The 288,358-nt window shown below is 38.7% G+C and overlaps 1 protein-coding gene across 2 annotated transcripts; it reads right to left on the bottom strand.

Annotated features, from left to right (window-relative positions):
- Window positions 1-50,011: 50,011 nt before the first annotated feature.
- LOC127623143 (leucine-rich repeat and fibronectin type III domain-containing protein 1-like protein) lies at window positions 50,012-268,146 on the bottom strand. Of its 2 annotated transcripts, XM_052097414.1 has the most exons (6): window positions 267,920-268,146; window positions 143,087-143,239; window positions 67,170-68,546; window positions 54,863-55,547; window positions 52,429-52,603; window positions 50,012-50,981 (listed from the first exon to the last, which is right to left on the bottom strand). In XM_052097414.1, the coding sequence occupies exons 2-4, from the start codon at window positions 143,131-143,133 to the stop codon at window positions 54,998-55,000; spliced, it is 1,974 nt and encodes a 657-aa protein (XP_051953374.1). In that variant the 5' UTR covers window positions 143,134-143,239; window positions 267,920-268,146; the 3' UTR covers window positions 50,012-50,981; window positions 52,429-52,603; window positions 54,863-54,997. The 2 variants fall into 2 exon arrangements, with proteins under 2 accessions (XP_051953374.1, XP_051953375.1); XM_052097415.1 differs by lacking the exon at window positions 52,429-52,603.
- Window positions 268,147-288,358: the final 20,212 nt, after the last annotated feature.

Raw genomic sequence — 288,358 nt, 5'->3', positions numbered from 1 at the left:
GTTAGGGTTTGGGGTAATAGGCCTTATTCACGCTAGCACCATCTTTGATTTTTAACGGGGATGACAACGAGTCTGTGAGGGACAGACTTACCATCTCTTCAATTGCACGAACGGTATAAAACTGTATAAAGCTTCTAGATCACATCTGATTTCCACAACTCATGTTGTCTGGAGTTCTTTATATACTGAATGTTCTTGGACAGATATGCTATTAATGTTTTGTCCATGGAATGATACAAAAACAATTTAAACTGCAGTATAGTCTATTGAAGAGATGGTAAGTCTATCCCTAACAGCCTCATTGCCATTCCCATTAAAAATCAAAGATGGTGCTAGCATGAATAAGGTCTAGGAATATTATGGGTTTAATACAAGTTATGCTCAAACGACAGCATATGTGACTAAAAGCAGAAATGTAAAAAAAATAATCTTATATAAGCACTTAAATTCATTCTTCAGTTAAAACTTGCGAAGTATTTATAAAACTGTAAAGTTTTGAAATGTAAAGTTAAATTTTTATTTTTACTGTTTTAGGGTTTACGTCATTGGCTATAGAGTTTAATAAATTTAGAGTATATAACTTTACACAGAAAAGGTTAGTTAGTATTTTTATCACATTAAATCATATTAACAACACTAATCTACATATACAACTGGATTGCTCATAGAATTCTAAACTGTCAGCAGTAGGTGAAGCCAATGGAAATGCTCTGGCGGCCATTTTAACATCAACCGCCAATGGACGAAACTCTCAAGATTACCTGATGTGCTGTGTTTAACTGCAAAACAACCTTCACTAAAGGTTTCAACCTTTAACCTGTGGGCAAAAGTGCCCACAGGTTGTAATTTATACAGACTATGTACCTATTAAGCACAAATGAGTCACTTTCCACAGAGTGGGGATAATGATCATAATCCTTAATAATCAACAGTAAAAATACATTATAAAAGTGTATAAATGACCCCTTTTTTAAAGCAAAAGTATGACATGAGTGATCATGTTTAGCACTGCTGGTGGTAGACCTCTTAAGTCTTTCGCATCCCATCCAAGGAAAAGCCATGGAGATTCCAGAGGTCTGTTGCGAGGAGTGTGAGGTCCGAGAACCAAGTCCGAGTGGGAACCTGCCAGAGAGAAACAGGGCCAGGTGGTTGGAACCAGTCATCGAGCTGTGAGGGTTCAGGGGGGAGTGGAGGATTCAACTCCAGCCCGACGTTGACCATCAGCTGCGCTTGAAATCAGACTAACCCAGCCCGCTCTCCAATGCTGTAATCGAAAGCTCATCCGCTTCACGAGCCGCAAATGAGATCGTAAACTCGTCCTGATATGGACCAGTCTTGATGGGAGCCAATGGTCCCATCACAGAACTCACTGAGGCAAACGAGCATGCTGGGAAATGGGCGGTCCTCGGGGGGTTTCCCGGTGGAGCAGCTCCCATTGAAATCCCCAAATCACTCCCTGTGCTAACCGATGCGGATGCATACCTGTAGGTAGAAGGACCTACTGGGGTGAGAAGGAGGAGCCGCTGGGTTGGCTTTCCCTGGGGAAATCGGCCAGCATGTGATGTAGTGATCGCGGCCGTGGGAAGCGGAGAGGTAACGATTACATCCAGGAAATATACACATTCGCAAAAGCATCATTATGAAGACACTCTCCGTCAGTGCCACTCTTTTAGAAGGGAAATATAATTTTAGAGGAAGAATATACACTTTTAGGCTGTTGAAGCGCCCAGTGGCGTTCTCTGAACTCAACCAGAGCAAGAGGGGTGAAGCCGCTGTAATGCGCAGTAAATCCAACAGCATTTGTAGAGGTGAATCTATCGGCATGCAAATTCCACTTGCCAATTCCCATTGGCCTTTTCTCAAAGATCAGAGGTGTCTGGGGCTCCCAAGGGCGACCCCTGGTGTCACTTCATTGACACAACATTGAGTGAGTGACAGCTGGGAACTACTTAAAGAAGTATATTATATAATTATTATATTAAATGAATACAATTCTTTCTGTTTGACAGAAATGTAATAAGCAATAATACTACCCTACAAAGGCAAAATGCAAAATTGAGTTCTGACTGAAACAGGTCTCTTATGATTTGTCTGGTGACAGATGAGTTTGTCTCATATACTGAAATTCAGAGAAAATGCAGTAACAACAAAATCCACATAAAAATAATTCAAGTTTTCTCAGTTTCAATGTTAGTTAGTTAATGGTATCAAAACATCCTACAAGAGCAACTTCTCCCAATGCTCCAGGAGCAATTTGGTGATGATTTGTGCATTTTCCAGCATGATGGAGCACCAAGTCACAAGGCAAGAGTGAAAATGAAGTGGCTCGGAGATCATTACATTGAAATTTTGGATCCGTGGCCAGGCACCCGGATCTTGATCCTATAGAGAACCTGTAGTCAATCCTCAAAAGGCAAGTGGACAAGCAGAAGCCCACAAATTGTGATCAACTCCGAGCACTAATAAGGCAAGAATGGATCACCATCAGTCAGGATTTGGTCCAGAAACTGATATTCAGCGTGCCAGAGCGAATTGCAGAGATTATGAAGAACAAGGGTCAACACTGTAAATATTGACTCTTTGCATATATTGAATGTTTTTGCCAATAAAAGCCTTTAAAACTCATGAAATGCTTATCATTGTTTTCCAGTGTACCACAGAAACATGTGACAAAATAATTTACAAATACTGAAGCAGCAAACTTTATGTCACTGCCAATGCTTTTGGCCATGACTCTAGGTTAGCAAAGGGTCTTCGTATTTTTTACCAGTGAAACAATATGTGTAAAGTAATTTAGGACACACAGGAATTTGGATGGATGGATGAATGGATGGATGGATGAATGGATGGAAAATAATGTAACGTAAGCACCAAAAGTTATTTTCATGGCAAAAATAGTTGAGAAAACAATGAAAAAAGATGTATAAGAGATGTAAGACACATGGAAATAGACAGAATCTTTTATCAACACCAAATTAACAACAGGGAAAACAGAAGCACAAATCCCACAACAGTGTGGTAAAAGTTTGATTGCTGAGTGCAGGTGTGGGCGGGATGATGTGTGCATGGGAACAGGAGAAAGAAATTACCTGTGTGACTCCCACAAAATATAAATCTATTTAAAAAATAAAATAGATTTAGTTCATGTATTTAAGATACAGAGTGTTATTCGTGTTATCCGTCTATTGTGCAAGTGCAGGGTTGATTTATACAAATTTGTCCTTGTGCTCCATGCAGCAGAAAGTCCCTTAGTGCTATGGATGTTAATGCTTTATTAAAGAAAGGTACAAACAAAACGTTGACAAATATTCAAATAAACAAAAAATTCAATATCAATGTTAGTGTTAACAAAAGTTTTTTCTTTTTTTTTTTTCGGATGGGAATTGTAATAGAAATAGCCTATGAAAGAAGGAACAGAATCTTACGGGAGTGGGACTGAAAAATGTGTGCAGGCCACCACCTGTGCGCTTTTGCGGTTGGGAGTGGGACAAAACATTAAAGTTGCAGGTGGTAGCGGGACAATATATTATATATTTTTTTGTGGGAGTGGGACAGAATCTCCCTGGAGCGGGTCTGAAAAACCCATCCCGCACAGACCTCTACTTTATAATTCAGGTCCAGAACTTCCACAGTGTGATTTGGAAAGGGAGATATTTGATAAGAGGGAGCCTTTGATGCATTAACAGCAGCCACATGGTCACTGCACACTGAGACAGCACCAGACTTCTATATGGGCACTAAAACCTATACATTGCACAAAAATATCTCTTATTACCATTGTTGCTCAGGTAATGTCTCAGACTCTCTGGATTGCAGCTTGAGAATGTCATTGCTTATGGCCAATGACACAAATAGGAAATCACTACAACTTTCTTGTACTGTTTTGTGATTGGATGGGCAGTCTATAGCCCAACCTCAATATTTGCAACACGAAGCCCGCCCCCATATTGCATTTAAACCAATGCACAAATTGGGATTTTTTTTTATTTAATTCAAAACTGTTTCCCAAATGTTTGATTGGGTGGGCAAGACTCACGTTTGGGTGGGCTCAGCCCACCTCTACCCATGCCAACATCCAGCCCCGATCCGAGAGGTTTATTGAAATTCAGCACACTCTAGGAAATCATACATATTTATTAAATAAATGTAAGCGCAGCATAGTTCTAGTAGGAAGACTAGCAGCTGTACATCATAGCACCATTAGCTGGGTAATTCCTAGACAATTGCATGTAAGCCGTTGCTTTATAAGTCTGCTCACAATCTATCAAATTGCTGTTTCAGTGTGCTAACACGGCAACATCCACCACCCCACCACCACCAGTGGAGTCCTGTCCTGCATGGGGGTAGGCTCCTCCCCACTGCCTCCTATCTCCAGCAGGATATGACGGTTCCGAATACAACTTCTTCGGACCGCCAGATGGGGCTTACGCCAAAGAGAGACATTACATTTCTGTTTTATATTCATCAAATAAATGTCATCCTAAATTTCACTCAAGTCTGCAAGTCTTCCTGATAGAACAGAAGTTTACAAGTACACACAAAATTGACTATTAAACTGAACAGTACAGTAAAAATTTGAAGATTTCAGCCTGAAAGAGAAGACACAGAGAAAAACATCACCAGCTTGTCCATGTTCAAAGAGACTGTGGTGGGACATAGCAGGCTTTGTAGTTAAAACAACTATGAACATGATTCAGTGCACTACCTGTTTATCAGCACTCAGTGTCGAGAGCTCTTACCAAGATGAACTTAGACACACACTGATCGACATGAAGTCCCCTGTCAATTCTCTGAATTTGGCACAAAATTTAAATCCAGGGTCTCCACAAAGGTTTTGGAACTCCATGGTGGTTCTGCATTCAAGGAACTTGAGGCACACATGTTCAACCTACAACCACACAAAAATCACATATGTATACTCAAATTGCATTGCAGAAAGTTACACTAACATCAGGCTCCACTTTATTGCCAAGGTAACATGTGCTGCATCACACTCCAAACGGAGTCTTTGTACTGCAAAGAAGCCAGTACGATATAAAGATTAGTTCCAACTGTCAACGGCCCTCTCTGCAAGAGCCAAGCCCATCCCTAGAAATTAAAGTTTGACAAAGAATATGTTTTCAATAACAATTTGTAACACAGATAAAAAAAGAGATGAGAAGTGTATTATACATACATTAAAAGGGATAGTTCACCCAAAATGTAAATTCTGTCATCATTTGCTCAACCTCATGTCATTCCAAACCTGTATGACTTTTTCTGTGGAACACAAAAGATGATATTTTAAAGAAATTTTTTGTCCATATAATGAAAGTCAATGGTGACCAAAACAAGCTGTTTTGCTCACAAATTACTTTCCCTATATGGAATACAAAATACCTTCTTTTGGGTACTGCAAAAGAAAGTCACATGAATTAGGAAGGACTATATATTATATATAGAATATACCTTTCTAATAACATTAAAAGTTATAATTATTTGAAACACAGTAATTTTATATGGCTATTGTTATCCTGCATGTTTCAAAAGTATCTACATTGCAAATAAAAATAGATAGTATAATCTTTTTTACTCTATTGCTATTGTTGTCGATTGTCTTAAGTATTAAAATAGTTCTTCAGTGAAGACAGGCTGACAATTGTATCCTCGTACAGCTTTTTCCTCCTTTTGCAAACCAATTGCAGTTTTATCTAACATTCAATGGGATGATTATTGAAATCCAAACTTGTTTAACTTCTACAATATCCATGTGCTCCTCGTGAATTCTAACTGACCACTTTAGAAATTATGCCAACAAGTTGGTGCCGTGTTCAGGCCTGCACTGCAAAAAGTACTAATCAAACACAGATAATTAATTAGAGCCTACATTATATTCATCAGTTTTATCAACGGTGTTGATCTATAAGTAGATATCCAACTTGACTAAAAAAAGCTAACTTGGTGAGCTATACTGTTATTCGTTGTGTTTATTTTCCTAAGCTAATGTTAGCTACACTCTAAAAAATGCTGGGTTATTTTTTTAACCCAACCGCTGGGTTGAGACTGTTGGGTCATTTTATTGGGTTATTTTCTCAATGTTGGGTAGTTTTTTATGTAACCCAACGCTGGGTTACCGGTTGTGACCGTTGAAACAGTGAACTCACCCCTCCCATCGACGCCTCAAACAAGGCTTCAGACCAACAACTCTACCTTCGCGGGCATTTTGGATCACCTCAGAAGATCGTTTTTCAGCAAGGACAGCTGTTATTCGGCGAAAAAAGGTATGTTTTAGAGTATTTAATCTAGAAAACTATTACTGTACCCCAGAAAATGTAAAAGTATGCAAAATAGGGCGATTCACACAACACAAAAAGTCTTGAAGTAACCCCTAGCTTCGTTCTTTTGTTTAAGGTTAGGCCTAACGTTATAACGTTACTTTGTTATAACGTTAACGTTACAGCTTTTCCCTGCCTTTTGAATAAGTCAGATACCTCTTTTGGCCAACATTTCCCCTGAAATATGTGACTTATGTGAGTCATTTAGTTCGCTAACGTTATGTGTCTTTATATTGGTTTTTTTTAAGGTCGATTGTCGGTATGCGAGCGTCGTTTGCTTTATGATACGACATTCGCGTCAGCCGTTTATAAACTATCGCCTTTTTTTGTTTAAAATGATCAAAATTAGAGAGTACGTCATGAGTTCATCTTCCAAACCGGGTTTTTGTCCAGTCATGAAACCCTAGATTGAGTCTTGAATAGCTGCTAACAGTTAAGTGTTTACAGTCGGACTTGTTGGACCTATCTCTACTGCAGAGTAACGTTACTTTAGCTGAGTAAGTTAAGTTACCTAAAGCTAACGTATGTAATATATTCATATCTATAAACAGAGAGAAGTAGCGCAGGCTACAATGTTCTTCAGACATAATAATATGCAGTTTTACTTATTAACCACTAGACTAACAAGCTTTAAACAAGCTACAACACACACACATTTAATATCTTAAGATGTCAGTTTGATAGACATTGCACAACCTTAGTTTATTTGTTAAACTTTTGTGAACAAAAGCATTGAAACTTAATTTCTCCTCCTATCTCAAATTTGTTCCATCACCATGTCCCTTTAGGAGCTCCATAGAATGTGTTATTCATTATATGTGCCTTTGCAAATAAAGTATTTAGTTTTGGTCACGTTCCTACAGGATACAAACTTATTTTGTGTTTTTAGGAAGCATGGTTCAGCCCAGGACGAAGCCATCGTCCAGCTACTGGATTCCTGGAGGAACGCCTAAGAAATATCAGAAAGAGATCACGCCGTGAAAACTGCTCAAGCCGTAAAATCTGTGCAAGCCGTGAAAACTCTGCAGGCCGTGAGAAGGATTCTCAAGCCATGAGCAGCATCTTGGATATACCAGGTAAATGTTTAAATTTGTTATCTTTTACTGTTATCTGTTTATTATTTTGGCAAATGCTCTTAATTTCATTGTTGTTAAAATTATTTTTACTTGCAGAGCCAAGTATTTCACCAGACAGGGCAGTGCAAATTTCTGAATGGCTCAAAAATAATATGTGGCCAGCTGACAAAGTAGCAGAATACATGAAAGAAACAGCCATCCATAGGGCTCAGTGGATAAGAGCTAATGGGACAAAATCGATTGAGGACATAAATTGTGAATTCCCTCGACTCCTTGATACTCCAGGCATGGTAGGTCCAAATCTGTGCTCTCTTTTTTTTTTCTTTCAGAAAGTCATAATTCCTTTTGGTTGTCATTTAAGCTGGTTGATGGCAAAAAAAAAAAAAAAAATGATCACGATACTTTTCCATATTGTTCATAACAATATTTATCATGATATATAATTTGATGATGCTGTCAACTTAAAGAGTATCCCAACAATAACTGAAGCCTGGAAAAACCAGAGGGTTTATTAATTAAATTAAACTATAAAAATATAGTTTATAAACAAAAGTAAGATAATTTAAACTTAACTGTGCAAACATGCTTAAACATGCCTTAAAACAATAAAAGTTAGATTGCCACAAATAGTGTCAGCAAACATCTATGAAATGATCCATAAAAACAATTAAATTTTTAAAAATGTGATTAAATTGGCCTATCATGCATATTAATGAAAATAAACTACCATTGTTATATTAATCATTTTAAATCGATCTATATTAATCTCTCATATTTTAAAATGAGATATCAGGTAAAAGTGCTTTCCTTCAGAAGCACATACAAGTTTTTCACATGTCCTTCGGGAGGGAATCACGTCTTATGTTAGCCTGGGAAAACCCAGACAATTTCCGGCAAATTTAGATTTGCTCTGCAAGTAGTCTGGCAAAGAGCTCATTCAAGCCCATTTCTAATCCGGCAAAATAGCGGCACCAATCAGAAACGTTGAGGCGGGCATTACACGATGACGATCGCTCTGATTGGTTTTAGGTCTATCCAATTGCCTCAGAGGCATTTGAGCGACGTCCGTTGGTGAAGCGCAACTTTTAAATGTATTATTATATTCAAATTGCAAACACATGAGGACAGTCTCCATGAAAGACCTACTGGCAGATGAACGTGCTACTACCTTTCTCTCCGAAACGGTAGGAAATTAAATTAGATTTAATAGAGGATTTTAACTGTGACACAATGATTGACGGCAGTTTACGTGACAGATCCGTCCGATAAAGATGCCGAAGTTAGTATGTCCCAAAGCTTGCCTACTTTTTTGCTACACATTCAAAACTAAATACCTTTTCTTCACAAAAGAGTACATACTTTTATGGCGTAGTGTAACTTAGGTGAATTGGGACGCAGCATATGGCTTTACACGATGACGATCGCTCTGATTGGTTTTAGGTCTATCCAATTGCGCCCAGAGGCATTTGAGGCCCCTTTGGAAATGAGTTATTAATGAAGCTTTGCCAGACCATAACTCAGTTACTACTGAGAATGGTCTGGTTTTTACCAAGTTAGTCTTATGTTTCAGTTTTTACAAAAATAACTTGAATGAGAAAATAAAGTGTGGGTCATGCTTGATGTTAAAAAGAGTTGTCAAGTGCAATAAGCCACAGAAAAAGATCTCAGTGTGTTACTCACACTGACTGACTTAAAACTTAACTTTTTGACTTTTTACTTAAGCGCGTGCTTAGAAAGCCTCATATCTTTGTCACCATGTGATCCTCAGTTCAGTTTTTTTAGCAGTATTCGGAACTACACTTGAACATCAGATACACAAAAGTTTTCACAAAAATGAACAGCAGTTTAAACATTTTTTTTTTTTTTAAGTTTTTTATTTTTATATACAGTATAATTGTGCTTCAAATAAAACAAATATTTACCTACACCTTATTCTTGTTTAAAAGCATTTACATAATATATATGAATGTATATGGAGCATGATAAAAAGTTAGGCGCACCAGTGCAACCAAGGCAAAGGTGTGTTCCGGGTTTAAAGGGATAGTTCACCCAAAAATGAAAAGTCTGTCATTATTTACTCACCCTCATGTTATCATTTAGTCACAGTCTGAAGCCCTGTAACATATATATATATTTTTCCAATCTCTTGTGTGGTATTAGCTGAAGAACATTGTGTCTTTTAGGGATATATTTTTAAATTGGGAAATTCTGGAAAATTAATAATCTTAAAAACCAACTTAAAAAAGGTTTGAAATGGGTTAAACACTCTCAATAAAGATGGAAGACAGGGCATTGCCTTTGAAGTGTTTAAAATAAGCTAATGCACTATTGATTTGTCACTTTCAGATTTCACAAGACTTCTCTATATTATTCCCCGACCATGCAGAGAGACTTTGTCAAAATTGGAAATTGAGTTTCAAAGACAAAATCCTTCACTTCGCCAGCCAGGAGAAAAAGGCTCAGGAGCTTCTCCACAATGTAGAAAATTTGTCTCCAGGTACAGTTGTGAATGCAAGTTCAGCTCCAACCCAAACTTTATAATAATAGAGTCTCTGCCTTAGAATAATGACAGTAAAATAATTAATTGATACAAATTATTAATCTGCACAGAAGTCCAAAGTGACATTGCAGTCAGGCTGCTACCTGTGATACTGCCCACCCCTGTCTACAAAAACGGGATGAAAATGTTCAAACCAAGCTTGGAAGAAAATATCAAGTCTTTCATTGAATTCAAGAATGTAAGTAATGTAGCATTGCACACATCACTATACAGACCATACTAAGAGCAACTTAAAATGGCTAAACATATCAACAGTCATTTCAAAGTTTGATACAAAAAGCAGAAAAATGCTGGGAGTGCTTCTTGGGTGTAAAAGTGTGTAAATACCTCTGGTGCTCTTCAGTGAAGGGATCCACATATATCTTAAGAATATAAGATTCTTACCTGCTCAACCTAAGTAGCTGTTATTGATTACTGGTCTTAACAAGGAAGTGAGCTGTTTGTCAAACACTTCAAGCCCTGACGAAGCCCTTGCTGGCTGAAACGCGTAGGCATGTTTTTATTTTATTAGACTAGCCATGGATTAATAAAGGCTTTTTAACCTTCATCCTCCTGAGTGCCTCAGGCCCTTTTCTTAAGTCATTTCAAAGTATCAATTCTCGTATCGCACAGAGAAGGACAACAATATATCGCCATATCGATATTTTGTCCCACCCCTAATTTTGTATATAATGCTGCATTGTGTTGTGAGTTGTATGTTTTTAACATTCTTCTGTTTTGAACAGGTTGGGACCAACATAGTTGAATACTTGCAGGTGGCTGGGCTCACTAAACCCTTCCCCTTCGTCCTTGGTCTTGGGGATGACAGTCAGTGCCATCAGGCCTTTGTAATTGTTGGCAAACAGGCACTATACAGCAAAACACTCTCCTTGGTGCTGTGGACACATGCTTTAAACTTTTTTATGTTTTGGACATCCATTTCCCAAAGCAGTGCGCACCAGTGTGGGAATTTTTGCAGACTGTTGTCTACAAACTCCCAGGAACAGAATCCCCTTCAGTAAGACTGCTCCGTGGATATTTGTCATGTTAAGCAGTACTGGAACCAAAACAACTAACCCTCTCTAAAATGTTATGAGTTTATATGAAGAGGAAAATTGTCAGACTAATGCATATATCTAAAGCATTTTACTTGTGCCACTGTGTTCTTGTGCCACTTTGTTAACCTTACTCTCTAAAAAGCTATGAGTTTAAATTAAGTTTAAACTAAAAGTTTAAGTGTCAAACTAATTTATAAAGCACTTGTGCCACTTTGATAACCAATGTTAAAAGTGAAGCTGTAATTCAATGTTAAAAGTGAAGCTAATGTAATTCAATGTTAAAAGTGAAGCTAATGTAATTTAATGTTAAAAGTGAAGCTATAATGTAATTTAATGTTAAATGTGAAGCTATAATGTCTCAGGACTCGAGTCTGGAGCCAGTGCTGGAGTGGTCTCATATGCATCAACTTTGAATTGAGACGTGGAAGTACGCGTCCTTCAGGTCTACTGCTGCGAACCAATCTAGATGCTGAACGCCAGCCAGAATATTTCTCTGCGTGAGCATTTTGAACGGGAGTTTTAACAAGGCCCGATTGAAAACTCGCAGGTCCAGGATTGGTCGTAAGCCGCCGCCTTTCTTGGGTACAATGAAGTAAGGGCTGTAGAAACCCTTCCTCATTTTGGTTGGAGGGACGGGCTCTACACGCCCTTGGCTAAGAGGGTCGCGATTTCCGTGCGCAGGGAACTGGCATGCTCGCCGTGTACTGCGGAAGCGGACGCCCCTGAAGGGGCGGAGCCGGGCAAACTGAATTGCGTAACCGATTCGAATGGTCCGGTGCAGCCAGCGTGATGCGTTGGGAAGCGAAAACCACGCTTCCCAGCTCTGCGCTAGGGGCACCAAAGGGACAAGTATTTTGGACGTACCCGGCAGGGCCTCGCAGCGGGGCGGAACAGGTAATGCAGCGTCGGGCGGCTTCGTTGCGGCCTGAGGCTGGGGTGCTGAGAATAGACTCAAAGCACTTACCTTGCTCCGCGCACCCGGCAGGGGGCGGGTTCGTGACTGAGGAGGAGGTCTGCTGGCGTCCTCTGGACTCGTCTGAACCGGCCGGCCGGGGGGCAGTTGTAGGCAGGCACGAGGCGGGATCGCCGCGTCCGGTGTACCGGGACTGTCGTAATCTGAAAGCAGATTGCCGTGAGAACGGCATTTGCGGGCCAGGTGACCCAGAGGCAAAGGAAATAGCTCTTTTATTGAGAATGTGGGTACCACAGCCCCCGTCAGGGGTGTGGCAAATGAAAAAACAAAGGATTCTCCTCCCGGCCCTCCACCGGGGGACGGAGCGGTCTTACCACCTCCGGAGCTAACGTCTTGGGCTCTGGGTCGGCTGTCTCAGGAACGCTTGGGAGCCTTCCGGGTCCTAGAGGGGGTTCGTGAGACAGGGGGCGTGCGCCGCCTGCGGGGTGCTCGACGCTGGGGCTGAGAGCTGGGCCCGGGTTGAGGCGGAGCAGGAGCTGGTTTCTTCGCAGGGGGACGCCCTCTGCGGGCAGACGGGGCAGGGCCCGTTGCGGCAGGTGTGCGGCAGGGCATGATGTGAGAGATGGCCTCCGTCTGCTTCTTCACCGCGGAGAACTGTTGGGCGAAGTCCTCGACGGTGTCGCCGAAAAGGCCAATCTGGGAGACAGGTGCGTCTAGGAAGCGGTTCTTGTCGGCCTCACGCATCTCGACCAGACTGAGCCAGAGATGGCGTTCCTGGACCACTAGGGTGGCCATCGCCTGTCCGAGTGCCTGCGCTGTGGCCTTCGTCGCTCTCAGGGCGTGGTCGGTCGCTGAGTGCAGTTCCTGCAGCGCATCAGGATCAGGTCTACCCCCGTGCATGTTTCTGAGTGCTTTGGCCTGGTGGACTTGCAGGAGGGCCATCGCATGCAGGGCGGAGGCAGCGCGTCCAGCCGCACTGTAGGCCTTCGCGTTGAGCGAGGATGTTGTCCTATAGGGCTTGGGGTACGGGGCGGCCACGCCAGGAGGTAGGGCTACCGGGGCATAGATGGTACGCAACTGCCCTATCGACCTGGGGAATCGCCCCGTATCCGTGGCGCTCTCCGCCGTCGAGGGTGGTGAGAGTGGAGCGGGTGGCACCTAGACGAGCGGAGAGCGGGGCTCTCCACGTAGACGTCAGCTCGTCATGCACCTCCGGGAAAAACGGGACCGGGGAGATGCGTGGCCGCGAACGGCGCGCTGCCCCCAGGAACCAGTCATCCAATCGTGAAGGCTGTGGGGAGGATGGAGGGTTCCAATCCAACCCCACGCTCACGGCGGCCCGGGAAAGCATGTCAGACATCTGAGCGTCGGCCTCAGCCTGGGCCTGCTGGCCCAAAGGCGGCAGTCCAGGGGAGTCCTCGGCATCAGACATTACACTCTCCGATGCAGCGGCGAGCTCATCTGCTTCGGGCTCGGGAGGATAGACAGCCGGGCCGTGAGGCGAGCCGCTATCGCCGCGAGCGTAGACGGGGACCAGTGAGCGTGTCGGGGAACGGGAGGTTCGTGGGGGGCTACCCGGCGAAACTGCACCCGCTGCCGCCCCCAAATCGCCCCCAGCGCCAACCGCATTGTCCTCAATCCCGTGGGAAGAAGGAGCAATGCGGGGTGCAGCTGGGGTGGCTTGCTCTCTGTTGAAAGCAAGCCGCGACCGCAACGTGGTCATGGTCATGTTCTCGCAGTGAGAACATGAGCCATCCACAAACGCCGCCTCGGTGTGATCGCGGCCCAAACACACGAGACAGCGCCTGTGGCCGTCTGAAGCGGAGAGCACTCTACCGCATCCAGGAACAACACAGGGGCGGAAGGGCATCTTGAAAAAGACGCGTCCTGAAAAGGACGTTCAACGCCGCTGTGTTTTGCTCTTTTAGAGAAATTCACTTTTTAAGGGAAATAACTCTTTTAATACACAGTATGTGTGTGTGTCTGCGCTGTCGAGCGCTAAGGAGCAACAATGCACGCCGTGCAATGCGAAGGAGAAAGCCGCTGTTGTGCGCCGTCAAGATCCAACAGCATGCAGATCGTCAGAGGAAACAGGAACGTTAGTGGTGTGTAACTCGCAGCAAACTGCAGACAGACCATCGGCTCCGAAGAAATTTTCTGAATGAACTCCCGTATTTGCGCCGCTTAAATACCCGTATGTCCGGGGGCGGGACATGCAAATACTGGCTGCCAACTCTCATTGGACTTTTTTCATAGATCAGAGGTGGATATCGGCGCTCAAGAGAGACCCCTAGTGTCGCTTCTCCGACACAACGTGGAGAGAGCGACAGAAGGGGAAATCCAGATATTTGCAGTTATATAAGTAGTTTGAAAGTGTTAAAAGACTTGTTTGCATCATTCAGTAACACAACAATGTGGATGGTAACTTCAGATCTTGTTTGTCACTTTTAAAATATCATTTCCATCTGAAAAAGCAGTGACAAATGTAATTATCTGGTCTAATTGAGTCACCAATATGAATATAAAACATGTAATATGTTACTCTTTCTCTCTCTCTCTCTCTGCTGCTGCTAGATGGGCCAACTTCAACAAATGTGCTCATAGCCTCAGTTTGTCCAAATAGGCCTGAGCTCAAATTCAACACAACTTCATTCATCTCTTTTATTATTACTACCTCTGCCAGTCAATAGAGGCAACTCATAAGTCAGACTTCAGACTCTTAAGTCGACTCTAACTTTTAGAGCTTTAAAAGAACCAGGTACTTAAGTTGAACAAGCTTCAGATATGGCTTCACATTGGCTGGACTACTGGACTGCAGTTAATGGGTGAAAAGTGGCGCTGGGAAATATTGCGTCTGAGTTTTGTTGAGACACATGCTGACAGTAAGCAGGTCTTTATGAGAAGGCCTGGGGCCCCTGGAGATGTGACTGCAGAAGGCAGAGAAGGATCTGGTTGGTCTCTGCTGGTTTGTATGCTGTTTTCAGACAGACCAAACAGACACACATGCACAGTCTGCCAGACAAACAGGGCTCTCACACATTACATAAACACCACTGCTAGTTATTTCTTAGTTTTTAGGTTCTTGTTATTTTATGGAAGTGATGTAATAGCGTTTACCTCTGCATATTTTAAACACGCTTACCTATTCAGTCAAAAATAGCCATCAAAAGAGCACCATCATTAAAGGAAAAATTCTGTTATCATGTACTCACCCTCATGATGTTCTAAATCCACTTTCTTTCTTCAGTGCAACACAAAAAGTGCATTTCTAAATCATAAATAGTCCATGTGACTCATTTGCAAGCCCTCTTAAAAAAATTTGTAAGCGTATATCAATATTTATGTATTTTTTAACTTTATAAATCTCCAGTTTTACTTTTACCTTTTTTTTTTTAATAAATGAATTTTCATTTTTGGGTGAACTATCCCTTTAAAATACACACTGTTTCAAAAGTATAGCCACAAGACATGATATAAACAACTGCATGTTAACATGATTTTAGAGTGATAATCAGGATCAAGTTTAATGCAATATTGCAACATTGCTGCCGTGACGACGCAACAGCGATTAACACTTAGATATTTTATCACACTAAAATCATGTTAACATGTATGATGTTTACATCTTGTGGCTCTACTTTTGAAAAAGTGTGTAATTTAATGTTTTTTGGACAGACCCTTTTCACATTCATTGTAAGTACCTCACAGTAACAATTTTTGCTTTAACGAGCAACAATCTAAATTACGATCAGTGATAATTAAAATTATGCGATATGCTCTCGATTGAGAAATTTGGAATAAATTCAGAATCTGGAATATTTCTTTAAGTTTTGAGTATTTTTTATTTATTTTAATTTATTATTTTTTAAATTGTATTATTTAATTTATGTATTTATTTTTACATAAAAGTGTAAAGAGTTACAAGACTCCTTACATAAACAGGTACACAGTTAAAACGTCAACTTAATACAACCATATACTTGATTCTCTTCCTCGTAATAACATACAATAATTCATACCAGCTATGAATAATGTTTATAGCTATGAACTGTAACTATAATCCTGCCTGACAATGGCAGTTAGTTGGCACAGGCAGGTGCATTGTGGGTTACTGTTGCCCGTGGTTTGTTGATAAGCCCAGCCCTGTAGTCCCTGTCTTCCCCATACCCACTTCCACCCTGTGCAGATCCATAACCACCATGCAAGATGTTGTGGTTAGTTTTAGCTTGGTTATAACAGGCGAGCGCATCAGAAGTTAACGACCAAACCACTGTCAGTTAACTCATCATGACTTTTGAAGTGGAGGTTTTGTAACTGCTGCATGGCATATCAAAGCCTAGGTGAATCATGTTATGTAAGTTCTGTGAAACAGCTATCTACAGTTATACCACTGTGAAGTTTAAGTAAAAATAAAAATAATTTATGCAGCCAACTGTTCTTTTTTGTAAGTTGGATAATTAAAAATTGTAGGATGAAAAGAATATAAGAATGTGCTCTTATGCTTTTGGGGTTTTGTACATGCAAAACTAATATAAAATTATAACCTGGTGCTTTGCTGTTTTGTACATGAATGTTTGATGAAAGGTTATCACTTGACATACAAGCTTTAAATGTAGTGGACTACTTGTTGGAAAGTAACCTGCTTTAGTGCTAATATACTGTAATTACAAATTGTAATTCAAGAACCTGTTTAGTTCAGCTAGATTTTGAATGGTTATGTGAATTGGTTAGAATTAGTCATCCATTATCTATTTTTTTAACTCTCTGATCTCATTATTGTTTGTAGGTATTCACACTTAATATTTACACATACATTTTTGTACGTTTGGATGTATGCTGAACCGTACAATATTTTGAAAGTATCTAAAACAGAAATTAGTTTATCTATTTACAGCTTTAGAAATGTTACAAATCTGTTATATTAGAAATATATCTGTATAGTTACATTTACTATTTCATAAATATTTTAGACACCCAACCTACCCGTAAACCTAATCTTAACCATTTCCTCACAATATTCAAATTGTAACGGGTATATACATTTTATATAGATAAATGTGTCATAATGCTTTTTGAGGCGAGAGTTTTTGAACATCCCACTGCATGTTCAGAAAACTTATTTTGTGTCCCACGGCAAACAAAGTAAAAATTAAACGATAAAGTAATGATGCGATTAGGATCAGATTTGTATCCCTTTTAACATTTTAAAGTTTAGTCCTGGTTAAAGTGATGGAATACATTGAAATGTCACCAGAAATCAAACACCACAGAATTAAACCATTGATATGTTAAATGAGGTAAATGTGTCAAGTGCGTTAAAAAAAATGTCAAGTCATTTTTATTTGTATGGCGCTTTTCACAACACACATCATTTCAAAGCAGCTTTACATAAAATCATGCATTAACAAAACATTTAACTGCAATATCTATAAAGTCTTAGAGTGATCATTGTGTAGTTTGAATAAATATGATTGTAAATTGTGTATAAAAATAAAATAAGTAAATCATAATTGTATTTAGAACCCCTGTGAGCAAGCTGAATGCAACTTTGGTTAGGAACACAAAACTCCATTAGATGTTGGTTAATGGAGAAAAATAACCTTGGTATAAACTAGGCTCACTGTGGGGGCCAGTTCCCCTCTGGCTAAACAATATGAATATAATGCCAATATTATTTATTTATGTGCAGTGCAAGTCATGGTTTAAAATTAGTAAAAAAAATATATATATTTTGAAGTCCATCCTTGATTAACCGCAGAAGTTCACATAGATGCATTGTCATTTGTTAGTTGGCTGATGAAGGCTTTTGTTGGCAATTAAATGATAGTCTTTCCATTTCAAGAGTGTAGTCCTTCAATAGACAAAGATGATGCAGGCAGAGATCAACGAGGTGCATCGCATTTCAACCGGCAGGTTGGCTGAAGTTCAGTGGGGTTCATCCTAAGTCCAAGGTTCAGGCAGTGGCATATGAAGTATCCGATGCCTTACAGTTGGAGTTCATCCTCTGAAGTCCATCGTAAAAGACTGAAGTAATATCTGGCAAGCACCAGCTGCATTTAGTCGTCATCACTCAGAGAGACATAGCACATAGATCTGGCCTGCTCTGGTAACCTTGGGATATGAATCCCGAGGTTGAGACAGGGAAACAAATAGAATAATATTAGCGTTGATGCCATTAAATTTTATGCAGATTTATAGATCATGTGAGATGTTTTTGGTTCCGGCAGTTTTTGGTTCTAAAGCAGCCTAATTGTGAGTTGATGGATAAATTAGGTGTAAATAGACGAGTTTTTAGTCTAGACTTAAACTGAGTGTGTCTGCATCCCAAACAGTGTTAGGGAGACAATTCCATAGTTTAGGAGCCAAATAGGAAAAGGATCTACCTCCTATTGGGAAACTATAAACAAGCCAGAATTCTGTGATCGTAATGAACGTGATGGAATATAGCGTATCAGAAGGTCACTTAAGTACTGCGGAGCTAGACCATTCAAAGCTTTGTATGTAGTTAACAGAATTTTAAAATTAATATGAAATTGAACAGGAAGCCAATGTAACAATGATACAATGGGGCTAATATGATCATATTTCTTTTAGTCAGCACTCTGGCAGCTGCATTTTGAACCAATTGAAGTTTACTTATTGAACTTGCTGGACATCCTCCCAGTAATGCATTATAATAATCTAGTCTTGAGGTCATGAACGCATGAGTTTTTCGGCATCAGCAACAAAGAGCATGTGTCATAACTTAGCAATATTTCTTAGGTGGAAGAATGGTGTTCTACAAACATTGAAAATTAGATTTTCAAAGGACAGATTCGTATCAAATATAACACCTAAGTTATTCGCTGTAGAAGACGATGTAATATTTTAGTGTTTTATTTTTAGTGGTTTTTGGTACAATAATTAATACCTCTGTTTTGTCGTGATTGAGTATAAGGACATTTCTGCCATCCAATCTTTAAAATGATTGATGCACTCTGCTAATTTGGAGAATAGTGAATATTGTTGGGTTTAGAATAAATATAAATTTGGATGTCATCGGCATAACAGTGGAAACTTATTCCATGATTCCTGATAATTTCTCCCAGGGGAAGCATGCATAAGGAGAAAAGCAGAGGCACTAAAACGGATCCCTGTGGCACTCCATACTTCACTCGTTTGATTTGACAATTCCTCATTTACATATACAAAGTGATACCGGTCTGATAAACAGGACCTAAACCATGCTAATGCAAGTCCACTAGTGCCAACATAATTCTCCAGCCTAGAGTGATCTATCATGTCGAAGGCAGCACTAAGATCTAAAAGCACTAGGATAGAAGTGCAGCTGCGATCAGATGATAAGAGCAAGTCATTTGCAACTCTGATAAGTGCAGCCTCTGTACTGTGATTGGCCTAAATTCTGACTGAAATTGTTAATATTTACCATTTATCTGTAGAAATGAATATAGTTGGGAGGACACTATCTTTTCTATTATTTTTGACATAAATGGTAGATTTGAAATCGGTCTGTTATTAGCCAATTCTCCAGGATCAAGCTGTGGCTTCTTAAGAAGTGGTTTGCTAACTGCCATTGTAATGTTTCTTGGTCCTAACGATAGCGAGGAGTTAATAATATTAAGAAGAGGTTCTGAGATAACAGGGTGTGGAGGTGAGGGTGTGGTCGAGCGGCCATCTGTGGAGAGAGAAAGTGGTAAGGACATCCATCCATCCATCGTCAACCGCTTATCCTGTGTACAGGGTCGCGGGGGGCTGGAGCCTATCCCAGCTAACATTGGGCGAAAGGCGGGGGACACCCTGGACAGGTCGCCAGTCCATCGCAGGGCCACACATAGACAGACATACACTCACACTCACCTCCACATCCACATCTAGGGCAATTTTTTTGGAGACACCAATTAACCTAGCCTGCATGTCTTTTGGATGGTGGGAGGAAGCCGGAGTACCCGGAGAGAACCCACGCAGACACGGGGAGAACATGCAAACTCCACACAGAAAGGCCGGGGCAACCAGGGTTTGAACCCACGACCTTCTTGCTGTGAGGCGACAGTGGTAACCGCTGCACCACCGTGCCGGTAAGGACATCCACCTGAGATTAATTGTGACTAATTACCATCTCTATGTTTACAGTGAGAGTCAGGGGAGATACAAAAATTTCCAGTTCACAGAGAGTGGAGAGAGAGACAGACAGACCAGAGTTTTCGTGTCTGTCCCCTGAGAGAGAGTTTTGTTATTGTGTGAAGCTGAAAAGTGGACTGTTTATTTGAGTGATTCTGAAAAGCCATATTACGTTTTGAGTGAAGCTGTACAGCGATTTCTGGTTATTTGTGAATAAAATGGACTCACTTGAACTGTGGAAACTGGTTCCTGCTTCCTTCTTTATCTGCCCAGGCTGAACCTTTGTTACACAGGGAACACCTTTTTTAAAAGCTTAGTTGGTATTGGATCTAACATACATGTTGCGGCTTTTGATTTTTTTTACAAGTTTTGTTACCTCGTCATGACCTATAACAGCGAAGGATTGAAGTTAAATTAGAAGACATTGTTTTCTGAGGTGCTGTGACAGTTGATTGCATAGTTCCAATTTTAGTTTTAAATTTTATCAGTAAATAAATTCATTACTATTACTATAATCATTACTATTGTGCTGTGACAGAATATCTGGTTCAGTGAATGCTTTATTGCTAACCAATATAGCCACAGTACTGAATAAACACCTAGGATGGTATAAAAAACTTTATAGTTTTTTCTAAATTATTTGGTGTTGTGGTTTATGTGACCTGTGTGGTGTCCCAAGGCAGCTAGCAGACGTTTGGATTAACCAGTTTGTCAGCTTCCTGACATGGGCCCCAGTTAGTCAAATACTATCACTATTAAGAGAGCGGCACATTCCCTGGAGGGATGGAGTCCGTCTCTCTTTAGCAGGTCAGGTCTCCCCCAAAATCTCTTCCAATTGTCTAAAAATCCTATTCTATTCTCCAGACACCACTCAGGCATCCAGCCATTTAGTGACACTAATCTACTATAAACCTCATTACCATGATAGCCAGAGAGGGGGACATAGTATATTACAGTGTCTGACATCGTTTTTGCAAGTTCACACACCTCTTTAACATTATCTTTAGTGATCACTGACTGGCGAAGCCGACATCGTTAGTCCGATATGAATAACAATTTTAGAAAATACAGCACTTGTAAGTTTGATTTGATTTCAGACACCTGAGCCCCTGAAATGCATTTAACAGCAGTGGCTGGAGTCTCTATCTCCATGTTCCTTACAATAGAATCACCAATAAGGCTCTTTCAACATGATTCTCAGTGGGTGCATCACTGAGTGAGGAGAATCTATTGGAAACCCTAACAGGAATGGGAGAGTGATGTCACTTTGTCCTATGAGTATGCTGATGAGATTGCACCCAACCACCCTACTGTGGGGGCTCTAAAGCCAGAACCAAAGTGTGCGTGTTGCTCGCTGTTCTACCCTTATCCTAAACAGTCTCTACTGGCTTCTCTTTCTCACTGACCTCCAATAGCGTTCAGATGCGTGTCTCTAACTCATTAACCTGTGTCAGTCTTCCTTACATTTATCACATGTGAATCCCTCACTGCTGACGGAAGAAGCTATAGTAAACATTTGGCATGCGATACAGGAAGAAATAACATGAGCGGATGCCATGGCTTACCGCACTTTTTTGATATGGCTGTTCTTGAACGACGAGGGTTTGAGATCAATGTGATTTGATGTGGTTGCTGATCAGCAGAGGTTTGAGATCGATGCAATAATCCGTGTAAAACACAGTGGAGAAAACGAATGCATGCAGTCAAGACACAAGATGTAGACAAGTGGAAAAAGAAAAAGGAGAGAAAACGGTTGCGTGTGGTTAAATACATGCAGCTGAAACAGTAGAAAAGAGGGAAAACCTGAAGCATGTGTTAAAATGGCAAAGGATAAAATTATGAACGTATAAGAATAAGCAATGCTAAGCAGACAAGTAAGCTACAAACACTTGTGCAGCAACCAGAACTGGAAGTCAACCGGAAGGTTTTCAGGTGGAATGGGTGGAAGTCAAATAATAATCAATAATCAAATAATAAAATAATAAAAAATGTGATGCATCAAACATATTCAATTAATATCATTGATTATATAAACACAATAAAAGAGACTTCCTAATTCCTTGATTTTAATATAGCGATTTTTAAACATTTTTCTTTTTACGTGTTAATATTTAATAATACAATATTATAATGTACTGATGCTGTCCATTTGTCAATATTATATGTTTCAGAGTCTATGCAAATGTGAAAAAATGTATATGTGCTAGAATCACACTTTGCATAGGAATACTGATGAAATCACATTGGTTTTGAAGACTCTAATTCTGTCACAAAGTAAACATAAATTAAGTTAAATAGTTTCCGATAAAACATGGGTCATTATGAAGGGAATACTGGACTATATAAATCAACTGACATTCTAAAAATCAATAGATGTTTATTCAGTAAATGCATAAATCATATTGCAGCTGTAATTGAATCCAGTTTAACCATCATTATGACTATTTTGGTTGACAATATTTTGGTTTAAGTTACAGTTGGTTAGGGCAGACTACTGCCACTGTTCTTTCCTGCTGGTATCTTGGATGTTTCCTTTTTGCGTGATGGTAGAGGATATAGCTCCACAGTCAAAGTGCGGGTGTTTGTGGTAATCAGTACCTCCCAACCACTGAAGATTTAGCCTTTTTCAGCTCAAAACCCTCTGCTCTGACTAAGCATTACTATGATACACCAGGGCAAAGAGAAGGGGGTCATGAAAAGAGAGCATGGCATGGATACAGAGAGTGCTTGTTTATAGAGGAATGGTTCTGGTGTTTTGGACACAGGGCACCTGCAGGATTCAGTTTATCCATGCTTATACTTCCCTGATGTTGTTTTAACCTCTTCTGTTACAGACCTCCTTCCCCCACTGGGGATTTCTGAGAGCACATCCGTGGTCTTAGTGTTCTCCTCAATGTGAAAGAAAAAGTGTTACAAAGGAGAGGGAAGTTTATAGACTGATGCAAAAAAATCTATAATTTGAGGCAGGAAAGATCTTGCTGAAGACCTTTCTTGTTTCTTAGTGAGGTTCAGGTATTGAGAGATTTGAATAGCTGCAAAGTCCTCAAATTATTATTATAATTTTTTTTTATGGCAGAAATAACAGGTTTACCATACTGTAAGCATGACTTAATGAATTCATTATCACTCCATGGCACACGTTTTTCAGCCTGATCTCATGGAAATTATGTGATTGGCAAAATGTTTTCAAAATTACATTACATGATTCCTTACATGTATCACAGCAGTTCCATGAAATGTCCACTCTGGGAGCTAAAAGCGAGTGAAATGTCCTCAAACAGACTATGTTTTTAAGGTTTATGCTCTTTGTAGGTTTTAAATCAACAAAACCTACCTCCATACCTTTAACCACCTAAACCTAGCCAATAGTGTCATAAAAAGCTAATTTGAGTTGAAATATGCAATTGCTGAAGCAACCACATTGTTTAGTGTTGCTTCTATAAAACTTTCAGGTCACTTGTCTATTCTTCAGGCTTTGCTTTGCAAGAGCATCGCTCTATCAAAGTTAAAAAGCTTGTAAATGCAAAATGGAATTATGCACATAACATATGCTAAAGTAAAAGCATATTAATGTCATAAGACAGCATTTTGTGAGGAAAAATTTAAGTGTTTATGAACTGGTAATCAGCCATTTTACTCATGAATTGTGTGAAAGGTAAAAACAATTATTGTTGTTGTAGAACCAATTTTTTTTTTTTCAGAAAACTGCCACAATACGTACAACGAACCTCGTAAAATCATTTTGCAAAATGTAGGTGATCATGTAGTTGAAGCTTTTAATTATTGAAATAGGTGCTCAATGTGCAATTTTAAAAACCAGATATGAACAAAATGTAATTTGCCTTCTGAGTGATGGTTAGTGTGTTGCTATATGTCTCATTGAGCGCCATGTACAATTATAAGTTTGATCACTTGAAACAGTACAACTTTCCTTAACAAGCCACATTTTATGAGATATAATTCATGTTGTGGTGGGGGGTCATGTGTCGGTCTGCGGGAGAAGAAAGCAGTAAGGCTCTTCACATGGGTTGTGAGTACTCTAACACCTGTATCTAATTATAGTGATGGCAGAGGGAGACCTGAAAATGCATCCCAGAGCATTAGTGTGGGAGAGGGAGAGTGGCTCAAAGCAGTGGTGTCTGAAGAACCAGTAGCATATTGAGAGCCCTAATTGAGTTGGCCTCCAAGAGCCAACTCAATTAGGTTTCTTTGTTTTATTTGCTTTGAATCTGAAGTGTGTGAATAAAATTCTCATTGCCCACGAACTTGGATCATTTCACAGTGGTGACAAAACCTGGCTTTGGAGGATTACGCCACTATGGAGACTTCACCTCTGGGTGAAGATGTCAATTCCCTCACCAGCATCCAGGAAAACCAATGTCGAGCCCTGATGGAGTTTCGCCTGGGGAGACACAGCTAGCGGCACAACATTTTCCCTCCACCAGCCTCCTTATCTATCAACATCTGAGGAAAGCCATCCAGCAATGGGTTGGTCATGGCCCCGAACACAGTCGTCAGCTCTTCAGGTCTCTGAGCTTCAGGGGTCACGGCCACCCGTTCACCTTTGCCTAACAGCTCCGGGATGTTGCTGGAGATGGTTGCTGGCAGAGGAAACCTCTGGCGCCATGAATGTCATCAATCTGGTGGTACTGGAGCAGTTTGTCTCCCAGCTTCCTCGAGGAATGTCCGAGTCGGTGTGGTGTCAACGCCCGGCCTGGCAGAGGAATACATTGCGCCATTTACAGGAGCCAGCAATGTAGTGTATTTCTTCTCTCTCTCTACCGCCTATGTTTCATTCTTGCCTGCCCAAATCCCTCCCCTTGTCCATCCCTATTACTCCCCCTGTCTCCCTTTGCTCTCCTACACAGGTTGGTGAGACCACCCCATGAGTGTGGTAGAAAAGATTGGGTCGGTCTGTCGGAGCTGCAGGGAAGCCAGGCACTGCCAAGATCAATGTCTGGTGATGGAGATGGGGACACTGATCTGGATCTCTGACACTCAGCAGGCCGCCCCCGATCGGGCAGGGGTGTATCGGTTAGGGTTGTTCCCAAACCTCTGTCCATCAGTGCTTGGTGCAAGGCAGGGCATTGTATAAGAATAAACGGTTGAGGTGTGTGCATGGTGACATTCATGAGTATCCAGTGATTACCACTGAAATACGATTCAGGGGAAAAAGGCATATAGTCGAGGCTATGGTTAATTCCCGCCTCACAAATACACTAATTCTGGGAACCAATTGGCCTGGCTTTAAAAATTTGGTAATGTGTGTGGATGGGTCCTGCAAAGTGGTGTTGTGGTGTGTGCCGTGCAAAGATATGGCTGGAGAGGCGGTGCCACGGCTGTCTGCTCCGCATCATGATTACACTGATGAAGGAATTCCCATACTCAGGGGCTTCCCTGAGGGGGATTTCCCTCTGGAACATTTGCATGCCGATTTTCTAAAGCACACCTTTGACCAAGTAAACGTAATTGATGGTCAACAGCTCCAGCCTAATATGTCACTCACATACCCATACTTTTCTATTATCAATGAGCGGTTGTATCGAGTGATGCAGGATATTCAGACCAAAGAATATACAACTCAGCTATTAGTACCAAAGAGCCTTCGGGAAACACTTTTCCCAGTGGCTCACTATAACTCAATGTCTAATGGTCACTTAGGTCACAAAAAGACTGTGAAGCGTATAATGGCCCGTTTCTTTTGGACGGGCATTCACGGCGGTGTATGCAAATGGTGTGCAGCGTGCCGTGAATGTCAGTTGGTGAATCCTCCGGCCACCCCAAAAGCGCCATTGCGCCCTCTACTCTTGATCAAGGTTCCCTTCAAGAGAATTGGCATGGACCTTCTTGGGCCATTAGAGTGGACTGCACTCAGCCATCACTTTATGTTAATTCTGGTGGACTATGCAAAGAGATATCCAGAAGCAGTGCCCCTGCGCAACATCTCAGCATGTAGCTTTGTGGAGTCACTCTTCAGAATTATCTCCTGAGTGGGGATTCCAAAGGAAATCCTCACTGAACAAGGCACAACATTCACGTACACTATGCAAACTTTACAAATTATTAGGCATTAAATCGATTCGCACTATTGTTTATCACCCTCACACCAATGTGTTGATTGAACGATTTAATAAGACTTTGAAAAACATGATTTGCAAGTTTGTACACGAAGATGATAAGAATTGTAATAAGTGGTTCGAACCCCTGCTGTTTGCAGTATGAGAGGTCTTGCAAGCCTCCACAGGGTTTTCCCCATTTGAGCTACTGTATGGGCGTCGATGTACATAGCATACTCGATGTCAGGGAAGCTTGGGAGGAAGGAACTTCAAATAGCAAAAATCTAATTCAATACATTCTTGACCTTAGAGCAAAACTCCACACTTTGGGGTAGGTAACGCAGTACCATTTGATCCAAGCGCAAGAATGTCGACTGTATGACAGGGGTACTTGATTACCAGAATTCAAAATGTGCTTGTATTGCTGACGACTTCGAGCTCCTAATTACTCGCCAAGTGGCAAGGGCCCTTTGAGTTAGAGATCTCAATTATGAGGTAAGGCGAATGGATACGGGAGAGGTACGCCAAATTTACCACCTCAACTACCTCAAACCATGGAGGGACGCGGAGGCGGTGCAAATTCGCGGGCGTGTTTTCACCCCTTCCCAGACATACAAACCTTATAGAGCACCATATTGAGACCACCCCAGAGGTTGGTGGTTCGTAGCCCCCCTATTGTCTTCCTGAACACAAGAAAAAGATAGTTCACGAAGAAATAGAGGCAATTCTTGAAATGGGTGTAATACAAGAGCCGTACAGCGAATGGGCCAGCCCGGCAGTTCTGGTACTGAAAAGCGACGGCTCAGTACGGTTCTGTGTTGACTACTGGAAAGTGAATGTGGTGTCCAAATTTGACGCTTATCCAATGCCACGAATTGACGAGTTACTCAATCGGTTGGGCGTGGATCAATTTTACTCGATGCTGGACTTAATGTGACACTTCCATTCGGTTAGTTCGGCACCCGCCACGTTTCAGCACCTCATGGAAAAAGATTCTCAGACCGCATACGGCTTATGACACCACATATCTATATGATATCATCATTTATAGTAATGACTGGTAAAAAAAATCCCAAGTAAATTACATATGCAAAATCTGAGGGCTGTCCTGAGAGCACTGCGACAGGCGGGACTCATGGCCAACCCGAATAAGTGTGCAATTAGGTGGGTGGAAGTTAGGTATCTGGGTTTCCACTTGGGTCATGGGCAGGTTTATCCACAGGTTAACAAAACTGCAGCGATCGCAGCCTGCCCGACACCAAGACCAAAAAGGAGGTAAGGCAGTTTTTGGTGTTGTCTGGCTACTAAGGGAGGTTTGTGCCTAGTTACTCTAATGTCACCAGCCCACTGACTGACCAAACTAAAAAGGGGGCCCCCGATCCGGTACAGTGGACAGAGACGTGCCAACAGGCTTTCCTGAAGGTAAGGTCCACACTTTGTAGGGGGCTGCTTTTAAATGCTCCTAACTTCTTGTGGAGCGGAGGGGGGCAGGGCCAGGCTAGAATGTCACACGCCCGGTCCCCAATCGGCCTGATGGGGCGCACGAGGGATAAAGGCGGCCGGTGACGACTGTTCGAGAGAGAGAGAGAATTACGGGCATGTTCGTCATGTGTGTTTATGTTTGTGTTTTTTGGTTTAAGTTTCGTTTTGGTTTAAGTTTCGTTCATGTGTTCGTCTGCAATTATAGTGATGGTGGAGGGAGACCTGAAAAGACACGCCAGAGCATCAGTGTGGGAGAGGGAGAGTGGCACAGAGCAATGGTGTCTGAAGGACCAGTAGCTGTTTATATTGAGAGCCTTATTTGAGTTGGCCACCAAGAACTGTTTCTTTGTTTTATTTGCTTTGAATCTGAAGTGTGTGAAGAAAATACTCAACTATTCACTGTCTCCTGACTCCTCCATTGCCCACAAACTTGGATTGTTTCACACATGGCTGTGCAAAAGGTTAATACTTAGAGGTGTTATCCCTAGATATGGGTCAGATCCATTTATTAGTGTAAATATATGGGACTTTTTCACACATTTTATTGTTGTCTACAGGGCGATAATCATAGTCAATTATAGCACAATAAAAAATCCTAGCATACCTCTCCTCAACAATCCACAAGATTTGAGGTATGTTTCAAACTTATTTTGCATAAACAACGTGGGACAAGTCTAAAAAATATAAAGCCTTTGTAATACTGACGATTGTCTGAACAAGCACCACATATCATTTTTTTCCCACTCCAGATCAGTGGGACTGGTTAAGTATAATCTGTTCTGTTTGCTATATAGGAGAAAGGTAGAAGATGACCATTCAGCATGTAATTCTCATTAATATGTCAATGGAATTCTTTAGTTTTCTGGAGAACATCTGCAGAACACAACATAGGAGGTGAGGTAGGAAAAGCACACACTATTTGTGTGTTTGTGTTTGTGTTTTCATGCTTCAATAGCACGACACAGAGTTGGCTGCACAAAACCTGTGGCCCATGGCAACCTCACAGTCAGAGGAGAAGAAGAGGCCATGACCTCTGAGTCTGACAGATGCCTCTCTGAATCTCTGAACAATTCCCAGTCTCATAATCCTCTCCATTCTCTCCCACTTTCTCTAGCTTTTTCTCAGACTGAGTAGAGAGTTGTAAGAATGTTCTGCCAAATCCTGCAGGCTTCGGATTCAGTCCCACAAATCGGTATTAAGTCCCAGTGATATTCTGTATCTGCTTCTAGACTTGCACCATATATTTACACTGAAAACTTACTGATTACTTTGGTTATTTGATCATTTTATGTGTGTAGGTATGTATATGTGAGTTATCAATCCTAAACAGCCTCCAATTAAGAAAAAAGAGACAGGTTTAAAAGTAAAACTACTTAGGCAACAGGGTTCCCATAGTCATGAAAAAAAGGAAAGAAAAAGACCATTTTGATTTCCAGGCCTGAAAAAGTAAATAGAGTCTTATGACAAATCATAATTGTATGATATGGCGGAATTGTACAACATTGTTCAACTTGGCTTGTATAAAAATGATCAACTTCAAAGAAATATTCCACGTTCAGCACTAGTTGAGATCAACAGCATCTGTGGCATTATGTTGATTACCACAATTTTTTTTTTTTACTCATGCCTCCTTTTCTTTTAAAAATGCATAAGTCGACGTTGCAGTAAAGCACTTAAAATAGAAGTGAATGGGCCCCAGTTTTAGGGTTTGTTGACATTACTTTAAGTTGTAAAATCTGATATAATTTTACACTGAAAAGGTAAGTGATTTTGTCTCGCTAAAATCATGTTTTGTTTACATTTTATGGATATAAATTATTTTAACATTTCTGGATTTGCCCCATTCACCTCCATTGTAAGTTCCTCACTGTAACTCAGAATTTTGTGTTTTTTTAAAGAAAATGAGGGGCAAGTCAAAATAATTGTTGTGTTAACCAACATTATGCCTCAAATGCTGCCAACTGACCTTAATGAATCCGGAATATTTCTTTAATCCCATAGAGACTAACCAATCAACCATAGGCGGAAATCGCTGGGGGGGGGATTGTTATGTTTATTGTCCCCCCCCCCCCAACATTTTGATGACATTTTCGCCCCTGCAATCAACTAACAAATGGATACAATACAGGCATCATATTTTAGCTTGCCTCCTTTCCAACACTTGAATAGAAAGGATAAGAAAAATCTGTGAACAATTGGTTACTCATTCCATAGTTATTTATGTAATACAAATAAATGATGTATGTCAGTAATCTGTACATTTTTGTACAAGCAAACTCATACGATTTCTCACGATTTCACCATCTTATATCATAATTAATGATTGTAGATATTGCCAGGCCTCTAGTTATGCTCAGCTTTAAAATATTAAATCACTTAGAAGTTATTCATTTTAAGTTTAAGTTTTTAAACTACAGGTTTGGGAGGGTTACTTTTGAAATTTATTCCACTACAGATTACAGAATTCATGCTGTAAAATGTAATTTGTAACATATTCCAATAGATTACTCAAGGTCAGTAACATATCCTAAATACTTTGGATTACTTCTTCAGCACTGGTAGATTTTTTTTCACTTGTTTTGAATACAAAAACTCTGCCAGTACAGTAAGACAAAATACACATGTTAATAAATACATTAATTGAAAAACATAAATATCTTATGGAGTGTTGTTTCTAAAACAAGATCAATCAAATTGATCTTGTTTTAATGATTTTTTTTATATTTTTACAAGAAATCAATACAAAAATTATTATCAAGAATATGATTGTTGCCCTAATATCAAAGGTCTTACTTGAAAAAAGGAATTGATGATCCAACGTGAATTTATATAAATATGAATTATATATATATATATAATATTCGTGAATTATATATATATATATAAAATCGTGCCTGGTAACATGCATGGCTAGAAATAGCATTTTAGATTAGCGTAAAGCTGACTATTTACACAAGGTTTATTCCTATTTCTTACTTCTCTGTCTGATCGTATGAATGTAACACATCATAAGAAAGTGTTTCACCGCTGTTCAAATACACTTTGGATCACATAATTTTTATGTATAAATGTTTTCTATCTGAAAGGACTAAATATTAAATGAAACAAATTACAATAAAATGCAAAGTAATCTTTTCACTAATCAAAATACTTTTTGAATGTAATTGTATTCTAATTACCAATGATTTAAATTGTAATTGTATTTGAATAGTTACTTATATTTTGTATTTTAAATCAATTTTAAATATATATATATATATATATATATATATATATATGTATGTGTGTATATATATGTATATGTGTGTGTGTGTGTGTGTGTGTGTATGTATAATTTTCTTTCTTCTCCAGCAATCATGAAGGACTGGGAAACCTTTGGTAATTCATTGGTCAAAAGGTGCTGGCGTAGTGTAGTACATTACAAAAAACTGAAATCTGAATAAAAATGCTGATTAACAGGTATGGGACTTTTGCATCACTTCTATGCAACAAAGTAATAAGCTATGAGAGGCCATATGATTCATTGCATTTACCACATAAGGTAAAGGGTATTCTTAGGCACAACACTGAGCGGAGTACCTTAACCACATTTACCATAGTAAAAATCAGTGTAATGCACATTCTTGAGAGGCTTATTGCTTTTATAAAATTGAAACAACAGCAATATGAGAACAAAACAAATATTCAAAGCTTTAGATTTATTAATATTCATAATAAATAATTATTTGCCTTGTTACAATGCTAAGTAACATAATAATAGTGCAATAATATAGAATGTGCATTTACAATAAGTGTGGAACTACTGGCATTTTTCAGCATCTTCAAATGCCACTCCAATCAGATTCAGAACTATCTGTTTTATAAAACAGTAATCAAGCTGATAAGAGCCCAAAATATCCACACTTAATGGTGTACAATTCACTGGAACCAAACATGTTCCCCAACTAGTATTTATTCAGTTCTCTATATTGTCCTCCCATGTGCAATTTAATTCTCGGTTAATTAATTTTAGCTGCCTCTGTTGAGATGTGAATTTTCTGCCAGCCTGATCGAGCCTCTTCAAGGCTAATTAGGAAGAAAAAGTAGCTTGTCATTAATATTGATCCTGGTCTGACTCACCCTTTAGATAAGTTTACCTTCTTTCCCACGGCTTACCCCTATTAAGCATTCTGACACTGACCACAGTGGCCTTACGCTGGCCCCGTGCTCCCCCTCTGCAGGGACTATGTGAAATAAGATGCTGGAAATCCAAGTAAAGTAAATCTGGGTTAATCTCTAGCATTTAGAGCAGACCGCACCAGGCACAGACACAGAGTGGGGGGGGTGGGATAATAGAGGATGGGAGAGAAGGGCTAAGTTATATAACAGCATCGTGAAAAAATAGTCATAGTCCCTAACTTGCATGTCCCTTTCACCATGCTTTTCACTATTTTGTCAATATATCTCTATCACTATAACTTTCCCTGTATGTATTTTTGTGCACTCCTTTTCTGGGTTCCAACACACTGCTGTGGCCCTTTCCCCTCCCTGCTGTCCCAAGGGAGCACAATGCCATGTGGCATTTGTCACAGTGTAGCGGGCTGTGCTCAGTGTCTCTAGGCCCCTCCTCATCTCATCTGCAGCACAAAGCAGGGTCACAGCATTCTCACGCTTCTCCACACACACACACACACACACACGCACGCACGCACATGCACATGCACACACACACACACATGTTGTGTTTCCATGTTTTATGGGACTTTCCATAGACATAATGGTTTTTATATTGTACAAATTATATATTCTATCCCCTAACCCTACCCCTAAACATAACCCTCACAGAAAACTTTCTGCATTTTTACATTTTCAAAAAACATAATTTTGTATGATTTATAAGCTGTTTTCCTCATGGGACCGACAAAATGTCCCCACAAGGTAAACAATTTTGGGTTTTATTATCCTTATGCGGACATTTAGTCCCCACAAAGTGATAAATACATGCTCTCTCTCACACACGCACACACACACACACACACACACACACACACACACACACACACACACGTTGGTGCTGCTAACCTTATGAGAACTCTTCATAGACATAGACACTTTACGAATTACACTAGACATTAGAATTGTCCTTATACACCACATTTATAGCATAATACCCTTGTAATAACCAGTTTGTAACCTAAAAAATGTCCTCGTAAACCACCCAAACCCACACGCTCACACACACACACACACACACACACACACACACACATACATTGGTACTCCTATCATTCTAAGGATTCTCCATAGACTAAATTATTTTTATACTGCATATATATATTCCATCCCCTAAACCTACCCGTAAACCTAACCCTCATAGAAATGTTTTGCATTTTTACATTTTCAAAAAATGCCCCAAAGGGGGACTCCTGGTGCCCAAAAGCTGATGGGAAGGAAGGCAGGGACAAGCAGACCTGGAAGGATCAGGAGGATGATTAAGAGGCCAAGGAGGAGTTTGTGGATGATCAGGAGACCAGGGGGGTGATCACAGGGCAAGGACTTGGTCAGGAGGCCTGGGTGGCTGCCACAAGGTAGGGACTGGGTCAGGAGGCCTGGGAAGTGGCCACAGGACAGGGTCAGGGTGGAGCCACAGTTGGTTCGGGGAGTGGAGTCTCAGGAGGTGGAGCCAAAGGTGGTGCGGGCAGAGCCACAGGAGGAGCAGGGAACTGAATTCCAGGAGGAGGATCCAGAGCAGAGCGGGTGCAGCTACTGGAGGATCAGGGATTTGAGACTCAGGAGGAGCCGCCAGAGGTGGATCTATTCCACCAAGACCAATATACTGTCAATATGTCATATTGATATTAACATGCTAAATCTGTAGGAGAGTTGTCAGGAATAAACAGGTGTAAGTGTAGGCCTGGAACCCAGTCTTTCTGACCTTCTTTATGTGGCCTTCTGGGCACCTTCTACCACCCCTAACCATTTACAGGTATATAGTTGGACTACCAAAGAACTGAAATAATATCTAGATGTGCCATAGGCCAATAAAGAAATTACTCTATGTCCTAATTAAAGGACAAAAGTGGGCGCTGGTGTAAAAAAGTATAGGTAGCACTTTATTTCTTCTTTTTACACATCAATATGCATGTATAAATACTAATAATTTAACTCCAAACAGGACAAATAATAAAAAGATAAAAAAGATAAAAGCGGTGGGCACTTAATCTAATCAACCAAATCATGGATCATTGAATTAATATGGACGCAAAAGAAAAACAGTGGCTGAAAAACTCCTCTACAAATTAATAAAAACAATCATGAGATTAAATTACTTACAAACATTTACATTCGCAAGAATACTGATACCTGAACCATGGATGAGGCTTGCAAAATTGTGTTCTTGAAAACACAATCTCACGCCACTTTACTGTTATACAGAAGCAGCAAGTCAAAATACAAAAATCACAATAATATAAAACATACATCTCATGCCATGTAAGACTCTATACCTGGATCGATTCATTTAGCATCAAGTATCCCAGCATTGGCCAACTACCAGTCTTAAGTACTGGTCACGTCAAACAAGGCTGTTTCTGTAAACAATTAGCGTCTCCACAAAATGTCACTCTCAAGTACCGACAACATTAAACAATGGTGCTTCTGCAAACAATTAATTCAAACATAGTCTTTAAAACGCCACCCATAATCTCATGATCGAGGAAATGCTTTCAGTATAAAATATTCAAATTTACAGCATTTTCATTCCCCTGCGCTGTTGAAACGAGTTGCTAACTCGCTTAATTTGCTCGTCGCCCTCTAAATTACGTCACACTATATAGACGGCTGACCCAAAGTCACATTTGCTGACGCCGCCTAACTGAACTCTTTTCACATCTACCATATTTAAAATGTAAGTGGACCAGCATTCTTTCAGCATGGATTGGCTGGCATGGATCCCAGCATTTTGCAAGACAGTTACACAATTCATTAAAATACTATTAAAGGACACAGAGCATGACTCAAAGAGACTTCCTCACACAAAGCTGGAGAGCCACAACAAAAAAGCTATCATTGTTTCATAAGCAGACCCCTTCATTACTGCCGGTCTATGTTATTTAAAACCATTTTAGCACAAAAGAAAGAGTTTAACTCACTCACATTTGAATACGTATGGGAATGATAACAAAAATTCCTATTTTACCTCCTGCAATGAGAGTTAATTAACATAATTATTGTTTTCTTTTCTTTTTTTTCTGTTACTCAATGCAAAATCCAGAATAACAAGAAAATACTTTCTGTTTCATATTACATTGTGCCAAATTGATTATAGATTTCAAATATGAGACTGAATTTTTGTGTAATTTAATGGTTAAATAAGTCACTTCATGCTCGACAGGGTTTGCCTGGTCACAAGCTCCCTTAATTTTGCACAGAATGGCACACACTAAAATACTTTCTTTGATTTCATGCCAGCCATTTAATAGATATAGACAGCCTAGAGCCACTTACCCCATTGAGACTGCTGAATGTGTTAGCTTGATGAACTGGAGGCCAGACAGTGACTTCCATTTCCTTTTGACTCTTTAAAGGGCGTAAGGACCTCTACTTGTTTGCCGTCATTAGCCTGAGGACTCCCTGCAAATACACACATACCCCCTTTCCACCAAAATGGAGTTGGAGTATGTATTCGGGCAGGGGATCTTCAAACTGCTCTTAAAACCAGCCCTACATTTCTACTGACTTGAGAGAAGTAATGCTACTCACTATAAGTAGACTACGCAGTCTGCATAGGGCACCAACTCCCTAGGGGGGAACCATCTTACCCTAGGAGGGAACCAGAAAGTCCACTTGCTGCCCTTACTTGCACATTTTATACGTTATTATAGACAAACCAAACTCTGCGTAGTGCATGATTTTAGCCAGTGGTGGCCCTGCTTGAGAGCTGAATGATGAGATAAACGACTATGTTACTACATAATCTGGATCCAACACCAACACTGGCACTGTATTGGTAGAAGAGGGGTGACAAACACAGACATCCACATCCAGATTGATCTCATGAAAATTAAGTGACAGTATTTTTTCAAAATGATATTATGCGGTTCCTTACACGTAGTGTGACTATTCCAAGGTGAATTGTCCACTATTTGTCAATAAAATTAAGTGAATTGTTCTCCCAAACAGATGAGTTATTTTTTAGTGATTCTCTATTAAGTTTAAAATCAACAAAACTGACCTTCCTACCCCTAAATCTTAAACCTGAATCTAAACCTAACTGATAGGGTCATAAAAGTAAATATGAGATGAAAAACACCCTGTATCTCAGTTGCTGAAGCAAACAAATAATTTTTGATTATTTTAATTAAAACTCAAACAAGCTTGTAATTTTAGTTGGTCAAGTAATGTGAACATGAAAATATAATACCTTTCAAGTCATAAGCTTGCATTGTTGTCAGGAACAGGGTGAAAAGTAAGTGTTTATAAACTGATAATCTGCCTTTTTATGCCACATTGCTTCCAATTCATTGTGCCAGGAATATAAACATTTTAGATCATGAGAGGGATCAAATAAACCAAAATAGTTTTGCTCATTTAAATTGTACGTTTTCGGAAACAAGCCTAAGCGTTTTTACTGTAAATACTGACAAAATTGTTATTATAATATGTAAGACAATGTGAACACCTCATGACAATGTGAGAGCTTCTCTTTCACTCTCAAAGGGAAGAAAAGAAGCAAGACTACACAGTGACACAGTGCTTTTGAGAAATACTGTACCTCAGTATATTGTTAACTGCTTAAAAGATGGTTTTGGAAGCAAAATGAAGCTCTCACAATTCATTTTAAAAACTTTTTGACATCTACGGAGAGCCTGAAAGAAAGGAAAATCATGTAAAAATTATTTTGGGTAGGTTACTTGACTGTTAGTTTTACCCTTAAGCCCAAAGTATACTTCAGACATGAATGCCAGATGTATTTGTACATGACGCGTGATGCAAATGTAGTCATCAGCAGAGTGCTTGAGCACTGAATGTGTGAGACCCCATTTTTCAAACTGTGTGTAATGGTGGTGAAAGCTGGTACGTGAAAGCTTTGCAGTGTGTAAACCTTACTCTCCTGGCCTTAAGAGATGCACTGGCGATGAAGGCTAGAGGCCATGAATTTATAGCCTCATTGTTAGTGCGTTCGACTCCCACGCCTGGGATTGACGGTTCATATCTACCTCGGGGCGTATCGAGTAAGATGAACATGCACTTGGAATTCTTTGAACTAATTAGTGAGTTCCCAAAATGTAACAATCACAGTTGAGCATTTGCTGTCAGGAAGAAGCATTAGAAGAAAATGTAATCGCCATTAAACAACAGGGGTCAAAGGCAAAAACAACAACAGTGGATTTACACATCAAGAACATGTGTTTGTGAGGAGGTCAGAAGATACCTGCAATTGTATAACTCAAGTCTGAAGGCATACAAATGCATCTTTATGGATCTAAACTCCTGAATAGAAATAGTCCAGTATCTCATAGCAGCCGTAGGGTGTATGCATCAACCTCCTTTGTATGCATGCAAGGGTAGATTTAGTGATGTGAGTGCCCGAGTCAAAGAACAGGGTTGGGGCTCTCTTCAATGACACAGATTTACGTTGGTTGTTGCCGTGCAACAATCTGATATATTTTGAAAGACAGTGTTACCTTAGGAATTCTTGATTCAGTTTTATTTTCTCTCCACAAATTCATTTCAGATTGAACTAGCAACAATTTAGCTTAGCTTGTAACTTGCAACAATGTGTACAGTGAAATCACACAAAACTGTCCTAGTGGTTTGGCTCACTTTCACCTTTTTATGAACTTGTGGAGATGCACAAAACCTTGGAGTATTCCTTTACTGCCTGATCTGAGGGTGGAGGTGTTGCTTGCATTGATGGTGCTGAATATAACGCGATATCAATAATATCGGCATTGTATCAGTGATATTTAACATTTCATCACACATTATTTAGCATTAATGATATTGGATTTTTAGGGGGCCCTTGGCTTCTGGGGACCCTAGGCGGTTTCCTATCTTTGCCTAGTGCTAAGTCCGCCCCTGTATGCATGCACAGTAATATAAAGTACACTTTGAAGGCAAGCATTTGACTGTACGCGTCTTGCGAGTTTGCGTCAATACTGAAGTATACTTTGGGATTTACGTAGACTGAATTCAAGTTGTTATTTCAAAAGAAGGGTTTTGTAATCTTCTTGAACACTTACTGAGTGAGGGGCGAATTTAGTTGAACAATAGTTCTTCAGGATGGCAACACTCACAGTCCAAAAGTGTTATTATTGCCACTCATAAATATGTCTTACCAGCCAAAAAAAGGATTTAGGATTGTTTTGATCAAAATATACTTGTGACAATGGAGCAAAAAAAATAAATAAAAAATAACAATCAAACTGGCAGTTTTATTTAAATGCCAATGCTAATTGTAATTTGCATTTGGCAACATGAACACACAGGAAATCAACATCTTGCTTACGAAAGTTAATGCACCCTGAAATGGACCAGATTCTGCAAAAAGTAATTGCATTCACAAACAAAGATGAGCATAATTCTGAGGTTTCAAATATTCTGTCTTAAATTACATTTTTACTCCACTGACAAAGAGGTTTAGGGTTGGGGTTTGGGTTAGGGGGTAGAGTGAAAAATTATGTCTTACTGTTAACTGTATTACATTATTTATAACTTAATGCAACAAGTTTCTGGCGCCACTCTGTGGACAATTCACCAGGAAACTGGAGCTCACACGTGCCCTTACATTTAACAACACATCCAGATTCGAGGCAGTGTTTTTAATTTAGGTAAGTACAGACCAATTTCTTTCAGCATCAAAACTTTCTGTCTCCTGTCACCTAATTCACTGTGCGATGAGTCAGATCTTTTTCTTGACAATATTTAGTCTGGTACTTCTTTCTAGGTACTGTATGTGAGAATGAGCAGAACTAATGACCTTAGACTGTGTCTGTGTCTAGTCACAACAGAATATTACATTTGTGGCAAGTAGATAAGGAACATAGGGTTTTAGCCTGAACCCAAGGGCTATTTGGGCATTTGTTTAAGCTGGAGTAGAGCTAGGTGATTGTAATGAAGTGTGAGTGCAGTAGCTCATTCAGCTAAATTTAGCTCATTACTGAAGACCTGACTGCGTCCAGCAGCCACTACCACAACATGAGAGAAACTTAAGCCTTTAGAGTGACAGAGGGGATTTAGAGAGAGTTGAGATCAAAGAAGTCACCCATACCCACATGGAAGAGGTACACGTACACATAAAACACATGGTCAATGAGCACTAATACATATAAGTGTGCCCATATGCACATTTATCTAACAATTTTAAAGTAACACTCATGTTCACACAGAGGCACTCAACAGCATGAGAGAGGATTGTCACATCTGAGAGCAGAACATTAGTTTCAAGGACAGAACAATTGAAAGGTGTACGATACCCAAGCAGAAATGAATAAATAAAACTGAACGATGGGATTGATCCAGGATTTTATTCAAATAGACAGCTCACAGCTGGGCTTGGAACCCAGCCTGTATAATGGCTTTGGCATTTGCTGATTCTAAAAGTCTTCTAATGCAGATTGAAACTTCACAGAAATATCTGACTTTCACAGAATTGGTGGGGAGCTGGGGACACATAAACAGAACAAAATGTAAATCCTCAAATATAAATTATGTTTTTTTTTTTTATTACTATTTTGTGATTTCAAGTTGATTTTCACTCAGAGGTCAATGTAGCCATAAAATGACAATGGGCATCATTCTCTAATTATTGTGATTGAGAGTTCCTACTAATAGGTTCTCACGCAAACTTTCAGGTGTGTACAAAGAGAGATTTTTATACCCTTGTACCAATGTTGATAAATCTGGATTATTCTAAACAATGGCATGTATGCCATTGCCCACAGTAAGTAATTAGCATAATATATGCCCAAACTATCACCATGTAAGGGCTTTCCACACAACCTTACTTGTGCAGCCACTTGTCACTTCTCAAAAGTATATCCTTATGCTCTCTAAAAATCTTGCCTAAGATCAAGCACAGCCAGATCTTGAAGCAATGTGTGCCGTTTTAAAACCCATTTCTAACACAATCAACACCTTTTAGACCTAGACTTTATGGGATCAGCTGTATTTTTATGCAGAGCCTATCCCAGATTGAGACATAACACATTTATTTTATTTTTTTTAAATAAGACTTATTTTAAGGTCAATTTCTCATTACAAATATGTACATGTTTTTAAGGCCACCAGAAATCTGTGATTTTTGTATATGTGTTTGTATGTTCTACAATGAAAACAATTAAATAAACATTAAACTAAAAAAATTTGCTTCATGTGGTAATATCTAAATTAAACTGTTTCAAGATTCAAGACAATTAAAAAAAAATGTGTGAATCATCTTGACTACATTAAGTTACACCAACAAAACTATATTATTTAGGGTTAGATCAGGAATAAATAGATCCTTACCGTAACAATTGAAGGTTACCACATTTTATAGTGTAAATTAAGAAAATACAGGAACTTATTGATAAATCAAGATCTAAAATGGCTTTTTGGTGATATATTATCTGTAATTGTTTGCATGAGTGGGTTTGTATACTTTGCTAAGACTTTGCAGCCTTTTAAAGAGGCAAAATCAATAAAAGCTAAGGGGAAAATGAAACAAATGAGCTAACAAATAAATATTTAATACATCACTCGCTCAGGCATTGATCTTCTTCTGTTTTATTTATTTTACAGAGTATGTTATTTCTTCAATGTTTTAACCATTGTGTTTGTTGGAACTTGCTGATTTTAACAGATTAGATTTATTTATTTATTTTTAGTGGAAGGTAAAACTATTCATATGACTTGTGAAGTGTACTTGGCATTAGTTAATATCTTAATAAATAGAATGTCTGTCTGTGCAGAGCTGACAGAAAAGGGAAAGTCCTAAGCATAAAGGGAAACTCCCCTTAGAAGTAAGCAGGCACAAAGACAGTCATGATAAAGTGTCCCTTTGGGACATTATCTGCATCTTTTGGGGCTTTTCCACTGCACAGTACAACTCGACTCAACTAGACTCTGCTTGCTTTATTGGATTTTCCACTGTGGATAGTACCTAGTAGCTGATACTGTTTTTAGTACCACCTCAGTAAAGGTTCCAAGCGAGCCCAGCCGATACTAAATGTGATGTCAAAATCCTGCAGATCACTGACTGGTCAGGGAGAATAGTCACTACTAGCGTCATTGGATTTCTGACATGCGACATCAACCCGCTAGTTTTAAAGTTAGCAACAGTGATAACAGTATAATTTGTTCACTTGACTTTCGAATTGTGAAAAAAGTAATGGCTATGTGCAAAACCACACCGTAGTCAATAAACGAGGTGCAGACGGTCCACTCGTTAGCGATGAGCTAAAAAAAAAAAAAGTCTCTCAGGAGGCGTCTCATCTTTTGGCCGCACACAGCTACCAATAAAATAAAAAAGTGACAACAGAACCATCAAGGAAAAGTGGAAGTGGTTCGACCAAATGGACGCTATCTAAACTGGTGAGCAATGGGAGGGAGAGTACCCTGCCCTGTTGATCCACGATGGAGGATGGTACATTTTGTTATGTTAACTCTATACTCTGCTCGAAAGCTTCACTTTATTAGTTGACCAGATAATGGAAGCTTGCTTCTAAAACAACCAGGCCAATTTAACTGTTACGCTATGATCTGTTTCTCACCTACACCTATAATATCGCTTCAGAAGATATGGATTTAACCACTGGAGTCATATGGATTGCGTTTATACTGAATTTATGTCTCTTTTTGACCTTCAAAATTCACTTGCATTGTTTGTTTGTGTTCAGCAGAAAAAAAAAGTGAGTTATACATATCTTGGATGGCATGAGGGGGAGTAAATTATGAGAGACATTTAATTGTTGGGTAAATTATTGCTTTAACATAAGTACACATGGGGGCGACAGTGTTACCTAAACCAGATGTATTAATATTCAGGTAGCTAGATACATTTCTAAACAAGATTAATTTCATACACTTGCTTTACTATAACGGCCCTTGACCTTAAAGTGAAACCTAACTGTAGAAGATGGTTTACTCTGTCTGCAATTGCGCTATCTTGCGCCAATGTTGAGAATGCAATACCTTCTGTCATTTTCAAATGGATTGCACCTCGACACATTTTGGAATGCATCAAATATGAAGGTAAAATTGTGCCTAAATGATTTGCATACACAAAGTAAGATTTTTTTAAAGTGTAAATTAAGTTACAAGCATGATAGAAAAATGTGCACGCACAGAGTAAGATTTGTGAAAGCGTAAATCAAATTGCAAGCGTAAAAATAAATAGCATGTGCACAGATTGTTTTTTAAAGGTGTAAATCAAGTTGCAAGTGTAAGAAAAAAATATTAGCAATACTTGAATGCTTTGCATCAGTGTAATTCATGTGTTGCAAATCTGTAATTTCGTATTAACACAAAATAAATTAGGTGTGTATTCTTCTGACTTCCTTTTTTCACACTTCTTACAATTTTGGCACGGTTTATGCGCCTAAACATGGCCAAAAACATTGAAGAGTCAGTCTGTGTGTGTACAATAAACTACTGCAAACGTGTAAATGACTTGTATTAGTGGCATAAATATTTTCCAGAAATAATCCGATATACACTGTTCCACCTTTCCTTTGTTGCGCTCACACTTTTGGCACAAATTTCTCACTGAAAAGAGTTTTGCAAGCCCGAGGGGGAAGGCGGGTCTACCTGCTTCTAGTAACCAATCAAATGAGGTTTTCTTTGAACAGTTTACTCTGACCTGATTGGTTTAATAACGTGACAGACAGCTTCTCCTTCATATGGCTCAGCGTCGTTCCTCTGGGTATCGCCCCCTCTCTTAAATATTAAACTGAAATATGCATATGTGACGAATCTAGTCTTTCTCCTTCACTCTGCGTTGTGGTTCACACAAAGATTCCCTTGATCCGATGGAGACTATCCGTACGACAGGCTCAATCTCTGGACGAACCCCCCAATGAAAGCACGAACACAAATGCTGACTGGTGTAAATCTGTTCACTGCAGCTGTTGAATGAAATAAAACACCCTTTTTAGTGTTATTTCGCTGCAGGCATAACTGACCCACAGCGTGCGGTACACATTGCAACTGCTCTGTGTTGCGTCATTTTAACAGAATTAAGCAACATTAGCATCACAACACGTGAACACACTTGGCATGATACATGATAATAAACAAACATATACAAAAAGACATACCTGTTGAATGAAATAAAACACCCTTTTTAGTGTTATTTCGCTGCAGGCATAACTGACCTAAATAAAATATAAAATAAAAATTAACCTCATGGCCTTGCTAACGAGAGTGTGGCACAACAAGAGTTCACAAAAAGTCATATAACTAACAAAAGATATGTTAATACTCTAATTCAATGATCGAAATATTAGCCAAACCAAATCACAAACATAAAATACTCAAAAATTCGACTTATTTTGCATTATAATCAAATTAATATTATTGAACTAAGACGGAGCATGAATATACCCACGCACAGCGTGCGGTACACATTGCAACTGCTGTGTGTTGCGTCATTTTCCGTCTTACCGAATATTTATTTTTTTCCCTGCAGTCCCCAAACAACCACATGAGGGCACCACTACCACATGAAAAACAACCGCTGCTGAATTCAGAAGGAATTCACATTAAAAAAATGAATAAAATACCAACTCTGTTACACATACATACACAATCCATCTAGCTATCCATCCATTTGACATGCCAATGATAATTGAATGTAATTAAAATATAAATTAAATAATGAACAGCAACAAGAAGAAACATTTGAACACCAGATTGAAATTTATATCAATAAATGGTGTCAGATCAACTTTACACTCACAACAAAAGAATGAGTGCGTATTCATATTTCAGTAATATTTAACAGAGGGGAGATACCGAGAGGACGATACTGAGTCATATGAAGAAAAGCGGTCTCTCGCGTTATCAAAGTAATCAGGTCAGAGTAATCTGGTAAATTAAAACCTCATTTGATTGGTTAATAGAAGCAGGTAGACCTTCCTTCCCCAACATTTAAAAAACATTTTAAACATTTCTCTGCACTTGATTTAAATGAAGCTACAAATGCTCTTTGCTCAACAATAAGTTCTTGCCCTGATTGTGTCTGTCCTCTTACCTCCAGGCCAGCACATGAGACACTTTGTGATCACTGAACTGAGCTGAGCACTGTAGAGAGAAAGTGGCACAAGTCAAAAGACCCTGCTGACCTGTGTAAGGGTCAATCACTTCTGGTAGGACAGATAGCTCTGACGAAAGTACACTGACGTCACTGGACTTCCTGTTGCCGACGGCACGCTGCATGAGATTTTGTTTGTAGCCTGCTTAGGCTGCTTAGCATTGATTATTCTTATTCTCAAACGTTCATCATTATATTCATTGTTCATCGTTATATCCTTTGTCATTTTACAGCGTTTCAGGTTTTTCCTCTTTTCTACTGTTTCATCTGCATGAATTTTACCTGTTGCTGCTGGCACCTAGCTAGAGTCTGTGTTTGTAGCCTGCTAGTTTTTTTTTAGCATCGCTTATATATCTGTTTTCAGCCCTTAATCCTTAACATCTGCCATTTTTAAGCGTGCATCGGGTTTCCCTCATATTATTCTCTTATCGCAATTAAACTGTGTGCATTTTTTTCAGCGCGCACCCATTTTTTTTCCTCTGCGGTACACAGATTACTGCATCGATCTCAAAGCACCGCTTATCAAGAACAACCACCACCAACAACAAACAATTTTGTGAGGGATTCACATCAATCTCAAACCCTCACCGCTCAGGAACAACTAACAACAAACAATTGGCGGTAAGTCATGGCATCCGCTCATGTTATTTCTTCCTGCATTGCATATCACATGTTTACAATAGCCTCATCCGTCAGCAGTGAGGGATTCACATGTGATAAATGTAAGGAATTATTCAGGCTGACAGAGAAGTTTAATGAGTTAGAGACTCGCATTTGAACGCTAGTGGAGGTCAGTGAGAAAGAGAAGCCGGTAGATACTGTTTTGGATGTGAGTAGTACAGAGAGCAACACACACACTTTGGTTCCGGCTGTAGAGCCCCTGCAGCAGGGCATTTGGGTGATGTCTCGGCAGCATACTCGCTCAGCAAATAGACACCACTCTCCCATTCCTGTTAGGGTTTCCAATCGATTCCCCCACTCAGTGATACACCCACTGAGAATCATGTTGAAAGATACCTTGTTATTGGCGATTCTATTGTAAGGAACGTGGAAATAGAGACACCAGCCACTATTGTTAATTGCATTTCGGGGGCCAGAGCGTCTGACATCAAATAAAATGTACAAGTGCTGGCTAATGCTAAACGTAGATTTTATAAAATTGTTATCCATGTCGGCACTAATGACGTCCGGCTTCGCCAGTCGGAGATCACTAAAGATAATGTTAAATAGGTGTGCGCATTTGCAATAACGATGTCAGACACTGTAATATGCTCTAGTCCCCTCCCTGCTCATCGTGGTGACAAGGTTTATAGTAGATTAGTGTCACTGAATGGCTGGATATCTGAGTGGTGTCTGAAGAATAAAATAGGGTTTATAGACAGTTGGAAGAGTTTTTGGTGTAGATCTGACCTGCTAAAGAGAGACGGACTCCATCCCTCCAGGGAAGGTGCCACTCTCCTCTCTAGTAATTTGGCTCATAGTCTTAATAATGATAGTATTTGACTAACTGGGGCCCAGGTCAGGAAGCAGACAAACTGGTTAATCCGAACGTCTGCTAGCTGCCTTGAGATGTCACACAGGTCACATAAACTACAACACATAGAGACTGTATCACCTAGATATCTCATAGAGACTGTATCTGTTCCCCGAACTACCAAACACAATACCCTGACTAAATAATTTAGTAATAGAAAAAATGTGATTAAGGTCAAACTTGAACAAAACAAACAAATTAAAAATACACATCATACTCGTCACTAATCATGGAGTTAAATAGAGTTTTAATGTAGTCTCAGGCATCTTCATGAGACATGACACCTACATGTGCCCCCATTAACATACAGTATCTTCAGGTGAAAATATGATGCAGACATGTGTTAGAGCATGCAGACTGATCAAACACACTGATTTGTGAATTATGTTCAGACAAGCACGTTCACAGTTGCATTGGTAACACTCTTGCCTTTACTCAGGCTTGTTTAGACCCTTATCTGATTACATTGTTAACCACGTTCTGCGTGGGAGTCAACAGCAATTATGCAAAGACAAAGGACCAAATTAAAACATTCAAAGGAGGATAAGAGTCAGTGATAAACAAAGTGGAAAAACGTGTTAATGAATTGAAGCCACAGCATTTAAAGCTGGAGTGTGTATTATATTTAATGTTAAAATATTTTTCCTATCCCAGTTTGTAATAAGTAATGTATGTGTGATGTAATATGCTGTAATATATACAGGTGCTGGTCATATAATTAGAATACATCAAAAAGTTGATTTATTTCAGTAATTCCATTCAAAAATTGAAACTTGGATAGTGTATACATTCATTCCACACAGACTGATATATTTCAAGTGTTCATTCCTTTTAATTTTGAAGTTTATAACTGACAACTAATGAAAAACCCCAAAAACAGTATCTCAGATAATTTGAATATTGTGAAAAGGTTCAATATTGAAGACACCGGGTGCCACACTCTAATCAGCTAATTAACTCAAAACACCTGCAAAGGCCTTTAAATGGTCTCTCAGTCTAGTTCTGTAGGCTACACAATCATGGGGAAGACTGCTGACTTGACAGCTGTCCAAAAGACGACCATTGGCACATTGCACAAGGTGGGCAAGACACAAAAGGTCATTGCTAAGAGGCTGGCTGGTCACAGAGCTCTGTGTCCAAGCACATTAATAGAGAGGCGAAGGGAAGGAAAAGATGTGGTAGAAAAAAGTGTACAAGCAATAGGGATAACCACACCCTGGAGAGGATTGTGAAACAAAACCCATTCAAAAATGTGAGGGAGATTCACAAAGAGTGGATTGCAGCTGGAGTCAGTGCTTCAAGAACCACCATGCACAGACGTATGCAAGACATCGGTTTCAGCTGTTGCATTCCTTGTGTCAAGCCACTCTTGAACAAGACACAGCGTCAGAAGCGCCTCACCTGGGCTAAAGACAAAAAGGACTGGACTGCTGCTGTGTGGTTTTATGTTCTCTGATGAAAGTAAATTTTGCATTTCCTTTGGAAATCAAGGTCCCAGAGTCTAGAGGAAGAGAGAAGCACAGAATCCACGTTGCTTGAAGTCCAGTGTAAAGTTTCCACAGTCAGTGATGGTTTGGGGTGCCATGTCATCTGCTGGTGTTGGTCCACTGTGTTTTCTAAGGTCCAAGGTCAACGCAGCCATCTACCAGGAAGTTTTAGAGCACTTCATGCTTCCTGCTGCTGACCAACTTTATGGAGATGCAGATTTCATTTTCCAACAGGACTTGGCACCTGGACACAGTGCCAAAGCTACCAGTACCTGGTTTAAGGACCATGGTATCCCTGTTCTTAATTGAGGCAAACTCGCCTGACCTTAACCCTATAGAAAATCTATGGGGTATTGGGAAGAGGAAGATGCGATACGCCAGACCCAACAATGCAGAAGAGCTGAAGGCCACTATCAGAGCAACCTGGGCTCTCATAACACCCGAGCAGTGCCACAGACTGATCGACTCCATCCCACGCCACATTGCTGCAGTAATTCAGGCAAAAGGAGCCCCAACTAAGTATTGAGTGCTGTAAATGCTCATATTTTTCATGTTCATACTTTTCAGATGGCCAACATTTCTAAAAATCATTTTTTTGTATTGGTCTTAAGTAATATTCAAATTTTTGGAGATACTGAATTTGGGATTTTCATTAGTTGTCAGTTTTAATCATCACAATTAAATGAAATAAACATTTGAAATATATCAGTCTGTGTGTAATGAATGAATATAATATCCAAGTTTCAATTTTTGAATGGAATTACTGAAATGAATAAACTTTTTGATGATATTCTAATTATATGACCAGCATCTGTGTGTGTGTGTGTGTGTGTGTGTGTGTGTGTGTGTGTGTGTGTGTGTGTGTGTGTATATATATATATATATACACACAATTATTTAGCAATTCCATTTGGTGATGCCAATGGTGCAGAAATCACACACTAAAAATTTTAATTACGTCAACATTTATTCTCCCTTGTCATTTCAAACCCATATGACTTTCTTTCCTCAGACATTGAGAACACAAATTGAGAAATTATATAATGTACTAATGGAATAATGTTGATGCTGTTATTTCCTATACAATGGCAGTGAATGGACTGGAGCATCTGTCTGAAAAATTCTGCCTTGAGAGACTGCATGATGACAGAATTGTCATTATTAGGTGAACTTTTCCTTTAAGTACACATTACATTGAATATCTCAAGCACTGAACCCACCAACAGAGGACACAAAAGTATATAAAGGATCACAAAAGCATAGTCTCAACAGAACATGTCAGACTGTGTGCATTTGAAATATTTTCATTTCAAATGCAAAGCTCCCCTGTGGCTGTGAGAAATTTGAGTTATTTTAGCATTGTTAATTCTTTCAGATATGCTGGCCTGTAATGACAAACCAAGGCATTAAGGGTAATAACAAGCAACAGCATGCTGATTTCAAACCTTTCCGTTGTATTTAGTCTACAGGAATTCACAAACATTATCATTTTGATTGAGACTATTCTCAAAATAAAAATAAAGCTAAGGTATGTCTGTCATTCTGCAATATGTATAGCTCTGGGTAGAGAATGGCCAAAAACAAGCAAATTAAACTCTGAAATCTAGAAACCCAGAAATGTCTTTTTTGTTTATCTTTCCATTAAGTCATCAAATTGAGAAATTATCTAAATGGCTCATACTCTCAAATGGATGAGTCTCACGAAACTGTCAAGACAATGTCCTGGTCCTATTTTACTCCCCACCAATAAAATAAAACAACCAATGAAAATTATCTACAGAAAAAAGGTACATTTCTTTCAAAAGGCCAAAAGGTTATGAGCATGGTGTGAATTTTTTTTATAGTTTTTAATTAATCATTAAACTACACACTTTATTGTACAGTTTTCTCCTAGAATGCATGGATCGTGAGAATGACTACAGCAGAGAGATACAGTGCTTAAACGACCAATGCCCATGCAGATCTAGGCTGATTTTTGCTGGTTAATGTTGGTTTGGTGTTGATCTAGCTAGTGCACCAGCATAGGCATGTTGTTTGCGAGCAAAACGTAACTGGTGAAGCTGATCAACCAGTATGTTTTATTAGTAATGCTTGTTAACCAAGGAAGTCTTAACAGTTAAGATTGTCAAAAAGCCGAGTTGGAACACCAGTACACCAGCATGTGTTGTAGACCAGCATTTTCATTTCTTTTTCAGCACGATACTACTAGTTAAACTTTTGCACACATGCCAAAGACGGAATGATGAATTCAGTTGTAGAATATGCTTGTCTCTCCCAAACTGTGCATAGAATGGGATTAAGTGCTCAGAAGAGAAGTGCCAACCATATTTACCTACAATGTCCACAACATCAGCAATTAAGGATTGTATACTGCATTTTCCCTGAAATAATACAGATAAAATGTATTAAAAATATTAATATTTGCAGAATTCATCTGGAAGCTTTCTTCAAGTAATTTTACTGAAGACAATTCAAAAATCACAGCAATATTGTTCTGTTAGTGATTGGCCACCTGCTAATTTTCAGTGTGGTTATAATAATACCGTTTTCAGTGACTTTACCATGACCAGGAGGTTCGAATGCCACATAACGCTTAAAATTGCAAGTAATCAGGCCAGGCAAGATGCAGTGAGCCAAGCTCGGACATCAGTAATAATGCGCGTGAGCAGTGACACCATGTTGTGAGAGGAGTCATTCCTGCTTCCTTGTATTAGCATAAAAGCCTTTGGCTACAAATAATCAGTGCATTTGTAAACATTTGACATTTCATAGCACACTAAGCTGAATATTGAAAATATGACTAATGCATGGGATTAAAAATCACTTTGCATAGAATTTTTAAAAGGAATATTGTACACTTGACTCTGATGCATTCCAATGCACGTAATACCTACTGAAAGAAAGAAAATCTGGAGACAAGAACATAATTGTCAAAAAAACCAAAAACTAATAAAGACACATTTCATAATCTGCTTCATAGTGAAAACAATCACATTGGGTGGAAAATTAGAATACACCAGAAACACTATGCAAATAAATACAATGACAGCTGCTACTGATGATAAAACCCAGATCTGGGCTAATAAAAAGTCATTTCATCAGCTATGAAGAAAAATACTTTATTTCTTTATAAACATGAAAGCATAAAATTCCATCCCATATGTTTTTATTATTTTCTCCTTAAAATCAAGTGATTCAAATCAGAGATGGTTGAAAGTGTACTTCACATACAAATACGTACACAGTCAATTAGAGAAAAAAGAAAAAAAGACAAAAGAACAGCATTTATTTTAGCAGGCCAAATGTCAAAGAGGCCTACAGTATATTTAGCACAGCCTATCCTGCTTTCACATAGTCTGTTGTCAGATGTAGAGTTTTCAAAACTGCCTTACAAATAAATCCTTGTTAATACGTGAGATTCTGAAACTTTTAGTGCAGTGTGGTAATCAATGTTCTGGTGGTGCCTCTCCAGTTTGACCTAATCTCCAGATCCCAAGAACACACTCCCCATGATTGTTAATCAGCTACATATTGATCCACTGTGTTCAGTTTCCCAATAAAAAGAGAGATCCAGAGTCATTAGCTGAGACAATACAGTTGAATCCATAATAAAGTGTTCAAGAGGATCCACAGATGTTAACTCAATATGGGCTCATCAATGTTTCATTGAACTTTGATAAGACTGTATCCACATGAGCCTCCAGGAAAGCATTAAATCCAGAGATATCAATCCTTTGGCACTGGACCATAGCTGAGATTGGTGCTCCTTCATACATTAAACACCAAAGTTCCTTAATAAAACTTTCCAAATGTTAAGAAAAAATAACCACAACATACTCCCAATGGGGTGTGTTTACCTCCCTATTTCCATAAAAGTGGTTTGATGATTCTTCTCTTTTGGGGCAATAGCCTCTGGTTTAAAAAATAAAAACTAAAATATAAAATCTTGCTCAAATGCTCCAAAGAGGCACATAATATCCATGGACTGGGGAGAGTCTTGCATAAGGAACTGAACACAGAATGGCTGTTGTATTTGCTTTCCACCCACATCTTTTCATACTGATAGACTGACTGGCTTCAATCCCATTTAATCTGGCATTCTGCATCTTGCATCCAGACTGAGAAGTTTGCCTTAAAAAAAAATGAAGCAAACAGATCAGATGTAGCAGCATAATAATTCAGACATCATTTAAAGTGATAGTTCACTCAAATATGAGAATCCTGGGTGCTTCTCAATACCCTCATAGATGCATCCTTAATTCCTGACTCCTCTGTCCTCAAGCTTGTGACCTGGAAGCCGATTAAAGTCTGCTACCATGAAGGACCTATAAATTCCTTAAAATCACCATGAAGAGGCAAGGATGGAGGACAAAGGATGCATCCGAGGAAGCTTGAGAAAAGATGCACAGGTGGATACTATGCTATATACTTTTTTGGTCAAAACACCAGACGAACGCACAAATTCTCTGGCACAACAGTTCAATATTTCACCTTTGCTGTTCAAATAAACCATAATTGTCAAATTTTTCAACAGTGCATCTTGAATTATTATAATTTATAATGAATATTTAATTACTCAAATTTCAACAACAAGACAGCAAGCAAGTAATCCGGCTAAGCAAAGACTGTGCTCTGAAGTGATGCTTGACGCATTTTTTTGCATTCTTTCCTCATTCGCTATTGCTTTTGTGTTCCACAAACTAAATAAATTAATATGGGTTTAGAAAGACACGAGAGTGAGTCAGTAATTACTTTTAAGCGTTTTTATTTTTGGTTTTAACCCTAAAAAATGTATAGTACTTCTATACAATGTTGACAGACAACTATCATGAGATGAAGACTCATATGTCATATCAGTAGATAAATAAAAGCTGTTTTATTTTAACAAAGTGCTGGGCTGTCTCATGGGGGCCACCATGTTGAGATCACATGACCATCCTAATACTTCTCACTTTATCTCAGTAACCTCCATATTATTGGATACTTTAACTCAATTAATACATTTATCATTGCTTTCTGCTAATAGCATGTATCTAAAATGGCATCAGTAGTCAAATGCTATGGCTTTTGCATTATGCTGCATCCACACAGCTAGGTGTCAGTATAAGTACAAGGCAACTGTAATTTTGGCTAGTGAACCTTTAAAAACATTTTAACCTTGCAACTTAAAAAGGTATGAAAAAACAACTTGAAATACAAACTAAATATTATTGAGGTCAATGGTGACTTGCAAAAATGTTTAATTAAAAGTTTCAAGAAAATGAGAATGATTACATTCCACATATGATACAATGACAACTTTTGGAGTATCACTGTGTACATATTGTATATGCCCCTTCTCTGCAAACATTATCACATGCGATAGTTTATGACCTACCGCATCAGGAAGAAAAGACTCAAGGATACACAAACAATTCTCCATAAAACATTAGCTGACTAAGCATAAACAGACAGCACTGATGTCTACACATAGCACATGTTAATTGGACATTTAACGACTTCATTAACTTCATTCTCCAACAATCATCAATTGCCAGAGGGAGAGACTGTTCTCAAATTTAATGTAGAGCTAACAAACCTCATCAACAGCAAGGACAAGTCCTGATACATTGCAGTTAGCTATCTGCAGAGAGCTTGTTATTGCTAGGCCTCATTCAGATGTCTATTTTTAGCACAGCATGCTGTGCTGCAGTCTGGAGGGATTCTGGTTCCGCTGTCGGCAGGGTGGGAGGGGAGAGGTTGCGTCCCAATTTCTATGGAGCACAAAAACAATACTACTTTCTACCACAGGTCTGCTGGTATTCCACAACATCCCACCCCACAGATTAACCCATTTGTCTCAATATCTGAGACACTGTCCCTTTACCCTTTTATCTCAATCTCTAAACCCCCATCACAATACTCATATCTGCCCTTTTACTTCCATCTTAGTGCCTTTCCCTATCTCTGTAGCTCTTTGCCAGGCCCTATATCTCTATTCGCTGTGTCGTAATCTCTCCCCCAAGCCTCTTTAAGCTGAGCAAAATTAAATTTGAATCCATCTGAAGCTGGATAGGAAAAGCAGTGTATTTCTTTTGTAATTGTGCTTCAATTTGGGAAATACCCCAAAAGGAACAGCATTTCAATCCGTTGAGGACCATTAGAATATTAAACCATGAATCAGTTCTCAGTTGAGCATCAAGGGAATAGGCATCTAAAGAGAAACATCAAACACCTCAATATTTTAATATTCTGAGGTGGTGACAGGACCTGTGGGGTGTTTCAAAATCAAATTGAGTTTTGGAAAATAAATTATTATTATACATTTTTTATAACATTTTGTTTTTGGTGGTAAAAAAAGGTGACTTAAATTTTTAAAGCCTTTCAACCTGTTCAGATCATAACTCTTTGTTCACCTAGTTGTACAGGAAGTACATGGCTCAGTGGTGCCAAAAGCCTAAAGCAACCTTTTGAAGTTTTTCCTGACAGTGACCCTAACTGACACTGACTCCCCTTCAACTCTCAGTCTTGCAGTATCAGATTTCTCCCTCTTGAAGGTGCTATGTCCTATAAAACAGAGCTTCTTACCCTTAAAACTAGCACTTTTTATCCTAGCCCATTAAGGGCTCCTCAAGCTCATTAAGTCTATGCTATTGAAACATGACCAACCCACTGAGATAGGTCTCCCAAGTCATCTCTTGAATCTGAGAGCTTAGGTGGTCCTCTGCTGGTTGTTATCCACATGAATTTCAGTGTGAGGAAGCTAGCCAACCTAGATTGCGCCACCAAGGGTATTCAGGCTCTGAGTTTAATACAAACTACTGCCTTTAGCGCAGCAAGTGTGATGATGATTGGTCTTACAGGAAGGTAAATAGCAGGCCCAAAATGGCAATGAGTGGCAAAGCTAACTGAAATGTTTTCTACATTCCCTTTCTTTCCTCTGCTGTTGTATACGCTAGTCTCCATCGTCAGAAACAGTATAGGAGGTGGAGATGGGCCACTTGTAGTAAAATTAACATGCTTAAAATTGCACCTCTAGGAATGTTTGTTTTAGAAAGCTTACTGGACCAGCCTGAAAAATACATGTTTTAAGCATGATTTCAGTTAAAGAATCAAATATTTATTATGCAACTTTTGTCAGATTTTGCTGCTGATTTAATTTTATGATGAGCATGGCCACTGAGTGAACCAAATTATCAGGGACTTTGCTATTACCTATATAGAGAATAGCTGCCCAAGGTGTGGCCAAAGATATGCTGAGCCACCAACTAGACCAGCTCTACACAGCATGGAATTTAATTCTGGTGAGAGATGGTCTTTACAACAGGGTCATTCTGGTCTCTTTCTCTATTTTCTTTCATTTTCTCTCTCTCTCTCTCTCTCTCTCTAGTGTTTACTTGCTGTAATTGAGGTTTATAGAAAATGCGTATTACCGCCATTTGTGGCAGGTGGCATGTGGACGAGGGCCAAGGCAGTTGCAGCTGAAAAGATTTTTATATCCCTATCCTTTGGACTTCTAATACTAGGGTAAAGGGGTAATTTAAACATAACCCCTGCAAATAAAGATACTTAGGTGCATGGCTTGAATCTCAAAATGGCAAATAATAATGTGCTTTTTACTAAGCAACAGGGAAATGCATAACATACACGTAAGCACAATGTGCTGAAATGTGCAGCGTTATGGGAACTGTAGGACTTCCTCCTTTTCCCATTGAAAACATCCCAAATAGGTGCAGTTTTTCAATTTTATCCCTTTGTGCAATTCAAATGCACACTATTGCATTAAACAACAGTGTGTGTCAGTGTGCCAATTTGAATAGTTCACTAAAGGTATTTCAAGTGTACCATACTGTTTATGAGAGAGAGAGAACATAGTCAGTGTGCCTGTAGTTTACCCATTAAAGGGGTTCTAATTAACAGAACTGAAACATCTCCACATCAGAGCTGTAGTGTGTGGAGATTATATCACACTGACAACAAGTTGCCTAGCAACAAACCTTAACAGATAGGACAATAGTAAAAAAAATCCTCACCTTGGACAGTAGATAATCCTCAGGAAGGCAGCAGGACCTCAAGTACATAAAATAGTATAATAATACAAATAATAATAAACAGGTTTGATTGTGGTGTGAAGAGGATGGGAAGTGAGGTGGGATTTTATCCCTGTGTTATTGCGATATGGAGTCATCCTCTTTTATTGATTTGCCATGTTCTGGGTTCAAGTCCACCACAGTGGTCCCTTTTAGTGCTCCATAGCCCCCCTCTAAGCCATGCGACCCATCTTTTCTATCTGACCCGAGAGGGGCAGAGGGCTTGCTGGCAGAGCCAGAGGAGGAGGATGAACTGGGTGGAGGGCCCGATGCCACCCCCTGCTGGCCACCGTTGGTTTGAGAACAAACGTTGCTGACATGGGCAGCCTTCTGCTTGTAGTGCTGACTGTGAAGTTTATACTTCATCAGAAGGATGAAAATGAAGACAAGGACTGACGCAACAATGATTCCACCTATCACAATTATCATGGTGCCACCCAGGAACTGGTCATGGATTGAGCGGCAGTGGCGGAACTCACGATCCGTGCTAAAGGACACACAACCGACCAATCGGGTAGCAGTAAGAGCTGTGATACCATCATCGTAGACGGCCAAGACACAAAGCTCAAAGTCCCGTGATGATGCCAGGTCACTCAGTAAGAACAACTTATGGGAGGCGGGAATCATTCTGAGACAGAGAGACAGAGAGAGGAGGGGTGTTAAAACCAGGAACAAAAAAACAAGGCCTTTTACTGACTGCTTTGAAATGATCAGTTGTCAGTTTTTAAAATGTTATATTTTGGGACAAAGCTTACACATATGCTCTGATGGGACGTAGTATGTATCAGTATTTATCAGTATATCATGTATTTCAACACATGTTAATGCTAGTAAATATATAATAACAATTTTGTTTCATAATCAATAACCAGAACATGTTGAATTTATTTAATTTCAAGTACAGTATTATAACTGATGTCTATGCTTTGAAACTAGTTTTAGCATATACATTGAAAGACTGTATTGAATTAATGCAGCATATTGTGTTACACAATTTGTTAAACAGAAATATACACATAAAATATCAACATGTTAGAGCATTGCAGCATTTTAACAGTTAACAGCAATTTAAAAAGTTAAAACACCATGAATCACAAAACAATTCATGCAATAACATTAAACATTTACATTTACATTTATGCATTTGGTAGACGCTTTTATCCAAAGCGACTTACAGTGCACATATTACAGGGACAATCCCCCCAGAGCAACCTGGAGTCTTGCTCAAGGACACAATGGTGGTGGCTGTGGGGATTGAACCAGCGACCTTCTGATTTCCAGTGATGCGCTTTAGTCCACTACGCCACCACCACTCCATCCAAACAGTAAAAGTTAACATACAACAATATCAAACCACTGTTTTGCCCAACATAACTATAACAATAGCAATAATAATTATTATTAATAATTTATTCCGTCTTTTCGAACTGTTGAATGTTAGGATCTTTCTACATCTTTTAGAGGTGCCTACATGGGTTGTTGGAAAAAGAATAACAGGCAACATTCACAGTCAAAGTTTGAGGTAGACAACTAAATTCAATAAGAGGTATGATTCTCAAATTGTCCTGAATATACAACAGCAGACAGGAGTAGATTGAATTCTATCTTGTAATAAAAATTCCTGCCTGTTGAATATACTTTTTTCACGAGTAGATTGGGTTGCACACGACAATTCGTCAAGACTTAATTTCATAAGTAATGGCTTTAAGCCATAGTGGCAGACAACGATAATATAATCTCAAATCTGTGTCAAAAACGTTTGCATTAAAATAACAAGAAGGTCAGAAAGGAAATCGATATATTGCATCCGAATGTTCATGTACCCTGAAATCAACCTGAGATCACCTCTGGTGCTACAGATGGTGCATTGTGAAAGCAACCACAGAGACACGGGTGCCAGTCCATGGAAAACAGGAAGTAATCTTGTTTCCATAAACAATCGTATGCACGATTTGGAAGTCACATTTTCCGCTTTAAAGTTACATTTTTACTCCACTTAAGGTTAAGTTTAGGTTCGGGTTTTGGGATAGGGTGTATGGTCAAAATTGATTCCCTTTGACTTCGACGAGGCAGTGGTGGCAGCTTTGGGGGCATTCTCATTTAGAATCACCATTTAGAATTGGGGGCGTGTTGAAGCTGGTTTCGCCCAGGGTGCCAAACAAGCTAGAACCGCTTCTTTAAAGCTAGAAGCGCTACTGTAAAAATTAATTTAATAATATTTATAAAATAAATTTGGCACAACATTGTCAAAAACTTGCGTAAACATGTTTTTGGTTGTGTATTGCTGATGTGTGAAGGTAGCCACAGTAATTTAGCATGCAAACTGTTTTCAAAGGAACGCCAAATGGCCAAATGGCTTCTTTTAAATAATGAAATTGGACATCTAGATGTATTTTAAATATTTTATATTACACACAACTGATCTTACTGAGATCTTTTTACACTTGAAACATTGGACAATACATTTCCCAACAAAAAAGTGCCCAATTATTTCCAAGATAAGATATTTTATTTATTTATTATATTATTTATTTATATATAATCTATGTGAATCTATACTGAGATCGCCAATCCAGTAAGCAGGAGTATAATGTCTTTTTCTAAGTCTTTTTCTGATGTTGTATGAATCATGCATTATTCAGCAAGACTCTGTCCAGTTCTCTCTACTTACATCTCTCCTCAGCGCTGCAGTACGTGCTAGATTATTGAGATAAGATGAAGACCTGAATCATGCAGTGTGGCTTGCCCCAAGTGAAATTCAGTGTATGTGTGTGTGTGTGTGTGTGTGTGTGTGTGTGTGTGTGTGTGTGTATGGGTCTGCATGCCGATAAATGCTTGTATACTGTGGATAACTCTCTATTGATAGGTTGGGAAACTAGAGTCTGTCCTATAGAGGTGGGGTGCAGAGACTATATTGTATAACCACATTCACCATTAGACCAATATATGCACCTTAATAGTTTGTTCTAGACTATTTAATAGCTAATTTAAACAGTTAAAGCCATCATGAAACACAAAATGAAGTAAAATGATGAAAAATGCAAAAGGCAACTTGAAAATCTATGAAACCATTGTTTTGATCAACAGAAATTGTAATACATTTTATAATATTACAACATTAACTACATGTGTGGATTTTGACTCGAAGGATAGTTACTGAGCCATATACTTACTGAGATACAGCGATTATGAAAACATCTCTGTGTGACATATACTATATCCCTGGTGTCTGCAATTCATATACAAATAGCATATTGACTATTGTATTCTTTAGATAGAAAAATCATTTGAATAACTTCGGACATTAAATTTGGGCTTTAATGTCCGAAGGAGGAATGCCATGAGGAGGAAAGGCCAATCGGAATTGGACCTCCCCCCACAGCATTGTCCACGACAGCATTGCCGTCCGGCACCACAAGGAGGTAGGGGGTTGTTTGCCAGACAAACAGAGTACCCACAGCCTGGCTCAGTACACACACACACACACACACACACACACACACACACACACACACACACACACACACACACACACACACACACACACACACAATCTCTCTATTTACAGTGACAGCTCTGACATAAGGGTGCACCAAAGCTGTTGGGATTGTATGTGTTTTAGTTCATGTCTTATACTTTAAATTAGTTCCATGCCATGTTAGTTTCTGTTTCTTTGTCAAGTGATCTTGTCATGTGTTTCCCATGTTCTTGTGTCTTGCTCTCATTGGTTCACTTTTACAATAGCTTGTTAGCAGTCTCGTTAGAGTTATGTGTGTTCATTGGTTATCACTGTCATGTGTTCTCCCAAGTCCAAGTATTTTAGAATTAGATTTTATAGTTTGGATGTTCATGCCACTCCTGGCTCTTATGTCCTTGAGTCGACATCACAAGGTCTCAGCTCATGTCTGAGACCTATCGTGCTCTTGTGAGCACACTACACAACGTAAGTGGTCCGGGCATCCACAGTGCGCCGGCATGGGTATTTTCATTCCCATAGCCCTCATGTCCCTCACCATTTGCCATTGTCCATGTTCGAGTATTGTTTGTGGATGTATAGTTGTTGGTGTACAGCTTTCCATGTTAAGTTTATAGTCAAGCTAAGCTAAGTCAAGTCAAGTCAAGTTAAGTTTAGTCAAGTCGTTTGTGTTTGATCTCATGTTTGGATTCATGTTTTGGAATACATCTTGTAAATGAATCTCTTCGTCTACCTGTAGCCAACCAATATTAAAAAAGCTGAACCCTGGCAGCTTAAAAAGGACCAATGGCTGCCAGAAGTAAGAGATTTTGCTCAATATTTATATCCATCAAATGCCCAAAGAGATGATCAAGAGCAGGATACTGGAGAGAGATGGTTGTATCTTCTCATTAGAAAATGCCACTGTAACAACACAAAGCTATTGCTTTACATCCTTATTATAATTCAGTGACAGGGCTGTTAACAGCATCTGCCAAATGCATAAATGTTAATGTCCTCCAGAAACAACAAAAAAACACTTCGGATGGCCAAATGGAATGTTAGAACGGTCACAGCGGAGGAGAGGCTGCAACTCCTCTGTCGGTAGATGGACCGGTACCGCCACACTCTCTGAGGTATTCAGGAGGTCCTGTGGACTGGCTCCTGCCACCATGAGGGGTGGTCAGTCCTCTACTCAGGGCAGGACACTGCCAAACAAAAGGAAAACGGGAGCGTGGGAGCGTGTCAGTGAGGTTTGGGAAGCTGTAATCCCCAGGATACTTTGAACTTGCCTTCCCATCAACCCGAAGCGAGACGTGGTTGTCACATGGTTACTTGTGCCCCCACTGAAGATGAACATCCATGGAGGGATGTAGGCAAGGCTGATGAGTCAGATTCCTTCTATGATCTCCTGTCTAAGGTGCTAGCTAAAGTGGCCCCTTAGGATAGATTTATCTTGTTGGGTGACTTAAATGCCCTAGTTGGCCAGGATGCTGGCACCTGGTCTGGAGTGATTGGAAATCATGGGCCAGATCAGCTCAATAAAAATGGCAGGAGGCTGCTAGATTTGTGTTTAAACAAACAATTACAATTTCAAACAAATATTCTCCTGCAATGTAATCTGTATGAAACAAAGCACTGTACATTTTTTACCGGTTCATCTAATTATCTCTAATGTGATCACATGTACCATGGAAATGGTACACAGTCCCGACAGTGTTCAGAGGTTTGATGTAAACGATTCATTCATTTTACTGCACGTTTGTAATGATACACAGGCGATGAAACTCCTGGATAGGAGGGAAGAGTTAACATTTTCCTCAGAAGAAGAGCAGGACTCCGATGAACGTTTGTATTTTGAAGAGAGACTTGATCCAGCCGAGATAATCAAGACTTAATATTCAAGTTTCTACTGCTTAACTTCTAAATCAATACACTGGTTAGAAACTCAGTTTGAAACACGACAAACCAGTTTCAACAAATCAAACATGAATTGAGCTATTAATAACAGAGAGAAAAACAAAAACAATGAAGTGTGTGCACTTTCCTGTCAATTGTTTAAGAGACCATCTGCCAAGAACTTGAACGCAAATGTAATCATTCCATCTGACATCACATCTCCCACTTTTATAGGTCTTCATTTGGAACATGCACACTGTGATTGCAGTAGTCTTTCTCCAATCACTTCAAATTGAACCCGTTATTTCAACTCAAAGTTTACACTGTAGTTTCTCACCATGGTCTCAGTTTCTTGGCCACTCTATCTAACTCATTCTTACCCTAACCCAGCTCACTGTCAATGGGGAATACAGTGCATGCATTCTTAATTGATTCTGAAAGACTTTGAGATTACTCTTCAGCTATATAAACCAAAGAACTCCCCTTGCCTTTTCCATAATTAATAGCAAATTGCTTTCTGTATGTATCTTTTCTTCCCTCTTAATCTATCCACAGGGATTATTTCAGGAATTAATTACATCCTTATAGATCCCTTCAATGAGAAATCATGGAAATAACTGGCAGTGAGGCCATGGCTGACTGTTAAAAAGGAAAAATGAATGTAGTCATTATGGTATAATCCCTGAAACAGGCATCTTCAATATGCAATACAAAATATAGGGTGTCCAAAAGACTGTCACGAACCCCATTCCTCTGCCCCATCTCCGCTTCCTCACACACGCACACTATCTCCCTTCTCACACACGCGCACTCCCTTGTGCTTACTCGCTCGTTCCGCCCCCTTCGAGTTCGGACGCTCGCATTGCTCGCTCGAGCCCTCACACCCACTATGCTTCCCCGGGCTCTCTTGTTCGTAAAATATCTCCTCCCTCTGGCGCACTCGCCTCAATCAGCCTGAACATTATGACCACTTGCACTCACTCGCTTCCTATCTTCACACATTGTTTACACCTGCACTCACGCGCTTCTTGTCCCCACACATTAGTTACACCTGCACTCGTCTCGTCACCTGTCATTGTCTACACCTGCACTCGCCCCTATAAATACACTATCCCTCCGTTTGAATCCCGTTGGTTATTGTATTTAGTTCCCCGTATCGTTGCCCTGCTAGTCTCGTCTAGTTTTGACCACCCCTCTGTTTGATTACCTCTTAGCTTGCCAACTCCCTTTTCCTCTCGTTTCCCTGTCTTTGTTCCCGCTAGTCTCGTCTAGTTCATCGCCCTACTTGTTAACTGTTTTCCCCGCTATCGTTCACCTCCCTCATTGGATCTTCCCCTTGTTATATCTTTGATTCCCGGCTTTTGACCCTACGCTTCCCACGACTACTCTTCATTGGATTTGCCCCTTGTTTGTACTTTTGTCTGGACTGCCTTTTATTAATAAAGCAGTTTTCATCCAACATTGTGACTGTCTCATCTTGTGTGGGTGTGTTCACTACAGAATAACCAACCTCACCGTTGACAGTCACAATGCCCCAGCTAAGGATTCGCGCGGCTCAATAGAGCGGAGGAACACGTCACATTCAGCCGAGGAGCTACGGTGTGGAAGCATGATCGCGCGCTCACAGCCCAGGGCCAGCAGGTACGTGCGATTTTTGATTTTTGTCACCCTGCGTCACCTGTGTCTGCCCCTGAGCCCGTTTATGCTTCCCATGCGTTTTTGAGCGCCGTAAGCTCTCCACCCCCGGAGAGGTTTTACGGCTCTTCAGACGCTGACCAAGGGGTTTTTATGCGAGGCAGCGGTTGTGTAACCCATAACCCCGCCCTCGGCATTATGGACCCAGCGGCCCAACTCGTGGGTTTGCGTCAGGGGAGCCAAACCGTGGAGGCTTATATTATGGATTTTTGTGTCCTGGCGTACCAGGTGAATTTTAATGAGGTGGCTCTGAAGACCATTTTTCAATGTGGTCTGAATGAGCCAACCTCATCATTAATGCCTGGTGGTCGCTGCCCCCTTAACCTGGCTCAGTTTATTGACCTCGCCCTACTGTACTCTGGTTCCTCGTTCACTGTGGGGGAGGCAGACACTGAACCAGCGCTCCACACCACGGCCCCCGTCTCGAAGCCGACCACGGCCCCCGTCTCGAAGCCTGTCACGGCCCCCGTCTCGAAGCCTGTCACGGCCCCCGTCTCGAAGCCTGTCACGGCCCCAGTCCCTAAGCCTGACACGGCCCCAGTCCCTAAGCCTGACACGGCCCCAGTCACGAGGCCTGTCACGGCCCCAGCCTCGAAGCCCGGCACGGCCAGCAAGCCAGCGCCCATGCCCGCCACGGCCAACGAGCCAGCGCCCATGCCCGCCACGGCCAACGAGCCAGCGCCCATGCCCGCCACGGCCAGCGCCCATGCCCGCCACGGCCAACGAGCCAGCGCCCATGCCCGCCACGGCCAACGAGCCAGCGCCCATGTCTGCCACGGTCAGCGAGCCAGGGCCTGTAGCCTCGACCGTCCCCATGGCCACGTCCCCTGTTGGCCGAAGACGTAAGAGAAGGAAGAGGGCCCCTTCTCCCCAGTCTCGTCTTGTGCTCAAGACCGCAGAGGGTCCCGCAGAGTCTCCCACGGCTCTGCAGACCTCTGCTCCGCCCTCAGGGTCTCCCACGGCTCTGCCGGGTTCTGCTCCGCCCTCAGAGTCTCCCACGGCTCTGCCGGGTTCTGCTCCGCCCTCAGAGTCTCCCACGGCTCTGCCGGGTTCTGCTTCAGCCCCTCTGAGCCCTCCCGGGCTCCGCCTCACGAGTCTCCAAGGGCCCCTCACAAGCCTCCTAGGGCTCCTCCTCACGAGCCTCCCAGGGCTCCACCCCTCAAGCCTCTCACGGCTTCGCCTCTCGAGTCTCTCAGGGCTCCATCCCTCGAGTCTTTCATGGCTCCACCCCTCAAGCCTCTCACGGCTTCGCCTCTCGAGTCTCTCAAGGCTCCATCCCTCGAGTCTTTCATGGCTCCACCCCTCAAGCCTCTCACGGCTTCGCCTCTCGAGTCTCTCAGGGCTCCATCCCTAGAGTCTTTCATGGCTCCACCCCTCAAGCCTCTCACGGCTTCGCCTCTCGAGTCTCTCAAGGCTCCATCCCTCGAGTCTTTCATGGCTCCACCCCTCAAGCCTCTCACGGCTTCGCCTCTCGAGTCTCTCAGGGCTCCTCCGCCTCTCAGGGCGTCCCCTCTCGAGTCTTTCATGGCTCCACCCCTCAAGCCTCTCACGGCTTCGCCCCTCGAGTCTCTCAGGGCTCCTCCCCCTCTCAAGCCTCTCAGGGCTCCCCCTCTCGAGTCTTTCGGGGCTCCTCCTCCTCTCAAGCCTCTCAGGGCTTCGTCTCTCGAGTCTTTCAAGGCTCCCCCCCTCAAGCCTCTCGAGCCTCCCAGGGCTCTGCCTCCCGAGCCTCCTACGGCTCCCCCTCCAGAGCCTCCTACGGCTCCACCTCCCAAGCCTCCCAGGCTCGGCCACTAGAGGCTCCTATGGCTCCGCCTCCCGAGCCTCCTACGGCTCCCCCTCCAGAGCCTCCTACGGCTCCACCTCCCGAGCCTCTCATGGCTCTGCTCCCAAAGACTCCAGAGCTTCCTAGGGCTCCGCCTCTCGAGCCTTCCACGGCTCCGCCACCCGAGCCTCCTACGGCTCTGCTCCCTAAGACTCCAGAGCCTTCTAGAGATTCGCCTCCCGAGCCTTCTACGGCGCCACCTCCCACGGCGTCACCTCCCCCGGCTCTGCCTCCAGAGCCTACCAGGGCTTCACTCCTGGAGCCTTCTACGGCGCCACCTCCCACGGCGTCACCTCCCTCGGCTCTGCCTCCAGAGCCTACCAGGGCTTCACTCATGGAGCCTTCTACGGCGCCACCTCCCACGGCGTCACCTCCCTCGGCTCTGCCTCCAGAGCCTTCCAGGGCTTCACCTCTGGAGCCTCCTACGGCGCCACTTCCATGGGCTCCACTTCCTGAGCCTTCCAGGCCTTCGCCCCTAAAGCCCCCCTTGGCTCCACCTCCAGAGCCTTCCAGGCCTTCACCCCTAAAGCCTCCTTCGGCTCCACCTCCAGAGCCTTCCAGGCCTTCGCCCCTAAAGCCTCCTTCGGCTCCACCTCCAGAGCCTTCCAGGCCTTCGCCCCTAAAGCCTCCGTCGGCTCCACTTCCAGAGCCTTCCAGGCCTTCGCCCCTAAAGCCTCCGTCGGCTCCACCTCCGGAGCCTTCCAGGACCCCACCTCCAGAGCCACCTCACGGTGCCACCTCTGATGGCTCCGCCTTTCACGGCTCAGCCCGGACTTCCTGACCCTCTACCTGTCCTGTGGCCTCTTCCCTGGCCTCCGGACCCTATTCCTGTCCGGTGGTCACCTTCCAGACCCCCGGACCCAGTCCCTGTCCTCCAGTCGCCTTCCAGACCTCCTGACCCAGTCTCTGCCCTATGGCTGCCCCCTAGACCTCCCGACCACCCGCCTGTCCACTATGTTCCCCCTGACCTTGTCTTGAACTGCCCATTGACCCCCATGGACTGTTTCATTTCCCTTTTGTGCCTTCTGCCCCCCGCGAGCTCACACGCTCGTTCTGTTCCCCACGAGCTCACACTCTCGTTCTGTTCCCCGCGAGCTCACACTCTCGTTCTGTTCCCCGCGAGCTCACACTCTCGTTCTGGTCCCCGCGAGCTCACACGCTCGTTCTGTCCCCTCGAGCTCACACGCTCGTTCTGTCCCCTCGAGCTCACACGCTCGTTCTGTCCCCTTGCACTCCTCACAGCCGAGCGCGGCCGTCAGGAGCCGTCCTATTCAGAGGGGGGAGTACTGTCACGAACCCCATTCCTCTGCCCCATCTCCGCTTCCTCACACACGCACACTATCTCCCTTCTCACACGCGCACTCCCTTGTGCTTACTCGCTCGTTCCGCCCCTTCGAGTTCAGACGCTCGCATTGCTCGCTCGAGCCCTCACGCCCACTATGCTTCCCGGGCTCTCTTGTTCAGTAAAATATCTCCTCCTCTGGCGCTACTCGCCTCAATCAGCCTGAACATTATGACCACTTGCACTCACGCGCTTCCTATCTTCACACATTGTTTACACCTGCACTCACGCGCTTCTTGTCCCCACACATTAGTTACACCTGCACTCGTCTCGTCACCTGTCATTGTCTACACCTGCACTCGCCCCTATAAATACACTATCCCTCCGTTTGAATCCCGTTGGTTATTGTATTTAGTTCCCCGTATCGTTGCCCTGCTAGTCTCGTCTAGTTTTGACCACCCCTCTGTTTGATTACCTCTTAGCTTGCCAACTCCCTTTTCCTCTCGTTTCCCTGTCTTTGTTCCCGCTAGTCTCGTCTAGTTCATCGCCCTACTTGTTAACTGTTTTCCCCGCTATCGTTCACCTCTCTCATTGGATCTTCCCCCTTGTTATATCTTTGATTCCCCGGCTTTTGACCCTACGCTTCCCACGACTACTCTTCATTGGATTTGCCCCTTGTTTGTACTTTTGTCTGGACTGCCTTTTATTAATAAAGCAGTTTTCATCCAACATTGTGACTGTCTCATCTTGTGTGGGTGTGTTCGCTACAAAGACCTTCTGCTCAAAAAGAGAATAGGTACTGTAAGACAACTGGCTTGTCCTCTCCATGAATAACAAAGAAAACTCTTCTGTTTTGAAAGAGAGACATATTTCAAAATCACTCTTTTTTTTCTCCTTTATAATCATTCAGGAAACAGGGGCAAACACTTGACTTGCAACTTCAATTTCTATTCTGTTATTATTGTCTTCCTCCAGAAAATAACAAGCAGTGTGACATATAGAAAAGGATGTCAGTACAACTTCTTGTGGTTTATGCTTCACAAAATTTAGTTTGAATTATATCAGACATAATCTGACTGAAAATATAACCGTGGCAACCAATCTTCCTGTACACAAATGCAATTCTTTCAAGTGCTTTTCTTACATTTTCAGCATGTATCTTAAAACAGATGGCCCATTGGGAAGGAACCTTTCATTACCACAGAAAAAATATATTTAGTATTGCCATATTTCATATATTGCATTCATGACATTATTGTGCTTTTGTTGGGTTGGCAGTCATCTAGGGCCATTTGTATTCATCAGTGGAATTTCAATGTTTCAGCCACTATCTGAATAGGATTCCACCATAAGCCATTAAAAGCCCAAGTCTCAGATGCCAGACTTTCCCTTTTGAACAAAGACAGAATTTGTTTATCTAATGCAGAATTATGCAGATTCAAATCCTATTTTTGGGGATAAACCATCCAGTGAATTCTCTAAAAAGCTGGAATAGTCCATTTGAAAAGTGGACAGTATCATATGCACCATTCAGAGGTTTACTAGATAGTTTTAAAATTTATGGAATCAACATTACACATTTTGCCTTTAGAAATTTGCTTCAATTAACCTCATTGTAAAAACATATCCTTGTAAAATGGACTTTCAAGAAATCATTATTATTCTTGATATACGTAAATTGTGAGTTGCCTTTGCTAGTGGTCCACAACTGGTTGGTCAGGACAAAAACACTGGGTCAGAGTCTGAATCGATATTGCTAGCAGGAAAAAACAATGTTAAATGCAAACAATACAATGCATCTAACCATAGAATTAAGCATAGTTATAGCACAGTAAAATAAAATGATTTGTTGATCATTTTTAAAAGGGAGGATAAAACAATTTCCAAATCTTTGTTGTAGATATCAAGGTCTGAAACAATTTGAATGAAATGCTATGGGGAATATTCTATTTTATTGATTTTGAATATAGTATCACAGTAGTCACTACTAGTCTCTAAAAAAAAATATAGGTTGCTGACACCTCCAGATGAATATTGTACAAGAAGCGAATCCCTGAAGATGAAAAAAAAATAGAGCATAATGTTGTTCAGCACTCACCGGTATATGAGAATGTCATCAGTGGAGCTGTTGTACTGGATCTGGTACATGCGGACTCCAGGGATATGGCTCTGTGGAGGCCAACGGATCATTGCTGATGTTGAGGTGATTTCAGAGACAATGACCCTCTGATCTGCTCGTGCCTGGCCCCCACTGCCACTACTGTTGGACTTTATGGAAGTAGGCATGTCCGAGGGTCCAGGTTCTGCATCCATTTTGGGATTATAATGTGGTGAGGGGTTAACTACTAATTCCACTGGAGCTGTGGCCTCACCCGCAGCATTCGAAGCTATACATGTAAACACACCTGAGTCTTTCACCGTAGCTGTTAAGATATCAAGAGAGCCGTTTTCATAACATATGGTGCGCGAGGTGTTACCGATCAGCTTTCCATCAGGACTAACCCAGTGGACGGTTGGTTCAGGGTCTCCAACAGAGCGACATCGCAGACTGACCTCTTGACCTTCCATGACAAACATCTTAGAAGTGTGACGGGTGATCATGGGTGGCTCACACACAAACTCTTCCTCTCTAATGGTCCAGAAGTACTTTCCAGCTAGTTCTTGAGGTGAAGCGCAAGTCTCCAGATCATCTTCCCTAGTGAGGCGTCGGAGCCAAACCAGCTCACAGTTGCAATGCAGCGGGTTTCCACCAAAACTAAGCACTAATGCAGTCAATGGCGAGCCTTTCAATTTAGCATAGACAGGGATACGTAGAAAGAGAGGGTCTGGGGGGATCTTCTTCAGTTTGTTGGACGTCATATCAAGTCTGGCCAGTTTGTGAAGATTCGAAAATATCCCTTCAGGCACAAACTCAATAAGATTGTGATCCAGACTCAGGGTATTAACGCTAGCTAACATGGCTATAGTATCCCATGGTACATCCATCAGATTGTTATAAGACAGATCAAGATCCTCAAGAGTCTCTAAGAAGTCCTGGAAGGCCCCATATGAGATGCTATGAAGCTGGTTGTTGGCGAGTATTAGGTGGCGTAGATTAACCAGACCCTGCAGGTGAGTGTCATCCAGGATTGTTAGCCGGTTAGCATCAAGATGCAGTGCATGTAGATCCTGCAGGTCAGCGAAGGCATATGGTCTAATCTGGCTGATAGTATTTCGGGAGAGCGTGAGGTGTATGAGACTGCTCATGTTAGCAAAGTCTTTATGATGCAGAGTCGTTATGAAGTTGTCCATCAGTCGCAGTTCAGCAGTCTGGCGGTCGATATTGGGTGGTATGAAGAGCAGGCCGGTTTTGGCACACAGCACGGTGTATGAGGGAAGCAAATTCTGGCAGGTACAGCGCTTGGGGCACAGCATGGCATAGGAAGGCAAGGAAAACAGAGCTAGGCACAGAAGCAGCCTTTCCATGGGTACACTCCTGCAACAATCAGAGCACAAATGAAAACAGTTTAGCTCACATGCTGGCTATATCTTCTGTCTATTAATCTCATACACCCTAATGCACACACACACAACAAAAAGAAATGAGTTACATAAGTGTCACGCTTTCATATCCACAGGCGTGGTTAAGGGAACAGGATTGTCAGATACATTAAAACATACACATGTATAAATCAGTGAAAATTGAGGAGATGTTGTATACTGTATTATACCTACAACCATTTGCAAATGCCCAACTAAACATACATATGCACTTGTGTGAATTTCCATACTCAAGGTATTAAAAGCAAATTAAAAATTCTCTCATTTTCCACACTGAAAGCAATTTCCACATCTGTGGTTACAATCAGGCATATCATGTAGGACACGATATTATCTAGGAATATTCTAGCTCTTTTATGTTTAAAACATAGGCAGTTTTAATGCTTGGACAGAGATGATGAATCTAGTGCTGGCGCAGGCTCACTGCGAGACTCCAAAATTGGTTATTTATGCCACAGTCTGGATGTGTTAATGCCGCTGCCTTCCATAACATATGCAGAATCTGTAGATGGAGAAAAAGAGAGAGCAGGATGGAAGAGATGAGAAGGGGGTGTGGGGGTCGGCAGCTATAGATCCAGAAAGAAATGAATGAAAGAGAGAGAGAGCTGAAGGACACCTCCTTCGGCAGCTTGCTGATTTTATTAGCCCTCCACCATGCGAAAGTCAGGATATTTGACACCCACATCTCCCCATGTGGGACTGCAAGGTGATAAAAAAAGCTGTGAGAATATGAATTATTATTCTATGTCATTGCTTTCGCATTAATGTTAAAATCTGATTCATGGATCGTTGTTTATTGGTTGTGCATACCATTCCATTTTAATAACTTTTATGTAAAAGCACATAAATGTAATTATTTTCACTGCCAGCAAAGCTATGCTGAATATAAAAAAGTTCAGGCTGGGGAGATGAAAGGGTATTCTGCAAAGAGATCTAGTAAAACCATCACCACCATGAGTATTTTACCCCACTCAAACAGTAGGGGGAAACATTGCTTTTCAGTCTCGGTCAATTGGCAAGATTGGGACCCAGAAACAGAGGAGTGCCTGACTGAGAGATGGTGTTCCGGTGCGATGCATTCAGGCGAGAATAAGCCCCCTCATTCCATTACACACGGAAAACAGAGACATGGAAACCCTCAAGAGAGAGCCATTATCCAGACAACTAACTAAGTACAGCACTAAGGTATGGCAAAGAGAAAGCAGTCTCTCACTCTAATTTGTAAACATAGCATCGGATTGTAGAGGCTGATGGCACGTATACACAAAGCACTTCAAAGAGTCTATGCAATTGCCCACCCATATATAGAAAGATGAAACAATCAAAGGTGAAACAAGTCTCAGAGTATAACATCACTATTCCTACATTTTTCAAAAATTATATGTGGCTCACTGTATGTATCGTGGCACTTTCTTGGTGAAATGAACACTAGAGGTGCGACATAAATTAAATTTATTTTTTCATTTCATTTATTCGCCAAGTAAAAAAACAAGGAATTTGTCATGGTGCAAATTAACTTTCATATAAATCATATGTAAAACTGCAGATTATCTGTTCATAAACACTACTGTCTTTATTTGAGGAAAATATTTTTTCACCCTCACACAATGCTAAATAAGCTAAATACTTTTACTATATTGCATGATGTTGGCAATACATAAACTACATTTACAAGCTTGCTTCAGAATAATCAAGTTGTGCAGGAGCTCAACTGATAGAGCTAGCATGTTGCATCTGCGATGCAAAGGACTGGGGTTCTTAATTTTTGCATGACTGATGGCAGACAAAGGGAGTATTCATAAAAGTTATTTTAAAACAATGTTTATATTTGCAATTTTGTTTGGTGATGCTAGTGACACAGAAATTACACACTTTAGCCATTGCCAAAATGCTATGGCACAAACACTGCAGGGGTGGGGGTTTTCTTCATGGGGAAGAAGGACAGCTCGCTTAGACCCTGTAAAGATTATCAAGGGCTAAATTATATCATGGTGAATAATCTTGATCCTTTACCGTTGATTTCTTCAGCTTTTGTACTCTTGCAGGGGGCGTTTAAGGGGTTTATGAAGTTGGACCTGATTAATCACCTTATATGGATCAGGAAGGGGGATGAGTGGAAGACAGCATTTAACACCCATAGGGGGCACTTTGAATATTCGTTCAGGTTTATAATACAGGTAGTATTCTGCCAACAGCTGAGGGCTACTCTACGTCTGTCCTCTGGGTTCCATTTCCAGACAAATGGGCAGGCAGAGCGGGTGAACCAAGAGCTTGAAAAGACACTCCGTTACATCGCTTCCTGTAATACATCTTCTTGGAGCTCTCATTTGGCCTGGGTCGAGTATGCCCACAATTCCTCTCTATCATCGCCAAGGTTACCAGCACCCTCTGTTCCCTGCCCAAGAACCCAGCGCTCAGGTCTCATTTGGCCTGGGTTGATGCCCACAATCCTCTCCATCATCGTCTATTAGGCTATCGCCTTTCCAGTGTTGCCTAGGATACTAGCCCCCTCTGTTCTCTGCCCAAGAACATGCCTTCATCCAATGGTGTCATTGCACCTAGCGAATAGCCAGAGAAGCCCTTCTCCGGACTGGTGCAGGTATAATGAAGTCATCAGATCGCCACCGGTCTAAACATGTCAGCTTACGTCTGTGGACAGAAGGTTTGGTTATCTACTAAAAACATTCCGCTCTGACTCCCCTCTCATAGACTGGGGCCCAAAATCAACAGGCCCTTTCCCATCACTAAGGTCATTAGCCCTGTGGCTTTCTGTCTCAAATTGCCTCCTTTCCTTAGTCGTGTCCACCCAGTGTTCCATGTTTCCCATGTTAAACCAGTCGTCCGGTCAAGTCGTCTCCGTTCCGTACCCATCCCACCCCCACCTCACCTGGTGGAGGGTGCTACGGTTTATTCTGTCAACTGGTTGCTTAATGTCAGACACAGGGGCAGAGGGGTTCAGCCTGAGGAGAGATGCTGGGTCCTGGCTCAGGACATTCTAGACCATGCCCTCATTGATCGGTTCCATCTCCATCATGTTAACTCTTCTGAGTACGCAAAAAGACGTCCCTGGGGGGACTGTCACAGTCTCGGTGATATTTCTATACATTGCCTAATTTATCTGTAACAGAGTTGACAAACGATACTATAAATATATAGTTTTTTCATTAAAAGTAAAAAAAAGGAAGTAACTTATGTTTGGAAAGCACTGAATTAATAAAATGTAATATGTTTCCAATAACATACTGGAAATAATTTTTGTTAGTGAACGTTTTTTTTTCCTTAACTTTTTGAAATGCCAAATGTACCCACAATTATATAAATCACTTATAGAAGAAAAGTGAGAACACCATTTGAGCTTGTTTTGCAAGGCAAGATGGCACTGTCCGCATTGGTTCCAAAGAGCAAAATAACTTCTCAACAAAAAAGCAAATCAGACACGTGCATCATCAGCATGTCTTTTGTCTGTTCTTCAAAATATAATCAGGTATGTTTCCTCAAGTACGTGTCTTTGAGTCTAGCAGCATTTCATGTTGACAGTGGTGGGTAAATGTGCAAAATTGCCCGCTACTGCACATGAATACCCTGGCTGTTAGATTATAAATATTGCGGGGGTGCAACATGTAGTTTATGGCATTTAACAGTTTGATAAGCCTTATTACAGCTAAACTATTTATTAAATCAGTGTCAGACAGAATCTGTAGAATGACTTCTGACAAATACTCTCCAAAACACCTCTCAAATAAACTTTAGGATTATGCATAACAGGAACATTGATCACAGCAGAGGATTTTGACATCTGACAGTGAACAAAAAGCACTTTGATGGCAGTAGCAGCGGTGCATTAATGGACTAAACATAAAGAATTAAAGAGACAAAACTTCTCAGAGAGAAAGCCTGTTAATGTGTAACTCCGCACAAATATAGCATCCAATATTTATATATTAATCATTGTAGCATTAAGATGCATTTATTAAATAAAATCACGATTTTAAAATAATATGGCTCAAGAATTGCTCTTTGAAACAGAATATATTTTTTTGTCAACCCTAGTATTTAAACAAAACTAGAACTGATCACCCCCTCATCCCAGCTAACTGCGTCTCTGAAAGGAGGCTAGCTGTTTTCACTCAGAGCTTCCCAAGGATATTGATCAGTTTCCACTTTGTTAGCGTACTACTGCAGAGAATACTTGTCAAAGACCCAATGAAATGGATGAATGATAACAATTTTCTGTCATTTGTTGATGCATTTCCTGTTGAAACAGGAAGTTAAAGCAGGCCATATCGAAGGGACCATCCCTTTTGCTCTATAAAAAGCCATCAGTGTTGAGGAACCTACTTTGAAACTGTAGCTTCACAGGCTACAAGCTACTCTTAATTTTAAATAATTCAACTACATTCAAGCTACCCCTTTTCAAAGGTAGTTACTTAAATACTTAAAGCTACTAACAAAATTAGCTAACTACATTTATCTGGCACAAACAAAATGCAGATCTCAGTTAGGGTGACATTAAAAAAGGGGGTCATACAGCAGATGCATCAGGCAGATTACCCTCAGCGCTCTGAAAGTCAAAAGCATTTTTTTCAAAGAGCGTATGCACACCGGCTTAATTAAATTGAGCATAATTACAAGAATTCAATTTAAACTTTAAACCACTAAGTGCAACTTATACAGAATTAAACACTGATCACAAAAACATTTATATGCAACTAAAAAAACAAGTGACTTCTGCGCTCAAGTGAATCTACAAATCTTTTTTATTGTTTTTACCCGGTTCATTTACTGAACATGAACCATCTGAATGAACCGATTGATTAATGAATTGGACTTCCCGATGCAACATCTAAGTGAATCAGTAAACTGTTTGTATTAACCTGTTCATTTACATGAACCTTCCAAACTAACCGATTCACTTAAAGGTGTTGGACACTTTTATGACAATAGCTGAACTATTGTCACAGAAATTTTGCAATTCAGTTTGGTGACACTAGTGGTGCAAAAATTACTCACTTTAGTTTTAAATGTATATACATTATATCTGCTAAAATTTTATTTTGTCAACTTTTAGGAGTACAGTAGCACATGGCAAAAAGACATGGATTAAACCGATCCAATTTTGATTCCATGGGATCTTTAACCAGTCCAGTGGCTTTTCTGATAACAGAGGTGACATTAACATGGTAGCCTGTAATTATTGCCATACACAGCTGACTATTCCCTCCCCATCTCTCTGATCAATTTCTGGCCAATAAAGCTTTGTGTGCTAGTCGCACATAATGGCCAACCATCCATGATTTTAATGTGCACAGATGGGCGGTTCTGATATTGTCGCATCAAGGTGTACTTTGACCATTTGTGTGTTGAATAATCGCAGGGTGTTGGGGTTATAAAAGAGAATGGGTTGTGTAAATGCACACCAAGCAATTATCCTGTGGTTTACATTAAACATAGGGTATCCACTCTTGCATGCATTACTCCTCACGGCGATCACATAATGCACATTAAAAATGAAAGGCGAATAATTCACCAATGGGTGTGTTAATGTGCAGATGTTTGTACCTCATGTTTGCTCCAGTATTTTAACAGTGGTTTCAGTAAAATTCCTCCTACTGTGTAGTGTATGTATAAATATATATATATATATATATATATATATATATATATATATATATATATATATATATATATATATATATATATATTTAAGAAATATCACATGAGCAAGAGTGCGATATGGCCCTACATCAGCACAGCTGTTATTCGGCCGCAGGCACAAGGCTGCAGGCCGAGTGCCGTAGGTAATCACAGCAGTGCTGATGTTGGGCCATATAACACGATTGTGACTGTGATATTGCTTATATACAACAGTTCAATGAACAAGTCAATTTTAAAAAAATTAGGAAAAACCTAGCAGAGTCATAAAAATGCATTTGTGCATGGAACTACTTTCTTACGTGACGGATCAAAATCTGCCGTTGCTGGTTCAAAACAAATGATACATCCAAGCCTTCATTAGTAATTCAAAAATGTCACTTCAGAAATAGTATCATTGCTTGTGCTGTTTCTAACAAGTAATTTGATAAACAAGGATAGACGGATGTGTGTGTGTGTGAGAGATAGAGGGAGAGATAGAGAGAGAGCGTGTGTGATCACCTGTTGCCACACCCAAGCAGAGATGCTGTCAGCTTTCTCAGTGGAAAATAGACGTCCAAGCGGGGGTATTCCTCCCTATTTCGCGGTAGCCAGTGCACAAGAGTCATTCACTATAGAAACAGCGATGTCCTTTTAACACTCATACAGTATGTATCCAATGTGGAAACTCCAATAAAAGGTTTTTTTACCTGTATGTCTGGGGGAGTTGCATGCAAATTCCACACAGCAATGCTCACTGGCCTTTTCTCAAAGATCAGAGATGTCTGGGCTCCCAAGAGTGAACCCCTAGTGTCAACTCATCGACAAAACGTCTCGTTCTCTCCATCAGGGAATGGAGGTTACATCAGTGACCATGACGTTTTTGAGTCCTGGTGAATTACTTTGGCATAAACTAGGCCATACATTACACAGTGATTTATTCCTCCTGTAGCAAAATTTACAGGTCAGTTCTCACATTTTACAGCATGCGTATGGCTTTGCTGAGTATTCACTTGCATTGGAAATCCATAATGTTTATGATATATTTAAAAGCCTATAAAGTCCCCTCTCGCCGAAAAGACATAAACACAAAAACACTCCATTGCAGCTCAACACCACCTGTAACTCAAGATGTCCAATTATGTAGCAAGGTTGTTTACCATTCAGAATGGAGTTGAGAATGCTTTTAAAATTCCAGATTAATTCCTGAATTTAAATTGAGGTAGCAAACAGGATGCAGAATTGTAACTCAAATTTTAATTATAAGAAGATCATGTAAAACACAATAAACTTCATAAATAATTACTACCTATAAATAATAACTGATGTAAGTGTAGATTATACTGTAATATATATATATATATATATATATATATATATATATATATATATATATATACATACACACACACATACATATATAATCACTTTTGAGATGTATAAATTCTCAGTTGTTTCTTATTGACAGCAATGAGATATATGCATTCTGTCTATATTTAATTTAGTCATTATAAGTAAGAGGAGAAACATCTGAACAAAGTTAGTACTTTATAGAAATATAACTCCACCGATGCTTCTGAGCTATGAAAGAGCAATAACATTTTCCTTTGGGCAATTTACACTTCTACAACTTTCAGTCACCTCTAAAATTAGTTAAAATAAAGAATTTGACCACACATCTCTTTCTCAAAACACTAGTGCACTCTATAACAAAACCAAGAATAGCCTTTTTTCCTCTTTTCTAGCCCAAAACAAACAGGTTGCGAGATCGACAGGGGAGTTGCTGTGACACAAGCACTCTGTGACATGCATTCAGTGGATACGCGCTTGACAGATCAATTAGTGCTGCCTTCCCTCGCAGTTATCGCTTCCATTGCTGCCAGGTCCTGTATGTCACTTCGATTTCACAAACAGGCAAACACCCTCTCTCTGTCCTTCCCTGTCTTAAGCTCGCCATCCGCCATCGCTCAGCCTGCACCTTGCATGCACTAAGCCCTCGTGGCCTCCGACGACATATGACTGAGACTGTCAAACACAGGAGATGACGGTAATAGGATTGAGGTGGTGGCGTGAGGAGTCGCAGTCATGTTAATACGCTCACAATGCCAAAATGTTAAATGGTATTAGCACTAGTAATTACCTCATCATCATCATCATCACCCCCTTCAAGCTAACCCTCTATCCCCATACCTCTACTCGCATTGATTCAAATTGGCTGGTGTAACACACACACACACAATATGCACTTTAGTGGAAATGTCTGTCAAAGACATCAATGACTGTTCTATGAAAATAGAACAGTGAACTGAAAAGTTTGGCCCAAAACATGCTATACTTGTAATGGTATTTGTAGTGGAAACCATTACCATGTCAATTACATTTTTTAAATAAATAAAAACAAAACATAAACATGCAAAAACAATATTACATTATTGTATCAAATTGTACCTTATTTTAAATATTGTGTTTTTCCTCTGTGTATTTAAATTTTTATTTGTGTTTTTTTGGAGTGATGCTAACCTAGCAAATTAAATTATCTGAATGTAGTTATAAAAATATTCAGCATTGCTACAGCATGCAATCATACATGTTAGTAAGAGGAATGAAGGAGTGATATGTTTGTGACTTTTATGTCAATGCTGTCTCTGTTGTTGTTCTTGTGGTGGTGGCTTTCCACAGGAGTTGAACTGCTCTCTAGGACGTGTGCATTTTTGCCAGAGGATGGAGGCAATGAGGACACACTGCAAATCATCAAGGTGTAGCAGTACTGTTTACTTCTGTCGGGGTTACTTAATGTGAGGGGGAGTGCCCTTTAATTGGATTCCTTCGGTGACATATAAGGGTGTCGCTACGGGTATGCGTTCTCTCTGCGTCATTGAGCGAGTCACCGTGTTTCCGGCGGGACGCGTGAATGTTTGCAAGGTAAGAGCTGATGGCAGTGACTGTAGCGTGGCTTGTTCGTTGGGTTGTCTCACAGGGATTCCATTGGTTTTTTGTTTGTTAAAGGGAGGAGCTTTGTGGGATGCCTTTAATTTGATCTGTTTCATGGATGGTGCTTAATGCGCAGCAGTTTTGGTGCGGTTTGAATCGCACTACAGGTATGTTTTAACGGAGTTGATAACCATATGATCGCTACTAGCTAGGCTGGCCAAATTCATATTGTGTTATATTTTATATTTAAGGTGCGGGCCAACGTGCAAGGGACGTTACAGTGGGCTCTGGGCTTCATTTAAATCTCTGTGCGGATGTTCCTCTTGTTGTCTGCTTTGTTTCTGCTACCTGTTTCGACATCATCGGACTCGTCATCGTGATTTATATTCTAGTTCGAGGGAGACAGGACCATACGAGTTTGTCTGCTCTATGGAATCTACAAACGATCGCCATTAACTCCGTTTCGGCTCGCGTGGCGTGTAGACGCACTGTGCCTGGTCCCTCTTCCATCGTTCGTGTTCATGGCGTCCAAACCACTCGATCAGCTGGACCGTTGATTATGGGTCGTGGGTAATTTGAGTTAAAAGCCTTTAGTGGCGCCCAACTATTAGATCAGCCACCTAACTGTTATCATTCTGTTCTGCAAGTTGTTTTCTTTAAATATTATTTTGATTTTCCTGTGAGTTGATTGTTGTGAAATTTATATTTTCTTTTTGATTTGAATTATGCTGAGTATGTTATTCATGTATATATTTTGTCTGTGATAATTTTCCTTGTTTATTTCTTATGTGTGGTCAACCTAAGAGCGGCCCATTGAACGTGTTTCCTTTTTGTTTAATGCTTTTTTTTGCCCATTTCTGTCCGTCATAGAAATAGATGTCGGGGTGACCAGACGCTGCACCTCGATTTGATGAGCCGAACTGATGTGGTGAACTCTTTTAAAATTGTGTCTTCGATTTACTTGTCATTGTGGTTAATGTTTTTATATATAATTGGTTTAGCTTGTGTGTGTGTTTCGTGTTACTTTGTCTTATTTCTGTCTTCCTTCAGAATTGGGGCAGCCAGTGGCAGAAGGATAAGCGTCTCTTCCCGATTGTGGTGGTGGGTTCTTTTGCCTGAATGCTGTGCTCACAGTGAGGTGTGATGTGAGTGTGCACGTATGATTGCTGTGTCATTTCTGTCAAGGAGAGCCAGCACCCAAATTCTGAAGTGAGTGTCCGTGTGTTATTTTATGTGGATTCTTCCAATTTATTGGTGTTGTTGTTAAATAAAATTTAATACTTTGCATTGATGTGAAAATAAAGTTTTCTATTGTTTTATACTCAACCAAGTCTGATACCCAACTCTGTTATAGCGAACCTGTGAGCCTTGCTCTAGGGTGAAGGGCATTTCCCCGGGAAAGAGGCCCCGGGGTGGCGTAGTCGGTAACTTTATAACTGCCCACCTCACTGTGTGGCCTGGTTATCCATGCTAACGTGGAGGTTGAGCAGAACTTTCTAAATCTTTAGGGTACCTCTATCTAAAGCCACAACAAAGGCATAAAGTACACAACACTTGAAATACTCTCATGTCTCACATTAAAACAGCTTCAGAATGGAGCAGTAGTGCCTCCAAACCACAACACTCACCTCAATTGAACTCGTAGGCCTCACACAAGGTCACAGAAGCTAGTAAACACTTATTTTGATCGGTGATGTGTTTGAATGAAAATCAGAGATATAAATAGAAAGAGAGACTGTTTTCACATTCATGTGATTGCTTAGTCCAAAGATGACTAGATCAATTCCAGTAAAGTAATCAGGTTGAGGTACATATTAATGATGCGATCCAAAGTGCATTTGAACGGCAATGAAACATTTTCTTATGATGTGTTACTACATTCATATGAGACCAGAGAAGTACGTTTGAGGTAAGTTTGGAGCAGAAGAAATATAAATAATCCTTGTCTAAATTGTCAGCTTTATGCTAAGCTAAACATTCTAGCCATTTTACATGCACATGTTACCAGGCACGATCATATTTTTTTATCAAGAAAATTCACGTTGGATCATAATTTCTTTTTTTCTAGTAAGACCTTTGATATTAGGGCGAAAATTGTATTCTTGATAATCATTTTTTGATTATTTTCCTGTAAAAGCAGCATGCGTATTTTGTCTTACTGTACTGGCAGAGCTGTCTATCAGTGCTGATGAAGTAATCCAAAGTATTTAGAATACGTTACTGACCTTGAGTAATCTAATGGAATACGTTACAAATTACATTTTACAGCATGTATGTATGTAATCTGTAGTGAAATACATTTCAATAGTAACCCTCCCAACCCTGTATATATATATATATATATTACACACATAACTGATCTTCTCTCTCACCTTCAGACTTCTAGGGTTACCTTAAGGTTATCAAACTGTTTGTTCCCAGGTCCTGTCTAAAACGCAAGGGTGTCCGTGCCTTCTCATTTGCAGCCACTCGCTTGTGGAATATTTTACCCCTTCATTTCAGATTTTGTCCCACTATTGATGTTTTTAAATCATCTCTTAAGACTCATCTTTTCTCTGTAGCTTATGGATTTGAGTAGGTGGAAATGTGTTTGATATATTTTGTGTGTATATGATTGTGCTTTTTGTAATTTTCTTACTGCTGATGTTTTTAAATCATCTCTTAGATCTGTGTAGCTGGATATGTTTTTGTGCCTGTGTGTAATTTTCTTACGGTCTTGTTAACCTTATTGTACAGCACTTTGGACAGCACTTGCTGTTTTAAAATGTGCTTTAGAAATAAATGATTGATTTATAGATAAACCATCTCACCATGCAAGAATACATAAATAATATGGCTAATTTTAATTTACAGACCGACTTCTCAGTTAAAATCAGAGATTAAAGAATCAGTATAGACTACTGTATTATATTTAATGATCATTCATTGGAGACTAGGAAATTTAAATATTATATTGATAACACTAAATAAGATATTGATAACACTATATACCAATAACACAGGACAGACAAATGGATATTAACAGCATTAACTGTTAATGCATTAACAAGAATACAAAAAGTAAATATACTGAAAATCTAACAGCCACACAAAATGAAAAAAAAAAACAAAATGAAAAACAATTTGTTTTTGATGGTTATTTATATCTTCAGTTTTAAAGTGTCAATAGGAAATGTAAATGTTAGACTCCCAAACATTACTTTTGCAAATAGAAAAGATTAGAATATAAGAACAGGGAGCCCTGAAACAGATAGCAGAGCCCCCACAAAGCCCCCCCACTGAACATTGTGTCTGTTTGAGATTACATATCACAGTTTAAATGTATAAAAGAACTGTGGTGAATTCTCAAAGAGGCTTGGAACATCTTATCTGCCAACAACCAAGAAAAACTGTGTCCAGGTGTACGTTGGAGAATTGGTGCTGTTTTAAAGGAAAAGGTGGTCACACCGAATATTGATTTAGATGTTTATGTTTACATATTTACAGTACTGTGTGTGTGTGTATATATATATATATATATATACACAACATTAAAACCACCTGCCTAATAATGTGTAGGTCGCCCTTGTGCTGCCAAAACAGCGCCAACCCGTGAGAATGCTATTCTTCTCACCACAATTGTGCAAATCGGTTATCTGAATTACAGTAGACTTTGTCAGTTTGAACCAGTCTGGCAATTCTTTGTTGACCACTTTCATCAACAAGGCATTTCCATCCAAAGAACTGTCACTCACTGGATGTTTTTTGTTTTTGGCACCATTCAGAGTCAATTCTAGAGACTGTTGTGCAGGAGATCAGCAGTTCCAGAAATAATACAGCCAGCCCATCCTGCAACAACACTCATTCCATGGTCTAATGGAACAGGAGATAATTATTTTTCCCCATTCTGATGGTTGATGTGAGCATTAATTGAATCTCCTGACGCATACCTGCATGATTTTATGCACTGCTGCCACACAATTGGCTGATTAGATAATTACATTGATGATTGTTGGTGCAAGCGTGGCTGGTTTGAGTTTTTCTGTAACTGTTGATCTCTTTGGATTTTTACATATAACAGTCTCTAGAATTTTCTCAGAATGGTGCCAAAAACCAAAAAACATTACAACTTAAAATTGGACAAGAAACACACAAAAAAAAAACCCCACTACATTTAAAAATAAATAGCTATAATAATGAATATTAAATGACAAAAACAAACAATAAAAAAATATATATATATATATATATATATATATATATATATATATATATATATATATATATATATTTGTATCATTTTACAATACAGTTCTCTTTGGTAACAATGGTAAATTAATTAGGGATCATTAACTAACAATTAATTATTTGTTTTACTGCATTAAGTAATCTTGGTCATTACAATTTTTGTTCATATAAGTTCATGTTGCATATACTAATGTGACATATACAACTTTTCAAAAAATGTATTAGTATATGTATAAATGAAGTGTTACCAACTAAACCTGACCCCATGACTCTGCGTCCACTATTGCAGTGATAAAACAATACAAGCTATCTTTGTGTACCCACACATGGCCTTGTACGTCTGAAAATAAACACTATTGTGTGTGGTGTCTTAGCTTGGCCTTGTATGTGTTAATAGCCTGTTCAGCTTGGTTATATGAATGTTCTTTTCCCCCTATTTCTGAAGGCTTGATCAGTTGAAGGCCCAATCTTTCCTCAAGAATGTAGGAAGAGAGCAGCAGAGGAGGAAAGATAAATAGTTTCATATCAAATTATCATCACTCAGGAGGCCTTTGTTATTAAATTTCAGAAGTGCTAACTAGCATGGACGCATGCTGTTTTTGGGCAGATAGAGGGTGATAAAGGAAATGAGTAAAAACAAGCATCTATTCGGTTCCTTCTGTGCTCAGTATGGACCGGAATTCTAATGCTCTGTTAAAGTTAAACTCTGGTTATTCCAACATTCAGCTGAGATGGAAGCATTTTCGTGGCCATGTTGGTTACTGGATCTTCTCTTCTTGGCAGACATCAAACAAACTCTTTCATTTTCTTATTTTTTACTCTTTCTAGCTAATGGCACAGATGCAAGTGTTTCTAGAAATAATTACTGCATAGTAATTCTAGCAAGACTAAGACCAGGGCAGTTTCTCAGCATATGGGAGCCCTAAGCAAAATCCTACTCCACGCAATACAATTTTCTATATGAACTTATAATTAGAATATATTTACTATACAAAACACAAAACCCTCACTAACTTTAAAAACAAATAGCTATAAAAATGAATTACAAATTACAAAATAATTACAATAAATAACTGTATACAATGGAAATAGCACCTTCAATATACAACGGATAGGACAGTTGGTGTGCATTATTGCTCAACAGAATTTCTCCCTTCCCTTTCAGGCCACAAGGGGGCCCCCTATAACTGTCTAATTGAGTCATAACAGCTTCCTGAGTCTTACAAACACACACACACACACACACACACACTCACTCACTCACTTTGTGGGCCCTCCAGGTGGTTTAGGGGCTCTAAGTGTCAGCTTACACCACTTATAGCTAGAAACACCCCTGAATAAGACAACACATTGAGAAAAAAAGACTTAGAGAAATGTTAATAAAGCTGGTTATATCACATTAAAGAGATAGTTTACCCAAAATCAAATATTCTGTCTTCAATTACTCACCCTCATTTTGTTCCAAACCAGTATTGCTTTCTTTCTTTTATAGAACACAAAAGATGATGGGCAGAATATTAGCTTCAGTCACCTTTCACTTTCATTCTATGGACATATAGAGTAGAATGTAATGTTAGGTAAGCGAATATACCTTTGATGTTATGATAAGTAGCAAGGAAATTCTCATGAGTTATTCAAAAATCTATGAATTAAATCAATGATCATAACCCTAATGCCAACATTGAGTCTTCAGTGTTTGGCAGCTGAAGTCGGGCAACAGTCAATGGATTTCTTGAACAACAATTCCATTGTACCATAGGACAGGTTGAGTCAAAACTACCAAAACACACGCATTCACTCTAAAATTGCATTAGCTCTGCCCACACAATCACAACAAAACTGCATACCAACCACCCACATGCTCACCTCAAATCAAAGACCTCATCTTACACACACACTCACCCACATACACATATAAAAACATACAAACACACTTTGGAATCCAGACGGAGAGCATTTGGAGTATACATGAACCTTGAGGTTAAGCTTCTGAAATGCATTGGGTTGTGTATGCGAACAGGCCAGGACAGACTCCACACAGAGAAATCTCTTTTATAGACACGTCAACACATACAAATTTTACTGATCGTTCCAGCTTCTGTTGTCAACAAGGAAATGTTTAAAATTCTTCCTTTATGGCATTTCATAGTTATTTAATAAGCATCATGTTTTTATGTGTGTTTTTTATTAAAGAAAATGGCTTGTATATATTGCACAAGAACATCTAAGAACGAACAGCATTTTGATGTGAACCTATAATACTCAAAGACATTTGCTGATTTAGACGATACGCAACTATGTACTAAGAGACCTGCACAGATTCAAAATGAATTGCTAGAAGACATGAGATAAATTCTGAGAAATAAAAACAATATTATCATAAAGATGGTATACTGTAAGTAATAACAGTGCTGATGTAACAGTGTGAATGCATGTCATTTTGTATACATTTTCGGGATACTGATCTGGCTACACTAAAAGTGAAGCAACCGTGAAGCATTTCAAAAACAAAAAAATCTGAATTTGATGTACATTTTCATTTCAACTTTAAAATTTTAGGCTGATAATATTATCATATTAATATTATGATAAAAATAATATTATCTTTAATGCAATGTTTAATAATTGAAACAATTAAATTCAGAAAAGAATGCAAAATAGACACATTTTCACTAATGGTCTGAAAGACTTTTGAAACCCATTGTACAAATAATGTAAATGATTGTTTTTTCTACTTGAAATCTATTGTGATATTTGGAGCTTCTGTCATTGGCAGATAGAACGCATGCTGTGGTGTTATAACATGTTCTTCGGACCACTTGACATGCTAATCATATGGCTGAGAATGGCTTGGCAGTAATGATATACTGCACATGTTAACTAAGTAGCTGGAACTCACATATAGCTCACGCTGACCTGTGTAATAGAGATAGAGAGAGTTGAAAAGATAAATCACTCACCCCACACAAAAGAGGCCACCCAACACCAGGTCAAGGAGAGCTGTTTTTCTTTTTCACTTTCTCCCTTGTTCTGTCATCCACTGCAATGCCAAGCCCACCAAACTATCCTGTTAGATTACCCTTCATATTACTTGATTTTTGAAGATTGATTTTACAGTTTTGGTGTCATTGTTCATACTTTAATAATGTACTGTATATGTATGCATTCAATACATTCACAACCTCACTCAGTACTGCTATGCCTATACATGCACTCACTGACCACTTTATTAGGAACACCTGTATGCCTACATATTCATGTGATTTTCTAATCAGCCAATCATGTGGCAGCAGTACAATGCATACAATCATGCAGCTATAGGTCAGGAGCTTCAGTTGTTGTTCACATCAACCATCAGAATAGGGAAAAAATGTAATCTCACTGATTTTGACCGAGGCATCCGAAAAACAGCAGAAGACCACGTTGGGTTCCACTTCTGTCAGCCAAGAACAGAAAACTGAGGTTGAAGTGGACACAGGCTCACCAAAACTGGACAGTTAAAGACTGGAAAAACATATCCTTGTATGGTGAATCTCAATTTCTGCTGAGGTACACAGAAGCCTCAGCTTTCTGTTTTTGGCTGACAGAAGTGGAACCCGACGTGGTCTTCTGCTGTTGTAGCCCATCCGTCTCAAGGTTCGGCGTGTTGTGTATTCTGATAAATTATTTTTAAACTGATTTTTTGCCCTTTTAGTCATGATTTGAGTTGAAAGGAATAAAAGTCATTGTTGCAGTGTCTTTAGTGTTTATTTGCTATGAGCAAAACATTATTTCATCCTTAACTCCAGATTTGAGATTTGATCTAGAATATTAAATGAAAGCTCAGATTATATTCAAAAATGTATTCTATAGCAAGTGATAACCTCCCAACTGAGGTTTGGGAACTCTAATTGTTAGACTCGAGTCTGTAACTGAACATGCGCCATTGGAACCCATGACATGAAAGCATATCTAGAGTGTAGATTCTTAACTACACAAGCTGTTTAATCAGGTTTCACTTTTAGAACACAATAACTATAGGCAACCAATCAAGCATCTCCTCCACCCTCTAAGACCTCCACCAGCAGTTTATATAGCCTTGGGGGTAATTTCCACAGTGAAGCACTTTAATAGATCACACCTCTGAGAAACAGGGACCATATTGTATTTGGCTGAAGCAGCAGCAGGTACGGAGAATATTGACCTTGGAGAAACAGGCTGGCTCTACGGCAGGAGGTTGTCAGTACTGACACTGACCACACAGGTAGCAATGTGTTGTTGTTTTGTTTTTGCCATGTTGTGAACAGAGAACACACAGAGTCAGATCACAGAAGGGCTTTTTCAAAAGTGCTTCTGCCCTCTGTATCAACAGTGTAGCCGAATACAATAGATTCCAAGCAAACATAATAGATTCACATTTATCAGAAGGATATCAGTCACATTTTACTGTAGTATTAAGTCCTTTACAATATCCTCCCTGTTCAGTTAAACAGAACCATAACTGTGCAAATTCAGATTTCATAGCTAGATTGCCTTCTGTGATTGTCTGTTCTCTGAAGAATAGTCTCTTCATTTCAGTTCACATTTCTGTCACAGCATGGTACAGACCAGAGCATGTGAGCGGAGCATTGAGCTGAACGGTGATCATTCCACCTGAGCAGAGAGAGCACCTTTTTGAAGATTCCGCTCAGCTCGCTCTGTGCCACTCGCTCAACCCAGAATGCGCTTCGTGATATGCTGGTTTGCGAGTCTGCGAAATAAGCTATAGGTCTTATGGAGCTCTAACATTGTTTTCGTGAAGTTGCAAACCTTACAGCCTAAATAAATGCAAAGTGTAAATCAAAGTTAAGAACGAGGAAATCGAAAGGGAGTGTGGAGAGGCCATGAGAATTAGCAAAGATTCCTTTTGAATTGTACGCGTCACATTGCCAGAAAGCAAAAGGATGTGCTACGTGAACATGAGTGCAGCAAAAGGTGAGATTGTAGGCTACACTACTATTTGAAAATAAATTAATAGAATATTTTGCAATCATGTCAGTGCAGCTGCCAGCTAGATGCAAGCCCGGTTCTGCAGGGTTGTGAACCGGGCTAGACTGGTAATCTGGCATACCGGGCATTTTCCCGGTGAGCCAACACCCTTTGGGGCCGATCAGGGGCAGAATGGCCATTGGGAGACCGGTTGGTCGGCAGCAAAATGGGCCTAATGGACCACGATAAGCAAAAATGAGCCGCTACATTATGCAGAGCGTACCACAAAACGGCGCCATGATATGAAGAATAGGACAGCGAACAACACACAGGGGATAACTACTGGTCAGTTTCCCAAAGCCAAATCCACACCATAACGATAAGCAAAATGTAAAAAAAAATGACTCTAGATTAGAACATCGCTTGCTGCATTCATGAGCAGAGAAAAAAAATCTATAAATGATTGTACATTACATTAAAAAAAAAACTTTTCTTAAACGAAGGCAGTGTAATTTGTGAATTAAATATTTTTTATTTGTTTTAGGATCATTAAAAATAATTGAATCTAATATATAATGGACAAAATATTATGCAGGTCAAACCTGATGAGCGCAAATGGATGGAGCAGGTTTTTGAGCGGAGTGTCACACCGCTCCGCTACACCCACATGCTCGGGCACAGTTCGAAGTAGATGGAAAAGCCATTCTGTAGAGATGATGTCATTCCCCAGTTCTCTTGAGAAATTAACCGATGTCACGCATTATTTACATCTATTAGCTTTTTTCTTTCACTAGAGGGACTGGCTTTTTTATTGTACTAAAATAAGAGGGAACTGAATGGTATACTGATATCTCAACTACTGGTACTTATATTGGAATTACTGGGATCATTGGCTATGTTCGGAATAGCATATTAGCTTACTGCTCTTACTAGTTCTGCTACAGTATGTAGTGCACTATGTTTAGGAGTGGGTTTGGTTATTAGCAATAATTAATAATTATTAAAAATAACGATCAATTATTAAAAACAACAGAAAATTGATTAGAATCATTGTTAGCTTTTTAATCCTTTAAATCAACAATCATCAAAGATAACCATCAATTATCAAATTCAATATAATATTAATTATTATCAAAGCTAAACATTCATTATTAAAATGAATGGAATATTGGAATTAACACTAGCTTTTTTATCCTATTGAATTCAACAATCATAAGAGATAATTATCAATCATTAAAATCAATAGAATATTAATAAGGATTAATATTGCAGGGACGAATAACCAGACAGTGTAACAGTCACAATATTAGTTTGTTCGCATAAGAAAATCGATGTCCGGAGAACATCAAAATCAAAAGGAAACAATGAAGGCTTGAATCCGAGCACTGACATCCCCTGCCAGCCTTTGACACAGGTGTATGCAAAACAAACCAAAACACTTCTTTTTGAAACATAACAAAGTTTATTGATGCAGTAATATCGTGCACAAAATGGTGGGCGTGACACTGTGGAGAGTACATCAAGGCAGATTTCCAGCCAGAGAATATGGCCGCGAGTGTGGGCGGGGACAAGCCGGTTAATGGCGTCTGCCCGTTTTCCGAGTGTTTCCACTTGTACGATAACTTGGAGACAAAGTGGAGCTTTATCACCAAGTTATCTACAAGCCAAGCATTTGTGAGAGGTCGCGTGTGTGTGCAGTTAGTACGACAGAGAGAGAAAATAAAGTGGAGGCACCGAAGCCGGTTTCTCGATCATGGGAGAGAAAGCAGTTGTTAGTTTATCACGCTCGTAAACCGAAATGAGTGGACTCAGCGGTCCGTAAACTGTACAAGAAATAACCTTGATATACAAGAATAACAAACGAGAATATCTCTGCCCAGGTGTAAACCTCTTACTTGGATCACATGAGGACGCAGGTAGAATGTGTGTTCATCTGTCATTTGACTCCGAATGGATGGAGCAGATAGGGTTAAGGGCTTTGCTCAAGGGTCCAACAGTGTCATCTTGGTGGTGCTGGGACTTGAACCCCTGACCTTCTGGTCAGTAACCCTGAGCCTCAATCGCTGAGCCACCACTGCCCCCCTTTTCATTAGACAGCGACATTATATTGCATAGATATGGCATAGTTAGATGATAGTATGCCATTCAGAACTTTTTTACATAAAATACAAATAAAAATGCAAAATATTAGTAGTAGGCTAATGTACTTTTTAAAACACAGCCATTGTCTGTTTTGATTGGAAGAATTTTTTTCTGCTGTTTTGCTGTTAGTATTTTTCTTTTTCTTTATTCTAGAGTAACTGCATATATTAAGTAGATTGCAACAGTGCGCATACACTTCTTCAGCTGTTTTGGTTCCGGAAGTATTCTTCCCATACCTTTTTTCCCATATGATTTTCACAAAATCCTTCATAAAAGATTTAAGCCATGAGCCAAACCAAACAGCTCCAAGGTAAATCACAACTTTGATTTGAAGCAAAGAAGTACAGTATTTGAAAATCAGACAAAAAGGCCAAGGTACAACACTGTGTTTACTAAACATTTTAATAATGGCATGTTCTTCAATCTGATAAAGCATTGCAAATGGTATAATTTAATTATAAATTACAGAAAAATATAAAACTATTGATTTAAAGATGTTGATTTGCAAAATATTCAAATATTGGCAAAAATACAAATAGTTTTAGTGTGGAGACTGACTTTCTTCATTCAAACTGCATCTTGGGAGTGGCTGGTCACTTCAGAGCTTGTTTAATGTGTTTTGTTTGCAGCAATTATCCGATAAGTGGATCTTTTCCCTTCAGGATTGCCAGATAGTCTAGTTCTTTACCAGAAATTCTGCCATTAAACACAATTTTTAAAATGAAGATGAAATAACCTGGGCTGATGGCTTCAAAAGGAGCATATACCATTGATTAACAACCTCAGAGCTAATGGTAGGTCTGTCTTTAAAAATGCAAAAGATATCTTTAAAAATAAAAAAAATTAAAGGTATTTTTCATTCTGGAAACTGACTGTTAAACCATGTACAATTGCATTGTTAATTTTTAAACGATCAGGTCCTAAACATTTATTAGTCTCAAATTGATGAATATGCACAACAGAATGGCAATAATGTTCCTATGCCTACTTAACTGGAATCAATACAGAACGTCTGGCATGAGTCCCTTCACTTCCAGGTTTCCTTGCACTAGTCAATAAGGCAGAGCATGAGAAAGAAAGGAGCAATACAAGGAAAGAAAAATTGCGAAAGTGGTGCACAGGACAAAAGCAATTGTTTTCCCAGCATTAGTCAATAAGGAACAGAGTGAAAAAGAAAGGAGCAATACATGGAAAGAAAATGTAAACGAGAGACAGGCAGCAATACAATGTTGTGGGAGAGAATGGGAAAGCTTAGCCAAGCATGAGTGTGACTTTCTAAGCTCTCGATAAGAGCAGCTCTTGTCTTGTCATCACTTTAGCACGAGCTCACGGCTTTGCCAAGGTATTGTCCTCAGGCTTTTATTCTGGACTCGGTACACCCATTATTTAAATTAATTGCAGTGCTTCATTAATCTTAATGACTCCTTTTGGAAGGATCTGTGGGAGGTGGCTTACAACTCAGTGATGGCTTGAAATGGATTTTGTTTTGAAATGGAGTGATGCTTTTTGTAGATCAGTACTGGCCAGTTCTTGATTTCTTGCATAGGTTTAGATTTATGCATGAGGCATACCTTCAAGCAGAAATAACATTAATGAAAGCCATTTTGAAATGTTCTATATCTCAAACGACAACTGCTTAACCATTTAATCAACACTGAACTGAATTGTATTGTTCTTAAAGTAGGGACTGATATTATTGTGTAATTGTAAGTTAAGGTAAGGGGTGTTTGTGTTTTTTGTAAACATTTTGGATCATGGCATTAGCTACGTACAAAGCAATGTCTGCAAGGTTCTGATTGTTTGTAAGTCTGACTGGAGTAAGACTGAGCTGTTCTCTCAATTGTGATTTTGTTGCAATAACTATTGATGAGTATAAAAAAAATGGTGAAACTATATAATGAAAAATATTTTCACATTTGATGATTTGTAACAAATCACATTTAAGTCAAGCTTCACATCTGATGTACCTGAGGTTACCATACATGTGATCAGCATTGCATTGATATAGTCTAATTGTAAATTACATTTATATTTTATTAAATGCCAGAGATATCGGGACTGAATCCTCATTAAGGCAATATAATGGATAAGAATTCAGTCGACATGGCCAGAGGACATGCATTTTTTTTAAAATCCACAAAAAAATAGTTCAGAGGATGTTGCCTTACTGGGATAGTTCACTCAAAAATGTAAATTATTTCATAATTTACTCACATCATGAATCAGTGTATCATTCATTAATTTCATATTCAATTAGGAATTGAAAAAGCTACTTGTTTTTTCATTATTTGTTTACAAAAAAAATATTAAAAAAAAAAATAATTATTTGTTTTTCATAATTTTGCATTAATTTTCAAGTTAAAAAGAGGTTGTTGGAAAAATAGCCATGGGACACTGTGGATTTTGATTATTTGATTTCACTAATATATGGCTTGAATATTTGATTGACACATATGGGTGGACCTGAAACACCCCTTTCTTCTGATTGGTCAAACAGCACCATCATCTTCCTCAATGCTGTGAGACAGAATAAAAGTTTGCTGCTGTTTAACTGTTCAGATGAATTGTCTCAGTTAATTAGCTCAAAAGGGAATATGAATAATTAATCATAAATCATTCTAATTAATTATAAATATTTGGATCAGTTAATAGAATGAACTTGATGTAGCTGAATTAATTATCAATTAATCTGTTCATCCAGCGAACACTCAGTATTGACCATCTGTCAACTCTCAGAAAGGATATTTTTCGTCGCCACAGAAAATAACTCTTTCTTAGCATGTAGCTGTGATCAAATCGTTAAATTGACGTTGATTTACAGGCAGACCAGAATCAAATCGCAAGAATGTACACGAAAGCTTTATTTAACTAAATCACGAACACATAACTAATCTAAACAAACACATACACAAAAATCATGCATACATGGGAAATAGAAGTGAAAGTGAATGAAACCGGAACAGAACAGGGGAATGAAACTATTAAAAGAGTAATTTAACCATCTGAAAGAACCATCAGTTTTTTGAGTAATAGTTTGATGACACGTGTAGTCCCAGTCATTAGCTGACACCTGCTTACAGCCTGTCAACAAAGATACTCAAACCTTTTATTTGTGTTCACCAACATAAATTCTTAGCACCCTGCCATACTAGCTGCCTCACATTAGCTATTCACACCTTACACATGGCCCACATAGCCATTCCCCCCACACATATAGCTTATCACCTCTGAATGAACATGCATTTACCTTTGCCATTTCTCTCTCATGTTCCCACAAGGTTGCCAGCATGCCTCAGACACCCAGCCCTGTCACCCACCAGGACTGACTTGCATTGGCAGAGTAAAGAACAGTGAGATGGCAACACAAGCAAACACCCAACACACAGCCTGAGCCGCAAAGAGCTGACCAGCATCATATTCTCCTTATCCACGCTCTCCTGGGCCTCAGACAGGACGTAAATGAACTAAAGCTGCAAGTCACAGAGTTCCACAGGGAACCAACCCCCACTCAGCAAGAGAAAGCACAGGACAGATGCAAGTACTCTGACAGATTAGAGAAACAGAAGGAGATCACCAGTCTTCAGGAGGCTCTGACAGCTGCTGGGCACCGAGAGCAGCTGGAGACATCCATCAGACAGGATTTGGAAAGATAACATTTTCACACAAGGACACTGTTAAAAAAAGCCAATGTGGAACTTAAAGAAAGACTATAAAGCTAAGGCCTTTGAAGGCCATCAACGTGCAGCCGGAGCTGAAGTCCAAACCCTAATTCAGCAATTCTGCACCATCAAAGAGGAGGTTAACATGGGCCAAAAAGAACTGAAACAGTCCTACCAACTGCAAATGGACCCCACAAAGAAAAGGCACACTGCTGAACTTCACATCAGCAGCGCAAACTCCCCCAGCCCTGCACACAGGCATGAAGGGTGGATCCAAAGCCCTCTGCTTAACACTGAACCTGCCAGTTTCTTGAAAGCCTCTGCAGCCACAGAAGGAAAAGGATTAGATCAGACAAACCCTGAAACGATACATGTAGTGACACTCAAAGACTTCAACAGAATGGCCAGAAACATCCCTAAGTTCGAACCAGATCTTGCAGTTCACCACAACGTCCACGCCGTCCAGGGCCGGCATGAAACTCCCTATGTTTACTACCACAGACTCAGACGAGCTTACTTCGGAGCTTGCAACGAACCAGGGATGGAGGAGGACACCAGCTTCAAGAGCCTTTTCCTCCAAAACCTCCATCCTATTGTAAGTCACCATTTAGGCATTAGGGTCTGCTCCCACACTATGCCTGTTCAACTGTGTGACCTGACACAGAAAGCCTTTAACAAAAAGAAGGCCTCCTCAAACAGGGTTTGTAAGACCCCAGTGGTTCTGAACTGCAAATTCCAAAATTCAAAGCTGGCACCAGAATTCACCCAGCATTGCCGTTGGTGCGGCTATCCCAGGAAGGATTACCGACAGGGCCAATGGGGCCAGTGCCCAGGGGCCCTTAACTGCCCGAGGTTGCCCTGGGTTTTAAGGTGGCGCAATCTAGTTTGGTGATCCCCGCTTGAAAACATTTTCTCAAATACTTTAATTATGGAGACACTAGAAATGTCCTCATAAACCACATTTATAGCATATTACCCTTGTAATTACAGTTTGTAACCTAAAAAAAAACTGCATGTAATAGTGATGTCTCGTGCCAGTTTCAAATGGGGAAACAATGAATTAACAATGATATTTCAGTTGGTCCCTCACGCAACACTATCGAATGGCTTCAGAAGATTTGATATATAAGGCACAAGAGTTAAGAATGACTTGTATGGTGCTTTTGGAACATGGACAGCCTATCATCATCCTCTCCATCCATTTCTCAGCACTGGCCAGGATGGGCCAATCACAGTCATTTAGTCTTACTGGAAGTTTTTGTTGTTTCAAAAGGGGGGGCATGACCAAATACATTTGAGAACCACTGCCTTATGAGGACTCTCCAAAGATATAATGATTTGTATACTCTACGAACTATAGATTCTGTCCCCTAACACGAAACCTAACCCTCACAAAAAACTATCTGCATTTTTAGATTTTCAAAAAACACAGTTTGTATGTTAAGCAATTTGAATTATGCGGACACTAGAAATGTCCTCATAAACCACATTTATAGCATAATACCCTTGTAATTACCAGATTGTAATAGAAAAATGTTCTCTCTTAAACCACACAAACCAGCACGTACGCACGCACACACACACACACACACTTTTCAAAGTTATCCTGCTTCATGCCACACAACTTGTTTTATTAATTTATAAGTGGTACCCTGCAGTGATCAGTAGGGCACTGGTGGTCCACACTGCACTGGAGAATCAGCTGCAGTTGGGTATGGCATTTATACGTCACTTTAAGTCCGGGGACAGTCCCGATTTTACAAGTTATGTACTGTGTCAGGATGGACTTATAGTCGGGACACCTTTTGTCCTAATAATTAGACTAAGGCAGCTATAGTTTGATTGCTTTAAATAAGCATTTTAAATTGACATCAGTGTTTCAAGTGTTTTTTAAATGAGGAATCATCAAAGAGTATTAAATTATTTAAATTTTTATATATGAACAAAGCAAGATGCACTTCAGGGAATATACAAACTTAATGTGACAAGACTGATGAGCATTCATGCCAGTGAATTATAACAGCTATGACAGTAAATAAAAAATTATAAACAATAATAATAATAATAATAATAAGAAGAACATTTACATTGGGAGATATTGTTACATTTAATATAAGACAGTAAGCATTTACATGACAGTAAAGGGTGCTAATTTCAAGATCAGATAATTTCAGCATCCATGTTTTTGAATAGGAATATGTGTAGCGTTTAACTTCTGGGTCCTTTTAGTGTGCCTTTTATTATCAGACAAATGTGAAGGCTATTTGTAAATGCTGATTTTAAATTCACTGGTCAAGCTTTTGAGAGAGGAGCATTCATGAACTTCCTTTAGCATAATTAGACTGATTTACGACAGGTGAGATTACTACAGTAAATCCAATAATATGAGTACAGTATTACGTTATTTCAGGATAAACAATACAAAAATCCTAAAAATGCTATTTTCACATTCCAAAAGTTATAGAAACTTCTCTGTGGATAGACTTACTAGCAGTAAAAATCTCACCTGTAATAAGTCTATCTACTGGGAACTTACTAAAATGTTTGGAATGTGAAAAAAAAAAAAACATTTTGGTGAAATTGAGTGATTTTAAGAGTTTTAGAAGTTTATAGTGTACATTCATATCACAGCCATCACTCTCACAATCTACTAAAACCTATGGAAGGTTTTATTTATTTTTTGTTTGTTTGTTTTAGTTTTTATATAACAATGTTTTTTAATGATAACATGCAAGTGCTTAGTCAAATAAATTACTGCTCTGACGCTAGTGACATTTTAGTTGTGGGTGGAGTCTTCAGACTAATATGAATATCAATGAATTTACAGTTGATTTTGTAGTACATGTGTATTTGTGTCCCACTGATAAATGTAATTTTCTGTTGCTTTGGATAAAAGTGAATGATAAATTAATGTTTAGGCATCATGAACATGGATACATTTCTAATAGCTAAGATTCGGACACAAGGCGTCAACTGTAAGTACGTTGGGACGTGAGACATGGCGTGTAAAATCAGGACTATCCCTGTTATTGGGATGTCTAGTCATCCTATCTTTATCACCGAGATTGTTGAGAGTAAATATTTGTTATGACTCATTCCTAAGGTGTGTCCAAAGACAAGATCCATGCAATCTGTCATTTATAGTCAGTTGTTGATCAAAAACATATTAGAATTAGCAGCATAAGCGTTCATATATAAGCAAAATGAACATTATAGCTGAAATATATCCATGTGAACAGAATCAAATTCAAAGCAAAATCAGGGTAATGAGCACAAATGTAGGTGTGCTGATTAGTTTAATTTAAAGCTGTTTATGACCTTACCCGGATAATGGAAAATCTGTGATTATAAAATATTATGTCTAATAAAGTGTAATCTGTGTAATATCTTGCATGTAAGCATGCTCATTGACTGCTGTGTCAGGCTGGTTGAGATTCTCAAACAAAGCAATGTTTTATAGCGCCACAGATGCACATGGGCATATTTTGTGTGTGTGTATATACAGTAAATCAACATGTAAAAGGTGCTGTACGTGATTTCAGCCACTGCTGAAACAATGCACTCCAAATATACCAAAATTAGCTTCATTGAGAGCAAAATAGCACCCTCAACTAACAATTTTTATGAACAAAATTGCATAAATATGCATTATGTCTCAATAATTCTAAATGTAAATGTCAAATGTCAAATAATTCGCTGCAACTACAATACCACGAGAATGTGCAAAATGATTGACAGGTCGAAAGCGTCAAAGTTCGCAGTCCACAGACACTTTTTTGTTTGCTGTTTACAGAGTCTAGATCTGTCATAGGGACCAGTGAGGTATCTCAGGACACTAATTTCATTAATATCTTTCAGAGAGTAGGACATTTTTTGCATACATTTCCATGAAAAAAATCTCTTACAGCACCTTTAAAGGGGTCATGACATGAGAAACCAAATTTGCCTTGATCTTTTGGTATATAAGAGGTCTTTGTATCATTAAAACGTCCTGCAAGTTTAATATTTTAAGACGTCCTCCCCATTCTAAACGAATCATTTATTTAATCAAGCTCAAAATACAGCTCGTTCTGGATTCATGGTTAGAAGTGACGTGACGGTTAGAAGTGACGTAACAGCGTTTGCATATGACCGCCTCCAGCACAAGATAACTACGCTTTAAGCGCAAGACAACTCACGCTCATTTCAGTATCGCCGTGCGCCTCACAAGTGTTCAGTCGATGGACAGCGAGCTCTGACAGAGACTACTTGTGCACAGGAAAATTACGATGCCACACAGATGTGCTGTTCCTGGCTGTGGTCAAACAAAACCTCTGAATAAGCTGCCGAAAGATCCAGACGTCAGGGAAAAATGGATGCAGTTTATTTTTTGCGGACGTCCCAGTCACGGCAGTGTTAACTTAAGCGTTTGTTCTGTACATTTTAAGGATGACTGTTTTGAGAACAAATCTCAATATGATGCTGGCTTTGCCAGAAAACTGTTGCTCAAAGATAAGTCCGTGCCGACTATTCTGGGAACAACGACGACGCAAACTGTAAGTAGGCTAATCTATTTTAAACTTTAAACTACTTTTTAAAGCGCAATTTCATTCATTATGAATAATCACAGTGTTTTTACTTAGTTTACTTGCATATTGTTCTGGCTGGGGGCGTCAATAATTGATACATAGGCACTGACGTTAGCCAATCATAACAGTGGGCGTTAACACTGAAGTCTTAAATGGAAAACGCCCCCAAAACAGACTGTTTGAATCAGAGGATGAGAAACAGGGTGGGAAAAGGTCATAAATCACTAGATTTTAAAAGTTTTTCTTAAAAAAAAATATATTAATACTATAATTGCACCTAAGGGAACATAATAATACAATAAAAAAACCCATGTCATGACCCCTTTAAGGTATCGGTGTTGTATAATCTGTTGTTGGATCATAATGCATCATCAGGGTTAGTTTTATTGGTTGGCCTTTATGTCTGAAAAATGAAGAAAAATAATAAAACAATGTTGTGATGTCATCATTAAGTTACTTGTTTAAACCTAGTGGGGTGTCCTCTAAGACAAGTAGGACTTTGTGAAACTCAGTGGAAGTCATACCGCGGCTGATTGCTATTTGATTTGCCACACAGCTTGATTTGTTTTGTACCACATCATGCTGCAGAAGTGAGCAGATGCCCTGAGGAGATGTTCTTGAGTGTCAGGATTTCAACCGTTAGAAGTTGATAGTTGGCTGCACTAACAAAGAGATGAAAGTGTTTAAAATTTGTGCTGTGTCTTTGGGAGGCACTAAGAGGAGGCAGAATATTCCAGGGGGGCAAGCAAGGAGTCATGTGCACAACCTGTGAAATAAATTATTACTGAGAACTAAATAAAATTCAAAAGCATATTCAAAAGCACACTCATGCATAGGCATGTATATGCAAGCATACATGCATACTCAAACTACTTTGCCATTAGAGGGATAGGTTTGGGCCTGTGGGCAGGCAGTGGAACTTTAACAGATTAATCTTGTGCTTTAAATTCCTCAAGGTGTCAGAACTTTCAAACCAGTTATTTGAAAGTGAACACAGCAGGAAAAATTAATTGAATTCTGAAAATGCAATACAATTTTTTCCTGATGACCTCTGTGTGCATTAGTGTCAGGTTACTGAACATATTTCTGCCAATGGAGTGTGAAATGAATGCGGGCGTTGATGTAAGTGTCTATAAATACAAGGGGGTCATATATCTGGTTGCATATAATGACACAAAAACTTGAGTTGGTGTGTGAAAGTGTGTGTGAAAAACATGGATACATGTCCTAATATGTGTGATAGTATGTAATGGGGTAGAGGATATTAGTGTGCTGGTGAAAAGTTTATTGCAGAGTACATTTGTGTTTTCGACTAATGTATGTGGGCCTATTTGTGTGAATACCAAAAGCTGTATAGGGTGAGTGTATGTCTGTAGTAATTGTAAGTAGCTTTTCTATGCTAAATTCTCAGCTTAATGTGAACAGATATCAGAAATTAAGCACTCCATTGGTTGAATTACCAAAGAAAGTTTACAATGTGGCTCTGTAGCTCTTTCAAAACATTGTTCTGTTTGATTGAGTGGACTGACATGTCAACTTCTGGCTCAAGCAAATGGCTTGAGTGTTCAGACATCAATAATAAGTGTGCTTGCAAGGCACTATATCAAAATTCCACAATGTATTTTTATTCTTTGTCTTCTCCTCACATTTCTGTAATGATTTCAACCCAAAACACTTAGGCCCTGATTTACTACAGGTTTGTGTGTATATAAAAACTTGATGGCACACACAAAAAAGGTCTGAACTGATCTACTAACGTAGTTTTATGAGGACAGCGTCTTTCAGATTCGCAAAATAGCACATCTTGGCAATTTTTGTGTTTCCCTGAAATTAATATGCAATGTAGAGGTGTGCCTCTAAGTAAAGAGGCGGTGCACAAAATAAAGGGCTGTGTCATTACAAATGAATTAGAAATGTATTTCAGAAACAGACAATGCAAGATTAAATTAATATGAAAAAAGGCAGATATAATTAGGTTTTTAAAAAAAATTCAGATTAAAGGTTGAAAATCTTCCATTCATTTAATTTGATACAATCAAAATATAACCAACAACATTGGCATCATGAGCTGGGTTTCCATCCATGGATTCTCATGCAAATTGTAGGATATTGCATTAAAAAATGATATGCTCCCATGAGGTTGATTTTGTCCTCTTAAACACACATGGGATACTGCTTTATTCTCAAATAGTTTTTTGTTGTTGCAATATTTAGATCTTGCAATATTTTTCTCATAAATTCTAGTGTACTAGTGTAATATTGCTTATGAATCCATGTTTATGAATTCCAATTGGTGGTCTTCCATACAACTATTTGCATACCGAATTGTGATCCTTGCATCATTCCTTGCATCTATTCAAACAGCACAGAAGACACATTGCTATTCACAAAGGACACATGCAATCACAATGCTCAGAAGACTCTAAAAAAAAAAACCCAAATGACTAAAGACATCAGAAGCGGAGTTGATTCTTGTGCACAGTTAATAAAAAACAAAACGCACACTTATTTTCATATTGAAAGTGGCATGCACATGACCAAAGCCTGAAACCTTAACTTGCCATTGCATGCACTGTTATGACCTTAGGAAAATTCTAATCTATTTATACGTCATAGTCTAACTGGCACAACAATTACACACATCAACTTCTAAAACAAATACATGTGTTGGGGACGTCTCCACCAAGGTATCAACACATTTTTGTGTGTGTGTACGGTATATGTGTGGTGGGTTGATTCACATAATAATTAATGTGTACATATGTCCTGTAGGGTTGGGCTTGATGAGCACTCCCCATGCAAGCTGAAAGCAGTGAAGTATAATGGCACTTCTATGGGACCAAAATCCCATTAAAAGTAATGCAGTCACAGATCCAAAAATAATAAGAGCAGATAAAAAAAAATAAGCACAAAAAAATAAAAAGCGCAGATCAAAATAAATAGTGCAGATAAAAAAAATAACAAGCATGAATCAAAAATATATAAACACATTTAAAATATGCTGCAAAAAAAAGGGCTTATAAGTTTAAGCCCACTCCACACCTGGTTCAATCTGAATACAGATACAGATAATTTTTTCATATGAACAGATACATATACAAATACACATAATGGCTTTGCTGAACAACCCTAATGAACTCAATCCCCCAACACAAACCCTAACCATTAGTGGAGTAAAAATGAAATTATAGGTGGAAAAGTGCAACTTCCGAATCGTACCACTGATTAAGCGAACATGATTACTCTCTGGTTTCAATATGCATACGAAACCGGGTCTCTGACACTTGCCCGTGGGAAGGTAAACACACTGAAACTGATGCAAAAATGGCTGGTGGGAAATGTCACATATCATTTAGTTGGCATTCTATCATTAGTGTACCGGACCTTTCTGAAACAGTATGCTGATTCCTATGTGATCATGTTGCTTAGGTCCACTCTTAATCACTCAAAAAGCATTTGCTTTATGTATGTCAAGCCTATATAGCATAAGAGCTAGGGGAGCTCTGGTAAACATGGGGGCAAATTTGTTCAAATGTTTGCCCAGAAAGTTTGTCAAAAAACATTTAGAGTCATGTGTTAAAATGTTTGCCAAGAACGTTTTTTATCACCAGGGTCAAAAACGTCACCGGGCTTCCTATTTGCCCATGTATTGATTATTGTGTATCATTACTGCACAGAGGTTACTCATTTATAGCTCAGGAGACTTAACAGAGTTCTCAGTTGTTTAATATTATCTTTGTCTCAGGTGATACTACTATAATTTCTTAGGAGAAATCAAAATACACACAAATGAGACAATTGTTGACAATGACACGTCATATGCAGGGTTGGGGAGTAACGGAACACATGTAACAGGAATACATATTTAAAATACAGTTACAATTTAAATCATTGGTATTTAGAATACAGTTACATTCAAAAAGTATTGTGAATACTGAAGAGATTACTTTGCATTTTATTGTCATTTGTTTTATTTAATATTTAGTCCTTTCAGATGGAAAACACACACACATATATATACATATATATATACATATATACATACATATATACATACATATATATACATATATATATATATATATATATATATATATATATATATATATATATATATATATATATATATATATACTGTATATGATGCAATCCAAAGAGCGTTTGAGCAGCGGTGAAACATTTTCTTATGATGTGTTATATTCATAAGAGAAGTATGTTTGAAGTAAGTTTGGAGCAGAAGAAATAGGAATAAACCTTGTGTAAATTGTCAGTTTACGCTAAGCTAAAATGCTATTTCTAGCCATTTTACATGCACACGTTACCAGGCAATATCACATATTTTGATCAAGAAAATTCACGTTGGATCATAATTTCTTTTTTCTAGTAAGACCTTTGATATTAGGGCAAAAATCTTATATTTGATCATATTTTTTGTATTGCTTTCATGTAAAAATATCTAAAAATCCTTAAAAACAAGATCAATTTGATTAATCTTATTTTAGAAACAACACCAAATAAGATTTTTAGTTTTTTTCAGAGAATGTATTTTTAACATGTGTATTTTGTCTTTCTGTAGAGTTTTTATAGTCAAAACAACATAAGTAATCCAAAGTATTTAGAATACGTTACTGACCTTGAGTAATCTAACCAAATATGTTACAAATTACAATTTTCAGCATGTATTCTGTAATCTGTAGTGGAATACATTTAAAAAGTAACCCTCCCAACCCTGGTCATATGGAACACATTCTTGTGTTAAAAAGCTACTTGTAGTACAACGAATTGAACAAAATGCAAGTCTAATTTTTTAAAGTTGTAGTTCACTTAGCTTCACAGGGCGTCATAAAAAGACAGTTCTCATGATGCTGAAGAAAAACAGCGAGGTGTGGTGTAATGTTCAAATATCTATTGCATGTCAGTACCTAGAAAAACATGATTATTGACTGAGCAGAGTTTGAGATATTGTTGAGATGTGAGATTACTAAAGTCTATTTAAAGCAAGTCTTCGTTTTCTCTCCATTTAATCTCATTACTGCCTAGAAGAAACAATTGAAATACGTGTTCTTGTTTTTGTTTTAAAGGTTTATCTAGTCACATGGGATGAGCAACATCTCTGGTTAGAGATCTGGTATAATTGACTCCCATGGTACCTCTCTGCCCCACCTTAGTCTGTATTTATCTTTTCTTATTTTTTTCTCTCTTCTGTTCCCCGCTGGTGAATCTTAATTTGGACCCGACTATGGCACACGCCTGTGAGCGTCATAGAGCAGAAATCAATTAGAGATCGAGAGAGATACGCATGGATGGCTTCTTATTGTCAGCAGCTGCCATCTGCAGACATGCTGAATGATGGTGCCTCTCGCTCTGGGAGAACGTGATTGCTTTCCCCTCCATCATTCCTCTCCACACTACACACGTTCCTCTGATCTTTCTTTGTTCTCATAACAAATTGGTCAGTTTTTACATTTTGATGCTTCTGCTTTCCGTCCATCTTTCCTCCACTCTGTTCATTTCTCATTTTATAGTTTGTAGTCTCTCTAAATATGCTATAAAATCTTATTTTACATGCTTTCTTCTGTCACCCCTTTCCTTTCCATTCTGTTTCACTCCTTTCCTTTCCCCCAATTCCCCACCCATATTTCTGTCTATATACACTCTGAAACAAAAAAGTTACTGTTTACGGAACAATGCCCATCACTGGGGTGGTAACCTTAAAGGGAATTTTTTGTCGTGCTACTTGAAATTATAAATCATTTTGGGTATATAATTGTACTGCAAGGAATTGCGTACCTTTAAACTGCACCTTCATGTGTTTATGCTTTTATGACTTTTGTTCCTCGAGGAAGCCAAAAAATTTTTTTTTTAGGGTACAAATATGTTCCCAAAGAAAGGGTACATCCCAGTGATGGCTCTGAGAGTGTATCACTGTGATGTTATTGTTGCTCCTTTCCTTTCCCCAATTCCACCCACCTTTCTGTCTATACACAGTCTAAAACAAATTAGGTATTGTTTAAGGTACAACGGCCATCACTGTGGTGGTACCCTCAAAGGGACTTCCTTTAAAGTGTACCTTTTGTGTTTTTATGAATTTATGCCCCCCCAAACACAAACACCCCTTTTTGTCTCCCAGTGACGGGGTACACCTTTCCTATAATTGTCTTTCCATTCCATTTCTTTTAGTCCCCCCCCTCCTTTGGTGTTTATTTGCTGTTGGTGTTGTTGTTTTTGATATCTCTGGCAACATGGAAAGACAGCCAGAAGGTATCTCTCCAGCTGCACTGCTCTAGTTTGCAGACATCCGCTCCCTTCTCTCATACCCTTGCACATGTGCAATCACATTCACAAAACACAGTGATAAAATAGCAGCAGTCCAAAAAACAGGCAGGTTTCCTTACACAAAGTACACACATTTAAGCAAATATAGCAGCTAAACAAATATACTAATTTACACATGCTCATATATTTCCCATCCATAGAGATGAAGTGGGTTAGGTTGTGTTGCTATTTGGCACAGTGCAACAGGAACAGATGGTCCAGACTGGATCATGTCCCAGCTACAGTTCTTCAGGGAGTGGCACGTAGAAGGGCTGGGAACTTCAGTCATCCGCCAGCCTTATACCTCCTTCATTTCAGCTTAAGAGCCGACAAATATCACCCCATCTATGTCTCTCTCTCTCTCTCCCACTGTCACTCTCAGGGTGCTACTTTCCCACCTGCTTTCTACAATTAATCTAATGTCCTCCTGAATCTTAATTTTAAACCCTCTTCCAAGAATATGGATATGGTTTTAACTAATTTATAGATCAAGGTTTGCAGAATGTTTGATGAGGCTCTGTTCGCAGGGGGGCTTTGGTCCCCTCCCAATGAATTTCTCATTTCATACTCATTTATTAGGTTAACAATTATTAAATGCAGCATGTTTAAATGTTGGAACTGTTCTTTTTATTCCTTGTAAGATGTCGTCAATCATCAAATCAGGACTGATATGCTAATAAAATAAGAATAAAATTGCTTTTTTTATAGCAATATACAGTCACAGACAGTTTAGAATAACAGATAGTAAGTTCCAAAGCTTGCAAACTAGCTTGAAAAGCATTACAATTTTACATAATAAAAACCATGGGTATAGATATGGGAACTCTTCCCCTACCTAGGTATAATATGCTCACTTGTCATATACAGAAGGTGGATAAATAAATAAAAACACTGCAACCATCTGGCCTGGCTGTGTGTCTGGTTGTAATATGCACTCAATATCTTTACACTTTCCATTTTGTAGCTACATGAGAAAGACTTGTATATTTAAAAATGTATGAAATAACGTAGAATTTAAATACTAAAGCATTGAACATCATGTTAAAAATGCTATTTTTACATTGTAAAAAAATATATAAACAAAAGCTGCTTGCTTTTGATTTGACAAGTTAGAAATAGTGTAACATCTTAAATGTTTGTTAATTTAACACAATATTGTTTATATACTAAAACTTCCAGTTTATTAATAGGATTAAATGGGTCTTTAAATACTAGATTTTTAATGTAGACTCAGAATTTTGGACACCAACTATACTAAAATAATCTTTCTAAACAAGAACAACTCATGAGCTGTGTAGGCGAAGACATGGTGCATTCAATTGCATTTAAAATTGTGACAAACTAATAGTACAGACAAACCCCTATAAAGTGGTTTTGGATATGCACAATTAAATGTTTCATACATATTTTGTCTCAAAACTGTGCCATCTCTAGTGATTATATTGGGTTGTAACAGGGCTGAATTGGAGTCTCATGTTTCATTTCCCATGTTGCTGTAGGGGTGTCTCTGTGTGTGAAGGGAAAAGCATAGTGCTCGTCTTTTGTCCTCTCACAGGCTGGACTGTAAGACTAACCTCCATTGTGACTGAGCACCACCTGCATTTTAGTGATGCAATTATGCAGGCCGAAAGCAACCTGAACTGAGCATTTACGTACTGGCTCAAATGATGACTGAAAATTACAATGGAGGGATGAGCCATGCCTTGCCAATTCATTCAATCCACAGGGACTCCATACCAAAGCTAATACAACCAATAATCCCATACATTTTCCCTACAGGCTGCCAAGCACAAGCATGCCTATAGTCTTGTGCCCACTGATAACCCACAGTACATTAACTGATTATCTGATGCATATCACACACACAAATGGCAAGCCCTGGCTGAAGATACAGTTTGATTGGCTGGCTTTGTGCAATTTCCAGGTATAAGGGCACTCTATTTTTATCAGTCAGTCTGGAAACATAATTGTGATTACAAGGTACTTGGTTGATTTACTTAGCACTTTTGAGAGAGGTCGGTGGCATCAAGCCTACCTTCCTACCCTAAACAGGAAACCTAACCGATAGTGTCAGAAAAAACAAATGTGAGATGAATAACCATGTTGAGATGAAAAACCACCACATTTTGTGGCACTGCTATGACACTTTCGACTCGTGTCAACTTGTGTGCTTTTTAGGACTCTTGTCCTTTGTATAGTACAAAATGCATCACAGTAGATCAGTTGAGCAATTTGTGTAATTTAATTGCACTGAAACACTCTAAATGTTGGTTATGTAATGCAGACATTTGAAAACCAAAGAGTCATGCACAATATAAATTACATTTAGTGTTTTAATGTCACAATAGCACTGTGTGAGAAAAGTGTTACTGTTAATCATGAACTGTTAATCTGCTTTTTTCCTTGTGAATTCTGTAAAAGATAAATCACATATTCTTGTCATTCTTGTAGGGCCTCTAGTGTTCATTTCACAAGGAAACTGCAGCAATACATACAACAAGCCATATAAAAAAAGGTTTGTAAAAAATCTAGGTTTTGTAACGTTTTTATATGAGACTAGGTCAATATTCTGCATTATTTTTCAATGTTTTCTTCACCATTCGCACATCATTATTTTATTTTTTCCCCCCTCGTCTGATTTTTATTGTAGTAAAATCTATTTCAAATAACTCTGATTTGAAAAGGTATGTAAAAACTAAACAAACTGCAGTTGGTCACTTTACATGGCAGTCAGGCAGTCTCTTCTAGATCAGAAAAAGCTACAATAAGGACCAGATTTTATGCTGCAAGTGAGAAGTTTAAATAAATAAATAAGACCTGCTACTGTGAAGCCAAGTAAATAAAAATAAATAGTTGCACCATAAACATTTATTGTAATGAATTCATCACACCACTCTGATCGATGAGAAGGAAGTCAAACAGGTGTAGAGTAACAATATGGTGAAATCTCTCCACCTAGCAAGGAAACATAATCAATTCCAATGAATGTACAGAGAAACGGCAGTGGTGTGTGAAGACATCATTACCTCCTTTATAGACTTGGTGTAATGACCACTCTTATTCTCTTGTGCTGTTTCTTTCCCCTTTTCTACCTGTTTCTGATGACAGTCCCCTAATGGAGACTAAGCTGAATCATTCCCCATCTCCTTAAACAGCCCGCTGCACTCTTTTATTCAATAGCTCTTTTCACTCATTCCATCTGGGACAGTGCTGATGTGTTTACTTCCTTTGAAGCAGACAGCGATGGCAGAACAAAAGGAAAGCATGCAATTGTCACCAGTCACTTCAAAAAGCCATTTTGAGCATCAATCTTGTTTTCATTTTCTCTTTTTTCATTCGACACGAGTCGTGGTCAATAGAGCCGGTAGCAGTGTCAAACTCTCAGCGTCAGGCGAGGTGTTTGGTTAAAGATAAATTGGCAGGGATGTGCTCCCCCTTGGCAGGTTATACATCATGCGGATGCATTTCCTCTTAAAGTTGGATAAACACAGCAAAGAGAGACAGCTAAATACCTCAGTAAATATAGCCGATACATTCCCCACCTAGATTTGTCTTTAAAACCCAGAATTACTGTGCGATTAATGTCTCGGTTATGTACGTAACCTTGGTTCCCTGAGAGGAGCGAGACGCTGTGTATGATCGCTATGGGACACTGTCTGAGTATCACGTGTTCTGAAGCCCTTATACAATCACGCCAATTTATTGGCTGATGACGCTTAATTGATAACCCCTAGGTAGATACATCACAGGCTCCATAAGGCACTCACTTTCATGCCATCCAGTCTGATTTTCTGCAAAAGGTATAAGCCTATGCATCTACTAGAGCAGGGGTTTTCAAATTGGGAAAGTGAGTATTCTCAACAGCCCTATAAACAAAGAGCCAACAAAATCAAACATAGAACAAAATCAGCATGATGGACAGCTCTATTTTCTGATCACTGAACAGATGGTAAAATAACTAAACTAGACACATGTTCATTAACAGCCACAGGCTACTAATGTTATCTCAATTGAATAAGAGCTATTTAGGAGATTTTAGGCTACTTAAGCCAATTCAACTTTGAAAACATCAACATCAGACATCATACAACATCAGCTATGGACAGCGCTGTTTTGTCACAGTATCAAATGCATAAAAATCACTTCAATAAAGGCCTACGTTAAGCAAAAAAAAATCAAATAAATAAATCTGATTGCCGATTTTGCCTAATCATTTTCATCGCCCCTACTGCTGCATGGTAGAAAGGAATACACGTAAATTATCCTCCACCTGCAGCCTTGATCGATCTTTGCTTTTAGGCAGGGTCAAAACAGAAAACCTGCACTCACATAAGTAAGTGGAGGTGAAGGGGATGAGGACTATTATAGCCTTTCGAGAGAAGTGGGGAAACTCAGTCCTATACGTGAAGCGACATGATATGATGCTTCAGTCGCCATAGAATTAACAGAGCTAAAAGTTGGATTACTCTCATTTGTATTTGCAATTCTTTCAGCTTTCGTTAAAAAAAAATCCCAGTGGCTTGACTACCAGATTCTCTTTGCATCTCTTTGCAAATAACACACTGTGACTCACTGTTACATGCAAGATTCCATCCACCACGAGCAGTGCATCGAACGGGGTGGGGAGAGAGTGGCTGAGGCCAATCCTCCATTGAATTATTCATGTGCATTCTCCCAGAACGACAATACGGACAAATTTTGTTCCCTTACTGTCCAACAACAATTTTTAATGGCGACGGCTTATGACGCACATGGTCTCTAGCACGCGTTGTTCCTCAGAAAATTGCTGCCAATCTAAGCCTCAGAACATGTCCAACGATACTCATGCTTGTGCTCAAGGGGAGGGTGACAAACATGAGGATTCCGGTGTCCGCTCGCTTCTCAGACACAAATCCAAAATCGCAAATGGCTCCAGCACATCTGGAGGCCACAGAATTGTGGGGGATAATGCCCCGTGGTGAGAAATTGTGAGCCTTGACGAAGCACTGTTGTCCACCCTTGTGATGTTTGAAAAGAAAAGACTTACATGTTTGCCACTCAAAAGGGAGAAAAATAATCTTCGCTTCGACAGAGTCATAAAAAACAAACACGGGCTTAGACAGTTCATGCACTGAAGAACAGCATATCTGTCTCAAAGCAATCATACATAGCTCGAGTTCAACGAAAGGGAACTCTGAACTTAAAGCAAACTGCTAGATACCCATCATGGTGTTTCTATGAAATATGATGGGATGGTATAGATTTGGCTATTTTAACAAGCAAATTACAATTGAAATAATTACTGTTTAAAAATCAAAATTTAGTGCCGACACCTCAAGGTTTTTCGGTCACCTTGGAAAAGAGCCCTTTTAGATTAGCACTTCGAATTGTTAATAATTCGAATTGAGCTAAAAATGACCATAAAATGGAGTGTGTGGAGTTTAATAACTCCATTTCCAAACCATTGATGCAGATTTGGATTTCTGTAGATTCTCATCATTACTGATGGATCAGGACAAACAAAGGATTTGACACAAATTAGGATTCACAGATCCAATTCAAAATGATCCCCTCTGCTCTAATACAACCTGATTACTGCACAGCTGGTGTTGGTAGATTTGCATTTCGCTAAGGCATGGCTCAAACTCTAAAGTCACAAATGGCTGATTTTAACTTCCAAACCACTGTGACAAAAATAAGGCCAAACATAAGACCACAATTAATCTAACAAAAATCATGTGATACTGATTAAATTTGTCTTTGCTTGTGTTATGAATGTAGAAACTTGTACATTACAAATCAGAGGGTTATTAATTCTGATTAATGTTAAATATTATTACAGTATGGTACAACAGTGCTAAAGGCTCCATGAGGTAAAAGGACACTATATAGCAACAAAAAATACCCTTTTCACTTACCCCAGTTACACTTTCCTAAACACCTGATTGTCACTATACACTGGAAACATTTTCCTGTTCCATGAGATCTTTGAGTGTGGTGTATAAAGGTTGATTATGAGGCAATCTAATGCAAATTTATGTAACTTATGAAAACCCTGATATTAACACATTTCTTTTGAGACAAAATTCTTATTTATCATTTTCAGTTTTGTTTAAGGTCATTAAAATTGAAACTGTCCAATAATTGAAAGGATATTATTTGTTGTAAAAAGCCCCCTGTTGCAGGGGCTAAAGGCCCCTGTAAACACAAAGTTTTTTATTTGGATTTTTTAAGCGGGGCGAGTGGGGAGATTTGTTATGAAAATGTATCAAATTAGGCTCACATTGAGTCATCCAATCATAATAGAGATTAGTTTGTTTATAGAATACTATATATGTAATAAAACGCCAAATGTGTGTGAAATAAACAGAAAATTGTTGACTTTTTCTGAAGTACGTAGATATATTGAGTAAGCATCATCTTACTTTGTTACTCAAAAAGCATCTTGGTGTCTCAAAATGATTAGCATCAGTTGACAAATTGTGCCCTATAACTCTTTCCCCAGTATCCCAAGTGTGGGGTAAAAGGCTCCCTCGCCAAGTTTTTTTTAAATAATTTTAATATAAATTTTACTTTGATACTTATTGTGACCAGGAAAAAAACAACATTTCCTTTGGGTGTGCCTTTAGCCCTGTTGTACCCTACTTTTGTAGTGAAATGTGTATTTAAGCAGAAAAGATGTGTATTACCGTTGCTCAAACTAACCAATAAAATGTGCTTGTGTAAATCATGGAATTGCGGTGGCTTGATCACTAATTTCACACTAATTTCATCTATAGCCCTCTGACCAGTTCTGCACTATTGGTATTTCCGTTGTATTGTGTTCAGAAATCATGCACATGCCGAAGCTTGTTTTGACGTGCTTCAATTATCTCTAGAAATGAAATGCACAAACAATTACCAGACATGAAAACAGTACAGCAAGTACAAAAGCCCTGTACAGAGACAAAAGACCACGTACATAGACTAACAAACGAGGCTAGTCCTTCAGATATTCAATAAAACTAGAGAAACCTTGAAATCTATATAACTGAGGTGAGACAGGCAATTCAGTTCAGATGAATCAGCCTATAAGTAAATCAGGACACCCTGGGTTTTCAGTCACAAAATGGCAGAATTGAGCAGGATCGATATTTTCCATCATGCTACATTCCCTAAAAAGGTCAGTAATATATTAAATCATCACTAGTAAGAACATGATTCTTTATAAGAATGTCTTTAGACGCTGTTTAAAAACTTTTTTTACTCTCTGTATTGATTCAATCATATTGATTTCTGTAGATGTCTCATGGGCCCGAGGCTGCTATAGGCAAAGATAATACTAACAGATATTTCTATAGAGCGACTTCATTTATCATTTAAGTTTTTCATTTTAAATTACTTCCAGGCTCAGGGGTGCAATGTTTTTCAGATATTAATGGTTCTGCTCATATATTGTTGATTGCTATTAGGGCTTTATAGATTAATTAAAGATGGTTTACTTGATTGCTTATATATTTGACACAGTAAACACTGTAAACAATTTACCTAAGTTGATATTTACCTAATTTAAGTTTACTTCTTCATTCTTCTCTTTCTAAAGGCCTATCCAAACAATTTGGCACCTTAGCGAGACAATTACCCCTCTATCAAAAACAATCCCATATCTGGACTCCTGTTTATTAGTAAATAGAGAATCTTTATCTGAGATAGACATTAATAGATAATAAATTAAATACATATGGGACTAATTTGCATTTTTTTTTGTATGCCGTAAATGAATTAGCATTGAAGCTCAGCTATTAAGAAATCTATAATACTAATACGTTAATGACAACACCACTGATGAATTGCTGCTGACTAGTGGAAGCAATATTTGATATTATTTTGTTTTATTTCAATTATTTTATGGGGAGATATATATATATATAAAGTATATATAAAGCAAATGTACAATTTGAGATTAATCACATAATTTTTTTTATTGATATTTAATTATTGACAGCCCTATACTAGCTATATTTAAGCTGCCATAGTATTAGTATATATCAATATAGAGTTTTAATTATTTTATATTACACAAACACATGCCTGCATAGCATGAGATCCTGAAAAGTCATTAAGGATCTGTAATTGGTGAAATATTTAAAATTAAATAATTTTACATTTAAAGACAGAACACACAAGTAATGTTGTTGTTGGAATATATATATATATATACACATACACACACACACACACACTCACCTAAAGGATTATTAGGAACACAGTTTCAATTTCTCATTAATGCAATTATCTAATCAACCAATCACATGGCAGTTGCTTCAATGCATTTAGGAGTGTGGTCCTGGTCAAGACAATCTTCTGAACAACAAACTGAATGTCAGAATGGGAAAGAAAGGTGATTTAAGCAATTTTGAGCGTGGCATGGTTGTTGGTGCCAGACGGGCCGGTCTGAGTATTTCACAATCTGCTCAGTTACTGGGATTTTCACGCACAACCATTTCTAGGGTTTACAAAGAATGGTGTGAAAAGGGAAATACATCCAGTATGCGGCAGTACTGTGGGCGAAAATGCCTTGTTGATGCTAGAGGTCAGAGAAGAATGGGCCGACTGATTCAAGCTGATAGAAGAGCAACTTTGCCTGAAATAACCACTCATTACAACCGAGGTATGCAGCAAAGCATTTGTGAAGCCACAACACGCACAACCTTGAGGCGGATGGGCTGCAACAGCAGAAGACCTCACCGGGTACCACTCATCTCCACTACAAATAGGAAAAAGAGGCTACAATTTGCAAGAGCTCACCAAAATTGGACAGTTGAAGACTGGAAAAATGTTACCTGGTCTGATGAGTCTCAATTTCTGTTGAGACATTCAGATGGTAGAGTAAGAATTTGGCGTAAACAGAATGAGAACATGGCTCCATCATGCCTTGTTACCACTGTGCAGGCTGGTGGTGGTGGTGTAATGGTGTGGGGGATGTTTTCCTGGCACACTTTAGGCCCCTTAGTGCCAATTGGGCATCGTTTAAATGCCACGGCCTACCTGAGCATTGTTTCTGACCATGTCCATCCCTTTATGGCCACCATGTACCCATCCTCTGATGGCTACTTCCAGCAGGATAATGCACCATGTCACAAAGCTCGAATCATTTCAAATTGGTTTCTTGAACATGACAATGAGTTCACTGTACTAAAATGGCCCCCACAGTCACCAGATCTCAACCCAATAGAGCATCTTTGGGATGTGGTGGAACGGGAGCTTCGTGCCCTGGATGTGCATCCCACAAATCTCCATCAACTGCAAGATGCTATCCTATCAATATGGGCCAACATTTCTAAAGAATGCTTTCAGCACCTTGTTGAATCAATGCCACGTAGAATTAAGGCAGTTCTGAAGGCGAAGGGGGTCAAACACAGTATTAGTATGGTGTTCCCAATAATCCTTTAGGTGAGTGTATATAAGAAGTGACTTTTCTTTAAAACAATTAAAAAATACTTCATATAGATCCACTCCGTGTTCACACTCACACTCACCCACACTCCCTAGAGAGAGAGAGAGAGAGAGAGAGAGAGAGAGAGTGAGAGTGAGTGATCACCTGTTGATGTTGCTGTAATCTGTTAGTCAGCTTTCTGAAGAAAATTTAATTTTGGTGAAATTCATCCTTACATTTACATTTATTCTTTTGGCAGACGCTTTTATCCAAAGCGACTTACAAAAGATGAAAACATAAGCGAATCATCTTAAGGAGACAGTGGTACAAAAGTGCCATATTACAAAGTTTCACTGGCATTAGAATAGTATTCAAAACACATACAAGTGCAATTTTTTTTTTTTTTTATTGTTAGTGACTAGTTAAGTGCTCTTGGAAAAGATGTGTTTTAAGTCTTTTTTTGAAGACAGAGTGAGTCTGCTTCATGGATGGATTTGGAAGTTAATTCTACCAACGCGGTATGATGAAGCTGAAAGTCAGAGAAATTGTTTTGATGCCTCTTTGTGTTGGTACAACAAGGCGACATTCCTTAGCCGACCGTAGGCTTCTATTGGGCATGTAGCTCTACAGAAATGATTTTGGGTATGTTGGAGCACTAACCGGTAGCTAGTGGAGGGAGACAAGAAGTGGTGTAGCATGTGCTCTCTTTGGTTCATTAAAGACCAGACGTGCTTCTGCATTCTATAACATTTGCAGAGGTTTAATTGCACATGCAGGGAAGCCTGCAATGAGAGCATTACAGTAGTCCAGTCTAGTTATGACAAGTGACTGAACAATCAGTTGTGTGGCATGTTCAGATAGGAAGGGTCTTATCTTCCTGATGTTGTAGAGTGTAAATCTACATAATCTTGCAGTCTTTGAAATGTGGTCTGTGAAATTTTGTTTGTTATCAATGGTTACCCCTAGATTTCTGACCATTTTTGAAGGCTTTACTGTAGTCGAACCCAGCTGCATGGTGATGTTGTGTTCAACAGCAGGGTTGGCTGGAAAGACCAGGAGTTCGGTTTTGGCTGGATTGAGTTGCAGGTGGTGTTCCTTCATCCAGGCCGAGATGTCTGCCAGGCAGGCAGAGATTCGAGAAGTCACGGTGGTGTCATTGGACTGGAAAGACAAGTAGAGTTGTTTGTCATCGGCGTAGCAGTGGTATGAGAAACCATGTGCCTGAATGATGGGACACAGTGATGTTGTGTATATAGAGAAGAGAAGTGGCCCAAGCACTGATCCCTGAGGTACCCCAGTAAGTAGTTGATGTGGCTTGGATACCTCACCTCTCGAGGCTACCTTGAAGGACCTACCTGAGAGATATGAGTTAAACCAGTCAAGCACAGTTCCTGTAATACCCAGTGAGGAGATGGTGTCCTATTTTATCAGTGGAAAAATAGCTGTCCAAGCAGGGGTATTCCTCTCAATTTCATGGTAGCCAGTGTGCAAGAGTCTTTCACTATAGAAACCACATTCTCCTCCATCACTTTGTCCTCTCCAATGTGGGAAGTCTGGTAAGTGGTAAGCGCCTTGAGTTTGTTTAATTAATCAGTCAGTTGTATCTCTCAGCTGTGATGAACCTTATTGATGAAGTTGTTAATTTAAAGCTATTTCCTAGAATTAGTAGTATAGTAATAATATACTATATAATAATACAAGCAATTATGGAGATGCTGTTGAATATAAACGCTGACTCACTACAAATCACCAACTAGCTCATGTTACACAGAAATCTTTTTTTGTTTCCACATGCTGGTTGAAATATGTAATGTCACAAAATTAAAAGTAAAGTGACAGATGGCTCTTAACACATCTGCTCTGCTTTGAAAATGGCACGAACACAAGCAAAGTGATACACAAAGTGAGACCATCAGTACTCATCGAATGTCTCTCGTCCAATCAGATTCAAGGACCAGAACTAACTGTTGTGTATGTATGTATGTATGTATATATATATTTATGAATAATATTAGTTGTCATTTTTCTATCAGTTCATAGCCATCCATTTGCAGTGGGTGCAGATTAAAATTATTATCGAGAACATATAATTTAAATATTTTTGGTTGTGGCACTCTGAAATCATTAAGATATAAAGTGTTGTATTTCCACTGCTGGAGCCTAATGACCCAAACAGACCTCTTACCATAACATTTATTTTCTCTCTTGGCCCACTTGAGATGTAGAGTATTAAGCCTGTAGCAGTGCAGGCTTGTGCACATTAACATGCTGTTTAAAAATGAATACTGCCAAGTTGTATCTCTCTTTACGATGCAAAATGCACACTAGCATTTTAAAAACATTCTCATTGAGGTTCAACTAAATTTTATTTCCATAATTCATTGGTTATGGATTATTTAGCTTTTATTCCATGAGTGGAAAATAAAATCTTACAATATGAGTAATTTTATATCACATTAATGGTATATACCATAACATAGTTATGCTGGAAATTCAATGCAAAAAAATGTCATGAACCACATCCTTCAGATGATGTGGAATGTTACTAGAGCTCCAAGAGAGAGGAAGGAGCCAGGGATGAGATTTCTAACAAGGTGTAAATATGAAGCAGTACAGGAAACCAAGGAAGTGAGTATAAACATGGTGTCTGGTGTTTTTACTGTGTTATTTGAATGATAAGTGGAGGGATGTTAATCAGTTAATGAGAACATCAGCAGTCATGGATTATCTTTTTTATGGGTTGGGATTTTCTAATGCCTTAAGGCAAGAAGGATTGAGCACTGGTTCACGGTTGACAATTTATGAATTTGTAGAATGAAGTAATGCCAGATAAATTGTGGAAGGTGTGAGGTGAGAATATGTGAACAAAGTATTTTCTTCCATGCTCATCCATTGCTGGAGTTCGCTGAGAATCTGTATTGCTTGTTGCTGCCACATTTCACACCATTTATATTTATTTACCTGTGTCAAACTAAAGTGTGTAACTTTTTATGTTAAAATAAGTGACATCTCAGGCTCATCATTTCTGGTGGGGCAAAAATAATGACTTCACCCTACATGATGATGCCATGCATAAACTTCCCAAGTAATTTCATCTCAGTAAAAAACACCACTAAAATGTACACATCTATATCAAAAAGCTCAAGTGACCATGAAAGCAAACCAGATATAAGACAATTGTCAAAGGCTGTGCATATTATCTCAGTAACAAATTAAAACAGAAGTTATTGGAATCTACTACAAACAAATGCATCAGAAACACAAAGCAATGGCATGTTTCACTGAAATGATGAGTGAAACTCCTTGTGGCACTATAAAAATTGCTCTGTTTGAGCAGCCTGACTGCTTGTCTCAACAAATAGCTTGAGTTTGGGGTGGGACTATCTGTTTTTACGATCAATGACAAATGAGGGGTCTATTCGGGAAAGGTGTTTTAAAGCTTTTTTATTTTTGAAATTCTAATTTTAGCACTAGTGGAACAGAAATTACACACTTCAGCTTAACAAAAGACCTGCACTTCAGCTTAACAAAAGACCTGCTGAATTTTGCCACATCACCAAAGTTCTCATTCGCTCACCTGAATGACTTCTAGCCCCTTCGCCAATGCAAATTGCTGTGTGTTTATGCCCCTTCATACATTCAAATATTTCATATAGACCAAAGTGCCAAAGCAAGGTGCAAAATAAACATTTTAAACTTGAGCACTGAAGGGATAGTTCACCCAGAAATGTTAATTCTCTCATTGTTTACTCACCCTCATGCCATCCCAGATATGTATGACTTCCTGCTGAACACAAACTATGATATTTTAGAAGAACATTCAGTGTATCCATATAATGCAGGTGTCCAAAAAGCACAAAGTCTTCATAAAAGCAATTCACATGACTGACTGGTTAAATCACTAGTAAAATGAGCAGTAAAATGATAGTTGTGGGTGAAAAAACAGATTTATATTTAAGTCCTTTCTTTGCTAGAAATTCTTCTCCCTGCCCTGTAGGGGGTAATAAGCATGAAGAATGTATTTTAAAAATAATTTTGTAAAAATCTAAATAACTTTACAGATTTTTATTGTAAAGAGTTTAAACAATGTTTTCCAAGCTTGTTCAAAGAACCATAAACAATTATTGAACATGCACCTGTGGAACGGTCGATAAGACACTAACAGCTTACAGATGGTAGGCAATGAAGGCCACAGTTATAAAAACTTAGGACACTAAAGAGACCTTTCTACTGACTCTGAAAAACACCAAACAGACAGACAGGAGAGGCAAAAAGTTCTCTTCACTGACGAGTCACGGTTTTGTCTCACCAGGGGGTGATGGTCGAACTCGCACTTATCGACAAAGGAATGAGCGTTACACCAAGGCCTGTACTCAGGAGCGGTATCGATTTGGAGGTGGAGGGTCCATCATGGTCTGGGGTGGTGTGTCACAGCATCATCAGACTGAGCTTGTTGTCATTGCAGGCAATATCAATGCTGTACGTTCAGGGAAGACATCCTCCCTCATGTGGAACCCTTCCTGCAGGCACATACTGACATAACACTGAAGCATGACAATGCCACCAGCCATACTGCTCGTTCTGTGCATGACTTCCTACAAGACAGGAATGTCAGTGTTATGCCATGGCCAGCGAAGAGCCCGGATCTCAATCCCGTCTGGGACCTGTTGGATCGGAGGGTGAGGGCTAGGGCCATTCCCCCAAGAAATGTCCAGGAACTTGAAAGTGCCTTGGTGGAAGAGTGGGGTAACATTTCACGGGAAGAACTGGCAAATCTGGTGCAGTCCATGAGTACTTAATGCAGCTGATTCCACACCAGAGACTGACAGTTATTTTGAGTTTGACTTTGTTCAGGGAAACATTATAAAATTTCTGTTAGTCCCATGTCTGTGAAACTTGTTAAGTTTATGTCTTAGATGTTGAAACTTTGTATTTTCATACAAATATTTACACGTTAAGTTTTCTGAAAATAAAAGCAGTTGAAAGTGAGAGTATGTTTCTTTTTTGCTGAGTTTATTAGGAATGTAGATTTTATTAACCCCACCCCCTAACCGAAACCCCAGCCCTAAACGTAACCGTAAAAAAAAAAAAAAATGCTCCAAATCATGCTTGTTTATTTCCACTGGTAAAATAGGATGAACCCTCAGATTCTGCTCTCCACCCTCTCTTCACTGGGTATTACAGGAACTGTGCTTGACTTATTTGTCTCATATCTCTCAGGTAGGTCCTTCAAGGTAGCCTGGAGAGATGAGGTATCCAAGCCACATCAACTACTTACTGGGGTACCTCAGGTATCAGTGCTTGGGCCACTTCTCTTCTCTATATACACAACATCACTGTGTCCCATCATTCAGGCACATGGTTTCTCATACCACTGCTACGCCGATGACACACAACTCTACTTGTCTTTCCAGTCCAATGACACCACCGTGACTGCTCGAATATCTGCCTGCCTGGCAGACATCTCGGCTTGGATGAAGGAACACCACCAATTCCAGTTGGCACCGGTGATGGTACAGAAGGCCTTGAGCTAAGCAGGAACACCATCTAACTGTATGAAATAATGAACGTGGTCTGATTACTTCCTGGTTTCCATTGGACCAGAACCTGTGTCTTGGAGGCTGCTTTGTGCCACACACTATCAGTACTGCAAGAGGGAAATGTGTTCAACACAAAATGCTGCTTCGGAGATGGTACTTGTCAGTATTTTGGCAGAATGGGGCAGATGTCAGGGTACAATAACATTCCCATGTGATCATGTTGGTAAGAATGTAGTGTAGTTTGTTTGAGGCCTTGTAAAGAGCTGCATAATGCACTTTATAAATACCCTAAAACAGACTACGCTACTGTCTAGTACACAGGGATCAAGGGGGATCTAAAGATTCTAGGGATCTTTATTATGTATTTATTTATTTTATATATTTATTTTTTTTATATAGATATATATCAATTTTATACCCTTTTCTCCAAATTTGGAATGCCCAATTCCCACTACTTAGTAGGTCCTCGTGGTGGCGCAGTTACTCACTCAATTTGAGTGGTGGACAAGTCCCAATTGCCTTCGCTTCTGAGACAGTCAATCCACGCATCTTATCACGTGGCTCATTGTGCATGACACTGCGGAGACTCTGCATGTGGAGGCTCATGCTTCTCTCCGCTAGAGAGTGAGAATCACTAATCGCGACCACAAGGTGGTTGCCCCATGTGACTCTACCCTCCCTAGCAACCGGGCCAATTGGTTGCTTAGGAGACCTGGCTGGAGTCACTCAGCACACCCTGGATTCAAACTCGCGACTCCAGGGGTAGTAGTCAGCATCAGTACTCGCTGAGGTACCCAGGCCCCTGGATCTTTATTTGTAAGCACAAAAGGATCACAAAGAGTTTGAACTTAAGAATGCTAACCACAAGACATTTGAGCTAAAGGCAACAGCTGGAGAACCTCAGGCTCTAGGACTACAGGGGGTTCTGGATGAGCACATCTGTCTCTACATCCCACCTGTCCAAGCAGAGGGGATAGTGGGAGAGCTCTCTGCAGTGTTTAAATGTTTTTAAGTGTTTAAATAGATGGGCCCTCTAGCTCCAAGAGATGTACACAATCTCTCTAACACAGATACACATGTACACACTACCAAACAAGAGCAGTGGCAGGGAGAAGATGAGGAAGAACACATTTTTTTATGAGATATCATGGCAAGAGAGATGAAGAGAGATAGTGTGAGAGAGAAAGAGAGAGTCGGAAAAAGACTCTCTCAGGCAGTGATGCGGGGGGAGTGGATGTAGAGGAAGTGGATGGAGACTAGAGCACTGGAGCATCTCCAGCTGCTTTTTACATTAAGTGCTGTGATATATATATAGTATAATGCAGTCAAGTAAACATGATGTCCCAGGCTATACCGTATCCATGCACTCTGAGAGCCAAGAAACTTCAACACTTCAGAGATACTATTTTGCTTAAAGGAATAGTTCACCCAACAATGAAAATTCTGCCTTTGTTTACTCCAGCCTCATAAATAAAAAAATAGTATTGATGCAAAAGTGTTAGAGAAATTATTGTGGTACATCCATTTACACACAGTGCTACATACTATCCATGTTTCAATGCAGCACAAATATTGTGAAATAGAGCTTGAATCAAAGTAAACAAGACTAAAGCATATCAAATCAATTTAACACAGTATAATTCAAATACTTTTGGGACCACTGTAAGAATAATACTAAATATTACATTCCCCTTCTGTCACTGTCGAATGTAGTGACACAAGGGGTCTTTCTTGAGAGCCTTGTATACCACTGAACTTGAGAAAAGGCCAATGAGAAATTGGCAGACAGAATTTGCATGTCCCGTCCCCAGACATAAATGGAAGCGGGCGTGCGTCTGTCAGTCAGATTTTTTCTTCGGAGCTGAGTGGTTGTGCAGCAGCAAGCTGAAGTTCATTACTGTTCCACTCACCTCTGTTGGCAAAGCACTGCTGTTGCATCTACGGCACATTAGCAGCAGCTTTCTCCCTCTCTGCACGCTGTGTAGTCCACGCCCCTGGGCAATTCGACGGCGCTTCTGTCTTAAAGTGTTCTCTCCTAAAAGAGTACCTTCCCTCTAAAACTTTATTTTTACTTCTTATTTTTCACTCACAAAAGAGCTTGATTGCTTCCGTCAGGGCTCGAGGTGAGTGAGTCTCGACTCACGGCAAGCCCCTGGAATTGGATGATAATGTTGCCGCTGCATCGGAAAGCATTCAGGCGTCTGACGCAGAGGACTCGACTGGGCTGCCACTTTCGGGTCAGCCCGCACAGTATGAAGCCAAAGCGCAGATGGCCGACATGCTTGCCCAAGCTGCTTGGACTGGAACCCTCCGTCCTCCCCACAGCCTTCACAGCTTGTCGATTGGTACCTCGCTCAGGGCACCGCTCCCAGCCACACCCCCACCCCCCCTGCCCCCCTTCCCACCTATACATTTTTTCCCGGAAGTGCATGACGAGTTGACGAGGTCGTGGAGGGCACCTTTTACTGCCCGGAACCAAACTCATCACTCGTCCGCTCTCACTACCCTTGACGGTGGGGCGGCCCACGGGTACACGGTGCAATCCACCTGTAACCCAAAAACGGCACCACATGGCGGGATCGCCACGTTTCAGCAGTATTTGCTCCACCTTGATGCGCGCCGAAAACACGAAACAAGAGATTACAACTCTACTACAAGGATGCGATAGAGTCCGTCCCTCCAGCTGAGATGAAGAAGGGTTTCTACAGCCGTTAATTCATTTTACCCAAAAAGGCGGTGGGTTGCGGCCAATCTTGGACTCGCAAGTTCTCGACACCTACCCTTCTGAGGGCTATGTTCCACACAAAATGGGTTTCATAAATATACATTTTAATTAAAATAACCTTTTTATTATGCTATCAACATTCCATTTTAAGTTCAGATTAATTTTGAAATAGTTTATATTTTTTCAAAACATTTCAAACACGTTTGTCTTTCTTTTTAAAATATATTGTGAACACATACTTTGCAACACATTTTTACAACATTCAAGCAATTGGGAAACTGTTAAAATTAGCCTTCTGAACAGAATCCTCCACAGTCAAAAAACGAAACAAAGTATTCTCAACAGCCCTTTAACCAAAGAGCCAACAAAAATCGCTTGAAAATACATACAGATATAGAGTGAAATCAGCACCATGGACAGCTCTATTTTCTGATCACTGAACAGATAACCCTCGACAAACAAATAACTAAACTGGAAACATGTTCATTAACAACCAAAGGCTACTAACATTATCTCAATTAAATAAGAGCTATTTTTGGAAATTTTAGGCTACTTAAGCCAATTAAACTTTGAAAACATCAACATTAGACATCAAAAACCATCAAGATGGACAGCGCTGTTTTGTCACAGTATCAAATAAGTCAAAATCACATCCCTATCGACCTTAAGCAAAAAATGTTGCCTCTTCATTTTCATTGCCCCTACATCAGTGTGACTTTTGATGTGCACAGGTGAGCGATGCGGGGCTGCACGGAAGAAAGGAATAGACATAAATCGTCCTCCACCTGCAGCCTTGATCTGTAATTGCTTTTAAGCATGGTCAAAGCGAAAACGCACACTCACATAAGTAACTGGAGGTGAAGGGGACGAGGACTTTCATAGCCTTTCGGGAGAGGTGGGGAAACTCAGTCCCAAAGTGTGGAAGCGGCATTTCACTCATTCTTTGTTTCAAGTCCATTTTTGAGTTCAGTTCCTCTTGCAAAGTCAGTCCATCACGGGGTGCCACGGGAAAGAGAATGGATTTCTCATTTATTTTGTCTCCTCTCCAAAATACTCCACAAATTGCTCACGCAACCCATTCAAATGCGCAAAGATCACCTGTTGTACAGACTCCAATTGCAAACCAGACTTCTCCATAACATCTTCCAAGGCTGGAAACATTTCCACTGAGCCTTTTCCAACATGACCACACTACATGTTTAACTTTTTCCTGAACCCAGACACTTGATCGTGTGCCAAAAAGACATGGCAGTCTTTGCCCTGCAGTGAGGTTCAGTGGGTTTACTCGTCAAAGATATCAGAAAGATGGGCCAACATCGCAACCCACTTCATGTCAGCCATGTGTTTCACCAGAAGGGAGTCGATTTCGGCAAGGAAGAGGACTTCCTCATGCAAATCACATAACCGGGTGAGGATCTTTCCCAGAGAGAGCCATCGGACCACGGAGTGCAGGAGCAGCTGTTGGAAGTGAGCACCTATCTCGTTGCAAAGGATGGAGAAGAGACGGGCATTCAATGCATGTGATTTAATTAAGTTTACAATTTTTTCTACCTCTTGCAGAACTGAACACAACTCGCTTGGCATGTTTTTGGTCGCCAAGGCCTGGCAATGAATGATGCAGTGCTTCCAGACAGTGACAGGGGCAACTGCCTGAACCTGTTTAACTGTTGTCATTGCTCTCACCCCATCAGTGCATACTCCATAACAGCGGCCCCAGTCTATGCGGTTTTCAAGAATTAGATTATTCAAAGCCTTGAAAATTTCTTCTGCTGTAGTGTATGATGGCAAAGAGTGGCAAAACAAAAACTCCTCCTGACAGAGAGCTCTTTAATATAGCAGACATATACCATTAACTTAGCGCAGTTTGCAACATCAGTAGACTCATCCAGCTGAATTGAGAAAAAAGGGCTCTCACAAATACCATCCAGCACTAGTTCTTTTACATCAGATGCCATGTCTGAGATTCAATGCTGAATGGTATTATCAGACATTGGGATTGCGTTTAGCTTGGCAGCAGCAGCTTCTCCCAGCCTTACGGAACACAAGTCTTTAGCAGCAGGGAGGAGTTACGTTACGTTTTAGCGAGTTATTATATTATTATATGGGGCAGGGGTGGCTCAGTGGTTGAGGCTCAGGGTTACTGACTAGAAGGTCGGAGGTTCAAGCCCCAGCACCACCAAGATGCCACTGTTGGGCCCTTGAGCAAGGCACTTAACTCCAGGTTGCTCCGAGGGTATTGTTCCTATAATAAGTGCACTGTAAGTCGCTTTGGATAAGAGAGTCTGCCAAATGGATAAATATAAATATATATTATAACTCGCTAAATGTCTTTCAGATTGTTAACAGCCCCACTAGACCTAATTTGTGATGTCCTGAAAAATCATCATTAATTGATCTAATTTTAAAAATCGTTCCTCATAAATACACAGCTGCTTCTATATTTGCAAATGACATTAGTGACCACTGTGTTGTTGCCACAGTTAGGAATACAAAAATTCCCAAAACCAAGCCGCTCATTATTATTAAGCATGCCATGAAACACTTTACGAAGCTAGGATTTGCTCATGATCTGTTGCTCTTTGATTGGGGAAAAAAATATTGTATTGCTGATGTTAAAAATACCTTCTTCTATGATGTTTTGTTGAAATTGCCAACAATCATGCTCCCCTCAGAAAGTTTAGAGTTAAATATTAAACATTAAATATTTAAACAATGGATTGTTCACTCCTGATTTATCCAACTTACTCCATGAATGCAATGTGGCATGAGCAAAAGCCTGGAGAACAAGTTTTAACTCAGACTGGCTATTTTTCCAGTGACTGCAAAATGTTGTTTTTGCAGTCCACAGTTGTTATCAGAAAAGCAAATCTGATAATTTCCTCACCGAAACTTCAAACCACCTAAATAATCCCTTGAAATTTTGGAATAGTATTAACTGGATTATTATAAACTGGAAATAAAATCAACACAGAGCTTCCCTAATGGATTGTCAAGGATTCAAATAAATCTCTGATGAGGCCAAAATAATTGGTTGTTTTAATTAACATTTTATGGTCTCTGGTTTCTCATATGAATCTCTCAATATTACTCATGATGACTCTCCTACTGTTCACTCAGATAGTCACCTCGTGGCAAGGCATGTCTTTAGTCTTAATCCGGTGACAGTCTCAGAAGTGCAAGGCCCTCAAACTTTCCAGGTCCGGGTAACTTGGAGCCTTACTTTTAAAAGCTAGCAACAGATTTCACTGCAGCACCGTTGATTCATCTTCTTAATCTTTTCTTTGGACCCCAACATAATTCCTCTTACATGGAAATTTGCCTACATACTTCCCCTATTCAAAGGGGGTGATCCTACAATTTTAAACAATTACAGGTCCAAATATCAATTCTGGCTATGGTTCTTGAATCCCTCGTGAGTGAACAAATGAAAAAGTTTCAATCTACTAATAATATCGTATTTGACTTTCAATCAAGCTTTTGAAGAAAACAAAAATGTGTACAATGGGCTTAAAAGCGACAAATTATTTTATAGAATCTTGAGACAACAAGCAGCATTGTGCAGCCCTTTTTATTGAACTAAGGCTTTTGACACAGTGGATCATGCAATATTAAAACTTATCCGCAAAAGATTGTCAGAACACACTGACAGATGGTTTGAAAATTGTCTCTCAGGCAGATATCAGTGTGTGCAGGCAGAAGGTATCACTTCTAGCTCCCTTATTGTAACTAAGGGCATGCCCCAGGGATTGATCCTAGGACCACTTCTGTTCATTTCATACATTAATAAATTTCGACAAAACATCAATGTAAATTTATATTTATACACTGGTGATACAGTGATGTACTGCTCTGCGTCTACACCTAATAAGGCTCTCTGTCAGCTTCAATTAGCTTTTAATACAGTACAACCTACCTTGCATGATTTAAAACTTGTTTTAAATGCCAATTAAAACAAACTCATTATGTTCTCAAATGTAAAATCAAAGTCACTAAACCTTCCATAAATTACTACCTCTCAACTCTCCAAGATTCAGTATCTCAATATAAATACCTAGGCATTTTAACTGATGATTCTCTCTTTTGCGACTCTGGTGAAAAAAAAAAAGACTCAACCATTAGCACACTTTTATTTACAAGGCTATTCTTGGTCTGCTCCCACCTTACCTACAGACCTATATTCTTCAAAAAGTATGAGAATTTATTGTCTTCGCTCCCAAGATTTATTCCTTCTACCTATCCCTAAAGCCCGTACTGAACTGGCGTTTAAATAGGTTACTCCATCTGCTTGGAATCAGTTGCGAAATCAACTAAATCTTAGAGAGCTTGTCTTGCTAAATTAATTCAAAGTAATTTTAAACAGTTTGGAAACACGCACATCTGACTGCAAATGTTATGACTGACAATTATTGCCCCTGTTTGACCTGTGAAAACTGTGAATTATAAATATTAAGATGTCTTATATTTCTCTAGTTTTTGAAGTCTGTGATTCTTATGTTTCTGTAGTTAATTTTTTATTTAATGTGCATGCAAATACTTATTCTGTGTATATCGCTGTGTATATTGTGTGTTGTGTTACCAAATAAATATTTTATGTACATGTATTTATTTATTTGTGTGACGATTCACTGTTGTCTGCCCTGTGTTTCTCCCTTGTCATCTGTCCCAGACTACACTTCCCATAATTCCCTGCCCTCATCACTGCCAGCTTCATTGTTCTCACCTGTGTGTAATTTAATCATTATCTTTTGTGTATTTAAACCCTATTGTTTTATCATTTGTTGTCAGTTGTTGAATGTATGTTCCTGAATATGTTTCTGCCCGTGCCCTTCGTGGATGTTTTCTATTGTTTAGATTTTGGCTTCCCATCGTGGATTTTTTATTTGTTCCCTGTGTTTTGTTATTCATCGAGTTACCTTGTTCATCTTTTGTTTTTTCATTAAAAGCTGCTTTTAGATCCCACTCCTCGTCTGCCTCCTTACAATTTGGTTGGTAGCCATGTAATATGCAGGATAATTTACGGTCATCCGGTTGATACACAATTTTAGTTTAGCTTATTTTGTGATAAAAACTGGCTGGCTGTAAATTATTCCTATATATATATATATATATATATATATATAAATAAAACACTGTATGTAAAAGCACTGCAGTCAATGAAGAATACATCATAAAGCCAGTACTGCAGTGGAGCAACAATAAAAATCAAATCATCAAATGGTGAGAGTTTGACTGTAAAATTAACACTATGTTGGCTTCTCTGTGCTATGAAAGTAAAATCTAAATGATGTGTAGACAGTTAAATGTGTCGAGAGTGAATTCTCTTCAACAGAAACATGCATTAGGTGAGTGGGTGAGGTAAATGTGTGCCGTACATGTCAGACAGCACAGAAACACAAAGGAACTAAAATCACAATCAAAGGAGTCTTTAAGGTGAAATGTCTGTCAGGCAGTGCTGCTGTCACACTGGGTTGGAGTAGACTGAACAGCAAGAAGCCCTCCTACTCAATCCAGTAGACTGTGCTTTTTAGGGTTGTCTTCATGGGAAGGCTTTACAACTTTAGTCAGAAGATTCCATTACCATCACAATACCTGCGGTATTGACCAATCAGAAGCTAATGAGTGGAAATATAGGCTGAGGAGGAAATCACCAGCAGGACCACAGATACCAGATGGTTGGGGTGTCTGGGAGCCGATAGCAATCTCTTTTTCTTTCTCTCCTTGTCTTTAACATAAGATTCTTGTTCGTAACTTTTTTTCCCCTAAACATATGGATATTCTACAGTAATCTTACTAAAGAACAAATGTGTAACACCAGGATTGAGCCCCTTTAACCACATGATCCTAGTGTTGGCTGTGCAATTGTTAGCTAAAATTTTACGTTAAACTGTCCGATCTTTCAAATCTTAATCTGGCAGGTCACATTCAGTAAATACATTTACTGTCTTTACACATTCATAAACCACACATGCATAATTATATGCGTTTAATCTAGAATAGTGCTAGTGAATAATCCTTGTTAACCAAATATACCTGAACACACACACACACACACACACACACGTGTGTTTAGCACCCTCATGTGAATCGTCTTTCCATGTACACTCTTTGAAGTCTATTTCAAGATCTGTTGGGCTCGTTTGAATTAGGATAGTCTGCTGTAAATTATGATCTGCCATTGTCTGTTCTTGCATGTTTTAGGAAGTAATAAGGAAAACAAAGTGACAAAAAGACCTTACTGTTTATTATATTTACGTGTGTCTGTGGGAATTTCATGCACTAAAACTCACTGCAGTTTGGCCTCTGAGTGAAATATATTTGCTCATTGCAATCAAGAAATTGAATCCTTTCCAACGATATACAGCATATGGCTATCTCCTCTTTTTATGGTTTTACCAACTCTGAATCGAATAGTTGTGATAACAAATTGACAGTTCTTATTTGTCAACAAATTAAAAATCATTAATAATTGGTAGGTATCAGCTATATGCACTGTCAAGTCCAGGTTCTATGCTATAAAATTACACATATTTTGTTCAGATGAAGCAAGTGGCTATCAATTTATTATGCAATTATATAACACACACATATACAGTATATACATATATATATAGAGAGAGATAAGTAATAAAGAAATAATTTTTTATATATATATATATATATATATATATATATATATATATATATATATATATATATATAGTCGTGTCTTGTTGTGAACGTAAAGATCAGACACAAACAAATTTGAATTGAACCGTGAGTTATCTATAATGAAAGTTCATCACATTTTCAGTGCAGTACTGTGAGGCAAAATAACCTTCTGCATTACTTATTATTTATGTTTTTGGTCCAGTCAGTCACTGTTGACAATGAGCAAGTGTCCTTCATAAAACTAGACAAACACTTCATCTCTCATGTAAAGTCCCTATGTATTTCAGACCAAGCATACATCATTTTTATGAAGTTTATGTAAAGCCAAGGAAAAACAAGGTCTTCATCAAATGGTATGGTAAGGCACTAACAACGTCAAGGTTGTGAGTTTGATTCCCAGTGAATACACATATTGATAAAATGTATACATTAAATACACTTCTGTATTTATTTAATCTGCACACTTTAATTGTTTTACTATGTAAACTGGCACTAGATAGACCGCTGTGACACAGCTCGCTGTATTTTTGGAGTTTTGTGTTATGAACAATTTAAAGATGCTGTTCAAAACAAAACCAGGCTTTTGTGTGGTCATTTTTTTATTAATGACCAAATTAAATATATAATTAATTCATTAATTAAATCTTGTCATTATGTTGCAGACATCTAACTTTTTTATATGCAAGGACAAAATCCTGTGTGAACAGCCCCTTTGGATAAAAGTGTCTTTTAATAAATGTAAAACAAGCAATTCTATGAACCCTTATGTGATCTGTATCCCACAAAGGCAAGACAAGTTAAACCTATGAAAGCATTGCTTAGTTTTTAATCATCAAATCCATAATGGTGACACTCAACCAACCAAGCTCTTGGCATTCCGCAGTAATCATGGTGTTGCATGTATGAAGAGAATGGGGGTGGTCTCTGTGTACAAACCCTGAAGATACGCAGAGGCTATCTTCTCTTTCAGACACTACCAGCTAATTTATTAAATTATCCTACTTGCATAGTAACTGAGGCTGCCCTCCCGGCTTGATCCCCAACTTTCCTTGCAACTGAATAAATGAATTTGAAAACAGAGTGAAGAAAAAGTGGAGAAAGAGAACAGGAAGGGCAATAATCCAATAATCCAATAAAGAGGCCATTGCCATTGGCAGGGGTAACAGAGACAGAGTGATAAAAAGAGAGATGCCACAAGAAGAGGAAAAGGGAAGGATGAAGGCATGTTAGCATGAGAACAAATCAAAATGAGAGAGCAACGGGATTCATTAGAATCCTATACGGATGCATTTATCTTTGTGTGTCCAACTTCTAATGACCGCTGATCCCAAACGTTACCTGTTCCTATCCTCGCTCCCCTGCACACAGCTGGCACCTCTGGAGCCCCTGTGGCACCTGCTGGTAGTCAGTGAGGGCACGCAGCCACATGATAGAGCTGCCAAATGCCATCTGCCTGACTGACCAAAGCAAAACATTTACCACGAGTCTCACTGGTCTTCTATCCAGCTTAGCACTACCTTCATTATAGAAGTGTATATGTGAATTTATACCCTTAACAAGTGAAACATAGTAATTATTAAATAATTACATTATAATACCATAACAATTATTTATTCAATTATTTTTTTCTCCGGAGGTCCAATTTTATAATTACTTTATATATTAATTTTACATATAACAACTAAATTATTATTCATAGTCAATGACTATTAGTTTTGTTTTTGTTTTACAACTGTACAGTTACGACTCTTATCTAAACACCCTTCGTTCTAACTGGCTAACCTCTTTGCATGTGAATGAGTAACAATGCTTACAGGTTTATGGTGGAGTAAATTCAATCTATGTACATTCCAAAATTATTTTGCACTGCTGTTATTGTGTAGTGGCATACATTATGACAATATACAAAATTACATGTAAAGTAATGCATCAAACAAATGTAAACAGTTCAAAGAATTGGCAGTACTGTTCAGTTAAAGTCAAATCTAGTTGATTGGTAGAGTGCAAATATTCTGACATATATATATATCTTCTGTCCAGATATGTTTACACTTTGTAGGAACCCTCCCACATTCAGGGTTCAAGATCAGTGTTTCTTAGTGAAGGAGGATCTTTAGGGATTCCAAATTCAGACAGCAGGGCCGCCTCTCTCCTCGTCACCAGTAGATCGATTTGAGCCACCACAGACATGGAGTTAAAAGGGTCACAGGCTTCCCTGTGGTATGGTCATTTAACGCTCTCAAAGGGATGGTTCACCTAAAAAGGTAAATTATCTCATTATTTACTCACCCTCATGATATCTTAAGCGTGTATGACTTTCTTCACCAGAACACATTTAAAGAAAAAAAGAAAAACATGTTAGCTCAGGAGGTCCTTAAAATCCAAGTGAATTGAAATTTCTCTTCAGATGCTCCAAAAATCAGCATAAACTTCATCCATACGACCGCAGCTCTTAATGTCTTCTAAAACGACACGATAGCGTTTGGATTGAAAATATACAGTCCCACTTTATATTAGTTGGCCTTAACAACAATGTACTTTAACATTTTATATAATGTACTAATTATGTAATTATTCATGTTGTTGCATTGTAATAACGTCCAAATTACTTGCATTTAATTATGGGCCAAGCCCCAAAAGCCCCTATTGTTTTTGTTAGTGTTCTTATTCTTCTTCCACTTTTGATTCTATGGTAGCCCATAGAACCGCTTGCGGGAAAGTTATGAAATTTGGCACACAGATAGAGAACAGTCTGAACTGTTAACAAAGCAAATTTGGTGTCTCTACCTCAAACCCTCTAGTGCCACCAACTGCCCAAATTTGCACACACATTTATGTTAATACCTTTTGAACCGCGAGTCCTAGAAATTAATTACATTTTCCCTCTGATCTTTGGCTCAAAACGATTCGACTGCATCCCATGTCATTTAGATTTTTCTGAAAAACCTACTTTTCCAAACTCATCCTAGTGGTGGCTCAGCGGTTAAAGCTCTGGGTTACTGATTGAAAGGTCGGGGGTTCAGGCCCCAGCACTGCCAAGATACCACTGTTGGGCCCTTGACCCTATCTGCTCCAGGGGCACGGTTTCATGTCTGACCCTGCGCTCTGACCACAGCTTAGTTGGGATATGTGAAAAACAACTGCATTTCATTGGCTCTGTACCTGTACTCTGCACAATGACAATAAAAGTTGAATCTTAATCTTTTGTCCAATTTGCATGTAAATGGCCTGCATCTTTTAGAGGTACTCACGACAAAATGTTATTTCACAGAATTGATAAACCATACCGTTTTCAAGGACGCACAAAATTGAACTTGAGGCTGTATCTCTGGAACACTTTGAGGGATTGGGATGAAACTTGGTACGCGTCATCATCATTAGGCCCTGAGGTTACCTGCAGATTTTGGCACACTGCCCCATACTGGCCACGAGATATGAAAAAATCTAATTTTTGCTTATAACTTCTGAACAGTTTGTCATAAAATCATCAATTAGTCTCATTTGATTCAGTGGGGTATAGAGAGTCCAATTATATAAAAAATTCCTATGTCGGGCATTTTGGACATCAGCCATTTGGAATTTGGAAATTATATTGGCATTTATGGACTTGCATTAGCATGGTATATGTCTGATTTAGCAGACTGCTACCACTGTGTAAATCAGGAATTGTCAAATCAAGCAAAAGTTACGTATGGAGTAACAAATGGATCAGTTTTAGGGCCTCTGCTTTTCACTTTATATATTCTTCCCCTGGAAATCATGGAATAAGTTTCCAATGCCGATGAAACCCAACTTTACATTTCTTCTAAACCAGATGAAATTTCACAATTCTCCAAAATAGCAGTGTGTATAAATTAAATATTGAATGGCCAGAAATTTCCTTCTACTCAATTCTGACATGGAATAGTCTCCCTATCACTGTTCGGGATGCAGACACACTCAGTTTAAGTCTAGATTAAAGACTCATTTATTTAGACAGACATACACCCATGTTATTCATCAACTAACAATTAAGCTGCTTTAGTTATGTCTGCTGGAACCAGAAACATTTATCATGCTCTATAACTCTGCAAAGTATTTAATGGCATCTACGCTAATATCTATTTGTTTCCATGTCTCAACCTCGGGATTCATATCCCAAGGTTACCAGAGCCGGCCAGATCCACCTCCTTTCCTGCTTGGTGTCGGACACCATTGCCAAGTGTCTCTGAGTGATGACAACACAGCTGGTGCCAGCCAGACATCACTTCAGATGGACTTCAGGGGATTAACTGATGCCAAATGTAACCATAAAACATGGAATATTTCATATGCCACTGCCTGAAACTTGGATTTAGGATATACCTCTCTGAAATGACCTGCTGTTTGAACTGCGGTGCACCTCACTGATCTCTACCTGCATCATCTTGGTCTGATGGACTAAATTATTAAAATGAAATATACATACATATACTTTCAATTATTTGCCAACAAAAGACTTCATTGTCCAACTATGAAGGACAGTGCATCAATGTGAACTTCTGCAGTTAATCCAGGCTGAACTTCAAAGACATTAGTCATTAATCTTACAGTTCATACTAAATATTTGTATAAACATTGGCCCTTAACACTTCGTTTACTAATTTATACCATGACCTGTACTGAACAAAAATAACTAATATTGGCATTATATTCATGCTGGTTAGCGTGGGGTGAGCCTGGTTCATCCCAAGGTTATCTTTCTCCATTAAACAACATTGTATGGTTCTCTACTCTGTTGAGACATCCAGGATTACCACAGAAACACACCAGTGTGAGTAAAGAAACAGATGAATACATAGCTAATCCAAAATCAGTGAAGGACGTTCCTCCTCACTTGTAAACAGAGCTACTGTGATGCACGTGTGTCAGATCTCATGTGTTTCAAATGTCTTGAATTCACATCACACGAGTGTAGCGCTGCCGACTGGAAGCATAATTTAGAGTAAAAAAAATACAGCTGGTGTCATATGGATGAAGTTTATGCTGTCTGTGGTTTGGAGCATCAAAAGAGAAAATGTCCATTCATTAGCATTTTAAGGACCTACTGAGCTATTTTTCTTCAAATGTGTTCTGATGAAGAAAGGAAGTCATACACACCTGGGGTATCATTAGGGTGAGTAAATAATGAAAGAATTTTCATTTTTGGGTGAACTATCCTTTTAAAAATGTCCACTCCCACTAAGTGTAAACTGGGTCTGCTCAGCAATATGAACCAGAGAGAGCAAAATAGCCTGCAAACGACCAGAGACCAGACTTTTGCAATCATTTTAGTCAATGACTGTATATTTCAGACTGGATCTTCCCAGTGAGGATGAATGTGAAAGAGGTTTTTGAATGTGTGAAAGAGGCTGGGTGGCACATTGCTTTAAGCAGCATTTGTTGTTGTAGATTTTTTTTTCTCAATATCATTGCTTGCTTATTTATAGTAGTGTTCTTGCTGTATCTAACACATGGCTATGATATTTTTTTTTGTCATTGCTTTTCCTCATGGTTAAAGTGAGAACGTCTACTGACTCGGTCCAAGTACAGACCTCTAATCAAGAGTGCTTCAGGCTTTACTCAGACAGGCAACGAAAATCAGATTTCTTTGTCACATTTGTCTACAATTTGTTTAGTTTGTGTGGTATGAAAAAAGAAAGCATGTTTTACAGTAATTGTAGTCAAATCACATTACCGTCACCTCGTGTCATGAATGAAGACTATTCAAATTAAAATGAGATTTTTGATAATATATTTCAGTCTGAACAGTAAGATCATATTTCAATAGTCATCATTCAGGATGTGATGTGACTGTACTGTCATACACAAAGCACAATAGTGTCTACAACTAGGTTTGAGAACAAATAGCTCATGTGGCATTCATAATGTATTGAATGGCAAATGAAAAAAAAATAAATGAGTGAACGGTCTTAGACATACAATATGCATGAATGTGTACATATTAACATGTAATGACTCTGCCCAGAGTCCAAGCAGTGATACACCATGTCCTAACCAGACACGACGCTGCAATACGGGATAAAAGGTCTCTTTTCCATGTTAACCCTCCTAAGCTGTTCAAAAATGGTCAACACCTTGGTGTTTGCGGTCATTTTTGACCAGATATAATAAAGGTTTACCCCCTTTAATGACATGTTATAACACTAACTTCCCTGTAGCAGTAACAATAAAATGTAATATTATTTACATGTAAATTTCTCAATTTCACAATAAATTGTACATGCAAATAAGCTAATTTATGAAACTTCACTACCAGTAAAAACATGCAGAAAATATGTGAATGAGTCATGTATTGGGGCAGATTGTTGCTAGCTGGTACAATTAAGAAACGTAACATGACTTAAATTATGTTGTGACAATAATGTCAACTACATGGCTGCAGTGTTTTTATGCATCCACCTGCTGTATAGTAATTCTATTTTTGCATTTGGTGTTACAAAAAGACATAGAATAAGCATTTTGTTATCAACAAATTATTTGAAATATCAACAATTAATTAAAATGTGTACCAAATAGTCAAATGGTAATATTTGAACAGCATACAGTTTCTCTTTTCATAGCAAAAAACCAAAAAAAAACATCAGTATTTTGTCTGGAATCGAAGCACATACATTGGTGTCAGATTCAGACTTTTTGGTCTTTGATGGGTATTCTTTTTTCTCTTTTTTTCACTTGTGTGTGTGCTTTCTGCATTCTGGCGGTGTTAATCTCACACTAATTTCTTTATCTCTATCTCTGAGAGGTGCATGCTGGGAATGATGTGTGTGTGTGAGAGCTGAGTGCGTTTTTGTGAGTGAATGTGGAAAAATCTTGTGTATTCAAGTATTTCTTTTTTATAATTTTATTTCTATTTTTTTTTCTCCTTCCGTTTTACCACTTGACCATTTCTACTAAACGTGTTTGGAAATGAAAGATTGCGTGTTACATTTCACACACCGTAATAGCGCCTGTTCCCGGGATAGGAACGCCATTGTCACTCCGTAATGGGTGCAAATGCGTGCCAGAGCCTGGAGCGACAGTGGAAGAACTGCTCTTAGTTGTTGGAGAACAGGTAGGGTATGAGAATATTAGCTCGGCCTCAAGAATGAACAAATTGATTGTTGTTTTTTTCCAATCAGAAGCACTGGTTAATCAGTTGACTGAGCGGAATATTGGTAAGAGAAACTTTTGTCACGGTGACCCCGCTATCCACTCCAGCAATGAAAATCACTATTTCAGATGTGCCACTGTTTGTTTCTAATGATGCAATCATAAAAGAATTGCAAAGATTTGGAAAGATTGCAAGTCCAGTTCGAATGGTTACTCTTGGATGTAAAAATACAGCGCTTAAACATTTTCTTTCATTTAGACATGTTTACACATTTCTGAGCTCGTCGGATTGAACCCTAGAGATTTCTAGAGTAAATCATGGAGAGAACTCTAATATGGTTTATGCTAGCATGGAGAGTTTAAAGTGCTTTGAATGTGGAAACTTGGGGTATAAACACTTTGCATGCTCACAAAAAGATGTGCAAAACGCATCCACATCTCGGGATGTTGTCAACAACACTGATCTGCACACGAATGATAAATGAACTGAGAAGAGGAAAAAACCAGCAGAAGAAGTGAAAGGGCAAAAAGAGTTGAGGGAAAATAACGTAAATGATACAACCTAGACAAGTTTCTGTTACCGACAGACCTGTGAGTGGAACTGATGTGAAAGAACAGGCTGTGTGAGTGTTGTAGAATAGTGCGAGAGTAATGATATTACGCAGGATGAAGTCTTAGAAGAGAATATGGCTGATGAATTGAATGGTTTATCTCGGAGTACCAATGAGGATGCGAGAGATGATGAACCAGTTATTAGAGGTGCAAAAAGACGACTTGAATTATGTCGAACAAATTAACTTGTATCTTGATGAAACAAAGGGAAAAGCTGGGGTTGAAATAAGTGATTTTGTTTCCAGAAGTTGCTACCAGAGCTGTTGTCTAGTAGAATGAGTGGCTATGAAGAGCTCTCACAACAGAACAGATTTTGGCTAAAATAACATATCACTACAATTAGACATGGAAAGAACAACACAGGGAAAACAAACATTGTTATGTCTAATAACTTGCCTTCCCTTTTATATTGTTTACTCTCACTTTATTTTATTTCATGGAGATCTTTCGGGTGGGATCCCTTAATGTAAATGGGATGAGTGAAAGAGACTGGGATATTATCTGAAATTATATGTTTGAAAGATTTAAGTGTTGTTGTTCTTGCAAGAGACTCATAGTAATTAAGTTGACTGGGGTTTGAGGTGGGAAGGATAGAAAGTTCTCATTCATGGAACTAATTTAATTGCTGGTGTACCAGTGCCCCTTCTGACAAATGTAGTAGTACCTCGAAGACTGCTGATTGTAATAATTTGCTTTCTTGTTTGTAAACATTTATGCCCCTAATTTGAGAACTGAAAGAATAGAGCTTTTTAATAAATTAAATAACAGCAACATGTTGATGATTTTATTGTGTTTGTGGGAGATTGGAACTGCACTGTAGATTTCACATTAGACAGAATTTGGGAAAAACCTCACGCTCCGTCTGCTATATGTTTAGCCAGTATTGTTGAGAATTTGGATTTCTCAGATGTATGGAGAGAATGTAATCCTTTAATACAGCAGTATACATGGATGGAAGGGTCTCTGTTGAGTGATTGGATAGGATAGATATATATATATATATAAAATAGGGTTGCTAATACAATGATCTTAGAGAATACAAAGAGCCCGTAAGATTAATTATTAGCATTTTAATATAAAAATGTTGGAAGATAAACATTGAGTATTTTATATAATTTTGGGAGACCTAAAAAAGTGAAAGTAATTATGAAAATATTATTCAATGGTGGGAGATTTTGAAAAAGCAAATAAGAAATTTCTGTCAACAATATGCATCTTATTCTTTGTGTTTAAAAAAGATAGAGTATTTAGAAAAGGCAAAAAAAATGAAACTGAAAAGAGACTCATTGGCAATGATGCTAAAACTCTTGAGAGATATGGATTCTCCTACCTCCTTTTTCTCTACTTCGAGCAAAAAGCACAACAGGTAGGAGCAACAGTTTAAGAGACAATAATGGAAGTAAAACATCAGACCATGTGACAATGTGCAAAATTGCTGTGGATTTTTATTCTAAATTGTATGAAACTGACAACTCCGATGAGCAGTCAGAAAGGATTTGCTACAAGATCTTCCTGTTATAAATTTGGAACATAAACAATCCTTAGAAATGGCATTTACGTTTGAGGAGGTTATATCTGCTGTCATGGGGACGGTCTTCAGTACTTACACCAGGTCTGGATGGATTACCTGCTGAATGAAAGAATTTTTGGACCGTTATTGGTGCTGACAAAAGCATCGGCGAAGAAACGCTTCCGAAGAGACGTCAACGCGCAGTTTTAACACTGCTCCCAAAAAAAGGAAATGACACTTTGACACATTCTATATGATGAATATAAGATTCTCTCAAAATGTTTGGCTAATAGACTGAATAACGTATTACATGAAATTATACATAAGGATCACTCACATTTTATAACAGATCGATATATTACAAACAAATTACACTTCGTAACTGATGTTTTTGATTTTGCTTTCTATAGCAACATTAATTTGGGATTTCTATCATTAGACAATGAAAAGGCATTTGATAGAGGGGACCACACTTACCTCTTTGATACATTAAAGGCCTTTGGATTTGGTAACTTTATTTCAAAGTCTGCTATACTCTGAAGCCACATGTATGCTAAAAATGGCTAGTGGTCTAAGCTTGCCAATAAAAGTCCAACGGGGTATTATACAGGGTTGTCCCCTATCAGGGCAACTCTACAGTATTGTGACTGAACTCTTATTGTTTAAGTTGAGAAGAGAAATAACAGGACTACAGGTCAATGCACTGGATTCCCAGTTGAACTATCTACATATTCAGATGATGCTACAGTTTTAATAAATCACATTGTTCAAATTTTAATAGAGGTCTTAGAATAATATGTTTTCCCATAACACTCTAAGGTGAATTGGGGCAAAAGTGATGCTTTGTGGTGTGGCAGGGACTGTAACGGTCCATTTCTCCCTGGTGGTTTGCAGTGGGGAAGGGCAGGTTTTAAATATCTTTTTGTATTTTTAGGAACAAATTAATACAGAAGACAAAACTGGGATAGTGAAGAAAGTGTGTGCTTGGTTCTCTAAATGGCAATGGTTGGATCTTGTAGGGGAATAGCTTTATTATGCCACAACTTTGTGGCCTCATTGTTATGGCAAAAAATTATCATTCTTGAGCCTCTGGAAGACCTAGTCCAAGAAATTAAGCCATGTCTTGTAGATTACTTGGGACAGTACTGGCTGAAAGCACCAGTTCTATATCTACCCATACATGGAATGCTTTGGATTTTTATCATGTTGCATGATCCATTTCCGGCCATGCTTTAACTTCACAACTGACCGCTTGTGGTTATATTCCAGGATTTTACAATATTCCTCAGAATTCATAATTCTCTGGACTATGTGGAGTTGTCCAGGTCCTGAGGATGAAAAGCAGGCCCAGATCTTAATGTTACCACCACCATGCTTCACTATTGGGAGAAAGTTCTTATGGTGGTATGCAGTGTTGACTTTTCACCAAACGTGGCAGTTTTGGCTGTGACCAAACAGTTAAATTGTGGACCCATCTGTCCACAGAATGGACTTCCAGAAAGCTTCAGGTTTCTCCAGGTTCTCTCTGGAAAAGATGAGACAATCAGCTTTGTTCTTTTTTGAGAGCAGAGGCTTCTTCCTAGTAACCCTAACCTGAAAGCCATGTTGATGGAGCTTATTCTTATTGTGGAAGCATGCACATGTGTCCCAGATGCAGCAAGAAAGGTCTGCAAATCCCTAGATGTTATGTTTGGGTTGGCTTTCACCTGAATTATCACTTTTCTTGCAGCTCTTGTGGCAGAGTTGCAGTAATTTTCAGCGCTCTCATTTGTAGATGATCTGTCTCACGGTGGACTGATGGAGCTCAGATTCATTTATAGCTTTCCCCAGACAAATGTGCTGTCACTACCCTCTTCCTGAGGTCCTCTGAGATTTATTTTCCTCTTGGTATGATTGACCTGTATGGGTTCACTTGGTAAGACTAAACTGACCTGGTTTTATCGCCGTTTCAATCAGTGCTGCCCAATTTCTTCAATATAAATCTTGCATTTCATTGGATAATTTGGCCACCAATTTTGTCCCCCTAATTGTATTGAGCTGCTCATTTAAAGCAATGCAGCTCAGGGTTCACTAACTTTTGCAGCTACAAAAGTTGACAAAATATGTTTTTAGTCTTTTGACTACACAATTGATTTCCTCAAAAAAAATAAAAAAGTATATGGAATTGATAAACATACACCTGTTATTTCATATAATGGTATATAACTGGTTCTGATTAAATAAAGAAATAATGTTAAAACAATAGAAAACTCCAAAATGCTCAAGAGTTTCACAATTTTTAGCAGTATGCCATTGGCTAGTACGGTCAGCATAAACCCACAGAACCCGCACTGGGCATAGCATAGCCTTTTATGCTCTTCCGACTCAAAGAGTGGATGAGAAAAGGACTGCAAATTAACAATCTGCGAGTGAAAGGAAGAGATGACTTTAGGCAAATAGCCAAAATGAGGTCTCAGTACGACCTTAGCCAACTCTGCCACAAATTACATACTCAAAAGGATTTACTGACAGGTCATGCAAATCACAAACCCTCTTAAACGATGCCAATACTAAAAAACAGGGCCGTTTTAAGAGTCAGAAATTTATTGGATACTGATGTTATAAGCTCGAATGGAGCAGCCGAGAGCGACTCTAACACAGATAAATCCCATAAGGGACACAGAAGGGAACGAAAATGTCTAAGCCTGCAAGCTCTGCTCATAAAAAAAAAAAAAACAAGAGAAAGTCTTCCAACAGAAACTCCATTCACCAGCACATGTTCAGCCACTGAATCCTCACTCTGCGCTGTGCATTAAGAGGCGAAAATATGCCATTTACGTTTATAACCTTTTTGTTGATGGAGCTATAGCATTTAAGATGGTATCAACCACTGGGGGGATAATCCATCATTCAAAATGGAGCGCTGTTGAGGAGCCAAACCCACAATTTCCATAACTCAGACCGAGGGTGCAAAATACTGCCCCACACCTGATATGGTGTGTAATGTCCAATTTCCAGGCATCAGAACCTGTATGGACAGGAGATCCGCCCCCAAATTCAACCGGCCCAGGACATGTACTGCTCATAGAAACAGCACATTATCCCATGCCCACAGAAGAATGAGACGTGTGATGAAAGCACACCCCTCTCCATCATGGTTGATGCAAGCGACCACCATCATGTTGTCCAACATGAGGACATGACTGCCACAAAATTCTGGAAGGAAAAACCTCAAAGCCAACAGCACCACAAGCATCTCCAGACAGCTTATGTGCCAATTCAGCCACTGACCCGTCCATACTCGTTGAGCAGCATGTTATCATATACAGCGCCCTAACCCACAGAGGGGAATGACAGCAGATACCATCAAGCATAAGCCCCAAAAGCCTGTGAAACGTTCACATGGGAAGAATGTGTCCCACTTTGAACATCGCTAGAAACTTACATAATGCCAGAAAAAGTCACGCCTGCATTGTCTGCGAGTCTAGCTCAACCTCTTGAAACTGTTGTGGAGTCTGTTGCCTCTGCAATAAGATGCTCTTGTCTAGGTTAACATACAACCGAAGACTGCTTAAGTAACTGAGAACGACATCTCAATGTTGAGCTGCCAAACTCTCTGAATGAGCGAGCACCAATCAATCTTTGAGAAAAATCAAGCAGTGGATGCCATGATGCCTCAAGGTGCCAGTGCTGCATCCATGCATTTAGTGAATGTGCAAGGTGCTAACACAAGTCTGTAAAGAAGTATGCCAATTTGGAACACTCTACCCCCGAAAGTGACCCTGGGAATACACCTGCCTTGGCACAGTAAGAATGTGCAAATACGCATCCTTCAAATTTATTGTCACAAACCAGTCGTCCGGCTGAACTTTATGCTGTAATGCAAAAATAAAAATAACGCATTCTCCCTCATTCAGATTACCAAATTCAGAATGCCTTGTAACTGCTGCCAAGCTGTAACACAGGCAGACAGAGGATGATGCCCTTGTGAGGCATCATTGTGGCTGATTGAATAGGGTTTAAAAAAGTTTGCCTTAATTATTTTTCGGCATTATGACTGTCGTCCTGAAGTGTTCTTATAGCAGGAACGTTTACAGAAAAAACAGGAAAGTCTGTATGAACATTGGGGAGAGGACCTGTGCTTATTGTACATTTAATTATGTTATGCCTATTCCATAACCGTTGGCTATGGGAACACAAGCCAAATTTGACAAGCAAGCATAAAAAGTGGTCACTCTGAACGTATTTACAGAAGATAATCTGTCTTCCCTAGCATTACAACGGGGAACAATGTGCAAACTTGGGAGGAACTAAAAGCAAGCAGATTTAGCATTTATTATGGGGGAACAGTGTGCGACATTGAGTATGTGATTTGTGAATATTTGTGCGTATTATACACAATTCGCTCCCCCAGCTTAAGTTGCGGTGGAAAACTGAGCCATAACCTACCTTTGATAGGCAAATTTTTAAACCAATTGGTCTCCATATACAAAGTATAACCCAATGGTTTCTTAATCAAAAACTATAATCTAATCCATTTGTAAATTATGACATATTTGGTCCTCCATACACAAATCATGACATACTCGATCATCCATACATGCTAAATCTCGAGTGTCCGATGCGTATAAAATGGTGGATTCGCACAAGGAGAAGCAAGAGTGTGACCGACGGAAAACTCAAAACACAACTCCTTAACAAATGGAAAGACTGAAAAATCATTGAGTGCAGAATGAACATGTCCATTTGCAACCATTTTAGTCTCACACACTCATCATCTCCTGATGGTATCCAGGGAGAATAGGAACGCAGGCAAAGCACCCCGCGTGTTGGTTCACAATATTGTTATGGAGAAAAAAGGTCATTTTTTTAGACTATTTAGTACCCTGGCTTGAGCACAAATCATCCAGGAGCTCACCGCCACATAACCGAGCTCCAAAAATAGGAGAAAAAAAAAAAAAAAAAAAAAAAAAAAAAGAGGCAGGGACCACGCGCTGTGCCACATTACATTTCTGTGAACTCTCTAGGGTAACAACATAGAAGAAATTCTGTATTTTTGAAAGGAAGTGTCTACCTTTTCCATCGTTCCCTTGATGAAACCGCTCCAAACCAGCTTTCCTTGATGGAAAACGGCACCGAACTAGGCCATGCGCCAGATAAAGGAGCATGTCTCAATGGCGAAGGAGAGAGAAACACATGTAAAAGTCTGATGCCTGTCCTAATTCCTCCTCCTTATGACAAGAGCCGGAGCCTCAAGGCCCATATGGCTCCTTTCAAAGACTGCATGGCTTGACAGAGCCTCAAATATGCGCTATTGGGCCTGTTTAACAATGCGGTTGAATCCGCACACAGACTGCTCATTTCCAACCTTACATGTTATCACTCAAAAGGGAGAAAATAGTCCTGGCTTCGGCATGAGATGCTAGTAACTAACACGGATTTAGACAAATTTGTGCACTGAAGTAAGAAAATCTGGCAAAATTGCACCAAAGCAGCTGCCTATATTTCTTATTTTATTGTCATTTATCCTAATTTTAGTGTATGAATATTGCAGTGTGACGTTGTATCTAGTGTGGACAGATCGCTTGTCACTGGAATCTTGTCATGTCTGTTAAGGACAAGGTCTTAATCTCTTCCACAAAATTACTGAAAATATTTTCAATAATTTTTTTTCAGCAACGTTAACAAAGACTAGACAAAAAAAAAAGATGCTTTATGATGATAATTAAACTATTAATTAAAACAATGTTGACAAAAAGACGACAAGAACAATTTACCTTTTACGAACTGGATAGTTACCAGTTTATCTGTTATAGTTTTAACGTTTTTTTTTTATTTTTTACATTATCATCAACTAAAATATATTTTCATTATACTAAATTAGATCTCTTTTATTCAGAGTAAAACTGAATTAAATAAATGAATATGATGAAATATTGAGTAAATATAAAAGGACACTTTCATCAAAATAATAAAATCACTACAATTTTTATATTAAAAACTAATATATATATATATATATTTTTTTTTATAAATTATTTCTAGGGATTTATAAGAATAAAAGTAAGCAAATGACTGCACATTTACACATGGAAAAGCAACAATGAGTGCATGAGATACTCCCTTGCATTATTCAATTGCCTACATCAAGCCATTAGTCCTATTATTTAATTTCAATTTCTTAAGTGTGACTTAAGTTTCCATTTCTGTGACTGATGCTTACTCACCTCATGAGTATTGCATCGTGTCAAGATGTCATGGCAATTCTGACATCTTTCTTTCCACAATGACAACTGCTCTTGTTCTGTACTGTATATGTCTTGACATTTGTGTTGGTGCTTAAGTTATTTCATAAGTAGATATACCAGATATTGACAACCTTGTCTGAACAAATTAAATTTATGTACAGTAATTACTTGCAAAATGACACTAAAGATCAGATTTGAAAAGCCAAACTAGATTAATGTGCAGTGCAAACAAAGGCTTAGAACACCAGCAGAACTTCACAATAGCAGAATGACTTCACCCTTCACTGACCTTTCAAAAGGTCTGCACTGCATCCTGAAATCCCTCTGTCGGTCCATTCTCTCCTCTCTCCGGATCCGATGATGTGATGACTCCGCACTACTGAGTCAGATACAAGAGCTCCACGGTAGTCATTGACTCACTCACTATGATATGCCAATCTATCTGTGGGAAAGAGAGAGTGAGAGCAAGAACACAGATGAAGACAGAATGACTGTCAGGGCACTTGAACAGTAGTCTAGATTCTCTTGTTTACACAGCTATGGATAATTGATAATATTCAAGAAAAAACCACTGACAGAGTGCAGAGACACTCTGTCTTACTGCTGAGTGTGACGAGGCAGGCAAAGAATGAGCATCTAAGTACAGCTTTATTTAAATTAACACGAAAACTCAGAGTAAAGAAAAACACAGGGACCCTAGCACAGAGCATAACCAAACATGCAAGAACTGACAAATAAACTGGGGGAAACAAGGGCTTAAATACACAAGGGAAAACAAGGAACACCTGGGGAAACAATCAGGGAATGAGAAACAATCAGGGGAAAACCAATCATAAAATGAAACTACAAAGAACTACAAAAACCTAACAGGAAACAGGAACTAAACCAGAACTTCAACATAAAAGCACAAAAACAAAAGACAACAGGGAATATGTGAAACTGAGTAGAGTCAAATATTGAGAAATGGTGATTGCTCTTCATTCATCAGCTCTTTAAAGTTGGAGAGACAAATGTGAGTGTGAGATTATTGACAGGATTCCCTCTACTTTACACTCTGCTTGAGTGAGAGTGGTCCAGAATTACAGAGTGCTATCCTTTCTGTTGGCCACTTTATTTTCTAGCTGTACATAATTAGCATCTGTTGGTTTTAAAAGTGGAGATAACATGTTCAGGGATACCAAATTACCAATCATTACAGTAGAAAAACACAAACAGGGAGTTTTCCACAATACATGGATAAATGTTGGAGAAGCTAGTAAAAATGGATGCCATTAGAAACAAATGTAGCATTCTTCTAAGCCATCCAGGGGTGGGATTCCCATTCCCATCTTTTGTCTATCTGGCTGTCAAAAGATTTGAAATCATGAATCACAAATAATCTCTTCACTCATCTCTAAACTCAAACTAATTTATTTAGTTTCTTTTTTAAAGAAAGAAAACAAAAAAATATGCAAAAGTTAGTTTTGACAAATTGTTTGGATGGCATTTTTGTGATGGATGGATGGATGGGTGGATGGATGGATGGTGAATCATTGTAGTAATGACTTTTGTAATACTAATGATAATGCTACATGATATCCAGTATAATATAAGTTAAAATATACATGATATCCAGTATAATATAAAAACCCGTATTTTATGTCAATAAAGGGCTGCTTAGGGTGTGACACGCTGAGGGTGTTTGGTGGTACATAAGACAAAAAACTTTGGGAAACACTGTTTAAGGCACAAAGAAAATAAAAAATAAAATCTAAAAACTGTTCTTGAAACTTTCAACTGCATTCAGTAGCAGTTTTAACCACCAGGCAAACCACACAATTGCGTGGGGCCCCTGAAAGCTCCGAAGAAAAATGCTTGAGGGGTGAAATTATGTTCTGGGTACATGCGCAAATGCGCTGTTGTCAGCACTCTTAGAGCCGGGTTCGGGACAGGTGAGAACTTGATTTGTGCATGTGCACTCACTCAAAAATATGCACAAACAGATGATTTAGGGGCCGTTCACACCGAACGTGTTTTTGCCTGTGTCTGCTCTGTTTTTCCATCGTTTTCCTGTGTAAACGCGCTGGATGAACATCCATACATGCTGCACCGCGTCGCACTATTTCTTTAGTGTCTCATAGAGGACTGGCACATTTTTAGACACTGTGTCAAGTTAATAAGAGCTTCAGGTTTTAAAAATGCATGCTGAGACACCTGTGTTTTGTATAATTTGTTGCACTGTGTCTAGATTTGTTTTTAGCAAAGGTTTCACAAAGTTGTAATGTTCTGAACAAGTTCAGGTTGCAAAGAGGGGACTGTTACAATGTTTAACATTATTCCAGATTGTTCTGCAGCATGCAAAGTTTCAGCACTTGATAAAAGCAATATTTTTTTACCCCTTCTGCTCTAGTGTGCTTAGGAGCTGCCATGCCTTGTATGTTTATTGTTACAATATGAACATTGCCTACGATGCTTACATAAAATACAGCCTCAGCATCAGAATATAAACGCCAGGTTAAAGTAAAGTAAATAAGACAGGAATATATTACTATTGTATACAAAAAATCCTCAAAGTAATAATAGTACTGTATCATATTATAATGACAAACTGGACAACAATAAATAATTGTTGGGTTATAATATTAATAAATAACAACTGAATTTCAGAATGTTACCCGGTGTAGTAGAAGGTTTTGCACACACACAAAAAAAGAAAAAATTTGTTTTGTAAAAATATATGTAAGTAAATATTGTTTTTATCACTGTACTGTGGAAAAACTGGAAATGTATTAATTATCATAAACAATATTTTTTTTAACATTTTGAATGTACTTGGCTACAATGGTTGATAGGATGAATTTTAAATTATGATTTAAAATACATTTTATGTAATTTTTTAAGCAAACATTTTTTAAATGTGGCCCCGGCTTGGTCGGATGCTTGAGGCCTCAGAAATCGTAAACCCGCAGCTGAATGCATTATGCCATATCTTACATCAATTTGACTGTAATGCATCGTTTCTAAACTCACAACAATGCATAGAGCTCTATTCAAACCATATAATGCTTATCTAACATATTTTGGAACTCATTTAATCAAAACACAGTTAATGTAGCTTTCAATTTTACTCATAATACTCTGTACTCTAAAAGGCAAGAGTCAGTCTTAATAAACTTTTTAGCATGGGGCAATTCTAAAGATACATAGGTAGAGTCAGTCCAAAGGCAGTGCAAACATTCAGATAATACATGACAGAAATCTGGTATAGGCATTGAAAGAAAATGTGCATTTGCATATTCCCTGTAGCAGGTTTATTATGTATTTAATTATGTATTGATTTATTTGTTTATTTATGTATGTGTGTGTGTGTGTGTGTGTGTGTGTGTGTGTGTGTGTGTGTGTGTGTGTGAGCGTGTATTTATCACTTTGTGGGGACCAAATGACCCCATAAGGATAGTAAAACCCGAAATTTTTGACCTTGTGGGGACATTTTGTCGGTCCCCATGAGGAAAACAGCTTATAAATCATACTAAATTATGTTTTTTGAAAATTTAAAAATGCATAAAGTTTTCTGTGAGGGTTAGGTTTAGGGGATAGAATATAAAGTTTGTACAGTATAAAAACCATTATGTCTATGGAAAGTCCCCATAAAACATGGAAACACTACGTGTGTGTGTGTGTGTGTGAGAGAGAGAGAGAGAGAGAGAGAGAGTGTGTGTGTGTGTGTGTGTGTGTGTGTATGTGTGTGTGTTTATTTATTTATATGCTTTGGTTCAAACCAGTGGGAATTATTGGGTCACTCTGACCAATCAGAAGTGTTTAGCTGCAATTATTTTTTTTATTTTAAAAGCAAAATCCTTTTTGCAAAATCAGAACCTTCAAAATCACTTAATTAGCCATTTCTGTCAGCTACTGACCTTCTGACCTTTTAATGAAATACTTTGCAAGAACCCTCCCTTATACCCAATTGTCAAGTGCATGCTGAGTTATTTATTGTATTGCCATTAACTACAATGCCCCCTTCAGAGAACATATTATTAATCACTGCGACATGCAATTTAATTTTAAAACTGTATTACCAGCATGGCATATTACGCTGAGTAATCATACACTGTAGGGTTTCTTCATAGATTCTGCACATGATTGTTGTACAGGAAAGAAAAGCTTTAATAAGCAAAAAGTAACATTAATTTACTCATAGAAAATGCAACCGACAAGGGCTTAATGAATAAAACCTCTTTGCTTTTCTGGTTGTTAGACAAATCATGCATTTTTCTCTTTTCTTTCAAACATTTAGAGGTGTGCATGGGCCTTAAAATGAAACCCGGCCCGTACTACAGACTGTGTGGCCCTACCCAGCACGAATGATACTGTCAGATTTTAAGCCCTAACCCCAACAAACCCACTATCTAATTTCTTCTCCTAGCAAGTACTGTTGCAATAGACTGTATTTTATGTAAGTATATAGGCAACATTCGTAACAGTACTGAAACAGTAAACATACACCATTTTAACAAGGCACAGCAGTCTCTTAGTACACTAGAGCATAAGGGGAATAGAAATCATAGACTTTTTCACTTTTTCACTTGGTGCAAAACAATATGGAAAAAAATGAAACAATGCAAAAGTCCCCTTTTGGTGCAGAACAATCTGGAATAATATGAAACACTGCAACAGTCCCCTCTATGCAGCCTGAACTAGTTCAGATTGTTGAATCTTTGTAACAACTGCGCTAAAAACTGATGCAGCGCAAAGAATGAAACAGAGTGCGGTTGTCTCAACATGCATTTTTGAAAATTTGAAGTTCTTTTTAACTTGACATATACTTCTTCATGCCATTGATTAACTTCTCAGGCATGACATCAAGGTGTCACTTTTTATAAAATCGTTCCACTCTGATAAATGCAAGACAGTCTTCCAAATAAGTTCAATCTGTCAACCTGAGCAAAAGAAGAAAGGGTGCAAGAGGGAAGAGACAGGCGCGGTCAGCATCAGTGCATTTCTCCAGTCAAAACAGGCCTGCTGTCTACTGTTTTTACAAGTGTGCATCAGATCTCAACTCAAGCATGCCGTCTATCTTCATTCCTCAGATTTAGAAACATATCATGTAAGAATACAAATATAATCAGCATGACTAATCCTTCAACATAAGCAATAAGGTACAGTAACATGAGCAGTGCCGCAATTCATTGTTCCAAAATTGCTCAGTAAAGTACAAGGACACTGCCGCACCATTATATGAATTACTTTTTCAATTAATTTATTAAATTAATTAAACTGCACATTAAAAAAATGTGGAAGGTTGTTTACATGTCAGATAGACAGTCTCTTCCTGTCAAAGTGGGCGGTTCTTGGCCTGAATAAGCTGCAGTGTGGACCAGACTTTATGCTGTTAGTCAAAAGTCTGGCTTTGCAAGACTACACACACTAACACCATTCTCAATATTCAAATGACCCATTATCGCAGCAGTCCAGTTCATTTCATATCACGTCATCTCCCTCCTTTGAACATTTATCTGCATTTAATGAGGTTGTAATAATGGATGTTTAAATGTGATGGAAAGACCCCTTATCTGTGATGTCAGCCATTTTTTTATGTTGCTTGCTTGTGCAAACACTCAAAAAATGTTATGTTTGACAAGCATGACAACAGTGGTCTCTTTGGTTGCATGAGGGGCCAGTGGAGAGATATGGTTCACATGCTAATAAGGCCAAAGTCAGACAGAAGGTTGAGGGCTTTGTAACCTGAGACATTGAAACAGCTGTCTGGTACAGTCACAACCCCTGAGAGAGAGGAATGAAGAAAAAAAAAGTGATAGGCAAGGGTGAAGGAGGAGGGGAGTAAGAGAAATAATGAGAGAAACAAGTGATGAAACTGAAGTCATTGTTGAGTGTGAAAGAAGATTTGTTTAAAAACTAGGGCTGCCAATCCATTAAAATTTTTAATCAAATCAATTACATGGTGTCCAGATTAATTAATCGTGATTAATCAATTTAAAAATATTTGCTGAGAAAGCCCCTCATATAACAATAACTCAATATATAATGATTATACATATTTATATCAATATATAATAATAATACATAGTTATCTTTAAATATTTATATATATATATATATATATATATATATATATATATATATATATATATATATATATAGTTAATCATTGATAAGATAAGTGTTTTCTTCACTTTATAAACTGTGCATTGCTCATACAGCTGAAATTTCACTTACTGCCCACTGGAGTAAAAAGGTGGTACGACAAGCTTGCATTTCCCAGGAATCTTCCTTATTATGGTCTGTGGGCATGCAATTAATTGCGCAATTTTTTTTTACGTGTTATTTTTTGTACAAATTAACGTGTTAAATCAACAGCCCTATTAAAAACCTAATGCCTCACTGCCTGGAGCTTAGTTAGGCAACTGCCTTTTTAAGGGAGCATACTAAATGTCACAGAACCTTATAAGTGACTGATTTGGAATGATCTACAGTAGGCAGAAACTCAAGCCACACAACTAGCACTCAGCAGAGGAAACTTGCACGTGGTTAGCATGATGCTAACCTAATTGTGCAACACACAAATCACATAGCACACTTAGACCTTGAGTAAATATCTATGTTTTTCGAAGCTTTTCACTATTAATAATAAATAAATTGATCACATTTTACATACATTTCTGCATATACATGGTGAAATTGTTTATTTTTCACATATCCCAGCTGGGGTCAGAGTGCAGGATCAGCCATGATACGGTGCCCCTGGAGCAGATAGGTTCAAGGGCCCAACAGTGGTGTCTTGGTGGTGTTGGGGCTTGAACCCCTGACCTTCTGGTCAGTAACCCAGAGCCTTAACTGCTAAGCCACCACTGGCCCATGCCATATTTTAATTGATATATAGGTGTTTCATAATCAACCTTGTCCATTATCTTGGATGTCATTTTTCAGTATGCTCGTTGACATGCTTCTGCAATTGCCTTTACATTCAATGGTACTTTAGAAGTGCTCAAATCAAGGTATCTTAGAGGCATAATTGTAGTAGGTGCCTATATTTTGGAATCGCCTTTACGGTGGGAGAAATGGAGGAGAGATGGGCTGAGACTGAAGTCAAGTCAAGTCATTTTATTTTGTATTGTGCCTTTCACAACACACATCATTTCAAAGCAACTTTACAGAAGATCATGCATTAACAGAAAATGAAACTGTAATATCTATAATATCTTAGAGTCATCATTGTGTAGTTTGAAGGGCATTAAAAATGATAGCTAAAAAATTAGTGAAGAAAAGAGAGAGGGAAATAAAATAAAATAAAAAAATCACATACTGTAGACCTCATCCTTTCATTATGTTTCTTCCTGTGTTGGGAAGTAACTGATAGTACAGACTCTTAAATATTTTTTTTGTATTTTTTTTTTAATACTGTAGATTTTTCAAGTAACAACCTATTTTGACAATGATTACTGGGTTTTTTTTTCATGAGAAATTTCACATTGTTGACATTAGAGCAGAGCAGGTCAAGGCAATAATTTAACACTCTTCCTTAAGCTGTTCTTTTTCTCTCACATGTAGAGTTGGATAGTCCCATTCATTCTAGTGAATCAGGTTGTTCTGATGGTTCGTGTAACCTGATAAAAAAATAAGAAAACAAAAATCACAGATTCAAATCCCTGTGTAAAAGTCCCTCTGCATCATTTCAGGTTTTCCAAAAATATTTAATTAAATGCTGCTGCACATTGTAATTTTAAAATGTTTTGATACATTGTTTCTTTTGTTATATTTAATAATCTTGTCACCCTTAATGAGATTGTTCATTAAAAAGTCTGCATTTTTTTTGGGCCAGAAATGTGCAGCTCTGAATTAAAAATTATATTTAAAATGATATTGTATATTTGTATATTTAAAAAGATACTCCCTCCCTGAAATGTCACTCTGATGCTGTATTCAACTTAATTCAGAGGATTTCAATACTTTAACAAATGCTACTTTTAAAATGAAATGAACTAAAATTGATTTTCTTTCTGCTTTGTTTATTTATTGATTATATTTGCCATTTGAGTTTTCAGAATGTCTGAGCTGCAGCTGGAAAAAAAGCATAAAAAAAACCAAATGATCAGAAAAATAATCTATATGTGAGGAACAGATCCAAATGTAATTCTTTATGAAGTGATCAGTGCCCCCATCCACCAAAACACTCAAATCCCATCCTGCAATCATTTTAGCATTAAAAATGTAATCTTTAACAAGCATTACAAATTCTTTGATGTCAATGATGTCATATGCCATTGTTTTTCAATTGTATAGTTTCATGTTTAATGGTATATGTATAATTAAACATATTGCGATTAAAGACATTCAATCAATCGATTGTTAAATTGATAAAAGAATTGCATGACAAGGACGAATTGCATGACAAGGACCTGTCTGACTACAATAAAAAATCCACATCGTTGAGGTCCCTGCTTTCTCTCAAAACTGCTAATCATTTGAAAACAAAACAACAATCTAGTGTTCTAGAGTATAAAGGGACTGACCAGTCCTTCAGTAATCATCTATTAGAAAGACTTGCCACAACTCTATGTTCCTCTCACTTTGGCCTACTCTAAAAAGAAAGACACAAATCCAACTATCCAGCAGCCTGTTTGTGCACAGCTCCCTGATTCTGATATATTGTGCACAATGTCAAGAAGTAAAGACTCCCAAGTAAACAGAATAATTCAGGTCCAAGCTATAATTAATGCACCTGTGGTATGTGCACCAACGAGATAGAGATATACAGTCTATCTACTAACAAAGTTTTCGTTGTACCAAAAGGGCTTTATCGAATAAGATGGAGTATTTACTCTGTGTTTTGGATTTTTGTTGGTACAGATGAAACACAGAGCTGGAAGTGACGGTTTCCATTAGAGTTAGACGTCTTCCACTCTTCTCTTCTCTTCTCTTCTCTTCTCTTCTCTTCTCTTCTCTTCTCTTCTCTTCTCTTCTCTCGTGTTAGCTTTAGAGAAACGCATCTTTTGTACATTCCAACCATCTTTAAGATATACCTCTTCAGCAGACCTTTCATTTTGCATTACATTACAGAAACAGAAAGTACTCTACTACAGAATTAAGAGAGAGAGGGGGGTGAGAGATAAAGAGCATATAATCTAGGAACAAAATTGAAAGAGCTTCTCGGTTGAAGTTGGGTCTAGTTTAGGCTATATTTTATATGTACTGTTCATACCGAGAATCCAGTGTTGCTGTGCATTTACTGTTTGATCGCACTCAATTATATAATTCCTAGGAGAGAGTAGATGTTATTAGACTACTTCCAAATAATGCACAACCAACAAAGAGACCAGTAATAAATATAATAGATCAGTGTGTGTACATACAACTTAATAAGTCCCCAAAAAACTGTTCTTTGCATAATCTGAATGTATTTATAATGAACATTGAAGAGACCTCATCTGTAATTTAACTCTGGTGCTTTAGCATAAGCCACCCTCCAATGTAATTCTAATATTTTAATATGGCACATCAATAAATCAGCTATAGGAAGAAAAGAAATACAAAAAGGCAAGAACCCATTATATTTAAATATCTTTGTGATACATGAAAATGTATAAAACCAAACAGCATTTATTTTAAAAAGAGATTGCTCTTTGTAAGGTTTCGAATCATAAAATTAGATAAGGCTATGGTGTTCAAAATTAAGACAAGTCTTAAGACTTTTCTGCTTGTTATTAGGGAAGATGGTGGAAGTGTGACTATATACATCCACTGCAAAGTCTAAAAAAGGTCTAAAATGTCAGATCTAAAAGCTCTAGCTTTATTTGCTTGTAGATGCCATTTTCTGTCTAATGCAATGACTTTAGACATTTTTAGTGTGATTAATTTAGACTACGTCTATATAATTTTTGGGTCCAATGTATTTGAATAAATAGTTAGAAATGGTTGTGAGTCTAACTTTACTCTTGAACAAACAAACATATAATTAAAAAAATACATTTGATAAATTATTTTTTTTAAAGGATATTCAGAACTCATTTGATTTGTAAATTACAAAACAAATTGGCCTATGTATTCCAAAACAGAAATCCATCCAGGCAAGAAGTCAAGTTGTTTAGTCTGATTAAACAAGCTAGGTTCCAGAAGACAGAGGCAAATTCTATATGAGGCATTTGTGTATAGCAGTAATACAAGATATGATATTCTCAATAACCTGATCATCATTAATTGTCATAATGAATTGGCAGGTGCTATTTGCACCCCGGTGTAAATAATCTACATACAAGCATACTATACTAAGCATACATGCTATCTACATACAAGCAACGCCGTGCCGTGGGAATGAGTGTGATCGATAGACCCTTCCTCTGTATCAGATCCTTCTCTGTACACCCGATATTTACCATGACTAAATCACTTAAATGAAATCAACATTTATATTCATTTTTATTTATTATGTTAAGTAGTATTACGTGAAATATTAAAAGTGGAAACAGGAAATCAGGTGGTAAACAATTTGGGACAAAAGGCAGATTCCAACCAGGGTTGCTTGGACAATATTACACATTCAGACTGTTTATTCCCCACGTTACTGCAGTGACACCTATTATCTAGTTTGTCGTATATTCCTGACTATTGGGGTGCAAATAGCTGCACTGTGTGGCAGATACTATTTACACCTGGGTGCAAATATTCACTCCGTAAGGAATTTAGCCCTCTATCAAACAAAGATAATAAGATATTAATGTAATTCAACCAATGTGGGGGCAGTCGTAGAGGACGTTTTTAAAATAAATATTATCATTACAGGAAGCAGAAGATACACCAGTGTATTGACCTCCTGGAGTGATCCTTCCAGCTTGCAGAACATTTCCCAAAATTAGATTCTATAAACTTCAAAAGGAGAGCCGAGGTCTTGAAAACTACACACCTTTAACTGGCAAACGTGCCTTGAAGCCTTTTATATGTTATCGATATCCTAAATCAATAATCGGTATGCTGGGAAACTTTGATCTAAGTATGAATACACTAAAGTGGAACATCATCAAAGCAAATTGTTGCTTTTTAAAGTTATACCATAAAATAAACATTTCATTTAAAACTTGATGAAAGGTTTTGACACTTCCTGTTCATAATTTCCATGAAAAGCATGCAGCTCTCTCAGTGATTCTATAGGACAAAGCTCCCACTGGAACTCTAAGAATCGTGTATCCCTAACTCTAAAAATGTTGGGGGAAAAAATCCAATTCATGCAGAGCGAAATAAGACCAATTCCATTTTACTAATTCAGATAAGATCTTAAAAAATCCTGTATGCGTCGCTAAGTGAGTCTTCAGATACTCTGATGTTTGGAGCAATAAAGCTCCACCATGTTCCTAAAATCAATCAGAGCATCTGTGTAAATCAAATTGCAGAGTATGTATGCATGACTTTAGAAATAATGAATCCTTATGAATTAGAGAGGCAGAATACAGGATGACTCAGGGCTTGGGTAGCCAACAAAAATCTCAAATGGGACACTCTAGTGGAAATGAATTCCTGTCACTATGCACTCTAACATGACACGTTCATTTTAAGTGGTCATGAAGTCTCAACATGTGATACTGTTCCTGTCCCCTGATCCCTGCAATGTACTATGTGAAAATGTACAGAACAAGAGGATTGATTTAGAAATATCTTCTGGTTGAATGGAAAGGACAGAGGAAGAAAAATCATGCTGTCAGTGATGGGAAGGTTAAGGAATGGTGACAATGTTAGGCTGGGACACACTGATGGACAGGGAATACATAGAAGACTATTGACTTTGAAGCATCTTCCAGCATTAGAGATGGGGAATGCAAGGAATTAAAAAATTCTGGTTCCGATTCAACCTAAGACATACCGTATGGTTCCCTAAATTATTCCATTAATGATTCTTTAAGTACTCTGAGAAAACTGGTCCCAACTACTGCATATACTTATATATATATATATAATAATAAAAAATAATAATAATGATAAATACCGTTTTTGGTAACATTTGAATTCTAAATTAAAAATTTATTAAATATAAATTAAATATGCTATTTATAACAATAAACTCTGTTCTGAATGTCTATCTTAACTACACCTGGCAATACGAACAAACAGTGAGTAATTACACTGATTTAAGTCTCACAAACAACAAGTGCACAAAAAAACACAGTACTCAGTACACAAGTTCTCAGTTAATCTTGACTTCAAAATTACATAAGTAATTACTTGCATTTCAGTAATATGTTCACACTGCCGCTGAATGTTTTTTTTTTTTTCACTTAAATGTGACACAGATCTGTTAATTGGTTGACATAGCCAAAAGACATTTTCAAATCCAATCTGGGCCATTTTCAAATGTGGAAATAAATCAGATACGTATATGATTTTATTTCCAATGTGCCTTCAGTGTGAACAGCCAGGTTTGATTTAATGTGATTTTTACATAAATCTAAGTCAACATTTGTCAATTATGCACTTGATTTACCATGTATATCGGCATATTATGGTTAGAAACTTTTAGGTACAGGTCATTACCTTTCTCGTTGATGCATTCGGTACCATTTAAAGGAAGGAAAATAAAATAATTGGCTTCAACTGTGGAGTTCAGTGATTCGTTTGGAATTCATGTGATAAAATATGCATACAAAAAGGTACAGAGGTAGACTTACTGTATGTACCAGTGACTTTACAGTGTCACTTATGCAGAAAACACATGTTATAGGCAATTTTTCTCTAACTGTATTGAAATGCAAATACAAACAAGTAATATCTGTAATAATTATACTGTATATAACAACCCTTTTACCTGCAATTTGTGGTGTCTTGCTAGTAATTTATATTATACATTCTTGAGCTTCGATGGTAATTAAGTTCAAATTAATAAAACAAAAAAGCTTACATTATTTATCAAGATGGTCTTTCTCCATCACTTCCTGATATAGGCTACGGTACCTAAATATCACACGTACATCACCCAGACGTCTATTTGATGTGTGTGTTTACATGTGTGTGCGAGAAAACACCTTTTGATACCTGGAGCAGCTCATCGTCACAGGCAAAGCAGCTTCATCTTCAATTTATCGTATAAAATATGTAATAATCAAGTGAAGGTTCAAAGGCTTCATATATGAGTTAAAAAGTTACTGTGTTCTGTTAAAAATAGAAACAATGTCTGAGAGTAAATTAATAACTGATTATTAACATCTGGATTGAATAATAAATATGCTTGTGGGATGGGCTTTAACGTTTTATTAAAATGGGAGTGAAATGTGCTTATGTGACTGTATTGGGTTCAAACTTGTGGGATTTCCACTTGTTTTGAACCACATACCCAAGCAGTCACGTGATTTTCAGATGAATGAAGCTTCAGATGAACGACCGTGATCGCAAGAATACAACTTTTTTATGTTGAGATCATGAGAAAATTAAGTCGTGATCATGAGAAAACAAGACAGAAAAAAAGTGATAATCCATGGACTAAAGGGATTCCGTAATTAGCGGTGTTATGTAAATTACTCAAAAAGCAATCAAGTCAAGCTATTTTTATTTGTATTGCTTTTCACAACTCACATCATTTCAAAGCAACTTTACAGAAAATAACCTTGGGAGAAATCATGCTTACTGTGGGGGCCAGTTCCCCTCTGGCTAAACAGCATAAATATAATGCTAATATTAGTTATTTATGTGCAGTGCAAGTCATGGTTAAAAATTAGTAAACTAAGTGTTAAGGGCCAGTGATTAAGCAAATTTGTAAGAACCGTAAGATTAATGACTAATGTCTTTGAAGTTCATCCTGGATTAACTGCAGAAGTTCACTAAGATGCTTTGTCTTTTGTTAGTTGGCTGATGAAGACTTTTGTTAGCAATTAATTGATAGTCTATGTATTCTACTTAAAGAGTGTAGTCCATCATTAGACCAAGATGATGCAGGCAGAGATCAGTGAGGTGCATCGCAGTTCAACTGGCTGATCATTTCATTGAGGTCTATCCTAAATCCAAGTTCAGGCAATGGCATACCATGTCATATGGTTGCAATCCTCAACAAACTACTACTTCTCAAGATTTTAATCAGATTACTTTACTTTAGGAATTAAAAACAATATTCACATTACTAATTACTTTAATTTTAAGTTACTTTCTAAAACACTTCTGTTTTTGTTTTTCGGCTCAACAAATTCACAATGTCCATATTTCCTACGTGTTCATTGTAGGACTACACCTTTCACCTGTCAAAGAAACAAAAAACAGACACACATATGACACATGAATTAATATTGAATTAATATTTCAATGTATTCTACTGTACATAAATACAATTATTTTCGGTTTTTTTAAACCAAGTAATGTAATGTAAAATTAAAGTAATTACCTAAACTGAAAGTCAATCTGATTACAATAACTTAAAATGTAACATATTACACTACATAGAAACTAACTAGTTTATTAACTAGTAAATTAGAGCACACACAACACAGGAATCATTAGAATGATTCAAAGCAATAACTCATGAGTTTGAGACTATACATTGTGAAGTTTTTTTTACCTATTTAAATTTAACTGGTTTATATGAATCATTTGTTTACAAGTCAGACTACTGATTTATTTATTTGAATTATTATATTTCTTTGTAATGCCTACAACAAGCGAGGATGTTGCAATCGTAAGATCTGTTATCCTTTTATTATTTTTGCAAAATTTGTATCTAATCATATTCAAATGAGACCAAAAGCACAACTAATCCAAAAGATAATTTATTTTGTCCATTCAGTAGCAGTACACTCCTCTAAATAGTGGTTCAGGAAACACTGTTGTATCACCGTGTCCAGTCAGCATTGGTAGAAGAATGCTGAGCTGTTAAAAGAACTGAATGTCATGAAAATCATTCAGTATTTTGTACAAAAAAAATAATAGAAAAATAGAACCAGTCCTCAGTTACCAACCCTACCCAGCCTACTATTTAATTTCTGTAGAAAGACGGTAATGCTCCCTATAAATAAATAAATAATAAATGTATCAATTGTCACACATTATACATACATTTCTGCATATACATGGTGAAATTATTTATTTTTCACATATCCCAGCTAAGCTAGGTTCAGAGTGCAGGGTCAGCCATGATACGGCACCCCTGGAACAGATAGGTTCAAGGGCCTTGCTCAAGGGCCCAACAGTGGTGTCATGGTGGTGTTGGGGCTTGAACCCCTGACCTTCTGGTCAGTAACCCAGAGCCTTAACCGCTGAGCCACCATTCAACTTTAGAGCCTTTTTGTTCAAAGCACATTTAATCAGTGTCATAAAGATGGGCGAGGCATGGAGGACATGGGATGCTTGTTTAAATGCTGATGTGTTGCAGACAGAGAATTTCTCAGTATAACCTGTAGTCTATAAAACCAGCCATTTACAATCACACACTGTCTGGTGACTACGAGAGAGAACTGGAGTTAAGCAGATTGAATGATGCATAATAAGGAAAAGGATGAGAAAAAAAGTATCCCAGGGTCAAGAAAAAGTGGTATTTTGCACAGTAAAAGGCAAAGTGAAATATTGCAAAATCCATTGAAGATGGATGCAATGAGCTCAGATTATCTCATTGCATTCATTTTGGGGATTTATGTGGACACACAAAGAGTAACTGAATCAGACTAATTCTGTCTAGGTCATTATACATACTGTGAGCTATGAATTATGTCACTATGAAAAGGCCTGCGTACATTTTTGTTTACCATAACAGGCAATGATATATAGGTTTGGACATGAGTAAATGCTGACAGAACTTTCGTTTTTTTTGGATGAAATGTCCCTTTTATTAAGTGCTAGCTGGAATGAAAGTAACAACATAACACAACACAAACAACATAATATCTACTTCTTTCTTGGAATTTCTAATTACACATGATTAGTTTAATTGATGTAAGCACTATATGTACCCGTCCATTCATGTTGTCTGTTGATATCGATGACCTCCAAAAAAAAAAACAATGAGAGAAAGACAGTGTTAGCCTTTAGAGAGTTGTTTTGAACAGGAGATCAATCAATCTTTTATCGCCGACCAAACACCATTCACTTTTAATTTCAATAAGCATAACTACCATAGCCCTGCACTGCCCCTCTGAGAGAGACCCAGTTAGAACTAGCTTCTGATGGTGGCTGGTTTTTAGTGTTTTTGTCAGGTTGTCCCTTTTTTAAGTAGGCAAATGCCTTTAGTGTACGTTAGAGTTGTGAATGAGGTGAAATATCCACAATTTGGTGCTGAAAACAAGTTAATTGTTCACCCAAAGAGAGTTGAGTTATTAAGATTGATGCTCTATCATGTTTAAACTAAACTAAATCGTCATCTCTACCCTAAACCTTAATCCTAAACCAAACTTATAAAAAGCAAATTAAAAAAAAAAGATAAAATTGTGATATGAAAACGCAATTGCTGGAGCAACAACGTCATTTTGTAGTGCTTCAATGTTGAGTCACATATCGACTCATATCTTGAACCCCAGTCCTTTGCATGGCAAATGCAACGTTCTTTCAGTTGAGCTACCACACAATTTGAGCACACTTAACCAAGTAAATGTAGTTTATGTATGTAGTAAAACCCATTTGTTATTTTGTCTACATATAGTGAGTACACTAGCATATATGGACCCTTACAGACATTGACTAAAACCCACAAACTCTATTTTGAGAGTGTAAGGTTGGTGAACCACCAGCCGGTAGGGCCAAGTTGACCTGGTAGACCATTTTGATCAATCTGATTGAACAATGCAGTTTTAAATGGTAGAACCAGATTTTATTCAGGAAGGGATGGAACCGCATTTATTGGAGCTTTATAATTTTGTACTATGGAGGAAGTTGTCCTTCATGCCAAACATAAATTCTTATTGCTAGGTCACCTCAAATAGCTCCATGGACCCTTTTAGCATATACCGTACAGTACATGTATCAGACATGACACATCCACATAGTTATTACTGTGAAGGTCCTTGTTGCAGAGGAGATGAGAAAGTGCTATTAAAGAATCCATGGGGGTGGTGTATATTCAGGAGCATGCAGCCAAAGTTGTGTGAGCGATGCCTGGAGTCGCAAGTTCAATCAATTCTCATAACTGCGCTGACTGCAGCCAATTAGCCAAACAGCCCTCACACGATCTGAACATCCAGGCCAGGGCACCAATAGCACTCGCACCATTCTGACCTCTGTCCTACGTGATCTTGGCCAGCAAGAAGATTTTAATATACGTCAAAAGGTAAAGGGAGAACGAGAGACAGATTTGTGTGAGAAGGGTGATGCACAGGAGACAGGATGTTAGCTAAATTGGGAAAGAGAGTGGCAGAGAAAGTTGAAGACGGGAGAGGAGAGAAAAATGGGGTGTGAAGGAAGTAAATGATGGAGAGAGAGTGGCATACAGTGTGAAGAAAGACGAGAGAGGGAGTGAGAGTAAACCGATGATCTGAAAAATGAGAGACAGAGCAGCTTGGCTCTCACTCAATCACATCCAGTGTGTTGGAGTTAACACTGAAAATCCTCACTGGCATGATGCTTTTTGAGATGTTGCAGGTCCTATTTTTAGCAGTGGAATATGTCCATTTTTTAAGAGTATGTCTGCATGTGAGAGAGATTGGAGAAGTCTGTTGTCTTCTCTCCAGCTATGATTGGGATGTGTGTGAAAAGAGGGCTTATGGACCAATTACTCTGAGAGAGCAGGTAGCAGACAGAGAGTGATTGAGTGAGTGAGTGAGTGAGAGAGAGAGAGAGAGAGAGAGAGAGAGAGAGAGAGAGAGAGAGAGAGAGAGAGAGTGAGTGAGAGAGAACCTCTTAAAGACAGTATCACAATCCCCTACAGAGGCTGCTGCTAGGAGATGGAGAGGCTCTGATCTAACCCATCTCTGTGTATGTATGTTTTGTGTTAATACTGCAGCAGCAGAAATGTCACGCAGTTATGTAATATTCATAAACGTATATATTTTATATTTTTACTCGGGTATGCAGATATATTGTCTAAATTACCCATCTAAAATTTGGATATACCTACTCAGTATTTAGAATGAAAAGTCATCAAAACTATGAAATAACAAAAATGGAAGCATGGGAGTTGTTACTAATATAAAATGTTATAAATCAATATACAAATATTATAGTCTTAATAATTTTATACAAATGTTCCAGTCTATCCAACCTAAGTCATCGATGTTCATGTACATTTGTACATTAATTAAAGCATGAACACATTTCCCTCTAGTTCTACAAGCTTAGAGACACGGGTTCTGATCCTCTGGGAACCAGGATTTAAACGTGTTCATACAAACAATAGAGAGTGTGATTTTGAGGTAGCAATTTCGGTCTAAAATGAAATTTTTTGTCAACTAATGGTTAGGTTTAGGGGTTTGTGGTAGGGAGAAGAGATAATAGAATATGCATTACTGTATTATATCACTTTCATCAAAAAATACAACCCACATTTGGTGACACTGTGTAGACATATCACACGAAAACTCGAGCTCACACGTGCCAATAAGTTCAACATCACTTCCGGCTTTCCAGTGCTTTGAATATCAGGAAGCACAGACCAATTTCAGTTTTAGATCAGTCTGGAATATCAACACAGATTTGGTTTCATCTGTGTGATATTCAGTAAAACAGCATTCTTGCTTATGTGATATTACATAATTAGGGCCCAAGCACTGAAAGTGCAGAGGCCCTATAGTTCTTCTAAGGATTATTATTATTATTATTATTATTATTAGGACCCAAGCACTGAAAGTGTGGAGCCCTATTATTCTTCTAAGGATTTTTATTATTTTTATTAGGGCCCAAGCACTGAAAGTGCAGAGGCCATACTGTTCTTCTAAGGATTATTATTATTATTATATATATTTTATATTATATATCTTCTTTTCAAGGTTTTCAGTACTTTTGGGGTACAATAACATGAGTAAAAACTCTTTAAAGTTAGCACACACGTCGCTGGCCATTAGGGCGTGGCAGAGTTACAGGTGGGGGTGCAGGCGGGGCTCTGTGGCGCCATCTAGAACATGGGCATGTTCGGGGGGTTATGTATCAAATCCCTTTTGAGCAACAATCGCTAAGCTTTGTACACATATAGATCTTATGAAGCCAGACAACTTTCGCACTGACAGTCATGAGATCTGCCCAAAAGGAAGTTGAAAAATGCATGCTCAGGAATTTGATATACTCCTCCCAGGGATTTTATGTTACAGGTATGGGGGTGACATCATTCCTAGACATTGACGATGCTAAATTGTGAAAGGATTTTTGATATATCAAATGGTGCTGCCATGGCGAAATTATAAAATAACATAAAAAAAAATGGAATAAGGAAATGTCTCATATTGTCTACGTGCATGGTGTGATTTTACATAAAATTTGAGCCAAATATTTGTCCTTGCAGGCTGATCACATTGATGTGGCTATTGTGGGTCACGGCCATAGCGCCACTAACTGGCAGAAGGAAGTGCGTCACTTTTAACAGACTTTGAAATATCCCTATTATGTTAACCTGAATTGCTTAAAAAAAATATAATAATGTCAAGACAGGGCAGATTTATAATTCTGAAGATATTCTTGATATCTTAAATACTGTTGCCTTGGCAATGCATTAAATCTCATCATTGCTTTTTGTGTATATTCACATGTTTTGAAGTATTTTGCATGTTTGAAGTTTAAATTTAAAGTTTATTGGTAATAAACTTATTTAGAAAAATTGTATAAAAATATTAACTGGAATGTAAACATAATAGAAAACTATTTCATAATGTGTATATGTAATGAGTGGAAATTACAAGAAATTTCCAATAGAGGGCATCCAAGCTCCATGAATGATTCCCAAAATAACAGAAGAGTGTTGGTGTCCTGTCTAGAAGGGGTTCCTCTTTCGTACAGTATGCATATGAAGTGTTCTATACGTTCTTCAGTTAACTATATTTCTAATTTCATGTGTTAAACATTTCCAGTTCTTGAGTTGGTGTTTCTGATTCTGATCTGTGTATGTTTTTATTACCGATCCGGTGCTGGAATGTGTTATTTAGATTTTTTTTTGTTTGTTTTTTTGGCAGTTATCAATGTCAATTTTTTATCGACGCAGTGTTGATATGGCAACAAGTAAACAAATTACGTTTCGTCTTACCAGCATGTGGCGGGAACGTTTAAACCACGTGTGTGACAACTAACCCCGTGTTTGAGTTTGAGCTCTTTTCCAGTCGAATCCCATAGGAAAATGCAAACAAATGTGTCCCCACTCAATATATATATATCAAGTTGTGGATGCAATCTTTGTTAATTAAAACATATAGTTTTATATGGACGTATTAGAACCTTTAACCTCCTATGTAATTCATTACGACTAGACCACTCAGTCAGATTATTTTTACCAACGCTGATTTAAGTACTTCTCCACTGACATACAATATATCATGACCAACAATAGTACACATAGAGATTACGTTTTCAAATGTTATGTTATGTTATTATGGGAATCCCATCTCTCTTCTTTATGTATGACAGTGGCAAAACAAATGCTTGTGATGTGTCCTGATCCAAATCCCCATCTCTCTCCCAATAATATCCTGTTTCTTCAATGTTGTCAATAATAATAAAACAAAATAAGCATAGTTTACTTCATTAACTGTATTGTAAGAGCAGAGACTTGTAAAGCCATATTTGTATTGGACATGTAGAGCTGTAGTGTCATTGTATTTGGTCTCCATCAAAATTGATTTTAGTTTCTGTTAGGCTGTAGACAATCAAATGAAATTTTCAATAAACAAGCCATTTAAATCACTCTGTTTTGAAATAAACTTTAAAAGACATTGACTAGGCTCTGTTGTAAACAAGGATCAGAGCATCACTAACACAATACATATTTCAGACAGTACTGAACCACACTGACATCATCAAACACTCAACTATCTATCCCTCTCCACTCAATTGTCATCTCTTTCTGCACCAGTATCACTCATGCCAGTTGCCAATTTCACTTTTACCACAAAGCCCAGATGCTTGGCACCTCATCAAATTATACCCCGCTCTGGTGACAGAATGTTGTCACCAGCACAACTTTGGTCCACTTCTGAAAAAGCACCACTGATTAATGCAGGAGGACTTGTCATAGACGCAGTTCATCTAGAATTATAGAGAAATATTGCTACAATGGAAACGAGATGAGCAGTAGATAGAAATAGTGTCAAAGAGTCATGGTTAGCGTAATTATCCTCCGTTAATAGAATCAGAGAGGCTTCCATTTGATTGTGAGAGTGTGCACAGCACAGAAGTTTCTCGGTATGAGAGAGAGATGGTGAAATATGTTTTCAGCTGCTGAGGCCTGTCAAGGCTGATTGTGATTTAGTGTAAGAGATATGCTAAAAAATGCACATACTACATCAGTTCTGCTTCTTCCTGCTGCAACATATGTGACACTTTTCTGTCACCTGCTATTTTGCTTTAGCAGAGATGCAGGTTTCTCTTTGGATCCCTCCAAATGGCACTGCAGGATTTTCTGATATATTCCGCACCAGCTGTTTTGAAAACCACGGAAGGAATCTCATCTGCTCTTCTTGTCAGTACTTCAGAATTGCACAGCTTTCATATATCCATAAAGACATCTCCCACTAAAAAGGCAGTGGTTAGGGGTGGGTTTTTGGTGTGCTTTTTCCTTTTTTGCAATACCGTTTGGTGCCACTAATTGCAAAGATATTGCACTCTTTACCAATAACAACCTTTTACAATCACCTGGACAACAAAGAGCAGGCTGAAACATTTCCACACCTCATAGGAAATAGGTGTGAAGTGTTGCACATGTCAATGTTTCTGAAAAGCACACAGTGTTACTTTTTGTTTTGATGGTGACACCAGCATCCCATACATCCCATATATCCCATATGCTGGTGAACCAGACTTCTCCACTGTGAATGAGAATCACAATTTTGTATTAATGACTTGTTAAAGCAACCAAATCCATTTTTTGTAGCATACATGTAATATGTTGATGTATCAATGTGATATCATGATAAAATTGTAGTAGATTGGCATACATGCCAGATCAAAATGGCTGCCTCCTGACAAGCATAACACAAGAAAACATCACAGTCAGTGCTGTCCTTTCCACTCAATATACACAAACACACTATGGCTTGTTGATATCTAAGGGATGATGTACAGTCAGCCAGTTGTTACCACAAATTAAACCCAGGGTAATCTTTGTATTTTGCGAAAACATCCGTCTGACTGTACATTATGCAGCTTATTATATTGCTTTAATTAAATAAATAAACTGACATCAAATATTTATTTGCCTTGAAATTATGTAATTATGTGAAAAAAAAAAACGCTGGATAACCGCTGAATTCCAACTCAATCACCTTTGCTCCCTTGCTCCCTATTTAGAGAATGACTGAACCTCCAGTGTGCTGTCTGTCTGCACCTTAATTTCATCCTAACTCCATATAAAGCCTCTGAAAGCCAATTTATTTGCCAGTTTTGCACGAATAAATTTATTCTCAATGTGAAAATGCATTGTAAATATATAGGAATGCATTTACTAATGTTAATGAATAGAACCATATTGTACTGTAATAACAAAATCAAACAATATAAACATTTATATTAAAATGAAGCTAAATGACCCACAGACGTGGTAATGTTGAAAATTATTTAAAATAAATAACATGTTCTAATTTCCACATATGTGGACATTATCAGCGGGCTAACGCGCAAAACATGAATGGATTTTTTAAAGCGACATATCAAAGGAAACTAGAGGCGCTACTAGAAGCCAAACAGGTTCCAATCAAAAACTTAAAGGTTTCTTACCAGAGGCACTTTTGTTGGTGCTGCGTCCATAGTAGCGCTTCCTGTAAATCAACGTCATGCAGTTTTGCCAAGTGGCATGTTGTGCCAAAAGTTTAACCCTTAAATTACAGTGTAGAGTCTTGTAAACAGTATTCAGTCAGAGTTAATTCATTTAAATTATGTGTTGTGTATAGCAATGCCAAAATACAACACACACACACACACACACACACACACGTATATGAATCGGTTCATTACAATTAAAAGTTAAAAGTTTGAACTAAGTCATGGAAATGAAGCACTCTTTAAAAAACATGATAGTCAAATAATAAAAAAGAGATATTCTCTGTATTTCTTGGTTACTGAAACTTCAGCAATAACATTGTGAATATGTTTTATAGACATATTCAGCATTTCACCCATCGCTAACACACACAAACACACATGTTGGTGCAGCTATCATTATGAGGACTCCATTGACAGAATTATTTTTATACTGTATGAACTATAGATTATATCCCCTAAACCTAACACAACCACTAAACCTAACCCTCACAAAAAAACTTTCTGCATTTTTACATTTTCAATAAAACATTGTTTAGTATGTTAAGCGATTTAAATTATGAGGACACTAGAAATGTCCTCATAAATCACATTTATAGCACAATGCCCTTGTAATTACTTTCTCGTAAACCACTTAAATCTGCCCACACACACACACGCACATTAACAAATCAATAAATGCCTTTCGTCTGATAATCAGTGCCTAGTTCAGACACAGGGGTGTGGTTTTCAAAGGTGGATGTGACTGTTTGATGCCAGAGGCTCCCTGCTATTCTTTAATTATTAATGTATAAGTTTCTTTATTTATTTATCAATTCCTCCCTCTGTAGCTATGGCTAGTCACCCCCTTAACACACACATGGTGACTGTGAGACCTTATTAAAGGTGACATCTTTTTAAGAAGGCTTCAGAATTTTTAGCCCTCATTAGCAGAGCATTGCAACTGCATATACAATCTGGTAACCATATGAAACATCCCTATTATTCAGTACACGCTGACCTCTGTTAGCAAATTATTGTCACAATATATCCAGCTATTTAAGCGCAATTTATCTCTTCTAATCTTTTCTTTTGGAGTAAAAATTACACTCAGTTTTCCGGCTGTAGAATTGGAATTAATAAAGATACAGACAATGAAAGTGTTATGTTCCTGTTCGTCTGCCCTGTGTTCTCTGTCACACTATCACGTTTATGTCACGTTTCCTTGTCTGTTCCCTGTCAGTCCCTGTCGATCGTTGTTTGTATGTTTATGACGTTTCATGTCGGTGCCTGTTTCTACTCGTGTTATTCGTGTTCCCTCGTGGTTACCCTGTTCCCTGTCGGTACCGTCCGAGGTTACCCTGCTGTTCGCGGATGTTCATTTCTTTAATGTTGTCAGCCTGGTCCATGTTCCCTACCCGAGTTCTTAGTTATGTTTGAGTTTTGTTTCATCGTGTTTAATCTGTTTCGTGCTGTTTAGTTTCCCGTTTTCCCATCGTGGATTTTCCTTTGTGTTTACCTTTTGTTTCTTCTGTGTCAACCTTAATAAAACCGCATTTGGATCCGCACCTCTCGTCTGTCTTGTCCTGTTTCCACACCAGTTATAACAGAACGATCGAACCAAGAATGGATCCAGCGGTCCAACAGGCCAACTATCGGCTGCTTTGTCTAAAGCAAGGGGACCGACCGGCGTTGAACCACATAGGCGACTTCCTCAAGCTGGCTAGCGTCTCCGACTTCCCGGACTCTGCCCTGGTGGTCTACTTCAGGGGCAACCTGAACGCCTCGTTGAGGGAGCGGTTGCCACCGGCTACGCACGAGTGGACTCTTTGCAGCTTCGTGGAGATGACTTTGCGGGTCTGCGGCTCGCCGTTAACTGTGGGCGTTGCTGAGAAGGACTCTACCTTGCCATCCACAAAGGAGTCCCTTCGACCACCTCCGGCGGCCCCAGTAACACCAGCCCCACCTGTCTGCGAACCGACCCTCACGCCAGTCACCTACCACGAGCCAGCGCGGCCCACTTTGTCAGCCCGGAGGAGGGAGAGAAGTCAGGCTTCCGCCTCCCGGCCCGCGCCAGCCCCGGTCTGCGAGCCAGAGCCCACGCATGTCACGGTGAGCGAGCTAAAGCCCACGCATGTCACTGTGAGCGAGCCTGAGTCCTCGTCAGCCACGGTGAGCGAGCCAGAGCCCACGCATGTCACGGTGAGCGAGCCAGAGCCCACGCATGTCACGGTGAGCGAGCCTGAGTCCTCGTCAGCCACGGTGAGCGAGCTAGAGCCCACGCATGTCACTGTGAGCGAGCCTGAGTCCTCGGCCGTCCCCGAGCCAGCGCCAGTAGCCTCAGATGTCAGTGAGCCAGAGCCGATAGCCTCAAACGTCAATGTGCCAGTGCCTGTAGCCTCAGATGTCAGTGAGCCAGAGCCGTTAGCCTCAAACGTCAATGAGCCAGCACCTGTAGCCTCAGATGTCCCTGAGCCAGCGCCTGTAGCCTCGACCGTCCCTGAGCCAGCGCCTGTAGCCTCGACCGTCCCTGAGCCAGTGCCAGTAGCCTCGACCGTCCCTGAGCCAGCGCCAGTAGCCTCGACCGTCCCTGAGCCAGCGCCAGTAGCCTCGACCCTCCCTGAGCCAGCGTCAGTAGCCTCGACCATCCAAGAGCCAGCGCCAGTAGCCACGACCGTCCAAGAGCCAGCGCCAGTGGTCGTGCCCGTCCTAGAGCCAGCGCCTCCCAAGTCTCTCGAGTCTTCTAGGGCTCCTCCTCCCGAGCTTTCCAGAGCTCCGCCTTCCGAGTTTCCCGAGCTTTCCAGAGCTCCGCCTTCTGAGTTTCCCGAGCTTTCCAGAGCTCCGCCTTCTGAGTTTCCCAAGCTTTCCAGAGCTCCGCCTTCCAAGTTTCCTGAGCTTTCCAGAGCTCCGCCTTCCGAGTTTCCTGAGCTTTCCAGAGCTCCGCCTTCCGAGCTTTCCAGAGCTCCGCCTTCCGAGCTTTCCAGAGCTCCGCCTTCCGAGCTTTCCAGAGCTTTCCAGAGCTCCACCCTCCGAGTCTTCCAGGGCTCCGCCTCTCAAGCCTCTCGAGCCTTCCAGGGCTCCACCTCTCAAGCCTCTCGAGCCTTCCAGGGCTCCGCCTCTCAAGCCTCTCGAGCCTTCCAGGGCTCCGCCTCTCAAGTCTCCCGAGCCTTCCAGGGCTCCACCTCTCAAGTCTCTCGAGCCTCCTAGGGCTCCGCCTCTCAAGTCTCTCGAGCCTTCCAGGGCTCCGCCTCTCAAGCCACTCAAGCCTGCCAGGGCTCCACCTCTCGAGTCTTCCAGGGCTCCTCCTCCCGAGCCTTCCAGGGCTCCGCCTCTCAAGTCTGCCAGGACTCCGCCCCTCAAGCCTTCCAGGGCTCCGCCCCTTGAGCCTCCTACGGCTCCGCCTCCTAGCCCTTCCTCGGCTCCACCTCCAGAGTCTTCCAGGCCTCCGCCTCTAAAGCCTCCTACGGCGCCACCTTCCTCGGCTCCACCTCCTGAGCCTCCCTCGGCTCCGCCTCCAGAGCCTTCTAGGGCCCCGCCTCTGAAACCTCCTACGGCGCCACCTCCCTCGGCTCCGCCTCCAGAGCTTCTTAAGCCTCCTACGGCTCTGCCCCCAGAGACTCCAGAGCCTTCCAGGTCTCCACTCCTAAAGCCTCCTACGGCGCCGCCTACCTCGGCTCTGCCTCCTGAGCCTCCTTCAGCTCCGCCTCCTGAGGCCCCAGAGCCTCCCTCAGTTCCGCCTTCTGAGCCTCCAGAGCCTCCCTCAGCTTCGTCTCCAGAGCCCCTTGCAGCTCCGCCCCCAGGGTTTCCTGCGGCCTTGCCTGCGCCTCCTTCGGCGCCACCACCCAAGTCTTCGACTGCTCCGTCTCAGAAGTCCTCCTTGGTTCCGCCAGCTCCCCTAGTGGCCACTCTTCCCCCAGGCCCCTTGAACCAGTCCTAGCCCTATAGCCACCTCCTAGGTCACCTAAGCCTGTCCCTGTCCTGGAGCCACACCCCAGGTCCCCTGAACTGGCCCCTGTTCTGCGGCAATCTCCCAGACCTCCTAGACCAGTCCCTGTCCTGAGGCCGCCTCCCAGGCCCCCTGGACCTGCCCCCGTCCGATGGCCACCTCCCAGGCCCCCTAGACCTGTCCCTGTCTTGTGGCCACCTCCCAGGCCTCCTCGAACTGTCCCTGTCCTGTGGCCACCTCCCGGGTCCCCTGAACCGGCCCTTGCCTTATGGCCAGCCCCCGGGCCATCTGAACCTGTCCTTTTGTGCCCCCATGGACTGCCTGATTGCCCCTTGTGCCCCAGTAGACTGCCTAATTGCCCCTTGTGCCCCCATGGACTGCCTAATTGCCCCTTGTGCCCCCGTGGCCTGTCTCATTTCCTGTTGTGCCCCCGTGGTCTGTCACTATGTCCCTTGTGCCTTCTTGGTCTGTCTCTGTGCCCCTTGTACTCCCTTTTCTCTGTCTGTGTTCCCCCGGGTCTACCCCCTCACTCCTTGGATCTTTTGTTTTTGTTCTTCTGTGTGGGTTTTGCTTTAGGACCGTCTGGAATCCGGTCCTTTTAGGGGGGGTTCTGTTACGTTCCTGTTCGTCTGCCCTGTGTTCTCTGTCACACTATCACGTTTATGTCACGTTTCCTTGTCTGTTCCGTGTTTTCCGTTTCACCCGTCACAATTCACGCTCCATGTCGTGTTTTCCTTGTTGTTCGCCCCGCGTTTCACTGTCTTTGTCCAAACTACATTTCCCACAATTCCCGGCCTCCGTCACTGCCTACACTCATCAGTGTTTTCACCTGTGTCTTGTTCAGTCTCCACTTTGTCTGTGTATTTAAACCCCAGTTCTTTGTTCAGTCCCTGTCGATCGTTGTTTGTATGTTTATGACGTTTCATGTCGGTGCCTGTTTCTACTCGTGTTATTCGTGTTCCCTCGTGGTTACCCTGTTCCCTGTCGGTACCGTCCGAGGTTACCCTGCTGTTCGCGGATGTTCATTTCTTTAATGTTGTCAGCCTGGTCCGTGTTCCCTACCCGAGTTCTTAGTTATGTTTGAGTTTTGTTTCATCGTGTTTAATCTGTTTCGTGCTGTTTAGTTTCCCGTTTTCCCATTGTGGATTTTCCTTTGTGTTTACCTTTTGTTTCTTCTGTGTCAACCTTAATAAAACCGCATTTGGATCCGCACCTCTAGTCGGTCTTGTCCTGTTTCCACACCAGTTATAACAGAAAGAGTATAAATAGGGCCTACTATTAAAGATATAGAAAGCTTTATATTTCATTGCAATTTTTAAAATCCAATTCAGTAATTTCTTGCTATTTTTATAATTAGTGTTGCTGTTTTTGACAGTATTGGTATAGATACTGATATACTTCACAGGAAAAACAAACTTGGCTGAAAAGACAGCATATTTTAAATATTTTTTATTTTTAAATAAGAGATCAATCATGTTTAATTCTCCAATCTAGTGTGATTATTTTATGTAAACAGGTTTTTTAATTTTACATGGAATATTGTTTTGGTCCTATACCGAATACTTTAATGTTTATTTTTAAGATTTTCTGTTTGTTTGATTTGAGAAAAAAAATAAACCCTCTAATGTGACTGGCTGGACTTTTCTTTTATTTGATATAAGCTCTATTATTTACATTTCATTATTTAGTATAGTCATCTGTAAATCACTTTCAGTTGACATATGGTCAGTAGTAAAATCATAAATGAGCACATCGCGAGCAGGTGTGCAAACAATACAACAGGGAAAGAAAATAAAAGCTTGCACATTGTTGTATGCCTTTAAAATCTGTACACTCAAAATAAAAATATTTTAGCCTATTTTTAAGATGTATCCATTTCAATTTATTAACAAATTTCCATCTTAAAAATAGGCTAAAATATTTTTTTTGAGTGTAATATCTTACAGCATTTCGGTCAAAGAACTTCAGGCATTCTATCAATTTCTTTGAAGACTGGCCCTGTTGCAAGGGAAGTATATCACTTTACACAGTCTTGGATTTACTCAAAGTTTCTCCAATGACACGAACGACACGCTCAACTGAAGCAGAGAAGGTGGTGGACATCCTCCTGTCGGCATGAATTGAATTTGTTTTTACAATAAAGCTTCATGTCAAACCTTTTTATTGACCTCTTGGACTGTTTCATTCACAAAAGAACCACTGATGAAAGCAAATATGCCTGTTAGTTCCTCCCATTTCTTTTTAGATGCAAGTGTTTGCTAAATCAATGATTTACGATTTGAATGCACTCCCATTAAATAATACATAATAAAAAAAACTTTTATTACTGTTTGCACATCTGTAAACAGATTTCTATTGTCATTTACTAGTGAGTCTGAAGCTTTCCTTATATGGTGTTTTCATTGGCGTGGATTATGATAATTGTGAATGAATGTGCACGAGCTCTCTATTTACGATCATCTGGAATTCACTAACATACAAATGTTTTATTAACAAATCTGGGGAGTATGAAGCATTCATGAATTTGGCATAAAGTTTTTGGAAGCTCCATTTGAAGTGGAAACTATTCCCAATTCTTTTATATATTTACAAAATGTTAATGAATGAGGCCCATTGTGTGCATGTGTGTGGCAATAAATAATGGACAGAGTGTGAAAGTGGAAAGTGCTATGGTTATGTTCTATGTCACATTTGTCTCAGGCACATTTGCATCTTGCAGGCAGCTGTGTGTTTAGAGATGGCCAAACCTCTCTAAACATCTACAACACTAGAGAATGTCTTTATGAATAATGAATGCTAGCACTCGCACAGGGCACTTATCAATAATTACATTGATTCCATCCAATCTGAGCACCAAATTCGATATTAATCTTGATTAAATATTCATGGATTATAGCATAAGAAGGGACATGGGGAGACAATTAAGGTCAAACAGAGGAGCATTGCTTCATCACACGACTCTCAGTCATTTCCACTCCCTCTAATTCACACACTCATGCATCACGCAGAGGGCACATGTGCATTAGAAATCGAGTGAGCATGTACTCTCTGCTGCGGTGTGGCCTGCCTGTGCACAAGCTGTTAAATTGGAGTGAGTATACAAACAGCTGTGTGGGAAGCGGTCTGCCAGTGAGAGATCTCTCCGGACTGTGGTACACTGCACAAATAAAACAATGCAAGATCAAGACAAAGTTATACAACAGATGTCCCAACACAGTTCTTCATAACATAGGAACATCTTTCTGTGATAAATGACAGAGTCAACACAAAACCTATCTAAAGTAAATTTTTGTATACTTAAAATACAGGAATTTTATGTTACATAAAAAATGCTGCTAATTGGAAGCCGGACGATACAAGATTATATCACAGCCTGACATCTCTAGTGTGTTAATCCTTAAAATGATAAATGAGCCAATTACACACCACAGATACATTAATATTTTTGTTCTAAGCTTTAAAAGTGAGTTACAGTGCACTCACAAGACTGAATATCACTTGTAAAAAAAATTCTTATAGTCAGCATGAAATCAAAGTAGACCTCATTTACTTTTTTAAACACTCATAGATACAAGTTAAATTATGAAAATATTTGCCTTTGCATTTCTACAGTAATTTAATATATACAAAATACATACATAAAAATTGCATTTGGTGCCCCTCTGTGGACATTTAAACTGGAAACTGGAGCTCACAGGGGCCCAGATCCCGCTTCGGCCACTGGGGGGGCAGGGGTTTGAATTTCGGTAAGCACAGACGAATTTTAACGGCAAACTTTTGCAGAATTCACAATTAAATCAGTCTGGAAATCAAATCCTATTCTACTTTTCTTTCTCGAGGTTTCTGTTTGTTTTTAAAGATATTATATTACAGAAGTAAAATGGCTTGCAAAACCAGGATCAGAAATCATGGCTCAGGCCAAAAATGAAACCAACAATGCCCTCACATAGTTTACCTGCTTTCTAAAATGTGATATATTTTAAAATATTCTTACTATTTATGAGTTCAGTCCCTCTTTAGACATCACATTGAGTTGTAACTGTCAGATATTTCTATTGGAAAAAAAATTTCCTTCATAAAGAGAGAGAGAGGGAGAGAGAGAGAGAGAGAGAGAGAGAGAGAGAACTAATATTGATTGTGAATAATAAACAAAAATTATATTGATTATACAACAGTTAGTTCCAGTCCTTGTATTTTATTGGCCAAGCGGCATTCCAAGAGTGCTGATATGTAATAAAACAACAATAGCTTTACCAATTTTTCACTCTGATTTGTTCTGAATCATTCGTGGACTGATTAGTTGAATGAAATGAATGAAATGTATGGGATCAATTCCATGCCACATATATTTGCAAAAATATAAAGTATTGCAAAATAAAATAAAGTTTTGCAAAACAAAAAAAGTATTGAGCAAACAAAACAAAAAAAATTTAAAACAAAAATTAAGTATCACAAACGTAAAATAAAGTATCGAGAGAAAAAAAGAAAGTTTTGCAAACAAAAATAAAGAATTGCAAAATATAAATAAAATATAGCAAAAATCAAGATGTAATTAATTGCAAAAATCAATGACTGTTGTAAAATAATCTAAAGATCTTTTATCCTTTTTATCTCTGCAACAGATTTTTAGGCAGCAATGATTTTGCCACACATCTTTTTCTTTGCAACGCTCGTTTTAATCTGCATTTCCATCACGAGTGAGCTCGTGATACCGTTTTGCCTTTGCGCTTCACTTTTCTCTGCGTTTCACTTTATGGCACTGTTTTGACGTGGGGGTGGAGTCAGGGGATTGGGGCGTGTACAACGGGCTCAGAGATGCCTCTCTGGAAGTTACGTCATTAGCTTGAGACACGGATCAAACATCATGGCTGAGCACAGGCATGCAGGTGGATCTCAGGTATATAAAGTTGATTGTTTCCTTTTATTGAATTAGCATTAAATGTGTTTTAACAGCGTTTGCTTCAGATAAAGAAGTTAGAGATCAGTTAAAGCGGTGGATTTATTAGCCATACTCGCTAACATAGCCAGCATCTGCAGTTTATTCTCTCTCAATTGATTGGACTATTGATTGATTCTTATGTTTATTTTATAGATTATAATTGTCTATACCATAGTATGTTGTCTTCTAAAAAATGTAAACTCCATATTTAGATGTAACATTATCACTGTTAAAGGAGACAATAAATAGATTACAAATAAAAAGTTAAACGATCGTAACAAACGTGCATGTGTTCTGTCTTTAAAAATAAAGTTTTGAAATATAAAATATTCACATCCCCTATATTCTTAACCCTGCGTTATACAGCTATGTGGCATGGGGGCGTGGTCGTGTGTCAGTCTGCGGAGAGAGAGAGCGGTAAGGCTTGTCACCTGGTTTGTAATTATCTCTAACACCTGTGTCTTGTTGTAGTGATACGGAGAGAGACATTTAAAGGGACGCCAAGTGTCGAGAGGGAGAGGATCCAGAAAGCTCCACAGACTGAGTGTGATATTGTTTTATGTTTACATTTCTACGGCGGTGACCGTCGTATGTTCGTGAAAGAAATTAAAGTGCTGATTTCAAACCTGCTTCGCTGTCTCCTGACTCCTCCATTGCTCAACGAACCTGTTCACAAGCTACTTAAGTTCTTACAATGCTCACAGTAAATGTACGTGTATCTAGGTCATCTCATGTAATGATTTGCCATGTCACATTTAGCAGAGAGAATATCCAGATGTCGTGACGAATCTTATTAGTGTTCTGACTCAAAGCTTCGGTCATATTCAGGCGGGTCAGCAGCAACAACAACAGCTTTCTCCTGCTGTTTCTCTGCCTTGAGTATAATCAGCAGGATATAACCAGGTTATCAGCACCTACTCTTAAGAATCAATCTGTTAAATTTGTTTTGCTTTTGCACAATTAACATTATAAGTGATGTTCTTTTATTGTTTGTAGATCGTTTCCTGGGATGCTTATTTGTTACGATCGTTTAACTTTTTATTTGTAATCTATTTATTGTCTCCTTTAACAGTGATAATGTAACATCTATTTATATATTTTTAAATATGGAGTTTACATTTTTTAGAAGACAACATACTATGGTATAGACAATTATAATCTATAAAGTAAACATAAGAATCAATCAATAGTCCAATCAATTGAGAGAGAATAAACTGCAGATGCTGGCTATGTTAGCGCGTATGGCTAATAAATCCACCGCTTTAACTGATCTCTAACTTCTTTATCTGAAGCAAACGCTGTTAAAGCACATTTAATGCTAATTAAATAAAAGGAAACATTTTTTTTTTTTTTTTTATTGAACACCAAGAACAGAACAAAAAACAGAATGTACATCTACAATGGCATTGGTAAGTACAGGTAAATGAGTATTAAGCAAGGCACATATCAGTTAAAATAAATAAATTAAATGTATAAAATAAAAAATACAAATACAGAGGGGTCTCTTTATTCCTCTTTTAAGAGCTCAAGGTCTCTTATTATTCCAGCCAATTTCTGGGCCTTTTTACTTCACGTACATTCCAACGCTGGAAAGAAATTACAATTCTCTTTTAAATACAGAAAAATAAGGTTTCAGTCTTCATACATTTGGACTTATGAATGAAAAATGTGCCCATTACATTAATAAGAAATTCATTTCTTTTCTCGTCCAACAGCACTCCAAACATAACATGTTTCCTAGCAAAAGTGGGCAGTGAGTGAATCTTTGATTCCAACCAATAAGACATATTTTCCCAAAAAGTATTTGGAGAGAAAAAAGATGATCAGAACGTCTCTGTCAATTTGACAAAAAGTACAGGCATTTTCTTCAAAATTAAACCGTTGTCTTAAAAATTCACTTGACGGGTATACCCCATTGAATATTTTAAAATGAGTTTCCTTAAACAATCAACTTTATATACCTGAGATCCACCTGCATGCCTGTGCTCAGCCATGATGTTTGATCCGTGTCTCAAGCTAATGACGTAACTTCCAGAGAGGCATCTCTGAGCCCGTTGTACACGCCCCAATCCCCTGACTCCACCCCCACGTCAAAACAGTGCCATAAAGTGAAACGCAGAGAAAAGTGAAGCGCAAAGGCAAAACGGTATCACGAGCTCACACGTGATGGAAATGCAGATTAAAACGAGCGTTGCAAAGAAAAAGATGTGTGGCAAAATCATTGCTGCCTAAAAATCTGTTGCAGAGATAAAAAAGGATAAAAGATCTTTAGATTATTTTACAACAGTCATTGATTTTTGCAATTAATTACATCTTGATTTTTGCTATATTTTATTTATATTTTGCAATTCTTTATTTTTGTTTGCAAAACTTTCTTTTTTTCTCTCGATACTTTATTTTACGTTTGTGATACTTAATTTTTGTTTAAAATTTTTTTTTTTTTGTTTGCTCAATACTTTTTTTGTTTTGCAAAACTTTATTTTATTTTGCAATACTTTATATTTTTGCAAATATATGTGGCATGGAATTGATTCTATAGAAATGTCACTAGTTCTAAACAGAGTGCAGTTCAGAAAGCAGAGTTGTGATGGATGCTTTGGTTTCTTTTGGAACTATTTTCACTAAATAGCCACTGTCAGAAACGTAAATTATTCACTCACAAATGTACTATTAGTCTGATTATCAGTACAGCTCTGAATACATGAGACCAAATCACAGCCGTGCTGATACTCAAAACAGCAGCATTCATACTTGTGTGATATTTCTTAAACACAGTTACAGACACTAATTCATGTTGCATTTATATAAGCACAGATCAAGACCACATGAACACTTTGACTCTTTTGACTGGCTACTCACTACGCATTTTAGTAGATGTAATTATGCCATATGTCTTGCAAAGCAGAAATAATCAGACTGCAGTGACTCATGAGGTTTTACTGATGTCTTGCTGAGTTCATTTTCCCATGCTAATTTTACGAGCCGGAGGTAGCAGAGAAATGTCATCCTCTTAATACACAATGGCGCATTACCTGTTCGCCATTAGACACGCCTGATCTGAATCTCTCAGCGAAGGCAATCACAGAGCCAAAGACTCATATTAAACACAGAGGGGATTGCAGAAATAACAATGGCATACTTATGTGAACAATGCAAGCAGAGTGAGATACCACAGTCCTCAAAAATGTACAATGTTTAGGATGTTTAAGATATTGCTAGATATAACAAGAGCCATGTCAGCAGCCATATCACCCTGTAGCTGAAGACCACAGATGCTTTTATCCAAAGCAATTTACAGAGCCCTTATTCCAGGGACAATCCCCCCGGAGCAACCTGGAGTTAAGTGCCTTGCTCAAGAACGCAATGGTGGTGACTGTGGGGCTCGAACCAGCATCCTTCTGATTATCAGTTATGTGCTTAGACCACTACACCACCACCACTCAGTATAGTGATGGGAACATTATACTGTAAAAAAGGCACTGTCCTTTGGATGAGAAGTTAAACCGAGGTCCTGACTCTGTGGTCATTAAAAATCCCAGGACACTTCTCGAAAAGAGTAGGGTTGTAACCCTGGTGTCCTGCCCATTGGCCCTTATAAATCATTAATTGACTCTATAACTCTAGTCTTTCCTCTCCACCAATAACTGGTGTATGGTGAGCGTATTGGCACACTATGGCTGTCGTTGCATCATCCAGCTGGATGCTGCACACTGGTGGTGGTTGAGGAGAGTCCTGTGTAAAGCACTTTGAGTGTAGTGTTAGAAAAGTTCTATATAAATTTATTGTTTATTCATGCATTCAAGAGCTCTAGTTTCATTGATAGCTTATTTCAACCCCTCTAGGAATACCAATTCCCCTGCCTACAATCCAATCTTTCTACAAACCAATTCCAAACAGTTGGGACAGTATGGAAAATGCTAATAAAAACAAAATAGGAGTGATTTGTCAATTATTAAAAAAATACTATATTGAAAGCACTGCAACAACACATTATTTGATGTTTTAATTTGTTTGATTTAATGGTTTTATTCATTATTTATTTTTAAGTATACTATCATTTCAAATCAGATGATTGCAAAATGCTCCGAAAAAGTTAGGACAGTTGAGCAATCTGGGCAGTACCAAATACCCTCTTAGATCCATTTGAGATGAATAGCAATCCAAGTACCAAATAGTTGTCTGTTTTGCAGAGACACATTTATGTTGCCAGGTGTAAATGGAATGTGCATACCCAATCAGACATCAATCAAGATGCATGATGTGAAAAATCGTATTCACGCAAATCATATAATTCACATTCATAAGCCTATTTTGAATTGCATACCCATAATGCAAAGATTCAACAGCATTCCCGCAGGAGATAATAAGCTGTAATGGTATGCTAATGATTAGCAAATGTTACATGTCTCTTCACTTAAAGAGACACCCCTTTGGTTAAAAATCTGTCTGACCGCAAGTACTCCATACAAATATTTATCCCAAGTATCCTCCGTATGTTCTCTTGCCCAAATCAAGTGTAAACAAGACAGGTGATATGCAAACATGAAGAAGAATGATGTATCTACTGCTTCAGGAATGGATGATAGATGCTCGGCCATTTAATATCATCTTGTTGATCATCAGTCATTGGTGACATTTAGTAAGTATCCCATGCTATTCCTGGAGAGAAGCTTTTTAGAATATTAAAGTGACTGATACTGTTAATGAGTTTCTAATGGTACTAGACTGTGTTATAAATTATGAAAATAATCAATCTAATATAATATACAATATATAATCACTACTATATGTTATCTCTTTATCATCCCTTCAATAATAAAACTAACATAAAAACTAAATATACAGAAAAACTAAAACCAATCTGGGGGAAAACGTTTTTAAAATAACAGTCATTGAGGTAACGCTGACGAAACCTAAACTAAATTGAAAGGACAAATTGAAAATAAAAAAGAAATTGAGAACTACACAAAAAACAAAAAACTACAATAATCCTGGAACTAGATTATATGGTGGTTTCCAGATAAGACTTCTCAAGAACCTAATCATATAATATTGGTATAAGAGCATACTGAACAAGAACTCTTCCAGCACTTACAAAAGTCTTTCATGTCATTATTCAGACAAGATAATGTTCAGTGTTGCGTCTGAATATTCTGGTTCATGATAATTAACTTTGTTTGAAGCAATAGGGGAGAACATATAATGACATCGCTTTTGGAATGAACAGTCCACTCATTTGTTCACCTGCCTTAGTGAATCCCTTGGCATCTCGATGACAGACAGTCCGGGAGACAAGGCTTGAGCCATGGACACCAAATTGGACAGATGGGAGTTGATTCCTGGTAAATTATACCGAATGGGCTGGCAAGGGCATCAACATTTAGGTCAGGAAGCACAATCAGTCAGCAACCATGGCAAATATCCTTACATTGTAATGAGACAAATTACAGCTAATGTATATAAAACTGAATAAAGCAAGTTATATAAGCGTTTTAGCTATGTGTTGAATCAAATACAGCAAATGGCTTGATGTTGTGCATTTTTAACCCCTCTGATGTTTTCGGGTAATTTTTTAATTGACAGTTTATTCATGCAATAAGGGGTCCTTCACACTGAATGTGTAAATGCATTCATCTGCACTGTTTTTGAATTGTTTTTCTATGACAACATACACTAGACATTTGTGTCACATCTCACTGCATTTTTCAGCATTTTGCAGAGGAGTGCCACGTTTTTTAGACGCCATGTCTAGTTTAAGCTACCCTTGTAAGTTCGCCATCCACAAATGATTATTGATGGGTCGTTCGCGAATGAGTCGGGTCTTGTAGGTGAACGTTGGGAGCCGGCTCGCATATCAGAAGAGACAAATCTATTTATAGAAATATAAAAAAATTACGATATGAATAATCAAAAGATTTCAATGAATAGAATTGACTAATAAAATAATAAAGGCCTAAATGCTCAAGCGCACACACATTCGTTCTGACTGTCTGCTCAGACTAACAGCCTCAACTGTTGTTCCTGTCAACCAGGCACGCAGTGTCAACCAATGAACCAAAGATGCGTGAGGGAGGGCGGAGCCAACTTATTATGTTGTTCAGATTGTATTAGTTTTGAATTGTTACATTTATATGCACTTTATTTATATACATTAATAATGTTATACTTTAAATGCACATGTGTAATAGAATCCTTTTTTACATTTATTTCAAATTGTGGGATGCCGCAGTTTTGCAAATTGTATTTAATTTCCTTTGATATGGTAAAATATTCTATTATGCTATTCAGACTTTATTAATTGTGAATGGTTAGATTTATATGCGCTTTGTTTATATACAATAAAATGTTGTACTTTAAATGCAAATGTTTAATAGTATTCTTTTTCATTCCCAACCAATGCATTTTTAAATATATTGTGGTTAAGGTAATTTATTTAATTTAATCATTTAATTAGAATTGTTTAATATACATTTTAGTCAAACTATCGCATACGGTTTGACTTGAAAAAAAAGAGCCGGCTATTTTTTGATCACTGAAAACAGCCGGTATGCCCATCACTACAAATTATAATTTTTGTATATATAAATATTTTTGCTTGTCTTCTTATCTAGACAACAATTATTTAGCATTTTGTAACAACTTTACTGATTAGCCAATTATTTCTAAAACAAAAGGCTGACTTACGAAACCCAATCTTTGAATTTTACATTATATGTGGGCTTTGTCTTGACTTTTTTTTGCTTCAGTTGGCTTGCAATGAGCATTACATATAGAGTTTAATAGATACTGATTAACTCATCATCACTTTGAAGCATTGTTCAACTTTTGTTTGGATAAGAACATTAGTTTTGCTGTAACAGAGCTTGTGTGCTCTATTTAAAATAGCTTGCACAACTTGTTGTCAGAGTACAGGTGAAACTCGAAAAATTAGAATATCGTGCAAAAGTTCATTAATTTCAGTAATTCAACTTAAAAGGTGAAACTAATATATTATATAGACTCATTACAAGCAAAGTAAGATATTTCAAGCCTTTATTTGATATAATTTTGATGATTATGGCTTACAGCTTATGAAAACCCCAAATTCAGAATCTCAGAAAATTAGAATATTACATGAAATCAATAAAAAAAGGATTTTAAATACAGAAATGTCGGCCCTCTGAAAAGTATAATCATGCATATGTACTCAGTACTTGGTTTGGGCCCCTTTTGCATTAATTACTGCCTCAATGGCACTGCTGAGATGTTATGGAAGACCAAGATGCTTCAATAGCGGCCTTCAGCTCTTCTGCATTGTTTGGTCTCATGTCTCTCATCTTTCTCTTGGCAATGCCCCATAGATTCTCTATGGGGTTCAGGTCAGACGAGTTTGCTGGCCAATCAAGCACAGTAATACCATGGTCATTGAACCAGGTTTTGGTACTTTTGGCAGTGTGGGCAGGTGCCAAGTCCTGCTGGAAAATGAAGTCAGAATCTCCATAAAGCTTGTCTGCTGAAGGAAGCATGAAGTGCTCTAAAATGTCCCGGTAGACGGCTGCGTTGACTCTGGACTTAATTAAGCACAGTGGACCAACACCAGCCGATGACATGGCTCCTCAAACCAACACAGACTGTGGAAACTTCACACTGGACTTCAAGCATCTTGGATTGTGTGCCTCTCCATTCTTCCTCCAGACTCTGGGACCTTGGTTTCCAAATGAGATGCAAAATTTGCTCTCATCAGAAAAGAGGACTTTGGACCACTGAGCAACAGACCAGTTCTTTTTTTCTTTAGCCCAGGTAAGACGTTTGACATTTGAAGCCCATGTCCAGGACCCGTCTGTGTGTGGTGGCTCTTGATGCAGTAACTCCAGCCTCAGTCCACTCCTTGTGAAGCTCCCCACACATTTGAATGGCCTTTTCCTGACAATCCTCTCCAGGCTACGGTCATCCCTGCTGCTTGTGCACCTTTTTCTTCCACACTTTTCCCTTCCACTTAACTTTCTATTAATGTGCTTTGATACAGCACTTTGAGAACATCCAACTTCTTTTGCAATTACCTTTTGAGGCTTTCCCTCCTTGTGGAGGGTGTCAATGATGGTTTTCTGCACAACTGTCAGGTCAGCAGTCTTCCCCATGATTGTGAATTCAACTGAACCAGACTGAGAGACCATTTAAAGGCTCAGGAACCCTCTGCAGGTGTTTAGCTGATTAGAGTGTGACACTTTGAGCCTACAATACTGAACCTTTTCACAATATTCTAATTTTCTGAGATTCTGAATTTGGGGTTTTCATAAGCTGTAAGCCATAATCATCAAAATTATATCAAATAAAGGCTTGAAATATCTTACTTTGCTTGTAATGAGTCTATATAATATATTAGTTTCACCTTTTAAGTTGAATTACTGAAATTAATGAACTTTTGCACGATATTCTAATTTTTTGAGTTTCACCTGTATTTGGAGATTCAAGTAATTTAGCTCACTGGGTAACTTACTTCATGTTGGCAAGCATAACTTCTAACCATTCACCTAATGGACTAATAACTGCTTGTTAGGTACTGCCACCGTATAGAAGCCTTCAATTACCTATTGGAAAACATGTCAAGCTTGCGTGCATATTTATATGAACTTGCCAAACTGCTGCCAGTTTCAGAGCATCCGGTATTACACAACAGGCAGCAACCATCTATTTTGAACACCAAATGGATGCGTCTGGATGTGGAATTTGGCTAGGCAGGGCTGCAAAGAAAGCTTCATGTATAATTTCCTGTGCAATTAAAATTACACTGTAAAATTATTCTGTGCAGTCCAGTAATGAGATCACATCTGAATCGTGTCTAATAGGTTCATAGCGCTCCATGCATTAGCAATCAGGCAATGACAGGTGTCAGTTCCCATTGGTAGGACACACCTGAGCCAGATGTTGACTGAGCATGTGCAGGTGCTCCATTGGCACAGGAAGAACAGGTGTCAGGCTGCCAGAAAGGGACAGATGTTATCTCTTAAAACAAGAAACTACTGTAATTAAGGTGAAACAGAGTAAAGCAAATGTGGATTGTCTGTCTGTGAATGTCTGGATCTGTTTGCTTTCTGTCCATTTAAGCATCAGAGCAGTATGATCATTTAGATTTAAATTAATTCACTAACCAGGGATTACATTACTGTTGACATAACTCTCTTAAAATAATTTGTTCCTTAAGTGAAGATTGCAAAATCCTCCTCCTGCCAGGCTTTCGCACTGCTAATACTGGATCCAAGCCTAATCCTCCATACTTGATTTTATTAAACAGATGTTCCTCTGGAGTCTGAAAAGGCACTGAATCATGTGCATATGGAGAAATATAAAGAAATAAAATAAAAACACTTTATAAAGACTTGGCATTAATATGAGTATATTTAGAAAACCAGTGATGGCAAAAACCTAATGCTACAGCATAGGGTAAAGTGTTGGGCAAGCTACTAAAATGTGTAGTTAGTAATGATACCTACTACACAGCAGAAAAAAAAATAATTGTTCAGCTAAGCTGAAAGCTACACTTAGTAGAAAGTAGCAATTTACACTACAAGCTACACTCCCCCCATCCCACTGATGCACGTAGCATACTTTCACAGACAAAGCATCTTAAATACTTATTCACATGATGTTTATCAATACCATGGAATAGTATTGAATAGCATAGTCCAGTATAGTACAATGAAGTACACTAGAGTAAAGTATGGAGCAATATAAAACATATAGGTATGTAAAAAAAAAAAAAAAAAAGGAAATTCATATGTAAACATGCTACCTAGATACAAACCCATATGTTACTATTTTATTTTATCTATTTTAAATTTTAGTCCAAATTTTCTTAGAGAAATATGCTCATATGTTTACTTCAGATTTCTTGACAAAAAAAAAAACAATTATATCTTTCATATTTTCTGGTAAATTTGGCGATCAGAAAAGCATTCAAATGACAATATTTTTTTCAGAATGCTAGATAGTGCTATATCATTTTTTTCAGCGAACATTTAGACGTCAATCTAAAGTTTATTTAATTGAAATTATTTTTTCATTTGTCTTACTCCCATTTTAGTATTTAATCTGTCATTTGGTCTTAATTTATTTACTCTTGTTCACTGTTTTATTGTTTTATTGTTTCATTGTTTGCAACAACTTTGTCATTAAACTTAGCTGATACTCTTGCTTTGCACTGTTACTGTGTTAGGTGATTTTAAATGACATATCATTATTATTTTTTGCATGTTATTTTGTTTGTTTAAACAATTTATAAAAGACAGTTCTCAAGTTCATCAGTAGGATCTGCATCACCAATGCAGACAGCCAGCAAGTGTCCTGCCAAATGACCCTCAAGACTTTCCTTATGTTCCTTTTCCATTTATTAATAGAAAATTGGCACCTTACATAGCATTGGCTTATTGTCAGTATAAAAAGGAATAAATACTAATGTTCCTTAAAATGAACTCACTGTATGTTTTTTGTTTACTAAGAAACTGCTCTGAGACAGGCTCAAAGGAATAGTTCATCCAAAAATGAACTCTCATCATTTACTCACCCTTATGCCATCCCAGATGTTTATGACTTTTTTCTTCTGCTGAACTCAAATTAAGAATTTTAGAATAATTTCAAAGCTCCTTTGGTCCATACAATGCAAGTGAATGGGTGGCAAAAGTTTGAGGCTGTAAAAATAAAAAAGTCAGCATATATGTAATCCACACAACTCCAGTGGATAAATCTATATCTACAGAAGTGATAGCATAAGTGTGGGTGAGAAACTGATCAAAATGTCCTTTTTTACTTTGCTTAGTCTTGACTTTTACTTTTAGTTTCACACTCTTATTCTTGTGTTATTGATGATTCTAGCAAAAAAAAATAAATAAATAAAAAATATTAAATATAGATCTGTTTCTCACCCACACCAATCATATCACTTCTTGAATTATTTGAAGCTATTGATTTAATCAATAAGTCATAAGGATTACTTTTAAGATGCCTTTGGTTTTTGGAGCATCAACATTGCATAGAGCTGCAGAGCTGGGATATTCCTCTAAAACTCATAATTTGCATTCTGCAGAAGACACAGATGGGGATTATGGCCCTCAAAAGACAAGGATGAACACTGCTCTCATGATGCTTTGCTATATGATTACCATATTTATATACTATTGTATTTACATGGTGCTTCCAGGTAATGGTACCTGCTGTGTCCAGGTAATGGTACATGACCAAATAAACATAGGACATACCTTGGTACTTACTTGTTTTGCGAGTGTGTGGGCAGGTGGTTTACGAGGACTTTTTTAGGTTAAAACTGGTAACTGCAAGGGTATTATGCTATTAATATGGTTTATTAAGACATTTCAAATCTCCACATAATTCAAATCGCTTAAAAAACGGCACCAACATGTATGTGTGTGTGTGTGTGGGTGGGCTTCTAAGTGTTTTAACTTTTTTGGTGTCTTTACCTGCAGTAGTTGTTTACAAGATTTATACGTGTTGAACTTTCTTCATCACTAGTGATAGGACACATTTAGCAGGTTTGATTTCCAATGATTGTAGAAATTAACTCTTATATGCTGGATAAATATCCACTGCAACCACCGTTATCTATGTTTTCAGTGTTGTAAAGTATTTCATTGGTGTGTTGGTAGTGAGAAACCACTCCAAACGATTTAACAGCAGGAGAGCAAGTCATTCAGATTAAATCACAAACTGATTCAGACTGCATTGCTATCATGTGTGACCAATTCATTGGGAACTGCTTATTAATGTCAATGAATTTGAAATTAAATGTTCAATAAGCACATATGGGTCATGGATGTGGTGTTTGGGTGTCCACATAATTTCTGCCATATTGTGTACTGTATATGTGCAACTGTTGTGAAATGCATGTGCAATAAACAACACTGTACTAGGCCAGATGCTTTACAATTCAAACTGTGCCAGCAGATTTATCAATTTCTCTGTTTTCCACAACAAAACCAGCAGGACATCTTGACGTCACCATCACCACAGATTGACGAGAAGCTAGCAAATGGAGCAGGAATCCACGTAAACCTCCAGCTTACTACTTCAAAAAGTAGTCCAGCTCACAGACTGCATCCGGGTTTAGCTGTAGCTCAATAATTCAAAGCTTGCTGCTGTTTCATTGCTTAATTAACACATTTTTGGTGTCATTTAGGAGGGAAAGATGCTCATTATTTGTTTATCCGAAAGCATCAAGCCTGCTGGGGAGCTGCAAATGAAATCTTGCATGCACGATTCACACGTATGGATCTCTTCAGGAATATTCTCATGCTGCGTCTCTAGAGGTTCATGCACAGACCAAATACCAATTCAATCAACAGAGACTCACAGAGTGTCATAATTAAACTGCCAAACTGCCAAGAAGTTTGATTTCTTTCATCAAAAGTGTGGATATCTTTAAAGAAAAAGAAGACAATATTTTAATTTACTTTAATTCATGATTAATTTTCTCAGCGGCAAGCAATGTTAAACATTTCTTTGCTTGGCCAAGGACATTGAACTTTGTATGTGTAGGACTGCATAACCAATTATTAAATACGTCCTGCTGATTAAAATAATGAGGTTTTGAACTGACAGCAGCCTGAATGTTTGCTGTGTGCTGTCGTTATGGACTGATGATTTTTATAGTTATCTGGGTAATTAACTCCAGAGTAAAGTGAGTAAAACAAATAATAATAAAAATGTGGCAACATACACATTTGCATATTCATATCTACTGACTCAACACTAAAAAAAGAGAAAACTTGGAGACATTATTACAATGTGTCATTTTTGCACTGCTAGCACAAGCGGAATTGCTAAGACCGTGTCCACACTAATACGTTTTCATTTGAAAATGCATATTTTTCTCTATGTTTTGACTTTCCGTCCACACTGAGATGGTATATTTGTCAGAGAAATCTGAGCTTTTTGAAAACGCTCTCCCAAGTGGATACATTTGAAAACAGCATCTTCACATTGTAGTGTGGGCTTGGAAAACTGATATATCTGAAAACTATGACATATTTGTTGTCATGTGACACAGTCATGTGATCCATTCAACCAAAACGATCAAGATGGTGGCCTGTGTTATAGGGCAGCTGTTGTGCCTGATATTCTCTTCGATAGAGTTGCTAAAGATAAATGTTACTTTGTACACTGTGGAGCGGAGGGGGGCGGGGCCGGGTCGGAATATCGCGCGCCCGATCCCCAATCGGCCTGATGAGGCGCGCAAGGGATAAAGGCGGCCGGTGACGATGGTTCGAGAGAGAGAGAATTACGGGCATGTCCGTCGTGTGTGTATTGATGTCTGTGTGTTTTGAGTTTAATTAAATGATCATTTAATGACCGATTGGGGACCGGGCGCGCGATATTCTGACCCGGCCCCACCCCCCTCCGCTCCACATACACATTCACATTGCATTAATTCAATGGGAAGTTTACTGGAATTGGTGTCTAGCGATGGAACATGAGGACAATTGTGTTTCAGATTGTACATGCAACAGAGATTTTTCACATGTGCAGTAAGGGTATTTCAGCATTTTCATACGTTTCAGTGTGGTCGAGCAACTTTTGGAAAATGCTTGAAAACGGCAATCTGGACGGAGAGTGCTTCGAATATTTTTCAAATATATCCAGATTAATGTAGACATAGCCCTGTCTCCTCCCATTTGTCGTTGATCAGACTCACCGATCGTCTCATGCCATTGGTCGAGATAATGTGGCTATATTAGGTAGGATGGTCTGAATGCTTAAAAAAACAGAGCACGTTTTACTAACACAACAAATCAACCATGTTTTTGTGAAATTTACCAATAAATGTATTACTTTTAGTAAATATTAAAGGAATGTTCCGGGTTCAATACAAGTTAAGCTCCATCGACAGCATTAGTGGCAAAATTATTACACACACAAAACATGATTGACTCTTCCCTCGTTTATTAAATAAAAAATGTGGTTACATTTAGGCACTTACAATAAAAGTGAGTGGGGCCAGTTCAGAAGTGTAAAATTTGCTCTGTTTCAAATGGATAGCAACACAACATAAACATTATTTGTGCTTATTAAACCTGGAACATTCCTTTAAGCTGAGACAGGAGAAAGTAGTTTAACATCTAAAAAATTACAGCATGTCAAGATGGAATCGATATGAGGTGTCAATACATTTTGCTTGATTTGTATGCATGCTCTGCTATTAACTGATTATCAGCTATGGCTTTGACAGCACACAATCTTTAAGCCCCACGGTGACTTATCAGACAAAATACTTTTTTTAATTTGTAACTTGCATTAATTTGTAACTTGCATGATACTGAATATGTCTTTAAATAGATGTGCTAGCCATGCTCTGCTCTGCCCTCCCCCTTATTCACCCACACTCTCAGAATCTCTCATGTGCAAAAAACATAAACACATACTGGCTGTCACTTGGGAAAACACATTAACACACATGTATAAACAGTTAAAGTATGACCAAATGCACATATCGCAAGCTCACAAAATGTGCTTGTGTAACATGGATTGTGCAGCTGTCCGGTGTTCATTTTGGGTCTGCCCGAGCCCATAGCATTAATCAAAAAGCCAGGACATAATTTCATTAGATTTACATAGATGGGCCCAACTCTGATAGGAAACCCTTCCTCTGACCATTCTTGATCTGACCAAATCTTTTGTCTGGCCCTGATGTGCGAATAATGAGACACAGAACTACAAATATAAGAAGGAAAACAGTCACCAGGTCTTGAATTATCACATGCAATTTCTTTGCTATATGGGCAATAACATCGTATTTGTTTTTTTTTTTTTTTTTTTTGCTGACTAATCCCATGTTAGCTGATTTAATTGCAGATGAAATAGAATATTAGACCGCAAGGCTCGCAAAAGGAAACGGCATGACCATTTCTTTAATGTCTTGCCTGCAGCTGAAATGACAATAGTGTTCATTATCGCAGTGCTGAACCTTTAAGTCTACAGGCTACAAATACTCCTCTGGATTTATGTTTGCTCATTTGTGATCCATGTATTAAATGTAATTTAGAATTGAGCTGCATTTTCATTCAAATAAAATCTGTCACAATTTATGGCTTTGGAAATCCATTTAGAAGGGAAGTGTTTATGAAAATTTCAGTTTTTCAATATGTGTGTCTTTCCTGTGTTTTTGAGCTCATACACAGCATGTGTTTATCAGCAGAAGAAAGATTTCTCCCACACATCTGACTTGCTCAGTGCAGTTATTATTGGTTGTTTTTCAATTCCAGGTTTGTTTTGTTCATTTCACAGCATTCACATGATGAATACAAGTGATTTTGCCATATGTTACTTTGTCTATGTATCTGTTATGTTCCCCAATCCTGAACACATCTGGTCCAATTTAAAGGAGTCACTCTTTGGTTTTTGTTCAGAAAATGTTTTGCTTAAAGCTTTGAAATTTTGCTTCAAACATTTTGGACATGTTGCTGTCCATGTAAATTAAATGTATAACTTACTCAGGTTTGATACAGTTTAATTAGAAAAAAACACAAATGCATGCTACATTCATAAAACTTATGTTGTATTATTGCAACTGTATGTGCAAAAAAAGTTGTTAATGTGAATAATAATTTTTTATCTATAGCTACTAATGTTATGATGTCAATCACAAGACATTATATAATATTTCCTTGCATGTGAGGCCATTTTGATGCAAAGCGATGATGGCTACATGTCTTTCTTTAGAGGTAACCGTTGCTAACAAGCACACAATGATTTGAAGAACTTCTTCCCTCCTTTTATAGCAATCAGTCTGCTCTTATAATTCAATCAGAATGATAGAGTGATTTCACCTGACTAGTACTCGTTCACACTTTCCCAGGTGCCGCTGATATGATTAGTGAAATTATGTTGGCTGGTCATTTTGAGCCAGGACCAAAAAGAGTGAAATTTGAGTTTTTGTGATAAAGAGCATTTTTTTTGTCCAATTAAGCTTTTTTTGCAATTATTTAAAATGCATCTGATCACTGCACAATAATCTAGAAACAATTTGAATCAACACCACAACAACTGAAACAGAAATATTTGTCTCTGTGATTCCTCTGATTACTACTACACTACTGAAACTTAGAAATAGCTTTAAACAGCTTTAAAATAACAACTTCAGGATTTAGGCTCATCACAGCTGAGAGATACAACAGATTGATTAATTACACTAATAAGTATTAATTACATTAATAAGTCACTTACCTCTTAAAAAATGTTAATTGGTAAAATGAAAAACGGTACAGTAGAGGCTAATATCCAAATGAAAATACAAACAGGCTACCAGCCCACCCATATGCCCCAGCATACATAACTTCAATACATGCTTATAACACTCACAGCATTTCATGCATTCAAGTACCTGCTCAAATCACTCAAAGCATTCCATACATCCACAACATGCCCACATCAACCATAGCATTCCACGCATTTTCAAGCAGGCTCCAAGGACATGCTTTGCAGTTTCAAAAATACCATTGATATTTTCACACATAATGCATATTACACTTATTCACTAAACTGGAAAACATTTTGGGCTATAAATCACTCAAGTGAGACATGATTAATTCCAAATACACACACCAGTCCACTCCAACTTTACACACGCTATCCACATGCATCCTTCAAAAATGCACAACAAACACTCAATTTTAAGACTCTTCTGAACACATATTTAAGGCAAATTGTAAGCATTTTGTGTCAAATTTGATGTTTACCCAAGAATTATTACACAGTGAACAAAATCAGGAGCTCTCTTACACAACGTACTGTATGTTCTTATGTCCCTACATGAGAGAGTGCCAGAGAATGCCATCCACAGAACTACCGCTCACTGGATGTTTTTTGTTTTAGGCACAATTCTGAGTAAATTCTAGAGACTGTTGTGCATGAATATCAGAGGAAATCATCAGTTACAGAAATGCCCAAACCAGCCCATCTTGTACCAACAATCATGCATCGGACAAAATCACTGAGATCACATTTTTCCCCCATTCTGATGTTGATGTGTACCTTAACTGAAGCACCCGACCTATATCTGCATGATTTTAGGCTCTCACAGTTTTGGCGGCATGAGGGGGACCTACACAATATTAGGCAGGTGGATTTCATATTGTGGCTGATCATTGTATATATATATATATATATATATATATATATATATATATATACATATACACACTAGGTGATCACTTATTACTTTGTAATGTTTGTTGCTTGTTTCAATTATATTTTGTTTTCTATTCTGCATTACATGCTGATTTTGGAGCAACTTCTCAGTGAGAGAGCACTTTTCAGAAGTCCACTTGACCTGGATTACATGGAGTTTGTGTGTTGCCAGCAGCTGTATCTCTTGACCGGCTCTCACTGAACCTGCCTTCATCTGTAGAAACAACTCAAGACTGTTTAAAAAATTGAAGCCCTTGTGGCCTTATACTACACATAAAGCAATAAAACAATATTATTGTGGTCAATGATAATCATGAAACTCCTATGTGATACAGAAGTGCAATATTTAATTCAATGGCTTGCCACTCAATAAGATTGTTTTACCAATCTGAGATATGGAACTAGAATCATTAGCTAGAGCACTGTGTAAAAGAGAAACAACATGCCTAGCAAGATCCTGCAACTTGGATACGGCAACATGCATGAAAAGAGAAACCATTATTAGGCCCAACATAGAAAACTAAACAGCAAATACACATCATGTACAGTAAATGGTATATAATGGTGAGAGAAATCAATAGTAAAAATTGGCTTATTGAAATTCAGTTCAAGACAAGCATGAACCAAGATACTACAGTACATGTAACAAGGTGTTTTAGGATCGAAGGGCATGATCAAGCAGATGACCATACAAAACAAATAATGTTAATCTAAAATGTTAAATAACCAGCAGCCTATGTTCTCTGTTGATCAGCCTCTATGTTGATACCTCCCCTGTTGATCAGCTGATTTGTCACTTGTTAATGGAGTCTTATTACTGGAGTAATACAATATATAAAAGATAAACGGTTCTATGTAGTTCTACTTAACATCACAGGAATGCAACAGCTACTAGTAAACGTACTGTTTTTACAACAAATAAAGTAATAGTGAATCATATGCAGTGTCCCTTGATGAAGGGACACTGCATGTTCATGTCTTACATAGAACAGGTGAGTTAGTTATGGTTATTCGTAATAAAAGGGAGCCAATCACAACTGATTTCTGGGAAAGTGGAATAACCAATGATATTTGAGGTAACAGAGTAAACAGCAGGTACCTGTCCCACAACAGACAAAATTAAAAGGTGCTCGTCGAGCAAATTTTGAAGAATGATTTTGCTCATGCGGCCGAGGGTTTCTTAACGTGAGAGTTTGTATTGCATTTGCAGGAGATTTTGTGCATGCAAGGGCTTAAAACGAGTGCCTTGCATGGCTTTAATCTATCGTGCGTGCGATACTTACTGATGTTGCCTGGATATTCACGCATAATATACACCTGTTATTTTTTAGAAAATATTTCTTCTAGTGATTGTTTGTTGTGGGCAATAACATTTTTGTTTTTAGATTGTTTTGCATTGATACAAAGACTTAAAACGTAACCGTCGAGTTGCACTCATTCTGCTCATTGCACGTTTGATGAAGAGCAATAAGGAACTGTCTCGGAAGCACTGTCAGTGAACAAACACATTTTTTTTTTTTTTTTTTGGCCAGCCCAGTTTTTTATATATTTTTCCTGAGAATAACACAGTATTTTTTGTTTCCTTCCCCTGGGCTGCTCCCACACCTCAACAAGCACACCAATGTGCTGTATTGGTTTTAGATAGGAGCTACAAAGTTAATGTTCGTGATATCAAGATAAATCTTGAGGTACATTTTTGTGATTTCGCTAGTGAGACACTTTAAAGGTGAAGTGTGTAATTCCTGCACCACTAGTGTCACCAAACAGAACAGTAATATTTTTTAGGGTAAAACGTTACACAAAGGTTCCATTTGTTAACATTAGATAATACACTCACCTAAAGGATTATTAGGAACACCTGTTCTCATTAATGCAATTATCTAATCAACCAATCACATGGCAGTTGCTTCAATGCATTTAGGGGTGTGGTCCTGGTCAAGACAATCTCTTGAACTCCAAACTGAATGTCAGAATGGGAAAGAAAGGTGATTTAAGCAATTTTGAGCGTGGCATGGTTGTTGGTGCCAGACGGGCCGGTCTGAGTATTTCACAATCTGCTCAGTTACTGGGATTTTCACGCACAACCATTTCTAGGGTTTACAAAGAATGGTGTGAAAAGGGAAAAACATCCAGTATGCGGCAGTCCTGTGGGCAAAAATGCTTTGTTGATGCTAGAGGTCAGAAGAGAATGGGCCGACTGATTCAAGCTGATAGAAGAGCAACTTTGCCTGAAATAACCACTCGTTACAACCGAGGTATGCAGCAAAGCATTTGTGAAGCCACAACACGCACAACCTTGAGGCGGATGGGCAACAACAGCAGAAGACCTCACCGGGTACCACTCATCTCCACTACAAATAGGAAAAAGAGGCTACAATTTGCAAGAGCTCACCAAAATTGGACAGTTGAAGACTGGAAAAATGTTACCTGGTCTGATGAGTCTCAATTTCTGTTGAGACATTCAGATGGTAGAGTAAGAATTTGGCGTAAACAGAATGAGAACATGGATCCATCATGCCTTGTTTCCACTGTGCAGGCTGGTGGTGGTGGTGTAATGTGTGGGGGATGTTTTCTTGGCACACTTTAGGCCCCTTAGTGCCAATTGGGCATCGTTTAAATGCCACGGCCTACCTGAGCATTGTTTCTGACCATGTCCATCCCTTTATGGCCACCATGTACCCATCCTCTGATGGCTACTTCCAGCAGGATAATGCACCATGTCACAAAGCTCGAATCATTTCAAATTGGTTTCTTGAACATGACAATGAGTTCACTGTACTAAAATGGCCCCCACAGTCACCAGATCTCAACCCAATAGAGCATCTTTGGGATGTAGTGGAACGGGAGCTTCGTGCCCTGGATGTGCATCCCACAAATCTCCATCAACTGCAAGATGCTATCCTATCAATATGGGCCAACATTTCTAAAGAATGCTTTCAGCACCTTGTTGAATCAATGCCACGTAGAATTAAGGCAGTTCTGAAGGCGAAAGGGGGTCAAACACAGTATTAGTATGGTGTTCCTAATAATCCTTTAGGTGAGTGTACATTAGGTATCATGAATCATATTATTTACATCATATTTACACCAGTTGTTGTGTCAACTCACCGTTTTCTCTGATTAAATGAAAATAAAATATAAAACTGTCTTTAAAACTGTTAGTTAACCCTTATATCTTTCCCATTCACAAACAAATCAGAAAGGGGCCCAGAAAGATTTAAACAAAATGATGTAACAAAGAGCACAAGACAACAAAGAAACAAGATACCCGATGAAATTAAATTAAAACCTGTCTTTAAAACTGTGAGTTTGTCCTTATATCTATAAAATAAAAATGGTGGAATAAAGGGAGGGGGGGGGGGGGTCTTGATATAAACATGAATGAATGTAGCAATGTCTAAAGAAATGTGTCTTTGTCATTTATTAAAAATCATGTTAAATGTAAACTAGTATGTACATTTATGTTTTCTGCATCTGCCTGCCAGGAACAAACCCAGCACCTTTGCAAAACGGCCAAAACTCTCCACTTTCTGAGGCTAAAATTGTCAAACAAATTTTCAGGAGGTGCACACTCGACTTGACTGCACTACCTAATGGGCTAAGAAATGCATCCCATTCATCTCACTGTCAGTACACAAAAACACACTGTATTGCATTATTGTACGGAACACCACTTGAGACACATTGTCTTATTTATGGGACATTTTACTCAAAGCCTAGGCCTAAGTTTATGAAACATATTTGTTTCGAAATATGCATGTCGCCTGATTCTAAAAACTTTATTGATATTACAGTTTTATTTTCTGTTAATGCATGATTTTCTGTAAAGCTGCTTTGAAATGATGTGTTGTGAAAAGCGCTATACAAATAAAAATTACTTGACTTACTCCAAAAAGACAAATGCTCTATCTAGACTGCTGTCATGTGATCTGGTTTATGCTTTTTTATTGTGTTGGAAAATAAATTCTATGTAAAAAATATTTATTACCATTCAAGTTGAATGAGAGGTTTTATTGAAACATTCTGGCATCTTTCACTGACAGAACACATTTGCTTTGAACATATCTGTGTCATCTTGAATTCCATGGCCTGTGAGAGGATACCTTCAACACTGCAGCAGAATGTCTTTGTGTATTCATTCTCTTCAGATGTGCCAATCTGATGGATGGTCCCTCAGTTTGATTCTGTCAAACACTTGGGGGAAAAGTGCATCTGTCACCCGCTGTCAGCTAAAACTGTGCTTTCAAATATAACATGACAACAAGGCCTACTGAGAAACCAATAAAGAGTCATGTGTAGTTGTAATGTTTTATTGATTTGTTAACAAATGCAAGCAGAGCACATTTTAAAGAAATAGTTCACCCAAATATGAAAATTCTGACCTCATTTACTTGCCCTCATGTTGTTCCAAAACCATATGACTTTATTTCTTTTACAGAACATAAAAGATAATTTAATGACTAATTTGTTTTGTCCTGTTGGCTGAATTTAATACAATGGCAGCATATAGAGAAACACTTTAAAGCTTAATAAAGGACCCGGAAGTGTCATAAAATTAGTTCGTGTGAATTGTGCATCATGTTTCAAGTCATGACATTTGGTCATAAGATTTGCAAGAATCAATGAGGTTTAATGTTATCTACGTAGCCGCTGTATTTGTTTTGAGAGTGAATAAAAACTTTAATGTCATTCTGTTCATCATACAAAGTGAACGTATGCATTCAGAAGACTTGGAATACGAAGCACAGGTCGCATGGACTACTTTGTTCTGCCATTGTGTTTAATTCAGTAATTTAATTAGAATAAAATTATCCCTTTTGTGTTCTGAAGACGAACACAGAAATCGTCATACAGGTTTGGAATGAAATGAAATGGTAAATGGTGACAGAACTTTCATTTTTGGGCAATCTAATGGGCACACAGTTTTTGGAAGGTCCTGAGAGAGCTTCCCAGTGCACCTGTAACACACATACCAGCAAATAAACATGTTCGATATTGACATGAAAATCAATTTACACCTTACCAAAGCTAATCTCAAGCTCACAAAGCAAGACGCCTATCCTAATAATGGTTTTGACATCAAATCCCATGCGCTGTAATATGTAAATCCTGAAAGATATCCCACAAAAGAATACAGTTACAAGTCTGGGCTTGTCTGCATTTTTTTAAATCTAGTGTTCCCATAAGAACTGAACACACATGTCAGTACGACTCTTTAGTGCATCTTTTTATTTATTAAAAAAAAAAATTATAAATAAAAAAAATAGCTATATACTCAACTGCAGCTCACATATAGATAACATTTGATTAAGTCTTCCTAAAATGCACATGTGGAATCCGTTACAATTAGATAAGCCATGGTCTGTGTATTAAGGAAGGTGATCAATGACTTGACTACAGTAGTTTATTAATCATGACTACATAGTAATATATGAAGCATCAAATAAAAGTTAATTACTGAGTTGTTGTTTTTTTTTATTTTTTTTTTGTCTTTTTTCTAGTTGTGTGACAATATCTCAGCTGTTTTCAAAACAATGTTGTCAGTCCCGCCTTACAGGTAAAAGAGCCAATCACCTTTTAGATACAGACATCGCCTGTCAATCATCTTGAGAATGTGCACATAAATTAGCTATACATACTGGGAAAATATATATTTTTTTAGAGTATTCTGAGGTAAAGAATCACAATTTATGATACCAGCATTGTCAGATTTTATTGCTGATTTAAAGCAACTTTGATCGTAATCTTGACCAACTGTTTTGAGATTCCAGTGTTTCCCCATTCAAGTAGATAGGAGCTGCACTGGCATTAATGGAAATTGTCTCCCAGGAGTGTTCCAAAGATGTCCGCCAGTGCACTGACTTGCTAGAAAGACTTTGCTGTGCTACAGAATAATTTTTTGTAGCGAATTAGAGTAATTAAAAAAAAAAAAAAAAAAAAATCTGCTGTTCATTAATATTTATTTATTTATTTTTTTTCAGTTATGCAAACTATTGTGCTTTCTAGTTTTATTGGAGGTGTAAAAAGTAGTTTCTCCAACAAAAATCTTTTTTTTTTTCTTCTAATACATGAACTGAATCTGAACACAGCAAGATTTCATTCAAATATATGCATCCAAAACACTCAAATATGACTTGTTTTCAGAAGTACCAGCATTGTTAGCATCACTTATAACCCTTTTCTGTGCCTTACTGACATGAATCTTCACTTGTTCTGTTCCTCTTATTTTGGTTTACCTTTGTTCTCTGTAGCTAATGATCAGAACATGTCTGTCTTTCACAAGATGACAAGCAAAACACAGAGCAAGCTGTTTTCCCAGAAAAAGTATAGGCTAGTGATGTTTTGATGTTCCTTTAAAATACATTGTGATTGACTTTTGGATTTGGGTTAGATGCAATAAAATACACTATATTTTAAACTTTCCTCAAATAATCTTGATCGTTTGCACATTTCCTTGGCAAACTAACAATTTTGTATACATCCTTGCAAATTTGTGTGTATGCCTTTTTTGATCACATAAGTATGATTGAATGAAAACAGGCTTGTACTGTGTCAAAATTCAGAAGTGTCTCAGCAATGTGTTGATAGAAATTTAAGTTGCGTTGCATCTTGATGTATCTGGTGTCTGACAAGATGCAATGAATTCTAAACACAGATTTGCCATATAGAGAGCTAATGTCCTCCTTCAGCTCTGCCCGAAGCTTTAATCTGATATTTAAGTATTCAAACAGTGCTGAACTTATCCATAATTCAATTGTTGCAAGCATATCTCTACACATGCATTCATCTATCTCCCCCTGATAACTAAAGTGAAAAAAATAACAACTTAGAGGTCGTAAGAGGCCTGTGAGATTGAAAGAATGAATAATGAACTTGTCTACTTTAAACAATCCTCCTTTTCCTCTCATTTTAAAAGCCTGCAGCAAAATTCCTAGATTGTCATTTGTCAGCGGACGGTCTAACTGTCAAGCGGCCCATCTATTTCTGTAGTGGCCTTTATCTTTTTACCAGCCCTGCTTCGCTGACTGCGTAATCATTATTTTTCAGAAAAACAGTCACTAGTGGAAGTACTAAAAATTTCTTATTAAATGCCCCATTACAGTGATATACTGTAAGCGAGTTACAGAGTTTGTGATTCAGCAAATAGTTTTCTCCATTAAATAAATAACACTTCCAGCCTCCTAGAGTGGAAGATTTTGTTAGTTCCTATTACATCTTGAACAGCTGTTTTTGTGCTGTGGTGGAAAAAAAGGTATGGCACTAAGGTGCCCTAGAGTCAAGGACAAACTGAATCATTTCAGTATGCAATCAACAGTATTGGGAGGGTTACTTTTGAAATGTATTCCACTACAGATTACAGAATACATGCTGTAAAATGTCATTTATACCATGGGTCTGTTGAATGCTTGATTCTGATTGGTTCACAGATGTTCTAAGGTGTACAATTATTTTTTAAGTAAACGCATGGCTATAAAGTATTTCCAGGTCTTGACAGCATAACGGTTCCATTTCATTTTGCCAAATTATTTCAGTTATTTCAAAGAGCCCTACAAACTACAAACACAAAATAACAATATAAACAAAGTCATTGGTTCAAGTAAATCAGTTAAGAATGTCAAACAATGTCTAAAATATCCAACATTTATTTCAATTTAGTTTAAAAAGAGCCCTTGCGCTCCCTCGTCTCCCCCGCACTTATACACACACAGGCGCAGGCACGCACGCACACACCACACACACACAGAGACTAGAGAAAAATAGAGCCGCACCCCTGCGAATTGATCAATAAAACAATTTCTTATTTTCCGAAATAACTTTTAATGTTTCAATACATTTTGCCCTAATCAGCCTCACGTAGCTGTAGTGTAAAACACTCCGCTAACCCCCAACCCCCGTTTTGCTTACACACACACACACACACAGAGAGAGAGAGAGAGAGAGAGAGAGAGAGAGAGAGAAGCAGCACAAGCCTCCATTGCTGGTTCTAACATGATGTTTTCAAATTAGCAACGAAGACTTGAGCTGTATTAAAGCAAGACGCACTTGGACAATACAACAGGTTCTATATTATCTGAGATATTTCCAAGGGCCAGTGGTGGCCCAGCGGTTAAGGCTCTGGGTTACTGACCAAAAGGTTGGGGGTTCAAGCTCCAGCACCACCAAGACACTACTGTTGGGCCCTTGAGCAAGGCCCTAGACCCTATCTGCTCCAGGGGCGCTGTTTCATGGCTGACCTGGCACTCTGACCCCAGCTTAGTTGGGATATGCTAAAACAACTGCATTTCATTGTCTCAGTACCTGTACAATGACAATAAAGTTTAATCTAATATCTGTGGGAAAAACACTCGAGGACACAAATTATACCCGTAACGAACACACTTGAGGCCAAAACATACTTGTGAAAGAAAAACAGGGTCATCATGTCATGTCATCTTCTGCTTCTCAGTAGGGATACAAAAAAGTTGTTAAGGTTAATAACAGGAATATACAGATTTTGAAGCGATATTACTTCTGATGAGAGCTGCAACAATACAATACAATGCATAATTTAATATTTGAAAGATGGACGACCACAGAGAATGTGTCAGTTAGGCATGTTGAACGTCACTTATGTCTTTCGGAGCATGATAGTTAAAACTAAAATCTCAATTGTTTAGACTTATTTCTATTTGTTCTAAGATTGTGGGCCAAATGCTTGAGCCAAGTTTTGTACATGTTGTACATGACAAAAATTTTGTCTCTGACAGATAAAATTATGTCTAACACTTCTCATATTTTGTATGAGGAATATCAACTTTTGCCATCAAACAGATGACTTAGAGTAACATATGCTAGAATGAACAGATTACGGAAATCTTTTGTTCATCAATCAGTAAAATTAATAAATCAGAATTGGGGGTCTAAGTAGGCCTCGGGTTTCTGAAAAATATAAGGACTAAATCAATGTACTGCAGCTGGTTGTGCAATTACATACTGATATGTGGGTTTTGCATCAAGTGGTAATTATTGTACTGTGTTTATAATTTGACATGGATGTGTATTGATGTGAATTAATGTGAGACAGTAAACGCAGTGTGATGCGAGACAATTTTTGGAAGAGATTCCAACAATGAAGTGGAAATTGAATTGAATGATCACCAGTTGTGGCCCGATTAAAGTGTATACATGTGTAACAGTAGCCAGCTGGTATGTGATAGCTGTGTGGTATGTGTAAACCTCACTGCCCTTAAGAGGCACACTAGTGACTGACGCTAGAGGCTGTAGCTGACATCAGTTTGAATCCCACTTGGAGCAGGCCGTGCAGAACCAGTTACAGTGGTGCCGTGACCCGTATGGGTGTGAGGTTTAGGAGGGTGAGTGCAAAGTGAGCCAGCTGTTATGTGATAACTGTGCTGTATGTGTAAACCTCACTCCCCTAGCTTCAAGAGGTGCACTAGCGACTAACACTATAGGCTGTAAACTTTAGCCTCCGTGTTAGCACGCCCGCCTCCCATGCCAATTGACAATCGGAGTGGGTCGAGCAGGACAGGTTACACATGCTGGACGAAGCTGAGTTTCAATTGCTTTATCTAGGTCTGTTAGTCAACTTTTTCACACCTACATAGATAATGCAGTTGTAGCTTGGCTTACAAAGTGCTTGCATTACATTTTAAATAGGAAAATTACTGTTTTAGTCTAAATTACATCTGACTTTTAAAGTACATGTAAATGTGCTGACTGAGATGAATGGGAGTGCCGAAGGATAGCTTTTTCCAGGTATTGAAGACCTATAATAAAATATATAAAAAATATATCTTTATATTTATATTTAATATTAATCTGCCAGGCATTCAAGAAATGCAGTGTATAAAATAATTTTCTTGATAAAAATAAGCAACATGCAGCAGGTTATTCCAATTGATGTTAGCACAACTTATCAAGTTACTAATGTTCAGTCTTCAAATATTCCTGGAAGAAAATCTCTAGGTTGGATTTACTTATTTTAGCCTGACTGTGTGTAATAGCATTGATTTGTAACAAGAGCAAGGCATGAAGGGAAAGATTAAACCCAAATTATTTTGCTCTTTTTCCTCACATAGAAATGGCAAACAAGAATGTACAATCAAGCTGCTCTCTTGGAAGGTGCACACAAAGGCCAAATAAGACATAAGACACAAAGTGAATCATCGTCTCTGTCCATTTTCTTCCCAGAGACAACGCTTTTATTTTTAGTTTAAGGACTGAAAAAAAAAAAACATCAAGCTAACCACAATGGCCGTCAATGATTTAAAGTTTTAGTGGCTGCATGTGGCATTGGCTGACCTTTTAAAAACAAGTTGTGAGAACACAGCAGTGACTAATGTTTGTGTAGTTGTTCTTTGACATCACACACTTCCAGGTGAACGTCTATAAAGGTCAAACATGAAAGCACAGGTTAATATCATTCACTCTGAAGCACTTTGTGATTTTGAGTCACACTGTTTGTAAAGCTGAACCATGACCGGAGCGGTTAATGCATAGGTAATGGGGGTGTCACCTAGGCAGGATGCAGGAAAGTGGCAAATCCAATTGGGTGGTACATAATTCAGCTGGCAGAGGGTTTCCTGTGGCAAATGCTCTCACAACAGCAACCCCCCTGGCTCTCTGCTGGAAGCACATAGAGAGCAAAACCATAAAATGATTTAATTAATTATTCCGTTAAATAATATTAAGTAAAGCTCATCGAGTGCTTTTTTATTTTTGGCCTAGTTTGAATGTTACCTCTAAAATAGTCTTTTTGTTAGGCTTGTAGTCCAATGCAGTGGAGCAAGCAACTAAATTTTGCTCATTGCATCAGTAAGGTTTGTGATATTTAATCTTGAGGCAATTAAAGGAATTATCTCTCTTGTAAAATTTAAATGCAAACACAAGCAGAAATGCAGAATAATTAGGCACAGCTCCTAAAGCACTCAAGAGGTGAATCAGTGATGAATCAATCATGATCAGTGATTCAATTCATACATCCATGGATAACAAATTAATTTGATTGATTTAGGATTGAGTTAAACAAAATCAGTCAAATTAAACTGTGTTACATAAATAAATGGATGGTAATGAGAAGATGTATAGACTACTGCAGTTGCCTTGTTCATAAGATATAGGCTATTATTTTCCCTGACTGGAATATGTAGCATGTTTTTTTGTTTTTTTCCCCTTTTCTCCCCAATGGAATGCCCAATTCACAATGCGCTCTAAGTCCTCATGGTGGCGTAGTGACTCGCATCCATCTGGGTGGTGGAGCACGAAGCTCAGTTGCCTCTGCGTCTGAGGCTGTCGATTGGCATATTTTATCATGTGGCTTGTTGATAACGTTACCGCAGAAACATAGCGAGTGTGGAGGCTTCACACTATTCTCCGCAGCATCCACGCACAACTCACCACACGACCAACTGAGAACCGTATTATAGTGACCATGAGGAGGTTACATCATTTAACTCCACCCTCCCTAGCAAATGGGCCAATCTAGTTGCTAAGGAGACCTAGCTGTCACTCAGCATGCCCTGGATTCGAACTTGTAACTCCAGGGGTGGTAGTCAGCATCTTTACTCGCTGAGCTACCCAGGCCCCCTCAATTTGCTTGTTGTGTGAAGTTTAGCAGTTAGTAGTTAGATCTGCTCAACATTTTAATAAGAGAAATTATATTATTCAAAGACAGATGTGCAGACATCAAAGGGAAAACAATGTTTTTTGACGTGCGTAGCAAAGGTCTATAGTAATAGGTTTGACTGTGAGCTACATAAATAATTTTAGATTCTCTCAGCATGATAACTGTACAAAGCACATAACTGTTATTTCCAATAAATGTAACATTAACTTGGAACACAGCAGTTGTTGTCTACTTACAACAACTTAGAAAGCTGGAATAAACACCTCCAAGCTATTTTGTCTCCAGTTTAAGATTTTGTACAAGCATCAAAATCTGATTTGAGGCATTCTCTGAGGTGAAGCGTTATCCAAAATCATATAAGGTAAACTTAGTAAGGCCAAGGCTAGCCGACAAAGCTGCAACACTCCCCAAAATAAGGAAGACAACATGTGCTTTCAAACAAGAATCTTCAAAGTGGGTGGGGAAATGAGAAAACAGAGCATATAGTTTTTACTGTATCTACGACCATATTTACACCTGGTATTAGGATGCATCCCAGGTGATCCGATCACACATCTCTGTTTACACCTGGTTGGTTAAATGCATCTCCTGTGACCACTTGTGAACGGATTTGAAAGGGAGGGTTTGATGACGACATACATCAATCAATATTCAATGTATTACTGCATGACATTAAAGCGCAACAAAGTCATAAAAGACCAAGAAAAGCATTAAAAATGGCATGTTAAAAAAAAAAAAACAGTGTGCTATTTCTCCAAGGTCCAGCTGAAATTTAATATAAGCATAAAAGCAAAGTTGAGCAGAATTGTCCCTTACATTAGTGGATTACCTGTGTTAACCTGAGCTGCAGATGTTCAAGCTTCTTATAAGTATCCCTGCATGTTGTTATCAGACACACTGAAGAAGAGCCGTGAAGTTCTCATGCTTGTGTGTATATATATATATATATATATATATATATATATATATATATATATATATATATATATATATGCACTTTTTAAAATTTTACGATTGGTTTGTTATTTCCTTTTAAAGCCACTTGTAACTGACAAAGTTGAAACTCTTTTTTTAGTGCAGTGGTTCATTGACAGGTGAGAGGAGACTGCTGGGAAGCATACAGTAGGTATTAGCACTTGCACCACAAATGTGATGCTGTCAAATGCATCACATTCTTATGTGTTATTTGTGTTCCGATCAAAATATTTTAGGCACCATTTAGACCTGTATTTAGCGCTGGTCACATGTGATAGGATCACCAAAAACACATCTTAATACCAGGTGTAAATGGGGTCTACATCTGGTTCTAGCTTCTATCTCACCCTCGGTTTTGAAAAAAACAAACAGGCAAATGCCAAAGCCTAAACTAAACACTCTACTTAGTGTTTAGTTTAAAGTTTGGATGCACTCTGTTTGACTGAAACCTGATTTAAACCGGATTAATATATCAGTTTAATCCGGTTTAATCTATTAATCTACTCCCCCAGGTTATTGTTAAAAACATGAGCCTCATCTGAAGTGTCGAGGAGGAGGTGTTGCTACAATTTACAGTGAAAATGTAGATGTTACTTAGAGAAAATGTAAGTCTTATGAACTAATAATGCTTAATGTGACACCGTCAAAAATAAATAAAAAAGTATTTTACCCTTGCTACAGTATATAAATCACCCGGGCCTTATTCTGATTTCCTTGTTGAATTTGCTAATGTTTTACTTTGGATTTGTTACTGTAGATAGAGCTTTAATTGTTGGTGACTTCAGCATTCACATAGATAATGAAAATTACACATTGGGATTAGGGTTGTGCCGATGGACGATATCATCGTCCATCGTGATGGCTGACCAACATCACGATGTAGAGCCACCATCGTGATGCCACGCCCCCTTTTGCGAGTCTTGCTAGTGTGACTCACTAATCCTAGTCTCTTCTATAGTTAACCTAAAAACTTTGCAGGGATTGCTCTGTAAATTAAATTGAGAATATAACTAATGCATATATGCTATTTTAAAAACTGTAGTATATGCCAGAGGCGTGACATGTTAGTCTGTGAAAATACCGTGTCAGGCAGGCTACACAAATATTGATCTTGACATTGTTAGCTTTTTGTCTTTTTTTTACATGTCTTACACTGTACATTTAGATTAAAATATGTTATGTTGTAGGCTACAAGAAAATAGCCTTTATTAATTAATTATTAGTAGTTGCAGTGTCTCAGAAAATCTTGCTCATTGTCACATAGCTCTTGTATACACTGAAGCGGCAGTTTAAGATAAACCCAGACCAGCGAACGTCAAATAACTTTTGTCTGGTTAATACTTTTAAAGAAAAATTTCCTTGGCCATAAATCCATAATGTCAAATCAAATGAAAGAAACAAGGTGAATATGAATAACACACATTTGTTAAAACATAGAAGAACAACAAATAAAGAACAAGAAAACGGAACAACGCTCAGACCGAAACTCGGCATTAACATTTCACTTATAATTAGCAGCGCAAATAACTTCAGCACAGGCTACAAAATAAATTATGTTATTGAAATATTGTAAAGTGGTCATATGAACTACACAAATGAACGTTTAAAAGATTATATGCAAAATCGAATAGCTCCGCAACGGATGGCGAAAAATGCGTAAAGAAGTCTAATATCTTTCACCATAGACCATGTTTAAATTTCGATGTTTCTGGCCAGAAATACCAACATATTCACTTTATCTGGTTTTAATAAGCTGCGGATTGGAGTAACTACACTACCCGCTGTGCTGAAGACCCGCTCTGATGGAGTACTGGTAGCACATATGCACAGATATTTCCGTACTAATCTTGCCATGAACGGAAACCTTTTGTCGTTCGTTTACACCAAGTCAGCGGGTCCTCTTCCCCATCAATGGCCATTTCCTGCAGGTACATGGTCATTTCTGCCTCGACCTTTTGCTCATCAGCGAGTAAAATAACGAAATTATAGTTTTTAAGTGGAAAATAGTATTTATGTAAAGAGATATATTAAAATAAATAGTGCACAACTCTTCTTAAGTGAAAGCTAAAAAAAGAAAATGCTTCACGTGTCGTGCAACCTACTGATAAAGCGCCGACGAGTCATTAGTTGGGTTAGTAAAATAACGAAATTATAATTTTTCATATAATTTTTGAAAATTATATGAAATTATATAACCCCCCACCGGCGATATCATCGTCCATCGCGATGTTTTACTGTCAACATCGTCAACTGCCAATTTAGGTGACATCGCCCAACCCTAATTGGGATTAGCATTTATCAATATTCTCAACACTCTTGGAGTTAGACAAAATGTAACAAAACAAACTCATCGCCATAAACGTGCTAGATTTAATTCTGTCATATGGAGTTGATGTTGATAATATAGAAATTCTGCCGCAGAGCAATGGCATCTCGGATTATTACCTCGTCTCTTGTATGCTGTGATCAGCTAATGTTACTCAATCTACACCAAGCTATCGTTGAACTATTAGGTATTAGGTAGAACTATTCATTCAACCACTAAAGATCACTTCACTAATAATCTTCCAGATCTATCTCATACACTCAGTAAAAACCAAAGCCTAGAAGAACTTGATGGAATAACAGAAAATATAAATACAGTCATTTATAGCACTCTTGATAGACCCACCCCCCTCGACTAAAGAAAATTAAAGTAAAAAGCCCTGCACCACGGTACAATGGTCACACTCATGCTCTCAAGAGAGCAGCTCAGAAAATGGAGCGCAAGAGGAAGAATACAAAATTAAAGGTATGTCGTGGTGCATGGAAAGATTGTGTCTGTAGCTACAGACAGACACTAAAAGATGCCAGAACAGAATATTTTAGCAAACTCCACACCAATAACCACACCAATCCTATGTATTTATTCAGTACTGTGGCTAAATTGTTTAGGAATAAAGCCTCAACAGAACCAGATATTCCGTTCGCAGCACAAGAGTAATGACTTCATGAATTTCTTTACATATACAATTTTAATAATCAGAAATTACATTGGAATTATGCATTCATCTGTCATAGCACCTCAACAAACAGTGTCTCGTAATTTTCCTCATATGCAACTTCAATCCTTCACTGGCATAGGTCATGAAGAGCTAACAAAACTTAGCGAAACATCAAAAGCCACAACATGCTTGTTAGATCCAATAACAACCAATCTCTTAAAATAGGTATTCCCTGTAATCTCTGAACCTCTTCTTAATATTATTAACTCCACACTATCCTTAGGACATGTCCCAAGAAACTTTAAAATGGAAGTTATCAAACTGCTTATGAAGAAGCCACAACTTGATCCTGGAGAACTGGCTAATTATAGACTGATTTCAAATCTCCCGTTTATGTTGAAAATACTAGAAAAGGTAGTATCCTCCCAAATATGTTAATGTCCACAGAGAAATAGTATATATGAACAATTTCAGTCAGGATATAGGCCTCATCACAGTACAGAGACTGCACTTATCAGAGTTACAAATGACTTTCTCTTATCATCTGATCGCGGCTGCATTTTACTTCTAGTGATTTTAGATCGTAGTGTTGCCTTCGATACGATAGATCAAGATATTCTCTTGAATAGGCTAGAGAATTATGTTGGCATTTGTGGAGTTGCATTAGCATGGTTTAGGCACTATTTAGCAGACTGGTACCACATTGTCTATGTAAATGCGGAATTATCAAACCAAACAAAAGTAAAGTATGGAGTGCCACAGGGATCTGATTTAGGGCCTCTGCTTTTCTCCTTGTATATGCTTCCCCTGGGAGATATTATCAGGAATCGTGGAATAACACTGTTATGCCAATGATACCCATCTTTATATTTCTTCAAAACCTGATGATATTTCAGGTTTGTATCAATGATATAAAAGATTGGATGGTCAGAAATTTCCTTCTACTCAATTCTGACAAAACAGAGGTATTAATTATTGGACCAAAAACCTCTAATAATAAGCTGCTAAAATAAAATTTGACTCTTGATGGATGTACTGTTACATCATCTTCAACAGCGAATAACTTAAGTGTTATATTTGTACCAAACTGTCCTTTGAAAATAAAATTATCAATGTTTGTAGAACAGCATTCTTTCACCTAAGAAATATTGCTAAATTATTTTTTTTGTATACAATGTATAGTGTGCTCTCGATCACCAGTATTGATTTCTTATGTCATCCCTGTGCCAATGAATACAACAACATGCTTGTATGTATTCTGTTTATGATACTATTTGGCCCATATTTGCTACAATTTGCTACAATTGCTGATGCAAACAACTTATTATTCTCAACAACTTATTATTCAGGACAACCTGTTCTTCCTGTTCTGCAGGACAGTTTCCTATTTTGTATCAGGATGTGTCGACAAACTGCCAGTTTTAGAAATGTGTTTCTTGTATCTGTACTCTCTGTCCTAAGCCCTCACGTATCTCATATGAAATATGTATGTCATGTTCATATAAGGTAAATAAGGATTTTATTGGTTAGTCTAGTGGAAGTGTTACTTTGCTGAACAATATATAATGATGTGTTGAACAATAAACGTCAGAGAATGATATGATATACTCAAGTGTGTGTGTCATTTCTCCCCTCATGAGGATCCAGAACGAAAACAGCAACTGCAGATCTGAATTGATATTTAAGGGGCACTCCTAACATTCCTTGCAAGCCCTTAAATTAAAATTTGCAATATTTACTCACCCTCATGACACTCCAGATGTGTATGACTTTCTTTCATCTGCTGAACTCAATTGAAGATTTTTAGAAGAATTTCTCAGCTCTGTAGGTCTATGCAATGCAAGTGAATGGGTGGCAACATTTTAAAGCTAAACAAGATCACATAAGTCTGCATAAAAGTAATCCATAAGACTCCAGTGGTTATATCTGTATCTTCAGAAGCGATGTGAGAGGTGTCAATGAGAAACAGAGAAACAAATCACCTTCACATTCTTCTTGTGTTTTTGGTGATTCACATTCATCTCTGCATATCGCCCCCTGCTTGGCAGAGAGAAGAATATCTAGCAAAAGTTTCTCACCCACACCTATCATATCACTTCTGAAGATATGAATTTAACTACTGGAGTCTGGATTACTTTTATACTGCCTTTTATACAGCATTACAATTTTGGCCTACAGAGCTGTGTTGGGATGTTTAATACTACATTACCCATAAGGCTTTGGGGAGTGTATGACGTAAGGTGTGCGACTCGAGTGGTGAGTGTTGTGAGATGCCGGAAGTATTGCACATGGTATTGAGTGAGCTGTTGCTCTCAATAAATCATAATAGAACATTTACCTTGTGTGAGCGTATATGTGACATGGTGTCAGAAGTTTGTCGTACCCGCTAACCAAACTAAAAGGGATGTCGTTGTTTCAAGCTCCAGAATCGTTCGATTTTAGCCAGCCCTCCACATGGCCTCTGTGGATCCAACGCTTCGCGCGATTTCGGATTGCTACAAAGTTGGATAAAGAGGATGGTGGCGTTCAAGTAAACTCACTGCTATACGCTATGGGGATGGAGGCAGAGACAATATTCGCCTCGTTTCGGTTCGCGGAGGCCACCCATTCCAGCGATTATCAGCAGGTAGTGGACAAGTTTAATGAACACTTCATACCGCGCAGAAATATAATACATGAACGTGCAGTCTTTCACCAACGGTCGCAAAAGACTGGTGAATCAGTCGAAGCTTTTGTTAGAGGACTGTATGAGCTGGCGGAGCATTGTGAATTCGGAGCACAGAGAGACGAACACATTCGCGACAGACTGGTTATTGGAATAGCCGACCGTGGTGTGTCACAAAGACTTCAGATGGAAAGTGATTTGACACTTGAGAGAGCCGTGCAGATGGCACGACAGGCAGAGCTCGTAAAAACGCAAAATTCGGCAGTGGCGATGTCCGTTGAAGTGGCAGCGTTGCAGCAGCGGCATAGAGGTAAACACCGCGATACTTGTAAGAGAATAAACAAGAAGGGACAGCACGGGGATAAACAAACAGAAGATAAACTGTGTTCACGTCGCAATAGATGTCATGGGCCACGTGACTGCCCCGCATATAATAAGCAATGCCGTAAATGCAGTAAACTCGGACACTTTGCTGCTGTCTGCCAAAGCAAGGCTGTGAGAGCTGTACAAGTGCGATACAGCGATAATGATGACTGTGAAGCATACTTTCTGGGCACTATTGAGAAAAGTGATTCAGAGTCTGACTGGCTGGTGAGTCTTCCTGTGTGTGGTAAAACAGTAACCTTTAAAATCGACACGGGGGCTGACATCACGATTATGTCCAATGACACTTACCAAAGTCTGCCACAGCGCCCTCCGTTGAACAAAACTGCAATACAGCTTAACAGTCCTGGTGGCAATGTGAAAGCAATAGGAAAATTTTTTGCTGAGACTGAAAGAAATGCAGCTCGTCACCAATTTTGGATTTATGTAGTCGATGGACATTATTCAAATAACCTTCTCAGCAGAAGTGCGGCCTGTGCTATGAGATTGGTAGCCAGAGCAGACCACATTCGGGCAGAAGTATTCGGGGAAATTGGCTGTCTGAACTGCAAGCCGATAAAAATTGAATTGAAGTCAGATGTACAACCCTACAGTTTAGCAACACCACGCAGGGTGCCTTTTCCATTGATCCAGAAGGTTGATGAGGAGCTACAGCGAATGCAGTCCATGCAGATAATACGCGAAGTTACACAGCCCACTGACTGGTGCGCTCCAATGGTCCCAGTAGCCAAGAAAAATGGCAAAGTCAGGATATGTGTAGACTTAAAGTGCCTCAACAAAGCAGTGAAAAGAGAAAAATTCATGCTGCCTTCCCTGGAGGACGTTGCTGTTAAGCTGTCAGGGGCTAAATTGTTCTCAACGCTTGACGCATCATCTGGATTCTGGCAAATCCCGTTGGACTGCAATAGTTCAATGCTTATGACGTTTATCACTCCAAGAGGCAGATTTTGTTTTCAGAGACTTCCCTTTGGGATCACATCAGCTCCTGAGATCTTTCAGAGGGAGATGACCAAGCTGCTGGAGGGACATGAAGGCTGTGTAGTAGTCATGGACGATGTGCTGGTGTATGGCAGAGATCAAGAGAGACATGATAAGAATCTGGAGGCGGTTTTGCAAACAATCCTGGGGTCAGGACTGAAGCTCAATAAAGACAAATGCCATTTCAGTAAGACAGAGCTCCGTTTCTTTGGGCACATCATTAGCAGTGATGGTGTGAAACCCGATCCGGATAAAGTCAAAGCGATTACAGACCTGCCATGCCCCAAAAACATCACCCAACTCCGACAAGTGCTAGGTATGGTAAATTACCTCGGAAAGTTTCTACCTGACTTGTCCACGGTGTTGCACCCACTCAACGAACTGCTCAAGAAAGATTCTGCATGGCTATGGGACACGCAACAGCAGCAGGCTTTTAGCAAAATAAAGGCAATGCTGTCCTCTGCTCCAGTTTTAGCCTTCTATGACGTCACTAAACCTACCATTGTGTCCGCGGATGCCAGCAGTTTCGGACTGGGTGCCACTCTGTTGCAAATCCATGGTGACAAGACACTTCCTATAGCTTTCTGCTCCAGAACCTTATCCTGTGCTGAATTGAAATACTCTCAAATAGAGAAAGAATGTCTGGCTGTGGTTTGGGCATGTGAGCGGCTTTCCTGTTATCTACTGGGCCTGGGTGAGTTTACACTGCAAACGGACCATAAGCCCCTGGTTCCCCTGATTAACACTTATGATCTAGACAAAACACCTTTGCGCTGTCAACGTCTGCTAATGCGCCTGATGCGTTTCAACGTGAAAGCCATCCATGTCCCCGGCAAGTCATTAGTTGTGGCTGATACTCTGTCACGCAACCCCATAACAGAGTTCAGACACCGAAGAGGATGTGCAAGCTTATGTGGAGGCTGTGATTCAGACCCGGCCAGTGTCAGAGCCCAAGTTAAATGCAATTCGTGAGTCCACTTCCAACGACCCGATTATGAGGAAGGTGATGCGCTTCATAGAAGAAGGTTGACCACACCACGTGCCGTCGGAGCTCATAGCTTATCATGCGGCACGAGCATCATTGTCCATTGGGGAGGGACTACTCTTACATGGCGACAGGATCACAGTTCCCACCGCACAACGACGAGAGATCCTTGACCGATTGCATGAAGGTCACCAAGGGCTAAACAAATGTAGAGAACGAGCAAAAATGTCAGTTTGGTGGCCTGGTATCGGGGCGGATCTTTATGCAAAGGTATCTCAATGTGCCTTCTGTCACGAGCACAGACCGACCCAGAGAAAGGAGCCCTTGGTCACCACTCAACTTCCTCCCAGCGCCTGGCACACGATTGGAGCGGATCTGTGTGATTTTGGAGGTAAAAATTATTTGGTGGTGGTGGATTTGTATTCTAGAGACATTGAAATTGCCTATTTACACTCCACTAGCAGCCGCAGTGTGATCACCTCCCTGAAGGGGATGTTCGCAAGATGGGGAATTCCAAGGGAATTACACTCTGATAACGGTACTCAGTTCAGCAGCATAGACTTTGCGGACTTTTGTAAGGGCTGGGGCATCCAGCACACTACTAGCAGCCCCCATTACCCACAGTCCAATGGGGCTGTTGAGTGGGCTGTTAAAACAGCAAAGCATATCCTTCGCCAACCCGACACTCACTTGGCCCTCTTGAGCTACAGGGCTACTCCAATTGCAGCTACCGGTGCAAGCCCTGCTCAGCTAATGTTGGGACGCCAAATTCGCACTACATTGCCTGTTCTTGAGAAAAATTTGCGACCATGTCTTATCAGTCTTGACAAAGTGGCTGAGAAGGACAAACAAGCTAAAGCTGCTTACAAACGCTTCTTTGACAGAAGACATTCAGTCCAGATGCTTTCCCACCTAAACCCTGGAGATCAAGTTCTCTTGAAGTTGGACGGGGTAAGGTGGTGAAGCACACAAAGGAGCCACGTTCCTATTTGGTGCAGACACAAAGTGGAACTGTTCTGAGACGTAACAGGCGTCACTTACAGAGAGTGGGGCCCACAGGAACTGATTCTGCAAAGACTGATATGGAAAGTTTTTCAAAATCCCCACTAAAGCAGAAACCGCATGAGAATTCCACATCTGTCATGAAAGCGGAGCAAGTTCCACTGGACTCTGTTCCTGGTCTGAAAATGACATCTAGTGGCAGGGTAATTAAACTGCCAGTTCGGTATAGAGACTAGTAGTGGATCATATCCTTATTTGTTTAAAGAGTTGTTTATGGTATAATACGGAAAATGTTATTGTTCAGGAAACAGTATTTCTCAGTAGTAGTTAGTAACAGTAGTTCTCATTGATGTGTCTCAAATATTTTGAAGGTAAACTGACTGGAATGTTGTTCTAATTTGATTGTCTTAATAAGTGTTACTTCTCTGTTGTAATGGGTGTTATGTTGTTTTAAAAGGGGAGATGTGTTGGGATGTTTAATACTACATTACCCATAAGGCTTTGGGGAGTGTATGACGTAAGGTGTGCGACTCGAGTGGTGAGTGTTGTGAGATGCCGGAAGTATTGCACATGGTATTGAGTGAGCTGTTGCTCTCAATAAATCATAATAGAACATATACCTTGTGTGAGCGTATAAGTGACAAGAGCAAAAATATTCTTCTAAAAATCTTAATTTATTTTCTGCAGAAGAAAGGAAGTCATACACATCTGGGATGGCATGAGTAAATGATGAGATCATTTTCATTTTTGGGTGAACTATCACTTTAAATTGATAGCTCAGCCATAATTTAATATTCGGTCATCATTTCCTTACCCTTATGTTGTTCCAAACCAGTGTGACCCTTTGTATTTTGTTGAACACAAAATATGTTAGACAGAATGTTAGTGACTGACAGTCTAGGTCACCATTACCTTTCAAAATATGGAGAAAAAAAAAACAACATTCACTGAAAGTAAATTGTGGCTTTGGCAAAAAGTCGGTCTAATATCTCCTTATTGTGTTGCATGGAAGAAAGAACAACATGATGGTGAATGATGACAGAATTCCCATTAATAATAATAATAATAATTCTGTAATACATGTTAAATGTGTATTATGTGATGGAATATAGGGGAGTAAATGTCTATGTCATTTGTGAAAGCCACAAGTTACTCACTACTTGAGTACTCTTTTAATTGGATACTTTCCTACTCTTACTCAATTAATAATATATGTTAGTACTTTTTAAAGTTAAACATTTTTTAGTTATAGTTATTTTTAGTTTTACTAATTATTTGATTTAGTTTTTGGCTTCTCTACCCACCTCTGTACATCACTGCTACACATTGTTTACACAGCTTCAGATTTTAAGACTACAAGTCTAGCCCTTTCCAAAAACTAAAACTCATGGAATCAAATATCCAGAGTTATATTAAGAAATGGCAAGACAAATCAGATAAATGATCTGGCATGATGAAGCAGACACAATTCTTCCATTAAATACGACTCAACATTGCTTTCTCCTACATTGACACTCCAAATAAAAAGGTCACTACAGCTGTTTAGCTCATTTCGCTCTGATAATTGCCATTAAAAAGGCTGCCCAGCTGCCGGCAGACATCCTCTCTTAGTCAGTGAATGACAGCATCCAGTTGAAATGACACATGTAGCCTGTGTAAGTGTGGGAGTCACTCAAATGGAAACGGGTGTAAGGAGCTTAGAAGCATGTCTAATGCAAACTGACTCAGAGACGTTTGACCTCAACAGTAAACAATAAAATTCTAAAGAATCTTAACTTGCCTACAGGCTTGAGGGACTGAGCCTGTGTTCAACCCCAATGAAGCAGTGGATGGTTCTAGCTGGCTCCACTGATGTCACAGAGTGACCATACTTGTTGTTGCATCTTGCATTAGGACAAAAAATTACAAAGGGATACCTGTAAGACAAACAAATCAGAAATTCGATTTTTTTTTTGCAATTCTTTCTCCTTGACAGCAGTGAGATTACATTGAGATCAAATGAAGATTTTTGCTTAAGTCTCCAGCTCCTTGGATGTATCTCCTGAGAAACAATCCCAGTTATTTGACACGTATCCACTATAGTTAAATAATTTTTTTAATAAAACAAATAATCTGAGATGTGCTACCCACATTAATTTATCATCTCTATACTTTTACCATTGTATTATGTTCTACAAAACAAACAAACGACAAAAAAAAAACAAAAAAACATCTGCAACATTTGAAACATTTCCATTAAGTCTCCTAAGAGCAAACTCTTGAGCAATAACATTGTCCTCTGGGCTTATACTAAGAGACAGCTATGGAGTTGTTTTGCATTGCAGAGGCTGTTTGTAAACCTTTATATTATGTTGTATTGGATCACTCGTTATAAATATTCAGAACTATTTTTAATAGCTTTTGTACTACTGGCCCTTCCAAGATTATGGGAACTGAATCATGTCATTGCTGCTAAAAATATATTTTTTAAACTCTCACTGTTGCAAAATCCCAAATGTTTGTTGACTTTCTAAACATGTCAATCTCATGCAAAACAGAAAATTCGGCAAATATCAGAAAACCAATATGTTCTGTTTGTTTAAGTATAATTCTTAGCAATGCAAAACCAGCATTCCTATTAAACTAGTCTATTATTTCTAGTGAGTAATCATTCTCACTCTGAAAGGCCCTAAATATTGCACCCTTCACACACAGGAATTAGGCAGAAGATTAATTACCAACAAACACCTGACCGTCTGAGACGTCTCTAGTGAAAGCTTATATCTACCATCTCTTCTGTGCCTAATTATGGTCTGTCTTTCAATTAGCAAAGTATTTGTGAGCTTTCAGTCTTCACTGCAGTCTTAAAGTTGTTATTCCACATGTCATGCTTATCTTTGACACAGGCTAAACACAGGAGGAAGCTTTTCCAATGGAGGATTTGTACTGTTCGGTGGTTGCACTTTCACAACTCTGGAGGCTTCAGGATGTCTCATATTCTAAACTTTGTCTTGGGTATTTCACCTAAAATGATGTAGAATACATCAAATAAGGCAATTTCAAACATTTCGCCATCCCACTGGGGGGTGGCGGGAGGCACTGTACCGGCACCTTTATAAGATCTGGAGGTACACAAGAAGAGCTGCTGCACTGCAGTACTGTGACATCATTTTTGCATAATTCCCGGTACAGTGTACCGATGAGTAACAGCTCACTCTGAGCACTGGAATTAAGTAAGCCATTCATAGGTTGATTCCCCCTGATAAGTATAAACACTGTGGTTCTGTAGCATTTCAAAATGACAGAGTTTGAGCATCCTAACCAGCCTGATAGAAGCAATTTTTCAACCAATGCTGTGAGCTTGAGGTGTTACTATCTATAACAAATAGAAGACAAAGGGAGTGTTCAACATGTTCACAACGAAAACGTACACGCTGCTTCCGCATGTTCATGTACCCGGAACTCGAGCCCACTCTGTCGAATTACTAGCGAATGACTCCCGTCAGACATTTTTGCATCAATTCAAACATGTTCAACTGCCCCTAAATAGCTACTCATAGCATCTTGTGCAAAAAATCTTGAAGATGCAGGTTCTGGTCCTGTGTAAACCAGGAAATATTTGCGATTACATAAACAATGGTGAACATGATGTTGACTTTATTACAAAATTCAACTAACATTTGGCACCACATTACAGACATTTCACTTCAAAAACACTTCCTCCTTTGGCCACAGGGGGCAGTTCAGTCATGACAACTCTCAAAAAGTTTCACCATGTTAATGTGGGTATGACTAATTGATAGGATTTTGGTCTTGGTGGACTAAATCTGCTACGCTGCTGCTGCGGAGTAAGTACGGAGACTTGCTACTGCTAGAAAATACACAGACATACTGAGTTAAGCATGAGGACATGCTTCTGCTACACAGTTATGCAAGACATACTGCACTGAGCATGTGTAATCATGCTGCTGCTTAAATATACTTTACAAACAATCCCTCAACAAAATAGGGAAGCTACACAAAACTCACATCACAATCCCCATCCCCCACAAAGCAGATTTATCGGCAAAACTTGTGTTCTACTGCTGCTCTTAAGAGCCAATTGTACCGAGTACATGCTAGCTAGGTGTGACTATGGTCATTGGCCAAATTACATTCTATGTGTGAAAATGTGTGTAATTAAGTTATATGTGTGTCTTGGCCTGCTTAGTGACCTTACTTATAATGTATACCTGAACCAGAAAAGCCCATAACTTATCTAACTAGAGACTTAGAGTATCTATGTGTGGATTGATTTAATCTAATGTCCAAAGATAGCTAAGGCTTACCTTGTTAAAGATGTGCTTCTATGTGTCATTGCAAAAAGTAGATCATATCATGCAAGCAGATAGAGGAAGAGCCCCAGCAAACATCTGAGCAAATATCATTTGTAGAGAAATATTTTTTGCAGTCAGTGAAACCGTCTCGGGTTACTTAACTGTAACCCTTGTTCCCTGAAAAAGCGTAAAGAGATGCTGCGCTGATTTAGTGCTTTGGGAACATCTTTTAGGAGTGACAAGCTGAGAATATATGTGCAACACGTCAATGAAATTGACTGGAATTTATAGCCTCTGCTGGTGACATCATCAGGATGCGCCGGTACCAGGGGCTATAAATAGATGAACCACAGGTTCATCGTCAGGTATTTTGTCTGAAGAGCAGACCCGGGACATCCTCAGTGTGACAATGAAGTGCAGTATCTCGTTCCGCTTTTTCAGGGAACAAGGGTTACAGTTAAGTAACCTGATACATTCCCTATCAAAAGCTACACTTTGAAGCTGCGGTGATTTAGCACTTTGGGAACGAGAATACACACGCCGCTGCACTGCGGATGTCTGCACCCCTTACGGTTGTGTAGTTTGTGCCCACAAGGTAGGTAGTTAGATTGAGGATGCAAAATTGCTTTAGCCATTCCTGGTGCAAAATATAACAGGATGGCAAGACAGACAGAGCCTGCAAATCCCCAATTCTTTTTAAAGAAATAATCACCATAAGAAAAACCAACTTGAGAGTCAGAAGCTTATCAGACGCTGACTCTTGAGGTCCAAAGGGGGTCTCAACAAGACCCTCAAGGACTATCGCTAAGTCCCTTGAAGGGATCCTGGTCCTAACAGGATGTCTGAATTGCATGGCCCCACAAACGAAGTGAGCAAGCAGAGGATGTAAGGGCAGCCACATAAACCCTGAGATTGGCGGGGCATGTGCAAGCTGATAATTTTTCTTGATGAAAGTCCAGAACTGAAGCAATCTGCAAGTTAACTGGATCTGCATTATGTGCAACACACCATCTTTCAAAGACACCCCATATATTGGCATAACTTATTATTTTATTATGCATTTGGCATTCTAGTAGAGGGAGCCCTAGCACTTAGAATGGTCTTGATAACTTCAGGTGAAACCCAGTGTCCCTCAGCTGGTACCCTTCAGGGGCCAAACATGAAGGTTCCACAGCTCGGGCCAGGGATGAAATATTGTCCCCTGAGACTGAGACAGAAGTTCCCTCCTCTCTGGAATCGCCCAAGGCAAGCCGTCGAGGTGAGACATTATCTCCGAGAACCATACCCTGTTCGGCCAACGTGGTGCTATCAGTAAGAGGCAGGACCCTTGCTGGCAAACTCTGGCCAGAATTACCGGGGGCAGAGAAACTGGAGGAAATGCATACAGGTGCATTTTGGGCCATGTATGCACCATCGTGTCCAGACAAAGGGGGGCTGGGTGACTCAGAGAGAAGTAGAGGGGACATTGCGCTGTCGGTTGGGAGGCAAAGAGTTCCACTTCGGTTCTGTAAAATCTCAACCAGATTTGTTTCACTACCTTGGGGTGGAGTTTCCATTCCCCCGTCGGTATTTTCTGTCTGGACAGTAAATTCGCTCCCACATTCAGGCATCCAGGGATATAAACTGCTCTGATTGACAGGAGCTTGCCCTGGGCCGAAAGGAGAATCTGCCGTGCCAGTCTGTTCAGCTGGCGTGACCGTAGACCTCCTTGATGGTTTATGTAAGAGACTGCCGCTGTGTTGTTCACCCGCACCAGAACATGGCAGCCTCTCAGATACTGGAGGAAGTACTTCAGGGCCAGAAATACAGCCATCAACTCGAGACAGTTGATGTGCCAATCGACCTGATGACCCTCCCATTCCCCTTGAGCTGGACGACCACTTAAGACCGCTCCCCAGCCCGACAGATAGGTGTCTGTCATTAGCATCTTGAGACAGCAAGACACACCTAGAGTGGGACCCAATGTGAGGAACCGGGTTCTGAGCCACATAGAAAGGATAAGTAGCCTGTGGCGGGTAACCCTTATCTGCCCTTGGAAGAAATTCCATAGCTTTGAGCTACAACTGAAACGGTCTCATGTGCAGAAGGCCCAAAGGAATCACAGAGGATGCAGATGCCTTGAGACCAAGTATTTGTTGATACTGATGAACAGTGTAACCTTGGCCTTGCCTGACTTTGCTCAGTGTATTCTGAATGGTCTCGGTTCGAGCGGGAGACAATTGAGCCTGCATCATGATCGAATCCCATACGATCCCCAGATACGTAGTTCTCTGAGTGGGAGAGAGAACGCTTTTCTTGTCATTGAGTCTCAAACCCAGAGAAACCAGATGAGCTAAGACGATATTCCTGTGCTGTAATGCCAGTTCTTGTGACTGTGCTAGTATCAGCCAGTCGTCTATATAATTCATAATGCGGATGCCCTGAAGTCGCAGAAGAGCCAGTGCTGCATCCATGCACTTCTTGAATGTGCAGGGTGATAAGGCTTGGCTGAATGGAAGAACCCGATATTGGAAAGCTTCACCACCAAAAGTGAACATCAGGAACTTCCTGTGTTGTGGCAGTATTTTTATATGAAAATATGCATCCATGAGATCGGTTGTGACTAACCAATCATGATGTTGGATTCGAGACACGACCGTCTTAACAGTTAACAGTTCACCTTGACAGAGCCTAGAAGGTCTAAAATCGGACTCAATCCCCCATCCTTCTTGGGAACCAGGATGTATCTGCTGCATTAACCTGACTCTCTCTCTGGAAGGGGAACATGTTCTATGGCTCCTTTGACCAAGAGCTTTTGCAGTTTTTTCAACAGTAGATGTGCTTCTTCCGGTTTCACAATAGTGGGGACCATGGCATTGAAACGCACCGGACGGCGAACAAATTTAATTTTATAGCCATTTTCTACTGTCCTTAGGACCCACATGGAAACACCCGGCAGTAGATTTCATGCTGCCAGGTTCTCTGAGATGGGTATAAATTTTGACACTTCCTGTTGAGGGGATGTTGAGTGTTCCGCGTCCTGGACTACGGCAGGAAGCAACAGAACACCCAACATTTCGCTGGAAACCGCTAACTCCCGAAACACCAGAGGTGGTGGGAATGGAGAGGTTTTGTGGGGGTATCGGGAAGGTGCAGGTGGATGTTTCACACGTCCCGTCCTCAGGGGGGCTACCCCCACAAGGCTGGGCACAAGACCGTCAGGACTTTCTCTTTCTGGAGATAATGTTCCTGAGGTCTTGCTTTGTAGGCTGCTGAGGGCGACGAGCTGGTCCCCAGTCCTTACGAGGGGGAGCGCGGTACTCCACACTTTGTTTCTGAGCCTTTTTACTTCTGGAAGGACTGGGATGGGGCTGGGTGGCCAGCGGCCCCTCCCCCTCAGTGCGGCGGTGAAGAAATTGCCTGAAGGCTTCCTCATGGCTCTTCGCCTCCTGAAACCTGGTGATAACTGTGTTCATCGAGTCACCAAACAGGCCAGAAGGTTCAACCATATATGTATCTCTGTGCTGACCAAAGCAGCCATCGACCGGCCAAAGGCGCGAGCCTTCTGTTTGATCACACGGAGCTACCTGCACTCAGGTCCTTCAACAGGTCAGCCTGGTATGCCTGTAACACTGCCATGGTATGTAGGACAGCCCCAGCCTGACCTGCTGCCTGATAAGCTTTCCCCACAAGCGTAGAGGTGGTCCTGCATGGCTTTGTGGGAAGAGTAGGTCTTTTTAATGATGATGCTGAGCCAAGCGAGAGATAACCCGCGAGTGTCTCTTCTACCTGCGGCATCTTCGAATACCCCTGTGCCTCAGCACCATGTGGCGCATCTATTTATAGCCCCTGGTACCGGCGCATCCTGATGATGTCACCAGCAGAGGCTATAAATTCCAGTCAATTTCATTGACGTGTTGCACACATATTCACAGCTGGTCACTCCTAAAAGACATTCCCAAAGCGCTAAATCAGCGCAGCATCAAAGTGTAGCTTTTGATAGGGAACGGCTTGTCTGCAAAACTGAACAATTTAAATATTAGACACAGAGAGAGACACAAGTAGATACCCAAGTAGGCTACCTAATTACACATCAAAGTACAAATCAGTTTACTCCATGCCAAACAGTGGACTTTACATGTCACATGTGAGATGGTCGATTGACTAACAGATCACAAGTTTAAAGAACCTGACACCTTGCACAACATAGAGTTTCATGACTGAACTTTGTTTATTTGTTCAAATTACGGTAAGCACAAACTAATTTCAGTAGCAGAAATTTCGACCAATTGTTGCCAAATTGACAATGTGATCAGTCTGGATTGTTCGGGAAACGTCTTTACAATTCTGTGACATTAGTGGTGCAGAAATTACACACTTTACCTTGCATTACGTGTATATAAATATAAAATGAAATTGAATAATGTAAGTGTAATTTGTAAGTGTTTTCTGACTTTTGCTTGCACTCTTTAGTATCTTGTTAAATCTAAGCACAGTCTGAGACTGAGACATTGTTGAGACATTCGTGATATTACTAGGGCTTGTTCTTAGGGGAAAAATCATGTTGCTTTGCTTTCCATTATTTTGTTCTCAATGTAATTGCAGTGCTGCCTAGGAGAACAACAGAGATGTTTAAAGATCTTATTTTCTAATTTTGTTTTATTTTTTATTTTATATGAGTTTGTGCACCCAGCTAAAAAAGCAGAGGAAATTGGGATTGTGACAAAAATCTGTCCTCTTCCACCAAATTCGCCTCTTCACATTATCTCTCTTACAGACAAACACATTTTCTATCACGAGGCCCCGGCACTCATGAAATATGATTCTCCCACATAGTTATTTGTGTCAAACGAGCAATGCATTGCCCTGTCATTGTGGAAGAAAATGCATCCCTTTCCCTGTTTTAATTATACCAATTTTTGGCTTCATGTTTTGAGTGTGTGCAATGCTTATTTTATCCCTGCCACATCTGAGGTTCCTAATTTCCTAAAGTGAGCTGCCTTCAACGGGGCTGTCTCATCCTGTCCAAGTAAAGAGGACAATTTGAGATGATGTGCACAGGCAATAACAGAGCTATTGGGCTGTGCAAGGGTATGGATCAGTCTGGGAGAGGGGAGTCAGTGAGGAAAAGGGAATTGTCAGGCTTTATCAGCCCCACTATCAGTGACACGGCTGGAGAAATGGGCCCTCATAAATTATGAAGAATGTATTATCACACAAATGGAATGGGTGACAGTGATGGAAATTAGAAATGGGGTTCTTCTGCCATGCCCGGAAATTATATTGCAAAAATATATTATCGGTGCTCCACCACCCAATGTCATCCGTTTGTACCTAGGTGCAGAAGTGCATAAGTGTGGGGACACACTTACTGGCACACACTTACATCGCTCAATTTTCTCTATACTGGAATCCTTCATTGCCCGGTTTGAAATTTAATGATGCCACACAATCTTTCAGAGCATCCGAATAAATGTGGTCTTACTCCTTACTTTTTTGTAATCCGGTCTACTAGAGAGCGATATACTTTTGGGTATTGCAGAATTCAATTTCCAGGCAGTGTCTAGGTCATGTCTCTGCTATGACTTGTATGAATTTTAATTATTAATTAGTGAGATTCAAATCGCAGGTATGCATTTCTCCTTTGTGACTAGATTTGTGTTTGACTGCAGAGCTGAAGATTGAGTTATTTTCTCAGAGGTTTCACAGAATGCCGTGCACTAAATCACAAGGTGTGAAGATCTAATTTCCTGCTATAATTTCTTTGTTTTCTGTTGAGTAAAACACGACTGCTATAGATTGGACATCTAGTGTTTTTTGGCACCAGGATTGTGCACCATTTATAATTCAATTGAGAATGGCTTCTTAAATCAGTCCATACATTTTCCATCTAAAGAAAATTGTATTTGAATATTTGTTTTTACACACACACACACACACACACACACGCACACACACACACACACACACACGTTGTGTTTCCATGTTTTATGGGGACTTTCCATAGACATAATGGTTTTTATACTGTACAAACTTTATATTCTATCCCCTAAACCTAACCCTACCCCTAAACCTAACCCTCACAGAAAACCTTCTGCATTTTTACATTTTCAAAAAACATAATTTAGTATGATTTATAAGCTGTTTTCCTCATGGGGACCGACAAAATGTCCCCACAAGGTCAAAAATTTCGGGTTTTACTATCCTTATGGGGACATTTGGTCCCCACAAAGTGCTAAATACATGCTCACACACACACACACACACACACACACACACACACACACACACACACACACACACACACACACACACACACACACACACACACAAAGTTTCAAAGCATTTGTTTAAATTAGTCAATTCAAGATCCTGTGTTGTCCAATAACATTAAAATTATAACTCATGGACTCAAAGGGAGCCAAGTTCCCCGTAAATTAAATATTTTGCCCAACCCTGCCTAGCACAAGAATACCTGACTGAAAACAAAACATCTGAAGAAATAAAGTTCAGATACACTTCACTAGCAGTATAGTAATTCTCTACTAATGCAGCCAGGGGGCTCATTTCTCCAGGAGGAAAGCTGATGAAGGTCAGATGTAAAGCTTCATTAGACTCAGATAGACCATATCCCTGCCTTGGCTTTTATTGCTGTTAAGATGAGTGTGTTGTTAGAAAGAGCTATTGTTTTGGTTTGTGTTATTAAATGGCCTCTATTTTCACCTGCTCAGAAGGTGCTAATGTTAGACATGCTTTAAAGGTGAAGTGTGTAATTGTTTTGATGTTAAAATAAGTTTATTTTATTTACAGCCTATCTAATGTGCAGAGAACACTATAAATAAGTCATTCACATGTCTTTACCCCCCAAAAAAGTGTAAACACTGGGGGACTTTTAGCATTGAAGTTTTGAAGACAGAGGTGGAGGGTGGTGAAGAGAGACACATTCTGTTTAAGATGCTGAAAAGGGTGTAGGCTATTCTGGTGTATTTCCTCTACAATATCTTGTTGTGTAATTTCTATTTTGTATGCCAAGGTCATTATGTAATGGTCTCAAATGTACTGTTCTTGTTTTTAATATGAATTTCAAATTAATTTAATCAAAACTTTGGCACTCCACAAGAGAAGAGAGAAGAGAAGGGCCTAATGTTTCTCTACCAATGTTTTTTTTCTTCTTACTTTCTTTCTTTCTTTCTAGTCCAATAAAAATGTATCTGTGACCTTACACAAATATACACCAAAATATATTTCATATTTGTCAAAAGCAATGACATTTGACTCCAGCCTTACAGGAATGGTGTTTTTTATTTTATTATTTTATTTTTTGCTTTGATTTTTGCAGACTGAATTCCTCACACGTTATCTACATCTTTACCTTGCAAAATACCAGTTTAACCAGCACACAATTTCCCATGCTGGTTTAAGCTGGTTTATGCTGTTTTGGTGCTGACTGGCTGGTGGATCAGCATATCCATGTTGTTCACCAGTAAAGCTAAGCTGGTGAAGTTGGTTGACCAGTATGGTTTTTCTGGTAAATTGGTTAACCACGAAAGCCTTTCTTGTTACACTAGTCAGAAAGCCTTGTTGGAACACCAGCACAATGCATGTTATGGACATGCATTCACAAAAAAACAACAGAACAATGCATTATCATTTATTTTTATTTTTTCAGCAGCATAGGTTTAGTGGTTATCTTTGCAAATTGTTTCGTACAAACTGATAGAATGACCTCTTATTGGCAATAACAGATGAAGAAACGAGAGAGAGAGTGAGAGAGAGAGAGATGGATAGCCTCGGATCTGAGTGCAGGCTTAGCTGCATACAGCACACCTGGATCGGTCAGGGGTTACATGTCTTGCTGGATGGCATAGCAAGCCATCGGTACCTGGGTCTCTACTGGCTTTAGCAAGTGTGAAAATCCCAAGATCCTCTGGTTACTGGTGTTTTTCTCAAACTCACCCAATTCCACCACCTAATTCAGGTGTAGGGGATTCATTAAACAGTTATCTCACCACCAATGGAAAGCAGGCACCAAATAGAATTTTATTGAAAAGAAAAAGTTCTGTTAAGAAGTGTACATTTTTAGTTTATCATGGCAGAATTATTCAAATGATGATTAAATGACACACATATATCCAGACATTCAGTGTAGCATATCATAATAAGAACTGATAAAGTTGCCTGCATCGCTGTGCTGGAGTTATGCTGAATAATGCAATCTCATTTGTATTCATAGGTACTGTATTCTTATGTGAAGTGTGGTTCTAACACACATGCATTTATTTGCATTTGCATATGTAACGGGAGCCAGCTGGTACATGATAGCTGTGCGGTATGTGTAAACCTCACTCCCCTGTCCTCAAGAGGTGCACTAGCGACTATAGCCTTTAGACTCCTCATTAGTGCACCCGCCTCCCATGCAAGCTAATGCCGGTTTGAATCCCGCTTGGAGCGGGTCGATCAGGACCGGTTACACATAAACACTAAAACGTACAATATTGGTCTACTGACAGAAACTAAAACAATTATTTTGCATATGAACTTAAGAGACTACAATGTTTTACAAACCTATATTTTAAATGCATGGAATAAATAGGTTGATTTTGTTTCAAAGAGATAAATGAAATGTCATCACATTTGTTTAAAACAGGTCACACATTTACCTATTTTGACATGGTTTAATTCTATTTTGTGTGATTTCTTTTGGTGCCATATTCAAAATACTGTTAAAATGAATAAAGTTATGCCGTCATTCCATCATTACTTAAATTATTCATTTATTTTATTATTAAAATGTATTTAAATTATATAAAACAAATATATATTTTTTTTTATTTATTTTTTTTACATGGGACACAAATATGATGAATATTTTAGAATATGATGCTGCTAAAAAATATATATATAAATAAATAAATAGAATAAAATAAAATATATAAATAAAAATAGCATACACAACAAAAGCACCATAAAATGATAATAAACATAATCCATTCTATTTTTGCAATATTGTACTTGAAGACTTAAAGAAGACCCTGTTATGCTTATTGGGATTTTACCTTTCCTTTAGTGTGTAAAATAGCTGTTTGTGCATGTAAATGGTCTGCAAATTAACAAAGCACAAAGTCCATGCAAGAGCTATTCTCTCCCACATACAACACTGCTAAAGAACTACAAGAAACGGGCTGTTTATAGTCCAGTCAACTCTTCCGTAAAGTATCTAATAGTATCTATATCACTATTAATACATTTGCATATTGCCCACCTACGGGCTACTTTGGCCCACCCTCAAACAAATGTAGTTATAGCAGAGGCCAGGATGAGTTGTTAGCTCACAAACAATGTGTCGAGAAGATGCTGTTTTCTTCATTGCAAAACCTATTTTTTGTTAAAACCTCTTCAGTGGTTAAAATGTATTTTAATTATTTAGCAGTACAACCACAACCAATGCCGGATTTTCAAGATGGTTACTCCTAAAAGATGGTGGAGTTTGCACTTTGTTGGGACAATCTGCTGCTTCAGAATCACAATCTGTAAGTATGCTTGGTTACTTGTGGATTTATCTGCTACAGAGAGTTCAAAAGCAGAGATTTGTGTTGTAGCTATAGTGTACACCCATTGCACAGCTGTAGGCCTCTGCTAACCTGCTAGCCAATGTTATTGTGTTGATATAATTTGCTAATCAGCTGCAGGCCCACTTTTACCTAAAATTGTGTAGAATTATGCTGATTGTTTGTTGTTCTTACTATCATGAATAGTGATGGAGATGGATTTATTTTTACAAATGGTAATTTTACGTCTGCAATCCACGGTTGTGCTTGGCCTAAAACTGTGTAACAAAATGGTCAATCTCAAGAGTCTTATATAATTATAAGCTGTAATGTTATGACCTCTATCGGTAGTCCATGACTAACTTGCTCGCTAACTCTCAAATACACCCGGTAATATCCAACCGGGAGTAAACCTTCTGTTCTCCGCTCATACTCTATCTCGAGCAAAAAAACTTTGGCTACACCCATTCCAGGAAAAGATGACTAACTTATCTGCACTACATGTATTTTACTTGTAAGAAAGCTACAAAAGTAAAATTTACCACTGTGAAACGTCCTGCTCAAGTCGTGCTTGTGAAGGTGGTTCTGGTCGATCGGCTTGTTCTTCCAAACTTTCATTATCACACTGTTACAGTAGTGTTTACAGCTGTTAAGCGACCCTGAAACTCAGTTATGGTAAGGGGAGTTACATTTCCGAAACATGCTCTACGCGGATGATCATTCACAACAAAATAGGCCAGCAGACCAATCAGAGCAGACTGGGCTTTTCGGAAAGAGGGGCTTTTAAGAGACAGGACCTAAATCAGAGCGTTTGAGCCAGAGGATGAAAATAGGTTTAGTAGAAATGTACAGTATAAGAAATATTATGTGTTTTTATAACATTAAAGTGTGTAAACCTATTCTAGTACAGTACTGTGCAAAAGTCAAACCATTTGTCTTCAAACAGTAATTTTATATATTCTGCTGTTAGTGTATTAGTAGGAAATATACATTTTAGATTTCAACATTCCCTTTGCAAATAGAATTCAATAGATGAAGAACATGGAGCCCTACAACAGATGGTATGGCCCCCACAGAGCCTGTATCTCAACATCATTGAGTCAGTCTGGAATTACATGAAGAGACAACTGGCAGGTTATGCAAGTTCTCCAATAAGATTGGAACATTCTATCTGCCAACAATCAAGAAAAACTGTTTCCAGGAGAATTGTTGCAATTTTGAAGGCAAAGGTTGTCACACCAAATATTGATTTCAATTTTGTTTTATGTTTCTGGAATTTGTATGATGTTAATTGATGAATGAAAATGTCTCGTTACTGTTGTAACCTCCATTCCCTGATGGAGGGAACGAGATGTTGTGTCAATGTAGTAACACTAGGGGTCGCTTTTGGGAGCCCGATTCAAGGCCAATTAGAAATTGGCAAGTTGAATTTGCATGCCAATCCCCCCTGACATACGGGTATAAAAGGGAGACCAATATACGGATTCATTCAGGTTTTGCACTGAGGAGCCAAGACAAGGTCCTGGACATTACAGAGGTGCAGTTCAGGGAACGGAAGTTATGACAGAAACTGAGACGTTCCCCTTCTGTCACTCACTCAACGTTGTTTCGATGTAGTGACACTAGGGGTCCCAATATGATACGCCACAAAGTCTGAACTGGTCTCGTGCAGTTCGCTGATGCAGGTGTAGGCAAGCTACTACGAGCATAAGAACAGATGCATTCGGGCTGCACGGAGCCTCCCCGGATGCCCCAAATGTTGGGTGCTTCCCCATAGTCCTGAGGTGGGGGAAGGAGACGTGTCCAGTATGGGAGCAGGCCGCACCAGCTGCAGCCTTTTCTCTACAAGTCTTTCTCTCCACTTAGAAATTGTAATGGGCTGGGGCCCTAAATGCTCATAAAATGTGCTGGGGAAGGCGTACTTTTCCATTCCTATTCTTTCAGGGGAAAAAGACCCCCTCTGCCCAGACTCTGCCAAGGGACATGCGGGTTTACCGAAACAGAGAAGGGAGTCGGTATCAAGGAAAATACACACAGGAGGCCACTAGATTAGCCAAGACCTGTGGAGCACTTACCCCAGTACAGGGCCTGTTAGCACACGTACTGGATCTGACTACGAATTCCTGAATCCATGAGTCAGAGGGCTAGGAGGAATAGCATCCAGGGTTCACAAGTCGGGAACACGCATGGGAGAATAAATGCATGGCATCACCTACCTTGCAGGTGGCAGAAAGGCACTAAGCACAAGCGATAAACCAGCTGTCCATGTAATGAACACGAGACGAGACCGGATCAACCCGGAGATTATAGAATCTCGCAAATTTATTGGGTGTTGCCCAGCCCGCTGCCCTACAGATGTCTGCTAGATAGGTGCAACTGGCCAGTGCCCATGAGGATGCCACACTTCTCGTGGAGTGTGCTCGAATCCGCAAGTGGCGGGCACGAACTGGACCTGGTATTCTATCGCTATGGCATCCCCGATCCAGTGGGCAAGCCTCTGTTTGGAGACAGCGTTCCCTTTCTGCTGTCCACCAAAGCAAACAAAGAGCTGCGCAGAGTGTCTAAAGCTCTGCATACTGTCCAAGAAGATGCAAAAAGCACACACCAGACACAGCAACGATAAGGCTGGGTCTGCCTACTCCGAGGGCAGCACTTGCAGGTTCACCACTTGATCCTTAAAAGGGGTCGTGGGAACCTAGGGCACCTAGCCTGGTCGGGGTCTCACGATCACATGAGAGTTACACGGACCAAACTCTAGGCACTCTTTGCTGACAGAGAACGCTTGCAGGTCCCCAACCCTCTTGAAGTGAGGGCGGTCTTCAGAGAGATGGCCTTCAGCTTGACTGACTCAAGGGAGCTCTCCGTAGGCCCGAGAGGACCTCAGGGATGTCCCAGGAGGGAAAGAGGCGCAGTCTAGGGGGGTTCAAACTCCTGACACCTGATACATGGGAAGACCACCACCTAGCCAAGATATGTCACTTCAGGCAGTAGAGGTACCTTGTAGAAGGAGCTCTAGCCTGAGTGTTGAACACAGCAGCCCGTTAGGTCCGCCACGTCCCATCTAGGGACCATACATGGAGATTCCAGTGTTATGGGCGTGGGTTCCAGAGGGTGCCCCATCCCTGCCGTGACAGAGCATCCGCTGTGACATTGAGGTGGCCCAGGATATGAGCGGCATGCAGCAACCTAAGTCGCGGCAGAGGAGAAGGTTACGGGTGAGTTGCGTCATGAGACGGGAGCGTAAATCGCCTTGATGGTTTATGTAGGCCATCGTCGATGTGTTATCTGTCCGGACCAACACGTGCTTGCCCTGAATCAATGGCTGTAGCCTCCGCAGGGTGAGCAGTACTGCCAGCAACTCGAGGCAGTTGATGTGCCAAAGCAGGTGAGATCCTGTCCAGGAGCCAGCAGCACCGTCCCCATTGCACGCAGCGCCCCAGCCGGTCTTGGAGGTGTCCGTTGTTACCACGACGCACTTGGACACAAGCTGTTTTGGGACTCCTGCCCGCAAGATTGCAAGGTTGGTCCAAGGGCTGAAAAGGCATGAGCACCAGGTCCCTGTGTGCACACAGTAAATCACGAGAGTGCACTAGAATCAGTCAGTCGTCGATGTAGTTCGGGGCAAGGGCTGCCTCTGTGATCTTCATGAAGACGCGAGGGGACAGGGACAAGCTGAAGGGGAGTACACTGTACTGATACCCGGCCGTCGAATGCGAACCATAGGAAGGATCTGTGTTGAGGCAAAATCGAGATGTGTAAGTACGCATCCTTCAGGTCTACCGGCGCAAACCAATCTTGATGCCGGATGCACGTCAAAATGTGATTCTGCATCAACATGTTGAACGGGAGACTGTGCAAGGCCTGGTTCAGAACTCACAGGTCCAAGATTGGCCGCAACCCACCGCCTTTCTTGAGAACGATGAAATAAGGGCTGTAAAACCCCTGTCTCATCTCAGCTGGAGGGACAGGCTCTATCACGTCCTTCTGAAGGAGGACCACAATCTCTGCCCAGAGGATCCCCGGACTCCTGGCGAATTGGATCGCATAGCCAAGTCGGATGGTTCTGGCCAACCAGCGCGACTGGTTTGAGAGTAATAACCATGCGTCCAAGCTCTGGGCAAGGGGCACTAGGGGCAGGATTGTATCTGATGTTCCTGGGGGTGTGGCAGAGGGTGCTGCATTGGGGAGCAGAGATCCAACCCGATGTGGCCGTGCTGAGGGGACCCTCAAAGCACTTACCTTTATTGCGTTCAGGCAGTAAAAGTTGCCCTCCATGACCGCATCAGCTCGTTGCACAATTTTTTGGAAGAATGGGACTGGGGGGGCCGCGAACGGCACGCTGAACCCAGGAACCAGTCACCAAGCTGCGACTGTTGAGGTGGAAGGTTCTACTCAAGCCCAAGGCTACTCAAGCCCAAAGAGGAAACACACTCTTTTAGAGGAACAGCTTTTTAAAGCACTGTCGAAGTGCCCAGGGGTGTAGTCTGCAGCGGAGTGTAGAGTGGAGAGAGAACCGCTGGAATGCGCTGTATATTCAACAGCAATGCTTGTAGAGTTTGGTGAATGGAACGGCAGTGGTATTCAGCTTGCTGTCAAAACAACCGCTCGGCTCCGAAGAAAAATTGTGAATTAATCCGCATACCGGTCTCCCTTATATACCCATATGTTGGGAGGAGTGGCATGCAAATTCAACTCGCCAATTTCTCATTGGCCTTTTCTCAAAGATCTGAAGGAGAATCAGGCTTCCAAAAGTGACCCCTAGTGTCACTACATTGACACAATGTCGAGTGAGTGACAAAACTATTTATAAAAATGTTTCTGAAGCCATCCTCACTAAGCAAAATTTTCCTGAAGTGCCTAAAACTATTGCACGGTACTGTAGACCCCCCAAAAAAAAAAAAAAAAAAAACATGCATCTGTAAATTAGCATAATATGGGCAAATAAGCAATGCCAACAGTGGCTGCTTCATGATGCCTTTTAGGTCATGTTGGAATATCTTCAGGATGAAAATAGGAAAGAAACTTTTTGGCTGATCAGATTATCTGGTTGCTCTGTGCTGTCATAAAATAAACTGGTTAAAAGAATGTTTAAAGTATGTTGTTTGTATTGTTTGATTAGCTTTCTCCTTAAGACTAGTTCTTCCTTTTATCCGTTCTCCAACTTTCTTTTCCTCCTGTGCAGCTGTTTGATGTTTCCGGTCTCATTGATGTTAGTATTCTCTTTTTCAAAAGAAGTTATATTTCCCAGACCAAAAGTTAAAGGAGCAACCTTCTTTTGAAAACTTTTTGCTTGGTATGCTTTATATTTCTTTTCATTGTTTTTTCTCTCTTATGCCTCAGGATCATAAGGTCCACTGAATTTAAATGCAAATTTCCAAAATAAATTATTGATTCCTTCAAAGCTACGGTAATAAGAAAACATGTGGGCACAACTCTGGGTCTAGATCCCTCTGGACCCACTAATAAGATATGTACTTTTGTAGACCTTTGCACAAAGGATGCTGAAACAAGCCTGCACACAACGGCATTGCATGTGGAATCTAATATTTGTTTAAAAAGTATACATAATTTATTATATAAGTTAATCCTACAAAGGCATAATAAAATATTAATACATTTGAGGCGATAGCACCTAATTTTGACATGCCTCATCTAAATGTATCATTAAACAATGGAAATACTTAGCCTTTTCTTTAGAAGACACATGCAAATGTTAACCCAGACTTCTCTTGGCATGTCACAGCTTCTATACTGTATCCTTCTCATTACTATTTTCAACCAGCATCTGGGGATGGCAGGGATACATCAGGTGGAAGGCATGCCCTAGTTAAATGAAGGATCTTTTAAAATCTTACCTTGAGAATAGACAGGGAGGTCATAAGAGTCGTGAACACCATTTGATTAAGGAATTGTTGTGTTCAATTAACAGGATTAATTCAGTTGTAAGAGGAAACCGTTTATGTGAAAATGACACAATGCACATGTGGGGCCACATGTACTCTGTTCAAATGAAATAACAGTCACTTACCTTTGTGAATGTTTGTGTGTGTTGTCTGTGGTGATAGGTTAAATTAGGTTTTAATTAAATAATTTTGTGATGTCCATTAGCTTAAGCCCCAAAGCTGACACCCTGTTATCCATCAATGCCTTCAAGCAAAACAAGACAAGCAATAGATGTTATTATGAAAAAGAAAATGTGATACTAGTGTCACTAAAAATAGCTATACTATCAATCTATGTTTTATATATGTATCTTTATATCTGGGTTTTTTAAACTTTGAGTAACCATTAAGTTTAGATTACAGTTTAGTCTGCACCCCATTTAACAACTTTTAAAATATGAACAGATTCTAAAAATACTAGGTATCAAGCACATATTTTCTTTGTAAATAGCTCCATATTAAAACTGTTCATCATACACCAAATGACTGTGGATTGACCTGACAGTAACATAGTGTGTGATTCCATTACAACAAATTCACACTGAAACACACGCCCCACATTCTAGGACCTGCATTACATATGTAAACAAACATAAGTACCTTGTTAATGTTATTGTTGCTGCTACTTTGTGTTTCGAGTTACGAAAGACATGGGTCAAACACATTTAGGTGAGATTTTGTGTGGCCACATGATGACTTCAAGTTAATCAAGAGTGTCCTTACCAGCAGGCAAAAATGAATATACATGTAACGTGTGTATAATATATACAGTACTGTGAAAAATTTGTAGGCACTTCAGTAAAATGTTGCTTATTGAGGATGTCTTCAGAAATAATGCCATAAAAAGTTTTTATTTATCAATTAACATCATACAAAGTCCAGAAACAGAAAACAAAAGCTAAATCAATATTTGGTGTTATATATACACTCACCTAAAGGATTATTAGGAACACCTGTTCAATTTCTCATTAATGCAATTATCTAATCAACCAATCACATGGCAGTTGCTTCAATGCATTTAGGGGTGTGGTCCTGGTCAAGACAATCTCCTGAACTCCAAACTGAATGTCAGAATGGGAAAGAAAGGTGATTTAAGCAATTTTGAGCGTGGCATGGTTGTTGGTGCCAGACGGGCCGGTCTGAGTATTTCACAATCTGCTCAGTTACTCGGATTTTCACGCACAAACATTTCTAGGGTTTACAAAGAATGGTGTGAAAAGGGAAAAACATCCAGTATGCGGCAGTCCTGTGGGCGAAAATGCCTTGTTGATGCTAGAGGTCTGAGGAGAATGGGCCGACTGATTCAAGCTGATAGAAGAGCAACTTTGCCTGAAATAACCACTCGTTACAACCGAGGTATGCAGCAAAGCATTTGTGAAGCCACAACACGCACAACCTTGAGGCGGATGGGCTACAACAGCAGAAGACTGATTCAAGCTGATAGAAGAGCAACTTTGCCTGAAATAACCACTCGTTACAACCGAGGTATGCAGCAAAGCATTTGTGAAGCCACAACACGCACAACCTTGAGGCGGATGGGCTACAACAGCAGAAGACTGTTGTGGAGATGAGTACCACTCATCTCCACTACAAATAGGAAAAAGAGGCTACAATTTGCAAGAGCTCACCAAAATTGGACAGTTGAAGAATGGAAAAATGTTGCCTGGTCTGATGAGTCTCGATTTCTGTTGAGACATTCAGATGGTAGAGTCAGAATTTGGTGTAAACAGAATGAGAACATGGATCCATCATGCCTTGTTACCACTGTGCAGGCTGGTGGTGGTGGTGTAATGGTGTGGGGGATGTTTTCCTGGCACACTTTAGGCCCCTTAGTGCCAATTGGGCATCGTTTAAATGCCACGGCCTACCTGAGCATTGTTTCTGACCATGTCCATCCCTTTATGGCCACCATGTACCCATCCTCTGATGGCTACTTCCAGCAGGATAATGCACCATGTCACAAAGCTCGAATCATTTCAAATTGGTTTCTTGAACATGACAATGAGTTCACTGTACTAAAATGGCCCCCACAGTCACCAGATCTCAACCCAATAGAGCATCTTTGGGATGTGGTGGAACGGGAGCTTCGTGCCCTGGATGTGCATCCCACAAATCTCCATCAACTGCAAGATGCTATCCTATCAATATGGGCCAACATTTCTAAAGAATGCTTTCAGCACCTTGTTGAATCAATGCCACGTAGAATTAAGGCAGTTCTGAAGGCGAAAGGGGGTCAAACACAGTATTAGTATGGTGTTCCTAATAATCCTTTAGGTGAGTGTATAAAACATATGTTTGTGTGTGTGTGTGTGTGTGTGTGTTCAAACCTCTATCCATGTCTTAACCCCAATTCACTACAGTAATCCTATAATAATAATTTATTTCTTTTTATTTGGAGCTGTCGGGTCAGATTTGGTGTGAAATCATAGACATTCGTCCTTGCCTTTTTACATCATGTCCGTAAGCTCAGAAAGTAAGTCCGGATGAGCGTTGGGGAAGCGGAAAGCGAATGCAAAAGCTGTACAGCAGCAGCGTGACATAACTCTCCTAATGGATTTTTTGATGTTTATAATGCTTGATTATGTTTTCTGGTAGAGATGTTGAAGCTTATATTGATTGTTATGTTTTAATGAATCAAACATTACTCATGTGTATCGATTGCAATGTATTTATAAGTTTCCGTTTTTTTTTTTTTCATGAAGTTACTGTTACATATTTACTAAAATTCTTGACCTCTGAGAATTGTATAACGTTGATGTATGGTTTCTTAGTCATTTATATATATAATATATATATATATATATATATTTCTTTTTCTTAATTTTTTTTTTTTATTTTCTATGAAAGCCAACATCTCCAGCAGGGTGAGTCACTTCAGTGACTCTGAGACAGCTTAAAAAAACTAACCTTTCAACTACTACTGCATCATTTTCATGACTTTTTTTCTGAAAACACATGAACTTAGAAAGTGCCACTGTTCTGTTCCGTATTCAGGAAGTCTCAAATGTCTTTTCTTTCAAGGTCAACAGATAATACATACACTGCAGTAACCAGTTGTGTGCCGGAAATATGATGAAGAATGTTTCCTTGAGGAGTGATCCATGGGCAACATGGGTTTCTCTCACTTCCTGTTAGTTCAAAGAGAGAGAGCAGAAACGTTGCTTGAGAGAGCTGACACAGTTTAGGTACAAAGCCAATGCTTCTCCATTTCTACAACGGCCATCATCAGAATCCCATTTATATATACTTCTCTGTTTATATGACTACAAATACAAGATTGATGAGATTAGATGTCAAGATTAACAGCATTTTGAGAGACTGTAAACATGCTCAATTATTCAGGTTAAATTCCCTTGTACCCCAGCAAAATAATCTTTCAAAAATCCCAGTTGGTGGAGTTTCTTGGCCCCAGTCTGTGCCAAGTTAGGAAATAGGCATGCATGCTCAGAATAACACATGCCATTTCCATCCATTCAATGCAATCTCTGCCTCCAACAGAACAGAAGTGACACAGAAAATGCATTAGTGGAGAATCGCACCTGAGGGGCCGGTGATCGCCTTTCAACAAGCCAACCGAGCGTTGTCTAACAGGCCCTTGCACTGATGCACTGAGACTTGATTTTCTCTCCAAACCTGTCTCTCTCTGTGGCTCCCTCAAGTTGAGAGTTCTACAAATTGCTCTAGGTGGCACATGCCACATAGGGTAGCAGAGGGTTGTACGGCTGCTCGTGTGAACGCTGGGCATTCAGCAGAGCAGAAAATCCTTCTGAAGTAATGACGATCCATGTTATCTGCAGAGGCAGAGCTTTATCTGATTGGTATAAAGGAGCAGTTTCGATTTGCTGAGGGGGAATGCCTAATAAGAGAGATTTACTCAAGGCTGAGGCTTGGTGATGAGTAGAAGGAAAAATGTGTGGATGATATTTCTGAAAGGACGACTAGGAAGTAGCAGTAACAAGATTATTTAGTATTAGCACAGTGTGGCAGCCACACTCCGACCTACCACACACAGGCACCATCAAGCCTGAGACGTTGGTCACACTCTTCCCTGAATTCAGTCCAATGATTTTTAGGCCTACACATTTTTTATGTGATCAGACACACTGATCAGACACACTCAAGCAGTCTATAATTACCCAAAGTGATGGCAAGGAATATTGAATCATACCTGGAGAAAACTTGTTATGGATACATGCTGTCAAATTTTAAAGGGTTCGTTCACCAAAAAAAAAAACATTCTTTCATCACTTTACCCTCATGCCACCCCAGGTGTTTATGATTTTCTTTCTTCAGCAGAACACATTTGAAGGTCCTTAAAATGCAAGTGGATTGAAATTGTGGAAATTTGAAGCTCCAAAAATCACAGACAGTCAGCATACACTTCATCCATACGACTCCAGAGTTTAAATTAACTTCTAAAGTGACATGGTCACTATTGGTGCGAAAAACATAAATAGTGAAGTACTTTTTACCTATAAAGCATCTCTTTAAACGTAATCGCTTTGGCATCATGTTCACATGAGAAGTACCGCACATGCAACCCACCCGGAAGAGCAGCGAGTAGGAGGATCGTTGTACCGTTGGTTTTGGTTTAGATCTCTATTGTATGTTTTTTTTTCACAATAGTGCATTTGTGTGCTTATCCTTGATGTCTCAATCGAGAGAAGAACATGAGATTATGTCTGTTACATGCCAACACGAATATGTCGCACGAGAGACCATGTGAACTCAACGCTCTCTACTGTTGCTGACAGCTCTTTGAAACAAAACAAGATTAAAAAAAAAAAAAGAAGGGAAAAAAAAGCGAAAATCCTTCTTGAAAGGACAGATACATTAGTTATGCTTTATTAGTTAACAGAAATGGCAAGATTGGGAATTCACTAAACAGTTTTGCTTTTGTGTCAGTGTTTCAGTAAAAAAAAAACCTACATCTGATTAACTAACCAACTGCAATCCAGTTTACTAGGCACTCAGCATGCTGAAATAGCACTGCACCATGAATATTTAAATTAAGTTATTGTCATTGTTTTCACAAAATATTGTTTTTATGCCACTTCAGCTTATTATAGATTGCGCCTTATAAACAAATTGCTATTTATCTGGCACAACATAGGACACTATGGAATTTTTTTAAATGTTTATGTACATTTCCTATTGATCACGGAAGGAATTTTTTATTGCATGTTAATCTTATGATAAAGAAGAATTTTTTGATCGGGCTAAAATCCCATTGTGCGGTATAGTCAATAACATTTTCTGCATTTTAAAGAGAAGTTTTAAGTGCCTGAATCACAGTGGAGCCTGATTCGCATCTTCCATTTTCACTGTTTGTATTTTAACATTTATAACCTATGTCTAATTCAGTCTCCTATTAGATTGAATTAAAATATAATCTCCTTTATCAGTATCTATGTTTTTAAATCTACACTTACCCTGCCCCTATGCACATGGGAGGCTAAGCAAAAGTGGAAATTAAAACTTGAATGATTTGTTGTTATTGTTGTTTTTTTAAATCACAAGGCATGGTGAAATTTATTTTCAGGTGTGAAAAATGCTCAGCTGAGCCGTTTACAAAAGGCAAGTGTGGTGGGGGTTTAGGCGTCTGCAAAGTTGTAGATCGAATGGCGAATTGTCAAGCCATTTTAAAATGGCCTCTTTCTGTATGTGTGGAATAAATGTCAAACGGTTGACTTTATAAATGGGCTATTGTTTTCCTTGAAAGTCTTAGATTGCTTTACCCTATAAAAATAGACAATGAACATAAAGTTGTTGTATATCCTCTTTTGCCATGCTAGATCAAATCAATTCTAAAAGTAATATACCAAGGAGGGAGAATATATTTTTAATAGAATAAAAATGAAATATATCCCCCAAAAAGGTATTTTTGCTATGGTTCATCTCCAAAATCATCTCCAGTGAATATTTAATCAGCAAATATGTGCCAGCCATGGAATAGAATCTTTTTGCATATCATTTTGAAAACAGAGCAATGGTGACCTTGGGAAAAAACTGCATGCAGATGAATGTTTAGAGATAAACACTTAAAATGTTTATCTTAATGTCCAGTATGTAGTGACTAAAGGCAGGAAAATTATTAGGAGAATAATACAGAGGTATCCATGAACATTTCTCATGTAGTCACAGTACTTGTGAGTTAACCAGAATCTACCTGTTTGTACCTTGCAAGATAATTCTGAAAATTATGTTCTGACCTGTGATCACTTTTATAACTGACAAATTAACAATTATAGCCCGATGTACTTTTTAAAATGTGTAGTTACACTAAATGCTGTAAATGTATGACCACATTCATACAGAAATCTACTGTGATTCTATAATACAATAGTTTGCTGTTCAAAATGTTACATTCTGGGAGCTTAAGAGCAGGCTCACTGTTAACTAACTAGTTTTACTGTAAATAGCTGTTGCATTCAATGCATTAGGGGAACATTTACATTTAAAATCATGATGTTATCTTGGCGAAAGCTAGTGACATTTTGAAACCCATTTTGAAAATGTTTTTTTGTTGCACATGATTAGTGATCATGATGTTTCTGACCAACTCCACTGTTATTTATCATCTCATATCAGCCTTCACTTATCTGTCTAATGAGAAGACAAATAAAAAAAAATCAAGCTTTGAAGCAATGTACATATTAAATGTACAGTGTTGCCAGGATTTTACAGTGTATTTTTATGGAGAAAAAAACAACAACAAATTGTATACAGTAAAATAACACCCCTAAGATAAATATCCATACGCGTTTGTGCTTGAATAATATTTATGCTTTGGCAATGTAGTGGGGCTACAAAAATTGTAAAAAAAAAATAAAATGTTTTTATTCAGATTTAATATAAGTCTTAGTTGAATTTGTGTTGTTGTTTTGTTAACAATAGTTGTGTTTTGTTTGAATACATCATCATTGTGGTTAGTGATTAGTGTTCATTTGAGCTGGCACCTTATACCTTCTTAATTATTATATTATATTCTTGCAAGCAGTCAGTTTGTGTTGTTGTTGTACTGTGCTACTTGGAAGACAAGACCTAAGGTCAGCCTGAATGACTGATCCAACCTTGCAAATGGCACTATATGTGTCAGTAGTGATGCATTACTGTTTTTTGCTTTAATTTTATGTGTAAAGTTGATTGTTTGATGTAATTTAACTTACAGTAGAACACATGTTGACAACATTTACATTTATGCATTTGGCAGACGCTTTTATCCAAAGCAACTTACAGTGCACTTATTACAGGGACAATCCCCCACAGAGCAACCTGGAGTTAAGTGCCTTGCTCAAGGACACAATGGTGGTGGCCATGGGGTTAGAACCTGTGACCTTCTGATTAACAGCCCTGTGCTTTAGCCACTACGCCGCCACCACCACTCCTGTGACAAGACACACGGATATCAGCTCTTGGCATACAAAACGCAACAATGGTGACAATTAAAAAGTAAAGTAAACTTGATTTTGCAACAAAAACAACGTCAAAATAAACCAGTAAATAGTAAAAAAAATCTAATTTATTCATGCTGCAGTGCATGCTGGGAACATAGCTGTTAATTTCATCAACAGTAGATAGTATGTAATTTGATGGCTATATGTTGCTAAATTACAGTTGTATACGGTAGCTGTAAAAACAGAATATAGCTGTTAGTTTCAGCATCAGCAAAACACAGTTAATTTTACAGTAACTTGCTGGCAACCCTGCTGACATTTCTTCACAGTTTTTTTGACGAGAAAATCTTAAACAGTGTTTTTGTAGTTGCTTATAACAAACAAATAAAATCCTTAATCTTGTATTATCCATGTTGTAAAACCAATTAATGAACCATTATGACTTTTAATCCGGTATGTTCAGGTGTTTCGTTACTTGCAAGATGAATATTCATGAAAGTATGTCATATTTGGTATGTAAATGATTGTCTGTTTATGTCAAGAATGTTGATGTTAACGAATGTCATGTCTCTTGCACATTTTCAAGATATACAAGTTAATAATTAAACAGAGCGGGAAAAAGGGAGTCTTCACAGACAAAGGTTCATCAATCACCAATCAGAAGGAGGGACAAAAATGGCCATGTGACTCCATAAAGGCACTTCTGATTGGCACAGGACACCTTCAGGGTGCGGCCAGTCTCATCTCAAAATGGTCCTACAAGGAAGAACTGTATCTCTTCTCTTGCTTCTTCCACTTCCTTTTCAGCTCCTCATCCTCCACGCTCTGACCTTCGAAGCTTGCAGTCTCGCCCTGGCACCCCTCAAGTTCTGTACCATGTAGAAGTCAAGTAAGGACGTCAAGTTACGAAGCTCTTCTCTTCTCTGTGCTACAACTCACCAACGTGATAGGTCCTCCATGCTGAAGACCTCTCTTCAAAGCCTCACCTCTTCATCCCAGCAACAGGCATCCACGATCTTAATAGAAGTCCAAAACATGAATGGAACAACCAGAACTTTCTATAAAGAGCCAAAGAAACAAGCAAGTCCAGGGGTACACTAGTGTCACTTCTCTCCATGAGGCAGAGCCCAAGGTGGGCCCAACAGCAGTCTAATCACTGGAGCAATGCTGCAATCTTGCCACCACAGCCCAGCACCTACTGTGATATACCTGATCAATTAGGCCTGTGTGTGTTTATGTATGTCTACTTTAAGGTGCAAACTGCTCATACTTGAGTTTGAACAATTTAATGATGGCTATAAGTGTGCTGGTGGTTATTATCTCTATTTTTGGACATGCTAACATGGGACTGCTTGTATGTAAGAGTATGTGTGACTGTGTGTGTGTGCTTCAGTGTCAAGCACCAATTAAATGCAATGTGTATTGAGGGCCTAGCATGGGAGCTCCAGTATGCTAATGTTATGATCTGAAGAGGCGCTAGAGAAAGGGCACATTAAGTTACTCGAGCCTTGAGGACTCTGAAAATATAAGCAATAATGGATCAATGCTTTGATCAATCGTAGCAATTACAGTTTAAAGCAGGTTTAGCTGTGTCACACTAGCACTTTGCCTAGCATCATCACCCAGCATGCCACACTGCATCCTGAATGAAAAATTCATGAGGAGCCCTTTTGTAGGGAATAAATCAAGTACCAAATTACAGAGGCAAGGGATGAAACACACACAGACACACAAACCCACGCTTTCTTTCTCGTTCTGTTCCAAAACCTTGTGAGCTACCTCAGTGCCTGCTGCCTGCACAGGCAGCTGCCTTCTAAGGTAGCGTCTTAAATGAAATGGAACCTCAGTGACTGATTTGGTGACACTTTACTTAAGCAGCAACTCAAAGCATCAAAATAAATAGCACTAAAAATGAGAGACTCGACACAAAATTAATTCATTTTACATTTCTAGGCTTGGTTACCCTAGATGTTTACCCTAACTATTTTAGTGGTAAAACCATAGCATATATATATATATATATATATATATATATATATATATATATATATATATATATATATATATATATATATATATATATATATACAGTATATATATTATATATTATTATTGGTTTTTATATATATATATATATATATATATATATATATATATATATATATATATTATACAGTGCCTTGCAAAATTATTCAGACCCCTGACCAATTCTCTCATATTACCAAATTACAAATGGTACAATGAAATTTCATTCTGATTGATATTTTTTTTAAACACTGAAACTCAAAAACAATTATTTTAAGGTGACATTGTTTTTTTGGGGGGGGGGGGAAATATTTTTATGAAAAATAAAAAACTGAAATATCATGCTTGCATAAGTATTCAACCCGTACACATTAATATTTGGTCAAGCCACCTCTTGTTGCAATAACTGCTTTAAGTCACTTGGGGTACATATTTACCAGCTTTGCACACAGTGACGAAGTGATTTTGGCCCATTCTTCTCGGTAAATTTGCTCTAGGTTGTTCAGGTTGGTTGGGTGATGCTTGTCGACTGCAATTTTCAAAAAGTGCCACAGATTCTCAATAGGATTGAGATCAGGACTTTGACTGGGCTACTGTAGAACATATCTTTTTGTACTTGAGCCACTCCAAAGTTGCAAAGTTGGATCATTGTCATGCTGAAAGGTGAATTTTCTCCCAAGCTTCAGTTTTTTAGTGGACTGAAGCAGTTTGTCTTGCAGTATTTGCCTATATTTTGCTCCACCCATTCTTCCTTCAATTCTAACAAGATGCCAAGTCCCTGCTGGTGAGAAGCATCCCCACAGCATGATGCTGCCACTACCATACTTCACTGTGTGTCTTGAGGCATAAGAAGTGTTTGTGCCACACATAGCGCTTTATGTTTAGACTAAAAAACTCTATCTTGGTCTCATCTGACCACAAAACCTTCTCCCACATCGTAGCTGGTAACATTCAAATGCTTTCTGGAAAACGCCAGACTTGCTTTCAGATGGTACTTTTTGAGTGCCCTCCCATACAGGCCAGTGTTATGCAGTGCTCTTGATATGGTTGACTGGTGCATCATTACTCCACTCCCAGCCACTGAACTCTGTAGCTCCTTAAAAGTGATTGATGACCTCTCTGTGACTTCTCTCATAATTTTCCTTTTTGTTAGAGCACTGAGTTTTGAGGGATGGCTTTTTATTGACAGTGCCTGGGTGGTGTGGTGCAGCTTCCACTTCCTGATTATTGATCCAACTGTGCTCACTGGGATATCCAAATATTTTTATATTATTTTGTAACCTTTCCCTAATCTATGCATTTGTATTACTTTATCTATAACTTCTATGGAATTCTCTTTAGTCTTCATTTGCCTTCAGATTCACAGCCTGACCAATGCTCCTTCAACAATGGGTTTTTTTATCTTCAAAATGAGTTGTAAAATAATTGCGTCCTCATTAGGGCAATTTCTTTCATCAGTGTAACCTGGCAGCTTCCACAGCCATATAAAAATATATACAAAATTAATTTATCTTGTCCTTCCAGTATGTCTCTCTCTCTCTCTCTCTCTCTCTCTCTCTCTCTCTCTCTCTCTCTATTTTAATGCTGTCCTGAGGCAGCATGCCTGATTGCCTTGTGTTCTTTTACACAGAGATTTATCTTTGCACTCCTAATACTACGAACACAACGTGCAGGCATCACACTATTCAGACAACAACTTTTGATCAGACTGAAGAGGCATCTAAAAAGCCATTCTTAATTACTTATGGAATATCACTCAGGACAGTCATTTTGAGGATTATAAAAATTATTCACAGATATTTGCAAAATGCACAAATTGATATAGAAGATAATGAAAGCAGTAATAATTTACTACTGGGTGCATTCAGGGTTTAATAACTGTTTAATGACTCAGCTAGATTAAAAGTGATTTTATGTTTAATGGATATTGGCTAATTTTCTATGTATGCTTTAATGAGATTTAATTCAGGACTTCAATTGAAGTTCAAAGACAAGAAAGTACAAGCTGTGTTGTGGTTTTGTGTTTTCTCCAGACTGTTTCAAGGAGAAAGAGATGCAGAAACACAAAGAAAGGCACAAATGTTAGATTAAAATAATTATTTGGCCAAAAATGAAAATTATGTTAGTATATCCTAATTGTTGATTCTCCCTCATCTCATGTTTTTTTTTCCCTGTGCTATGAATCTTTATATATCTCTTTGATGTATAGCAACAGTTCATAGTGACTACAGCTATCAAGCTTCAAAAAGGACAATAACACACCATAAAAGTATATTGAAACTAGTCCTTAAGACTTTTATGCCATACAATAATTTTGCTTGAAGAACAGACTAAAGTTTAAGTTGTGATCCACAGATAATCTTTTCCTCATCCTTCAAAATATATGCAGGATTGAGAATTACATTTGAGAGCTGCAGAGCAGCGGAAGATCTTTTGTGAATAACAACCTAAGTTTGGTCTATTAGGGTGCTTTCACATTTAGTTTGCTTGCTTGGACCGAACCAGAGTTAATTTCCTCCCCTCTCCCCCTGCCCCACTGGTCTCTGTTTACATCATATTTTTTGGGGTACAAACTGCATTCTGATTATGTCATAAAAGTGCATACAAGCGGTAGATGTTTACCACTGTAACTAGGCAAAAACTCAAGAAGATATTGAATTTGCTGAGTTATTAAATAGTAATCTCTTTGGATTTACCACCTAAACTTTACATGCACAAAACAACAATTATGTTTGTCTGCCAAGGATGCATTGAATGTGCAATGATTGAAGAATAGGACAAATTATTCTCTCTGTCTCTCTTCTCTCTTGGATCTAGCTCTTCTCTTAGCCCTTCTTGGTGCTGCCCCTCTGCCCAAGTTCACCACATAGAGTTCAGGAAAGCTCTAAATACAAAGTTCCAAGGAGAGTTCTCTTCTCTGCTCTATGACTTACACACTTGACTGGGAGTCGTGAGTCTCCATTGCTGGAGGCTTCACTTCAAAGGCCTGCCTGATCATTCCAGTAACTTACCATCCAGCATCCAACAAAATCGACGGAGATCAACCAGAACTTTCTACGGACCCAGCCAAAGAACCAAAGCAATCCAATTAAATGCAATACAACGAAATGCAAGTAAACATCCAAACTTTTGAAAGTGTTTTGTGATTTATTTAAATACTTTGGATAACCCGATTGAAAATTGAGATATACTAAATTACGTATTGAGAGTTCAAGGCATGGTCTATAGGCTGCATAAAGTAACATTTTCTCTGTTACAGATAATTTTCATTCACCATCAAATCTCACTCACCAACCTGTTTTATGTTTGTCCATGTGTATTAGTTAGTTGATGTTGTAGATTAGAAATAAAGCCTTGTTTGTATTCAAAGAGAACATAACTGTGGTATATTTTGATAAATAATCTCGTCAATTGATTCTTAAAGTTCTAAGCTTCATGAAAGAACAATATTTCAACATATTTATGATTATATTTTTTACATTATTTTTAAAGAGTTTAACAGATTAATTTTAAGAGTTTATTAGAAGTACACCTTAATTCTTTCAATATTCCCCAAATTAATCGGGAATATTGAGCTACGATTCCTGATATATATAGATTGTGAGCTGATAAAACGAGCCTGTTGTATTAAATATTTAATAGTGGATAATTTTTATTCCAATTTCTAATCTGATAATTTGTCATTTATCCTTCATATAATGGTGGTCGAACATGGCCAATATTCCTAAACTAATTAACATATAATTTCTTACATATTATTGGTGATGAATGCTGACAGTTGTAAATGTAAATCTCTCTTTTAAGAGCTTGACAGAAATATTTCCTATGAACTAATGAAAAAAATAAGAGCATACAGGTTTGAAATGACTTGAGGGTGAGTAAATAATTACATAAATTTAATTTTTAGGTCAGCTATTCCTTTAAGAATAAAATGACAGCTGTGGTAGAGAATTGAAGAGTATATCAAATGAGTAATGTGGAATATCTTAATGGAGAATGACAACATTCGGTACATGAAAGATCTCCTTCTGCCTAGAGATCTGTTTCACAAAGAAGAGGAAAGAGTGGTCCATTAGACTCATTAGACTCATTATCCTGTCACTATGCTACATGTGTACCTTTCACTTTATTTGATGGAACTTTGAGTTCTTTTTTTTTTTATTATTTTCTCCCCTTTTCTCCCCAATTTGGCATCCCCATTCCCAATGCATTCCAAGTCCTCTTGGTGGTTTAGTGACTCATCTCAATCCAGGTGGCGGAGGACAAATCTCAGTTGCTACTACGTCTGAGACAGTCAATCCATGCATCTTAACACATGGCTTATCATGCCTAGCGCATGTGGCATCCACGCACAACTCGCCACACACCCCACTAAGAGTGAGAACCACATTGTAGCGACCACGAGGAGGTTAACCCAGCGTGACTCTACCCACCCTAGCAACACTGCCAATTGGTTGCTAAGGAAGCCTGACTGGAGTCACTCAGCATGCCCTGGATTCAAACTTGCAACTCCAGGTGTGGTAGTCAGCATCTTTACTTGCTGAGGTCTTTGATTTTTATCAAATCTATCTCAAGTTAGAGCAATCCATGCCAGATATAGCAATAAAGGCAGTTTTCAACCATAAATGAAAATTCTGTCATTATTTATTCACCTCATATTGTTCCAATCCTGTATTTTTGGTCAGTGGAGCACAAAAGGAGATGTTAGGCAGAATGTTAGGGATGGACTGACTTTCCCATAAAGTGAAAATAAATGGTGACCGAGGCTGTCATTGTTTCTAATATATCTTTGCGTGTTCCTATGTCATAGACATAGGGGTTTGGATCAACATGAGTTCGAGTAAATGATGACCAAATTGCCATTACTGTCATTAGGAGAACTAACAATTTGGCAGGGTGAGTTAAAAAAAACATCTAGTTGAGCATGTCCATATAAACAGAAATAAACATGCTCTGGTTCGAGCTTGAAGCTCACATTAATGAGCAGAATTACTTTTATATTCCCAACCATTCCCTGCCATGATTTTTACTCATTTACTCAGGTTTGCTATGGAGACGTCCATGGCAGACACTAAATATAAGAGCCAATCCACTGTAGCGAATCAGCTCTATGAAATATTAATAATCAATCATAACTTGTTATAATCGATTATGAATATTTGGATCAGTTAATCGGGTTAACTTGATATAGCTACATTAACATTACAACCAAATACTCGGTTCATCCCGTGAACACTCAATATTGGTTATTAATTAATTAATTAATAGAAATGTACATTTCCGGGGGAAGGGAAATGTCTTTCTTACTAAGTATTAAGAGCAAGTAGTCAAAATCTATGATTAGTGACTTTAGATATGAGCTTGAGACACAGACAACTTTACGTGTGACATGAACAAGACTTTATTAACTAGACTAAACATTTAAACTACTCTAACATAAATATACATACATGCATACAGTTTACCAAGGGAAAGAGGGCTGAAGCAGAATACAGGAAGGCAAGAAGTTATAGCATTGTTTGAAGTTCAGCAGATCAAACAGCCTGAGCAAACCATCATATTAGTTCTGACACGCCCTTTTTAGAAAGGGGTGAGGATACTTAATGTATCAAATAATGAGAATAAGTTTGATACTTGCATGTCCCATTTGAATTAAACTGTCCTGATGCAATTTGTTGAGGCTCCAGTTGATCTTTGATGATGTTGTCTTGATGAGAGAGAACCAGTGGGAGTCAGAGGATCTTTGGTGAATGGAAAAGACAAGGCCGTAGCCTGGCACACGCTTGGGAGTCCTTGGGGGCCTTCTAGTTCAGCATCATCTTCATTAAGACTTCTCAGGAAGGACCAAGAGAGTAAGAGAGCACAAGGCTCAGAGGACCAGGAAGCAAGAGGGCCAGGAAGCAAGAGGGCCAGGAAGCAAGAGGGCCAGGAAGCAAGAGGGAGAACCAAGAGAGAGAGGAGCAATTTATAACCTTAGAAAACATGTCCCACCTCTCATTGGCTCGACCAATAAGAAGGGTGGAAGTTCCAGGCGGGAATTTGGTTTATTGCCCTTTGTTCTCAGGTTGCTCATTGCATGTGCACCCTGGAGGGGTGGTAGCTGATGAAGAAACTAGAAAATATGGTAAAGAGTGGTAATACCTAGCAGAACACCATTCTAAGGTAATCTTATATTTATATTCAGCTAGGACAAGTCGTAAGGTTTAATTTGATACCAAGGAACGGTGTATTTAGTACACTTAGAAAGGGGATATACACTCATATATGCATATATGAGAAGCATATATGAGGCTATTAAATATACGGCCTCCGAGTTTTACTACACAACTAAACAGTCTTACTAGTTTGATCTAACATCAGACAAATACACAGGGATTAAAACATATTTCATTAGACATACATTTCTAAGTTTAAAACTGAAAAACACACACACACACACAGTTTTACGTTCAAGATCTCACATGGTAAAACTCAGCCGGTCCCTAACAATAAAGAACCCACTGTTAAAACTCCCCTAATTACTGCAATAGCGCGTAATTATGGCGAGTCGTATGGGAAAGGTGGGGCTTAGCAGGCACGAGGATTTCCTGTCAATAGTTCATTGTCTCTTTGTCAATAGCGCATTGTGCTGTGGAGACTAGTCGGCGCTATTGCAGTAATTAGGGGAGTTTTAACAGTGGGTTCTTTATTGTTAGGGACCGGCTGAGTTAATGATTATCCTTCACTGATTCCTCCAGACGCTACACCACTTACACAAGATATCACCTCTTGCTGACTTGTGCGACTTATGAAATGTTGTGGAAAACCTTTCTTTTGCACAGACTGAAGTCATCTAGGGACATTGTGCTGGTGATAAAAGGGGAAGTACTGCTTCCTCTGAAATTGAATAATCTAATAGGAAGTCATTTTCAGTTACCGTTGAAAACTGCATCACAAATAATGGGAATGATAGCTTTAAAGTGCAGCACAATCATGTAACATTTAAACTATCCAGCTGGGAACAATGCATGCTGTTAATGCAATAACCATTCATGTGACGCTCGGAATAAGAAGGCCATCATCAATGAGCAGTACCATAAGCAATTGCATTTACTTTCCTTTAATAACTAAAAGCTGCTGCAATCTCTAACTAATATAGTATTTTATTCATTTGCACAATGAAACTATAAACAAACACGTGGACAAGCTTCTTACATCTCTCCCTCATTTGCCTTTGTCTCTTCTCCTTAAATACTCCTGGCCTCACCTCGCTATAATGAATGGCCAGTGTGGCGTGCAGGTGGAAGTCATTCGCCACTCATCTTCCCGGCCTTGCTCTGCCCAGACACCACTCGCCTCCGCCCTGCTCACCACAGTTATTTTAATAATCCCAGAGTAGGCCTATGGACTATCCTTCACAATTAATTATTTGATCCCCACCTACTTTATGAAAGCTTTTCTGCAGCTGAAAAAAAATAATTATTGCGGCAGAGAAGTAGGCCTATCTGATACTGAGGGATTGCCGGGCAGTAGGCCTGAAATGATTAGTCGATGTTTTCGACAACATTGACAATAAAAAATTGTCGACAAAAATTTCACTAAGAAAAGTCGTTTGATCTCATTTAACGTACCATGGGATCGCATTAAACTGTAATGATCACATACAAGAGCAGCACTGCAGCTCACGCCTGACTGATAAGAGGAAGAATTACACGGCTCACACTCCAGATGCACTCTAAACTTTCCAAACAGCTTCAGGTGATGTACATCATAAAGTACAAGGGAATTATACAAAAATACCAAATAAATAAATACAGAAGCACTATCGTTGTGGAATAAGTGGATTGGAAGCTCTTTAAAGGAAACACCACAGTGTTACATCTTAAAGGCTGTTTTACTGGGTTATAGCTTTATTAAAGTTCAAATAATACAGAAGCAGGTCATATAATGAACTAAAATTGAGTACATTTCTCTGTGCGGTCAGCGCCTCTTCTATGAGTTGAGCACATATCTGGTCTAAGGGGGAAAGACTGAAACTGCATCCGGCTGATATACACTCTGTCGCCGGGAAGCTCATCCCTCGAGCGCGCACTTGCTAAAGCTAGATTATAACGCAATCGCTTATTGAATCATAATATATGTCACAGTGCATTTTTTATCATGAAGAAAATTGGCAATACACAGCTTTATTAATAAGAGAGAGTTTTTTTTTTTTTTTGTGAGTTAAAGATGGATTGAAGTGAACAGAAAGGTGAGAGAAGGTAGGCTTTGACCCATTATACACCGAAACAAAATACATTTATGATTTGTTTTGGCTTGTTTTCCAATAAAAATATCTAAAACTCATTTAAAACAATGCACATTTTCTTTAGCAGCTATACTGCAGAAGAACAAATTGTTTTCTGAGAATGTTGAATATAATATTACAAATACAATTATTTTAAAATATCTAAAAATCCTTTAAAAAGATGCATTCACCTGAGAAGCAGCATATAAGATATTTAGACTTGCTTTTAGAGAATAGATCTTGAATATATATATACGTATATATATATATATATATATATATATATATATATATATATATATATATATATTGTCTTTACTGCACTTGGAGAAGTATAACCAAGTGAAAAAAATGTATGTATATACAAAATGCACTTATATTTAAGATACATCCTCTTAAAGCAAGTCTAAATATCTTATGTGTTGCTTCTCAAGTAAATGTATCTTGGTTTAAGGATTTTTATGCAAAAACAAGACAAACACTTGATAACAATAGTTTTTTTTTTTTTTTTTTTACAGCGAATTTCTTTACTGAATTAAAAAATCTGTAAATTTAATTCAGTGAATGCCATTTAGAGGCATTTTTAAAATATGTTTTTGTTTTCCCTCTATTGTAAGCACGTTTAATACAACCTTTTAAGGTGGGGCACAAGCTGATTAATCTAATGAGATCTAAAGAGCTAATGATTAATATTTGCAATAATCACAGAATAGTCAAATAATCGTTCTAATAATTGTTAGATTAATCGATTATCAAAATAATAGTTAGTTGCAGCCCTGCCGGGCAGGAGTTTTTATTTTTGTTTGTTTCTGCTGATCCACACACCGACTCATAATCGTCCAAGACTGACAGTGATGATGTAAGGATGATAATATTAAGTAAAATATGTCAAATTATGTATAGGCTATGTCATATTTAGCATGTATTATATACAATATGGGAGATCAAGATTAGTTGTCACATGGGGAATTTGTCACAAGGGCTACATCTCAGAAATGATACAATATGGAGTCAAAAGTCAAATTGCACAAATGTGTTTTATCTAGCAGTGGTTTTGTATGTTAAAGTCCTCCAAAGTATATTTTCAATTTTAACAGTTTTTTTTTATAGCTCTTGGAAAAACAACCAAACATAATCAAACCACACTGGCATACAATCAGGCAAAGGTCAATTACATTATGAAACAAAATTTTACTGAACATTTTAAATTTGTCCTTAGGACAAAGCTATTTTTCATGAAAAACATCACATTTTTATCGGGGCAGGTTGTCATATGTGTTTTAAATGATCAATTATATATACAATATATATTTGTTTTGTCAAAACAATGTTATGATATTTCTTTATTTTATATTTGTTTTTTCATGTTTTTTTTTTCTCTTTGAAAAATGAGTAAACGATTGTTAAAATAAAATAATTTATATTACTTTACATGATTAGGGATGTAATACAATAATGATACATTGATTGTTGATCAGCACTTTATTTTGTCAATGTGTTCTTGAGGCATCGCTATATTACATTAGCCGACTTTTCAATTAAAAGCCTAATTTGTGTGCTTTCCAATTCACTGTCAGTTGGCCTTCTGCTTAAAGTAGTCTGCCGTTATAACATTTAATGAAGTAGGTCGCACAATGTCTGAGAGGTGCCACATCGTGGCACAGGTATTTAGGGCTCACAGTTTAGGAGCGGGTTTGGTTATTAGCAATAATGAATAATTATCATAGATAATCATTAATTATTAAAATCAATAGAACATTGATTAGAATCAATGTTAGCTTTTTTAATCCTTTAAATCAACAATCATCAAATTCAATAGAATATTAATTATTATCAAAGATAATAATTAATTATTAAAATTAATTAAACATTGATTAGACTTAACACTAACTTATTGATTCTTCAAATTCACAATCATCAAAGAAAATTGTCAATTATCAAAATCAATAGAATATTTATTAGGATTAATGTAGACGGGGCACCACCCTGGAATCAGGGAATAATAACCAGACAGTATAACAGTCTCAATGTTCTCTTAGGAAAATTTATGTGCGTAGATCATCAAGATTAAAAAGGGAACAACGAAGGGTTGAATTTGAGCACTGGCATCCCCTGCCAGCCTTTGACACATGTGTAAGCAAAACAAACCAAAACATTTCTCTTAATTATAACTAATTTTATTGAAAATATAATATCAATTAATAATCAACACAATGCAGTCAATAAACTTCCGACATTCAACGACAAACTAAACAGTGACATGATTAGATATGGTAACCAAAATAAGCCTATAACACATGAGGACGGTATGTGTGTGTGTGTGTGTGTGTGTGTGTGTGTGTGTGTGTGTGTGTGTGTGTGTGTGTGTGAGTGGAGTGACGAGCAGGAAATGGCGGACGTGACTCTCGTGGAGAGTACGTCACGTAAGATTTCCAGCCAGAGAGTATGGCCGCGAATGTGGGTGGAGAGAAGCCAGTTAATGGTGTCTGCCCGTGTGCGGCCTGTTTTTCGCTTGTACGATGTGTGTGTGTGTGTGTGTGTGTGTGTGTGTGTGTGCGCGGTTAGTACGACAGAGAGAGAGAGAGTGAAAGTGGCGGCGCCAAAGCCGGTTTCGCGATCGTGGGAGAGAAGGCAACTGTTAAGGATAAACACAGTGTGCCGGTCTCATCCGCGATGGCGTAAATACACAACAGTCCAACGTGGTTGGATTACAACACAGCAAACTCTCATTTGTGTTAACAGTATGTTACATTAATACCTTGAGTATTAAAAGCAATAAATGAGCGGACTCCACGGTCCGTAAACTGTACAAACAATAAACTTGATCCACAAGAATAACACACTTAAATATTCTGTCTCTGCCCAGACGTAACTCTTACATGTATAGCTTGAGGGCGCATGTAGAACGTGTGTTCATCCGTATTTTACTCCGACTCGCTTCCTCGAGGCTTGACTAATGACGGGAGGCCGTTATCACACTCTGTAGGCGGGCGGCTGCTGATTCTCAACGGCTGGCGGTGAAATCAGCGACGTTAACTTGACTGAAGAGGAAAGGGGATCCTTCTTTCTTCACTTCTGCAGTGATGAAGATGCGTATTGCTTGGCGGTTTCCTTTGGATCACAATGTAATCTCAACTCGTCCAGTGAGATGGAGATTGTATGGCCGCAGTATCAAGTTGCACGTTACTTCCTTGTGCAAGAGGCAACGCCTGAGAGCAGCGAGGACTGCGTCTACATATGGCACGCAAAGTCACTGGAAGCGAGATACACAATGATTTTCGCGGTATTTCTACTCCTGATGACATCATAGTTGAGGTGCGTTCTGTTGAGTGCCTCATCCAATAGGAGTTGAGAGTTCGATCCTTTGGAATTTCACACAGTTGTAAAGTGAGCAAGGCTTCTTGGGATTTCTAGTCTGTTTTGTACTCCCTTTGTTTGATTTTGGTGCATTTTTTTATCAGTAAGATTTATGACTTTGTTTTTGTGGGCCTCAGTCAGGCTTTACGACTGTGTTAGGCCTGCCTTTGTCTTGTATCTGAATACATGAGGCCTTACAGGTATCACACACAGGATGCATTGATGCGGTACAGGTGGCAGTCTAAAGTTGTGAATCTAGTCACCATAAACACAAATGTTACAAAGGTTTTTGTACTTTTTAAAAATTGAACAAAGTGACGTTGATGAGTTTGCCGGTTAGTATATGAAAGTGGTGTAGTTGTGGAAACTGAACAAATAGAAATGGTGGTGTTTATTATTATGAAATCTCTCTGTATGTAGCCTTGAATAGGTTTCATTCAAGCTGTCAAAATACAAAAGACAAACTTGTAACAGAAAATACATATACAGTATATGAAAGATACAATTACACAATGTATTATCCAGTAATGGCTGAAGTAAATAAGATATGCCCTTTAATATTGAGATAAATGTATAATATTGAGGAAAACTATGCAAGTTGAGCACCGTGGCGGTGCAGAATTTTGACCCGCCTCTGGAGTCATATCTCGGCGCCGCTGACAGCCGCTGAGCGGCAGTGTGCGTAACTTGCAGTCACAAGTATTTTATTATTGATTCCCCTACTTCAAAACATCCTCTCTCTAAACAAAAATTACAAAATCAATGGACAGCTTTTTTATTGACTTTAGTAAAACTATGGGAGATGTTCTCTCTCTGGTCTGTCAATGTACAAATGTTCAGCTATAGATGCAACTCTCTATCATAGTCTCTCATAGTAATTCTAGATGTTTGGCCATCTTGATGCTGCACAGTGGGAATACTGCCCTCTCTGCACACAAGGCTGCACAAACATAGTCAGGTTAAGTAGGTCCATTAACTCAACCCAGAAATGGCAAGACACTTTCACCTTGGCCTCAGAGATTTCTAAGAGCAATGCACACAATTACTTTGAATCAGCTGAAACAATATTTATCGATTTATTAGACACATACATTTAATGAATAAGTAGAAACTTTTAAATGTTTAATGAGCATTAAAACATTTGTACCTAACTGCACTTTCACATCCTTCAAATTTCTGTAGCCTAATGGCTTTCAATATGGAATGGTTGTAAAATGCCCAGAAACATTAGCCAGCATAATATTAACACTCCACCCTGTCTCACTGTTATGTACATTTGCAATCTCTCTTTATTTCATAAACCAACATCTAGTTTGACATAAATATCCACTTTTCCTCACTCTTAAGGCTTATTATTAATGTCTATTAAAGGCTGGAAATTTGTCCTGATTCTTTGATAATATGGTATGTGAGCTATTCATAAGATTAGAATTAAGTATTCTCAGGCTCCCTTTCAAAGAACAGCCCAACCAAGATGTGATTGTACCTTTTCTGACATATTATAGCTGTTATCATACTCAGCTAAACAAAGACATTTACAAAATTGCCAGACACTTTTGTTTCCAATGCAACTTACAATGCATTCAAGCTATACATTTTATCAATGCACAAATGTCCTGGGAATCATCAAACATCATACCCAACCAGTTGTTCTACAGGAACACTAATCTAAGATTAATCTAAATATCATCAAAACCATCACTTGTCATAGTCACCATCACCATCATCATCAATATTCATTGGCATTCATTAAAAGCCATATTATTGTATCTGGCATCATCACTCTTATACTGTAAAGCCCATTATTTCTGTTCTCTGCTCGACAGCTTAATAATTATAAATGTGTAAATATGTGTAATATCTGATAGAGCATGTGCAGACGAAACAAACAGCCATCTGCTGTAAGATTTAAAGAGATAAAGAGTAAGAAAAGGGTAAAATTGTCTCTTAATTGTCTCTTAGGAGCTCCCCTGTAGTGTTTGGACAAAAGATAAGAGGGGCCAAAGAAATACAATTATGGCACTTTTCCACTGCACGTTACGGTTCGACTCACCTCAACTCTACTCGCTTTACTTTTCGGAGCTTGCATTTCCATTGCAGTTTAGTGCCATCTCTACGTGGGTGGGATTATAGGTTAATCGTCATAGTTGCGGTGCCTCTACTGCCGTGACATCATCTTAAACATGACACAAACTGACCAAAACAATAACACAAACGCTTGCTATTAGCTACTAGCTCATTGTGCTGCATAAAGCAGTTGTTGCATGGTGATTTTACACAAGTGTAACAGTTAAATTGGCATGGTTGTTTTAGAAGCAAACTTCTAGTAGCTGGTCAACCAAATAAAGTGAAGCTTTCAAGCTGAGTATAACATACGAGTTAACATAACAAAACATACCATCCTCCATCGTGGATCAACGCCAGTCCAGGCCACTTTCCCTCCCATTGCTTGCTGGTTTAGATGGCGTTCATTTGGTCGAAACACTTCCACTTATCCTTGATGGTTCTGTAGTCACTTTTAAGTGTTTTTAACTTTTCCCTACACTGTTGGTAGGTCCGTTGGAAGCCGTGTGAGGCCAACAGCTGAGACAATTCATGAGAGACTTTTTCATTTTGCTCGTTGCTAACGTGTGGACCGTCTGCACCTCGTTTATTGAACATGGTGTTGTTTTGTAAACAGCCATTTATTTTTTCACAATTCGAAAGTTGCGTGAAAAAATGATACTGCTATCGCTGTTTCTAACTTTAAAACTAGCGGGTTGATGTCACGTGTCGGAAATCCAGTGACGCTACCAATCAGTGATCTCCAGGATTTTTCCGTCACATTTATTATCGACTGAGCTTGCTTGGAACCTCGACCGATGTGGTACTAAAAAAATCAGGTACCAGGTACTACACAGGAAGTGAGGTAATCAAATGCTGAGAAGAAGACTGACTGTCTAATTACATCCAAATGTTCCTGTGGGAAAAGGCTGTTAGGGTATGTTGTGTTTGGTTGGAAGCGCAGTCCTTTACAAGCAGCCCTGCTGAAATAAGATGGAGATCTTTGACTAAGAAGCAATAAGAATGAAGCTTTCATTTTGAATGGAGTTCCAAAACATTATGAGTTTATGCAGAAAACCTGATATATGATACTGCATAGATAAAAACCACTAAAAACCACATTAATTTTTAAATTACATTTTGTGGCTGTTAGTCCATGTCTGTTAGCTCTGAGGCATCTATCTGCTAGTGCATTGTTTTCCAATCCAGGTCGTGGAGTAGTCCCCAAAATTACACATTTTGGATGTCTGCCTGATCTAACATGCCTGATTCAACTCACCAGGTTGTTTGTAGAAGTTCCATGACATTATATGGGTGTTTCAAATAAAGGAGGCATCCAAAATATGCATTGTTGAGGGTACTCCAGGACAGTATTGGGACACACAGTGTCAGCGTACTTCTAAAAGTTGACAAAATTTACTTTTAGCAGTTATTCACATTTACAATTTACAGTCTCTCATGGGACAACAATGTATTTATTTATTTATTGAACTCAGGGATTAATCTAATTTGTGTCCAATAAAATTATCTCTAGAACGAGAAAATATCGCTTGGTCAGGGAAACTGTGAATACCAAGTATTATAAAATTGATAGTTCTGGTCCTAGATGCTGATTAGTCATTAGCCATGCTTTATTCTTCACACAGCTCCAATTTGAATCACTGCAAGCACCCATAGCTAATCGTTACACTTTACAATATGGGTGCATTAATATGATTAATTCATGCTTAACTAATGCAGAGATAATATTGAGTTAATGTATGACTCATTATTAACTAAGCCATTCATAAATGATTGCCACATAAGCAACAAATAAATAGTCTGTCTGATTAATATATTAAATCATTTATGAATTGCTATAAATTAAATCTGAAATTGTGGATTAATTCCAACTTATTATGTGATCTAATAGTGTTAATTAATGTGTTAATTACCACAATGAGCTGAAGACATGTATTTGAACTTCCACCCAATACAGGTGCACTAATATGCATTAATACATGCTTAATAACTGCATTATTACTGCAAATTCATGTGTTAATTACAACAATAAAAATAAAGATTTACAAAATATCACATATATGTATTTATATGTGATATTTTGTATATCTCTTTTTATCTCTGCATCCAACTGTTTTTATTTTTTGTTTAGTGAGGCAATGTTTTTGGAAACCGGTGTTAAATAAACAGCTTTTATAAAGTCCAATGATGGTCATTAATGATAAATGAGTTTTTAGGCAGTGCTTTGGCTGTATCAGCATTTGTTTTAATTAATTATGAACTAATGGTTTGCAAAGATATCATTATGTTATGACTTTACTTGTTGAGGCACATGACTATTAACTCATTATTAAGTAATTGCTGTAACTAACACATGAATTTTCAGTAACAATGCAGTATAATTAAGCATGTATCAATGCATGTTCTGTTAATGTTGACTGTCAGGGACTGTATCTTCTAACAGAATGATGGCATTTACTCAAGTAAGGTCAAGTCAACCTTTATTAAAAGTGCTCATTTAAAAACAGCAGAGGTTGTAAGTGCTTTACAAATCAATCAAATAAATATACATATATAATAATAAATAAATAGATGCAATTAAAAACTGCATCAATTTTTACCTAATTTATCCTATTAAAAACTCAAAATCAACTGCTAAAGAATATAAACACGTTTTCAAACAGGATTTAAAAATGGCTATTAAAGAAGCAGACCTCACATAGTAAGGGAGATTATTCCAGAATTTAGGACCTACTACAGCGAAGGCACGATCACCCTCAGATCTATAGACAATAAAAACCAAAAATAAGTTTATCAGAAGACATGAGTGCTGATTTACTGATTTTACTTAAAAAAAAACAAACAATAAAAAGCATTTTAATAAAAACTCTAAGGCACAAAATTTAGGGTTTACTTACATATTATAAATGATTTTTACCAAGTTAATATGTTCATTAGTGTATATATTTGTTTAAAAAACACAAAAGGTGTCCCTATTGTAACATTCTTATTAATCATCCTTATTCCAATACTGTAAGGCTTATTCTACATCTTCTAAGGCAACTGATACCGTACGTTCCCTTGATTGACTATACAGCTATGTGAGAGGATGGATTTGCACTGTCTCTGCAAATAGACCTGTCTATCACATAAGCACAGTCTCAGCCACTTACTGTAGCACGATACATTAATAAACATCTCACTGTCACCAACAATCAGTAAATGTACATCACCATGATTTTTCAACCATGATACATATCATCAGGAGATGCAGTAAGCATCATCTATAAGCCAGAGCATAACCACATACAACCAACCACTGTAGTACCAAACAAAATGAGATGTTCAGGAGTGCTAACAGATATCTTTTATTATGTCAGTTTCTTTTTTTTTTTTGCAAAGCTTAGAAAGGTTGACCCTTAATTTTCTTGTTTACCACTATCAATTCACATACTGATTGCTTTCTTTAAACATTTGCAACTCGATATGATGTATGAATAATGCACACAGAAAACCGCACACTGTTTTGTACATGGTTTAATATGATATTATCTGCATTATTCAAAATATGTTTCACATGTGGAGCAAACTAGTACGTGACTTAACCCTTAATACGTATCGTCACATAATAACTGGGCCCTGCAGAGTAGCGTCACACATATGTGTTTCTGACATTACAAGCTGCCAGATTCATATAGGCTTTTGCGATGACACAGGCTGCACTGGTCAAAAATCTGTAATTTATATTTGCTCAAAAATTTACTCATTCAGTTTTTTTAAACCACATAAACCACGTTTATTATTTATACATACATCCAACTCCTCACCAAAGTACAACAGTAAAAAGTTTACAGCTCTTATATGCACAGTCAGTACATCAAATGTGATCTTCCTCCGATGAGTGCTGCCATTTGTTTACATTAGTAACGGTTGTCATTCGTCAAACAAACAGCTATTCAAAGAGTATTTTCAAGCACATAATATGTCTATTTTATGTAACAAACAGCCTAATTGTCACCAAAGTACCATGACCAAAGTAACAGTTCACAGCTTATATATGTATCGCTCTCACATCTAAACATGCAATCTTCCCATGCACACAGCTACGTCTATTTATTAGGTGCAGATGCAATTTTCATTCACACAAATAGAAACTCAAACAATCTTTTCAGGCATACAGTATAATGCGTTTGTTTTCTGAAACAGATGGCCAAACTATCACAAAAGCACCACGATAACTGTAAAAAACTCACAGTGAAAACATGCTGATCGAGCGTGATTATCCGATGCACGCGATGCAAGTCATACACACACACACACAATGTCTGAAAAGTCAAACGGTGCATATAGATAAACCAGACTGCTGATATTATTTGTTCATTTGATTTTTACAGCTTTAAAAACTAAACAAATCAATCAAATACAGTACAGCAGTTATAACCCATTTGTTCACATGTTTACTATATAATATACTAGGTGTGTGCAGCGAAGCCTTCATCTGTATTTGTATCTGTTCATATGGCAAACTTATCTGTAACTGTCTCTGTATGCACATAGAAGGTGTGGCAAAAAACTAAATAAAACACCCATTTTTAAATGTAACTCTTACGTTTATAGTTTCTATTAATAACTATGCCTTGTATATGCCTTTTCTTAATAATAGTCTATTATTTTTTTTTTTAATTATTATTATACTATTATTAATTTAAAAAATATTATTTTATTCTTTTTTTTTTCTTACCAGATGAAGCTGAATTTGTAGGCTACATTAACTGTGGAATATGTTGTTAACTGTGGTTTCTCCTGGTATTTCAGATATTTATATCTGCATGAAACGGTATTTTGGTTTCTCTGTGCATATATAACAACGTTATTCTGGAGGAAGGAGGTTTCAAGCTAAATGTGAAATGTCAGGCACACATTTTGCAGTGAATAATAAATGTAAATTCAAACATAAAAAATAAATTTAAATAAAATCAATATAGCCTACAAACAGGTGAAAGTCCCGGAAGTTTATCAGGATATTTAAAAATAGGACACCATTATTTAGTATAATAATAGTTTCTTAATTTTACATAAGGAGGAATATTCTTAATAAACGAATCCTCAATGGAACATGTATAACTTTTATGGAGCATTTAAAAAAAACCTTCAGAATAAATGATTTACCGGTTAATAACCTTAATCTCTGATGTGAATATAAATGTGGTCAAATTAAAGAGATGGATAGATGGGCTCTGACGTGAAATCATTACTTCAGGTCAGGAATTTAACATAGTGCTCAGGTTTAGGCTATAAATAAATGCATGGGAATCATGTATGAATCGTGATATACATTAACATAGACATTTCAATATGTGGAATGTGTTTAGGATGTCTTATCTTAATAAATGTTACACTTGACAAGCTCCAGACGCGAACAATTAACAGAGAACACAAATGGAGTTGAGACTGCCGCCATCCCATCTGAAATCACACCATGTTCATTTTCATTCATAAGGTTTACACTTTAGAATATTGGCTGCACAGATTAATACATTTGTTATCATTTTGGATATGTTTATTTAAAATGTTGCTTTATCCTTGTGCTTTTAGATAATCAGTCATACAAATGTTCTTTATATTATTCGGATTAATCATTTTGAAGTCATTAATTGTGTCTTTCTGAATAAGGTATTCGGCTTCGGGCACATCCCTATTATATACAGTATTTTATTATATTCTATTTTGTTTATGACTTGAAATAATATTAAAAATGGAATATTTGTCTGCACTCTGCCCCCCTCTACTGGCTGTGCAGTGCCACGTTCAAAAATAACTCACTCCAGGGGAAACTGCAGGGGAATTCTACTTTAAAAGGAAAATCTACTTTAATCCTACTCATGAAAAGGTTAAATTTCTGTGTCAAAGATCCAATCATGTTTAATCATGCAGTAACGCTCATAAAGCTAATGTAATATTGTCTTTGCCCTCTATACAAATTTCAGCACATTAACTTCAAACACATCATTATATTTTTATAAAATACCTAAATGAGTATATCTTGTTAGAGCGATGGCAATTTGTGCATGCCTTTGCTTCATGTATTCAGATAACAGAGGCGGATGGGGAATGATAAACTCAGCATGGGTTAAGATCTGTTTTTCCAAGGAGACATAAAAACAAAGAAATGCAAAAGATACTCCCTCAACCAATTCCTTCTCATTGTTCTTGTCTCCTTTTTCATTTAAACACCCTCTGTGTTCAAAGGCACAAGCATGAGGTGGACATTTCCAACGTAAAACTGATTATGCTACCAGAACACGGTTGTGGTTTTTATGTTTGAGATGGGTTTATTTTTAACTCCTTGCCAATGCCCAACCCTGAGCTCCGTTCAAACAACAGTGATTGAAATAATTGAGTGGTGTATAGCTGAGTAGACATTCAAAGGCAGGAGCTTCCCCATGACAGAGTGCATACTGTATAAGAAGTGCAGAGGTACACTGTGGTAAGAGATTAAGAAGTTAAACTAGCAGGGGAAAAGGATATAGATCCTTTATATAGACTACTGTAGATGTTTGAATGGATGGATAGATGGATAGTTAGATTGATGGATGGATGGATGAATGACAGATTGTTTGTAAGTAGCACTTACTAGATGCAAAAAAAACTTTTATTTGTTATAAAAAATAACGGACCTTTGTACCAAGTTGATACCAACAATGATAATGATGAATATAATAATAATAATACAGTAATAATATCAATACCATTATTTCTACAGTATCCATGGTACCAAGTACTGACATGGTTACCCAAGGGCTGTCTGTGTCTCACACTCCTGTGCGCATTTGCACATGCAATTTGTAAAGAGTTCTCACGCACCGCAGTCGTGAGGTTATACGTTATGGGTGGGCAATATGACCAAAATATTATATCAAGATATTAATTTTAAATCATAATAACGATATATATCAAAATATAGTAAATGTTTTGGGAAAATCAAGAAAAATTGGCTTGTGTTTTAAATAACCCTATTTTAATGTTTATTTGTCAGTGAATTAAATAGTTTCAAATATTTCCTCTTATATGATTTTCTCTTTATGTGGAGCTTGACTATATATATATATATATATATATATATATATATATATATATATATATATATATACATAAAATATCAAAAGTTTTGAAACACTTACTAATTTTTTATTATATATATTTTTTCTTCACATTTTAGAATAATAGTAAAGTCATCAAAACTATGGAATAACATAAATGGAACTATGGGAATTATGTTGTGACTAAACAAAATCCAAAATTAATCAAAGCTGTGTTATATTTTAACATCTTCAAAGTAGTCACCTTTTCACTAGAATTTGCAGACATGTACTCTTGACATTTTCTGAAAAAATAGTAAGTAGCATCCGTGATACCGATATGCGCTCTCCTGTAAACATCAGGAAGCATGCTGGACTCGTGCCAACTTGAACACACACACATATGAAACACAGATGTTTGCATCAGTTAAGAAGAATATTATGTACTTATGAAACATCGAACGCAAGATGCATGTCATTTAATTTGCTTGGGTGGCCGCTGACATTTTTTTAAACCCTGTCTATGTTTCTTAAATTTACTCAGTCTCACGTGAAGGCCAGCCCACTAATAGATAAACCTATGCTGCACACATTGATATTTACATATTGCGATATACACGATATAGACAATTCTCTAGCAGTTGACACTTTATATCATTTCCACGATATATATCGTCATATCGCCCAGCCCTATGTCATATGCAATTCTTAGTTAAAATGTACATTTAGCGAGGTATTAGGTCAGGTCGGTTTAGGTCAGACCATTGTTGATCCATTTTACCCAGAATTGTCAACTACAAATGACAGTGAACACTGTCTCAATTTCATATGAATATTTTTACATGTGTGCTGCCATATTTGGAATGTATAATGTTTAGAGGGCATATTATTGATTGCTTTGGGTAAAACATGGTAAAACATGCTCACAGGACAAGTAAAAATGTAATCTATGTTGTCACAATTGTGACCTGTAGGAAAACACAAATTAGGCTTAATTCTGAATAGCCAACTTAGTGACCCCCATTATACCATTGCAGATTTGCAGAATGTATTGTTACAATAAATTCAACAAAGTAAAATGAACTAGAAATTTGCAATTATTATTGGTTTATCATTTCTTTTTTTTTTTAAACAAAAATTGCAGTTTGGTTCTTTTCTATTAATATTGTGTTCAATAACACACTGTAATAAATGTTCTGTCAGGTAACCAAAAAATGTGCTTCATGTGGTAACCTGTCAACATCAATTGCACGTTAACAATTGCACATTACTACTTTTTAAAGTGCATGCATATTCATTTTTGCTATTGTTATCGAGAATTGTATTGACAGCTGTTACATCCCTGAGGACGTATTTATTATTATTAGTTCTGTCATCTTCATTTCACATGGTGTTGCAATGTCAATGTGTTTATTTTTAGTTGTTTTGTGATGTCTCCATCCGTGTTTTGTTTTCTATCCCCTTTGTGCCTCCTCCTACTCTGCTTCACAAGTAGCTGATTGTCACCAGCTGAACCTCATTGCCATCAAGAGGCTGCCTGCTTAAAAGAGCTGAAAAAGAAAATGTTTATTAGTTATGTTAAAGTGTATTAAAGAAGCTGTATGAAGTTGGGTGCCATTTTTGTTCCATTTCCACTGTTTTCTCCTGTTTTTGGACCAGTCAGGGAGTTAGTGCACATTTATCTTGTTGATTTTTCTTTAGTTTGGTTAAGATTTTACTCCCCGACACGGTAGAGGGCATTATGTTTGTTGTTTTGGCCTTTCCCCATTCTGAAATCTATTGCCTCCATCTTTTATTTTTGAAGTGTATTATATTGTGTATACAATTATAAATAAAACTCATAAACTGTAAAGTTGTTGTCTGTGGTGCTGGGACAAGGGACAGACCAGCACTCAAACATTTACTTGTTACTGCACTTTCTCCCCTATAGATTTAACTGGGAATGTAACACTATTGAAATTCTGGCACTGTGCCAACCTATGTCATACCCTAGTTGATACCAACATTTTTCCTAATCAACATAACAAATTTAATCAACTGCAGCTTTCTTACTCATTTGCTATTTGGTGGGAATGGGATGGAAAAAATTAGACAAAAAAAAAAAACATCCAAATGATGTAAGAATCAGAGAATGTGATCAAAGGGGCAATAAAGGCAAATGTGGTTTGAATACCATGGTTAACATCCTTGCACTTCAGGAAAACTTAGAGATGAAAGAAAAGAGAGAGATCGAAATTTACTATAGTAGTGGTGAGAAATGAGAATATAAAAAAAAAGCTTGATGAGGATCAAGAAGATCAGAGTTGTTTATGGACACATGATGAAATTAATGCCCTTCAATCAGGTTCTGAGACCAATTAAGCTGATCAGAGCAACTACAGTATACATCTGGCAAGCTGTCTCACTGTCTGTTTGGTTTTTGAGGCCTTTAGGTGAATAAGGCCAAATGTGTGTGCAAAATGAAATGTCTGAGTCTTGTTTCACATCTCAGAGCTTGTGGGTGTCAAGCTGAGCGATTCAGTGAAAATAGATGCATTCACAAAACTAAATAGATACATTATTTGTAATAACAAAGTTGCATCATTGATTATTATGATCAAACTATCTTTGACATGCATCTAAAGAACAGAGCCTGTCTTCATCTTGTAGTAACCCAGCTGCACACACTCAAGCATGCCCGGAGTGTGTGGTTGTGTAAATCGGATTGCCGGACGTGGCACCAGACAGTACAGAGTCATGATAGATGGCCTGCTTTGCCTCAGGGTTGCCAGATTCAGAATAATAGACTTCCACCATCTAATTCCCAGAGAGCTGACAGAGTGGCCATGTCATATAGAGGGAACTGACTGACTAGACATAGAGAGAGAGAGCAAAAGTGAAGGAGGGGAGGTAACTACCTTCCTGTTCATCTCTCTCTCTCTCTCTCTCTCTCTCTCTCTCTCTCTCTCTCTCTCTCTCTCTCTGCTCTCTCTTAAATCCTAAAAATGAAAACTCAAAGAAAGCACATATTTGTTCACTGCCTTTTCCAAAATGCATATCAAACTAAGCTGCCTCAAGCAAGGCCATCAATTGTAACATTTGCATAGCTTGATTGCAATGCTAGCAAGTAAAAGACTGAAATATTAGAACAATGTGACATTGAAAAGAATGATGCAGAAATTAAACTCGAGAATGTCAGATATGTGCTTTTTATGTCATAACCAGGCAGACAAATTGAATGTGAGTGAAAGAAAATGTCAGCAAAGTCTGCCAGCAAACTATAGCTCTAAAAAAAAATTATTTTAGATAAACAAGTGGTTATATAAACTAATTTGATTCAGTTATATTAAATAAGGTAAATGGATGGATGGATGGATGCAAGGATGTGGATTCCAGGGGGGATTGGGGAAGTAAATTTATAGTGCAAATTATTAAAATTAGATAAAAATATCCCAAAATTTCCTGAACCAAAATCAAACTTAAAGGGAAAAAGGTAAGATATAAAACTGACTAAAATGTAACAAATTAATGTTTGTCAAAATGGTTATACTGAACGTTTGCTTAAATAGAGAGCTATGTATTTGTTTTTGTTGTTTAATTATTTACAGATTAAATTAAAAGGTGGGACATTCACAGTCATACAGTCACACAAGTGGCAGTAATTATACACATTTTCACAGGACACCTGATATCCACTAGGTGTGGCACACAGTGGCATACCAATTACTGAACATGGAGTGATCAGCCTGCCAACAGACTAATCAGCGTTCATATTGTTATTCATATGTAATAATGGTAGCCAACATTGGTGATTCTCCTAGCCAGTCAATCTATTTTTGGCTGAGAAGAATAGCAGCATTGGGATGCACAACAGCACTGCTGTCTGCCACATGGCAACAGAGCGAACCAGTGCTAGTTCAGTATCATAGCTCTAAAGAATGTTAGATTTCTGTCACATATTACCTTCACTTTAAAACTAGCCTCCTTTCTTTTTCCTCTTTCTCTGTCTGTGTTAGTTAAAGTGCTAGACTGCGAAAGAAAATAACAGTCAAATAGACTAATGGGTCTTGTCTCCTTCCTGGAGCCCGTTTCAAACATTTAACATTTCCTCGCACATTTTGATATCCAACGCCATTTAACCAGATGAAACGGTTAACATTTATATAAATGTTCGTTAATCAATTGACACCTCCTGAAGACATCATCGTGCACATTCTTAAATATTTCAAGGAGACCAATTGCAACACAATTTTATTTTAGACCCCCAGCAGGAGGAAGACTTTCCCCTCACTCCTCCAAAGGGTACAAGGCGCTGTCCATGGTCCTGAATCCCGTAATTTGTCATAAACCACTCTATCCTCGCCATGCAGTACGATATTTCAAATAATTAATCAAGAAAAAAATCCCCTTTGCGAAATTCACAATAAAAATATATCAATATAGACATGAATAGAACAATGAAAAAATGTATTCCAATAAAACGGCACGAGCAAAAATCGCCTCATCATTTTCCTACGAGCGATTCACATGCACCAGATCAATGATATCAATCGAACCGCCGCATATGTTTATTATATCCTTTCAAAAACAGACAGTTCTAGCATATTGCTTATCCACTACCCTTTTAAAAGGTCACAAATACACTTAACTAAAGTATTGATATGAATAATGCCCCGTTTATACTGCACGCACACACAGAGCCCACTTTATATCAAAGATTTGGAATGATTTAGCCTACCTTGTGTTCAGTCTCAGGATCGAACCTCAGGTGTGTTTAACTTTACCCTTCAGACTGGTCCGATCAGAGTCCCGACGAATCCAGCGCCCAGAGCCCTCGCGGGAACTCTCCGTTGAGTTGATGGCTGAAGAAGATAATCGCGCGCATAAGCAGACATACGCATCCGGACCACCGCCACTGAGTCTATAACACATCCACGGTGCTCTATCACGACAGCAGTGCGAGAGTGTTCCCCTGGACTGCTGTCGAGCTCTGATGCACTGCCTTCGTTCTCTTGAATGCCGGTTTATTACGCTGGCAAGATATCATTGTCAAGTATTCACATCATCGATCTATCAAACCGTTTAATTGGCAGTCACTCCGCAGAAAAACGAGCCATATAAACCAAATGTTTGTGCGACATACTTCTAAACAATTTGATCAAATTTATTCAGTTAGCACACCATCGAATCCATGAAAAAAAATGAAAAAAAAAAAAAGTAATCTGCTCTACTCCAGTATATCCAAACATTATCCCAAGTAATATCCCGGTTACATGCCACCGTCAGCTAATGAAGTATCCCTCTCCGTGTGGTGAAAGCTACTTCGGCAATAAAATGTTTTCCCCCGCGTATATTATAAATGACGGACTGTCAATGAGGACGTAGACGTGGTGTCTCCGCGCGCCCGCCGCTGGTCAGTTGCCGGTAAATGGGAGTGGTGAGGAGAGACGGGGGGTCTATAAAAGGGTGTGTGTGTTCAAAAGGGTTATCTTGCATTTAAATTAGTTCAAATACAGTACGTGAACAGAATGGCTCTTTTGTGAAACGTGGTTAAAATTCTCATTCGAGTCCTTTAGAGGTAGAATACTGCAAGTTTGGTGCTCAAATTAATCTGCAGCTTTCACTGTGTGAGGTGGCTGCAGAAAAGGTTGATATGTTTTTTTTTAATAATATTTTAATGTATTGGTCTTTAAAATTTAAAATTAAGTTTTAGACTGAATAAATTAATAGTTCAGGCTGTTCTGACAGAGATTTTGGAAACAGGTTGACTTTTCTTGGGCTAAACCCATCTGTGCTTACCAAAATTTGATGCACCCACTTAGTGGCTGAAGTGGGAAGTGTTGTTGAACATACATAGGCATGTGTGAACTACAGTTTCTGGAGTGAACTGCACACAGAAGGGCCCCAAAAACGAGTTTAAAAGTGAGTTCTTTTTGGCTCTAAAGCACATAATACTGTGAAGAGGAATGCATGTTTAATTAACTCGACCACCAAACCCAAACACCAAACCTAACCGGAGTAAAAATGTAAAGTTAGAGTGAAAATGCAACCTCCAAATCATGCTCATCACTGATTATGTGGAACATTCAAAAGCGACATGCCAACTTCCTGTGTACTCATGTTCAATAGCTCACCTCTCTTCATTTACCCCCCTCTTTTCATGAACTGCAACCATTTTAGTTTCGGTATGTCAGCTTTTCGTTTGTTTTTTTCAATGGGGTTGCTGGTTAACAGGTTAATTAATTATACCCAATGTTTGATTCAAAATATTGAGTCTGGGACCTAGTTAAGGCTATTGTCAATGAGTTTTTTTTTTTTTTTACTTAAGGGAATTCTTGTAACCAGCTGTACAGTAGATACAGTATTTCCCTTGGAATACTATTTCAGAGGTTTGTAAGTACATTTTAATAATTTTGTTTGTTTTAAGATTTTCTGTTTGCAGTCCCTGGACACTGACTCTGAAAAACAATGAAAAAACTAAAAAAAAAATGAATTCCTTGATTGATGCAACAGGTGCAGAGAGCGATTTTGACTTGGCTATGAACATTGTGCTGTGTTTATTCTAATTCCTCAAGAAAATGAGAGATACCTCGGAAACTAAAATATGTTGCACAGCTAATTTTTAATAAAAAATGGCATTTTAGAGAACAGGCAAAGTGCAGAAGAGATGAAGAAACTGTTACAGAAGAGGATGATGGTTAATTGTCATGTCTTTCAGCTAATCTGCTCATTTTTCCTGTAGCTGCCAGGGAACCAGAGCATTTTCAGAGATTAGAGAAGATTTGGTTATGGCATGCACAGAGATAGTGCAGGTTCCTGAAATCTTATACCCCAAAGAGAGAGAGAGAGAGAGAGGGAATCCCATTCCCAAAGTGCTGACACTGACTGAGCTAGTCCACAAATGGAAGTTTTAGTATTCTTTACCACATTAAAACTGGTGTGTTGTGCTTGGCAAAAACCAATGGTGTTTGCCATCAATTATATCAAACCTGGTGATGATTTCCAACCATATATCGAACATATATTTAAAATCAAAGTTCACATTTGAACATATATTTACATATATGAAAACTGTAATTTTTGTAATATTCTGAAACATACGGTTTGTTCCTTTTTTTATATATATGTTTCTTTAACTAATGTGGTGTAGAAATAGATGGTAGACAAATATTTACAGCTGAAATTGCTTCCTTTTCCTAAAAAGTAATGTACCATATATCTTTCTCAATCGCTTGCTCGCTCTCACTCTGTCCCTCAAATCGTCTTAAGTCCAATTGCCCTGCTGTGTGTAATGTTATTTTGATGATGGTTTATATCAACATGGTTAATAATATACCTGTTGATAAATTGCATTCTCAAAGTGTGTTCTCCCTTGCAGCACAGATTCTTAAAAAATTAAAATGTTAGTAGTCAGATTTTAGTCTTTTAGGAATTTTTTTTTCTCTGACTGCCCCTTCTCTTTGAATCTGTCTGCCTTCACTGCTCTCCTGCTCAATCTATCGTCAACACCAGGTTACTTATATAAACATAATTTCACATCAATGTCAAAAAGTGACCTTTTGAAATTATTTTTTTCCACTCTCTAAGCGAGGGAGAGATGCTATGTGCAAGATAGAAATTGCCAAACAGACTGCGTGCTTTCAGCATTTTAGTTTAACAGGCTTGCAGTTCTCTTTCAAAGTCCAGAAAGCTAGAAGCCTGACCAGTGTGATGATTGCTTTCAATTTAAAAGGTAAAGTTGTTTTAAGGGCAAATAGGTATTTTGTGGAGGATCGTTCAGCCCATAAAGACTCAGAGCTCAGGTTGAGAACTGTTAATGGTTAGGAATGGTTTACAAATGCTGGTGATAGGTTGGATGAGTATTTAATTTTTATATTTTTTTTTCACGTTTTCTGATCTTTCATAACAAACATTCAAACGAGATCTTCTGTGTACTATATAGGCCGTCATATTTAACTTTGTCATATATTTACAAGAAATACCTTCAGTTATCACTTTTATGGGTATGCCAATACACCTGACCATTAATGCTAATAACAATAACTCTTTATATAAAAGAATGGAGAGATGATAAAAAAGTTATTCCCCTTCTGTCACTCACAACATTGTGTCGATGTAGTGACACTAGGAGTTGCTCTTGAGAGCACCAAACACCTCTAATCATTGATAAAAGGCCAGCAAGAATTAGCGAGTGGAATTTGCATGCCACTCCCCCAGACATATGGGTATAAAAGGAGCTGGAAGGCAGCCACTCATTCAGATTTTTCTTCAGAGCCAAGCAGTTGTGTATCAGCTAGCTGAATCCCACTGCTGTTCCATTCACCTCAGAAAGAAGCGTATGCTGTTGGATATATGGTGCATTCCAGCGGCTTGGGCGCTTAGACAATGCTACTAAGAGAGTATATATTTCAGTAAAGAGTATGTTTTCCTCTATTAGAGCATCACATTGACATGAACATCTTTTTAAAGATGCCTTTCTGTCTTTGTGTGATTCCTGGATGCGGTCATTATCTCTCCACCTCTGACGGCCACGAGTGCTGCCTCGCATGTCTGGGCCGCGATTATAGTGAGGCAGCGTTCGGGGATGGATCCTGTTCTCATTGCGAGAACATGACCATAGCAACGTTGCGGTCGCGGCTTTCCTTCTTCTGGGGAAAAGCCACTCCAGCCACCCCCCGCGCTGCACCTTCTACCTATGGGTACGAAGCTGGCCCGGCTGGTGCTGAAGGCGATTCGGGGACTTCAATGGGCGTGGTCTCGTCGGCTAATTCCCCATGGCCCTCCCGTTCCCCAGCATGCTCATCTGCCCCTGTCCGAGATGAGACCAACTCGCCTCACGGCCAGCTTAACGTCTCTTTTGGGGCTCGCAAGCAGGATGAGTCCTCGATCGCTGCATCGGAGAGCGCACAGGCAAGGTCGGGCACCGAGAACTCGATTGGGCTGCCACCTTTGGGTCTGCCCACCCAGTCTGAGGCCAACGCAGAGCTGACACCATCCTAGGGCAAATGGCATCCTTGGAGGCAGTCATGCTGCTCGGGTTGATGCATATGAGACCGCTTTAGCACTGGCTTCAGACTCGAGTCCCAAGATGGGCATGATGCCGCAGCACATATCGCATGGTTATCATGGGGGTCTGTCACACTTATTCAGCCCTTGGTCAGACCTCATGTTTTTGCTGGGAGGAGTCCCCCTACAGCAAGTGTCCAGATGAGTCGTGGTCACCATAGATGCCCCCAAGTCGGGCTGAGGCGCCGTGTGCCACAGGCACACAGGCGCTGGCTCCTGGACAGGACCATGGCTGTGACCTGTAAGCATTTTCTGTCAGCGACAATTGCCTGGAATTTGGTCTGGCAGATTCTCAAGTGATCCTGAGACTCCGGCCGGGCCATGTGCCCAAGACTCCAACAACCCCCTTCAGGGATCAGGTGGTGAACCTGCAAGTCCTGCAAGAACCTGCAAGAACCTGCAAGCCCTGTCGTTGCCGTGTCCGGTGCGTAAGAACAGGTACGTTTGGTAATATGGAACAGCTGGCCGGGTGTATCGCTTGAGTATAGCACCTTTTCCCTCCGTGAGGCTAAGGCATGTGCTTCTTCTCCCATATGAGTTTACAAAACCATGAACCCTGGATGTCCTTCCTCCCTAGCCCTGTGACTCACGGATTCGGTGGAGGAATTTGCAGCCGGACCCACTACGGCTGCTAATATGCCCTGTACTGGGATAGGTGCTCCACAGGTGTTGGTTTCTCCGTTAACCCCCTGTGATGTATTTTCTGCGGTGTTGGCAGACCAGTGTCTCCCTTGGGAAGAGCTTCTCTGCCCCGCTCGCTGTGTTGTAGAGCTCCTCCACTTCGAGGCAGGACTTACCACCGCGCCTCTCCCATGTGCGGCTGGTGAGCCCAATTGATGTATTTGCCATATGTTAACCTCCCCTTCGGACAGGATGTGGTCTACGTGGGGTAGAATAGCAAATGAAAAGAACACCTTCCCCGATGCTTATAATAGCGTTAGATGGCCCCAGCAGAATCTAATACTCTGTGGAGAGAAAACATTGAGAGAATGGCAAGACTGGTTCATGCTAACAGGTAACCAAAAATAACTGAAATACATTCCCTTAAAAAAAAGAGCATCTCTGAATGCTAGACATGTCAAACATTGAAGCTTATGGGCATTAGAAGCAGAAGACCACAATAAGTTCCACGGCTTCAGTGGGCACAGACATATCAAAACTGGAAAGCAGAGGACTGGGAAAACATCTGTTCTCACAAATCTTTATGTATGAAGTGATATGAAGGTTATATGTAAGGTTAGAATTTACCATAAACATGGATGGATAGATCCGTCATGATTTGGCTATGATGGCTTAATGTTGTGGAAAAAAATGTTCTTGTCACACATCAGACTGATCTCACTGTGAATTAGAAGACAGTATGTCAAAAATTCTTCAGCTTAAAGTGGACTGTGCTTACGAAAAGCCAAACCACTACCCCCTAGTTGCCGAATATGGAAGTGTTGTTGTACATGTACACATCGGCGTGTAGAGTTATTAGCGACTTGGTAAATGTAAGTATGGTGGTTATAAACCATTATTTTTAGGTTCAGCAATACCTAAGAACCATTTCCAATTTGAGTAACAAGAAAGCTGTAAAGTGTATTGAAATATGTAAACAATTAGATATTTTTATTAAATTGTTTATTTATTTATTTTCCTTTTTGTTGTTGTTTGTTTTAATATACCGCTTGGCTCTAGATGTAAAAGTTTTGTAAGCATTAATAAAATAAAAAAAATAAAAAGTCTGACGCAGGTGTAAATTTACGGGTCCTTAAACAAGCCCTCATAATAAATCTCAAACTGATTGACAAATTCACTTATGAAATAGATTGCTGTGACCTGTATGCCAGTGATTGACTTATGGTAGTAAACAATACATTGTATTCTAAAGCCGCTTTTTGTATTGTCTTATCAATGATTAACTCTTCTGCCACAAAAATGTAATGCATTTTAATTATCTGAATATTTTTTATTTATATATATATAATTTTTTAAATATTTAAAGATAATTATGTATAATTATATATTGATATAAATATGTATAATCATTATATATTGAATAATTGTTATATAAGGGGCTATCTCAGCAAATATTTGTATATGAGATTAATCACGATTAATTAATCTGGACACCATGTAATTAATTTGATAAAAAAAAAATTATGGATTGGCAGCCCTAATATATATACAGTGAGGAAAATAAGTATTTGAACACCCTGCTATTTTGCAAGTTCTCCCACTTAGAAATCATGGAGAGGTCTGAAATTGTCATCGTAGGTGCATGTCCACTGTGAGAGACATAATAAAAAAAAAAAATCCAGAAATCACAATGTATGATTTTTTAACTATTTATTTGTATGATACAGCTGCAAATAAGTATTTGAACACCTGAGAAAATCAACGTTAATATTTGGTACAGTAGCCTTTGTTTGCAATTACAGAGGTCAAACGTTTCCTGTAGTTTTTCACCAGGTTTGCACACACTGCAGGAGGGATTTTGGCCCACTCCTCCACACAGATCTTCTCTAGATCAGTCAGGTTTCTGGGCTGTCGCTGAGAAACACGGAGTTTGAGCTCCCTCCAAATATTCTCTATTGGGTATAGGTCTGGAGACTGGCTAGGCCACGCCAGAACCTTGATATGCTTCTTACAGAGCCACTCCTTGGTTATCCTGGCTGTGTGCTTCGAGTCATTGTCATGTTGGAAGACCCAGCCTCGACCCATCTTCAATGCTCTAACTGAGGGAAGGAGGTTGTTCCCCAAAATCTCGCAATACATGGCCCCGGTCATCCTCTCCTTAATACAGTGCAGTCGCCCTGTCCCATGTGCAGAAAAACACCCCCAAAGCATGATGCTACCACCCCCATGCTTCACAGTAGGGATGGTGTTCTTGGGATGGTACTCATCATTCTTCTTCCTCCAAACACGGTTAGTGGAATTATGACCAAAAAGTTCTATTTTGGTCTCATCTGACTACATGACTTTCTCCCATGACTCCTCTGGATCATCCAAATGGTCATTGGCAAACTTAAGACGGGCCTTGACATGTGCTGGTTTAAGCAGGGGAACCTTCTGTGCCATGCATGATTTCAAACCATGACGTCTTAGTGTATTACCAACAGTAACCTTGGAAACGGTGGTCCCAGCTCTTTTCAGGTCATTGACCAGCTCCTCCCCTGTAGTTCTGGGCTGATTTCTCACCTTTCTTAGGATCATTGAGACCCCACGAGGTGAGATCTTGCATGGAGCCCCAGTCCGAGGGAGATTGACAGTCATGTTTAGCTTCTTCCATTTTCTAATGATTGCTCCAACAGTGGACCTTTTTTCACCAAGCTGCTTGGCAATTTCCCGTAGCCCTTTCCAGCCTTGTGGAGGTGTACAATTTTGTCTCTAGTGTCTTTGGACAGCTCTTTGGTCTTGGTCATGTTAGTAGTTGGATTCTTACTGATTGTATGGGGTGGACAGGTGTCTTTATGCACCTAATGACCTCAAATAGGTGCATCTAATTTAGGATAATAAATGGAGTGGAGGTGGACATTTTAAAGGCAGACTAACAGGTCTTTGAGGGTCAGAATTCTAGCTGATAGACAGGTGTTCAAATACTTATTTGCAGCTGTATCATACAAATAAATAGTTAAAAAATCATACATTGTGATTTCTGGATTTTTTTTTTAGATTATGTCTCTCACAGTGGACATGCACCTACGATGACAATTTTAGACCCCTCCATGTTTTCTAAGTGGGAGAACTTGCAAAACAGCAGGGTGTTCAAATACTTATTTTCCTCACTGTATATATATAAAGGAGTTCAATGGGAAGGAGGAGGCGAGAACCGACTCGATAATATAGATAATATTTTAATAATAATCTGACACAAACACACACATGACGGACATGTCCGTTAACGATCTCTCTCTCCTCGCACCACCGTCTGCCATCGTCTGCCATCTGTTATATACAAAAGCAATGGAATGTAATGGCAGAAGAGGTACGGTATGTTGGATAAATGTATATATATATATATATATATATATATATATATGTGACATCACAATGTGGAGGAAGTAGAAAACAAGTCATTTTGGGAGCTTGGTTTTAACAAATGTAACAAATGCTCTATTTTCAGTGAGGAGGAAGTTTTTAGTTCTGGAATTTACAGTCATTTTTATAGTAGGCGAAAAGATCAAAGGAAATTTAATTCCTCATGTCATAACCTCTTTAGGCACTGTGATTGGGCACTTGAATCAACCCTGCAGAAAGTGCACTTGACTACATAACATATCAATTTATTATAATTTGATTAGCTACGTTAGACATAATCAATATAAAATGTACACAAGCATCTCTTACAAATAGAAGTTATTTTACTACCTGTTTTCCACAGCCAGTAAAAGAGTGGTGATAATTGCTCAAGGCAGATAGCATGGAGTTTTGTGAATAAAGCACAATTTACAATGAGTGGTGAGTGTCTGTGCTGAAAAGAATGACAGTCACTTAAATAGTCATGTTGGAATACTATATCAGCTCTGACTGTGGTTGGTTAAACTGGATTTTGGGTTGTGTAAGTGAGGCAGTTATTTTGCACCGACATACCATTCTCAAAAATAGCGCCACTGTTTAGTGAATTTGCCCAGGTGTTTAGTGTACTCCAGCTACTTCCACAGTCACTAGATTGCAATTGTATCAGATAGATAGATTCGTAGCATGAATGGGCAGACAGCAAATCAAAACCAACTGCATGATGCTATCAAGTCAACATGGAGTAGAATTTCAAAGAAATTCTTCCAGCAACTTGGATACACAGGGGGTCAAAAGGGAGTCCTACGCAGGATTAGAAAGGTACTGTATAAATAATAAAGTGGCCATGGAATGTAGATATATACAGTATTAAACTTATCTCATATGGAGTCCTGGTCTCAGAGAAAGAGCTGTAGCATCTTACACATGAGTGAAACCTCTGATTAACAAATGCCACTCATGCCCAAGAGAGGAATTTGACTGGCTGTTGGTGACAGGCAGCCACTTTGACCTCCCAAGATTCAGTCAGATTGGAAAGGCTCATGCAGGGGCCCTGGAGGTAGTGGAGTGGAGAGAGAGATCGCAAAAGAGGATTATTGATGGATGAAGAACGAGCCCTGAAAGTGAAGGATGATCACTCTTTTTCTTCCTCACTCTTTTTCATTCCTTTTCATTACCTCTCTCTGCCCTCAAGTAATCTGCTGGTCCTCTGCCATGTCATTAAATAGTTAAAAGATCAAACCTTTGATAGTTTACATTACCCCTATCCATGGTCATTTCTCTCTTTCACTCCCCATGTTGCCATCTCTTCATGTTCACTCACTCTTAGTTTGGCTCTTTCAAGAACTTTTCATGTTGTAGTTTTCTCCCACACTAAATTTCCCAGCAGGCACCATCATCATTACATTAACCTGTTTCCCATCAGTGTCCCCAGCTGTTCCTTGTGTTGTTATTTCCCATATCTGTATATATTCCCACGAGATCTCACTAATTGTCTAGACATGTCTATAGTGACGAGAGTTGTTCTGTTCGTTTATCAAGCCTTGTGCTATTTGTATATTGCCTTCTTCATCAATAAAAACTGCAATTGGTTTCAAATATCATCTCTCTCCTTGTTCATGCTGACAGAAGACTAGACCTTCAACATTAACCCAGCGGTTTACTTTCTGCAATTGAGTCAGAGTCAGTCGTTCCCTGGAGGAATATGTTCTGGACTTCTGAGTTGGCCAATGAGGCGAACATTAATGGCGTGGCCTGTAAAGCCATTTTCTGGATTGGTTTCAATGAGCCAGTGAAGTCTCTTATGCCAAGCTCCATTCAATGGAGACCACTTTCTCCCCAGCCTCAGTGGTCCTTAAGATCCCCGTCATTGAGCCTCCCAGGGCTCTGCACCTTGACCCTTCCACGGCTCAGCCTTCCTTCATCAAGCCTTACACGGCTCCACCCTCAGAGCCTTCCATTGTTCCACCCATCTAGCCTTCAATGGCTCCGCCTTCCTTCATTGAGCCTCCCTTGGCTCTGCCTTCCGAGCCTCCCATAGCAGTGCTCAAGACCGTTTGAAAGAGGAGGAGAAGAAGGGCTCCTACTCCCCAGTCAAGTCATGTTTATTTGTATAGCGCTTTTCACAACAAACATAGTTTCAAAGCAGCTTTACAGAAAATCATGCATTAACAAAAATAAAAAACAAAAACTGTAATATCTTGAGTGATCATTGTGTAGCTTGAATAATTATGATTTTAAATCGTGAATAGAAATAAAAAAAATAATTGTAGTTAGAACCCCTGTGAGCAAGCTGAAGGTGTCTGTGGTAAGGAACACAAAACTCGAAAATAAACTTGACTCAAGAAACCAGGCTCACTGTGGGGGCCAGTTCCCCTCTGGCTAAACAACATGAATATAATGCCAATATTAGTTATATGTGTGCAGTGCAAGTCATGGTTTTAAATTTGTAAATTAATTATGCATTAAGGTCCAGTGTTTACAAATTTAAAAAAAGAAAATATTTTTTATGAACTTTGATTTTTTTCATCCTGGATTAACTGCAAAAGTTCACATTGATGCATTGTCCTTTGTTAGTTGGATGATGAAGGCTTTTGTTGGCAATTAAATTATTGTCTATTGATGGACTACACTCTTGAATTGGAATGCATAGACTAAGGTGATGCAGGCAGAGAATAATGAGGTGCATCGTAGTTCAACCTGCAGGTAATTTCGGTGAAGTTTGATAGTGTCCATCAAAAATCCAAGTTTCAGGCAGTGGCATATGAAGTATCTGATGTCTTACAATTGGAGTTGGCATCAGTTCATCCTCTGAAGTCAAAAGACTGAGCTCCGGCTGTAGTTTGTTGTCATCTCTCAGAGACACGTAGCAGTGGAGTCCGACACCAAGCAGGAATGGAGTTGGATCTGGCTCGCTCTGGTAACCTTGGGATATAATATCGAGGAATTAATAATATTAACAAGAGGTAATATTATTATTAGGAATACCTCTTTTAAGAGGTAAATTGGTATTAGGTCTAACTCACATGTTGTGGCTTTTGATTTTTTATATGTATTGTTAGCTCATCATGACCTATAACAGCAAAGGACTGAAGTTGCTCGTAAGCAAAATTGTGAGACACTGTTTTCGGAGGTGCTGTGACAGTTGATTGTATAGTTCCAGATTATTTCTGATTATTTCTATTTTAAGTACTTACTATTGTGCTGTGATGGAATATCTGGTTCAGTTTAGCCAATTTAGCCACAGGACTGAATAAACAACTAGGATTGTTGTGGTTATTTTCTATGAGTTTGCTAAAATATGCTGACCTGGCAGGTTTTAGTGCCTGTCTGTGGCTACAGACACTATCTTTCCATGCACCACAAAATACCTCTAATTTTGTATTCTTCCATTTGCACTCCATTTTTCTTGCTGCTCTCTTGAGAGCATGAGTGTGATCATTGTACCACAGTGTGAGGCTTTTTTCTTGTTTTTTCTTTCACTGAAGGGGGCGACACTATCAAGAGTGCTAGAGAAGACTGTATTTATATGTTCTGTTATTACATCAAGGTCTTCTAGACTTTTTGGCTTACTAAGTATGTAAGACAATTCTGGAAGATTATTAGTGAAGCTATCTTTAGTGGTTGAAATAATAGTTCTACCTGAATGATAGCGTTGTGTAGACTGAATAACAGTAGCTTATCACAACAAACAAGAGACAAGGTAATGGTCTGAGATGTCATCGCTATGTGGTAGAAGTGCTATAGTATCAACATCAACTCCAAATGACAAAATCAAATCTAGCGTATGATCATGTCGATGAGTTGGGTCCTGTCACATTTTTTCTGACTCCAAGAGAGTTGAGAATATCGATAAATGCTAATCCCAATGTGTCATTTTCATTATCTATGTGAATGTTGAAATCACCAACAATTAAAGCTCTATCTACATTAACTACTAGATCAGATAGAAAGTTAGCAAATTCACCAAGGAAACCAGAGAAAGGCTCGGTTGATCTATATATTGTAGCAAGGGCAAAAGATGACAGAGATTTTTTATTTGTATCTGACGGTGTCACATTAAGCATTATTAGTTCAAAAGACTTAAACTTATATCCTGTCCACTGAGTAACACCAAAAACGTCTCTGTAAATTGTAGCAACACCTCCTCCCCGACCCTTCAGACGAGGCTCATGTTTATAACAATAACCTGGGGGAGTAGATTATGTTAAACTAATATATTAATCTGGTTTGAGCCAGGTTCAGTCAAACAGAGTGCATCCAAAATATGATCTGTAATAATTTAATTTACAATTAGTGCTTTGGTAGAAAGAGATCTAATGTTTAGTAGCCCTAACTTTATATGATGGTTATCTTCTATTTTTAATTTTAGTTTTTTCATGTTTGACCTTAATCAATTTTTTTTTCTAAACGATTTAGTGACAGTTTTGTGTTTGGTATTTCAGAGAACAGACACAGTCTCTATGTGATATCTTGGTGATACAGTCTCTATTTGTTTTAGTTTTTGTGATCAAGGCAGTTAACAGACTTTTGGATTAACCAGTTTGTTTGCTTCCTAACATGGGCCCCAGTTAGTCAAATACTATCATTATTAAGACAATGAGCCAAATTACTTGGAGGAGAGTGTCACCTTCCCTGAATGGATGGAGTTTGTCTATGCTATGCTAATTCCTATGCTATTCTCCACCACACAATTATGACACCACTCAGACGTCCAGCAATTCAGTTACAGTAATCTACTATAAACCTCATCAGACATCATTAGTTTAGGATTAGCCAGCACTTTTAAATTTGATCTGATGTCAGATGCCAGATCCCCTGAAATACATTTAACAATGTTGGCTGGAGTCTCTATTTCCACATTCCTTAAAATAGAATCGCCAATTATTATGGCTCTTTCAACATGATTCTCAGTGGGTGCATCACTGAGTAGGGAGAATCGATTGGAATCCCTAGGAATGGGAGAGTGGTGTACCTTTGCTGAGCAAGTATGCCACCGAGACGTCACCCAATCACCCTGCTGTGGGGGCTCTAGAGCAAGAACCAAAGTGTTTGTGTTGCATGCTGTACTACCCACATCCAAACCGATGTATACTGGCTTCTCTTTCTCACTGACCTCCACTAGTGTTCGGATGCGTGTCTCAAACTCATTAACCTTCTCTGTCAGCCTGAATAATTCCTAACATGTGAATCCCTCACTGCTGATGGGAGAATCTATAGTAAACATGTGATATGCAATTCAGGAAGCAATTACATGAGCAGATGCCATGACTTACCACAGTTGTTTGTTGTTATGGTTGTTCTTGAGTGGTGAGGGTTTGAAATTGATGTGGCTCCTAATCAGCAGATGTTTGAGATTGATACAATAATCTGTGTAAAACACAGTGGAGAGAACGAATGCGCGCATTGAAGACGCGAGATGTAGACAAGTGGGAAAAAGAAGAAATTGTTTAGCAGGCTTGACTGCAGGACATGTTTTCTGGATGAGATGACGGCAATTGAAGATGTCCTAAAAGTGATCGATAATAAGCTTGGAGTGCAGAATATTGTGTCTGTTTCTAGAATGAATAGAGCAATTTTAATATTTTTGAGAGAAATAGAAATGGTCAATGAGCTGGTTGAGACTGGGTTTTCAGTAAACAATGTGTTTGTTCCGGTTTTGCCATTATCCAACTTTTCAAAAATGGTGACTCTTTCAAATGTCCACCGTTCATATCTGATGAAATGCTTGGGGCCATATTGGTTTGTTATGGTAAACTGGTTTGACCTATTCAAATGATCCCTTCGGTTTAAAAACCCATAACTAAAGCATGTCATGTCTTTCAGATGTCAGGCATTAATGACAATGAAAGCTTTCAAACGTTGGAAGTACCAGTACAGTTGGGGGTCTTATGTAATGACTATACCATATTTATTGGCACTGATTCGATTAAATGTTTTGTTTGTGGTCGACACGGACACATAAGACAAAACTGTCCAGTGGAAAAAAAAGGCTCAAAGTAGAAAAAAATTAAGTTGAATCTAACTTGCATGCAGAGCATGAGAATGACAGAAACGGAATGAGAAAAAAACAGATTGACAGATCAACAGATTGAAATGCCTGTGCAGATTGAAAGTGGAGAGCGTTTTAGTACAATATCTCTGAAAAGTGGTGCTGAGAGCAACAGTGTTGGTCCTAAAGTTAATAATGTTAAACAGAGTGGAGAGGATGGCAGTGTGGATACCCGAGGCTGTGTGAGACTCACTGATGCTGAGAAAACCGGTGGGTTAGTGCAGTCTGAGGAGCTAGATGTGCTCAGGGAGGGTGAATTTTCAATTGACTTGGAAACAATAGGTGATAGTATATCACAGGGTGACATGGACCCACTTTCAGAAACAAAAAACGGACTCTCGGCTCAGAGGGTGAATGCTCAGAGATTGTTTATGATGTTGAGGCAAACTCCCAAGATAGTTTTGTGGGGAAGTGCTTCAAGCTGCATTACTATACAGTCAAACAAATTAATTATTTTTTTGGATAGTACAAAAAATCATAGGAACCCTAAATTCTAAACGCTATTTCCAGATTTAAAACTCTTTATTGAATCTTGTGCTATTGTAATGAAAAAAGCTTTATTAGAAGAGCTTGACAAACCAAATTGTTACTGGCCTAAGAAATGTATGGCATCTGTGAAGAAAAGGATCAAGGCTGTAAATCATTAATTAGGTACAGTATCCATGTGCAGAGGATTTAGGAGTGTTTGTTTTGTTATTATTATTTTTCATCATCCTGATGGCATCTTTTGTATTGGCTCTTTAAATATTAATGGTTGTCGGCATATAAGAAAGAAAACTGCTTTATTTGAATATTTGGTGTTTAAAAAAGCAGATGTAATTCTATTGCAAGAAACACTTACCAACACACAAAATGAAGCACTCTGGCATAATGGATGGAAGGGTAATGTTTTACTTAGTCATGGAACAAACCTGAGTGCAGGTTTTGCAATGTTGTTTTCACTGTTGGTTAAAAGTAATCCAGTTGTCTTTTAATTAGTACCTGGATGACATTTGAGAGTTGATATAATGTTGGGTAATGCTATTTTTTTATATTTTTAATATATATGCTCCCATCAAAGGTAATAATTTTTTGTTATTATATTTTATTTTTTTACAAACTTTCTGAGGCAATAGCTAGTTGTCCTCAGGATAATGTTGTTGTATTGGGGAGTGATTTTAATTGCTCAGTGGATCATGTATTTGATAGGAACCATGAGGAGCCTCATATGAGTTCAGTTGAAACATTTAAATCTGCAATCAATAGACATAACCTTGTAGATGTGTGGAGAGAAGATTTCCTGTGATCAGACAATACAGCTGGCTGAAATGTTACTCAAATAATTTGTGTAGAGCACAAATAAGTTGTGTTAAGAACCTGCTTGACAATATAAATTATATTTAATATAAAACTAAACAAAAACAAACACACGTATAAGATGGACAGCTGCCCGTAAACGCTTTCTCTCTCTGTCCCACCACCGTCCGCAGTTGACCTTTATCCCTCTCGGAGGCTTGATTAGCCTGATAAGAGCCCTCCGCCCTGTCACATTCAGATAAATAACGTTTGTCAATAATATACTGCACATAATACCACAGCTTTAAAGAAGAAAATGATGATGCTAGAACAATACATTTTCCACCAAAGTAATCGTTACAATAGAGGTGGATCAGTGTCTGCTGACATTATTGAAAATAATAAACTTATTTTAAGTAACTTATTGGAGGACAAGGCAATGGAGCTATGGTTAGAAATAGATATGCTCAGCTGAATGATATGGATGCCCCACAGATTTTTTTTTTTACTTCAGAAGTGAACAGGAATGTTTTCATAGAATGAAATTTCCCAATGGGCGGGAAACAACTGACCAGCAAGCAATTCTTTCAACTACCGTCTACTTTTATGAAGAATTATACAGATCAGAACCCTGTGAAGAAACAGCAGCTGATGCATTTTTTTTTTTTTTTTGTGATTTGTCACAGTTGTCCAAAAAGGACACATTGGGTTTAGAAAGTGTTTTGACTTGCTGAGCTCTCAAAGGCTGTGCAGGAATAGAATGCTGGGAATTCACATGGACTGGATACACTTCCATCCAATTTTATAAGTGTTGCTGTAGTCTGATTGGTCAAGACCTCTACAGTGTCCTACAGAAATCTATTGAGAGGGAAATGTTTTCCCTGAGTTGTCAAAGAGCTGTGTTAACAATAACAGTGTTATTGCAAAAAAAAGGGAACCTTGGATTTTGAAACAACTGGTGTCCCGTATCTTTATTTTGTGTTGATCTGAAGATTGTCAAAAAGCCTTGACTAATAGATTGAAGAAATGCATAGCAACTGTGGACAATGAAGACCAAACATACTGAATCCCTAAATGGACTATTTCTGATCATTTGTTTTAAATAAGGGTTATAATTGCAGTTGCTAAAAAACACATTTGATATAGGTCTCTTATCTTTAGATCAAGTAAATAATTTTGATAGAGAGAACCACTTATATTTGTTCAAAATTTTGAAAGCTTTTGGGTTTAATCCACATTTTGTGTCTTTCATTGAATTGCTGTACAATGACACATTCAGTATGTTGAGGATTAATGGTCATCTAACTAGGCCTTTTTCAGTAATGAGTATTTGCCAGGGCTGCCCACTTTCTGAACTTTTAAATACTAGTTCAGTTGAACTTCTGTTGTCATCATTAAGAAAACAACTGCATGAATTTGGTGCTCCAGGGTTCTCAGAGACTGTTCATGTCAAATTTACAGTGTATGCTGATGATGTAACTGTTTTTTATCAGAAATACTGATGATGTCACCACCAATGCTTGTACAATTGTAAAAGAATACAATAAAAAAGCAACATCGGCTTGCATTAATTGGCATAAATGCACATCACTGCTTTGAGAGACTGGCAGATTACAGGACCTCCACAGTTACCACAACATGGTAAATGGGATATAAATGTTATTAAATTCATGGAATTTATTTTGGTAATATTGACTATATGAAAAAGAACTGGAATGGTTTAGCTGATAAAATAATAGGGAGACATGAGAGGTGGAGGTGGATTCTTCCTCAGCTTTCTTATAGGGAAATGCCTTGTTGAAAATAATCTGGCAGCCCCAATGCTTTGGCATAAACTAACAGTATTAGATCCTCCTAGGCATTTACTTTCTGTTGATCAAAAAGTCTTTTTATTGATTCATTTTTATAAATGTTTATTTTGGTTGGTCTTCATTGGCTCCCTCCTGGAATTTTATATCTTCCAGTATCAGGGAGTGGACAGGTATTAAAACACATGGAATCAAGTTTATGGAAATAAGGCTTCAAATGCAGCAAATTTTGATATACTGGTCAGACAGAGTGCCCTGGAATGTCTATGGTCAATCCATACCACAAAGTATTGGGGGCTTTGGGCTTGATAAACAATTGTTTTTAATTGAAAAGTCTTTTGTTTCAAATGAACTTTGTCCATTTCTGAGTTTTTATAAATCGGTTTTTAAAGCATGGGAGTTGTTTAACCACTTCCAGCCTGAGCCCAAAATTCAGAAAATTCCATTCTGTGCCAGAATGTAGTATTCAAATCCAAATTCATATTATATTCATATAACATCACACACCTGGTATACTCTATATACCATTTTGAAGCTTTCAAATGATATAAAAATATGTATGATTATTTTTATTATAAATTTTGTGGGATAGCAGTTGTTGAATAGCAGACAGATTAGAAATATAGTCTACATTTTAAAAGTTATGACCATTCTAGTGATTAGTGGGCAATTTGAATAAAACAAACATTTAGAATGTTAAGATACATTTCACATGACCACTCCTCAAATACTCCTTTTGAGCACCTTTAATAATAAATTGAGATTGCATCTGAAATTGAAGGACACAAACACTGAAATATACATTTTATGTGTTCAATAAAACACACACTTTATTTAATTTGAACATTAGAATTACACACGCATTACACAGCAAAACATAAAAAATCTAACTTTCGAACTATCTACAGTAAATACATTTTTAATAAAGAGTGCAGGAACAGAATATATATAAATTCATAAATACTCAACAACTGCAATACCCATGGAGAGAAGAGAGGGAGAAAAGAGGGGAGGACGACAACACCAGTAAACTAAGCCCAACCTAGGCTTTTTCGTGAAACTGGTCACACTCAGCTGAGTGCCAAGACTGAAAACAGTTCCTATTGCAAATCAAGCAAAGTCTTTGTCATTACATACCGGCGTGCAACAAGCTACTTTAGTTTTATTTTCAGTCTTACTTTTCTGATAGCATAGCCAACATCTCTTAGAGGACTCTTCAAATGTAGGTGGGTCTACAGGCTTTAGTGTTTGCAAAGGAAAACTTGCGTGAATATCGATAACTCCCAGTTGACGATCCAGGTTTGCTCTGAAATCTATCTGGGTTAAGTTCAATGGCCTACGCTCATCCGCTGGTGCCGCATGAATGTGTTGCCATTCCTTAAACAGTATGAAACTATTGACGACGGCAATGTCTATGAAGTGGAATAAAAGATTCTTCCAATACTTCTGAGTTTTTTGTAGGACATCGTAAGATTTTATCATTTGGTCTGACCTATCAACACCGCACATATTTTTGTAATAATCGCTGATGACAGTGGGCTGGAGGGCTACTACGTTTGTCCAGTCGCCATCATTTTTTACAAACCTAGTAATTTGTGTTGAGCCATTCGCATTGTGGAAATTGGAGAGGCATGTAACCACATGCATGTCCTTCCACTGAATTACAAGTATATTCCCCTCAATCATACACCACCTCATATCCCCATGAGCTGTCTTGTGTTCCCATCTTTTGATATCTTTAAATTCTGCAGGAAACAGTTTACGATTCACCCTGCATGTCCCACAGGCATTAGTTCCCATTTCTAACAACTTAACCATAAGAGCTGGGGATGTGTAAAAGTTGTCAAACTAAACATTGTGGCCCTGGTCTTTGAATGGCTGCAGTAACGATTCCACTACTTTAGTGGCCAAGTGAGTGAGCCGTGTCTGATGTTGCAATTACCCATAATTTAAAATCCCACCGAGTAGGCTTGCCCTTCATGTATTGTTTAAATCCTGATCGCGCTTTTGACAGGGATTTTCATTTTTTATTGCTTACACGTATAATATTCATGAAAGAATGTCATATATAGTATGTAAATGCTTGCTTGTTTATGTAGAGAATGTTGATGACAATGAATGTCATGTCTCTTGTACTGTTGTCCAGATATAAATGTTCATGATTAAACATGCACTATTTTTGAGCGGGAGTTTGTAAGAATCCTCCACAAAGGATTGCAAATCAACTTTGGGAAATGGACAGACCAGTCGACCATGTGACTCTGAAAAGCCACTTCTGATTGGCTAAGGACACATTTGGGGGTGTGGCCAATTCCCAAGAAAGAACTCTCCAGAGTAAAGCCTCTCACTCTCTGCTCTACAGTTCACACACCTAACAGGAGTCGCGAGTCCTTCTTGCAGAAGGCCTCCCTTCAACCAGAGAATAATTATCCATGATCATAGCAGAGTCCAAGACATTGACAGACTTTCTACAAAGCCAAAGAACCAAGCAACGCGAGGAAATTCAATGCAAGGAAACGCAATGCAAGGAAACGCAAAGACATGCAAGTACATCTCTAGGCTTTTGCTCAGTGTTGGTGTATTAGTAGAATACTTTGAGTAATCTGATTGCAAATCGATTTAGACTCAAAAAAGGATAAATGGTTCTTAAGTCATTGTTAACAAACTCCATAAAGTTCATTTTCACCAACCTTGTTTTCAAATATTTTGCTTCAAAGCTGTACCTAAATGTGTGTAATATTATTTTCAATAAGCCATGAGAATAATATTACTCCAATAAGTGAATTAATCATAATTCTATTATTAAAGCGAATTCCTTACAAAATGTGAGTGGATTCAACAAGATGTTGTATTATGATTTTAATGGTCTAAAAATTTATTCAGACAAATAATCGTGTTATTTGTAATTTATCTAATTTAAATGGTTGTCGAACATGACTAATTCCATTATAAATTTCCTTACAGAATAAAGTAGAAT

The sequence above is a fragment of the Xyrauchen texanus genome, chromosome 29, assembly GCF_025860055.1.
Source record: "Xyrauchen texanus isolate HMW12.3.18 chromosome 29, RBS_HiC_50CHRs, whole genome shotgun sequence".
Lineage (NCBI taxonomy): Eukaryota > Metazoa > Chordata > Actinopteri > Cypriniformes > Catostomidae > Xyrauchen > Xyrauchen texanus.
This window is presented reverse-complemented; position numbering and strand designations above follow the sequence as displayed.

Bases quoted from the DNA above. Each gene is read 5' to 3' on its own strand.
- LOC127623143 (XM_052097414.1), bottom strand. From the start codon at position 143,133: ATGGACCGACAGAGGGATTTCAGGATGCAGTGCAGACCTTTTGAAAG. The intron at 68,547-143,086 runs GTCAGTGAAGGG...TGATTGTTGCAG, and splicing joins CAGTGCAGACCTTTTGAAAG to GAGTGTACCCATGGAAAGGC. The intron at 55,548-67,169 runs GTGAGTGCTGAA...TCTCTGTCTCAG, and splicing joins GATGACATTCTCATATACCG to AATGATTCCCGCCTCCCATA.